The 235,495-nt window shown below is 39.0% G+C and overlaps 19 protein-coding genes and 1 long non-coding RNA gene across 27 annotated transcripts; 12 read left to right on the plus strand and 8 right to left on the minus strand.

The window, feature by feature from the left end:
* Positions 1 to 9,407: 9,407 nt before the first annotated feature.
* On the minus strand, positions 9,408 to 31,509 carry LOC134812294 (BUD13 homolog). 2 transcript variants are annotated; one of them, XM_063819673.1, is made up of 11 exons: positions 31,478 to 31,509; positions 12,896 to 12,926; positions 12,360 to 12,544; positions 12,122 to 12,234; positions 11,899 to 12,002; positions 11,528 to 11,643; positions 11,229 to 11,369; positions 10,966 to 11,111; positions 10,560 to 10,723; positions 10,286 to 10,393; positions 9,408 to 10,104 (listed from the first exon to the last, which is right to left on the minus strand). In XM_063819673.1, coding segments are annotated over exons 2-11 (1,254 nt in total). In that variant the 5' UTR covers positions 12,897 to 12,926; positions 31,478 to 31,509; the 3' UTR covers positions 9,408 to 9,928. The 2 variants fall into 2 exon arrangements, with proteins under 2 accessions (XP_063675743.1, XP_063675744.1); XM_063819674.1 differs by lacking the exons at positions 12,896 to 12,926; positions 31,478 to 31,509 and adding an exon at positions 12,658 to 12,747.
* LOC134812288 (dihydroxyacetone phosphate acyltransferase-like) lies at positions 12,929 to 21,154 on the minus strand. The gene is made up of 8 exons (XM_063819660.1): positions 17,348 to 21,154; positions 16,977 to 17,163; positions 16,625 to 16,807; positions 16,284 to 16,464; positions 15,716 to 15,990; positions 14,644 to 14,844; positions 14,296 to 14,507; positions 12,929 to 14,098 (listed from the first exon to the last, which is right to left on the minus strand). Exons 1-8 carry the CDS (start codon positions 17,755 to 17,757, stop codon positions 13,501 to 13,503), a joined length of 2,247 nt encoding a protein of 748 aa, XP_063675730.1. The 5' UTR covers positions 17,758 to 21,154; the 3' UTR covers positions 12,929 to 13,500.
* Positions 21,373 to 24,797, minus strand: LOC134812299 (GATA zinc finger domain-containing protein 1-like). Of its 2 annotated transcripts, none has more exons than XM_063819680.1 (6): positions 24,725 to 24,797; positions 23,834 to 24,141; positions 23,502 to 23,584; positions 22,983 to 23,083; positions 22,661 to 22,772; positions 21,373 to 22,341 (listed from the first exon to the last, which is right to left on the minus strand). In XM_063819680.1, exons 2-6 carry the CDS (start codon positions 24,127 to 24,129, stop codon positions 21,965 to 21,967), a joined length of 969 nt encoding a protein of 322 aa, XP_063675750.1. In that variant the 5' UTR covers positions 24,130 to 24,141; positions 24,725 to 24,797; the 3' UTR covers positions 21,373 to 21,964. The 2 variants fall into 2 exon arrangements, with proteins under 2 accessions (XP_063675750.1, XP_063675749.1); XM_063819679.1 differs by having other exon boundaries at positions 23,502 to 23,593.
* Positions 24,605 to 27,920, minus strand: LOC134812300 (uncharacterized). The gene is made up of 7 exons (XM_063819681.1): positions 27,720 to 27,920; positions 27,428 to 27,596; positions 27,146 to 27,288; positions 26,839 to 26,950; positions 26,073 to 26,266; positions 25,749 to 25,853; positions 24,605 to 25,526 (listed from the first exon to the last, which is right to left on the minus strand). Exons 1-7 carry the CDS (start codon positions 27,759 to 27,761, stop codon positions 25,398 to 25,400), a joined length of 894 nt encoding a protein of 297 aa, XP_063675751.1. The 5' UTR covers positions 27,762 to 27,920; the 3' UTR covers positions 24,605 to 25,397.
* Positions 31,510 to 34,784: 3,275 nt separating the features above from the next.
* Positions 34,785 to 35,228, plus strand: LOC134812304 (uncharacterized). The gene is made up of 2 exons (XR_010159914.1): positions 34,785 to 34,834; positions 35,084 to 35,228. It is a non-coding gene; the product is annotated as an uncharacterized LOC134812304 (long non-coding RNA).
* A 2,578-nt stretch (positions 35,229 to 37,806) lies between these two features.
* Positions 37,807 to 40,489, plus strand: LOC134812616 (5'-nucleotidase-like). The gene is made up of 2 exons (XM_063820101.1): positions 37,807 to 38,064; positions 38,237 to 40,489. The coding sequence occupies exons 1-2, from the start codon at positions 37,820 to 37,822 to the stop codon at positions 39,780 to 39,782; spliced, it is 1,791 nt and encodes a 596-aa protein (XP_063676171.1). The 5' UTR covers positions 37,807 to 37,819; the 3' UTR covers positions 39,783 to 40,489.
* A 955-nt stretch (positions 40,490 to 41,444) lies between these two features.
* LOC134812419 (vacuole membrane protein 1-like) lies at positions 41,445 to 52,342 on the plus strand. Of its 2 annotated transcripts, XM_063819827.1 has the most exons (10): positions 41,445 to 41,667; positions 41,884 to 41,974; positions 42,517 to 42,627; positions 45,117 to 45,284; positions 46,703 to 46,754; positions 47,061 to 47,215; positions 48,961 to 49,077; positions 49,518 to 49,682; positions 49,996 to 50,114; positions 51,857 to 52,342. In XM_063819827.1, exons 1-10 carry the CDS (start codon positions 41,495 to 41,497, stop codon positions 51,951 to 51,953), a joined length of 1,248 nt encoding a protein of 415 aa, XP_063675897.1. In that variant the 5' UTR covers positions 41,445 to 41,494; the 3' UTR covers positions 51,954 to 52,342. The 2 variants fall into 2 exon arrangements, with proteins under 2 accessions (XP_063675897.1, XP_063675898.1); XM_063819828.1 differs by lacking the exon at positions 48,961 to 49,077 and having other exon boundaries at positions 41,451 to 41,667.
* Positions 45,381 to 46,411, plus strand: LOC134812420 (tRNA (adenine(58)-N(1))-methyltransferase catalytic subunit TRMT61A-like). Its single transcript, XM_063819830.1, has one exon. It carries the CDS (start codon positions 45,385 to 45,387, stop codon positions 46,357 to 46,359), a length of 975 nt encoding a protein of 324 aa, XP_063675900.1. The 5' UTR covers positions 45,381 to 45,384; the 3' UTR covers positions 46,360 to 46,411.
* A 14,011-nt stretch (positions 52,343 to 66,353) lies between the features above and the next one.
* On the minus strand, positions 66,354 to 67,884 carry LOC134813181 (arg8-vasotocin receptor-like). Its single transcript, XM_063820869.1, has 2 exons — positions 67,071 to 67,884; positions 66,354 to 66,436 (listed from the first exon to the last, which is right to left on the minus strand). Exons 1-2 carry the CDS (start codon positions 67,882 to 67,884, stop codon positions 66,354 to 66,356), a joined length of 897 nt encoding a protein of 298 aa, XP_063676939.1.
* An 829-nt stretch (positions 67,885 to 68,713) lies between these two features.
* LOC134813101 (uncharacterized) lies at positions 68,714 to 70,169 on the plus strand. Its single transcript, XM_063820780.1, has 4 exons — positions 68,714 to 68,828; positions 69,173 to 69,601; positions 69,722 to 69,912; positions 70,059 to 70,169. The coding sequence occupies exons 1-4, from the start codon at positions 68,748 to 68,750 to the stop codon at positions 70,165 to 70,167; spliced, it is 810 nt and encodes a 269-aa protein (XP_063676850.1). The 5' UTR covers positions 68,714 to 68,747; the 3' UTR covers positions 70,168 to 70,169.
* Positions 70,170 to 70,420: 251 nt separating this feature from the next.
* LOC134813118 (uncharacterized) lies at positions 70,421 to 77,534 on the minus strand. 2 transcript variants are annotated; one of them, XM_063820804.1, is made up of 2 exons: positions 77,141 to 77,534; positions 70,421 to 71,326 (listed from the first exon to the last, which is right to left on the minus strand). In XM_063820804.1, the coding sequence occupies exons 1-2, from the start codon at positions 77,367 to 77,369 to the stop codon at positions 70,803 to 70,805; spliced, it is 753 nt and encodes a 250-aa protein (XP_063676874.1). In that variant the 5' UTR covers positions 77,370 to 77,534; the 3' UTR covers positions 70,421 to 70,802. The 2 variants fall into 2 exon arrangements, with proteins under 2 accessions (XP_063676874.1, XP_063676875.1); XM_063820805.1 differs by lacking the exon at positions 77,141 to 77,534 and adding an exon at positions 73,117 to 73,166.
* Positions 77,535 to 86,225: 8,691 nt separating this feature from the next.
* On the plus strand, positions 86,226 to 186,505 carry LOC134812122 (ubiquitin carboxyl-terminal hydrolase 46-like). The gene is made up of 6 exons (XM_063819316.1): positions 86,226 to 86,238; positions 167,642 to 167,747; positions 167,919 to 168,081; positions 172,617 to 172,799; positions 180,413 to 180,505; positions 184,144 to 186,505. The coding sequence occupies exons 3-6, from the start codon at positions 167,932 to 167,934 to the stop codon at positions 184,759 to 184,761; spliced, it is 1,044 nt and encodes a 347-aa protein (XP_063675386.1). The 5' UTR covers positions 86,226 to 86,238; positions 167,642 to 167,747; positions 167,919 to 167,931; the 3' UTR covers positions 184,762 to 186,505.
* LOC134812366 (uncharacterized) lies at positions 92,003 to 114,897 on the plus strand. Of its 2 annotated transcripts, none has more exons than XM_063819759.1 (7): positions 92,003 to 92,161; positions 99,040 to 99,180; positions 111,797 to 111,889; positions 112,141 to 112,283; positions 112,444 to 112,596; positions 113,354 to 113,470; positions 113,646 to 114,897. In XM_063819759.1, exons 1-7 carry the CDS (start codon positions 92,122 to 92,124, stop codon positions 113,841 to 113,843), a joined length of 885 nt encoding a protein of 294 aa, XP_063675829.1. In that variant the 5' UTR covers positions 92,003 to 92,121; the 3' UTR covers positions 113,844 to 114,897. The 2 variants fall into 2 exon arrangements, with proteins under 2 accessions (XP_063675829.1, XP_063675828.1); XM_063819758.1 differs by lacking the exon at positions 92,003 to 92,161 and adding an exon at positions 93,382 to 93,580.
* LOC134812123 (uncharacterized) lies at positions 125,162 to 139,893 on the plus strand. 2 transcript variants are annotated; one of them, XM_063819317.1, is made up of 8 exons: positions 125,162 to 125,321; positions 127,249 to 127,361; positions 127,892 to 128,030; positions 130,701 to 130,736; positions 130,895 to 131,008; positions 131,136 to 131,222; positions 138,037 to 138,141; positions 138,636 to 139,893. In XM_063819317.1, exons 1-8 carry the CDS (start codon positions 125,169 to 125,171, stop codon positions 138,675 to 138,677), a joined length of 789 nt encoding a protein of 262 aa, XP_063675387.1. In that variant the 5' UTR covers positions 125,162 to 125,168; the 3' UTR covers positions 138,678 to 139,893. The 2 variants fall into 2 exon arrangements, with proteins under 2 accessions (XP_063675387.1, XP_063675388.1); XM_063819318.1 differs by having other exon boundaries at positions 127,252 to 127,361; positions 138,636 to 139,711.
* Positions 128,208 to 130,479, plus strand: LOC134812121 (arylacetamide deacetylase-like 2). Its single transcript, XM_063819315.1, has one exon. It carries the CDS (start codon positions 128,209 to 128,211, stop codon positions 129,583 to 129,585), a length of 1,377 nt encoding a protein of 458 aa, XP_063675385.1. The 5' UTR covers position 128,208; the 3' UTR covers positions 129,586 to 130,479.
* On the minus strand, positions 135,190 to 137,512 carry LOC134812365 (proteoglycan 4-like). The gene is made up of 6 exons (XM_063819756.1): positions 137,445 to 137,512; positions 137,040 to 137,204; positions 136,679 to 136,864; positions 135,984 to 136,111; positions 135,540 to 135,765; positions 135,190 to 135,410 (listed from the first exon to the last, which is right to left on the minus strand). The coding sequence occupies exons 1-6, from the start codon at positions 137,491 to 137,493 to the stop codon at positions 135,190 to 135,192; spliced, it is 975 nt and encodes a 324-aa protein (XP_063675826.1). The 5' UTR covers positions 137,494 to 137,512.
* Positions 147,843 to 162,422, plus strand: LOC134812120 (mucin-2-like). The gene is made up of 9 exons (XM_063819314.1): positions 147,843 to 147,899; positions 148,218 to 148,291; positions 148,631 to 148,786; positions 152,723 to 152,849; positions 154,314 to 154,396; positions 154,544 to 155,679; positions 155,831 to 156,012; positions 156,172 to 156,402; positions 160,965 to 162,422. Exons 1-9 carry the CDS (start codon positions 147,887 to 147,889, stop codon positions 161,705 to 161,707), a joined length of 2,745 nt encoding a protein of 914 aa, XP_063675384.1. The 5' UTR covers positions 147,843 to 147,886; the 3' UTR covers positions 161,708 to 162,422.
* A 227-nt stretch (positions 186,506 to 186,732) lies between the features above and the next one.
* On the plus strand, positions 186,733 to 213,888 carry LOC134812286 (HEAT repeat-containing protein 6-like). Its single transcript, XM_063819657.1, has 20 exons — positions 186,733 to 186,865; positions 187,008 to 187,112; positions 187,490 to 187,615; positions 188,124 to 188,248; positions 188,380 to 188,564; positions 188,728 to 188,863; positions 189,051 to 189,186; positions 189,304 to 189,501; positions 189,697 to 189,862; positions 195,875 to 195,994; positions 196,218 to 196,405; positions 196,554 to 196,662; positions 196,802 to 196,940; positions 197,156 to 197,406; positions 197,533 to 197,638; positions 211,360 to 211,584; positions 211,737 to 211,909; positions 212,023 to 212,223; positions 212,487 to 212,671; positions 212,824 to 213,888. Exons 1-20 carry the CDS (start codon positions 186,743 to 186,745, stop codon positions 213,028 to 213,030), a joined length of 3,204 nt encoding a protein of 1,067 aa, XP_063675727.1. The 5' UTR covers positions 186,733 to 186,742; the 3' UTR covers positions 213,031 to 213,888.
* LOC134812289 (uncharacterized) lies at positions 197,977 to 203,282 on the minus strand. Of its 2 annotated transcripts, none has more exons than XM_063819663.1 (8): positions 203,059 to 203,282; positions 202,641 to 202,770; positions 201,787 to 201,834; positions 201,419 to 201,492; positions 200,566 to 201,024; positions 200,170 to 200,346; positions 199,284 to 199,613; positions 197,977 to 199,124 (listed from the first exon to the last, which is right to left on the minus strand). In XM_063819663.1, the coding sequence occupies exons 1-8, from the start codon at positions 203,174 to 203,176 to the stop codon at positions 198,931 to 198,933; spliced, it is 1,530 nt and encodes a 509-aa protein (XP_063675733.1). In that variant the 5' UTR covers positions 203,177 to 203,282; the 3' UTR covers positions 197,977 to 198,930. The 2 variants fall into 2 exon arrangements, with proteins under 2 accessions (XP_063675733.1, XP_063675732.1); XM_063819662.1 differs by having other exon boundaries at positions 197,980 to 199,124; positions 200,566 to 200,994; positions 203,059 to 203,279.
* A 792-nt stretch (positions 213,889 to 214,680) lies between the features above and the next one.
* Positions 214,681 to 232,885, plus strand: LOC134812297 (vacuolar protein sorting-associated protein VTA1 homolog). Its single transcript, XM_063819678.1, has 8 exons — positions 214,681 to 215,576; positions 215,978 to 216,072; positions 216,312 to 216,445; positions 216,763 to 216,888; positions 218,489 to 218,576; positions 218,736 to 219,044; positions 231,692 to 231,762; positions 231,967 to 232,885. The coding sequence occupies exons 1-8, from the start codon at positions 215,486 to 215,488 to the stop codon at positions 232,061 to 232,063; spliced, it is 1,011 nt and encodes a 336-aa protein (XP_063675748.1). The 5' UTR covers positions 214,681 to 215,485; the 3' UTR covers positions 232,064 to 232,885.
* The last annotated feature ends 2,610 nt before the right edge of the window (positions 232,886 to 235,495 follow it).

The raw sequence follows: 235,495 nt of genomic DNA on the forward strand, positions 1-235,495 counted from the left end.
AAGATTGAATCCACAAGGTGCAAGGATAAGGGATTGCAAATTCACTGCCATTTACTACTGTAAATTAATTTGTCGTCATTTAACGACTAAAATCTTTTCACAAATGACTACTGACTACAGTAAATTTGGCATACGGTTACGTAATATATGCGAACAATCCCTGTCTCTAGAAACATTTTTTTAGATACGGTATACCGTGAAACATACCAGTAGTATATATACATACACCTGGCCCCCAATCACCTAGGTGTGAACTGCCCCCGGGGCCTCCCCGGGCCGAGCTGCCCCCGGGGAGCTGAGGGACTGCCCCGGGGAGCTGGGGAACTGCTCCGGGAACACCCTCCGTGAACCAGGGGCAATCGCAACAACAATCACCACAGCCCGGGAACTCACCCGGAACGGGCTCTCTGTGAGCCAGGTGTGAAATATCCTCGTAACGGGCTCCGGGGACCCTCGAGAGATCGTTCATTTGTTGTTGAGTTCGATTGTTTAGTTTCACACCTCTCGGACTGGAACAAGACATCTCAGATGTAAGTATATTTTTATTTTGTAGCGAATATTCTGTTCACGGGGCACACAAAACTGTCCCGGGCCCTTGTTCCTAAGATCCGCAAGTCCGGTGTGATCTTTCTTAGAGCACGAGGACTTTTATTGCAATAAATCCCTCGGTGTGAACCCGACCCTCCCAGAGCAATAGGTCCCACAATTTGCAGCAAGTACTTGCTATATCAAAATCTACACAATCATATTTCAACTTACCCTCCCGATCTCCGCGTGACCACTCCCGGAATTATTATGTTTATCATCATTTCATATGTGTTATCTTTGAAACAGCAATCTACGACACGGCGAGATCTTGACCAATTTTTGTTTACACTTGATGTCTAGTAATGCTACATAGTATTTCACAAGTCCGTTTTTTATTTCCAACTTGAACTCAAGCTCCGGACACACAGAACTAGTAGCAACAATTGACGCTGCATTATTATATTTTTGAGGTGTGACAATTGTTTGAAGAGAGCTTTTCATAAATGTATCACAAGACCATGATATGTTGAATATTGTCAAACCTGCCCCCCGTATTACGCCTGATTTACTTGAAATTCGTTTACCAATTTTGTAAATATGATTATTTGTTGTTATTTCGAAGAGAAGTGACTGAAAAGGTGCCAATTTTTAATTCTGGGACTTGCAACAAAACGTTAGTTTGTCAGGTGAGTCAGTCATAATGTTAAACTTGAAGAGTAGCGCGGTTGAAACATGTATATAAAATTTTCAATTGTTGAGTATTCTACGTATTCCAACAACATCTTGTTTTTGTTCATTTTGCTAATTCCGGGAAGCATTAATTTTACGCTTCCATCATATTGTAAGATTTAAAATTGAGTAATTATAGGACTGTCAAATATTGCAACTAAATTTACAGGGGTCAATAACAGATAGTGATCCAATCACGTGACCGTTAATCCTTTCACGATACAGTATTACTCCTTACGGACATAAACCATGTAGTGGAACTCACAGCTAGGAGCTCTACGTTTGAGACTCTGGCTAGGGAGAACTATGATATCCACCTTCACGAGATGCATGCCACACCAGGTAATTACAGATTGAAGCAAATCCCAGTTACAGTTTTCAGTTCATTCAACCGAATCCGTTTTCCCTTTTGAATTATATGATGATCATTTTGTAACAGTGCTGATTTTCATAAAACATCACGCAAAACATTCCAGGGTCTAGAACTGGTGACGATGCAACAAGACTGAACAATATCAAAACAACATTCAAGCAAAATTGAGCGATGTTTGAGTAAATTGCTGAGCAGTCCCCAAGTATATAAAGAGAACAAGGTTGGAAATTCATTTCAATCAGAGATGTCGGTGTTTTGTCCTCTCTGCGATAAACAATTCGCAAACAAGCAAAGTCTGTCCTCACACAAAAGTCGGTATCATCGGAAGAAGGGAGAATCACACACAAGTTCTATCAACCACCCACCGTCAAAAGCTTATGTGACTGATGAAAAAAGGGATAATCCTAAATATTCAGACGCTGATACAACAATATCTGAAGAAGATTATCAAGACAGTTCTAACTCTGAAGTAGCAAGTGTTGATGATGAGTCAAAAACAGAATCTGATCATATGACAAGTAGAGATAAGCTAGACTCTGACTCCCTGTGGCAACAAAAATGTAAGCGGAAAGAAGTACCAATCAAACAAATAAACAAAAAGGTGAAGATGTCGAAATTTATCAAAACTTTAGACGTTCTGTCACAAAGAAAGTTATGTAAGGAGGAAGACAAACGTTTTGACTTTTTATCCTCTTACATAATGAAAAATGAAGTGTTTGAGACATTGAAGCAGCGACTCAATAACTCTAGGCAAGACATCGCCACCGTTTTAAGTTTGGAAGAACGAGCTCTATTGGATGCAGTAATTACAACTACAAGTCTATCTGATGTCAACAAGCTAATGAACGAGAATAAAACAATCGTCAGTAAGATTCTTGAACTTTAACCGTTGTTAACTATTGTTAAGTTTAATAACGAACATATAGTTGTTGAATATTTTGGATCAAATTGACACTGTGTTGAATATTACAGTACACCTGTTACTGCTTGTTGTTGAAATTATAATTATATTTCTGGATTTAAAAGTATGATTGATATTGTACACAAGGTTGTACACAATTTTAAATAAACTGGTGGTGTTTTTGCGTTGATCTTTAATCCAGCACAAGAGCTGTAGTACCATCCGCAGGCCATCCACCTCTTTTGGGGTCAATCTCTTTTCATAGTTAGGTTTCGACTCTAGTAAACAAACCTATCCACTAATGATGATACAGATAAAATTACTAACCTGTTTAACAGCCCTAGGCCTACCCTACTGCCAGCTCAATACTGTATCTTTTTGGTGTAGGGTAATTGTATAGAACCATAGACAGTAACTTTTTGGTGTTGATCCAGCATGAGAGCTTAAGTGAACAACGAGGAGGTTCATGTAACCCTCTTCTTGTGATGACCACCGATGTAGTGTTGATGATCTCCTTTGTATGGTGATGATTCAAGAGGATCAGGTGTTCAATGTAATGAAATCTCTGTATACTACCCAGTACCCAACTGTTGGCGATCACTGCTTCTTGTGTGATCCTCATTCACACGACTGTTACAACTCCAAGTGACATGCAACAACACATTTGTAGGATGCTCTCAAGACACATGCTACTGCACTATTACATTGCTGATAGGCGATTGTAAGGACGATTGTTCACGTAAATACGACGTCTGGGATGACAGAAGAAGAGTGGACCCCTGTAGATCCATCTGGGGACCGTCATTGCTGTGGTGATTGTTGTTGTGATTATTTGTGAAAATGTGATCCTCCGATATGTAGTCCCTGCTCGCTCCTGCCTCTTGATACTGACTGTGATACCCCCCTGATCAGATTGGCAAGCTTTTTATTCCTTTGGTATCATTAATTGCACGGTTTTTTCATTGCTACCTTTGGAAATGCTTATGGCCTCCAGAAATTTAAACATACTCATGATTTTTATACAACAGTGGAATCATGAGTTTGGGTATTTTACTCCAAAAGGATAGATTATCAAGGATTTTCATAGATTTTCAGGATTATCAAGGATATCAAGATTATCAAGGATTTTCATAGATTTTATAGATATATCACAATCGAAAGAGTCATCAGAGATGACAGACTTTTCTGAGAAAGCAGTGTTTTGAAAATTTAGTTCGGACTTCCCTGACTTCCCAGGCTTCCACTGGCGGGCCCTGCGCGGAGAATGAGGGGGCGCAGAGGGGAAATCACGGGATGTCTGGGAAGTCTACTGTCATGCCTATCATTATTATCATTTGTCTATCATTATTATCATTCACCTATAATTATTATCATTTGTCTATCATTATTTGAAATTTTCAACCCATTTACAATAACCAGGGATTCAATTAAACTTGCTCGGGATATGTTTACTTAATATGACATCGTTCCATAAGGGTATAAAAGCAATGAAGTCTTACCCCCTCCCCCATTCAAACATGAACTTTAATTTTTTATTTAGCGTAGTTTCTACACTGGCCTTCGTCATTGAATTTCCAGTTAATTCAAACAAAACACAAGACTACTTCTTTTTTGAGGGGGTCAACAAAACAGCACACCTGTACCGTGAAGACAAAACATTGTTTTTACATTTGAATCGCGATCATGGGAAGATGTTTTCACTCTTTAACGCGACTATAGAGAGGGATAGCTTTCTATTCTCCTGGAAAGGATTCAAAATTGATGAAGTTGATATGTTGTTACAGAGATATAATGGAGAAATTCAACAAACTGAATTTGAACACTTCACATTTATTTCTCCAATAATCACTGCTATAGACATTGAACCTCCTGCCACTCCTGTTTACAATTTGGAGTCAGATGTAAATTATTTCTATTTTTTTATTTTAACGTTTACAGCAGGAGTATTGCTTGAATCTAAAACTAAGGGATTTAGCATATTTAAACAGCTTATTCAGTCATCCAATAATAATGTGTATGTTAGTACAGAACTTGATTGTAAGCAGGTTCTCGAGATAAAAGAGGATAATCCTTAAACTGAAATATTAACATTTTTCATGCGATCACCTAATTTTAAATAATTTTATTGATTTGAAAATTTAGTTTTGGATACACTACATCATGAAAAGTATTTGTCGGATATCACAACCATAATTAACGACAACAAATATATGCGGACACTGGACAGGGTCTTAAAGTGTTTACCAGTAACTTACCTAAAGAATAAGTATAACTCTATAACTATAAGCTCGATACAACAATGTTGGAACTCATTTCTTGTTTTACATCGGCAACTACGTTTCAAAATGGCTTTCTTCAACTGTTACGGGTTTATATCAGAAGTTCGACCAGTAGAAAGAGGGTATACGAGGTTAACAGTTACTACAAATATACCGTTTAAAACAAAACATTTAAAGTTCAACGTTTGGGATTCATTACTTCTAAAGAAAACAACGATGGAACCTTTCAAGATAGGCGAGGAGGTTGAAGTACAGTATTCCTTCAAGAATAACTTCCCTCAACTCATCAACATGATACCTGCTGAAATAGACAATTGTCCAGTGTGCTACTCTTCATTGGAAGCTATGAATGCACAGAGAATTGAGTGTTTGGGGTGTAGTGCTATATCAGAAGCTGAACATTCGAAGAGAGTTAATGCACAAATGAAACTTGTATCGTATACTTTAAAGAAGTACGAGAGCTCAAGGGGTTATAGACTTGAATTATATTTTGCTGATGGACATAAAACTTTTACACCAGTTATTTTTGAAAGCAACTTAGTGTTCAAAATCATCCCTGAATTAAAAGTTGGTGATAGTTATTTTGTTATTGGTTGGATAGCCAGTAATGGTCGTTTTCTAAATGTAGTTGATATTTATTAGTTTCCTTCCCTAGAGGGATAACAGAGTTTAAAGTAATTTTCACATATTACAATTTATAGTAACAGTTCGTTTTAATTGTTTATTCACTAAATATTAAATAAGTGGTAATAATGATAAAAAATTTCAAATAATGATAGACAAATGATAATAATTATAGGTGAATGATAATAATGATAGACAAATGATAATAATGATAGGCATGACAGTAGACTTCCCAGACATCCCGTGATTTCCCCTCTGCGCCCCCTCATTCTCCGCGCAGGGCCCGCCAGTGGAAGCCTGGGAAGTCAGGGAAGTCCGAACTAAATTTTCAAAACACTGCTTTCTCAGAAAAGTCTGTCATCTCTGATGACTCTTTCGATTGTGATATATCTATAAAATCTATGAAAATCCTTGATAATCTTGATATCCTTGATAATCCTGAAAATCTATGAAAATCCTTGATAATCTATCCTTTTGGAGTAAAATACCCAAACTCATGATTCCACTGTTGTATAAAAATCATGAGTATGTTTAAATTTCTGGAGGCCATAAGCATTTCCAAAGGTAGCAATGAAAAACCGTGCAATTAATGATACCAAAGGAATAAAAAGCTTGCCAATCTGATCAGGGGGGTATCACAGTCAGTATCAAGAGGCAGGAGCGAGCAGGGACTACATATCGGAGGATCACATTTTCACAAATAATCACAACAACAATCACCACAGCAATGACGGTCCCCAGATGGATCTACAGGGGTCCACTCTTCTTCTGTCATCCCAGACGTCGTATTTACGTGAACAATCGTCCTTACAATCGCCTATCAGCAATTTAACAGTGCAGTAGCATGTGTCTTGAGAGCATCCTACAAATGTGTTGTTGCATGTCACTTGGAGTTGTAACAGTCGTGTGAATGAGGATCACACAAGAAGCAGTGATCGCCAACAGTTGGGTACTGGGTAGTATACAGAGATTTCATTACATTGAACACCTGATCCTCTTGAATCATCACCATACAAAGGAGATCATCAACACTACATCGGTGGTCATCACAAGAAGAGGGTTACATGAACCTCCTCGTTGTTCACTTAAGCTCTCATGCTGGATCAACACCAAAAAGTTACTGTCTATGGTTCTATACAATTACCCTACACCAAAAAGATACAGTATTGAGCTGGCAGTAGGGTAGGCCTAGGGCTGTTAAACAGGTTAGTAATTTTATCTGTATCATCATTAGTGGATAGGTTTGTTTACTAGAGTCGAAACCTAACTATGAAAAGAGATTGACCCCAAAAGAGGTGGATGGCCTGCGGATGGTACTACAGCTCTTGTGCTGGATTAAAGATCAACGCAAAAACACCACCAGTTTATTTAAAATTGTGTACAACCTTGTGTACAATATCAATCATACTTTTAAATCCAGAAATATAATTATAATTTCAACAACAAGCAGTAACAGGTGTACTGTAATATTCAACACAGTGTCAATTTGATCCAAAATATTCAACAACTATATGTTCGTTATTAAACTTAACAATAGTTAACAACGGTTAAAGTTCAAGAATCTTACTGACGATTGTTTTATTCTCGTTCATTAGCTTGTTGACATCAGATAGACTTGTAGTTGTAATTACTGCATCCAATAGAGCTCGTTCTTCCAAACTTAAAACGGTGGCGATGTCTTTCCTAGAGTTATTGAGTCGCTGCTTCAATGTCTCAAACACTTCATTTTTCATTATGTAAGAGGATAAAAAGTCAAAACGTTTGTCTTCCTCCTTACATAACTTTCTTTGTGACAGAACGTCTAAAGTTTTGATAAATTTCGACATCTTCACCTTTTTGTTTATTTGTTTGATTGGTACTTCTTTCCGCTTACATTTTTGTTGCCACAGGGAGTCAGAGTCTAGCTTATCTCTACTTGTCATATGATCAGATTCTGTTTTTGACTCATCATCAACACTTGCTACTTCAGAGTTAGAACTGTCTTGATAATCTTCTTCAGATATTGTTGTATCAGCGTCTGAATATTTAGGATTATCCCTTTTTTCATCAGTCACATAAGCTTTTGACGGTGGGTGGTTGATAGAACTTGTGTGTGATTCTCCCTTCTTCCGATGATACCGACTTTTGTGTGAGGACAGACTTTGCTTGTTTGCGAATTGTTTATCGCAGAGAGGACAAAACACCGACATCTCTGATTGAAATGAATTTCCAACCTTGTTCTCTTTATATACTTGGGGACTGCTCAGCAATTTACTCAAACATCGCTCAATTTTGCTTGAATGTTGTTTTGATATTGTTCAGTCTTGTTGCATCGTCACCAGTTCTAGACCCTGGAATGTTTTGCGTGATGTTTTATGAAAATCAGCACTGTTACAAAATGATCATCATATAATTCAAAAGGGAAAACGGATTCGGTTGAATGAACTGAAAACTGTAACTGGGATTTGCTTCAATCTGTAATTACCTGGTGTGGCATGCATCTCGTGAAGGTGGATATCATAGTTCTCCCTAGCCAGAGTCTCAAACGTAGAGCTCCTAGCTGTGAGTTCCACTACATGGTTTATGTCCGTAAGGAGTAATACTGTATCGCGAAAGGATTAACGGTCACGTGATTGGATCACTATCTGTTATTGACCCCTGTAAATTTAGTTGCAATATTTGACAGTCCTATAATTACTCAATTTTAAATCTTACAATATGATGGAAGCGTAAAATTAATGCTTCCCGGAATTAGCAAAATGAACAAAAACAAGATGTTGTTGGAATACGTAGAATACTCAACAATTGAAAATTTTATATACATGTTTCAACCGCGCTACTCTTCAAGTTTAACATTATGACTGACTCACCTGACAAACTAACGTTTTGTTGCAAGTCCCAGAATTAAAAATTGGCACCTTTTCAGTCACTTCTCTTCGAAATAACAACAAATAATCATATTTACAAAATTGGTAAACGAATTTCAAGTAAATCAGGCGTAATACGGGGGGCAGGTTTGACAATATTCAACATATCATGGTCTTGTGATACATTTATGAAAAGCTCTCTTCAAACAATTGTCACACCTCAAAAATATAATAATGCAGCGTCAATTGTTGCTACTAGTTCTGTGTGTCCGGAGCTTGAGTTCAAGTTGGAAATAAAAAACGGACTTGTGAAATACTATGTAGCATTACTAGACATCAAGTGTAAACAAAAATTGGTCAAGATCTCGCCGTGTCGTAGATTGCTGTTTCAAAGATAACACATATGAAATGATGATAAACATAATAATTCCGGGAGTGGTCACGCGGAGATCGGGAGGGTAAGTTGAAATATGATTGTGTAGATTTTGATATAGCAAGTACTTGCTGCAAATTGTGGGACCTATTGCTCTGGGAGGGTCGGGTTCACACCGAGGGATTTATTGCAATAAAAGTCCTCGTGCTCTAAGAAAGATCACACCGGACTTGCGGATCTTAGGAACAAGGGCCCGGAACAGTTTTGTGTGCCCCGTGAACAGAATATTCGCTACAAAATAAAAATATACTTACATCTGAGATGTCTTGTTCCAGTCCGAGAGGTGTGAAACTAAACAATCGAACTCAACAACAAATGAACGATCTCTCGAGGGTCCCCGGAGCCCGTTACGAGGATATTTCACACCTGGCTCACAGAGAGCCCGTTCCGGGTGAGTTCCCGGGCTGTGGTGATTGTTGTTGCGATTGCCCCTGGTTCACGGAGGGTGTTCCCGGAGCAGTTCCCCAGCTCCCCGGGGCAGTCCCTCAGCTCCCCGGGGGCAGCTCGGCCCGGGGAGGCCCCGGGGGCAGTTCACACCTAGGTGATTGGGGGCCAGGTGTATGTATATATACTACTCATACCGCTGACATTTCTTTACCCATCCTACCATAAACTTGGATCTTTTCGATCACTCTTAAAAGTAACAATTAGATTCCAAATTAATTTATCCAGATTGTACACAAAAATTAGTATGTTTTCGAAGGTTCGAAATGAAATATGAAACGTTGTATTATAAACATTATAAGAGCTCGCAATATTCTTCATCTCGCTAAGATCGCTCTCAAACATCTGAAACATTGTCACGTGATTATGTTCACGTGTGAATAATTTACCTATCATGATCAGTATCATTAAACAATTATGGAATCGTTTCAAACTTTTAAACCTGTTACAGGGTGTTACAGTTACATATTCAAAATAAATATGACCTTTTGCAACTAACGACAGAAACACTGGCAGGCGACATAATATCATGAGCGCAAATTTCTGACCCAGACATACTGGCATCGAGTAAAAAATGATCTTTTCATCTCATTCACCATCCTTCATGGTCAAGGACGAGGTTCCAAACAAATATAGGATATAAATAAAATTCATTTACGATTAAAAAGAATCCGTGATCCTGAATTAAAACAAGTTATCTATTTGTAGATGAAACTCGGTCCCTTCTCATATATATAATTTAGCGGTTCATCATGGCACTCTCTGTAATGTTCACAGATCGTACGCGGTGCTGTACTTATATGACTCTTGCTTCATCGCCAGTTTTTCAGCTTGTTTCATAAACAGAAGTTTCTCGTAACCGTTGGATCTGTCCACACCGTCCCATTTGGGTCCTGGCAAGATGCCAAATCTGTTTGGGGGAGCAGGAGGACCGCTGTAATCCCCACCTAGAACAATGTTACGTTATGCGGAATGCAACAGATTAAGATATACCGGGTTTGAATTTCTTACATTTGTCCTCAATCTCCACAAAGTATGTAGCCTGGAGTTCAGACTGTTTTGCTTACGTTACTAACGAAGAACCGGACCATTACCGGACATAAATCTAGAAGCTAGTTCTTGACTTACCACTGTCGCTACTGCTACTACTGCTCTCTGAACTATCACTGTCGTATTTCTTCTTCTTGCTCTTCTTACTTTTCTTCTTCTTTTTCTTCTTACTCTTCTTGCTCTTTTCTGGAAGGAAAATATTTTAACACTATGTTATAGACATAGTATGAATGTTCGGCAACTTGTGCGGGTTCATGTTATCTACATCCTGGTTGCACCATCCACAACTTTTGTAGTCATATAATTTACAGAGCAAACTATTAGTGAAATGAGAGTAATTGTAACAACTTACTCTTTTTCTTCTTTTCCATGAACTTGTTCATGGGATCCTCATCTCTTCCTTTCTGTTTCAAGAGCGAGTTTAAGTCCTGATCGTCATTGTATCGAGCCATTGGTTTGGTCATCTCGTATTGGTTGTCAGCTTTTTTGGCAGCTGCTTCTTTGGTCTGTACTAACCTAAAATAGAACATTGGTAAACTATTTAAATTGCACTGGGGACTCGCTTATTTAAGATCGAGACAATTGAGAACAAAATTGGACCACACCCTTCGATACCGATCACAGTTTTAGCAACGAACAACCAAGTAAATCATAACTTGATGTTACGACTCACTACTCAGTACTCACTGAGGACCGTTTACATATTACATAAATCTTCTTTTGTGAAAGGGAATGGGGTCTTAAGTCCGAACACTCACCCTTTGCTGTACATCATGAACTTCTCCAACTTTATCCTCTCCTCCTCGTTCTCAGCACTCTCCTTTGCTTCTTCTAACATTTTGTCTATTTTGTTACCTTGTTTGTCTCGTCGCACTGGAGCGTCTGGTACCTTAAACTCTCCTTCCTGTTAATGACATATTATTAGCAGTCTGCTGGTAGCAAATGGTTTAAATACCTGTTTTTGATCCTTTTTCGTGTAGTTTTATGAAAATTACCAAATGAGAGTAAAGGAAATAATAACCATTTCTCTGCGCTTCTTTTCAGCGAATTCTTTCATTTTTGCGAGTTTCTCCAGAAGTTGATTTGCAGATTGTAGTCCTCCTTTTCTGTCAGGAGACTCGTCGCTGTCTGATGAATCTGAATCAGAGGACGACTCCTTTGCCTGAGAAGGGAAGGGTGATTAAAAATGTCGTAAAAGACAATTCGATGTTGGCTGAATGTTGACTTAAACTGGTTATGGTTGTGACAGTCATGGTCGGGAGCAATTTTGAAAATCTGTGCTCCGGATAAGAATTAAATAGCGTTTTTAATAAAGTTTACCTTTTTCCTCTTTTTTGATTTCTTTTTTGATTTCTTTTCTTTCTTTGAAGATCGTGGATCTTCACTGAATTTTCTAGGAGCTTCTGTGAATGTTCGTTTTCGTGGGGGTGAAGCATCTGGATTAAAGTGTATTATAAGTATGATAAGTGTAGTGCCTCGGCACAGAGTGGCTTAGGGTTACCGAAAAGGAGATAAGCACCTCAGACCATCCCAACTTGTGGGAGAGACCTGTCCTTGTATCTTTGTATCTTTTGTAAGTATGATCTTACATAAGCTAATAATTTCCTAGATGTAAAAAACGCGATCGATGAAGTATAAAAGTCACTGAGGTACAAGGTACATAATAAAACAAGATACAACACCATTCTCACCTGAATCTGACCCGCTGGAACTTTCTGACGACTTCTTATTTAGTCTGGGAGGTGAGTTGTCGGAGTCTGAATCATGTCGACCTCGTCCGGAATTAACTGCAGCACTGATCAGAATTTGATTACCATGAATTTTGAATACGAAAATATTTGAGCAATATTGCTGGAGCCAATAATAACACAAAAAAGGTTGAAATGACTGCTGAAATAAGATAGTTTTGTTTACCCGTTGCCCCCCTGGTTGCTGCCTGTGGGAATGTTTGAGAATCCCACAGTTGTGAAGCTAGATGATGGTTTCTTCCACTTTGAATTTCCCGATCTTGCAACAGGGGCGATAAACTGAAAAGATTCAAATTTGTTCAAAATATTATCAAGTTTATGTTCACATTCACAAAAACCGCGCAAGGTACGAGATTCAGATTTCAGACCCTGTGAATTAATCATTAAAAGCTGTGAGGACCTACCTGAGGTGCATCCTCCCCATACTCCTCATCTGCACGTGATCCTGCTTGTATCTGGTTCATGGACACCTCGTTATCAATTATTGTCATGTTGCCCCCTGTACTATGTCGAGCGTTTCGGGCCTTCTTGCGAGCTTGAGCCGACTCGGACATGTACTTGCGGAATATCTCCTCTTGAGACATCGCCACTGAAAAGGGCCCCAATTTTAATTACTAGGTAAGGAAATGAAGGGGAGAATGTTCGGCAGTCACAGACTTACAACAGCTTTATGCCGGGTTAGAACTAAAAGTTTTCATTTACCTTCCACAAGGTCGTGAGCGACACGATTTTTGAAACGGACGAATCCGAGTTAAACATGGGGACATAACATTTACCATTTCGTACCATACGTTCATAACCTCATAACCATAACCTAGTACCATGACATTAAACATAAAGCGAGAACATAGCCATTCCATACACCATAACCTTAACATAGTAGCATTGCATTTCATAGCTTCATGGCCTAGACACGACATTTGGTCAATGTGAAACTTACTCTTTAGTTCGGCCTTCCTTCTCAAACCATCCTATGAAAATATGATAAAGTTAGTATCACATAATTCAAAATTAAAGTTAGTCATCAAATTTGTAGCAGAGACTCTACTGCCGTGCAGAAAGAAATAAAATAAACAATGAAGTAAGATAGGAGGCGCGCGTAAAGCCGCGCACAGTATAGATTAAACTGGCTAATTTAATTTGATTATGCGAGGAGTAGTGCGTGCAACGTTTACAGTATCCTTAAATTGAGACTGCCCCAAAATATAACATCAATTTTCGTGGATGGAGCAACAAAAAAACTAGAAATGAAAACAACGCCAAACACTTCAATAAGGCTGCACCTAAATGTACAGGATAATCTCACAAAAAGTTTAAATTACACCCAAAATATGATACAAATTCAACACATAAAAGAAATTAAAACATTAGCTTAGTTATTTAAAGCCGTTGTTTTAATCAAGATTTCAAGACTAAATGCAACCAATAAAATACAAATTACTTCAAAAATCTCTGTTAACCATGAGTTTATATTAGGCGAAACAATCAAATTCAATAACCCACATAATATACAATTAGCTATAAAATGCATCAAAAACTTAACACTTACAATTTAGATGTCATAGGATGAATCGTCAAAGCGAATTCCCTTATAGTATTAGAAAAGAGGAATGGGTCAACGCAAAAAACTTGAGTTTTGCCTTTATCAAGACTAACAAGTGACAGTTTAGCAAGAACAAGAATAGAGTTTTCGATGACATTAAGATTAATTGATTCCCCGTACAGATACGGTTCACAATACAAGACTGATATGTATGTTTGAATTCTTTTACACAGATTCTTCAAACTCTGACTATGCTGAAGTGTTCTAGGCATGTATGAAATACAAAACTGCCAAGAATCCATGTAAGTAATGAGGAAGGGATCGATCAATGAAACTAGGAAATCTTTTACTTCCATGTCTACAAATTTATAAACATTATCAGTTAGTTTCACTAAATCTAGGTTAATTAGTTGTTTAGTTGCTTTGTCGAAGTCAGCCGGAGCTGAGTCGGGCATGAAAACGAATTCGTACTGCATGATGTCACGCAGTCTCTGATACTGTTCCAGGGTTCGTTCCTTTGATTTGGGGTGGAAAAGTATTTTAGCAAGCATTGCCACGTGTATTAGGCTGTGCATAAACTCGTTACGTCTCCTCCCCAAGCTGAATGGTGGATGTTTATCAAAATCTGATTTAGTCGAGCACTTTTATTAAAATATGGCAAAATATCAAGAGATGGTCTTTAATGATAACTGATGGTCAAAGTGTTAGGGTGTCGAACACAAAATTTTCTTCGAATCACGACGACACGATCTTTAGATTACATAAGTCGATAAAAAAGGAACTAATGATAAACGAACCTGATAAGAGAATTGCACTGCTTAAACACAGAACTACTGAGATAAACAGCAGTGGGAGGGGTTTTGTGAACGATCACGTGACCTTCTTCACAGTACACAACAGGAGACAACATCCTAATCACGTGATCCATGCAGCTTTGTTTCCTGTCCCAGACGAGGTTACAACCCATCTTTATCAGCAGGTCACATGCCCACATAAGTTCACTTTCTGCCTGCACGGAGAAGAAATAGATCAACTTGGTGGTCAAAAAGAGATTACCGTATATACCACATTCACTATCAAGACATTAGTGCTTCATCTGACACGTTTATCTAAGAGAACTGAAAAACAAAACTTTAAAAACTAACCTTGCACAAGTCCAGACTCCAGACCTTCTTCTTTATATGTAGGAGCAACACAGCAGCTAGAACAGAACAAGGAAACACGACAGCGTTAGCCTGTTGTTCTAGAAGTATACGGTACGCCAACTCGTTGACAAATGTACGCTCGTGAGGGTGTACTGAGGGTATAATAGCACGTGGTACAACTGCTCTCAGCTTCCTGTCCACCTGGGGTTACAGAGTATTGAATGTTAGTATTACCGAGTAGAGTGAGATGCACACATCTTCGTTTCAAGTATGTTATATATAGTATTGGCTATGCCCCGCTTACTAGTTTAGCTCTTTCTAGTCCCCTGCTACACGGCATGTAAACAGGGATTGGCTAGTTAGAGGCGGTCCGTGTAGGCCTTACACTGTGCTTTCAGCAATACTCATACATATGAATTCAAATAACTTCTGTTTTTCTGAGTAGCTTGGTTTCGACTAAGTGTAGTTTTGGATATTTTTCACTAGACACACACACCCCCTTTGCGGTACTAACTGTTTTTTTGGATAATACCTAAGACACCCACCCCTTTTGCTGCCTTTTGCGGTACTAACTGTCGAAAAATCGTGGTACTAACTGTTTTTTGGTATATAGAATAAGATACCCACCCAGAAATTGCTTTTTTTTTAAAGAGCTCATTTAAACTTTAAAGGAAGACTTAACAAAATTTTAAAAATTAAAAAAAAACCCAATAAAAACCTCAAAATCCATTCCCAAAATTGAAATTTGAGGTAAAATGGGTTTTTTTGGGGTTAGACACCCCCTTTAGTACCATACATTCTAACTGTTTTTCTGGAAAATAGGCAGTAGACCCACCAGTTAGTACCATGTACTAACTGTGTTTTTGGGAGAAAAAATGACCCACCCACCAACGTGACGTCCGGCACTAAGTGTATGATCCCCCCCCCCCCCCCCCCCCCCCCCCCCGTTGCTTTACTAATAAACTATTTATAGGTTGACAAAAACGATGCTAAATATGGAATATTGTATGAATTTAGACCTCTTAACGTTAGAAGATCTCCAATCATAGAAATGACTGTAATGTAAAATCACCTTTCCAACCGCTGCTTCGTAGACCGATATAATCTGCCCAGCTTTAACATGGATTCTACCGTAGTTGTTATCAAGTATAGCTCTAGCTTTAATCAGACCAGTGGTACTCTCCTTTGGTTTGGGTATACCCATCATCTCTCTGACATGTAGGTTCTCCTCCACTGTTTTCTCGTAGCTCAATGTTATGGGACAGATAGCCACGTCTGAGACTCTGGCGTCAAAGAATGGTTCCAGGGCGATAGTCAGCATACCAAACTTGGGCTGCAAGCTTTTACCTACGAGAAGGAATTTAAATATTTTGTAAGCTATGATGTTACATTTATAATGTTAAGATATATCAATCGAGAAATTGTTTGTTAAGAGTTTTTAAGTACTGAAATTCTCTGCAAGCTTAACACATTTAGCTTGAACACCAAAACAATCACAAAAACTAAACTTAAAAACAAATAAATGATTATAAACGTGCAGTACTTTAACTACTCTAAAATGTGACAATACCACGTGACAATTGCAATACCACGAGACAATACCACGTGACAATACCACGTGACAATACCACGTGACCTACCTGTTCTACTGCGAGTACCCTCTATAAAGAACTCAACAGGTGCATCGCCGTTAATGATGTGTGTTTGAGTGTACTCCGTGAACAGAGCCCAGTACAGCTTATCTTTACCAAATGAGCGGCGGATGAAGTATGCGCCACAGCGCCGCAGTAGCATTCCTACCCCCTTCATGAACATGAAGTCCTGGCAAACACAGAGTTAATTTATAAAATATGCGACAAGTAAAACAAAGGATGACACAGAAATGTAAAACTAACCTCAGACAATTTTCACGTGGCAAGAAACTGAATAGTAAATAATAACTAATTAATGAATAAACCAAATAATTAATTAATAAACCCACCTGGCCAGCAGCAATAACAGGAGTCTTGATATCGTAACTATAGAGTAACCACGTGACCAGTATAAAGTCCAGGTAGGACCGGTGAGTGGGTATGAGGAGTAGAGGTTTCTGAGAACTTAGTCTTCTTAGTTCTTTTATACCTTCTGTGTGAACTGTTACGTCTGTTATTATCTGCTTGAAAACCTGAAGTTTTGTTAGATCTATATAAGTTAAATTTATAAAGTTATAATTAAATTCAGTGAATAGTACTACCATTAATTACAAAACAGATTAATGTATTAAAAAAGTTTATAAAATTTTGAATTTAATCTAGACGTATTACTCTCAAATCTTACAAACAAACTCATTACACCTTTCTAATGAGACCGCCAAGGAATCTAAGGATAGTCATGCTGAACTCATGTCCCATCTCCTCCAGGATATCTGTAGCTTCCTTATCTAGCTGATCCTTTGATCTCCCTGTCTCTTTACACAACATGGAGATAACACGTCGCACCCTGTTAGATTGTAGCACTTCCTCTCGTATCATACTGGGAACTCTGGCAATAATAACGAGTGATTGGGAGAAATTGTAGGTAAGTTCATATTAGAACGAACATTTATGGAGATAATTTTATTTTGTTCTATGTAATTACGTTACTATCAACAAACTCGATTGTAATGTTACTTCCATAACACTACAACTTACAACCCACACATTCATATACAAATCACACTATCTACCTGTATCGAACGTAGGTGTATCTGGGAGGTCTGTAGTCCTTCAAGGACCACTTTATTTCACTCTTGTAACCATGGATAAGCAAGTTCTCAACTTCACCTCCCTCTCCCTCATCTTCTAAACTAACTGTCAGATCCGACTCTTCTAGAAGATCCTCCGGGAGGGCTGCTGCTATCTGATCAACATCACATTCCTCCCTGCATTCTTCAGATAGTTGTTTCAGTACCACAGAAAGGTCGGCGCTGCTTGCACCTGACATGACATAGCCCTGATTTAGCTGGTTTGTTAGAATTAACAGTGATTTTAAATATATCAGTACATAGTATTTGGGTTTTGATGTGATCTTTAAAAGCAGAAATGTGGGAATATATGAAGAATATGGATTATGGAGAAAGAATTCATGCCGTAACATCAAAATAAAGACAATTTAGTTAAACCACTATTTAGAATTCATTCAAGTTTCATGAGGAGGAGTAGAAACGTCATAGCTCCATTAAGCTGGTACTGGCGGATTAAATATTGTATCTTAATTCTTAGAAATGTTGGAACTATCCTATGAGCCCGACACAATAATTTCAATTCAATATCTAGTAGTCTTGGTGAAATTCCAATATCACGTATTGGACTAGTATTATGGTTAAGGTTAAGCGAAAATAGCACGAAATAGCAGAATTTTACTATCGTGTCGTGCTTATTCGATACTGCCGAAAGATTGATCAGATCAAATTAAAATTAAATGCAGAGAGAGCTTAAGCTCAACGGTTGTTAATAATGAATAGTTTTCTTGAAATACATACTTTGTATGTTTTTAAGTTCCCTTTTCTTTACTGGCCATAATAAACTGTTAGAGCATGTCCAATCCACAAATGTAGATCACAAAATAATCTTAATAGTGTTTAAAAGCAAGTTAACATGATATTATGCCTAATTAAGAAAGTAAAAAATAAAACCTTCAGAACTTTTAAGATAGAATCATGATTAAAAGCTATAAAATAGGTCGGTATATTCTAAAAATGACTCAGTAAAAATGACTTAGATGATAAAAACTTAAATAGATCAGCAAACTCCTTATAATACTAACCACTCTGTAAAGCTCAACTCAGACATGGGCGATATCTCTACTTCCTCAGTAACAAAATTAACAGTACCAGAAGAAACTGACTCTATTTCAGAGAGGAGGTTAAAGAAAGACACATTACTATCTTGATCTAGACTTCCACTAACGTTTATTACAGCAGAAAAGTGAACTGTAGCACGAGACAGGGTTAGATAGAAGGCTGTTAGAAATTCCAACTGACCGATAGAAAAGTCTGTCGTCGAATGTAAATCAATATCGTATCCCAGAAGAGCTACAACAACTGGCCATTCTAGTGAATGACAAGAAAATGGGTCTCTAATCATGACATTGACCTCCTCAGATCTCCAAAATCCAGTTTCATTGAGGACATCGAGTATTGTATTTTCATACTGTCTCTGATCTAGTGTGCACAAAATGGCGATTTCAGTCGGTTTAAAGACTGATCTGTTGTTTTCTGCAACTTTCAACAGTTCATTTGTCAACAAGATCTTAAGTTTGTTTGCGTCGACTTTAAAGCCATCTGATTTGACAATAAAAATTTTAGGCTTGGTACCTCTGATAAAGTGTCCTGATTCAACTTCTTCAACAAAGCTTGTTCCAAACTCATTTACAGTATGTGAAAAGTTGAAGTATTTTCTCCTGATTAAATGAGATATTTCAGAGATTTCACGAGAATTACGAAAGTTTATTGATAAAACTTTCACCCGATCACTGATGACAGAAAATATTTCCGCAAAAGATGTCGATTTTAAGAAATTCTGATCAATCTGTTGTACGATGTCGCTGGCTATCCAAACAGAGCAGTCGTTATCTTTAGAGAGATTTTTCAGTTTCCTGATAGGTTCTTCGATATTAGGAAAATTATTGTCGATGGGTTCCAAAACTTGAGCTAAATACGAATGCAGACAACCAACTTGAAAGTCATCAAAAAATACAAAATACGATCCACCAATATTACAAAGTTCACTAATCATTCTGATGGCATCAAGGTGGTTCTTTTGGTGGCGTTTTGATTTGTATGGAGGCGTGCCAGAATTTAATAGAATAACATTATTCGAACACTCCTTTATCATGGATGCTCTGTTTCTATAATCAATGTCCCGAGATTCCACTTCCGACCAATGTTCCAGACTCATAGTTCCACACAAACCAGGCTTTATGCCGTTCAAAAGGTGACAATAATTTTCGTAACTAGATGCACATGATTCCAAATAATCTGGAACCATGATTATAACTTTATCTTTCCTATCATTGGTGTTAAGGGCAATTTGCAGTATTTTACCAAGCATAACAATGGATTTGCCTGAACCGGCAGAGCCATCTATCCAAACAAACTTGTCGTCACAGTCGAGTATTTCAATCTGTTGTTTTGAAAGACATTTAATGTTGAGATGAGCCCTAAGCAATTCAGGTGCATCAATTATTCTAGGATTTGAAGGATATTTCCTAATCTTCCTTTTCTTGCATGCCATCTTTTTTCCAGAGTTTGCTTTTTGCTTCAATCTTTCCTGATCAACGGCTCGCCTGGTCACAAGAGCTCCTCTTAGTTTTTCGTCAATGCCCATAACACGGTTTTTCAAGCTGCAAGATTCAATATCATACCTATTATCTATATCAAAACAACAAACACCTAGGAGAACTTCTTTTAGAAGACTTAAATCCAACTCGACCCTACTCAAATTTTGTGTTACTTTTAAGTCAAACCATGGGTTAAAACTATCTAAATCATCACTAAACACCAAACTATTGCGGAATATTTTTGAGCTGTCACTCTCTTCCCCGATTAAGGGGATGCATTCTTCATAACATAAGTTACTGAAGACAATAAATTTCAGAATCTGAACATCATTACAGACACCCTTAATGAACTCCTCGATTCTTTTGATTTGTCTCAATGCATCTTCACAAGATCCTTGAAATCGTACTGCATTGTAGGGATCAGACTTGTCTGTAAAATGGAGACCCTTAACCTCGAATAATGCAACATAATTATCCCCTATCAGAATAAAATCACATTCGCCTTCCACTTCCTTAGACACTTTATGACAAGGATGAGGTTTTATGTCCTTTGAACATTTCATATTTGAGCAAAAATGATTTGGCAAAAAAGCTGAACATTGGTCGTGAGTATATTCTACTCCATGAAAGACCAAAGCAGGTTCCGGCAGATCTTCCAAATGTCTATATAGCTTCACTTCCGCCTCATAGCCATCTTGGAGTTCTTTTTCTGCTAAATTTAGCCCCTCTAATGTCATGCCATCTGGAAATTTATCAATGAAGGTTGAATTAGGGATTGGCGGTATCATGGTTGGTCTAACTTTAAGAAAGTTCCCTTTGTGATGTAACGTCTTTTCAAAGATACTTTTACCAACATTCTCGATCCTACTCCGGAGACCTAACAGTTTCTTACTTGTTGGCTTCTTCGTATTATCTGCTAACTTCAGCTCGTAAAGTTTCCTGACCGTTTCATCTTCAACTTCAATACTATCTGTTCTCTTATTTTCCGAAGAGTTTGCGTCAGTTGTTTCCTCAGTTTCTGCTGATTCACACTGTGATGGTTCACTCACTTCATCCTGTTCATCAGATGTGCCTGGTTGTTCATTATTGTACTTTTCTCTCCAAGTCATTGTAACCTCACAAAATCTTGCTCAACAGCAAAGGCAATATCAGGAACAGTTTTGCAGCTTGGTGAATAGAGAACATATACATGGTTAGCTGTAACTTGAAACCTAAGGGAGAGAAGAGGTTATAAACGTACAGTTATTACTTTTTTAGATGGAGAAGATTAGTATGTAAATATCCTGACTCGTGAAATTTACGTGTCAGTGATCACGTGTTAGAAAAAGCATGAATCACCACCCGGCCCACTTAAATAGTAGTAGATCTTATTAAAAATTGAGATTTAAAACGGATTTAATAACGCTACAGCATTGAATTGAAACATTACCCTCTCGTGAAATGGGAATATTTAATAGTAATACATCAGTGTAATTAGTCTCAATAATTCACTATATTATAAATTATATTATGACCATAAATTTATTCAAAACTCGAATTACCAAATCTTAATCCATGTGAAAGGCACACTTCAATAAGTATCATGTATCAATGTTTTTTGAAGTAACCTTAAAAGTAAATTTTGCTATGATATAATACAAACTATGAAACACAAATCTTCGTATTAAAGTTATAAGATAAGAACAATAACATATTATCAAAATGAAGTTAACACTTTAATCACAATATATCGTGTGTTATTTAATGACACATCAGTCACCTGAGTTCTATTGGACATATTCATAATCACTATTTCTCCTCCATTATAGAGCTAGAGCCTTGTCATGGCTTCATTTGTGATGGCTGTTACTTGGTTAGTGGTTACCAATATCACTTCACTCAACAGAGGTTGATGGCGCAGTTTTCAACGTTCAAGTATGTAGAATGATTGCTAAATTCTTAAGAATACTTTCACAGTAACATCTCATCACATCAGATCAACTAAGTACAGGGTTCACTGTAAAGAAGCAGATGTCACACAGGCCTATCTGATCTGATGAATGTCCGGTTCCATTGCTTCTAAGAGTAGTTCCAACCCACTCCTCCCCTTATTCTCCCTCCTACCTTCCCACAACTCAGGCATGTTATCATAACACCTCAACTCGTTCAGAGTTATGTGACCCTGTGGTGGTTCGTGTGACACAAACGACAAACAGTCCAGGGGCCTGGGGACATCCTCAGCGGGACCTAGCAGGAAGTCGTTGGGATTGTAGGAGACAGGGTCGGGGAAGAGGGGCAGCAGCCAGATTATTACAGCGTATTGGTTGCACAGTGGGTCCTCCATGAAGCTACGGATACACACGTAGTATAGTCTGTCCTTACCTCGTATAGAGAACACGTCACCTACCTTGTACCGGATACCTGTGAGGATATATACTAATCAATCTGTGCAGCACTTTAACAACAATTTAAATTGTGGTGATTGCAACGAGGGCCTGGGAAAGGGGTCTTTGGGAAAATCTGGGATAGATTTCGAAATTGTCGAAAAACTTCAGGAGCATGAATGTCGGAAATTACAGAGGAATCTAATTTGTGATTTGAATCTTAGACAATAGATACAAATGCATTTTAATGAAATAAATTGTTGACTAAGTCGCAGTTCTGAGTGCTGAGCAGAGTGGAGCTGTGACCCATACATTAGATACACAGTAATTAACAAATCAACAGCTTGTTAACTTACTCTTGTAGTATATTTGGTTGGAAGTTATGTAGGTTGCTTCTTTGTAAGGCAGCTTGTACGACGATTTCTTTAGTTTGCCTTCCTTGTTTTTCTTAGCTCCTTTTGGTGCCATCTGAATGATATAGCGGCTTAAACAAGTATAATATATGAACAATGTTCATGTACAACCACAACAATGATATCGGTTAGCACTTAGCATCATAGAAATTGTATTTATTGAAGTTCGTTTGAACTGTTGTACAGTGTACACGGGTGAAGAATTTATCGAAGTTATTATTCAAAATTACTGCCATGAACGACTGTACAGTCAAGCAAAACTGACCTTTTTGTTGTGCAGATTGTTCATGCGTTTACAATGTAACTTGTTCTTGTAATTCTTGGAATTGGAACTCTCTTGTGAACACGAGGAACACAGCACTATACCTGAACAAGAAGTTACCATGAAGTTGGCATGAAGTTAGAGTGGAGTTAGAGACTAGAGTGTAACTCGATACAATCAGAGATATGACATGAACAATTATAGCAGTACAGATGGTTGAATGTGTAGTAATGTGTAGGTTATATTTGTGTAGTGGGAGGGTGAGAAAGTGGCAGGTGTTGAGGTAGTATCACACTATCAGATGTTATACTCATAATGTTAGTGATATAACAGGAGAGGTTTCTAGAATATTCCATGGCATCATTTTTCCAATAGGCAATCTTATTAAAACAATACAATTGTTGCCTCTCTATGAGATTTTGGCAATTAATTACAAACTAAAAAACAAAAGTAAGCCATCAATCATCATATTGAAGTATTTAATTATTTAGCTGAAATTTAATTAATTATTTAAATAATTACCTAGATTAGTGGTGTGCCAAATGTCACTGTGTTCAGAGTCACACTTCATGCAGCAGGAAGCAGGAGCCAGCTTGTTGTCCGACCTGCAAGCACTACTTATGAGTTAAAGTGGCACCTGGAATGTTTATTGGAATGAAACAGAGACCTAGAGACTCAAATTCTCAATCATCAAAAATGTTCTGACGATATTATGATCTATTTGATTTGAGCTAAATAAAAATGAATCACAGGACCAGAATTGACCACATTTTGAGATGGTAATATAAGGTAAGAATTGATAACTCTGCTTATTATCAAATCCTTATAATATAAATCAGAATATGTAAACAAACCTAGTGGTAGGCCCATCCACCTTGAGACCATCAACTCCAACCTCGCCACTCTGCTCCATCTCCACCACCTCTCCTCCCTGCACCACCTCCCCTTCTTCCCCCTCCTCCCTTATCTCCACCACACCATGGTTGTGGATGTGGTTCCTCTTGGGTCGGTGCTCCTCGCTGTGTATCCCCGGTATCCCTGTCACCCCGTTAGAGATGTTCAGTGAGTCGTAGTGAGTTTTTAGTGAGATGGGGTCTTTGGTGGGAGGTGGTGCTTGGAGTGTCAGCTGACTTTCGTCCTTCATTGCCATTACCAATTATACCTATAGAAGTGAAATAGTTTGGAAATACTGACTATATCTCTTAACACAGGTATCATCCGTAACAATTTAATAGCCCTGTTGGGATTATATTAAATTGTACATTTTCCGTCTGAGCCAACTATGTTCAGTATGTACAGTATACATAAAAACTAATTAAACGATGTGTATCATCATTTAGCAGCTACAACGGTAAAGGAATGTGACAAAATTGCTTGTTACGCAGCTTGATGTGTCAAACACTAATTTAAAATAAAACCTTGGACCAGTTTAACAACAAACAAATGTAATTTCCAATGGATGTTGGTTGGTCCTACTTAGATGTTCTAGCTGTTTTAGCGCTAATTAGGTCGGTGGTTTACTGGCACAGATGTGAACAGTACATGTGCGCTGAAGTACTCTTAAAACAGTTTAATGATTACTTATTTATTGATGAGACTCATTTAACACACAAATACCAGCAAAATAAAGTGAAAACCAGCAAAATAAAGTGAAAATTAAAAATTATCATCATAACATAATATTATATCTCAAATAAAACCAAATAAATTACAAAACAGAATAATCTTCAGACAAATCAACATACCGATATTTGTAGCACTGAGAATTGTCCGTCCAATTGTCAACTATTGTACGCGAGTTCATGCCACTAAGTGACTAAGCATGATGTCAGTGAGAAAACAGATAAAGCTTATATATCTTATAATAATGTTTCGATATACATGTAACATGTTACAGCCAAACAAATCCGACTAAATGCACGTTTCACAAGTAAGATTGCACATTTGCCATTAGATGAAGCCGCTCTTCCGTTATATTTCATCTGAGTGAGACAGTAAGGTATCGATTAAGGTATCGATATCCGGAATACTTGAAACCTTTCTAGAAACAAGAACATATTTTATCGATTAAGTCACTCATTAGTCATTACAGGCAATCAGCCTTCTTTAGAGATTAACCTTGGACAATAAGTAATAACTTACTAAATTACAACTTACTATTACAATAACTTACTACTACAATAAGTAATAACTTGCTAGATTTTGATAAACCAGAATAATTTGTCTTTAAATTGCTCTCATAAGCTGATCACAAACACCCAATTCTAATTTCTATCTCTGAGCAAATAATTCAAAGAACTTTAGCATATCAAACAACCCTCCCTTGACTTTCTCATGAGTCAACAACTAACATTTTTCTGACCTTAAAACGCCAATTCTCTCTGAACAACGTGACATCTCACTTCAGGCTGGGGTGTTTCAGCCTTCAATTATAGATTTGTTCTCAGTGTTGAGTCTCCTGTTCCGACAAGTAAAAGCAGATAGCAGAGACTCACACTTGGCAATACTTAAACTCTCTTCTTCGTAGGCCACGTAGTAAGACTGAATCTGAAAATTCTTTCGTCAGAATGAGACATTACTGATTATTAAAGTAAACAAGTTCATGCAAGGTTCATAACATTTCTCACAAAAGCATCAAGAACGCTTTCTAATCGACCAATTAATTTCAATGCTATAGTAGATTTTCAGTAACGCGTTTGGAACTGTCAGTAACATACGGTTATATTATCTATGATTATGTTAAACTGTTTTAATATTGAATGGTCAAACCTTGTGTATAACGAGTATAACAATAGCCACAATGAGCAACCGTGAGTATTTATCAGCTCCGTCAGCATAGTCCTGTATCTCTTTAAGCTCTACCTCTGATAGCCTCTGTAATTATATTTGGTGACGTCATAATGTACTCAAATTAACTCAATAGTATTGCTTTAATAATACACATCACATTATATATCTTGTTGTTCACTTGGCCTGTTAAAGATGGTTGTACTACATTGATTGAGATTGGAACTTTGTAAACATGCTCATAAAAAGTTACTTTAGAGATAAGCTGTAAAACTGACAGAATATTGTTTAAGAGTTAAAACTAACCAGGAGAACAAGATGCCCCAATTCTCTAAACTTTTCCCCCACTGACGGGAACGTCTCTATAAAATACTTTCCCGCCGAACATATTATCCCCTCTTGTACAGATGCTAAAGTTTTTAGTATCCAGAGCAACGGTCCAGGTTTTGAAGCAGTGACATGTAAAACTGCTACAGACAGCCGGTGTAGCCAGTGTAATCCTGGGGTATTAGCTTTTTGTTACATGTTGTATTTATTGATGGTAATAATACCTTTTCTGTTCAACTATTTACAGTAGGTATCAATTCCATTGACATCATAATGGGGATGATGACACAATTTACGGTGGTAACTGTGCTAAATCTAAATTTAAATCTGCCATAATTGTATCTTTGTATTGTTATCGTAACCTCTCGTCAGACTAAACCGCTATAAAGTCAGTAGTTTTTTTACAAATGACTTGAGCAAGTGTTCCTACGTTCAAATATACTTCCCCAACTACAGGTAAGTAAACAAACTTAACTTGCTCATGTTATATCTAGTGAAGACAAGACTAACATTTCAAATGTACATTGTACAGTGAGTGTCTGTTTTGTGTAACCCCAGGACGTCCTGCCCCAGAATTTAAGGTTAAAGTAGTGGTGTAAAAGTTAAGGCTGGGTTTAAAGTTTAATGTTTCTGCTGCAGTTTCTGACTGGGTGGTGATGGAAATTATGGTTGATTTAAAGATTCTGTGATTAGACAGGATATCCTGGGGCTAGGCTGGAAAGCTTGAACCTGAAAGAGAACTAACCTAGCCAGGGTGAATGGTTACGTTGAAATCCTTGTACCAGTATCTCAGCTACAACATTACTCTCCTGTAGGATTGTAAGACCATGTATTGGGGTTTGTTGGTCTGTCTTTGCCTGCAAGATAAACTGATTAACATTTTGTTCTGTGTTGCAACAAACTGGAATTTTTCACCCACTGTAGAGTACAGAAATTTGATTTCAATCAAATTTTAACCTTGTGCACGACAACTTTCAAAGTTATGATTAATCTTATTGGATACAGAATCAAGCACACTACACACTATAACCAGTTTAACTGTAACGTTTTACCTGAACAACAGAACTGTCGTAATAGAATACAGAATAATTCTCAGCCATGAGGGAGAAGTTGTAACTCAATGAGAGGTAGAAATCTTTTGTTTTATTCAATGGGAGAGTGACAGGATTTTCAAGCAGCGACTGGTAAAATGAACCTGGATTGTTAACTGTAAACTTCTTATTTCTTTGGACTTCATACCAAGCCTCTTTTGATGCATAGAAAACAATAAAATTGCTTAATCCAGAAAGATGTAACACTTTTTAATAAGCATCAAAAAGTTCAGAAGAACAAACCTGAGTTGGTATCGTCATCAAATAACCAGTAGTTTATCTTTATAAGCTGCATAAAGTGGAAGTCATTGAGCTTGTCCATTGAAGTGTTGCTCACATATTCGATAAGGACACAATTTCTACCTGCATGATCCATAAATATCTCTAGTTCTTTGTTACATGTTGCAGGATTCTGAAGAGGTTGACATCATGAAGCTTGAATCTAATCTTATTAAAAACTGATACAAAATTGTCATGAATTAGATGACCATAGCATCTGTAAACTATATGCTTCTAAGCATTATAAAACACTTACATGGATTATGTCTGCTCGAAGTTGTTGCAGCCCTTGACCCATAGGAAGCTGACTAGGAGCCAAGAGTAGTTCATCCAAGGTGAATTTGTCGGATTCAATAAATAATAGAGTCAGGGAAGCCAAAGACGATATCAAGCCAGTAAAGGCTACCAGTGTCAAAAGTGAAAGGGTGTAACCTTTCAATGTTTTCAAAATGAAGTACATCCTGAGAAAGTTCAGATTATTTTTTGAAAGGTAGTCTAACACTGCACTGCACTTTTTTTTTATATACTCAACAAAGAAATGTCAAACAGTATATATACAATAAATTAAATCAAGTGATGCAATTGGCAGAGCACAATCGTAAATCCTGAGCAATAGATATCATCTATCCCTCGTAGCTCTTCTCCTCAGGTATCAGGTTGAAGGAGACATTGGATATAGGGGCAGTCCATGCCTTCTTTGCCTTTCCACGTACACCTCTAACTGCTACTAGCACACTCCTCATTATATCCATGCTCAGGCGTGTCCTGATGTTACACATCACCTGGCTGTAGTCCTCCTTTGTTTTGGTGGCTATCAACACAGCAAGTCTCCTTATGAAACGCTTGGCCTCCGGTGCCATTCCTCCTGTAGTGGTAAATACAAGGGGGACGAATGACCCTTTCTCCAATTGTAGCACTCGGTTCATGTACTGGTTCTTTTTCTCATTCTCGTGCAGAGTGTAGAGCTGTGGCATGGTCTTTCCTTGATATGTAGGCGATTTAGGATTGAAAATGCGCACATCAAAGAAAGTCCTCTCAAATGTGCTCCACACTCCTCTTGCTGATATATCAAGCCTAGCCTTATCAGCATTGTTGCCCTTTTGTTGGAAGTTGGCCGATTCTATATGTGTTAAAAGGGGCTCAATCCTCACATCCTTGGTCACCAGCCTAAGGTATTCAGCAACGGAGTCTCTCACGTTGTTATGACGGTAGTTCACATACCCCCCTCTCTTACAGTTGAGGATATGATTGTGATCATTCTTGGCTCCACAATCGCAGAATCTTGGGGTGTTAGGGATGTCCCAACCATACCGGAGATGAACAGCATCTCTGAAGTCTTGCTTGCTGTAAGCATACCCTAGCTGTTGAATGGGGAGACATGTTAGCCAAGCTCCTGACCCATGCTCTTGTACCAGCTGCAATGACTCCCTGGTATTCTCATCCACTTCACTCATTATCTCAGCAAGCTCCTTCTTCAAGCGTAATTCTTTAACTAACTTGAGGCAATCTACTCTGCCCTTTATCTTAATTTTATCCAACTTCATCAGGGATGTCTCCTGGTGATAGATAAGGTCAACCAGCTCCTCTGTTATCTTGAGTGACGTCTGGTATTCCTTCTCCGCGATCTCTACTGGATTAACAATACCAAGCCCCCCTAATCTTACAGGTAGCTCAAACATTCTCCTGTGCAGATCAGACACATTCCTACCAATAATTGCAGGGATGAACTTTTCTCTTATACACTTCTCCAATGGGATGAAGAGGTCTTTAGTGTCTTGGATGGTACGCATCACAAAGGTCCACCGATGACATAGGGCTTTGGTATACCCTGATAGGGCTGCCTGAGGTTCATCGAGGGCAATATCTGACAACTCTTCTACATCCTTCACCCATTTCTCTACTTTCTTTTTTACATATGTCTCTCTAGCCTCCTCTCCACCTATCACTGCTCCCAGATGACGCTCCCCATCACATGTGATCTCTATACCAGTCTCTCCAAATAAAAACGTGGCTGCTGGTAGTAGCGATTTTTCTTTTAGGATAAGAATAGTCTTCACTGCTTTAGGGAAGTAGCCTAACTTAGGACCGTTCACACTGAGTAAATCCCACCACAGCCGGAGTTTCTTCAGGGTACCTGCTGCTGCAGAGTCATCTGCATACCACGCTTGCATCAATTCTCCTAATTTTGTCACGCTGGCCCGGATGTTGATAAGAGGACGAATACCGATAGCATACTCTGCCATTGCTGCCACATCCCCTTGCGTTGCCCCTTCATCAGAGTAAATTATCTCACACGAATATGTGTCGTTGACAATGAGTTTGGCTGATTTCTGATATGTGTTTTTCAGGTATTGGTGAAACGGAGGACATAGCTGCCTGATGTTGTGAATAGCTGCTTTGCGATTAAGCCTGTTAAACGCATTATCAGCATCAACAAGAAGCACTGCCTCTGTCTTAGGATCTTCCCATGTCCTCTTAACTGCTCTGATGGATGCCTCAATGCCTGACTCTAGCCCAGCACATGACTGAAGAGGTCCTGCAGCCTCTTGTATATCATCCTTAATTACCCCAATAACCACCTTGCCAACAATACGCCGAAGAACCTCTCCTACCCCCACCGGCCGTACACCAGGATTACCTCTCTTATCGTCACCCTTATTTAGTGGTACCAGTCTACAGGCCACAAACTCATTCAGACTCTCTGGGTTAACATCCTCTACACACAAACGCTTTGCAAATTCAGCTATTGCACCGCAGAGTTGAAAAGGAAGTTTCCCATACGCTTTAGAGCACAAGATGTGCTTCCACCCATCTGCATCCAAATGGGTTGGGCCACCTGAGCCCTTAACATGAAGTGCCGCTTTCTCAACTAGCTCTGCCGATATTTCAGCAAATATCACCGACTGTGCCTGAGGCGCTGTTATAGGTAGAAGGATATCAGCTGGAGGTGTCTCAGCTTTAGGATGTTTCTCTTGTAATAGACTCTTTATCTTTCTATTTAATGTGTGTACCCCAACAACTGAGTCTTCGTTGTTGATGAGCTTCATGGCCTGACATACTTTACCCACCATCATTAACCTACTAAAGCCTTTCATTTTCGATGGATCTTCAGACTTTTTCCTTCGTTTTAGCTTCTCCTGGATGACACGAGCTTCATCCATGAGGGAATTGAGGTCGCCATCCTTCCACTTTTCTAGTCTATCTACCAGGTACTTGGCATTGTCTCTAGCTTTTGACTTAGATGAAGGCTTCTGTAACATAATAGGGATAAATATATGGACTAGCTGCAATGAAAGACTCTCCCAGGCCGTTTTATTCACAAAAAGGTACAAAAGTCGTGTCAACTCTTTGATAAACTTCTCCCCACTCTTACCCCTTGGCACCATAAACAAATTCCTACACCACGTAATAATTTCATCATATATCCCCGTAAGTTCTGACCGTATACACCCTTCCCCAACCATGGTACCCCACGTCAAATTATTAGATCTATTCAACTGGCAGCAGTCACAATACCATTCATCATCTTCACTGGTTTTATGATCCTCATACTCTTCATCACTCATACACAAGCAGGCCTTATGAATCCAAACCTCGCACTCCTCACACTGCAAAGCATCTACATGCCATTCAACTCTGGTTTTACATATAGGACATATGTCATCTATCTTCTCCTTCTCATTTGGTCTACATTTTTTCTTCTTATCAACTCTTGTTTTATGATTGATGTTTACTTCTAGGACTTGAGGTCTATTTAACAAGGGTTTCTCTGTTCTGATGTGGCGCCGAAAGTCATATCTCGAAGAAGATGATTGAGGTTTGATAGAATTGGTTGAGTTTAATACTTTCTGATTATTAGGATTTGGGGAGGCCATATTGGGCGACATAGGTTCATTGGACATAGGTTCGTTAGTACTTTCTTCTTCAGCTTGTCCGTTGGTCTCTACATGTTCTGTACTGGCTGGGGCACTATCAGTGTGCCCCGTTTGCCCGTCCTTGTTTGCCATCCCTGAACTCAAATTATTTGTTATATAGTAGTGTTGAAAGTATTAAAACTGCACTGCACTGGTTATGCAACTACAAATAGCTCATTGGTTGACTTGGCAGGAAAATTGGGAAATCTTGATTGAGGGTCGAATGAGGAGAGTATCAATGTGAATTATTTCAGAGATCAATATACACAGATAAACTCAGCAGGGTTAATCGTTAGACACCCTCACGAATTAAATTACATTAATAAGTTAAATTGTAAAAATCTGAATAAAAATCTGAGTAAGAACCCCTTGAAAATTCAGTGAACAAGCTCTTAGTTCATGTCTAAGTCTGTTATTTTTACAAATGATTTAATATCGGGTATTATCTTCAGTACATATACATACATTGAACTACAGTGAAGTCGCTTTTATTCAGAGCTAGCTTCCACTTCTTGCACAAAACGAGCTAATTAATTAAAAGTTGGGGGAGGTAAGAAGAGGCCCGATATATAATTGAGGTACCAAATATTATAGAGAGGTATGGTGAGGTAAAAAGGGGTTTGGCTGTGTATTAATACCAACCATTAGTTATTGCGATCACAAACAGCTGGTAATAATTTCAAGGTGGCGCTCGATTCTTCGAACAATTTTAAAACGCGTGGTTCTGCTTCAAAAGGTTTTAATTAACTTTATAAATTCGATAATTTACCAAAAATGAAACAATGTTGTTTGTGAAAAGTTTTAAAACTTCACACAATGACAAGTTTGTTAACATAAAGCAAAACGTTTGCTTCAACAATAAAATAAAACAAAAATAAATAATGAATAACATAACTGAATTATTTAAAGCGCGCTATATTTTTATCAAAATCACATTTAATTTGATACTTATGAAATAATTTAAACACTTTTATTATAATGATTTTAGTTTGAAAGAAGTTGTTGTAATGCGCGCATTTGGAAATTAGTGTTGTCTCTTCCAGTTAAAATTAAATGTTTAATTATAATTTACTAACAAATTATTTTATAATTATACATTAAATTGAATTTTAAATAGAAATGTGAATATGTTAAAATTTAAAACTTTCAAAACGGAGGCTTATAAATATTATTATATTATGATTGTAAAATAAAGGATAAAATTTTAAATTTGTTTCACAAAAATTTGTTTCACTTTAAAAAAATTAGCTGTTCATGTTAAAAATTTATTGGGCGGCGTTCAGCTTGTCATTCTGCCAAATTTTTACAAACGCGATAGCCTAAGGTCCCCAGGTAAGTTGAAGATTTTCATTCATCCTTGTAGCGCAATGCACAACTTAACTGGGCCGCGCCGCGCATCCAATAATGCTTTTTGCAACCTCTCGCAATTTTCCGTAACCTATCGCAATCTTTGTTAGATTGGCAAAATTCATTATTGGGTCACGCCGAGCTGTGAAGGATTGCAATTGACATCGTCAATTAAAAAATTTGCATTTAAAATTTAAATTATAAGATCACAACTTCGGATCACTTATCTGTAACGCGCCGCGCACATTACTATACTTGCTTTGCTTAGCTCAATCAGTTACAAATTATTGCAAAGCCTAGCTACAAACAAATCATCAATGTTTATGTTATTTATTATAAACGTGAACAAACTGTTTATATATGTCGAAATTTCAGATATGACTATATTTCTAATAGTATATTTGGTCCGTAAGGTGGGACCATATCAATTGCAATTGTGTCATAGAGGGGGGGTAGTGAAAATAGTTTCAATGAAACTCGTTTATTCAGCAAACATGGAGAATAACGCTCCTTACAGCTCGATGCACTGTTTTAAGTGACTTCCAGGTATTTGAAACTGAGATGCAAGCAAGTCAGCTTAATTCTGACCCATTGATGAGGCATCAAATACTAAATAATGGTCAGAGGCGGCTCGTGGGAGCTGGCTGGCAGTTTTGTTGGGGGTCCAATCGATGGACTGGGGGGGGGGGGGGGGGGGGAGGGGGCTTGGGAGCCGGCTCAAGCTGATCCCTCCAAACTACCGATTACATTACACACAGGGCCTTGTAAATGTAATGTGTAACACTTTACAGGCGACAGCAAACAAAAAACAAAAACTTATAACATGGGTGAAACAGGACACCACACGTGTACGATCTCAGCCGCGCAGTATCATATAGCAGTCAAATTGCAAAGGGTCCTGGACCCCCAAATCGAGGCAAATCATAATAGATTACCTGTAGTGGGATGCGCACGATGTGCTTTGTAACGTTTACAATTAACTATGTGTTAAAACTGCGCGGCTGAGTAGTAGGGTGAGAATCCCTGCCACGTTTTTGGTCAATTTCGCCGGGGCTCATGTCTTTCCTCGAGGGAGCATTAGTGTCTACAGAAAAACTGACAAATCCTAGCGAAGTCCAATCCGAACCACATCTTCCATCAGAGGTGGTGCTGGGTCAGCTGGTTACTGAACGGATTGGCCTGGAGAATGGCATAGTCCTGTTACTCTCAAGTTAACCATAGAGGGGGACAGGCGCTGTTTGCTCACGGCTGGTTCTTGGTGCCAACACCCTCAGCCCCACATAAGTGGGAGCACTGTCGGTGGTGGCTCACCCAGATAACGGACAGTGTCTCTCCTTCTTTCTTCTTGGACTTGCATTGTTGCTGGCGAGTCAGCCAGTAGCAATGCAGCATCTCACTCACTCAATCACCTCAGCAATTCGGTCCTTTTTTTCATTTGCATTACTTTCGCTCATTCTCCTGTCATAATGCATTCTCTGCTACCATAATGCCTTTCTTACCACGGTGTGTTACACCTTGCGTCTTTCTCTAACACCATCACCATTTCAGCAACCTTGGAATTTTAACCCTACACAGGTACACAGCACTATGGATATCCACTCTCCACTCTACAGCGAACACAAAGCTAGAGATCTAATTAGGATTCGAGTACCCCGGATACCCTTGTGACATACATACGTGGAAACCAGTTTAAGCAGCAGTACATCAACACAATGGATCAGCACTACGAAATCTGATATCTGCATCATAATACTCCGATCCAGAAATCTTCGCTAAACCATCACATGAGATGAATAACTACAAGTTGGACTCCACATAACATTATTCCTTGTTATGATCAGTCAATAAAATATGTAATCTGCATCAATTTTCCGATAATCACATCTTCTTACCAGTTTATTTTCCCTCTCAGGGCTGGAACGCAATGTTACAGCCCACCTTATAAATTACTAAAACCTGAGTTATTCCAGATTGACGACTTGACACAGATATTCAGCAGACAACCTAAATAAGGGACTCCCACTCTCCGAACCAGTAGAGATCCAATCACTGCCTCCAGGCTCCAGGTTACCCCTTCATCCGGTATTAGCAGTTCCTCCACCACCACCAGGTTAGAACACTCCCACTAATCACCCCTAAAAAAACGAACCTACCGCCTTGCTCCACCAAACACAACTACAATCAAATCCATTTTCTCAAACCGGTAAAATCCGTCCTTCAAACTTCCCGCATTAAACGTAACGCGCGAACGCCATACAACTCAAGGATGTAGCAACATAATAGCTGTCATTTAGTGCGCGCGCCCGAGATTGCGCAAAAATAAACTGCGACGTACTAATCCACATACTTGAAACTCCAGGTTGATCAAGATTAGTAAACTCAAGGAAGATGATACCAGATCAGTCCCGAACTTCGCCTCAACATCATACCCTGCCTAGTGTCGATAAAGAGGATTCACAAACAAACGAGATTCATTTACAAATATTTATTATCACTTTCTACAATTGCAGCTCTTCGTTGTTTTAATTATCGCCATCAACCATGAATATATCGGAGAAGACCCGATAACAATTTATCAACTCATGCGTCTTACTTCATTAACAAAGAAAAATGACTTAACTACTACTATACTACGAACTATGAATCTTAACCATGCTACTATAAATATTTATGTTACTGGGCCGCGCTCAGCCTGTCATTCCGCCAAATCTATATGTTAATGAACATAATAGCCTGGGGTCCTCAGGTAAATATTTATGTAGCGTGAAACTCAATACTTATAAAGTAACAGCACAATCATAACCCACACATCACCTTCGCACAAATCAGCTATTCCCCATTCACTCACGAACGTCGACATATCTCCCCATGTACACCTGTAAATTTGAACGGCCCCCCGCGATTCGGAGCAGGTGAGCTACCTGGTTCGGGCTATTTCACTTATCAGAGTACACTAGCACCACAATACAATCGACTCAAGCCCTCAGATTTGCACGCATCCATCACCGTCACAGGGCCGGCTGTCCACATCCTGTAAAATCCTGATTCTATACGCTCGCGGGGTCTATTACCTGTTTGAGCTCTATTATTACGCGCGCGTGCCCAGTGTACAGCTCACCGGCCTGCGTTGTCCACTGGACATGGATGTCGCCTACATGACCCTCTAATCTAAAAGTAGGTTGAGGGCACCACAGCGGGCCTAGCGCTGCCCTCTGTCGACATACATACATACATACATACATAGTCCGGAGGTAGGATTGGACTCCCTACAACACAAAATTTCACGAAGATCATGCGTGCCAGCGTGCGCTTACATTAAAACGTATGATAGTAAATGAAGACCTTTATATTGCGATTTGTTATTTCCTAACACTATTAGTTATTACTAATTACTATTTCTATTTTAAGCACCACTCACCAGTCACCAGATAATAATTTTAAGGCGTCCACGGACGCCTGGACGCCCTCAATAGCCGCCTCTGATAATGGTAAAGAGACCGGTTCCTCCCAAAACCTAGTTTTAGAACCTACTTAGATGTCAGACTTGGGTGAACCATGTAGCTGTTAAGATATATCAACTTATTTGATATGTGCAGTGTGCACGCATTTTACATGAGTTACTGATCATACTCAAATCACAACCACCATGCAAATAAGCAGATAGCATACTAGGAGTTTTATCCTCGATGGGCAAGCAATAATTGGACGTTTCTCGTCATTCTGACGTTTATCGTACGATAGAGAGGCGAGAAACGATTATCGTGCGAATATCGACGTTAATCGTCGGGATGTATAATAATTGCGCGCAGCAGACGATTATCGTCGATTATCGTCAAACTGCACGATTAACGTACGATTATTGTGCGCGACTAAAATCTGCGAAATGGCCCATATTTTCCACTGTGAGCTCCCCCCAGAAACTGCCGATGTCTATTCACCGATGACTGCATACAATACCATTACCATAGCGATAGCAGAGAGTTAATTAATTAATTAAATTATTCCAACGTACATTACAGTTACACACAGGCCACAGTGCTTCATGTATGTAATGTGTCACATGCGACTGCAAATAAACAAAAACAAAAACTTATAACATGAGTGAAACAGGACACACACGTGTATGATCTCAGCCGCGCAGTATATCATAACAGTTCAGATTGCAAGGTGTCCTGGACAACCAAATCATATAGATTACCTGTAGTAGATGCGCTTGATGTGCTCAGTGGCGTAACGAAGGGCCCCGCTGACCCCGCTGTGCGGGGGGGGGGGGGGGGGGGGGGGGGGCGCCGTCTTAGGGGGGTGCCAAATCGTCGTTTGAATGTGGGACAATTTCGAAAACTTAACTAAAGTTACTTACTTGGGTTACTTGGGTAACGCAACTTGGGCGCCAACAGGCAACGTTACGCCACTGGATGTGCTTTGCACCCGTTTACAATTAACTATGTGTTAAAAGTAAAATACAATTTTTTCGGCGCGTCTTAGTTGTCCAAACAAGGATTGGACACCCTACAACACAAAATTTCACAATGATCATGCGTGCGCTTACATTCGAACGTTTGAATGAATAGAGAGCTTTATATTGCGGTTAGATATTTCTGAATACCATTACTAATCACTAGTTCTATTTTCAAGCACCAGCCACCAGATAATAATTTTAGGGCGCCTGGATGCCCTCAATAGCCGCCTCTGGATCGGGCTAAATGAGCAGTAATCTGATTGATTTTTGTGCTGAAATTTATAACACAGATTCTGGAGTATTAGTCTACGAACTGAGGCTGGTTATTAATATAAGTCACTTCGTTGCCTTTTTGGGAAACCCTGCAGTCATTACACTTAGTACAGATTTTGATATTTCATGCAGAATTCTGCCATGTATTAGAAGAACCCAAATAGATATTAGTTTACAGCATACCCAACCTCATTTAGAAATTTAAGTGAGTGTTCCCATTGGTCAACTGCTGGGGTCGATTCCTAATAGTAACTTCATGAAGAGACCCAATCAACAGTTCATACAGCATTAAGCATGTAACTTGAACCAATATAACAAGTATGCACAAATTTATGATATTTTTCATCTTAGGTGACAGAGTAAATGACGAAATATAAAAATGTTCTGATAGCTACTGGAATTATTGTTCTTGGATACCTTCTACGACATGCTTTGAAGCAAAAGTTTCACATCCCACTAAAATCTACTCCTAATAACATTGCTCTCAACATAACACTTATAAGCACCAACGATTTACACAGCTCATTCAGTGGATTGGGTTTAAGGTCCTACCCTGAGCAGATAAGTGGAGGATATAGCAGACTTGTTACACTGATAGACTCAGTAAGGTAAGGAATCCAAATTTATTGTTAATGTCAACTTATATTAGTAGATTTTCTATGATAGGCTGATATGTAATATTAATAATCAGTTAAATTATTAGCTATTTTAGATGATATATAATAATATTATGATCAGTTCTGACCTTTCACTGTTGTCTCACACGAATCTATTATTCAGATCAAAAAAGATCGAAGAGGATGACATTGTTTTGACATTGGATGCTGGAGATTGGTATTCTGGAAGCTTGTTTGATCATATAGGAGCTGACACAAGAACTTCTTCAGTGCCTCAAATGCAATTTTTTGATGCTGCTCAGTTTGATGCAATAATATTTGGAAATCATGACTTTGACCGATATGAAATTGCATTATTTGCCATGTTGGACAAAGCTCTGAAATTGCACCTGAATATTAATGTAATTGTATCCAATCTTCTGACTTTATCAATGGAAAGTAAATTTCAGCAGTTCTACGATCCTACTTCAACTGTTAGATTCCTGCCTTATCTGATCAAAGAAACCAGTCGTGGAAAGGTGGGCGTCCTTGGTTACATAACACCAGATGCCTTATTTGTAAGTAATGACTACCGTGACGAATTGCAGTTTCTGGGATACTCCCATAAAGACGGTATTCAATATGATAAACTCTTAGAACTCGCTGCTGAGCAATCTGAAATGTTAAAGAAAGAACTGAAATGTGATGTTGTTGTGGCAGTTATTCATGGTGGTCACAAAGATAAGGAGGATATCGGTTTTCTTAATCTGCCCAATATAGATGTAGTACTTGGAGGACACTCCCATGAGTCATATTTGCATGCTTCAGATGATTCATCTCTTAGCAGTCAGTGTGGTTTTGGGGGAATGTCACTCACTGCGTTAAGTTTTGGGGTGGACTCTGACAAAGAGCTCCACTTTAGAGGAGTAGATGACGAATACCAACAATTTGTCGACAAAGAGTATCCTCAGTGCATCAAAGTCAGCAGTAAGTTCACGTCTGATGTGGCTTTTGAGCAAAAAGTTAATCTCTGGAAAGGAGAAATCAACAATTTGCTTGATGTGGAAATGGATAAGGTTGTTTTCCAAGGAGATTTATCATCGCTTCTACAACTGTCGATGTCCCATGCTGAGATGGCAATTTCATTTGCTCACATGCTGGTCAGTGAGTTTAACAAATGGGGGGCAATAAAGAAGCCAGACTCAGATCCAGTCATCGCTACTTTCTGGAACAGAGAGTTTTTTGAAATAGACGAGCTGACCCAGTCCATGTCAGATGTGGCTATAACTTATGATGATGCATACAACCTAATATTTTTCCCTGCCCTTAAAGATCTGTACACTTGTTACATGACAAAAGAGGAGCTGTATTACATCCTGCAAGGAACATTTATTGTAAGAAAACTTGTCAGCCCCCTATTGTATATTGATGCTGGAGGTATCGTGTACACCGAATCAAATTACTTTGGCATACCTTTTATTACTGATCTTAAAACAGTTGATGGTTTGGAATATTCAGATTGGCCTCCAATGGTTAAGGTCCTTGCTAATTCCATTTCTGCCCCTTATTTGTGGAAAATTGATACGTGGACCAGAGGGTTTATACAAAATTTTCCAAAAGATAAGATTGGAAATCCGATGCTGATGGATGAAGGATTAGAGGTGAACTCGCCAAAAGAACTGGGCTTGTTTATAAATTATCTTGGTAGCCTCAATGAGACCTTAGCTTGAACATTCGTGTGCTCTCAAACATTCAACTGATTTGTGATTAAATAGGCTCATTTAGTTAAAATAGTCTCTTGAGTTCTAGTGCTTTGATGGCACAAAAAATCAGTCAAGGTGCAATACTACAATATCCTTATCATATCCGATCACTTTTATTTATTAATTTTTTGATTTATTTTATGTTAAAATTTATGCATGATTTTACCTGAAATCCTTTACTGCTTGCTCTGTGTTATTTATCATATCATACACTTTCATACAATAAACCCATAATTTTCTGACTAACATGATGAAAACAAAAGTTGCATGGGCAGCTAAATGTAGGAACCTTTTACATTTGTTTACGAATAAAACCAGTTATTTGGGGACCTGGTCAATCAAAAGCCAGTTCATCAAAGATCGGTAAATTGTGGCTTTACTCTACGTTACCTGCTTGAATACTTTCATTTATAAAGAGTAACGCCATTTTTGAAAGTGAGGAGTGTTAGGACTCCTTCAACTACATTAAATCAATTCCTTCTGTAACATCCTGAATAAATATAGTTACGAAAACAAAATTTACTAAACATTTTAAAACATTACTGAACACCAAAGTTATATTACTAATGCGAAGATACAACAAGACCAAATAATAATAAATCAAAACAAATATCAACATAATATAACATTTATTATATTATGCTATTTTGTAATACGGTAATATCACACATTTGAATTAAAACTCAAATAATTTATTTTCATCTCCATACTTATGCTTTACACCTGGTGTTATATACAATTATATAAATTCAATGGATATGGGCAAGGATCGACCGCGACTGAAATCCTTCTTTGGATCAGATAAGGACATCCAATCAGCGACGAAGACGATGATTATATTTAACAATTGCAAAGCTTTAAAATTTCATAGCTTTGTTGATCCCTTCCTTTTAAGAATCTCTGTGAATGATAATATTTGTAACTGCTATTGTTTCTACTTGCCATTGTTCAAATTATTGTAGGGAAGACTTGTGGAATTAAGGGACAGCAGTCTTACACAAATAATGCCAACAATACCACCTTTAAATTTTAAGAACAATAGACCTGCACATATTATACCCTCTTCAAGATCCATCAGCACCAGTCAGCGTTTATTATTGATACTTTGATAATGTTTTCACGCTGTCAATTGTATATTATATCTGATCCCGGTCGATCCTTGGACATGGGTAAAAATGGGGAGGTAGTTTTGTCATACAGTGGCACTAGTTAGTGGATTTTATCGAATCATACTGTGACCTTAACGTGTATTAATTATAATCGCTCTCAAGTGTCATTTGACTTACCTTCTCCTGTTCTGCTACATATCTGACTTGACATAGATTGAAATGTTTACTGAACTTTTAGACATTTCAAATATCCTGAAATCCTGTTATTGTTATTAAGATAAGATGATATGTATTAATATTATAATGTTCTGTAATTTTCGTTTATGATTTTGTGATTTGTAACTGCTTTTAAGTTATTCTCTTTCTTCTTGTGTACCATGATATCGTAGTTGTACTCAAAACCTGTCCCCAACATATACAACAACACGTGTCTTCAAAGTTTTGGTCGATCAGTTTTCCGCTTTGTTTTCCAACTCTAGTCTTTAATATTAGACATCGGTTAAAACATCATCGTCTTTCCAGATGAACAAATATGACCCTTCAAATTGCTGATTTATATTGTGGTACTGGATGGGTGAATCAAATGGTTTGCTAAATGAATCAGAGGACTTAGAAAATCTTGTAAGTACTGAGGATGAACTTGAGGCTGAGCGGAAGAACATTACTCTTTGGAGAAGTCCTCTGAAAACATTTTACTATTTTGGCTGGCAGACGTTTGATGAACTTTGTAAAGGTTTTAAGTTGTAAGTATTTAGTCTCGTGCCCCCCCCCCCCCCCCCCTCCGGATCTCGTGTGTTTTGTTTTTGTTGATTTTAAGTCCACACATTACACTAGTTACCCTTACCTCATACTATTAGAAGCTATCCAGACTGCATCTTTGCACAGTAGATAATAACCTTTTCTGCTATAAATACATTGAAATTACCCTATTTTTATGATAAGCCCCCTCACTCCTACAGTGCAAAGCTGCACAAGTTAAATATAGCGGTGACGGCTGGGGTGACTTTAGCAATCTTACTGTTCCTCAACATCCCTGGAGCTCAACAAAAGGTCAGTTGATCCAACATGTGCGATATTGAACAATACTGAGTACTATGATAATACTGAATATATTAAAGCTTTGTAATACGCACAGTCACTACTGCTGGTGTTTTACAAAATTTGTGTGATCTTGGGGGGGGGGGGGGGGAAGGGGGGATATATTGGAGACTATTATCTTATGATATTAGGATGCAGTGAAACTATCGGACGACGGACTACGATGTATGCCAACCCTGACCCCATTGGAAAAATTAAAATATATCGACTCTGTTACATCGCTTTCTGTTAATATAAAACTCCGTAACAAACTGAATTGGGATATTATTTGTGGCCCATACCAACCTCAACTCCCTAAGTCGTAATCTCTGTCCCGAGACATGTTTTTTTTTTCTTTACCGCTGATGTTGCCCTGGTATGGTTGGACAGATAATAAAAATGACTTTCAAATAAGATTCCCTGAAATGTGGTATTTGGTTACCTATTTTCTAGTCTTCTGCAAACATTAGGGGTTGCAAAACAGCAACAATTGAATTAACAGTGGAATGTTACAGTACGTGGTGTGGTTAAACAAGGAGATCTGGTGGAGCGTCTGGTGGGTTGGGCTGGGGATACTCTCTACTGTAGGACTGGGAACTGGACTACATACCTTCATTCTCTACCTGGTAACTATATTATAGTATTACATACCTTCATTCTCTACCTGGTAACTATATTATAGTATTACATACCTTCATTCTCTACCTGGTAAATGTATTATAGTATTACATACCTTCACTCTCTACCTGGTAACTATATTATAGTATTACATACCTTCATTCTCTACCTGGTAACTATATTATAGTAGTACATAGCTTCACGCTCTACCTGGTAACTATATTATAATACTACATACCTTCATTCTCTACCTGGTAACTATATTATAGTATTACATACCTTCATTCTCCACCTGGTAACTATATTATAGTACTAGTGTAACCCGGCCTTCGGCCGGGATTTCACTGCCGCAGTTAAAAAGGGTAGGAGTAATTACCCGCTGAGTCAAAACCCGCATTAGGTGACCCAATTTCTTAAACAATAATCTCATAATCAGTTATTTCTTGTGGATAATTAAGTCATTATTAGCCAGGCCATGAGGCACCACACTCCATGATCATAAGGTCTGAACACCGAGTATTACACCTCATCACTCCCGTCTTTTTAAACCGCTTTCTATTTTTATTTAAATCGTTATAGAAATTAACTCTTGTATTGTTAACTCCGCACCACACCCGCATATTATATTTGAAAACACGCATAACATTGTCGTATGAACTCTCTCTCTCTGCAGTCCAAACAGACCCCAAACGCTAACAGTCCTCCTCCCCTAATAAGCTTATGGTATTACATTACAGCGAATCTTCCCGGGCTAACGCAATTATGACGCTACTTAAATGCAGCTACATATTATACAGTAATGAGATATAGAGAGCAAGCCCCGTAACTCTTGCCATTCTGCTCAAGCCATTTTATGCAACATTTGTGGTACAAAACCGTCAATTAAACCACTTACCACCGGCCGATTTAAAAAACATTTGCTTATGGGCTTCATCAGAGTTTTGTCGGCACTTTACCGAAAAAACCAGTCCCGTAACTCTTACCGTTTTTTTTTGTATAACCGTTCGGAAATTACACACAGACAGACAGATAGACAGACACACACACACACACACACACACACACACACACACACACACACATTCTGGTGTTATCAAGTTGATGTTATTAAGGTGATTACATACCTTCATTCTCTACCTGGTAACTATATTATAGTAGTACATACCTTCATTCTCTACCTGGTAACTATATTATAGTATTACATACCTTCATTCTCTACCTGGTAACTATAATATAGTATTACATACCTTCATTCTCTACCTGGTAACTATATTATAGTATTACATACCTTCACTCTCTACCTGGTAACTATATTATAGTATTACATACCTTCATTCTCTACCTGGTAAAGTTATATTATAGGACTACATACCTTCATTCTCTACCTGGTAACTATATTATAGGACTACATACCTTCATTCTCTACCTGGTAACTATATTATAGGACTACATACCTTCATTCTCTACCTGGTAACTATATTATAGTATTACATACCTTCATTCTCTACCTGGTAACTATATTATAGTATTATATACCTTCATTCTCTACCTGGTAACTATATTATAGTATTATATACCTTCATTCTCTACCTGGTAAAGTTATATTATAGTACTACATACCTTCATTCTCCACCTGGTAACTATATTTAAATAGGACTACATACCTTCATTCTCTACCTGGTAACTATATTGTAGTAGTACATACCTTCATTCTCTACCTGGTAACTATATTATAGTAGTACATACCTTCATTCTCTACCTGGTAACTATATTATAATACTACATACCTTCATTCTCTACCTGGTAACTATATTATAGTAGTACATACCTTCATTCAAATTCTAAATATTTTTTGGCGCTTCGCGCCAAAGCCTGAATTTCGAGGGTAAGGACAAAAGGAAATTGCAGCATTTGCGGTATCGCAATTTTTCACGTTTGCCGCGATATTTTTGGCTCATAATGATCAGGGTAGCATGAAACATGAACAAAAGTAGTTTCCAGAAAAATTTTGACTTAGAAAATTTTCGGTCCAAGTCATTCTCGATACGTACTTCTGAAAGCAGATCTCTCGCTTCCGAGCTCGTATTGCGAAGGGGAGGCCTGCCTTCCGAGATCGCATTACAAAGGGGAACCCTCGAGTCCAAAATCGTATATCGAACTTCGAAAACCGAAAAAGATATTTTTGGCTCATAATGATCAGAGTAGCATGAAACACGAACAAAAGTAGTTTTCAAGAAAACTTTGAAAATTTTTGACTTACAAAATTTTTGACTGAAAAAAATGTTGACTTTAAAATTTTCGGGGGAAAAAAATTGTTCCCAAAAATTTTTAGAAGCCTAAATTAAAAAGTTGGCCCTTTTTGGCCCCTTGCCCAGATTTCATGGGGGGGGGGGGGGGGGGGGGGGCGATGGCCCCCCCCCCTGCCCCCCCCGCTTCCTACACCCCTGAGTATTGCTATCTCCTCCGTGTATTGCAACTCTCTCTCTCTCTCCACCAGGGTCCACACATAGCCCAAGTAACCATGGCAGCATGGGAGTGTAAGAGTGTAGAGTTCCCAGAACCTCCTTATCCAGATGTTGTGATATGTCCACCAGAAGGAACCTCTCTCATGCACGTGGATATGTGGGTTATCATGTCCAAAGTTAGATGGGAATCACTCATGTGGGTAAGTCATTTAAGATGAAAATGTTATAATAAATAATTGTAATTTCCTTTTTAAATAAGTATTTATAGATTTACTAACCATGCATCCAAAAGGAAGGATCATGACGTTTGTAACAAGAGAGGATGTAATAAAAGAAGGAGACACAGTGATAGTGAGAAGAGAGGGTACTCTTGAACCTCTTGTGGTAAAGCGAGACGCTCAGTACCAACTTACAGCTGGACTATTCAGACACAACGACATCATGGGTAAACCTTTTGGTTGCAAGATGTATTCCCACAACAAGAAGAGCACTATAACCCTGCTTGCACCCAGCCCTGAGCTGTGGACCCTTTCTCTGCCTCACCGGACTCAAATCCTTTACGCTAGTGATATCTCTCTGGTATGTCTAATGTTGGAGTTGTCTCCTGGCAGTGTGGTAGTGGAGAGTGGTACTGGTAGTGGCAGTTTAACTCACGCGCTAGCACGTGCTGTGGGGGAGTCAGGTCACGTGCACTCTCACGAGTTCCACAAGGAGCGGAGTGAGGTGGCTGCTGTGGAGTTTAAATCTCACGGTCTCGACCAAATTGTTTCTAGTTACCATAAGAATGTTTGTGAGGACGGTTTTGCGGTGCAGGACGTTGCTGATGCTGTGTTTTTAGATCTGCCCTGTCCGTGGGATGCCATTAAACACACTATCTCTGTGTTTGGTCCTGACGGAGGGAGGATATGCAGCTTCTCACCTTGTATTGAGCAGGTTCAGAAGGCTTGCTCTGCTCTGTCAGAGGAAGGGTTCGAGGAAATTCAGACATTTGAGGGAATAGAACGACAGTACCAGCTGAGTCGGAAGAGAATTTGGGAGCCTTTTGTTGGAAACGAGCGACACAAGAAGTTCCGCTCAGATCAGAGAAGTGGGGACAAAGCTTGTAATGGGTGGTTAAATGCGTATGTGAAGGGCGGACCAAAGAAAGATGGAGTAGGTCACACTGGTTACTTAACTTTTGCTACTCTTCCAGCTAAAGATTTTGTTCAAAATATAGTTTTGGAAAGTAAAGAGGACGTTCAAATGGCCGAGACGGAGAAAAGTGAAAACAGTTAATTTTAATCCTCAAATTTTTATAACTTTCTAACCTGTTTTAATTTTTAATTTATTATTCATCAAATGATAGTGTATTTTAGCTGTATTTTATCCACAGTCGGGGAATCATTGTTTTACTGCGTCTCCTATATATTATATCTAGGTTAAACAAGCCAGAAATTCTGAGAAATAACATAATATTTTTAAGCCCTACTTTATGATACCCATCAAATCCCGCATTCACGCTATTACCGAAAATATTTGACACCTGAATATAATATAGACCTGATATGTTTTTCGTGTGATATTGATAACAGCTACATTCCATAACATTGTGTTCTTGAAGTAAAAGAGCGTGTTTCAGGGTATTGGTACAGCAATAGGAGAGTTACCACCCTACTTCATGGCTAGAGCTGGTTAGTTTGATATTTCACTGTTTCCTGCCTTAGGAGTAGAATTATTGTTATAGGGTCCGAGACTTTCTTGATTTTACAAATCTGTATAGCTAGTCAGAAATTTTACTGTTAACAAAGTATTAATTTAAAGCCGTATTTTAAAGCCGTATAATATTGAAGCTGAAATACCAATTGTCTAGTACATTACTATTACTTGTCTCACCGCTTCACGAATCAGCACATTACTCACAGCAAAATAACACAACCACACTTTTCAGCCAGGCTATCAGGTAACGAGATGCAAAATAACACAACCACACTTTTCAGCCAGGCTATCAGGTAACGAGATGGACGACAGCTCATATACCGACCTTCAGAGAGTAAAAGACCCTTCTACTCTCAAATGGGGAGATAGATTTAAACGGTGGATACAAAACTTTGTACAAAGTGCCGGCTTCATTGGTATTCTAATCTGCGCTAGCGTAAGTAGTAATGTGACACAATGTTTCGAAATAGTTCTGTTTACATTGTGTTATTGTAATATTCTACATTGTGTTGAGACTATATTCTTTGAACAATTGCACCCGCTCTATTGAATTTTAATGCGGCAATGATCAAAGCCATCTCGCAGCTCACAACCATTAAAATAGGGTTACACTAAAAAGAGCAGATGTTGTGCAGGTACTCACTGTGTAGGACTTAGTATTTCCCTGGCCAGATTACTTGAGCGGACACATCTAGTCAGCATTAATATTTGGAATGTAATCTTATCCATTGCAATAGCTGTTTTGTGTAACAGAAGCTGTAACACGTTCAATGTCTGGTCTACTAAAAATGAGGCTGTGTTATAATGATCCGATGATTTATTAAGATGTATGTACAGTGGTTTTAACTATACTACTATGTCAGAGCGGCTGACTGTGAGTGATGTGAGCTTGGGCAAATGTATATATGCGAACAAACGTATTTAACACATTACAAGACAAAAGTAAAACATATTTTATTGTAAACCACAACAATCTAAGTAACAGCAGAAACTGTACAATTTATTGTTGGTATAAATAAAAGGTAGTACAGTGCAATAACTTATCAGTCAAGACAAAAAATAAATCCTAGTAAGTACCTATATAACCATTAACCAATGACATCAATATTTACCGATAAATTGCTGTATAAAATGTGACTTTATTTACATTATTTATTTACATTATTTATTTATTTATTCATTTACCGTCACATGGAATGGTTTGATGCATAATTTCTAAACGATGTAATAAAGTTACACTCCGGAAAAAGTGGACATTAAATTCAAATTCTCAATTTTCAAATCCTCAACTTTCAAAGCATTATAATTGAAACATTTCCAGACTCAAATACTAAACACATAATTGGTACAGTCCATCAAATATGTGTGTATAGTTTCCAAACGACTGGTATGGCAGTGTAATGTATTTCCCTGATTGCGGCGTGTCACATCCCCGCAGTAGTGTACAGATCACCACTCTCGCTACTTACTCCTCATCTCTCATCTCCAGTAATTTATGTGACCTATTTTTATCTAGAGCTGCAGTTATCGACTACACTGCCAATTATTTTATGTGACCTATTTTTATCTAGAGCTATAACAGTGATCAGCCACACTCGAGCTACCTGAATACTTATAATAGAGTTCAGATTTAGCTCCTCGTGTTACAACTCTCTCTCTCTCACTCTCTCTCTCTCTCTCTCTCTCTCTCTCTCTCTCTCTCTCTCTCTCTCTCTCTCTCTCTCTCTCTCTCTCTCTCTCTCTCTCTCTCTCTCTCTCTCTCTCTCTCTCTCTCTCTCTCTCTCTCTCTCTCTCTCTCTCTCTCTCTCTCTCAATCTCAAGTATTCGACGCAAAAATCTACATTTTAGTTGGTCATAGCAAGAATATCCGATTATAGGCGTTAAAATTGGTCGCATGGGATTTAGGCTTGAAGTAGTGTCAGTAAACTGACTGAAGAATGTACAGTGTATACTCTAGGGATGTGGCTTGCAGGCTCTCAGGGTCTGTTTAGCTCTTTAGGATGGGTACACACTACACATGGTCACATGGTCACATGATAGGTACACATCATCGTATGTGGTGCAAGTGGTAACCACAAAATTAGTGAACTGTGAACGACATGAAGTGAGTAGTATATATATTATATATATAATATATATATACTACTGAGTGGAATTGAATGAACATGCCCCATTTTGCAGGTACCTAACCCACTGTTCGACTTGGCTGGCATAACCTGTGGTTACATGCTTATTCCATTCCTAACATTCTTCCCTGCTGTGCTTCTCGGCAAATCAGTCTTCAAAGTACACCTCCAGGTATTTATATATAATATACATAGCTGCTCACTGTTATATTTCAACTTTTCAGGGAAACTTTTCTTGGAAAGAAATACAATTGAACACAATCTGATTTTATTAGTTTTTTAGAAATTCGACACGCCTTATCTTGAAAAGTCTGATACATAGTATGGAACGGGGTTCATTGAAATATTCGTGAAAATATTCTTGAAAATATCTTTGAAAATATCATCCTATCATAGGGTAGGCAAGACGTAAACAAGTTTGAATATGATGTGCAAATTATTCTATATTACATGACGTACTACGTAATAAAGTAGAGCATCCACTCTCTAAGTCTAACCACCCTCTATCCCAGATGGTGTGCGTTGTGATCCACTCTCTAAGTCTAACCACCATCTATCCCAGATGGTGTGCGTTGTGATCCACTCTCTAAGTCTAACCACCCTCTATCCCAGATGGTGTGCGTTGTGATCCTCTTCACAGCAGATAACCTCAAACTGTTCGGAGAGAAGATATCTCACCTCCCCCTCATAGGACCAGCTCTCCATGGTCCCTTTACAGAGTATATGGAACAGCAGAGGATTACACTTCATGGTTCCTCCGCAAACCACATCCAACATGTGAGATACTCGTATTTTTGTATAGTTATATTACTTTAGTGTGTATGATTTTAGTGTGCAATTTGCTTTGTTTCAGTGAGTGTTACCCACCTCGAAATTATTATAATATATTATATATTGTTATATTATAATATATAATATATTGTATATAATAATAGGAATCCCAACCAAACATCTGCAACTGGTCGTTTCTGAACGGCTTATTTTAGCCAAACTCTCCTTTACAGACGATAACCATTGCTTACAAATATGATTATCGATATTAAACTGAACTTATTATTAGGTATGTTACTCATAAAATGTATAATTTCAGTCGCCCACAGTGATCAGCATAGTGTTCAACGTGTTTGTGGGTCTAATGTTACTGTTCTTCCTCGTGTCCATAATACACGGCACTGCACAGCAGAAGTTCCGAACACTGAACAAGAGCAGGTATTACAAGCTGAGTATGGAGGAGAGTGAGTGATAGTGTTTAAATAAGTTGTGTATTAAAACCTGTGGGGCTGGTTAGTTGTGTTAACACAAGGTTTTATTTATTAATGGTTGTGTTATGTCTTTATACAGAATGAGTAGAGATCTCTAGTTTTCTTTGACGTTAGGAATTGTCAAGAGCCCATCTTCGTTAACAAACTGTCAGAGTTGTTGGCTTTTCAAAACACCATCACGTTATGATAATATTATGGTCCCTAAACGGCTTAAATGAATATAATAGTATGTAAGCAATATTCGTGCACTCTCTCTCTCTCTCTCTCTCTCTCTCTCTCTCTCTCTCTCTCTCTCTCTCTCTCTCTCTCTCTCTCTCTCTCTCTCTCTCTCTCTCTCTCTCTCTCTCTCTCTCTCTCTCTCTCTCTCTCTCTCTCTCTCTCTCTCTCTCTCTCTCTCTCTCTCTCTCTCTCTCTCTCTCTCTCTCTCTCTCTCTCTCTCTCTCTCTCTCTCTCTCTCTCTCTCTCTCTCTCTCTCTCTCTCTCTCTCTCTCTGCAATTGGCCTCACAGTGTATTGTGTAATTGTAAAGGGAAAAATTCAGTTAAAACATTTCCCTTTATTTAATAAGTTAGTTTGATAGTGATTATATTGAATGAGTAATTTTAATACAGCGTCGACTCGAATATATGGGTTGTTTTATTACAGAGTTTTAAATTATTACAGCCTTTTTAATTAGATTCTTATTTTCTTTGCTTGAGTTTTTATTGTATTTGTTCAAAATTCAGATTATATTGTGGTGTTTTATCGTATTTTTTGAGGATGCCCATTAATAAATGATTACTTCCTTTTCAGATTTGTTATTGAGATTACAGTTTTTATTTATAAATTAAGTTGTAATTATGATGTAAGCATGATTGAATAAGCATCATGTTATATAGTTTCGAATTATCTACGTATAATTAATGATAATATTTATTCATTTTGAAAAGGAGTCCAGAAAATATGTTCTGTATTAGATTAGATTTCTTGAAATAATATCCACTGTATCTTCTCTATTTTTAATTTATTGAAAAATAATGCGTCATTGCACTATATTGCACTGTATTGCACTATATTGCACTGTATTGCACTGTATTGCACTATATTGCACTATATTGCACTGTATTGCACTATATTGCACTGTATTACACTGTAGTGCACTGTATTGCACTATATTGCACTGTATTACACTGTATTGCACTGTATTGCACTATATTGCACTATATTGCACTGTATTGCACTATATTGCACTGTATTGCACTGTATTGCACTGTATTGCACTGTATTGCGCTGTATTGCACTGTTATGCACTATATTGCACTATATTGCACTGTATTGCACTATATTGCACTGTATTGCACTATATTGCACTGTATTGCACTGTATTGCACTATATTGCACTATATTGCACTGTATTGCACTATATTGCACTATATTGCACTGTATTGCACTGTATTGCGCTGTATTGCACTGTAATGTACTATATTGCACTGTATTGCACTATATTGCACTGTATTGCACTGTATTGCACTATATTGCACTGTAGTGCACTATATTGTTACTTGCATTATATGGTGGACCAGGAGCTAATATTGCTGTCAGATATCGATTTGCAGGGATTCTATAAGGACTGTCATATTGTTTCCATGAATATTAATCTTCTTAATATGATTATTAATTTTGAATGACGTTCAGTAATTTTTTGTACTAGGTTGCCCTTGAAAGAAGAGAAAAGAGAAACGTCTCACTTACTTGACAAACAAACAGATGAACAAACAGACAAGCAGATGAACAAACAGACAGAATAAGTTGACCAACTGACTTTGTACCATGAGAAATTTTGTAAATCACATGTTTACAGCTCCTTTCCCAGTCTAAATTATATAATGGAAACTCGGATATTCGATATAACCCATGAAAGCATTAAGGATAGAATTATTAGAAGCAGATTGGGGTTGACTGTAAAATTTGACTGATATTTTCCGCTGTGTTATTCCTTAAGATCTTTAGGATTTCGATTTTAACCGATAAAACTTGTGTTATGATGAATGATCCAATTAAATATAATTCTGTAATTGTGTTGAACAAATAATAAGCTTCAGCTACAGGTCAAGAAATTTTATTTGATATGGTGTAACTACAATTTATCTTTGTATGCTAAGGTGAAAATCTTGAACAAATTTGTTAACACTAATTATTTCTTTGTCTTATTTGTCCCATTTCTGAAAATAGCTGAACTGGAAACAATTTGCCAGAATTGAACATTTTTACAATATGTACGTTTTTGGTTTGCGAGATTACTATAATAGAGTAAATCGAACTAATTTAAAATATTCGTAAATCTGTTTTAGGAGGTCGTTACTTGTTTATAGAAACTGCAAACTTTAAAAATAAACCGACCAAGCAGAGTTTCTGAACGACTAACAACAACTGAATGGCTAGAAATAAATATAACACGATCAGCCCCAATATGTCTGAAAAAATTAAAGAAAAGGCAGCAAGGTTGTACAGTAAAATTATTTCTCTAAAAAGCAAACATCAATAAGTCGGGACAGCAACTTTCCAAATGAACTCCACGTATGTTTTAATCTAGATTCTAGACAAAAATGAACAAATTGCTTAAATTCTGATAGATTTAAAACTAGAATCACTGTACAAAGCGTAAGATCTGACTCTTTTTCAGATGATCGGAAACCAAAACCAGTCTGGCGCAAATAGCTAGTGCCACATTTCGGCAATTTTATACCACCTCCCTCTCTCTTACTTAGAGTGAACGCCACATCCCACTTTGTACTCATTTTCCAACCCCCCCCCCCCCCCCTCCCTAAGCTGGCTTGTGTAATTTATTTGAACGATCCCATATGGTAGCATCCTATTTGAACAGAAAATATCGTCTCGGTTTTGGCAATTGGGCGACTCCTGTCCGAGAGCGACTCTTGTCCGAGAGCCGGATTAGCGGTTTCGGACAAGAGTCGTGTTACTGGTTTTGGCTTTTACAGTTTCCTGTATCTTACATTTAATTAAACTTTAAAAACGTACAATAATATTAATTTTCACAAATTTACATCGATATGATTTACTTTTCCTAAAACAGTTATACGTTCGCGTTGTTGTTACAGATGCGTGATGTTCAACTAATCATATCAATTTCATATTAAGTTGAACGTTATAAACCTGTAGTTATGAGTCCTTGCTCAGTGATTTGGGTTTCACTAAGCGACACCAGGGCTACTGCTGTGTTAATATAATGAGAACTCAAACTGGTACCGTCCCCATCAACATGGGTCGTAGATTGTTCACTGCCCTGATTCACGATTTTCTGCAATTTATTTATTATCATTCCGTGACCAAAAAGTGTAGCACCCGATATAAAGACTAGAACTCCAACTGACACAACCGCGATCAGCGCCAGACTAAAATTAAAAGAATCCGGATCCTTGGGTGGAATCAGGGAGCATTTACCGAGAACCATGTCTTGTGAGCAAGATTGCTGGAACTCCCTTGCGTATCCGTCTATCTTCACTCCATAGCCTTTCTGACACTGGAAGGTGATGTTTGATCCTGGAAGAAAGAAAGGTTTGTCTTCAATGTTAGTCACTGCACCCTTCGCTATCTTCAGATGTTTCATTCGGCACGGCTCTTCCCATTCTCTTTCTAATCTAAAGAGGTATTTCAACACGGGGTTTCCAGCACTTTTCTTTTTAGTAATGGATTGATGGAGGGAGAAAACACATGAAAAGCTTGAGTGGATCAGTAATATTTCTTGAGAGGGGTCATCTTTTTGGCAGGGAGCCAGGGCTAGTGTTGGGATATCATCATTGCTCGTAAACCTTGTCAAACACTCATCAGTTCCTTCCAGTGAGATTTTCACGTTCTCCGTATCTTTATTTACTATTTGTTTTATCGACCAACGGTCTGCATTGGAACACCTATTCCATGATATGAAACGAAACGTAGTATCGGCACGTTTAATGTGCCTGTCCGTGGACGTCAAGCATTGGTGATGGAATGTCTTGATGATGAGTCCCTCTGCCAGATGCCACCTCCGCCAGAGAGCGTGCTCCTGAAGCCGCTCTGGACATGTCCTATCGAACTCCCAACACGCTGACTTTGAACCCACCACACTGTTTTCATCCTGACTGGGAACTGCGTTGGTGTACACCATCAGGTCCGAATAGGTGGAACATATTAGTGAGGTGAGATTGATGGAGAAAGAAGAGCATTCCTTCATCAGCTTGCAGTATTTCCAGCACTCTTCTTTCCCTTCTAGTACTGTAAACACACGGTGCGGGGTAGACCCCTTGAAGGGCATTTTGAAATAATAGAAGCAAGGCCTTGGGAGGGCATCACGTTCGATATTGATAGCATCAGACACGGTAGGTGCTAGCTTTGTTTGACTAGGCAATTTGGTCTGACCCATTATCAGAAATGGCAGAAAGGCTAGTGAAAAATGTTTCTCTCAACATACTTCAACCGAATCAACCTGCTGCTGTGATGTTAGTATAGTAATTCTCTGAAAGGATAAAACCCAGGCCCCAGCCAAAACCCAAGATAACCAATGAATTTAGACATTTAAAGTATCTATTAAATAAAAATAAATTCAACGTTCTTGGGCCAACAATTATAAACGATATAATATTATGCACGGATTTTTTACTTAGAAACAGCCAAAACCGCCAGCAGTTACAGCAATTGTTGGCACCAAAAGATTCGATGGACCTAATCTACAACTGCTGTTGGACCTAATCTACAACTGCAGTCGAATACTAAAAATAGAAAATACTTCGATAACTTGAAGAGACGGTGAGACCTTGATTAGAGTATTTTTATAACGATGACATCTTATAGAAGGGTGCCGCTTCTTGAACAATGAGAATGATCATGGTGGTTCCTTCACACAATAGCGTATCAGTTTGCATTTGTCGTACTCACTTTGCTTTTGTTACTCGCCATATTGCTGTAGTATTTCATATTCGGTCTTAAACCTCAGTTCTACTTCAGCTTTAAGAGATTATTTGAGGATTTTGGTCATGAAATGGAAGGGTTTCGGTCACACTAACTCACAATTTACTGAGAACACTGAATATCGGGGTCACTGGGGCACGCCGCAAGAGGTCAGAGTGACAAAAACTACGAGTCTCAGTTTTATGAGGCCTAACATTCCGGAGTAAATAAAATGGTATAACTTATTATCTCGAAAGGGTAACGTTAACATCCAAAGCTACATCCTACAGTAGTTTCCCATAAATTATTTGTGTTGAAAATATTACATCTTTTGAATCCAATCTTCGTTTGGTGAACTTTAATATCTTGTGCAAGGACATCGACTTTTGACAGGACCAGATAGTGCTAAGATATATAATACGTTATTATATCATGTCTGATGTAACTTTAAGAGCTTATAGAAATCATGAATTTTAAAGGATATTGCAGTTAATAGCAAACCCTAGCAAAGAGAGCAAAATTGTGATTTTAATCAAATTCAGACAATTGTCTAAGCAATCGCCTGACATTTCAAAGTTTTAAACCCCTATCATCTTTGTACCAACTACCGACCGCCCCCCCCCCCCCCCCCCCCCCCCCCCATAAAATCTCGGGAAGGGACGGAAAGGGGCCAAAATTTTGTGGCCTAATTTGGCCTATCCGTCATTGCATTATCCAAATTTCTTTACTGTTAAAGTGTAGTAAAAACATAAATTCCGTCATTGCATTATCCAAATTTTTTTACTGTTAAAGTGTAGTAAAAACATAAATTCCTCATTAATGGAATTCATTCCTTATTAAAGCAAAAAATGTTCCAGATTCTTCTCTTTGCACCCTTTTTGAGACCTATTACTGTAAGTATATTTTCAAAATTTGCAGGACCTACCTTATCATTTGACCCCTAAATTGGAACTGCAAAGCCAAAATCTTGCTGGATTTATCATTTCACATTTAATTGCTAGATTTTAATCCTGAAAGCAAACTTTCTGAAATTCTTTTAAAGAATACAATATGCATCCATTTTTCGAACCACACTTATTTAGCAACAGCTGCTGGCAGGCTCTAATATGCATTTAAAACCGTATTATTTGAATCGTTCTTAAAACTGTGTTTGAATATGATCTCTAGTGCCAAATTGCTCAACTAGGCCTTTTGCACGAGCAATGTTCGCCATTAATACACATCTGCTAACAGAATTTGGACAGGATGCAGCTTTCGGCAGTCCTGCCATAAACTTAAAACTTATTATATGCAAGCCTGGCTAACAATGAATGTTTCGCTGTTTTGACACTCTATGGCCCCCCCCCCCCCCCACCCATGAAGAAAATCATTCCTACACCCCTGAGATACCTTCTCTATTTTTAATTTATTGAATAAGAATGGGGGGGGGGTCAGGCCTTGATTGACGATGTCAACCCATCGAATGATAGTTCGTTAGGCGATGTCCTCCAAGGTCATCAAAAAATGATAAGCTTTAATTACGGGTCAAGAAATTTTAATTGTTATGATATATGTTACAAATTGTCTTTGTGTAGTGTATACCTACTAAGGTGAAATTTTAACACTTATTTCTTTGTCTTATTTGTCCCATTTCTGAAAAAATCTAAACTCAAAACAATTTGCCAGAATTGAACATTACAACATTACATACACATTTTTGGTCAGCGAAATTACCTAAATAGAGTAAATCGAAATAATTTATAAGATTCGTAACGACAAAAACTTCTCGATCACTATTGACTATTACACAGGTTTTATTGATAGTTAAATAAGTCTGATAACAAGATTTAACATCGATATCCTGTGCTCGACCACAATTAAATTGATAAATACTATCTTGTCCAATGCTTGATTATAACATAAGAGTTACGATCCCCTAATAATTGCTCCCTTTTTAAGGTGTGAGCATATCCTGCCTTTAATCAGAGAGTTCCTAGACATTAGAATGAAATAATAAATCTACCGATACCTTGTCTTGCTACTCTCGCAACAGGCTAGTTTATAAGTTTAGATTTCTGCTGAACGAAAGCTGATTGCAATGCGCACAAGTCAGTGCGTTCACCTCATGTATGTTTGAGTTTGATGTTGAACATGATGTTCATTCTGCATGTAACCTGTTGAATTTGGTCGCGTGTGTAACATCTGTTCAAATTGTCAGGGGATCATTTGTATAAACCACAAACTTTTAAAATAAACCGACCAAGCAGTGTTTCTGAACGACTTACGACAACTGAATGGCTAAAAATCAAATAGCACGATCAGGCCTAATCTGTCTGAAAAACTGAAAAAATAAACAAAAGGTAGCCAGGTTATATTATAGTAAAATTATTTCTCTGAAAAGCAAAGACCAATAAGTTGGGACAGAAACTTTCCAAATGAACTCAACGTGGTTTTAATCTGACGCAAATGAACAAATTCCTTAAATTCCGATGGCATTAAAACTTGAAACACTGTACACAGCGTGAAATCTGACATATTGATACGTGATATTTAACTAATCATATCAATTCCGTATAAGGTTGAACGTGATCATAAACCTGTACTGATGAGTCCTTGTTCAGTGTTTTCTCCAATTGTCTTTGTTTGGGTTCCACTAAGCTACACCAAGGCCACTGTGTTGATCGTATGAGAACTCAAGCTATTATTGTGGGCTGTAGATCGGTCACTGCCCTGATTCACGATTTTCTGCGATTTATTTTTCATCATTCCATGACCGCAAACTATAGCGCCCGATATAAAGACTAGAACTCCAACTGACAAAACTGAGATCAGCACCGGACTGAAATTAAAAGAATCCGGATCCTTGGGTGGAATCAGGGAGCATTTACCGAGAACCATGTCTTGTGAGCAAGATTGCTGGAACTCCCTTGCGTATCCGTCTATCTTCACTCCATAGCCTTTCGGACACTGGAAGGTGATGTTTGATCCTGGAAGAAAGAAAGGTTTGTCTTCAATGTTAGTCACTGCACCCTTCGCTATTTTCAGATGTTTTATTCGGCATGGTTCTTCCCATTCTCTTTCTAATCTAAAGAGGTATTGCAACACTGGTTCACCGACACTTTTGATATAAACATTCCGAGTCTGTCCAGTTCCTTCAATTTTTTTAGTAATGGATCTATGGAGGGAGAAAACACATGAAAGGTTTGAGTGGATCAGTAATATTTCTTGAGAGGGGTCATCTTTTTGGCAGGGAGCCAGGGCTAGTGTTGGGATATCATCATTGCTCGTAAACCTTGTCAAACACTCATCAGTTCCTTCCAGTGAGATTGTCACGTCCTCCGTGCCTTTATTTTCAAGCTGTTTTATAGACCAACGGTCTGCATTGGAACACCTATTCCATGATATGAAACGAAACGTAGTATCGGCACGTTTTATGTGCCTGTCCGTGATCGTCAAGCATTGCTGATGGAATGTCTTGATGATGAGTCCCTCCCCAGACGTCACCTCCGCCAAAGAAGCCGCTTCTGGACATGTCTGATTGAACTCCCAACACGCTGACTTTGACCCTACCACACTGTTTTCATCCTGGATGGAGATTCTGTTGGTGTACGCCATCAGGTCCGAGTAGGTGGAACATGTTAGTGAGGTGAGATTGATGGAGAAAGAAGAGCATTCCTTCATCACCTTGCAATATTTCCAGCACTCTTCTTTCCCTCCCAGTACTGTAAACTTATAGTCCGGGATAGAATCCTTGCCGGGCTTCTTGTTCTTTTGGAAGCAAGGCTCTGGGGTGTCATCACGTTCGATAATGATAGCATCATCAGATGCTAGATTTGTTTGACTGGGCGGCAATTTGGTCTGACCCATTATCAGAAATGGTAGGAAGGCAAGTGAAAACGTTTTCGTCAACATGGAACCTTCGCAACCTAAGTTTAATTATGGGTGTTTTAAACAGAAAAGCAATCTGATTACCAATGATTTTTTACCTTTTTATTACCTATCATATTATTAAAAAAAGTAAATTTAACATGTTTTAAATTTAAATGAAAAATTTTCGCTAAATTGGTAGTTTTCTTATCGAAAATTATGAACACTGTAGACGACAATATATATAATGCGCAGAATTGTTTACTAAGAAACAGAGAAAACCAACAGTAGCTCTAGTAATTGTTGGTACCAAAAGATTCGATGGACATAATTATTCTAGTAGCGAGCAGTGCAGCCGGGATTCGAACCCTGGACCTTCTTTGCAGAAGGCAGGAAGCTCTAACCACTAGGCCACCTTGCCTCAGATTGCGTACCTGGATGATTTTGGTGCAAAATGATCTAACGAAGGACCCTACCTGTGTTGTCAAAAATTCTGAACATCGAAGTGCATACTCAACTACACACTACCAGTAGATACTAAAGTAAATCTACAACTGCCGTAAGATACTGTAGTTAAGAAATACGAGACCGAGAACTGAAAGAGAAGCTAGATTTGATTCTTTTTATAGAAATGACAATTTGTTGAATGGTGCTGCTTCATAACAATAAAATTGACCGTGATGCTTGCGGGACACAATATCATATCTGTCATGAGAGTGGCAATTCTTTACCATAGATCTACAGTTCTTTTGATATACGTTGAGATGGTAGCAATCAATCCAACGGAAGGACACAAAATGTCTATTTATGTTAGTTAGCTATTCATGTTAGTTAGGTATTCATTTTGTCAAACAATGACAAAAGGAAATAAGGAGTACCATCTCTCACGTCTACTCAGTTATAAAGTTCATTGTCCTACTGTTAATATACCCGGATGGAAGTTTGACTAGTCAAGGATGTAAACGTTTTAGCATAATTTGGGCAAAGGGGCACCCGACTAAATCTTGTTGGGATCCGTCAAAGGAGCGAGAAGGGCCTGCTTGTGAGTAAAGAAGCATCTTCTCTTGGTTAGAGTAGGTCTTGTGACTTTTGGAGAAGGACTTTGGAAGTGAAACTGTAATGGACGTGGAAATATATGAACGTAAGTGGCCGTAAAAGTGTCCTAAAGACACACATACAATTATCAGTGCTCAGTGTTCACAACTTTTCGGCAGAGGTGCACATTATAACCAGAAACACTGGCTTGTGTAATATGTGAACGATTCCATTTTATGGTAAGTTCAAGCATCCTATTTGAACAGAACATTTCTTCTCGGTTTTGGCTTTTATGGGTTCCTGTATCTTACATTTTACTTAAAAACCGTAAAACCGTGAATAATATTAATTTTCTTCGCAATTTTTACCAATTTTAACCGATGTGATTTACTTTTCTTTATCTATATACTTGATGTTTAACTAATCATAATAATTACGTATTAGGTTGAACGTTATAAACATGTACTTGTTCAGGTATTTCTCCAATTTTCTAGCTTCGGGTTCCACTAAGCTACACCTAGGCCCACTGTGTTGGTGTGAGAAGTTTAGTTACTGTCTCCATCAACATGGGCCGTAGATTGTTCACTGCCCTGATTCACGATTTTCTGCAATTTATTTATTATCATTCCGTGACCGCAAAGTGTAGCACCCGATATAAAGACTAGAACTCCGACTGACACAACCGCGATCAGCACCGGACTAAAATCAAAAGAATCCGGATCCTTGGGTGGAATCAGGGAGCATTTACCGAGAACCATGTCTTGTGAGCAAGATTGCTGGAATTCCCTTGCGTATCCGTCTATCTTCACTCCATAGCCTTTCTGACACTGGATGGTGATGTTTGATTCTGGAAGAAAGAAAGGTTTGTTCTCAATGTTAGTCACTGCACCCTTCGCTATTTTCAGATGTTTCATTCGGCACGGCTCTTCCCATTCTCTTTCTAATCTAAAGAGGTATTGCAACACTGGTTCACCGACACTTTTGATATAAACATCCCGAGTCAGTCCAGTTCCTTCAATTTTGTTAGTAATGGATTGATGGAGGGAGAAAACACATGAAAAACTTGAGTGGATCAGTAATATTTCTTGAGAGGGGTCATCTTTTTGGCAGGGAGCCAGGGCTAGTGTTGGGATATCATCATTGCTCGTAAACCTTGTCAAACACTCATCAGTTCCTTCCAGTGAGATTGTCACGTCCTCCGTGCCTTTATTTTCAAGCTGTTTTATAGACCAACGGTCTGCATTGGAACACCTATTCCATGATATGAAACGAAACGTAGTATCGGCACGTTTTATGTGCCTGTCCGTGATCGTCAAGCATTGCTGATGGAATGTCTTGATGATGAGTCCCTCCCCAGACGTCACCTCCGCCAAAGAAGCCGCTTCTGGACATGTCTGATTGAACTCCCAACACGCTGACTTTGACCCTACCACACTGTTTTCATCCTGACTGGGAACTGTGTTGGTGTACACCATCAGGTCCGAATAGGTGGAACATGTTAGTGAGGTGAGATTGATGGAGAAAGAAGAGCATTCCTTCATCAGCTTGCAGTATTTCCAGCACTCTTCTTTCCCTCCCAGTACTGTAAACTCATAGTGCAGGGTAGAATTCTTGCCGGGCATCTTGTTCTTTTGGAAGCAAGGTTCTGGGGTGTCAGCACGTTCGATAATGATAGCATCATCATAATATGCTAGATTTGTTTGACTGGGTGGCAATTTGGTCTGACTCATTATCAGAAATGGTAGGAAGGCTAGTGGAAACGTTCCTCTCAACATGCTTCAACCTGTTGTAATATAATATTATAGTAGTATGAAAGGATAAAATCCAGCCTGAAATATAGTTGCAACCTTCGGCGTGAGTGACCTAAGTTTAATTATGGGAGTTTTAAACAAAAACCAAGATAACCAATGAAGCAATGAATTTGGAAATTTTTAGTGCCTATCAAATTGAAATCTTAATTAAAATCTTGTGTGCAATGCTGAATGCAGAGTTTCAAGTAAATTTAACATGGTTTGACTTTAAATGCGAAAAGCTATAATTTTGCTGAATTAACAGTTTTCTAATCAACATTTATAAACACTAGACGACATATCTTGCACAGAATTGTTTACTAAGAAACAATGTAAAACCGCCAGCAGTTTTAGTAATTTTGGGACCAAGAGATTCGATGGACCTAATCTACAACTGCAGACACATACTGAAATTAAGAAATACATCTACGCAGTGGCGTAACAATGCCGAAAAGGCGCCCCTCCCCTTTTGGTGCCCCTCCCTAAAATTGAACAAATTATTTGATTTTAGAGGATACGCCGGTAAAATCTCTAAAAAGTGTGTATCTAGAGCAAAACGCACAGTTTTGCTAGTACTTTAGTTAAGTTTTCGAAATTTTCCCACATTCAAACGACGATTTGCCGCCCCCTTAAGACAGCGCCCCCTGCACAGCGGGGCCCTTCGTTACGCCACTGCATCTACATATACCTTTGCAGTTCGTTTGATCCACTCAGAGATGGTAGCAACCAATCTAATAGAGGCATGCCTTGAGAAAAGTTTATTGTGCAGACAACATAAAATTTTGTGAAGATAGGCTTCACATCAGTTTTATGACAAAAATGTGCAGTTAGAATTGCTCTTATGCAGGCAACACGGTTACCAGGTTTTTCTAACCTTGAACGGAAGAAAACAAAATGACTATTTAAGGAGTACACATTTTGTTAAACTCTCACAAAAGTGAAAAAATTATTACTCTGATAAAGCTAATTGTGCCCCATGGGCGTAGAATTATAGATTGTGAATCATCCCCAATATAGACATATTATTGAAACAAGGGGTCTGAATTATTGGACCAATCAGCTAGGCTCTCCCTCAGCTCATGATTTTATGCAAAGGCATGAGGCATCGTTGTAGAAATTGTATTCTTTCCCTTTATAAGCTTTAAGACAATGAAACTGGCTTGCACAGAAAATCAAGTAATTTTATTGCTTCAAGCGGACAAGTAAAGGCTTGAGTAATGTTGCTCTCACCTCTCTATTGGGACAAGTAAAGGCTTGAGTAATGTTGCTCTCACCTCTCTATTGGGCCTACAAGTAAAGGCTTGAGTAATGTTGCTCTCACCTCTCTATTGGGCCTACAAGTAAAGGCTTGAGTAATGTTGCTCTCATCTCTCTATTGGGACAAGTAAAGGCTTGAGTAATGTTGCTCTCATCTCTCTATTGGGACAAGTAAAGGCTTGAGTAATGTTGCTCTCATCTCTCTATTGGGACAAGTAAAGGCTTGAGTAATGTTGCTCTCATCTCTCTATTGGGCCTACATGTAAAGGCTTGAGTAATGTTGCTCTCACCTCTCTATTGGGCCTACAAGTAAAGGCTTGAGTAATGTTGCTCTCACCTCTCTATTGGGCCTACAAGTAAAGGCTTGAGTAATGTTGCTCTCACCTCTCTATTGGGCCTACAAGTAAAGGCTTGAGTAATGTTGCTCTCACCTCTCTAAGTCTCTATTGGGCCTACAAGTAAAGGCTTGAGTAATGTTGCTCTCACCTCTCTATTGGGCCTACAAGTAAAGGCTTGAGTAATGTTGCTCTCACCTCTCTATTGGGCCTACAAGTAAAGGCTTGAGTAATGTTGCTCTCATCTCTCTATTGGGACAAGTAAAGGCTTGAGTAATGTTGCTCTCATCTCTCTATTGGGACAAGTAAAGGCTTGAGTAATGTTGCTCTCATCTCTCTATTGGGCCTACATGTAAAGGCTTGAGTAATGTTGCTCTCACCTCTCTATTGGGCCTACAAGTAAAGGCTTGAGTAATGTTGCTCTCACCTCTCTATTGGGCCTACAAGTAAAGGCTTGAGTAATGTTGCTCTCACCTCTCTATTGGGCCTACAAGTAAAGGCTTGAGTAATGTTGCTCTCACCTCTCTAAGTCTCTATTGGGCCTACAAGTAAAGGCTTCAGTAATGTTGCTCTCACCTCTCTATTGGGACAAGTAAAGGCTTGAGTAATGTTGCTCTCACCTCTCTATTGGGCCTACAAGTAAAGGCTTGAGTAATGTTGCTCTAACCTCTCTATTGGGCCTACAAGTAAAGGCTTGAGTAATGTTGCTCTCACCTCTCTATTGGGCCTACAAGTAAAGGCTTGAGTAATGTTGCTCTCACCTCTCTATTGGGCCTACAAGTAAAGGCTTGAGTAATGTTGCTCTCACCTCTCTATTGGGCCTACAAGTAAAGGCTTGACTAATGTTGCTCTCACCTCTCTATTGGGACAAGTAAAGGCTTGAGTAATGTGGCTCTCACCTCTCTATTGGGCCTACAAGTAAAGGCTTGAGTAATGTTGCTCTCACCTCTATATTGGGACAAGTAAAGGCTTGAGTAATGTTGCTCTCACCTCTCTATTGGGCCTACAAGTAAAGGCTTGAGTAATGTTGATCTCACCTCTCTATTGGGCCTACTAGTAAAGGCTTGACTAATGTTGCTCTCACCTCTCTATTGGGCCTAGAAGTAAAGGCTTGAGTAATGTTAGTCTCACCTCTCTATTGGGCCTACAAGTAAAGGCTTGAGTAATGTTAGTCTCACCTCTCTATTGGGCCTACAAGTAAAGGCTTGAGTAATGTTGCTCTCACCTCTCTATTGGGCCTACAAAACTTCATAGTAACCATACATCAGTTCCCGCAATCAGACTGCGAATGAGTCTTACAAATCTTACTTTTAAATCTGGATAACCTCAGAGGTGTAATATTTTCATTCGTCATCATCGAATTATTATTTATTTGAGCTAAGCTCAAATTGAAATTGTGTGATGTTACAAGTTTATTACTAGCTCATCATTTAGGACGGTGTTTGGTTCCGCCCTCGTGTCCATGTTAAAGTGAGCCATGTGATTCGCCCTCGTGTCCACTCCTTTAGGAAAGTACCGCCCTTGTGTCCTCCGCCCTCGTGTCCGGTTGACTTGTCAGGTGACTGAGTTAACACTAGACTAGATCCGCACTTTGGGAATCGTGCAGGAAGCCAAATTAGGGTGTCGTAACAAACTATCAAATGATTATCCAATCAATTTTGCTTACGCGATTTTAAATTAGTCATTTTAAATCTGCTTTGCATATTTTTTCAGATCACACTTATGGGCCACTTTCTACCAAAACACATACACTGAACCAGTCTAAAACGGCCACATATAGATGGGGGCAAGCTTGCCACAATTGGTGGCAAGCTCGGCCGTAATTTATTAAATAACTGATTAATTGAATAATTGATAACGAGCCACGAGGCTTATTACATGCTCAATTCTCGATAATAGAGATCAATAATTTGTTAATAGCTGAAGTCAGAATGAGGTGGAATGATACTGTTAATAGTTCGATAGTAAATAATAGGCTAATTACAAAGGGGGGGGGGGGGGGGGAGGGGGGCACAAAAACCGAGAAAACATCCTCTGCGAAAAGGTCTTCTTAATATTTGTTTGGAAGGCGCGGCATCTTTTTAGTAAATGCATGTGCGCCATAGGCAATTTAATTTAATTTAATTATATTATATAGCGCGCGCTAGTATAGCTAAATTAAATTGCCTAGAGAGTAGAGCTAGGTAGCTAGCTAATATAATCTATATTTTCTATTATTCGAAATATCGGGAGAGATAATATTGGACGCATAATAACATGCATGGTTTTGAGCATGTTAAGGTGTCACAAACCCACCCCTACCAGAGTACACACACACACTCGAGGAGTTGAAAATAGGGCCAACCAAAGAGTTTTTTTTTTAAGTGCGAAGAAATAACTAACGTTTTTCACTGAAATTAAAAAAAGTTGCAGCAGAGCTACGTATGAGACAAATTCAAAATACTTTTATCGTAGATACTTGTATTACTGTGTTCATTTCTCCGGACCAGCCACCTGAAGAGCAAGACAGACACCATATGCTCGTTTTGGAGATGAAACAGAAGGCAAAGGAAGATTTGAATAGATGCTATTTAAATCGGTATTTTCTTGATTTATTCAACCAAAGCAAATTATAGACGAATATCTTTGATGCAAGAGGTACGCTGACATTCCAAGTTTCAAATAATTAAATTTATAACTTCATTAAATACAAAACTAACAGAAAACAAAAAAGTATAGTCGAATTGAAACATATAATAGTAGAATGATTATTTTTCTATTTTAGGCACCGTATTTAGATTCTGGCGGAGTTGGTAAAGTTTTGCCACAACTACGTACTCTAACTGAAGCTATATCAATATATCATTATGAGATCTTGCCCGAATCAGCAACAATAGACCTTTTTCCCCTGGCTTATCAATGTAATTAACCCGAATAACCTCTTGCGTGACTCCGAACTTCCGCGTTCTATTCTTTCAGTTTCTCATTCGACATATTCTCCTACTATCTCCGTAAACTTGTTCTACAGGGTTGTTTCCTGGTAGTTCCTCGTTCTCTTTGTTGTTCTACTTTCTCCGGATGCTGCAACTCGACCTCCTGAGTAACCTGAAGATAACTTAACTTAATATTGAACGATTTGTTTTAATAATTCATCGTCAACTGCAGTGGCGTAACGTTGCCTGTTGGCGCCCCCCCCCCCCCACCCCCCGCCGAAAAGGCGCCCCCCTCCCCCCCCTGTTGGCGCCCCCTCCCCTTTTGGTGCCCCTCCCTAAAATTGAACAAATTAGGTGATTTTAGAGGATGAGCCGGTAAAATCTCTAAAAAGTGTGTATCTAGAGCAAAACGCGCAGTTTTGCTAGTACTTTAGTTAAGTTTTCGAAATTGTCCCACATTCAAACGATTTGGCGCCCCCCTAAGACGGCGCCCCCCTGCACAGCGGGGTCAGCGGGGCCCTTCGTTACGCCACTGGTCAACTGAGTCGAATTATACAAAAATAATTCATTTTTATCATTTGACCTTCCTAGCCCACATTCTGAAAAAAGTAAAATACAAACAGGAAAATGAGCGGTCATCCATCACGCAAAACTAGTATCTGTATAGCTCGCCGAATTGTAACAACCAATCTTCCTATATCAATGATAATTTGTTGCAATGTTCGAATGAAGAGTTTGTATTGTATGAACATCATAATTTTAAATGGTTGACTAAAAGCATAACCACATAATAACATGTGACATACCCGAGCAGCTAGCAAGTTTCCGAATACACTCCTTGAGGAAGGTGTTGAAGCTGGTTACAGTAAAACTGTATATAAAGAAGTTAGCGACAGTGTTGAAGTACCCACAAGTCGCTGCGAATCTGTAGAAATAAATTCCCTTCACGTGGGCCCCAACCGCAAAGTAGATAGCGTAAGGTAGATAAGAGACACTGTAGACAGACGCAGTAACAATGACTGTGAGAAGACCCTGCCACCTGAGGTTACCCCCACTTCTAGTTGTCACCTTCCTTGCTTTCAGCAGGTGTTGCACAAGCAGCATGGTGATGGAGAATATCACCAAGTTTGGAAGGTAGGTGGTGAGAGCGAAGTAGGTGAGGGAGAGCCAGGATTTCCAGACTGGTGCTGAGTAGGCGTAGTTGTATCTGTAAATCCCGTAGTCAAATATGATGTCATCTGCTCCCCCTATGAAGAACCGACCCTGGCAGAGTAAACTGACGACCCAAATGAAAGCACACAGTTTGTGAGCTCGTGTTTCAGACCAGTTTCTAGATCGCAGAGGGTGCTTTATCAGCAGCCACTTTATGATTATCAGTGCGAGAATGAGGAGTTTGCTGGAGAGGAAGCCGTAGTAAGGACCGTATGCCAGGATGTAACTCAAAAAGTTTCTACCAAACACGTTCCGATCTGCTGCTCTGGACACTGCTTGAGGGAGGATACACGTTCCAGAGACCACTATATCACTCACTGCGATGTGCTGGACGAAGACCACTATAACCTTGTGGAGTTTAAACGCCTTGTATTTTATAGAGGCTAGGAGAATGATAATGTCTCCCATTAAAGAGGCAAGGAGGATAATCATTAGCCAACCAGTCCAAATTATTAGGAACACTTCTTCTTTGACTTTAGTGGAAACTCCGCGTTCAGTTAAATTGGAGCTGTTGTGGGACATCTCGAGGCTTTCCTGTCAAACAAACCACTGCAATAAGGGGAATGAGCAATAAGGGAAATGGGTATTTTGCTTATCTCGTCCTGCGTTTATTAATTTGAAAAACGAATTTGAGATGAAAGAAAAACGCTGGATATAGCAACATCATATTAGTGGCGATTCGCTATACTGGTGCAGGTGCTTTCTCTTTCTTTTTGGGTTTGGATACAAGAACAGAATGACTTGATCAGATTCAGTGAAGATAAATAAGAATATGGAACACTGCAATACTATTTTATGCACATAATATATCGAGACCTGAAAGTGGTTCGTATCTCATGGCAGCCAGACAGAATGTAATTAATCAAAATATTACGTTAAAATTAATACTGCATAGTGTGTTACATTTCACTGACAGTGACACTGACACTCTCACGCATCACGCATGTGTTCTATTTTGGGTCGATGACCACATTTTGATTTTGTATACTGTTGACCACATTTTGTATACTGTTGGAACATACAAAAGGAAATGAATGAAGCAGAATATCAATTGTGGAGTAGAAATTAGAAGATCGAAAAAATAATGCAGCTCTGAGCAATATCCGCAAACAATAATTTTGATCTGCTAGTACGCGCGTCACAATCAAAATTAACAATTAAACTGCACGCGGGGTCGTTACGTTGCCAAGGCAACGATACCTGTTTCTGTCAATGAATCTCTGCGCGCTTCATTTCTTGCACGTTTAACTGTTGAAACAAACGATTGTAAAATGCACAGAGGTTATCAAAATATTACTCCCGCCAACAACAAAGTTCTAAAGAAACTTTGGGATGACACACGTTACAATCAGGTACATTGTTATTTACTTTCAGTCTTACTATGCTTACAATTTTACATCCACCTTTTTTCACTGAAGTTTAAGCTCATGAGCATGGAAACATATTTTTCTTTGATACTTTAATTAGTTAATTGAAGTATAAGATTTGCACAAAAAAAATCACCTTCTTTAATTAACTACTCCAATTCGAACCTATTACTATTAGTACTTGGTGAACTGTGTGACAGTGACACTTGCACTGATGCATAATTAAGATTTAAGAATGATCATGAAATTGAGAATAAAATGAATTTGCGCACTTTACCGATACTCCATTATCAATTTTAATGTTCCTACAACGTAATGAACTATTTTAGCACCGAACGAACATCCTGTTCGCTGAAGGGCGTATCGACAATGCTGCCCCGAAGACATACATGCACCTCCACTTGAAACTGAAGAAGCTTCAAATGGAAGAGGAGCGGCTGGCTACTGTAGAGCGAGACAACAGAATACTCCTCCACAAAATGAGCAACGTGATGAGAACAAAAGGAACTGTGGACAACCACATAGACAACAAGTACATCCACAAGAGTCTGAACAAAGTAAAACGTCAGCGGGAACTAGAGAAGATAGCGTTTGAGAACAAGGCTATTCACAAGAGGATTAACTCGCAAGGGACACGGTACTGCAAAGAAGTGTGGTTGGATGAATGGCAGGTTAACGAGCGGTATATGGCGAACATCTGTACCTTCCCCCAGTTCTGGTACGATCGACAAGCTGAACAGGACAAGCCTTTCTTCAAGGTTTGTTTCGCGATTGACGTGTAAGAGGTAAATTGTATCAATGTAATGTGTCGGTAATCAAACCCTGATGATTGATAAACAAATTATATTAACCAAGTTCTGACTATAAACCTAATACAGGAGCTGAAGCAGGAGGCGTGTCTGAGACTTGGACAGGCTAATAGGCAGTTTCAAAAGGATGTGACGTTCCACAAGAAGCAGCAATACAAACACAACCAACAAAGGAGTCGGGAGAAGAAAATACGAAAAGAGAAGGCGGCCAGAGAAAAGAGGGTCGCTCTAGAGCTAGACTTCATCAAGAAACTCAAGGGGTAAGAAAAGGATTCCTTAACTCAGTCATTGCTAATGAGCGATAAAATAGATTTAAAGTGTAGCGAGGAAAAAAATTATTTAATGCAAACGTAAGATTCGATATTTCCGTTGCCAATTTTCCAAATACTAACTTGACTCCACATAGGTTGTCGATAAAAAAGTTCAACAACCTTTACGGATCCCAAAAGCCCGGCAAGAACTTCTCTCAGCCCACTGCAGCACTGCTCCCACCCATCGAGAATGAATCGTCGTAAAATCTTACCGGAAGATTTGATCAGCTTACTTGTTTTATCTTTTTATGATTCAATAGAATTTCACGACGCTGGCCGCTTTCAAAATAACGATATTGAATTCCTACTATCTATTTGATGAAATTATATATCGTGATATCTCGTTCTCAATTATTGTTTAAGTTAGAACTTAAGAAGGAAGTCGAGCGTCAAATTTCGTAATTTACAAATGTTCTGATTAAAATGTATGTACAAATCACAATATAGCATAATAATCATATCTGATATTCATAAATCACAAATTACTTAATTTGAGTTTGTTTGCCATGCTTCAAGAAAATGTATTTTTCTTCCGTTTATTAAAAATAGGTATCGTGATGTTCTATATACACTTGTTTTCGACATAATTGTATAAATAATATTCTACCAATACAGCTGGCTAAACTTTATTCGCTGAAATCAATGCATAACTATCAAAAATCTGTCAAACACAAGCCAGCTCTCAGATCAGAATATCGTACACAAAAGCATCCGAATTGTCCTTAACTATCAGCAAAACTGATTTAGATGCTTTTTCGTTTCAATAGTGTTATGGTATCATACCATATAAAATTAGTGACGATCGAAGTCAGAGGTAAACATGATTGTTTCTTGCGCGATCAGGTCATTTTCCAGTGGTCATTGCAATAAGCCCCGATGGACACATCATCATCTGAAGAAGTTTCAGAGCCGTCCTGACTAGACTTATTGGATCGTCTGATAATTATATTAGAGGGAACAGAGTACAACTTCCCCATGTCCTTCCTCAGAGACTGAACAAGGAAAGCGTTATAGTTGAGAGGGTAAGGCTGGAGAACGCTAACCTCGGTTTTCTCATTAACCTCCTTGTTACAGGAATTGGAACTCTTAGCTCTCCTTCTGATAATGGGGGCTTTTATCAGCCTGGCTTTGTTCCAGTCTATGACAGCTGCGTGAGCCTCTTTAGGAGGGGGTCTCCCGTAGTACCAGGTCCTGGTGGTGGAGATACTGCGAGGCCGGGTAGCGGCTACCGTGTGGGGTCGTGCTACCGTGCTGGGTCGGGACACTGTGCGGGACCCAGCTTGTGTGGACTTAGCCCGGGTCGAGGGACGTCTCTCGTGGTACTCCGGGTCACAGACTTGGGGGACGTCAGAGATAGAGAGAGCTGAGGAAGAGGTTGGTTAGTTTAACAGTCATTTAGAGACAAAGATAGTATTAACTTAAACCATTCACCAGTTTAGTAGTTCATTAACAGTCACTTAGAGAACATCACAGCCTTAACTAAAACCATTTAGTTAGTCATACTAGTCAACTTGCAATTATAAATTAATTGTGACAGTGGAACGTCCTGTCTTGGTAGGATAATAATCAGTACAGATATTAGAGTTTTAGAGTTCAGACCCCATAGCCAAATTGAATGCAATCTGACTGCTCCTAGCTGTGTGACAAAGTTCCTTTAAATCTACAGGACACTTTAGTATTGGAGCGGTATTGCTGACGGTATCTACTGACGTTTTTAACGACACCATTTGCAATATCGTCATTTTGAGCTTAATCCTACCACTACCACCTTCACTTTTAGACCTTTATGATGTTTAAAAGCCCGGTCGTTACTTCGACTTTTTACTCTTTGTGTATTTTTATTTTATGAGACCCGTGTAGTGTTTGTCTTAAGCTCTTTGCTCCGACGAGGAGAGAAAGTTTTTAAGGAGAGCCGCGCAGACATGGGCACCGTATTATGTAGATTATTCAGTTCCATCTTATATAATATCTTTGCCGTATATGAGCCTGGAGCGAGGTAGTAGATACTGTGTTTCTTTGCCGCATATAAGCCTGGAGCGAGGTAATAAATACTGAGTTTCTTTGCCGCATATGAGACTGGAGCGAGGTAGTAGTTACTGTGTTTCTTTGCCGCATATAAGCCTGGAGCGAGGTAGTAAATACTGTGTTTCATATGAGCCTGGAGCGAGGTAGTAAATACTGTGTTTCTAATGGTTTACTAATGACGTCAACATAGAACAATGAATGAAAGTCCAGTTAGTGAGATCAGGTTAAATGAAGTGCAGTTAATTGCGGCTTGTAATTGTTTAATTTCTTATCAAGTTTCTAGTAATTAGTGCCAAGACAACTCTTAGATCAACTGCGGTTGTTATTGAGTAGATACTTGAAGTTGACTCGACAATTAATTGCAATTCTGGTTCTATGTGACGTTTAATGTGACGTGAGGATTTCTTATCAGAGATTTTGGTCATTGTAATCTTAAGACACTCCACAGTTTCCTAGTTCTCCCTTGATAGTGATACTCCCTTAGGCTTAGCAAGTTCATTCATTCTAGCATGTGCTGTGGTATCTTAGCACCGATCTTTGCCGCAGGTAAGGAAGCGTGGATATTCATCCGTCTAAGCTTGAATATCTTTACTTATTGAATGATGATCAAATTTTAATATTTTGTGATTTAATTTTATAACCCAAGTGCTGCATAAGCCAGCATGCATGGAATTTTAAGAAATTTGTGGTGATTGTGATATGATGCAATGATATTGTAGTCCACCATTTGATGGAAGATTTGAGATCAACTACATTTAGCAATAGCGTCACTGTTTCTATGGGGGTAAACGCGCTGTAAGATAGAGAAGAATCCTAGCACACGCCACACAGGCCAGTTCTCGAGGGTTTAATAATATTAATGATCAAAACTAGTATAGTTAGTACTTTAACGAGGCTGAAAGCTCTAAACTTAATACGAAAGCGATGAAGTGTACTACGCAGCAACTTGTTAACTTATTTTTGTTAATTCTACATTCTGTAAAATTGTACTATGCTACGTTCGGTTCATTGATTGTAGAGTGCGACAACTAATAACTATTAAGGTTTAACGATGCATATCAACTATATTACTAACTGTATTATACATGATGTATTATATTAAGTTGTGACAAAAAAGTATTTAAGTACCTGGCATGTCAAATCGAGTTTATTTTAGTTCTACAAACAACTTTCTTTTTTTTTCAAATTTCATCCAAACAACTTGACAAAACGTAACAGCAGTTCGATAAAAAGCATTTAATAAGGATCAAAGAGTCTCGAAGAGTCTCGAAAAGTAAGCGGATAAAACAAACACTGACCAAGTTAATGCGCTAGCTCCTAGTCTTAGTAAACAGTTCAGCGTGCACTCGAATTGCAAGCAAGTTCATAAACAATGAGAAATGTGAACGAGGGACATATGAAAACAGCTGCATACTAAAGCAACTTTATGGCTATCTGTTTATAATGTGGTCCATGATAAGGTGGACACATTTAAGTATTATTCATAGCATTTTAGATTGCATTCAAATCATTGTCTTCTCTAATTTAAAAAATTGTTTTTTCAGTTCATCTTTATTTGATCTTAATTATGATTGTTTTAGCTACCACTTTAAATCAAGTTGGTGATAACGGCTCGCTCTGCTCGTTATTTAAAGTCAAGTGTAATGGTAGCTGCGAATCAGCCCAAAGGTTATGACTACAAAGTTAAAAATGTACAGGTAGGTTTTACTCGCATGCAGAAACAGAATAACGTTAGTTATTAGCTTTGTTAAACTATATGGTATTCGAGGAGATCTTGAAGTGTGCCGTTTTCTTTCGCATCGAAAGTTCGTTCAATGAGAGGCTCGAAACGGAGGATTTAATTGTCTATAAAGCAATGAAAGGCATTCATTATGCGAGCGCAAACCATTGCTGCTTGGTGAATTTCTGATGGTGTCTTTGTGTCGTGACTATTTGAAAAGAACACTGCATGACTGCAATTTTTACAATGAAATTATTAGATATGAATGAATCAATAATTGTACACTTGTTTTTAACCACAATCAGACAATATTTTTAAGTTAAAAACAGAGGGGGATCATCCCACGTTTTTTTCAAACTGTACACAAAGCACGATTTCACATTCTTCAAGTAAAATATGCAGCCAAATCTCATCGAAACATTCATCACAAGAACATTTCACAACATCGTACACAGAATAACATCCAGTCTCTTTCATTTCACCGCTCATCAAGGAACCTCAGCAGAGGTTCCCAATCAGGAACAACAGGACTAGAGTCTCAGGAGGTCCTGAGCACATCATACCCCTGACCTCTGAACCTCATCTCAAGCTGATTTACTATGAAGTTGTTGTAACTGATGGGTAGCTGGTACTCTTGGAGTCTGTTCTTCAGTTCTGTGGAGGGTCTGTGTCTGATATCCTCCGGCTGGAACGGCTCCTCCACTTTGTCAGAAGGAGCTGATTTTATCCTTTTTCTTTCCACTATCTTGCAGGTAGTGCGCTTAACAGCATTCTTATCCAGAGCAGGTAAGTGAGCTTCACTGAAATTAGCTATCTGATCATCCAACTCTCTTTGTCTCCTCTTCTCTATCCGACCACTTATCTTCTTCCAGCTCTTCACCTTCTTCTTCTTGTTCTCCAGACCACAGATAATCGCAGCACTGGCTCTTCTCCAGCCATAATTTGGACTCATCCCAAACAGATCCTCGTCTTCACTGCTGATGGGGCAGATAGCAGTGCTGGAGTAGGGCATGGAGGGGGTGGTGCTGGTGACACTGTTGGTGGTGCTGGCTCGGGGTGTCTTTGCGAACTGGACCCTCCTGCGTGTGGGGTTTATAGGAACACCGCTGGTCATTCTGTTTGTTGATCGTGCTGACATCACTGTGAAACTGGGACTGTTAGTGTGTTGTAAAGGTTACAACTTCAAACTGTATTCAAGGGGATTCGCAAAACCAAAAAGGTTACAACTTTAAAACTACACAACATTTTATTTGAAGACCATCATGATAATTCAACAATCTGAATTAAGTAAGACTGACTTATCTATTGTAAGATATCATAGGATGGCAATTATTAAAGGCTCGCCTTTAGTTGATCTACTAAGCAGTCAATTACTTTAATTATGGACTGTTATAATACGTGTATAGTCAGTTAATAGACGCCGGCTGATTCATTCAAAGCTTAAAGATAAATTCAACTAAAAATAGTGATTCCGTTCGCTTTTAGTTTAATATTGACAAACTCTTAACTTCAACTTTTACATAAGTTGTCGCTATATTTACTACCGTCCATACAGATTGGATTTAGTGATTACTGCAACATTCAATGAGCCAAACACATGGACCAAGTTTATCAAGCAAGATTTATCAAGTTTCTGCACAGCATAAATGAAACACGATTGATAGGTCACTAGCATGCTTGACTTAACACCGGATGCAGGAGCCCTTTTTTGTAAAAAATGTAAGATAAATAAAACTTCTTAAATGTGAGTAAAACAAAACGCTAGACGTTTTTTTCAAATTTCAGACCAGGAAAGCACGATTGATTACTCTAGGCTGGAGGCTTGTAACATATAATATCACTATAAATCGCTCAAGCAAATCATCTGCTCTAAATACTTAAAAATGCTCAAATGCTCAAAATATTTAAAGACACAGCGTCAACACAAAACTGGTCCATTAAGAAGCAGAGCAAGAATAAACACACCGTGACGGTGCCTCCCACAAATGACAAATGAAATAAAGTGCACATATCTCTTGACGTAGGTTGCTAAAAACAATTAATTAAAGGACAACAATATCGCAGCTGACTGAAGATACTGTTAGAGAAATAACTCTCAATCAGAGAGATAGAGAGAGAGAGAGAGAGATAACGTGCTGTATAAGCACTCTATCAACTACTTTAATTTAAAAGTCATGAGTTGTGCATTTGTCGTGAGTTGTCCACGTACAACTGGTCAGTTACTGACGCAGGTTTGAAAAAGCTACGATCACAACTTATAGCGGGTCCTGCTTACCATGTTAAAAAGCTGAGCTGTTAATTTGAGCAGCACGGTTTATGATGCTCTGAAACGTTACGATACCACGAGCACTAGCAGCACTGTTTAAGATGAAACTTAGAGGTTGTTACTTAAAGTTATGACATACTCACATACCATGACATGTTTACTGTGATAGGAAGAAATAAGGGACTGAAAAGATAATGATATTGGTCTGTAAATACAGACCTTAACAGCATATATAATATAATACTACTATATTATATTCTTATAGGGCAGGTTCGAAAAATGGACAAAAGCCTACTCATAAACTGGATCTTTGTTGGAGAACAGGTACGTTTTTATAAAGGTTATACAATTATAACAAGGGTGACGTTATGTCGTAGGTTGCCGTGGTTACACCCATCATTTCCTCTATTGCCAGAGCTATTAGCGAGACGTAAAACCCGATGTCTTAACAGATAACCATTATGTAACAGCCCGTATAAATTATACTATTATAGTCAAAAGCAGAAAAAAACCGCATATACGAAGCGATTATCTGATGCAAATTGTTGTTTTAACTTTTTAAGTATTAGTGTTTAGCAATTGTAGATACATTTTCATTTCTTTACTTGTCAACTAATGACACATCTCGGCCTATTCGTACGTGCTACATAGCGTTCACATACTCACAGGAAACATTTTATATGTAAAATTATGACTGGAATTTGAAAGGAGAATCTCAGCGAACGGAACAAAAGTTGGAAAATGATATTTTCGTGCATTAATGCATCAACATTGCCAAAATGCATGAAGTTACAGTTTTATATGGGCTCTGACCATGGCAACACGGCATAAAACATTATTAGAATTGGTGCAATGAACGGTTAAATACTTAATGCTCTCCCCATTATGTGAATGATTAGTGAATTATCCCTGAATTACTGTATATATCCCTGCTGAAGAACTGCAGGGAGAGTTCATACCCCGATCAATAACTCGGGGCAACACGAAACCCAATCCCCCAACTCAGCTCCTGATTGTCAGTGTAATCGGCTAATCACTAACAAATAACTAACTGTTACTAACAAATAACTTACAATTACTAACAAATAGCTAACAAATAGCTAACAATAACTAACAAATAACTCTCAATTACTAACTAATACTAAAAGTTACTGACGATTACTAACCAGATTTTGGTCGCTGAGGTAGCTTCAGAGTCCTGCTCTGCGTCCAAGGTCTGCTGTTCTCTGTCCCAGGTCTGATGTTCTGCATCCCTGCTCTGCTCCCTTGTAGAGGAGATGTAGCAGGTCTACTAGCCGCCCTACTACGAGGAGCTGATCTAGCGCTCTGAGCCCTCTTAGTATCCCTCATCCTCGGGAACCTGTCCGACCCAACCAGAAACGTAGAGTGGAACATCACTGGAGCAAAGCTGATAAGCTGGAACAACACGGGAACAAAGCTGAAACTATCAAGCAAAGCTGTGTGTATATAACAAGGAAACAATAGCGACTACTGGTAATTTAAAAGTAGAGCTATCGGAGGCAGCAGCTAGTCTGCAATGTGATTATACGGCCACGGAGAGATAAATAGAGCACGGTATATAGAGAATATAGAGGTATATATACCTCCTATATTGGAGAGGAGATGTAAATATACTTGAATACCAAAATATACTTAGTGATTGCAAGTTGCTATGACAAAGGGAGCTGGTAAATATGTTGCTACTCGATATGAAGGACAGGGGGGCACTTTGCTGGCGCATGACTCTGGAGAGAGAGAGAGAGGTGAGTTTGGGTGGTTTCAAATAACCTGAGAGAGCGTGCTGTGTTTGGGGAAGTGCTTAATTACAGAATTAGAACGGAGATATCAGGTTAGCTGCAGGAGATGGAGATATTAGAGCTTCATCGTTTCGTGATTAGAGATCGTGTTTAGTCACATAATAAAGATAGTTATTGATCTGCAACTTTAAAGTGTCTGATTACTGAACAACATTTTTGCTGAACTAAAACAAAATTGTGTTTACCTGAGTCTGGATTCTGTTTAGTAACTTCTTAAGTCTGAACTCAAGTGTAATATTAATAACATCTTAACATACCTCAATAACAGTACACGGCTCTAGTGACCACTCAAGAGTAATGAAAAACGCCGAATAAAGCCCGTAAGGTGTAGGCCCTAAGAACTGTATTATTATGTACCTTTCGGATAAAGTAGATGGTGGTAGAAAATATTATTGTAATGTATGATTAATGAAAATCGTTGAGAGATGTGTGAAGTGTAAAGGACATATTCGAAGTTGACGTTTGAGATTTAACTAACTTCCCAATTTGAATTTCAAAATAAGAATACCTATAAAGATTTGGACCTGGGGTCGTCGGACATAATGACATATTGTGCCTGCTCATTTTGGACGGTGAGAGTGACTAGAACTAATCTAGTGTAAGTCTTACAGCGTGAAAGTGTAATGGACAATGGTATAAATTATACCGTACAAACCTTTTTTGTAAGATCATTTTATTAGAATAGTAAAATCAGAGATTTCTAAAAACATGAATAAATCGATTAAGTTCTAAGTTCACGTTAACGTTGTATGTCACTCTTTCGCGCGCCAGTAGAGTAAAAGGTAACGTTGACGAATATTTGGACAGTACTGAGTTGACGGATAAGTGTAATATCACAGATTGTGCAACTTTATTTATTACTAAATAAAAATCATCCCAAAAACGAATTGGAGCCGGGAGCCTGAATATTAATCGATTTCCCTGGAGACCCTCACGAGCCCATGGCTCTGATATTAAATATTGGCGAGTTAATTAACATACTAGAGCCAATATAAGCGCAATTTATTGCACCAGTCACAATTCTCTTTTCGAATAAATATATTAATGGATTTTATATTTCATGATCTTTCAAAGGGAGCAGTTTTTAATTTTGGTGCACTGGTTAATGCTACTTTTCTTGCCTGTCAGATATTCTTTTACCAAGGAAGATTCTTTTTACTTTTTTAATAGAGATGATTTCACCAACATAATTTATCATTTTATCAAATTCTGATTAAATAATTGTACTCCCATACATACAATTTTGAACCAGATAGTATTGCTAGTTCTAATGTTTAAATTTTCGGTTGCTACTCCCACATGTTTTTGAAGCCAAACAATATCAACAATTGCAAACTATAACTTCATCATATCTTCAAGTCTAGCAAATCAGTAATTTTATCTGGTTTTCGTAACACGCATTACTTGTCTATAAATCTTACAAAACCAAATAAATTATATTGTGGTTTATTTGTTGCTTGACGAATTAGAACGGCTCCGTTTTTCGTGGGTCTTTGATTTAATAAGCACACTTTTACGGATCACAACTCAGAAGGTTAGCTGAAATTGTTTTCGTACACAGTAAATTATAGTGGTATACGGTGTTATATCGGAAAACGGTAGAATAATAAAAATTCTGCCATGCGGTTAAACATAATGAATAGGTTAAAATTCTGTAGAAGCATGGAAACCATAGAACTATGTTCAATGTTATTTACCGTCAGATAAGCGTTTATTTTCTCTCTTATACAATATATGCATGTTTCTTCGGACATTAATCAGCAGATTTGACACACTCTGGCATAAACTGGAACACCGTGAATGATACTGATACCTACATCAACTTGTTGGTTGATGGATCAGATAAGTATTTAAAACAGGCATTGAGTTTTATTTTCCAACAGCGTCCACAATCCATTTCAATATCAGATTGATTGGAACTGCACCTACGACCTACAGTTATCTAATTCATAATTCAAATTAGAAATCAAAGCAAGAATTTCACGCAATAATTACCACACTCTAGTTTACCTAACTCCAATACTGGGTCATATGGACAAATAACACGATTAAAAAATGTACACAATTTACGTTAGCCATAGCCAAATTAGGTAAACTAGCAGAAACCCGTATAACCCTAAAATGGTGTCAAGACTCAAATAATTATTACCTGTTTACTTCGCGTTTTTGACACCACTTGGGGGTCCAAATTTTGGGCTCTAAAACTCCTATTCCTTGGTAAATTTTTTATTTTTCATGCTGATTTGCAGGCCATTAAAGCATTTGACCCAGTCAAAAAAAGTTTCAGTTGTATATCTTTTAGTTTTACGGTTTTTGCAGAAAGTCGCGTTAAAGTTGATGCTCTGGTGTCAGTAAAATGGTACGGATCCAAATATATCGTCTTGCTTTATATAGTAAAATATGTTGCAGTAAGATATATAATAAGATATGTTGCCTCGTTTTAACTGACCACTAAATACTAAGTACTTACGAGGGAAGGCATGTTGGTTAATGGATTAGGATATATACTGAGTGGAGTTGGGTTAAAAACATATAAGAGATACGATGATTTAACTTGTAGAAGCTTTCAATAAACATGTGTTAATCGTCGTCAGCTGAATGTGATGTGGTGGACAATGCTTATATGTGATTGAGTGGTGTCAGGGATGGAGGGTGGGGGAGGTGTGGGTGGGAAAGTGAAAATTACAGTACAATGTCAATAAAAATTTAGGATATATACGTACAAATGACGCATGTCACTTTCTTTGTCAGAAAATATCCCCCATAAATAGATAAATCAAACTATACGGGATAGTTTGATTTATAGGGTAAACTTTCTGTATAATAATTAATATTTGTGGTATTAAACAGGAATTAAACAGGAATTAAACATGAAACAGGAATTAAACATGACATGACTAAGGAGAACACTAACGAACTCGTCTTGGTAATACAAGAATTCATAAAGACGATCAGAACTCTAAAAATCGAGAGAAAGCTATTAAAATAAAATCTTAAAAATTAACCGCGTTACAAATTCACGAAAGAGAAGACAAAAATCGAATATAATAATTTAAATACGATTAAAAAGATTCATGGGGATTTGATAATGAAGATGAGTAGGAGACGGGAGGTGATGATTAGGACTTCTTTTCAGGAGGATTGCGAAGGGGAAAGGATTCTGTGAGGTACTTTCCAAATTCTGTTGCATGGAATGAGTTCATGATGGCCCCATATTCTTAGAGCATTATGAGGCTTTTAAGGTTGTCTGAGAGGAATTGGACCGGAGGGAGTTGTAGCTGGGGCATTCATTTATGACGTGGTCCTCGGTTTAAAGGATTGGCGTTTCAAAGAATGGTAGTTCTTCGAATAACCGCATGACGTCGGTGTCTGAGGAGCAGCAAAAGCGACATGTTTTCAGTGCAGTGTTGTAGCGATCTCCAGTGTGGCGATAATATACCACAGCCGTGAAAATCTGACCTCTAAATACAAAGCTCTTTATAATAATTTTACTTTTACATGTTTCAAGTTCTCGCTTTTAATGGTCAGCTATATATAAATATACCCAGCAGCACCTTGCGATTCTGATCTTTCAGAGATATATATATTAGAGTTGCATCAAAATGTGCTAAGTACATGGTATTTATTGAACAGCATGCGAGCCTTTGTTTTACCAACGTAGCCTTTTAGCTTAGAAAATCTTATACATTGCTGCTCGAGCTTTCTGTTTTATCAGCGTTGCCTTTTAGCTTAGAAAATCTTTTACATTGCTGATCGCTTTCCTAAATATTTGGTTTGATCTTATCACTGACTTATTAATGCACTACTAAACAGTAAACGTGATTTCGGGGGTAATCAATACCCACATCTACTTTAAGTAATATAAATTGTCGTAGATTATCGATTTTGCAGAATATTGAACCTGGAAAACCGATCAGATTACGAAATCTTCTAAAAAGGGGATGAAAATATATTCGCGATGGCCAAAATTGTACAATGTACAAAACATATGCCACGCACTACGCAGCAAATGCATTCTATCGCTCTGAAATTCTATTTCAAGATTTATTGTAGTAAATCTCCATTTGTCAGACTATAATATCATTTCGGACATAACTTAACACATTTTATAAATTTGTACTTCATCAGTCACGTTCAAATTTAGCTCACACAAGTGGTATAGTTACTTACAGGTAATTATTTTACTTTGGATTTGTTAGTTGTCCGCTGTCAGGCTAGGTCTACCAATTCAGACAACTGTGTCAACTTGGTTATGTAATACAGAAAGCAGACAGTCAGCAATAAACAATTATTGTGAGATTAAAATTGTTATCGAATATGATTATGACAGCTCCAACAAATGTCGTTAAATAAAATAGCTTTTATTTGTAATAGAAGTAAGCTGCATGTAGTAGAAACAATGCGAAACTAAAAGTGATGAAAATAAGAGAATCGACTGTAGAGTGATTTAGCGCGACCGGAATCTTTATGAACATAATAACTTGGGGTCCCCAGGTTGCAGGTTATAGTAATACATGTAATTGTATTGCGCGAGCGATTTTCAATTTCGCGCGTCCTGAAAATCGAGTCTACAAATTTATCTCCTCCTACAATTTTAAAGCAATCACCCTGATCAAACTTTCGAAATATGTTCTACGGATCATTTAAAAGAGATGAGCCAGACAAAATTTTGAGATAGGCCTTTAAACATTTTTATTTGATTTTTATCTTGGACTTCAAAAAATCGTCAAAAACGGCCCCCTTAAGGCTTAATTTAGCGTTCTGCATTTGAATTCAATTTGAATTCAAACAACTAGTGGACTAGAAATAAAAATGTTTTATGAAAAAAGGAGAGTATGACTTTGCTTGTGCAATAATTAAGGGTTTGTTTTTATAATTAAGAGTTAAAAATTTGTTCGACTACACCCCTAAACCATGTATTTAGGTACAATAACGAGCGAAACCTGAAAATTGAGTAAGAGAGTCCTTTGAACTTTTGAACTGTTGGACTTTTGCATGGAGCTGTGGGAAGAGTTAAACCTATTTGGCCTATTGGGCCGCGCCGCGCATCAAAATATAATGCTTCTCGCTTCTACGAGATCGTAGCAAAGCTACAAGCTGGAAAGGATATTTGACATCGTCAATCAAACTACGAGTTTTTCAACGTGAAATCTCGAGTTTGCACATGTAACTACAGGTTTGCACGTGCAATCGTGAGCAAGTGGGTCTACAGACACAAAGATAATGCTAAAATGACACGTACTGAGTACTGACGTTTATACTGTAGATATAAAGGGACAGATGTTAATGTACATAAGATTGGAGATGGTTTATAGTTATACATGTTATAGTGACGTCTTGTATTATAGTGGGGGACATATGCTTCATACTGATGAGTCAACAATGCACACAGAGAGAGAGACATACATAGAGAGACATACAGAGAGAGAGAGAGAGAGAGAGAGAGAGAGAGAGAGAGAGAGAGAGAGAGAGAGAGAGAGAGAGAGAGAGAGAGAGAGAGAGAGAGAGAGAGAGAGAGAGAGAGAGAGAGAGAGAGAGAGAGAGAGAGAGAGAGAGAGAGAGAGAGAGAGAGAGAGAGAGAGAGAGAGAGAGAGAGAGAGAGAGAGAGAGAGAGAGAGAGAGAGAGAGAGAGAGAGAGAGAGAGAGAGAGAGAGAGAGAGAGAGAGAGGGGAGAGTGCACCTGTTTTCTCTCCGTTTACGAGAGTGAGAGAGAGTTTACATTGTACTTTGTCTCTTTTCTAGAGTTTAGATTCCGTATGTCAGTGCTATCATGAAGGCCATCGTTTCAAAGCTACATGAGTGCTGTATCTGAGTGTTACAGTGCAGTATCTGAGTGCTACAGTGCTGTATCTGAGTGCTACAGTGCTGTATCTGAGTGTTACAGCAGACATCACTGATCCATTCTGTGCTGTGTTTTTGTGCGGAGTGTTAGATCTAAATATCCGTATCTCTGTGCTTAGGTGCTAATACCCTCCCTGTTACTAGATTATAGAGACCATTCCAAAACTTCAGACATGACTCGTTGTCAGAACACATGATTGATCTAATTTCTCCAGTCTATGTTAAGACAGTGTCTGTACAGCTGTTGAACACATACTGTCAGACTGTTAGATTAATTCATAGACAGCTCCTCGAACACCCCTCTATAGGATTGTCGTACCTCTTATAAGGAAGCCCTACGCTAGTCGAGGTAGGGTTAACTTCACATGTCATCACGCCACCAAAAACACTGGTCTGCCGTGGTATCAATCCTCGCTAATTGTCTCGCTATTGTTGGACCTATGTCTCGTGAGTCAGCTTTTCTCTATTGTTGGTTATACCAGCACATGCTTATTGATAAGAGCACGAGTATTATTACAATAGGAGGAATATATTTGTTGATTAGAATGCTCGCATGAACCTGAGCTCTTAACATTTCTACAGAATGTAAGGCGGAAGGACACGTCTGAGTAGCATATATGCAAGTGAAACGTGGTTCTGGTAATGAATACTATTGGCAGAGTGGACAGTGGTGATGATTGCACGCTAATAACTATACTCGTATACTGCAGATCAGTAATTACTACCATACAGCAGAGTGGTAATTGCCCGGTACAAGGAAGTCGTGACAAAGAGAGAGCACGCCACATCGTACTGATCCACGATTATACCCTTAGTATTTGAACTGAAGCACTGCAGAGCTCTCGGGCTTAATGACATATAAACAGGGTCAAGGAGGACCTAGCAGACACACGTTTAACTGCTTTTATAGCCACTCTGACAGTATAATTCGCATAGCTAAACCTTTTAGGCTTTTATCCCCAAGCTTGTAACCTCTAGCTCTCCTTTTAACAGGGCTCTCTTTAATGCTTTGTGTGCCACAAGCGCCAAGGTAGCAAGGTGTACTTGCATGAATTCGGGGACATTTGTACATATTGGGTCGCTTTGCCGTGCTGTTTTGGTTTTAGACAATAGACATCTCCGCGTGTCAGCTTCTTGTTTTTATTAAATATTTAGTTTAGCTTATCGTTAATTTAGCTTATCGTTAGTTTAGCTTATCATCATTTTAAGATTTACACATTTCTTCAAGTATTATATATGAAAACCTCTTTGAAGATTTGACTTAGATTGTATCTGAGTATCTGTGAAACATTACAATTTGAATCGGAAAACTGGTCGTTTTTTTCTTTTTTTATTGAACCATGATGCCATTTTGAATCATGTTTTAAGGATCTGTCTAGCACCCCTATTATTGTAGGATCAAGCTTGTTTTTGGTAAAGATTTGATATCTGACATGATAAGGTATATAATTGGGTTTGAATCGGAGAGGGCGGGGAGGGTGGGGCGGGGAGGGTGGGGTTTGTTGCATTGAATAACATTGTTAGATGGAATATAGAGTGCTTGATTGTACGATGACATAAAGTGCTTGATCGAGCACTGGTGTCTGTTTTTATAAGCCCTCGTATGCCGTCAAATGTGGCACACATCTTTTTAACTTGTTCGCTGTGTATTTCTAGACAAGGTCTAGATGCCCTACCTATATGAGCTGATAAAGACCATGATAATTTAAATGTCCTGGAACTGTTGTGTTATACTATAAGGTTTACTAACTCCATTATTATAAAATAGACCCTCTCCAAACAACATACATTAATTGTAGACTTAGCTGAGACGGATCAGAATTATCGAGGCTTTGGAATGCAATGGTTTGTTATCTAAAACAAGGTGACAATATGACAAGGTGACAATGCTGACATATCCACAGAAACAGAGAAGCAGAGATCTTAGGCCAGGAAGCTGGCAGCTTGCACGTGGGTCAAAAAGCTTGCACGTGAGGCCTTACATCACTTCATTAATAACTCGTAAACACTTCTTTGATGGTTGCAGATTTGGCAGAATAAAAGACACGTGCCTTTTAAAACTTCAAGCTTGACAAGTTAGTATTGATTGTCCATGTTGTCAGGTTCTCGATGCCTTATACTTTTCTTGTTTCTAAACGACCTGCTTAATTTTACACCCAATTCGTTCTCATTAGGCGCTACTCATATATGAGAATATCAATTTGAGTTCCTGGACAGTTTAATGGCGGAATAGTTAGTATCAAAGAGCGTGACGACCTTGGAGATAAAACTTTTCCGGAGCTATAACTTTCTCACAAATAAAACTCTTTGTGACCTACCAGTACCATATAATGCTTATAATTAGCCTTCCACGAATATAGTTTTTATCCTAACTTTGAATGAATTTCAGTTAGTGCTCTGTTCTACGCATTTATTAACATTAGCTGGTTTTTATTCTGTCGAGTATTTTAAGGAGTACTGGTCACCACAACGGACTACTGTACCATTCCGTCATCTTTACTGTTTTTTATTGTGTTGGACATTCAGCGATAAAAATGGTTGGACACCCTTTGGTGATAACTTTTTAATTACGATGCCAGCTCACGCCAGTTTCCAAATAATTTGAGGCTCAAGACAATATCAGAATCATTGATAATAAGTTACGGTCAAATAAAAAGGTCTGGCTTCACGAGGATTGCTATTCTGACAGGTTCTCAAAAAAATATCATGGTGAAACTTTTCCATGTTTCACTTTGGTATCTCGTCATCACTTTTTAAATTTCAGATACTTGTTAAACTGACGAATCATTCAGTGTGCCGTATGGTAAACATTTTAATAGTAGTTTAAATACTCGTGGTGAAATCGTGAGAAGTATGGAGGATTCAAGAAACTGATGATATTGTTCAACATTCCCTACGTGACTTCACCTTCAGCTATAGGCCATGTTTATTGCAGGGATGTGATTAATGATCGAATCGAAGCTGGACGCTATGCACTTTTTTATAAGATTGATTTGACTTCAGCCTCCAGTAGATTGGATTAAATATGGTAGAATTATTTGGTTTCCATTCTTATAGCTAATTATTTCAATTTCATTACGATCGCAGAGCTCAAATCTTTTACTTAGATTTGATGAAGAAGACAAAATTTACGGTTTACATAAATATCACGCATTATGTAGAAATAGACTTTAGATAACGCGTCTGAAATCTGAAGGCATAAAAAGTCAAAAAGTGGCTAAATCACTAAATGTCTCAGAATATGGTTAATATCGATATTTTGAATCTTTACCCGTGCATTCCGTTGGTTTGCATACTAGATAGCGATATAATTACTTGGAACCAGGAGCTGCTGGGTAAAACTTCAGTCGCGGTATCCCAGCCTAAACGCGTTCTTCAAATACCATGTCCACCTTCGTCCTTCAACTATTTGATCTCCGATCTCTCAGCTTTTAAGCTTATAACTTGGGATTATAACATTCACCGCACAGACTGCAACCCCGTGAATTTCAGTGCCCACGTGGCTTTTCTCCATAATCCCGGAATTGAACGCCCTGACACGTGCTATTCGGCATGCTCCACGCAGGACAATGTGAGTAGGTTATATCCCACAATACAATTACACATGCAGTAGGGAGCAGCATGACGACACAAGCATCACCTGCTCTCTCAGTCAATGATCCTTACACTCACTACCCCTCCATCGTGTATATTAGACTGTTATTGTATTGCTAGCAGCTCGTGCTATATGGGCATTAGGAGAAGCTAGCTAACCTTGCTTCCATCTGTGCGGCACCTTCTTTGTCTTATCTACCCCTCTATCTCGCACTAAACCACAGATTACTTGATTAGTACTCACTTCCTTGACCACTTCTCTCTCCTTTTAATTTTAATTGTGTTGTGCTATCTAGTTATCTGTTGCCAGACGACTTCCTTGTCTGCCTGGTTAGCGCTTCTCTTGTTCTTCACAATTTGTCATCCCAATCTCTTGCTTCTTTACAATATCTTATCTACATTTTAATAGCCTTACCCCGGAGCTGTTATGGAGGCCTGTAGCTGTAGTACGGGTAATTGGTTTCTATCACTTAGTTCTCTATCGCTCAGTAACAATATCTGCTCAGTAACAATATCTGCTCAGTAACAATATCTGCTCAGTAACAATATCTGCTAGATTCTAGTAACGTCGAAGCTGGAGATATCGGGAATATTTGTCCGACACAGATACGTAGGTACAACCTCTTAGAACCTTTTATAATAGACTTGTGAGCCTCTTAAAACATTTGCCTTACTTTATTTTGCACTTAATATAGTTATATTTGTACTGCCAGACTCCATTATCAAAGTGATATAAACTTTATAGTGGGTACAAAGCAAGTCTAGAACAATTGATAAACACTTAGCTGGTCTGACTTATGTTTTGGCATTTCGCAATTTCACGCCACGCCGACACAGATCCTTCGATACGCCCTCTTAATATTGCTGAACAGACCGATTCTACCTTGTTGATAGAACTTAAGTTGAAGAACACTTTAACTTTTATATAAGACTGCATCGTCACTTGTTGGATATTTGATTTTTAAACAATATATTCAGTATTGGAACTTGTGTTCTGTACAGAAGTAGAAATAATATTGTTACCGTTAATCATGCTCGATAGTAAAACAGTGCTTATATCTTCAGCCGTTCTGTATTGTTGTGTTTTACACTGCAAACCGCGTCTAAACCGCCTTATTTTAGTAATATTTTTATCACTGGGATAATAGATTGAATAGCTCAAATTTTGTTGGAAAAATATACCCAACTATCTTACAAAGAATCTGATAAGTCTTTCGATATAATAGTACCACAAGTTTATAAAAGCGTCTGAGACATTAAGAAAAAGTTGAGATTTTTGTCGACCATGTCATCAAGACTGGTTTTTTAAAACTTTAAAAATTGTCTGTGAAAATTGGCAACTGGTTATTAAGTTTAACATAAACTTCGTCTACTAAAACTTCCTTCGGCAATTTTCAGAGACAATCTTGAAAAAATCCAGACCATGTCACATAACCTTACTGATTTCTGTTTGATGTTGGTACGTTAATTAGCGACCTTCCTGGATCGGGAAAACGCACAATTCTTTGTCCACAATTCCTTTGAAAGAAACTGAAAAATCACATTTCTTGTAAAATTTAGACACTTCGGCTGCTTCATGGCAGGCGTCAATCATACCAAACTAGCTTCGTGTACTGTTTTTGGAAACCGAGGAAACGCATTGTGTCAACAGTCAACACTGCTCAGTGTTTAAAATAAAATGAATAAGTTATAACTTTATAATATATTGAGGGGTGAAGAGGAGCCCCGGCCTTCTCTTAGTTTTAATATGATATAGGGAGTTTTAATGCATTAACTTTTTTCTTGATTTATAGTTTTATGTATTGATATCTTTATACAATGCTATTGTTTTTGTTTTTAGTGATAGTATGTAAGGTTTTAGAAATGGTATTTTAGGTATAATATCTCTTTTTCTGCTTTATGGTAGATGAGTGACTCTTTTTCGTTTTTTATCTCACGACATTTTACTCCTGATTTTTATCCTGGCTCGAAACCTTTAACCTAACCGGTAAGTTTATCAATTAACCGTGGTTCTTGCAATCCCTCTGATACTTGCAATTTGTTAATTGAGAGTTGGGATTGATAGAAACTAAAAAGGAAGAGTAAAAAGTATTTTTACAGTACCCAACCAAATAATAATATGTATTCATGTCTTTTGTGGGCCTCATGTGAGAATAACTGATTTAAAGTTCTCTTCTTGATTTAAGTCGAGGGTAATATAATATGCCCTTAACAAGCCATAACATCTCCAATCTGCAAGATAGGAAGACATATAATTTAGACGTTTTTAAAATGGTAATGTATATACTTGAGTCTGTTTTCACTTGTTTGATCTAGTTGGAAGTTGTTAACATCCCCTTACTGTAGACTGTAAAGTCCCACGCTGAAGATGCTGTGAGACACAAAAAGTTCTTGGGAACTTTCTCTAATTTATAAACTTTAAGTGAGAACTTTCTCAGCTCTACTTAAACTCTTATATATTAGAGTTCAAGTGAGAACTGGCTTACCCTTCTCTGTGTCAATGTGTTTAATGAATTTGTCGATGTGTTTAAAGTTATTTCACCGTGTTCTTGTATGATATATAGCTTTGTAAATTTTATCAAGGTATTTTTGCTAAATACTCAACGTAGCGATGCATAACGGTTGTCGTCTGATTTTCGTTTATTCAGTTATTCTTATTGATCTGCATTTTAAACACTTTGATTTGGTTCAAAAAACCAAAAAAAAATCGTTTATTTTCATTGATCGATTTAAAACACTTTGATTTGGTTCACAAAATTCAATAACGAATTTGTCAATTCTTAGTTAAACCTCAGTCTGAAGCGAAAGACTAGGTAATGATTACTAGTCGATTGCTTAACTATCAAAGCAAAACACCACTGAATTGCAGCAACCCCAAGCAATTTGTTTTAATAAGTATAACCTGACTACGGAGGCCTCGAGAAAATGTTCGATTTTGTACGGACTTTAAAGTTTAAGTCCGTACACAGTTACTAGGCTTCCCAGCATCATTTACTCGGTCTTCAGTTGGCATGCTTCCATCAATTAGTACATGGCTCTTTTCAATGTTCCACTTCCAGTTTCAGCTTTCAGTTTTATCTTTAGTTTCATGTATACTGTATAGTTTTACTTTAAGTTTCAACATTCAGTTTCAGTTTCAAGTATATAATTCCTTCAATCTTGTTCACATATTGACAAAACTGTTGAAGCTTGAAATTTTTTGAGCAGCCGTATTTCAGTTTAGACAAAAGAATAGCGTAGAACTTTTATTGGAAATCGATTCGTGTTCGAATTTATTCAATTGTTTATTTCTCTGCTTACTAAAATTGTTGATCGTTGGAAGCAACACAAATGAAGTTTCCGTTTCTACCAAGCTTTGAAGCTTTTAGTTGTCGTATTATAGTTTTGACTAAAAAGGGCGTGACCAAATCTGTTATCAAACAAATTGAGAATCAATTAATTAGCTTATATTAAGAGGTTTGCTCTTTTTATTGCTCAATCAAATTATTGATTGTTGAAATCAGTTTGCCGGGCATGTCTCGCTCTCTCTCCACCTCGGCCAATCACGCTTTGTCGCCTCCTCAAAGTCAACATCTCTCAGACAATTGGGAATTATAATATCAAACAAGGTAGATTACCGGTCAATTGCATGTGTGAAGTATCCCTGAATTCAGCAGCTAGTCGGCTACCCGGTAAACAGATTAATTACGTGACTATATTTTAAATACTAAGACGCGCCCTGGCTTCTGTGGAACCCTCAGAAGCGAGTGGTGAAGTAACCGGCTAAAATACAAGAAGAGGAACAAGTGGTGAAGTATATCCTGGTGAATTTCTACAAACCATATCAACCACTTTATTTATTACGAATGCAGCGCTGAAAACCGTGGTCACCCTCCCGTCAAAGTAGGCACTGAGATAGAAGGACCAACTTTACACCCTTCTAAATTTGACACTCTAAATGTGTGTGCGTGAGCGCTTCAAGATGAGAAACCCATTCGTGTTGCTCTATCTGAGTATCTGCCTATAAGTCATAACCTCTGAACTCTGAAGTGGACCTGCAGTGCAAGTGTAATCCGGTAGAAGCACTGAGGTGATTCTGCGGAGAAGTTCGCCAGACGCCAGTAGTCCTGTGGAGCTGCACTAAATATTTTACAACTGCGATTATTACTGATAACAACTTGATTAGAGGAGCTGCAGGGATCAGGGAGATACCCAACTCTGCCAAGTGATGAGATACTATCAGTGCCAAGATGTGATTACCACATGTCAAAACAACGCCGCACTACGTATTTTACTAATAATATCAAGATACCATGAGCGGGTTGTAGCGCAGCTAAAATGGTGGGTTCATCATTTCCAGAGCACTACAGCTTAAGACGATTTACACATGTATGTTCTAAATAACCCCCCTCCAGACTATACATATTCTATTAATAATATCAAGATACCAGGCGGTTGTAGCGCAGCAAATGTTCTTCACTTCCAGAGCTGCATGATCGGACTTATAATAACACAAGGGGACGGTCCACAACAAGGGGTATTATCTTTTTTGGCTTCGTCAGAAACTGTACTTCCGAGCTTCCGAACAAGTACGAGATGCAGGAGGATAATATAATATTGCTGCCCGCATATTATGTATAAAATATGCATAAATATATATATATATATGTGTGGGATAATACCTCTTCTCAAATTGTCGAAGGCTCTCTCTCTAATGTGGGGTTATTCAGCATGCCGTGAATTCCTCTGTTGTCAGGTGGAGCAATGTGTCTGTAGGAGTTAATGTTTGCAGTTTGACGTGCCGGGCTATACTTTTACTTTGTGTGATTGTAATCGAAGAGGAGGACTTTCGTGTGCACTATTTATATTGTGTGTTTAATGACTTCTCAGAGATTTTGTGCCCCGTTTAATTGATAATGCCCAGTAGGATGTACCAATGGAGCTTCGGATGTCTAGGTTCGTCTTCCGTGTTACCATAGCAATAACCTTGATTTTCCAGCACGCACTTTTATACGTTTTTAAAGATATTGGTGATAAGTTGGACGGTAGAAAGTGGGTTAAGCTGGAAGTAAAACAACGAAATGCTTGTAATCGCTTTTGCTTTACTGACGCTTTCTTCCACCGATTATAAATCATATAAGAAAAAGTATGAACGGTTGTAAATGCAACAACGGCCATTTACCTTCACATAATAACCGTCCAAACTTTCGCCAATTAGGAATTCTATACATTTGCATCTGTACACTTATTGAATATTGGTATTGTACATAAACTTGTTTAATCTTAATGGCATCCAATTAATATTGCAATGTAGGTGTCTTTAAAAGAAGTGTGCATGTTTGGCTTCAATATAAATACAGCCCTACTTTCTACAGCATGACAACAGTAGTATAATCTTATAATGAATAATAATACGTAGAAGCACGTAGCAGGGTGGTTCCGTGAACTCGGGTTTGTACCTGTCTTCATGGGGAGCCATACATTATGCTATTATGCATTTCAAACTTTTAAAAGTATTTCTGACGTATTATAATAGCTGAATGGCGACCAATTTTTATCATAGTCGCAACAATTTACAATAAGCATTTTATTTCCTTGGGAATTTCCGCTTCTAACCACCCCAACTTACAATTACTATTATTTCCGTGCCAGTTCACTCATGACTAACAAACGGTAATTAATTTATTTTGCACACACTAAATGTAAAAAAAATATTCTTCTTTCTGAAGAACAGGGCATACCCCAGTCATTAATTACGACATGAAAATAACATGTTGCTGATATCATGTGCATTGCCTTGGTAACCAATACGCATTGCCGTGGTAACCAGTACCATTGATATCATACACGTGGTCACACACATGACACGCCAAAAAGGCGTAATTACTTCACCCAGCTGTAAACTGTTAAATGCTGGCCATTTCCCTAGACTATAGATGACAGTGAGGAGTGAAGTGGAGCCTCCCTGGGATCAGGAGGAGGGCAGGATTTGGTGGAGGGTTGGGAGCATGTGATCCTGGCGGTAATCCAGCAGTTAAGTCAATTAACAGAACCAGCACAGGCTGAATAAAATGAAAATTAAATTACAAATTACATGCTGCCAAACTAATTGGGATGGTAAATGGTAGAGTTGAGCTGGCGCTGATCACTTGTATAATTGTTCGCTTCAACACGGTTGTTTCTCCGGTTGGCTTAGCAAGACGTGCGTTGTTGTCAGGACGACATAACTTATTTGGATCAGTTGGAGGTGCTAGAATAAGGATACAATGTTGGATCACATGACATGCAGTCATGTGATCTCCCTGCAGTGGGTCAGAGAGCTGGTGGCACGATGTGGCAGGGATTCTCAGAGACACACCTGCGTCAGAGGAAAAGGTACGCATGTTGCCATGGTTACCACTTTAAGCTTTGTCACAATTACAAGAAGCAGTCTGTACCGTTTGTCTACCAATCTGTAGTTACGTCATTCACATTAACCCAAACTTTCAACACAGCTCTATGGGCTCAGTTCGGCGGTACTTCTTATTAGGAGGAGCTTATTCGTAATGTCTGAGTTTACTTGCAGATTTGTTGTTGATCCCTCTCCCTCTCCCTCTCCCATATCCATATCCGAAACATCCGGATAGATTTAGACATTTAAGGTGCAAACAGCTTGGAATTACATTATACAAATACTAGTGTAACCCGGCCTACGGCCGGGATTTCACTGCCGCAGTTAAAAAGGGTAGGAGTAATTACCCGCAGAGTCAAAACCCGCATTAGGTGACCCAATAGTTTCTTAAACAATAATCTCATAATCAGTTATTTCTTGTGGATAATTAAGTCATTATTAGCCATGAGGCACCACACTCCATGATCATAAGGTCTGAACACCGATTATTACACCTCATCACTCCCGTCTTGAACCGCTTTCTATTTTTATTTAAATCGTTATAGAAATTAACCCTTGTTAACTCCGCACCACACCCGCATATTATATTTGAAAACACGCATAACATTGTCGTATGAACTCTCTCTCTCTCTCTCTCTCTGCAGTCCAAACAGACCCCAAACACTAACAGTCCCCCCCTCCCCTAATAAGCTTAAGGTATAACATTACAGCAAATCTTCCAGGCTAATCCAATTATGACGCTACTTAAATGCAGCTATAACATATTACACAGTAATGAGAGAGAGAGAGCAAGTCCCGTAACTCTTGCCGTTCTGCTCACGCAATTTTATGTAACATTTGTGGTACAAAACCATCAATTAAACCACTTACCATCGGCCGATTTTAAAAAAAATTTCCTATGGGCTTCATCAGAGTTTTGTCGACACTATACCGAAAAAATCAGTCCCGTAACTCTTACCGTTTTTTTTGTATAACCGACCGGAAATTACACACGGACAGACAGACAGACAGACACACACACACACACACATTCTGGTGTTATTAAGGTGATAAACTAATCCCTAGCGACATTCCAAGAGTTTGACAGTAATTTCCTGTACTATGGGTTCACGTGCACTTTAAGGCGTTGTTCAGCTTTGGTACTGTGTATAAATATAATCGGTATACATACTGTGATATTGTAGACACCTTGCCTCCCTAGACCTCAGATATTATTAATACTTCAATATTCGATATACCATGGGGCCTCTCAGAGGACCCACCAATCCATCACAGTACGTCAGTTAGACCAATTGGTGAGATCTGATTGGACCTCAAATAATGCCAAAGGTCCCTGATTGGACGCTGGATAGTACTTAAGAGATTTGATTTGATAGTATGTGGAAGGTGAGATGTGAAGGTATTTATAGCTTGATCTGATCTACTTGACAGATAGTACCATAGATATTGGTTTGCTCCATGTAGTGGATATTGAGGGTTTCCATCTTTCCATGTTAGATTTGATGCAGTTTATTCAGTCACCATATTTATTTTTGACATAATCCATTGTTTTATAGATTTTTATATAGATCGTAATCAGGAAGCAACTATATACTTTGAGGTTTGCTCCAGTATTTTGCATCGTTAGAATTCTTTTGCACTTATCAATTGTAGGTCTCCCCTGGATATATATAGCACAAGTAGTCCTAATTATTCCTAAAACAAGGGGTCCTGGATATAGCACAAGTAGTCCTAATTATTCCTAAAACAAGGGGGTCCTGGATATAGCACAAGTAGTCCTAATTATTCTTAAAACAAGGGGGTCCTGGATATAGCACAAGTAGTCCTAATTATTCCTAAAACAAGGGGGTCCTGGATATAGCACAAGTAGTCCTAATTATTCCTAAAACAAGGGGGTCCTGGATCCTTAACCAGCTTATTCCATTTGCCCATTAAGATAATAAAATCCTGTCGGTTTCGGTAAATCTTTGAGTCTGCATTATAAATGTACAGTTAATCCCATATTAGAGACAGTGCCATGGGTTCCAGACACAATACTCATAAAGAAAGGCTTCTCACTGGAGAAGAGATCACAAATATTCTAACGTAAATCTGAAGTTTAAATATCTCTCTTTCCGTGTGTTGGCAGGGTGACAAACACGCATTTTGACAAGTTTGAAAGCCTATAAGTTCCATTGAAAATAATCTATCTGTCAACGGGGTTAAAATTTTTAATACGAGTAGTTAACAGAATAATTATGTAAAAAATGAAGGTTTTGTGATCTTGTCGCTGTCGGGTATTCAGCATATAACAGTAAAGAATTTTGAGTGTCCTATTATGCCTTGGAAAGGAGCGGAAATCCAAAAAGTACGTGAATTGATTGTTGTATAAACATAATATTGGAAGTGGTAAAAGGAATTGCACGAATTGATTGTTTCTCGAATATATTACTCTCCATCCTGATCAATAATCTTTATCTTGAACTTATAGTTATAGTCGGCGGAGAAAATTTACTATCATACTAATAAAAATACACAATTAATTAACAAGAGATTATTCCTAATTATACAGTGACTTCCGGATCAGTTATTTATTATTCTATCATTGCAACAATTGAGTTAACTCCATAAATTATAAATTTTCCATTTCTAATTCTTCTTCAAAATAAAAATTCGGAATAATCTTAATAAAATTACTGTATTTACTTATTTAGCATCCGTCAAATTCAGTAATTTAGGGAAATATAGGAAACCAACGTTATTGACATTGTCGATATGTATCACGGTTATTATCGAGTAAAATATTTACCAATATTGGATTGGCTGTTAGTATTGGCACAGTTGAAGGTGATAAAAGGTGAAAATTATAAACCTACTGTTTGACTCCTCAGCTCCTTCCAATCCTTGCGACAAATAGCAGCGGGAGTTATTTTCCTAAATTCCAAGTTTGATCATTTTTATTCACAATGTTAAATTTTGTAACAAGAAAGTTTAACACAAGTCCGCGGAACTTGGCGGAACGCCGCCAAAAGACAAACAATTTTCTGATCAGCATTATCTGTCGACAACTCAAATACCGGATATACCTCTGGTTAAAGGTTAATGTCACTCTATTTCCTTTTAGTTTTACTGCAACTCGTGTCCTGTGCAAATAACATAGTCCTGCGAGCAGGTGTGCTGGCTAGGCTTAATTTCGCAATAGTTTTTATAAACAATGAGAAATCATAGGCAGATAGACAATACACATGGTAACGTTATATTATGCTTTATATTAAAGTATTGAGCATTATATTATGCATTTAACATAATGTATATATCATATTGCATTACCATACCAGAGCACAGAGGGTCTGACATTTGAGCAGCAAGGTTGTATTCAATATTGAGGGCGCGGTCCCTCAAAATTCAATATGGATAATGGCTATTACTTCCAAGGTGCACGTCGGACCGTCACTTACTTGTACTACGTCAGTCGTCAGTGAAGCAATTTATACTTAATTGCCTCTACTATTATAGCCTTAAATCCATTCTCGTTTGGAGGATTGTGTACCTAATTGTCCTGCTCGTTCGACACATCTTTCCAATGTCCAATAAACACCCGTTTGAAACGGTCGTGCGTGTAAACGATTTTATTTTGAATACCATTAAATACCCCGTGTCAAATAGAGGGAGACCGCGCTTGCCATGACGCATGGAAGTTGTAGAGAAGTGCCCATATAAGGTAAGATGGAGCGGTCGGGTAATTAAAATCTCTGCCTGCCTACATCTCTACAGAGAGAGAGTTGGGGCACTATATTGCTTTCTCTCCCTCTCTCCCTGATCCCTGATCTGGTTACTGTCGTGGTGCTTCCAGCTTGCTTTCGTGTTTCATTTATCTGTTGCGTGGGTTGGGTGCGGGTTGACGTGTGGGTGGGGTGTATTTTAAAAGCTTCTAAATTTAACTGAGAACTTTTGCGTATGTGGTTATGATATATAAACCATGTTGAGTAATCGCAAAGATGAGCGGGAGTCAATATCAGTCTGTTGTGTTTTGAGGATTCATGTGTTAGCCTTTAGTCCAGGCAAGTAATGAATAATATGTACCAACTTTTTAGCGCGATTATACCAAAAATGATATTTAGCTATTGTTTTAAGTTTATGACACGTGCTGTAACCATTTTGTAAGACACTGATTGGAGAGTCATGTTACCACGTGATAGGATCCTCAGCCCTGAACTTTATGTCGTGGAATTTGGAGCCATGTCTGAAGACTTAGATCCATTTTTGTGATTCAAACGAACGTTCCATTGTTAACTTCATGACCGGATATAATTTGATAATATGATCTCAACTACTTGCATGCAAGAGCATTTTCCTTTTTTATGATTTACCTTTGCGTAATACTTTTTGACTACAATCTTGCGCAACGCCTCGAATCTAACTTTTATTCTTAAGCTCCGCGGTTGTATAAGTCCATTTTGAAGCGGTTACAAAACGGCTCTGTCCACCGTGTTTTCGATTTTAATTCCTACTAACAATTTTCCAACAAACTAAAAATTAAAATCCAGTGCACAAAGGTTGCACTCGAAAAGGTCGTTAATAGCAATACAACTTTAGTGGAATAAAACCATGTTCAAAGTCTTCGGAATCATTCCTGATCCCATTTCCGTCAGTTCTCTCTCTCACAATCAAAAATATAACTTTTATCAAAGAGCAATTTCATGCTTTAAGCGTAATAAAATAGTTTCGTACATTCATACCTCACTATCATACATCAACACTGAAGTAATAATTCAAATGATAGGAAAGCAATTGTATAAAATTATTGCATTGTCTGTTTCTTAAGAATGACTGGCATCCGTCTTGTATTAAATATTTCGCAACTATTTTTTGTGTGGAATTATTGTTAAGCACTCGTGATTATTTGTTTTAGGTTTGCTCCTTTTTGTTAATAAATATAATGTGCAAGCTTGTACTCTAGTAGCAGGGAGTAGTTGAATGTGCATGTGAGATTCCATTTATTTTATATCTGTTGCATCATTTTGAGGTTAAATATTTGTTTATTTATATATTAGAAAGAAGAAGAATAATTGTTAAAAACCCTTTACCCTATGTGTAGGAACACTAACACTCCCTCCCTATGTGTAAGAACACTAACACTCCCTACATATGTGTAGGAACACTAACACTCCCTCCCTATGTGTAGGAACACTAACACTCCCTACCTATGTGTAGGAACACTAACACTCCCTACCTATGTGTAGGAACACTAACACTCCCTCCTATGTGTAGGAACACTAACACTCCCTACCTATGTGTAGGAACACTAACACTCCCTCCCTAATATGTGTAGGAACACTAACACTCCCTACCTATGTGTACTGTGTAGGAACACTAACACTCCCTATCTATGTGTAGGAATAGTGAATACTAACACTTCCTATTCCCTGTGTAGGAATACTAACACTTCCTATTCCCTGTGTAGGAATGAGTTGCGGATCCTGTAATCATTTGTCTCGAAGTAACTCCCTGGCACGACGTCTTGGTAGGAAATGGAAACGTCAGGCTCAATTCTCTCGGATTGTAGACTCCCCTTCTGTAGACTATGGAACTAGTTGTGTACCAGGTATGTGCATAATTTGTAACTATTACTTTTTACAGAAGGTTTTATCGAAATGTTGTGTCGTATTTAATTTTTTCTTAATTTAAATCTTTTATGTATTTGTAAAGTTGCTTTATTTGTAAAGTTGCTTCTATGCAGCTGTGGCGTCGCTTAAAAATTTATAAAGTTATATACCTTTATTTTACGAGTGGACAAATTTTAAATTGAATTTTTTGAGTGGAGGCCGGGTGGAGGCCGGGTGGAAGTAGGGACATGGAAATGATAGTTGGCTGTACCTTGATGTGACAACTGTCACAACATGCCTCGTATCGCGTGAGGCAAGCCCATTCAGAACTGAATTAAATACATATATGTATATGTAGAATATAGATCAATTCAATTTCAATCAATATCTGGGATGGTGGAAACTGCTCCGAAAGTGATTTACTCCCTTTTTTCCTACGTCACTGTGTAGCGTGAAAGCTCAACTGTCACTGTCAGACGAACGGGCTTTATTAATTTTATTGTCATTTTGCGGTAGGCTCGTTTAATGATTCCTAAGTGCTGTTATTCGTAGCCTTTCGTCTGATGAACATTTCTTTAACTGATGGAAATGACGAAAATGACTGAGACCGAAGGTGATATCTCTAAAGTCGACAAAATTTGCGAATTTTTTCGGAGTGAAACGTTGAATGAAATATTTCGATATTGACTGTAAACATTTTTCAATTGAAGTAAATTATACTGGAGGTTTTATAATCTTAAAACACATCTAGATATCCTCAACTAGATCGCCAGCCTACCCGATACCCGGACCACTAGAGCTCCCTCAACTTGCAAGTCACTGCTACTAACATCAGCATCTGTTAAACGTTCAGATCGATAAATAATTATCTCAATATGTCAAATCTGATATTTTGACTTTTACAACTGCATACCAATGTCATGAATTGGCATGGCTTGCTCTAATTTTAATGGATAGGGTGTAACAACTTGTCATTGATCAGTCTGTCTGTGAGCAGCTGATATAACAGCTTGTTATTACGCCCCACACGGCAGTTATACTTGTAGCGCGGACCTTGTACATTTCACTTTGTTGTGTATTGGTTATTAGCTTATTGAAGATGTTAATGAAGGAGCACTGCTTATATCGCGATCTAATTTGATCTGTTGTTACAGTTTGATGGTTCTTGAAAGGGCTGCCATCGCTTGTTGACGATGTTGATGAAATAGCTTATATTCTACTGTAAAACATATTTTGGCGATTTCAATAATTTCATAGTGCATCTTTAATTCCATACAACATGCCCTCTCAATATTTAATTGTTAAACGATGCCTTAAATTCGTGGTATCGGTTTAATTCGATCAGCAATTATATCAAAAAGTATATGAAAAGTTGGTAGAAAAGGCGACTAGCCATAACCATATTTAAATAATCATCGCATTCTCCTCTTGCTAAGGCCTAAGTGTAAGTTTATTTCAAAAGTAATTAAATAATCCAGAAGAAAGATAATCCACAACTGACCAGATAAAGTATTCCCGGTCGTCTTCTTACCGATTCTTCGACCAACTTATCTTAATTGCTTAATCAACCGCTGAAAACACGTCATCTTCTTGTCAGTATCTAGTCTAGCTTTATTCCATAAAATCTCTTAATATGCCTGGGATTCCTAAGAAGGAGTATTGAAACCAGATCATAACTTCGTGGACATGTCCAGACATTCCCAATCGTAATTAGGCTTTTGCTTTCCTAGCCTATATTCGAGAGTTATATTAGGCACAAGCCAATGACGCTCTTTGTTGGCTTGTATTAGAGAGTTAGAAATTAATCAAGTAGGTTCTTTGTTTTGTTACGCAGTGACGTTTCCAGTTTACTTATTGTACGTTATACGCGGACGCTGAGCCATACTGTGCTACATAAACAAGATTACACCGAGAAAGATAAGATTTTATAGTAAATCTGTTCGTCTTATTTTGTTCAACAGATAAGCTGCTAGAAAAAACAATTGAAATTCAACAGATTCTATATGGATAATGAACAATTGCAACATTTCGTGTGAGCCGTGAGCGGTTTAACGATTGAGATGTTACATGAACTAATGAAAACTTCATAATTGTTGGTTGTAGATGTTTTCAAGAAGAGGCCGTAGCAAGGCTCAGGACGAATTACCTAGTGAGAGTCAAGGAGTGCTTCCCAAGGGTAAGCAAAACTTCCTCATCTTCTAGCTTTTAAAACCTTCATGCATGGCTGAAATATAGAAGCGTCTCTCATTTCGACATATTATCAGCAGCAATTTGAACGGAAAAAGTATTAATTGACTTAAGACGAAAGTAACCACGGGGTGGCTTAGTAACAACGATTTAATGTGAAAACCATTAAAAGTTTCAATGGCTGCTCAGTGCCCGGCTTCCCACCAAATTAATTAACCACACGTAGCCACCTTCTAATTAATCTTATATCAGGCATGACAAGCACGCTGCTCCTTTATAATGATAAATCTAATCAGGATATGCAAAATAAGATAATATGGATTGGTTTTATCTAAAGCCAAGGTGATATATCTATTGGCTGGTATATAAAACAACTCGCACTTAATTAATTGGAAACGTATGACGTCACTACAAAGAGTTTATATAAAAGTGAAACTCTCATTAATGTTGATAAGTTTTGTCCTTTCTTGCATTGTATATTTGATTGCTGTTTTACGGATATGGTTGGACCAGCATCATTTGGCGGTGTGGAAGACCTGCAGCGAGAAGTGTCCCTTATCGTCAAACTCCGTAATTTGTCTGTCGTCAGGATAGCTCCCAGCGACCCTCCATCCAGTGAAGGTATGTACAAGGGCGTAGTTGCAGGGAGCATTGCACCTGAAGGTATGTACAAGGGCGTAGTTGCAGGGAGCATTGCACCTGCAGCTGGGGAACACGTACGCCTCCCCATTAATAGCAAGACTATATCACTTCTATAAGAATATTGGAGTGCAATGAAATGATTCAGGGCGCATGATATAAACTTAACTCCGAATACTATCTTCTCGCTGGTTGTGATATTTATCTCATATTTTGCTACTTTTTAAACGCTTTTGTTAGATATCATACTATCGAAAATTGTAATAATTTCGCGGCCGGGGCTCCATCGGGTTTAGCGCTTAATATAGCGAAAGGTCCCTATTTGGTGCACAAGTGCTAAAAGCTGTCCCTACGTGAGGTGACTGCATAGTACAGAGGGGTGCCGGCAGGTCTTGCACCTCAGATAGCAAAAGTAGTTGTACTCGGTACAAGTGAAAGCTTAAATGGTGACCCCTGGCTTTCTGGAGACCGATGACAGGTCTTCATGGCGGCCGTCAAGTCCGACACTTCTTGCACCCCAGAGAGGTGCTCTTCTTGTTTGTTACTTTGTGCTGAGAGATGCAGTCTCCTTTGTCATAATAGGACCAGAGACCTCGCTTCGCTTGGAAACAAGCTGGCGGTATTAGAAGAAAAGGGGGTAAATTGAAAAGAGCGAATAAAATGAAAAAGAGAATGAAATGAAAAGAAGAAACAAATTAGATCTCCGAAATGTTGAAGATCTCTCCATTCTGTTAGCGGGTATGATAGAGCTTCATACAAATGGTCTGGCTCCCACAGACTGACATAATACATTGAGAGAGGAGGGGTCGGTGAGGGCAAGTTAATAATCGTTACTTTCACTACTATGAAATATTCGCTTAATTTCCGATCTAAAAGTTTAACCACTTTACCTGCTTTGTCGATATACCGATGAATCGTATGTGGAGTGTGGACTACTTCTTTACCTTAGACCCCGTGGGTCGTGATTCGTGACGAAGCTAATTTCCCATACATAACTACTTTCCCACATCCAATTAGTCTTGGGGGAGATTCTGAGTGATATCTAAGCAGTTAGCTTTAGTTACGATACTAGAACTAGAACTAGAATCGTTTCGATAGTACGTTTTTGTGTAGTCAGAGGAAGCCATTTACATTATGTAATTCTAAATATTTACTTCCAAAGAAATCATTGCATCAGCATGAGTAGGTAGATCCCTGAATCACGTAATTCTGGTAATGTTGCTCAGTAAGATGGTTATAAATATAAATAACATATCTGTGAGCTGGGCTTAATCTCCCTGAGTTACATTTAATTCACTTCGTATTATATTAATGAGTATTTAATATAGTCTCGATTTAGATTTAAATACTTGTGGCCGCCTCGCCCATCCAGTTCATGTCGAAATTTTATTTATTTGTATACCTATAGTTAGCTACTCTCCAAAACTTTGTTCGTGTTTTTATAAATTCTCCAGCCATTTTATAATTTATATGTATACTGTTTCACGTTATGGCGAGGTTACTCCTAGATATCATGGTTCTCACTGAATCGCATGACTACAAATAATTACATTGATTAAGTTATGGCGGTTGAGTCTGCATGGCCTGGTTTAATTATGGTTTAAAGAATTCAAAAACTCCGCCAACCATGATTAATTTTGATTTAGGATGAACTTATTTCTGCATGGTTACATAGTTTAACTGCACTACTCAAAAGTCTCAACCATCAAAGTAACCTAGCTCTAGCTTGCTACTCACTTCTATCAGAGTTTCAAGAGATTTTGTTTCAGTTTGTCCGGTACCACTAGTAGCTGCTAAACTATATAGATTATAATAACGGTTGTTCACTGAGTACTAACAGCTGTTCAGTGTTCATAATTATCAAGCAATGTTATTGAAAACTTGTTTACAAGTCAGTTCACGGCATCGATCTAAATTGTCCTTATTATTTTATAATTAAATAGATAAGGCAAATCAACTCTAAGAATAATGTGTAAAGATTATAAGATGACAGGTGTTTATGCTACGGTTATTAAATCACGTTGCCAAATTTATTATTATATAACTTTATTCAAATCAAAAATAGAATATAAATGAACAACTTAAAGATCTGTCACAATTAAATAAAGTTAAATACAGCATTTTATCCCGATTATATCAACAACTAATATTATGAATATTATAAATTTGTCGAAGCAGCTGTCCGGATTAAAAATATAATATTTTAAACTTCAGAATTAAATGTCCATCACCCATTGGAAATATTTTACCCGACGAAATACTTTTCGTATCACAACTTTTGGCTCAAATTTGAGTTTTGAAATTAAATTCGCATAAGTGTAATTGCATGAACACTGCATATCTCGGGGTTCACATTCGGCGACAAATCTGATCGTAGTTTTATATTTTAAGATCGATTGTTTGAGTCACCTTATACTTTTATAGTCGAGAACAACACTGTTTTCGATTGTTAAGTTATGATTGGAGTCATTGGACTATTTCTGCTATTAAAAAAACACAATTTGAAAGACATGTGGTCAATAATCCATATGCGATTCCCAAAAAAACAAAGAAAAGCTTAATAAATGAGTCCGTCTGCATCGAAAATAGTCAAATAGGATTGTTTAGATAATGCAAAAAACTGCACATGTTGCAGAAAGTGTGGATTTGTTGTAAGGATACTTTTGTGTGAGAAATCGTTCTCGATGGTACTTTTACATTATTTTTATCATTTTTTATTATGCTTTTGTTATTTTTATTATCTAGTGCGTGTCTTTGGTATTTCCAAACTACAGCTCAGTTTACTACTAGGTCATTAAGTTACAACTCGGGAAGGAAGCTATAAAGTGAAACCTAACGCTGCCAATTCCCTTACAACCAATCATTCAATCACTGAACATGGTACCACGTTGGATGACGGTCAGCACAATGCACGTGTTGCTGATTTCATTCCAATCTTATTGACCGCTAGCGTATACTCCAATGCCAGTAACCACTAGCTGCTATCGTGGGTTTATACGTATCTGTAGGCCTTAGTTTCATCATACCTTCCTCCAAATACCCGCTATTGTTCTTATACTAGCTATAGTTGACGCTCTCTTCTCTGTATTAATCGATTTTCATTGCTTTCAGTTCGAAATATTTCATGCTTCGACGAAGGATCGTGCTCTGCAATCGAGCTGAAACTTTCGATCAGGGTTGAACCTTACCAATACTAGAGAAGTTGATACCTCATACAGTCACCTTAAAAATAGGGTATTCTTCAGTTCATTGGTTAACATGTAGCAGTACCATCAAAGTAATAACTGGATAAAGACTTCCACAGCTAATTAAATACAACTACTAAGTAGCTAAATAAAAACGATATCAATAAATAAAACGATTGAAGTGATCTTAATAATTTGATACCTACGTTGTGTTTAAGTATCTCTTAAATGTCAAGATATCGCAATCTAGTAATATCTTAATATGACAGCAGCAGCAAGCTCAATTTGTTATAGTTGTTGATTTGTCGTATGTCTTTGTTAAAGGTGGGAGTAGAGGTGAGAACAGAAGTGGGAGCTGAGGTGGGAGCAGGGTGGGAGCAGGGGTGGGAGCAGGGTGGGAGCAGTGTGGGAGCAGGGTGGGAGCAGGGTGGGAGCAGGGTGGGAGCAGGGGTGGGAGCAGGGTGGGAGCAGGGTGGGAACAGGGGTGGGAGCACGGTGGGAGCAGGGTGGAGCAGGTGGGAGCAGGGTGGGAGCAGGGTGGGAGCAGGGTGGGAGCAGGGTGGGAGCAGGGTGGGAGCAGGGTGGGAGCAGGGTGGGAGCAGGGTGGGAGCAGGGTGGGAGCAGGGTGGGAGCAGGGTGGGAGCAGGGTGGGAGCAGGGTGGGAGCAGGGTGGGAGCAGGGTGGGAGCAGGGTGGGAGCAGGGTGGGAGCAGGGTGGGAGCAGGGTGGGAGCAGGGTGGGAGCAGGGTGGGAGCAGGGTGGGAGCAGGGTGGGAGCAGGGTGGGAGCAGGGTGGGAGCAGGGTGGGAGCAGGGTGGGAGCAGGGTGGGAGCAGGGTGGGAGCAGGGGTGGGAGCAGGGTGGGAGCAGGGTGGGAGCAGGGTGGGAGCAGGGTGGGAGCAGGGTGGGAGCAGGGTGGGAGCAGGGTGGGAGCAGGGTGGGAGCAGGGTGGGAGCAGGGTGGGAGCAGGGTGGGAGCAGGGTGGGAGCAGGGTGGGAGCAGGGTGGGAGCAGGGTGGGAGCAGGGTGGGAGCAGGGTGGGAGCAGGGTGGGAGCAGGGTGGGAACAGGGTGGGAGCAGGGTGGGAGCAGGGTGGGAGCAGGGGTGGGAGCAGGCCGGTGGGAGCAGGGTGGGAGCAGGGTGGGAGCAGGGTGGGAGCAGGGTGGGAGCAGGGTGGGAACAGGGGTGGGAGCAGGGTGGGAGCAGGGTGGGAGCAGAAGTGGGAGCAGGGTGGGAGCAGGGTGGGAGCAGGGTGAGAGCAGGATAGGAGCAGGGGTGGGAGCATTGGTGGGAGCAGGGGTGGGAGCAGGGGTGGGAGCATTGGTGGGAGGTGAGAGCAGAGGTGTATGAGCTTTGATCATGTTTGTTCGCTATTACAAGAATTATTAGTTTATCTCTTCGAATAGAATAAGAGCGCTACGAAAAGTTGCGGTGCTAACTACTAACTAAGTAACTATATGAAATGAGCACTTCTAAATCTTTCCTCTCTGTTTCTCTTCATTTTATAAGGGTCCCCCGTGAACACACTTTGTGTTAGTTCACCAAACGTCTAGCAACATTTGCCATACGCCCCGCTCCTTTAAGCAGAAGCCTGCACATCCTGATTAGCTAACACTCCCTAGATAAAAACACCGGCTTCCCCCTAGATCATTGTAAAGAAAGCGACTTTTCTCAATATGACTAAACTTTATTGTTTCATTATTTATTTATCCCAAACTTACAAAGCTTTATTGTACAGAAACTACGTGTTCAGAGTTATACATAATTTATTATTTAGACATTAAACGCTTGTTATGTTTAATAATTAATATCACAACATTAACATGTCCCCCAGCCATCACTGATCACTGATCAATGAATTATTGTTCGAAAATACCTTTCATCAGTTGCCTATAAAATATATACAATAACGCCTCCCTATTGTCATATAGCTCCCTTTAGAATTATTTTATTGATTTTTATCAATATAGGCAGCTCTCGCCTATGAATATATCTTTTCTCTAAGAGCTATTAGATAAAGAATAAAAGGCTTGTGACGTTGCGGTTCACATACATTGAAGAAACATCTTTATCTTGAGAGATGCACTAGTTGTCTGGTACAGTGCAAATATTTAGCAAAGAATTTACGGCCTCAACTGATTGATGGAGGTGTTTTAGCAGCTGCAGCTGCTTGAAAAACATTATATGTTGAATGTTGATTGATCTTTATGGTTGGTACAGCATGGATAACATTAATCAGACTTGTTCATCTTCCATATCTTTATATAATTATTATATCTCTATATTTGTACAGCTACACTCAATAGTTCACAAGGACCTTCTAGCTAATTCTATGAAGGGTTTAGTAAATTAGTTTAACAGGAACTTATACTATCTTACTATACATTTAATTAATAATCCGGAGAATCGGTCAAGATTCAACAATATTATTCTCTCCATTCTCAAAAAAACAAGATCAATGCTGCTCACACATGACTGTTACTTTTAGAAGAGAAGTTCAAAACTATAAGTCTTTAGTACAATTAAATTTTTAATTAACCTAATAATTAGGTTGCGAGTTCGATCCCCGTCAGGGGGCAGTTCTCAACATATTATAACCAAAAAGGAACGACCGGTCACCAAACCATGGTGTTGCTTAACACAAAATGGTACACGGCCTAGGTATTGGAAACAAATTAATTGTTGGTGGCTGTGATGGGCCCCTCGTGCAGCGGGCGTTGCCAGGTAACTGGCTATCCCGTGAATAGAAGCTTGTATTTTAAATAATAATAATAATAACTAACTTAGATTTCGTCAATTATTAGGCTTTATTAGGTGGCACGTGGACACTGAGCCTTTTTCTTGTAATCCACCTCAAGAGCACACGTAGCATCTGGGCTGACCAGATGCTACGTGGACGATTGAGGAATCATCGTCCATCGTAGCGGACCGGTTACATTGTGATAAACCATATTGTTGTTGGTTGAAAGTAATATAAATATCTAGATTAATGAACAACAAATTTAAAAGTCACTGGATACGTTATAAATTAGCTGGTTTGATGGTTTATTTCCTGCAGCTACAAGCAGCAAAACATAATTGATCCACAATTCTGTAGGGGCGAGGTCCCAACGTTTGTGGATCAAAATTTGCGATTGCAAAAATTCTAGCATCCAACCAATCAGCCTAGGACATGTCTAATATTTCCCTATTTTTATGTAAACCATCTAACAACATAGCCCCTTCTTGTAATTTTACCACATACTCATAGCAAGGCTACGATCATAAATACAAATTCTCCGAATTCTAGGCTTCTCATTTCGCAATTTTCGTATAAATTTGTGACAGCTTAAATCATATCCACAGCACTGCGGTTATAAACCTATTAGGAAACCCATTTTTTAATGAGGAACGAATCAATATGATGGGATTTCTGATAGACAATCAGTCACCGTGAGTATGTTGAAGTGTGTCTCATTTCATGTAATACGTCGAAAACCCTGAGCTGATATCGCGACGTATAACGATTTATTGATATGGTAATATATTGAATGAAAGTGGGGACAGCTTTCTGTCTTGTCATTGCTCTGCTTGGTATTACTCATGGTTCCAGAAAAGTTTATTTTGAGAGAGTAGATTATATAATTTTACCATTTCATGTCTGGCATTGTGGTGTTATTCGAACTGTGTACGGTTGGAATTATTTGTTGTTAATTTATGCTCGCTTCTCGCTCCATATGTTCCCCTCTATAAGTATAAAGTAAATGCCCTTTTTAAATGTCAATTATATAAGTGATAATTATTAATTAATCAATCTGATACCATGAGTAAGGTTAAAGGTTAATCAATATTATCATATTGGAATGATTTCCCATCCAGCAAACAAAGTCCACTAAAGCGGTATCCTGGCTTTTTTGGTCTTTTTATAAAGTCATATGTTATGATGATTGATGTCAATTTTGTATTGGTCGTATATATGGAACGTTCATTTACATTTTGAAGAAAAATTTGAAAGGAATTATCCGCGGTATACCGCGGATTTATAAATCAGGGTTTGCAGTAAATCGGGGCGCGGTAAATCAGAGTTTTACTGTTTAGTGTGAAAACCACAGATGCTCGAAATAAATTAAAGTTGGTACTGCCTTAATAGGTAATGATCACCACCCCATGCAAGCCAGTTCATCCATTATATTAAAGGACGTGATCATCCCAAATCAGCTCTAAATACTGAGTTGCTGGTCAGTTTATGTTGCTCCTCGTCAGAGGAAGTCAGTAAATTTTAGATATTTGAATAACTTAGATGGGAGATACTGAAACAGCGTTTAACACTTCTTCCTCAGCAGTTTAATAACTTCGACTATAGCCACCATTTCTTAAAATTCAGTTTAATGACGCTCCCTCGAGCCTCATATCAATTAATTTTTTTTAAATGTTTACAATCCACCATAAGATAAGCATAATTTTTACAAGTTGACAATTTAGTTACTCGGCTTTGAGATCAGTATAATTTCCTTGTCAGATTATCTCGAAAAGAAGACATTTGAGACAGAGGGCTGTAGTTTATATAAGTAATTGTTAGTATATTATATATAGTAGTTATATTATGAACCTAAAAATAATTATTAGATTTTTTATCTAGTTCAGCTTATGAGTTTCTTCAGGTCACAACGACGCCTACTGTTGCATGTTAGGCGTGTGTGCATGCGTATTCCAGATTCCTAAAAACTGTAGAAAATTAATTGGGCATTCTCAAGAAAAGATACTAATTTTCGGCTGCTGATTCTCTCTGAACATCAACCATCAGAGAGCTGTATAGGGTATACTTGTTTCGTGAAACAAGCCGACCAATCAAAGAGCTGTATTCTAGTCACGTGTGGCTGTTATATGTGTAATGTCCAATTCCTATCTAAAAGCCTGACGTGGTCCGAATTTTCTTATTCGAGCTCCAGAGTCTGGAGATTTCGTGTTCTGACTTTCCTTAATCTTCGTCAGTTCCTGTTTGTGTAACTGTTTATTCACTTGTATGAATTGTCGCATATTCTTTGCATCGCGGTGTAATTAATTTCGTTTGACTTGAATTCGACTAAATTGAGAATTAACAGCGAGGCGCTGATGATATATCAAATGGATATGAGTCCGACAGAAGCAGTTGTTACACTTACATCATCAGGCATCCACATGGAAACAGGTACACAAACTTGTGTAAATCATATGTGGGGTTGTTGGGGAGGGGAGGGGAGACAGAAGTATTTAAGTGGTATGGAATGACATTTTTACAAACTTAGATCAGAGTCTCTGACCGGAGGTTCAACAAACTTTGCGGCTTTGCGAAATTCTAGATTCTCTAACTTTGCTTCACGTAAACATTATAACTAGCGAACGGTTCAAGTTAAGGACAATTCGGATGTTTGGGTTCCATCGAATTCGGAGTGATTTCTAATATTAAATTTAAGATATTCTAAGGTTGAAAATTACGTGACCTGCCCGGCTTGGTACTGCGCACCTGGTATAAAATGTCACACTAAACATTTGATTAGGTGCTCAAAGGCAATCAAATCAGTGAATCTGAGATGAATGATGAATCGCATGATTAATTCACCTCGGCCTCTCAGTGCAGCTCTGCTATGAAATGGAACCAGGCAATCAGACCCACTTCTACGAGACCTGCATTAAATTAAAACCCCACTCGTTCAAATTTGATTGCTTATCTTGCAGCCTTTAAATAGTGCACCCACACCTTTCTAGCATCATTCTCTAAACGAATTTCCGATCTCAAGTTCAAGGTACAGGGTGGTAACTGGTAGTATGCTGTACTTATAAATCATATCTTGTGTTTTATAATAATATATTTTATCCTCTCCACTTTAACTTTTAAAACTTTGACTCGATATTTAACTCGATATGAGATTAAGTGAGCACCTCGGCTCAATTCTTCGATGAGGTCATGCTCACAGATTAACCTGTAGTCTAGACAATGATCACGTGTAAGATATGTGCAATCCCTTTGACCCCCTCATTAATGGTCCTCATCCCATTCTTCAAATGTGCCACAAATATGGACATGGATGAATTTGTATTTTCCTCCTATTATCTGGATTCAACTTCATCACAAACCTCATGTTTCCAGCAACAAACAAAAGTGAACTCCTTGCTTACAAATAATGTACTAAACTGCACGCCCAGTTTTAAGGTCACTATATCTTGCACGTCATGAGGGCGGTTACTGACCAGTGCTTTTAGCCATGCTTTTAGTTTGGAGCTTCTTGAATATGAAAATAACCATTTTCGGTGATCTTCTATCAAAATGTCGATTCTGTCACAAAATAAATGATGACTTCTAAGTACTGATGGTTTTAAGAAATAACTCTTGACCCAAAAAGTAAATGTGGATAAAAGAATCCAAAAATGGTGCTGAAACACAAACTGGAGCAGAAATACACCGTTTATAAATTAATTGCAGGCGCTGCATCATATTTAAAAATCAATAAATTGTTTGCAAATCCGACGCAAAGATTTCCATCATTGCATAGTCAGTAGTACAGACTTCACGAATCTGGACAACAATTTATATTTTATTACTTTTTCAATTAAAAAGCGTACGATGAAGTTAACACGATTGTTCCCCTCAGATCGAAGAAGGCGTCAGTTACTGGCCAGGGTTTGCAACTTCTTTCTTGAGGAGCACGAGCAAGGCTGTTCCCGGAAAATGGCTGAAATATCGGGTAAGTTTTAGCATTTAGTTGCAAATCGTTTAAGTATTTAGAACTGATTACTGCTCGGTCAGTCCCCAAGTAAAGTAAATCAGAAATAAAATAATTCATTGTCTGAATACACTCTGGTGATTACAAATACTTACTAATTATTCACTAATTACTAATTACTCACTACTTACTAATCAATGACTAAATGCTAACTAATTACTAACTAATTACTTACTAATTACTAACTAATTGCTAACTAACGTATCTCCCAGAGTACCTACAGAACACACAACCGGCGTCTCCTCAGAGTGACACGGACTCCGTGCTATCTGAGAAGGAGCTCCACGACAGAGCACTAGCTGGTCTAGGACTAAAGGACTCTGGACATAACGGAAAGAAAAACACCATAGTCAAGGTTTGAAATGGTCATTATAATTTTTTATAGGATTGTTGTCTATGTAAGAGTCTATGTAAAAGTTTAGTTTTAGGGGGAAAACATTTAGCCTTGAATGAAGATATGATATGAATTATTTCTTAATGTTTAACCAAGTCACGTGACACCACCTCCCTATCAGGTGTGCGACTTCTTCCTGGACAAGAAAGAGCGGGGAAATGAGATCAACATCAGAGCCATCATCTCAGCAATAGATCACGCTAATAGCTCTGCAGGACTCTCTCTAGCCGAGAGGAAGGCTGTGGAGGAGAAACAGAGGGAGCTACTCGTCAAGGTGAATTAACCTGCCAATGAGAGAGCTTCATTGCAGTCACCTGATACACCCCAACCAACCATATGAATTTCTTTTGGTCATGTAACAAGAAATATTCCAGTCGAGGGCTTTATTCTAGTCTTCTGACACTAACCAATTGGAGAGGCTTATTATAGCCACATGACTAGAAATCCTCATATTTCAATTCTTCCACAGTATTTTTAATGATCCCACCTAAATTACTGTTCCCCATAGTATGGGCCTGCTCGTAGAAAAAGGGTAAGAGAGCTATAATGCCAGGGTTACTAATCATAGCGCTGTATTCTAGTCACGTGACACAAATTAGCCAATCACAGCGGTTTATCCTAGTCACGTGACACAAACTAAACAATCACCCTGTATTCTGGTCTCGTGACACAAGCCAACCCAACAGACGCACATTGTCAGATTTTACATTGTCTCACGTGATAACCAGTGCTCGCATTTGGTTACACCAAAACAAAAGGCTTTTAGAAGCTGTACAACTGGAGACTATAAATCCATGAAAGGCATAATCAAAGGGCAGTCATGACTGAAAATTTCATTTCACAATCGGCGAGTACCTCGAGCATTTGCGATGATCTAGCGAATAATAAAGTATGAGCTGTTTTCGAGTGAGGCTGATGGTCTGCTATCTCAAGCTGATCTGCTAAACGCTAGTACAGGGTGTGTTCAAATACACATAATTAAGAGAAAATATTTTAGCTAACAACATTATAACAATGAACCAATACTTCAGGTTTGCAAGATATTGCTAGACACTAAAGAAAGGGGAGTGGAGACTAATGTCCAGGAGATTTGGAACGCCATCCGGTACACTAAACTGAAGGACCCTTCTCTTTACGATGGAATGGAGGTGAGGATACATGAACATCTTAAATCCATATTTTTCTTGAACGATAAAATTGAGACGAGGAATTTTAATGTTTCTTCTTTAGAAATTAATCAAAAGTAGAAAGACTACTAAGGAATATCAATATGAGAACCGAATATACCGTTACTTAAAGCGAGCTAACCAAATGTTTCCCCAGGATATGAATGTGGAGACAGCAATAGAGATGGAAGACCCAGACAAGACCATAGCTGACCAGGAAATGAAGAAGAAGAAGATGGTGGTTTACAAGTTCTTCTTGGACTCCCGCGAGAGAGGAATGGAGGACAAGACAAAGCAGATAAACCGAATGTTGAGTGTTAATTCCGGGACCGGGTCCGTCAACACGGCTCGTTGAACGGGAGTTGAGGAGGAAAATAAAGACCTGGAAGCTAAGAGAATTGCTGAGTAGATTCGAGAAGTAGAGAACTAGCTGTAGACGAACTGAAACAAACACGAGACTGGACAATGTACCGAAATCTGTTTTTAACGATTGGAATGAGTTAATCTGATTTTTTTGTTATATCTTTTGGACTGCACATATGGGACTTTCATCTCCAACTTTGGGAAAGTATCTCATCGCTCTTTAGCCTGCCCTGTAGTGCTTTATTACTTATGTTAGTTTTATAACTTGTTGCAGTCATCTGTTTAAGTGTTAAAGACAAGCGATATTGATTTGAATTATGTGAGCCAGGAAACAAAAATATTTGACCGAGCCCTCTTCGGTCAAGCCAACCAACTAAGCAGTCAAAATGTTTTGCTGAAATTCAATAAGCTTTTTAAGTGTTCATATCCCATTTCAACTATCAACCTAAAAAATTACCAATGTATTAAAATCTTAAAAAGAATACATAGTTGGGGAATAAGCTCAAAAAAAGGAAAACTTGAGCTTACATTTTACATTTATTTGTTTTTAGAATTGTGTATTTATACTTGATTGAGGTGCTATATTTGAGTATATTGATATTGTAAAATTGTTATTGTGACAAAATCAAATTATTATGCGGTAAGGAGCGATAAATGACACTAAGAGTCGATGATCAATCAAACTTAAAGTTCAACCAGTATTTCCAAATTATCGCATCGTTTGAGATTATCTTCTGGCCCCGTAAGTTTTTAATTTTGCTTGATTTGATAAACAAAATGAGTTAAAATATATATATTTCAGTCCAGGCACAGATTAAAAGTTTTGAACCTTTATATTTGGTCGCATCAATTGTGTTTTTGGAACAAATGAGCCTTGTTGGACGGAAGGATGATGGATTGATCCTTAGGTTGATGACCACAAGTTTTCTTTATCACTGAATAACTTTTGGTCTACTTTACGTCCAAATATGGGCTTAATTTGCACGGTTTTAGTTTATATTGTGATCATATTTTCATGAATCTAAAACCATTTCGAAACTAATTAATTCTGCAGTTCTTTGATTGTTTTACACCAAAACCTAAAAGGTAATTTGAAGCACATTGGAATATGAATTTCGTGCATTAAAATCAGTCAAATAGTATCAGAAATTTTCATGTTTACTGCACTTCTAGTTGCATTATTCATGAACTTATGAATAGAACGAATGGTGAAATTATTTCTAAATTATAAATAGAAATGTGAATGAATGATGATTATTGAATAAAAGCTCTAAAGAAGGGATAGTGAAAAACGACCCTCAAGTTTCCTTGAAACAAAAAACTGACTGTCAAAACTTCATTGTAGTTTTTGCCAATGTTTCTTCTCAGAGCTAAATTGCGGAGTAACTAGAGATTAAAAATATCATTAATAAATAGATTCTGTTTACATAAACCCAATTCCTTGTTAGTTCTTTCATTCAAATTTCTGATTGTTTCTGAATAGACTCAGTGAAGACAGATTCTAATGGAAATAAATAGCTAAATAACGTATCGACATTTCTACGTCATATTCGTACTCTCAAATTATTTGTTATATAGTAGTGTTGAAAGTATTAAATACTTTCAACACTACTATATAACAAATAATCACGAGACTCTATAACACTACACGAATCCACCAGATTACCCAATTCCTTGTGCTTTCTTTTTCTGCAACTGTTATGGACTCTCGACTCTCAACTCTCAACTTTCGACTCTCAACTCTCAACTCTCGACTCTCGACTTGCGACTGTCAACTCTCGACTCTCGACTTTCAACTCTCGACTCTCGACTTTCAACTTTCGACTCTCCACCCAGGACTTTTGACTCTCCACTCAGAACTTTTGACTGTCGACTCTCAAGGCCCTCGACCCTCGACCTTCAACATCAACCTCCAAACCTCGAATTTTCAATCTACACTCTGTCATGTAGTCTCCATTCTTATTCATGGCGAGATACTGGCGAAAAACTATCTCGATCACGTGATATGACCGTATAAGGAAGTTAGTCTAATTTCTCGGGTTAAACTATTGTCCTATTTATCGACATCAAATTGCAAATGAAAATAAGCTATGGTAAACTATAGCTATGGTAAACTATGGCTCAGATCATATCTCAAATTGGAAATGTTACGTATACAACTTAGCAAGTAACAGTTCAGATCATGTCTCTAATTGGAAATGTGTCGTATTGAAATCAAATCACAATTTCGGACAGATGTCGTTTTTTTTCTGGTACCCTGAGTCGGACAGATGTCGCTGTCGGACAGGAGTCGTGTTATTACGTTGTAGACCTTCCATGCCGCGCATGAGTGCGGGGCTGTATCGTGGCCACGATACTACTTGGTGAAACAACAATGTGGGTCACGAGTGATACAATTTTATATCACGTTGTGACCCCCATTGCAATTGTCGTTTCACTAAGTTTATCTTTTTTACAATACAGGGGGAGCCGCGCACTCGCCACTCGTGACCGGTGGGTCATACAACGTATGACAAATACAATAAACCATACTGTCAGTGCATGTGCCCAATTTCATTGTACTTGTAGCGCGATGCGTTACTGTACCACGCCACGCACTCAATTATGCTTCATGCAACGACGAGATGCGCTACTTACTAACTGTGCCGCGCCGAGTTGCGATGAATTGACATCGTCAATAAATTAACCAATTTCATAAAATATTAACGTATATATAGGTATGCGACGCAAATATTATAGTCCAAATCTAATCTAAATTTGTAGCGCGATGCGTTACTGTGCCATGCCGCGCACTCAATAAGGCTTCTCACAGCGACATGGCTAGATCGGCGAAATGCGCTACTGTGCCGCGCCGAGCTGCCATGAATTGACATCGTCAATTAAATCTAAATTACCATGTCAAAAAAATAAAACACACCTACCTGCCAACGCAAGCGGAAGGGCTCTTACTGGGCGGCGCTCAGCAATCAGCATGTCATTCCACCGAATCTTTATTCCGGCTGAGTGAATTACGACCTCCATCGCCCTGAAAAAGTGCGAATGCTCATTGGATGTTAAAGCATAGGTGACTCGCATTCACGTGATCGTTCAGAACCAATTACAGCCGTGCAAAATATCACGTGCATGCCAACTGCCAATAAAAAGAAGTGACGTATGCGCTACAAAAGCCGCGTTACTGGGCCGCGCTCAGCAGCTGTCATTCCGCCGAATCTTTACTGGGCCGCGCTCAGCCTGTCATTCGCCAAATCTATTATGTTAATGAACATAATAGCCTGTGGTCCTCAGGTAACCGAATCTCTATTCGGCGGAATGTTTATGAACATGATAGCCGGCCTGAGGTCCCCAGGTAAGAGCCACACGCTGAGTTAAATTGTAAAATCTGCACTGATTGTTTGATTATCAAATCGCATAAACGCGCCTATTTGCGCGTTTTATAGGGTTCAATTACGCCAGGCTATGTTTAAAAACATAATAGCCTGGGGACCCCAGGTAAAAGGGCTCTGGTTAGAGCAATACCATGCAGCGCTATTACCAGCCTTTTTTAGCTTCATCAAGTCGTATATTTGATATTAGGTCTCTGCTGAGATCTCTCCTTAAAGTTTTACCAAATGACGTTAAATTTTGATTATTACTTGTAGGTTTATAACATATAACCTACCAGGACGCGCGCCGAGTTGGACTTGTCGTTACCTGCGGACCCCAGGCTATTTTGTTCATAAACATAGCTTGGCGTAATTGAACCCTCTAAAACGCGCAAATAGGCGTGTTTATACGATTTTGATTGACGATGTCAATCCGTCGAGATCGTTGCTCTGCAAGAATGCTAGTTCGCGCGGCGCGTCGAAGCGGCGAAGTCCTCCAAATACGATTTTACAATCAAATAATAAGATTTTACAATTTAACTCAGCGCGAGGCTTTTGTAGCGCATACGTCACTTCTTTCTTATTGGTAGTTGGTGTGCACGTGATTGGTGATCTTTTGCGCGGCTGTAATTGGCCACGTGCGCTTTAAAATCCAATGAGCATTCGCACTTTTTTCAGGGCGATGGAGGTCGTGATTCACTAAGCCCGAATAAAGATTCGGCGAAATGACAGGCTGAGCGCCGCTCAGTAAGACTCGTCGACGGTCAAATTTGAAACAAATATTTTACGAGTATCTAGTAAAACAAATTGTTAGTAAAACAAATTTTATTTTATACCATATTTAGTTTAAATATTTAAAGTCAAAATAACTATTTCACAGAAGTGGTTTTATTATAATAAAATATATAATAATTTGTGATACGTGTTCAAGTGATGAGTGATTAATTAATAAATTGATTTACATTGAAAAATGTACAAAATGTACACAATTTTTAACCTTGCAACATTGGCTTAGCGCGCGGCTGATCGAAAAAGTTTGGTTTGCATTCACTAACTACAATGTACAGCGTACGCGTACATGAAAAGATAACTCACTGAATTGTTTAATACTAAATGCATATTAAGTCAAATGTTCAATGAGTTAGCCACAAAAATGTTCAAATTAAGTTGGAGGGTAAAGGACACAATTGCTTATAATGCTTCTTTGTGCCCGATAATGCTTCTTTGTGCCCGTTAAATTATTACCTTCGACCCAAACCCGACCGGGCCGCGATGTGTTTACTGCTTTTTGATAAAACTATAGACCCTACATCACTTTCAAGTTCTATAACAAGCAAAAGCTGTGCTATTTTCTTTGTGGATTGAAAATTTACAATATAATATAATTCGCTGCAGGGGCCAACAAAGCTGATGGAGCTAGGTTAGTTACCTGGGGACCCCAGGCTATTATGTTCATAAACATAAAGATTCGGCGGAATGACAGGCTGAGCGCCGCCCAGTAAGAGTTCCCCCTTTACCTGAGGACCCCAGGCTATTATGTTCATTAACGAATAAAGATTTGGCGGAATGACAGGCTGAGCGCGGCCCAGTAATTCCCCTTGGGATCATTTCGTCCGTAAAATTGTATACCTTATAGAATAGGACAGTAAAATCTCTACAAAATTTACATAAACAAATCTAGGAGACCTCAGAACACGATTCAGATTTGATCTGTTAAGAAGTACACTCATTGCACTAAGAGGAATCAGAGGAAGATCAACGGCCCAGCATCTTGAACTGCAAGACATTTCCTTCAACCTCATCCCCCAGAAGACGAGCTTTGAGGTCTGATCTTCTAGATTTGTTTATGTAAATTTTTATATTTACTTTAAATATATTTATTTTAAATATATCGACAATATTGACGGGGAATCGATAAGACAAGCAGCAAAGAGAGTACAGGGTGCTGCAGGGCCTTCAGGGATGGATGCGGATGCATGGAAGAGACTACTGTGTTCTAAACAGTTTGGTAAGAAGTGTGAGGATCTATGTAATGCCATAGCAGGGATAGCAAGGAAACTATGTGTCCGGAATTTGGATCCAACGCTGTTGACCTCATTGACAGCATGTCGACTTGTCCCCCTGGATAAAAAGCCTGGAGTCAGGCCAGTAGGTATAGGTGAAGTCTTAAGAAGGATAATAGGGAAAACAGTAATGACCCTCCTACAGAAAGATCTGGTTGGAGCCACTGCTCCTATTCAAGTTTGTGCTGGTCTTCAGGGAGGAGTGGAAGCAGCAGTCCATGCTGCAAGGGACTGCTTTGAAGACCCTGAAACTGAAGCTATCATCTTAGTGGATGCAGAGAATGCATTCAACTTGCTGAACCGAGAGGCTGCTCTCAACAACATGAACATCGTTTGTCCAGAAGTTGCTACTTACATTATGAACACCTACAGAATGCCTGCTAGACTGTTCATTGCAGGAGGAGATGAGCATCTTTTTAGTGAAGAAGGGACCACACAAGCTGATCCACCTGCCATGGGATTTTATGCCTGTGGTACAATACCATTAATTGATGCAGGAAACATTGAGAGAAAGGTGAGATCTGGTATGCTGATGACTCTGCTGCTGGGGGAAAACTGGAGGAAATAAGGAAGTGGTGGGATAACCTCTGTATTAAAGGACCACTCTTTGGATACAACCCTAAATCTTCTAAAACATGGGTGATAGTCAAGCCTGAGCACGAAGAGAAGGCAAGAACCCTATTCCCAGATGTCAATGTGACAAGCATTGGTCGACGATATCTGGGCAGCTTCATCGGAACAGACCAAGGAAAAGAGGCTTTCATTGAGGAAAAAGTTCAAGAATGGTGTCGTGATCGTAAACAGTTAAGTGATATAGCATCAAGAGAACCTCAAATAGCATACAGTGCATACATGTATGGGCTTAGTAAAAGATGGAACTATGTGTGCAGAACTACCCCAGGAGTTGCAGATAGGCTCACTCCTCTAGAACAAGTAACACGTGATGAGTTTATCCCAGCTATCATTAACAGGCTGTTTAGCTGCACTGATGAACTAAGGAACATAATGGCTCTACCACCAAGATATGGAGGATTGGGTATACCAGTTATGATGGAAATGGCAGACCGAGGGTACAATTTCTCATGTAGAGCCACAAAACCCCTTAAAGAAGCTATTCTCAAGCAGATAGACAACTACACAGAGGACTGGAGACACAGTAAAGGAGTGAAAACTGAGATAACGACTGAACGAAATCTCTTTTATCGACAAAAACAAGCAGAAATACGCCAGGAGCTCGAGTCAACACCACTGGCAAAGTTGATGTTCCAACTAGCGGCTGAGAAAGGGGCAAGTGCTTGGTTAACAGCACTACCTTTAGAAGAGTATGGATATCTGATGAATAATGTTGAATTAAATTAGTGAAACAAATTTTTAGTGAAACAAATTTAAAATTTTATCCTTTATTTTACAATCATAATATAATAATATTTATTAAGCCTCCGTTTTGAAAGTTTTAAATTTTAATACATTCACATTTCTATTTAAAATTCAATTTTATGTACAAGTCAATAACTAGCCGCCAAAGCCGCGCATTCTTGAAAACAGGATTAACTTGATTATAGTTATACGACTATGTAAATTTAAAACTATCCGTGGTTTTTTCTTTAAAATAAATAAGTTATAATTTTACCTAAGTCCAAAGCCAGCTTTGAAAAATTTACTATTAAATCATAATATATCGTCAACTTTAAATATTTTCAATGCAACAATTCATTAATCTGTAAACACGCGTACTCCAGCCCCTAAACGCATAAATTGTTATGCGGCGCGGCTCAAGCCGCGCACGCACGTATTATTTTATACTGTTTGCTTTCTAATAAATATCGTGCCAATGTGTACGTCTAAATTGTAAACGTTCATATTTTGTGTAAAGTGAATCCAATTGGGACTAGTGACAAGGATAAGGACCCAAGTGCCTGTATGGCTTTTTCGGACCCCTGTGGACCACTACTCTTGAAATCACTCTACAACATTGAACATCTATATCTACTACGTCATTTGGCAATTATTGTCATTAATCTAACTTTCTAATTAATTGCCGAGGGGGAAGAGTAAACGCTTCACATTAAAATTCAATATACAAAATTCAAAACCATCAATACGGTATTAAATATTATGGACAAATCTATAGATCTATTTCGTAGTCATATATTCACATGATTTGCTTTATATTATCTTAATACTGTAATGAAGTACAGTAGGATTTATGTTTCGAGAAAGAAAGGTTGGGGTCAAATTAATAACAAAAGTAAACAAAAGTCCATCAGGGACTCCGTGGAGTCGAAAAAGGTACACGGCCGCTGTCTGGTGCTGCTAGGCATTTATTGATCAAGATGTTTTATTGTATTGATTTATAATGATTCTATTGTTCGTGACTAATCAAGTTCTAAGTGGAGGTATAAAGTGCTGCTTAAGATACTTCGTCATCTCATGTCCAGTATAATGATTAAGATAGTATACAATGCAGTTTTAGTAGTTGACCCATACAGTTAAGTCCGTCATAACTCACAATCGTTTAGTCGTCGGTCAATTGTCAAAGTCGTTGTGTGTTTATTCGTTGAGATAGCAGTAAGATAAGATGTTACGCGCGCGCGCGTTAAATCCCGTCGACGTGAGATGTGACAATGAAAACGCCATAGAATTATTATTTTCGCGTGTTACGTAGAGTTTACCAGTGTGTAATACTAGTTAACACTGGGTGTACACTGAGTGTAAGTGTAAGTTTCATATACAAGCCGTTGAATATTTCCAATTTTGAGTGTATCGTGAGCATGTTTTACAGTGCGATTGCTCGGTACTAGTGTGTTTGTGTATATATATATATATCATTTGTGGAGTATGGTGTAAGTAATGTTTTTGGTTGGAGTGCAGTGGTTGTATGTATGAGAAAAGATATATGGTCATTTTAGTAACTCACATAAATCAGAACTTGAGCTCATTTGTGGCAAAATTAAGCTCACACCAATCAAGTGTATCATGCTTGAATTGCAATTCTCGTAAGGCAATTTTCAATATATTCTTAAACCCGTTTGTCGGAGTATTAAAACTTATCTTACTTGATGTTTGTCGACAGCTGTTCCACATGTAGGATGATTGGTAGATGAATTGTGAGGATGGTTGTGATGTAATGAAATAATCCTCTCGTCGTGGTGACCTGTTAAATGATGAGTACAGTGATAATGGTTCCTCTAACTTATTAATTTTGAATAGTTCTAAGAGACAAGTGTACTTGTACAGATTGTGGACCGTCAACAACCTGTGGGTTTTAAACAAGGGCTTGGAGTGTTCTTTTTGGTAAAAGTCCACCCCCAGTCTTTGCTTATCAACAGGTCGTGTTCGGGCACACGTTTTAAACTTCTCTAGGTAAGCTTCTCTATCCCCAAACAGAATTCTTATACACTTTTTCTGTGTTTTAAAGATAGGTTCAAGTCGGTTATTGCTAATACCACCCCACACAGATATTCCAAATCCTAAATGTGATTCAAATAGAGTATGATATAAATCCTTATAATACTGCTTTGGGACAATGTGTCGTATTCTGCACAGCTTTCCTACTTCGCATTTAATTTTTGAGTTAAGTGACTGCGTATGTGATTTCCAGTTAAGTTGGTCGTCAATAATAACGCCTAGAAATTTAGCTTCATGAACTCTTTTAATAACTACATTATTTAAAGTTAGTATGTTCTCGTCATTTTCTACTTCCTCTTTGGCCCGTGAGGGTTTAAAATGAATAAAACAACATTTCTTAATGTTAATATGTAATAAGTTTAGTTTCATATACTTGTACACAAATGATAGAACTTCATTTCCTTTTTCGTATAGTCTTTTGACACATGTGTCTTCTATAAATATGTTAGTGTCGTCGGCAAATAGTATAAACTTTCCTATAATTGATGAGTTACGGATGTCATTAATATAAATAATAAAAAGTAAGGGACCAAGACAGCTCCCCTGCGGCACTCCATAGACTACTGGAAGTTTCTCGGAGTCTTCACCTAATACTGAGACATACTGGTATCTGTTCGACAGGTAACTTGCTATAAGGTTATTTGCATTTCCACGGATTCCATAATTTTCTAACTTATGCAGTAACTTTTCATGTGATATTGTATCAAAGGCTTTACTAAGATCAATAAATATTCCAAGAACGTGTTGTTTTTCTTGAGGCAAGATTCTACGTGGTCCACTGAATAAACAACAGTTCTCAGATGCAATAGCTCTCAGATACAACCTGAACTTGAAGGACTGCCCTAAAACATGTACGTGTGGCCAGAAATACTCAGCAAACCATGCGCTCATCTGCAAACTTGGTGGATATGTGTCACTGCGCCACAACTCGCTGAGAGACACCTTTGCAGAACTAATGAGAGCTGTGAAATGCAAGGATGTGCAGACTGAGCCAGTTCTTCTTCCAGTTGATGGTCTAGAGTTACCAAGGGGAACAGTCCTAGGAGACCAAGCCAGGCTGGACATTTCTGCAAGATCGATTTGGAATGCTTCAGAGAGGGCATTTTTTGATGTAAGGGTATTTCATGCCCCAGCCCCCACCAATGCATGCAAACCGATACCAGCAATGTACCTGACCCATGAAAATGAGAAAAAGCGATGTTACAATGCAAGGGTTCTTGAAGTGGAGAAAGGAAGCTTCACACCTTTAGTGTTCTCGACTTCTGGTGGAATGGGGTGAGCTGAGAGACTGGTCAAGAAGCTGGCCAGTAAGATGGAGTACCACACTGGCCAGAGATACTCAGACGCCGTAGGATACATAAGAAAGCGCCTTCGCTTTGAAATTCTCAGAACAACAGTGATTTCTCTCCGTGGAGACAGAGGTGCGAGAAAAAACATTGTTGACATAAACAGTCTAGATCTTAACTTGGAGCCACAAGGCCAAGGGTAATTTTTAATTGTTAAGGGAATTTTTTGAATTCTTAAAGGGTTGATTTTATATAGGGTCATTGCTATATTATTATGTGTATATTGTTTGAATAATTTTAAATTTTGATATTTTACTGTACTATTTTATGTTGTATATATAATTTTACGGACGAAATGATGCCAGGGGGGACTCCCAACCCACCGCTTCGGCGGGTAGTTGATGCACCATTCACAAAGCAAGAGCCACTTTGGTATACTTGCTGTGAGGTGTCTCAGCTACATGGGTTGGGGGTCCCCCCTTTTTTTTATTTTTTTCCCTCAAAGCTTGTCTTCTGAGGGATGAGGTTGAAGGAAACGTCTTGCAGTTCAAAATGTTGGGCTGTTGATCTTCCTCTGATTATTCCCCTCAGTGCAATGAGTCCTTGTGATATTATGTGTATATTGTTTGTATACTATTTTGACTATAATTCGCTCCTACTAAATCGCTTGCCCAAATTTTAACAAAATTCTTGTAAAAAGGTCGTGAAGGTATAAAAGTAGTCTAATGAGGCGTACTTTTAGACGCTGATGGCGAATCACCCCCATGATGTAGGGTAAAAATGCCCCCAGCTCTCATCCTCCTTAAAACTTTGGCTTGGTTTAGCTGAAAATGTTGGCCAACAAATTGATCTTGTCTGCATAAAATTTCATGTTGTCTGCACATTAAACTTTTCTCATTCAGTACATCTACATTGCAGTGTAATGTGAAAATAGTATTATTCCATACTACTAATAAGATTAAGGGCACTCAAATTTGATACTCAAACTATTATTGGGGGCTATGCGGTGTGCCCCCAAACTCCAGCTATATCGTAAAATTGAACAAAACAACGGACTTTTGGGATGATATATGCCTCCAGTTTTTTGTGGTGATTACGAAACTGAGGGGATTTCAAGTGGGTGCAATCGTGTAGTTTTTCTTTTTGGAAAGAAAGCTCACCACTAAATCCAACACTATTCTCTGTAGCAATGAAATGTATGTCACTGTCCGGAACCCTAATAGAGACTTCGTCTGAACTCATGCTAAGTTCTGACAGAGCAAGTTTTGATGATAGCTTTACAAACGAGAACAACTTGGAACATGTCAATGGTGAACTTCTTGTCAGTTACCCTAACACAACTAGCAAGCAGGTAAAAATTAGATTGCAGTTGTATCTTCAATCACATTAATTACATTAATTCTTCTGAAGTGGTCATTTGTTAGAAGATATACACACACCATTTAGTATTATTGCTCTGTTTATAAAATAAATGTGAATACACCCGAATCTTAAAGATCCAATGATGCAAAATTTTAATCTGGAACAAATTGTATAATATCGTTTTTTTGAGTGAGGACCTAAAATGGTTCAATCTTGCGCCAGTTTAACATTAATTAAACCATTCCTTTAATTGTTTGCTATAAGTATGAATTGAACACACACATTTCGGGTAAAGTACTACAAATAAATTTATATTGCATATTTTATAGGCACACTGTGACACTGTCTATAATCTGAAAGAATTATCATTCTGTGCTATTATTAAATTATGATAGTGGTCCTTGGATACACCAGATAAAATACATCATTCCAAAATATGACCCAGAGAGCTACAGTTTTCTTCTAATACTAAGTTAGTCTGGTATGAGCTGAGTTATATTTTATCAAACCGCAATACAGAAACAGATGAGAGCAACAGTGAGAAGCAGTGTGTTTTGAACAGCTCCCCTTTTTGCGGCGCTGTCCTCCCAAGAGGAGATGTCACTCACTGTGTTGTCGTTACAGTTATCTGATCCACATTTCTTAACCACACCTGGGAATAGTGTGTTTTTTATTTGGTTACAATGTAGATTGTAGTGTCATTTTTTTTGTATAATCTGGTCATAACTGTGAATTAGTGAATTCTTAAGACCCAATCTAGACACAGAAATGATATGTTTTATTAGGATATAAAGCCTAAACTTTTGTATTACTTACATTTGTTTAACGAAACAGTATCAGCAACTTCTTGCAGGTCTTTCTTAAAATCATCACAAGTCGTATCCTCCTTGCTTGCACACCCTTTCAGTGCATCTATCTGAAGTACAGTCTCCATCTTCTTATTATCTTTTGTTGAGGTCACTCTATAACATTGAAATTATTATTGTAAGCAAGTGTCAATGTATTCCATTTTATATGTATTCTGTCCTGGGTTACATAAATATTAAATACCCTTTCCTTTTTACATTGTTAAACTTTTTCTGCTTATTTCAGAAAAAAAAAGAGTTTAATGTCTAAATTGTAAAATTCCCACAAATACTGACGTTGCAATGATTGAAGCACTGACACACTGGTCTTTACTTGATGAACACGTTTGTTTCTCTGCGGGGATGCATACCTTGAACCTACTCTGATCAGCTGAAATTTAGTGCTCTTGTCAAAGTTACTATAGTGACTGGGGTTACTACGTTACAGTCGAACGGTTATTGAGTATCATGTTTCATGATGAATTAGAAACTCTACCTTCTGCTATGATCTAGGGTATCTAACAACAATTTAAGATGCTGGCACAATTAATTTGAATATTTTGTAATTTTCCCTTACATTCTATTGTCTCTCCATCAACAGTTTCTTTAATAGAACCCTGCTCACAGACATAGCATTCCCTTGCTATACAGACGGCTAACAGCGCTGCTAGTGTAATAATTATCCTGCACATCCTGGAGTTATTTGTGTTATTCATATTGTGATACCAAACAAGGTCACTGTAAATGCACTCTAAAATATACATAGTTCTGATTGTAAACGATTATTTGAACAAGTTCGTGCACATACGTCAAATCCGAAAAATTACTAAAATCAAAGCTAAGATTTTGTATGTCAAGAAGAAGTTATTATGCGAATATGTAAACTGCAAGTAATTACTAATATTAAACCTGTGAATATGTCGAAAAGCTATTTGAACGACCAAACTTTTGAATGTCCAGAACTTTTTAGTCGGGCACCGAGGCCGTTACCGTACAAACAGTGTTAATATCAATTGTTGTTTTTTTAATTGTACTATGTAATAAATTGTGAAAAAAGTAAATTCGTTTCAGCAGCTGTTGGATCGAATAGACGATTTACTGAAAAAGATTAACTTCAATAAGGAGCTGATTGAAAGTTACGATACTTTCTTTAAAAACCAGTCTACAACTGCACAAGAACTGAGGTATTTCTTATTTAACTTACTCAAAATAGTCTATAATAATATTTATAAACTGCTTACTCGAACAATCTATATTAATAGTCCCAAAAACTCTGTGAGTGGGTTCGTGCGTGTGTAATTTACGAACGACTTAATCCCTTTTATAATGAGATAATACATAGTGGACCTGCCGGTCACAAGATTCCGGAATTGTTAATTAACTTTTTTTTACGAACGTGCCTTGATTGTTTGGTGCGTGTTTTCGACTAAGCGGGTTTAAACTTTTGCATTTCAACTGCGATAGTGAAGTACCGGCTGTAGGCCTTGGTTACACTTATCTTACATAATTCCGTTGCACTCGTTTTCTGCAAACTCTGAAAATCTCACTGCACTACGGCTAATTCCTCTGAATATAAAACGATATTGATAAAATGCTAGCTAGAGCGTGTTAATCAACACATGTTGCCCTGAGAATTGAAAGTTGACTAGTGACTACTCTTAGTAATTTACTATAATACTCGATAATACACACGATTACGAGTGCCCTACCCCAGGTTAGAGCTACAAGAGCTGAGTGGTTCTTCTGACGGTACACTGTCCCCAATACTACAACCCTCTCCTACTTGGGACTATCAGGCCATATTCGACCAGTCCGAGAACTCGCCTGACTCTGACATTCCTCACAGTACCCAGGTTCGTTACTATGGCAATACACGTGGGGAGGCAATTCTCACTTAGTGACTAGTGAGGCCTTGTCTTATCAGTCTGGTGGATTTAGGAGCCTTGTTATTATGACTCTGAACCTAAGTCCTGATGAAAGAGTAATGTATCTAATATACTGAAACTAACACACTATCCTATACTAGCTAGAATGTTTGAAGGAGGAACGAGTAAGATACTCTGGCTAGCACAGAGTGTGCCCCTGTTCGGACTGCTTTGTTATGTTTCTTATCAGTGGAGAAACCTCCTCTCCATCGTCATCCTCATTGCTTCACTTTACTCCTTCACCAAGAATGCCATCGCCGTGGTAGTTGAGTCAAACAAAGTCCCCAAGCGTGCATTCATATTGCTTGTATTCTTTGACCTGTGGGTGGGCTTGGTGATGTTGAATAAATACATTTACCTAGATATGAAGTACTCACGTGGTTTCCTGGACTGTTTCATGAAGTACACTGGTAAATCATCTGCCACTACAGAACAAACCATCTACAAAGTAAACAAGCACGTGGAAGTGTACGTGTACAAACCATGTACAATCTCCAACAAGGGCTGTGTAGTGTACATACACGGGGGAGGGTTCTGCTTTCTGTCCGCGGCAGGCTTCAACAAGTCTATCTCTCAGATGTCCCACTACTTGGAGATGGTGGTGGTGAGTGTGGAGTACAGACTAGCTCCAGAGCACCGCTTCCCAGCTGGTCTGATAGACAGCTACTCTGCAGTGCAGTGGGTACATGATAACAGTGAGATGTTGGGGGTGGATTGTAACAGTATCTTTGTAGCTGGAGATAGTGCGGGAGGGAACTTATCTGCTGCTGTTAGTCTGCTGTACAGAGACAGACAGGGGGCACCACTAGAGGCTGAGACACAGGACGTGCTTCCAGAGACTGAGACAGAAGAGGCACTTCCAGAAACAGAGACACAAGACGCTCCTCAAGATAAGACACCAGAAGATAAGAAAAGACCTGGTCTAGCAGGGCAGATCCTCCTCTACCCTCTTCTACAAGGTTACAGTAGCTCTCACCCCTCCATGATAGATAACGGCACCTCATTCTTCCCTCACCCTGAAATGGCCATGGCCTGTATATCTATGTATGTATCAGGAGGAGACAGATTTACCCGTTGGTTGGGGGACCCTGAAAAGATACCGACCAAAGCTCCCAAGTTCTGGCAGACAGTGGTAAACAAGGATGCCAGTCAGTTGGAAACGATAAAGGAAGTTAAAATGTTGGCTGAGCATTCTGATAACGTTACTTTTATGGAGATTATGGGTAATAGTTACCTGCTCCCGCTTCACGCAGAAGACGTCAGTAACCTGCCCCCCGCGTACATAACGGTCGCGGCTGCAGACACGCTGCGCGACGAGGGGGAGTGGTACGCGCACTATCTACGAGAAAATGGAAACAGCGTGGAGTTAAGCGAGGTTAAACATGTGCATGGGTTTATGATGCAGTACGAAACGAATGAGATAGCTAGAGGTGAACTTATGAAGATTAAAAAGTGGATCGGTAAAACTCTAAGTGTGAACTGATTGTATTAAGGAACATTTAGAAATCACTGTTATCATCATTATATCCCATAGTTACTAAATTGATAGCTCATTTTTTTAACTATTAAAGTGGCAAATATTTGCTTATGTAATACTTCTTGTTTTGATTGATGTTCAACTTTTATGATTTTATCATCTTGTTTTAAATTATAGGTATTAGTGAGTCGAAGTTTTTACATTTTTATGATGGGCGATGAGGAGGTCTCCATTTCCTATATTACCTGTTCAACCAATCCTAATTCAGCATTATGTCTCACTTTCTAAACAAATAAGTAAAATATAAACTAATTAACGAAACTTTTGTGAAAGGTAAATAAACAAAATAATAAAGATCGTCCTAGCAGATCCACAGCAAAAGCAACAAATAAGATAGCTACAATAATATCCAAACAGGTACAGGTGTATCCAAACAAGTGCTGAACCTACCTTAGAAACACGAAACTTCCAATACTTTAACCAATCACAGCAGCTCCCTGAAACCACGTGATTTGTCTTGTTCAATCAGAGAGCTCCATTTGCACCGTTACTTATCTGCACTTCCCTCTCAGAAACATGGCTTTTAGATCCTCTATATTGTTTAAATCTGTACAACTCCTCCACTGCAGTGGTACTGCACTACTGCACTACTGTACACGTATAATCTAACTACTTGTGTGGCAAATAATACCTTAATAACAGCAGCTGTAGAGAGTGTTTTAACCGTATTTGGCCAGATTACCAGTTTAGCTCTCGTGTTCAATGGAATGTAATTTATTTTACGGAGACACATGACATACTTTAGGAGTTGGATGTAAGTTAAAGCTTTTTTCGTGTTACTGATGATATTAAGGTAATGGCAGTTTTGTGGGATTATATTTAAATTTTGTATTTCTGTTAGACTGTTGTTTTATTTAGTTATTTGTGTGCTAATTAATTATTGCTATGAAACAATATTATGTGCTACGAATGAAATAAGAAATTGCAGTACGTAATAGCTATACCTTGACAACTGTTTAGAAAAGTTATGTCAACCACGAATAACAAAATTTATAAATATTCCAGGATCATAAATCCTATCAAATATAAAGAAGTTTCTATCTAAACAACTTGTTTTTCAGGTATCAGATGAGCTGCTGTCTCGTACCAACAATAAGGTACAAATACAAATATCCAGTTTGATCTTTGAATTAAATACAAATAGCTTATGGATCTGTACAGTAAGCTTTAAAATTCGCAGAATAAATTTTTTATGAATTTAGATGAGCCCATCACAGCAATTTTATTACGTCACAGAACTTAATTTGACGTTCAGGACCTGAAGTTGACGAACTCTGACAAGGAGCTAATCTCTTACTTAGTAGATAGGGAGCGGGAGATACTGAGACTGCAACATTGTGTTGATAACAACTCATGGGAATCTGACAAGGTAACTTTTAATGTGTGGTGTGACGTCATAACACGTGGTGTGACGTCATAACCCAGCGTGACGACATGATTATCTGAAGTATTTGAAATTATTTTCTTGTCACCATGACCATGATAACTATCTGCAGAGTACATTACGGAACATTGAAGAAAGTTATGTGCGAAGATATTGGGGGCTATGGGAGCAGAACAAGAAGCTTAAGAATATTCTGAGCGTAAGTAATTATTACACTTGGGGGGGGGGGGGGGGGGGGGGGGCGGGGGAATGGCCGGGGGGGGGGGGGGGGTAGTTCGGCACATGCTAATTTTAGAGGTGGAGAAATCTGACTTCTCCTTCAACCGCTTTATACATTGCGCTGCACCTAGCCACAACTGTTGCGGAAACCACAACAACGCTAAATGATAATAATTAAATATGTTTGAACAATGCGTCCTAGAATTGGTCCTAATTGTTATTGGTGTTTCCGCCGCTTGATGTTTTATTTGCAGAGCATTATGCCCCAAAGCTTGGTGCACCAGTATGATCATGGTTTGGATGGGAGTCGTGGAAAACAAGATTGTGAAGTTGGAGGACGGTCCCCAATCAAAGCATCCTTCGAGCTGTTTGGACGCTGAATTCAATTTAAAATTGTGGAATCTCCTGTTACAGCCTGATCTGAATTTTATTTGTATATTTAAATATTAATGTTGTGTCAGTCTTGTTATTTCAAAGGGTTGAAAGGTTGTAATTCTGGAGATCTCCCCTTTACCATTTTCCGTCAAGTCCACATCCTTAATTACAACCATCCTTCCGGAATCCGTTAGGTCCCATCAATCCGTACAGTAACATGGCATGAGCGATTACTTTTTTTTCTCTGCTGTTGGTTTGTTGTACGGAACTGATTTGAAATATGATACTGTATATATACAGTATATAGTATAGCTCTATAATCCCTATAATCGAGTACGTATGGCTCTGCAGTCTAAAATTCTACTATCATTTTCTCGTACCCTGTACTGCACTATTTTAAGAGACTACCTCATTAACTTGTTCGCTGTTTAATATCAGGATTAAAATTTATAGCCAGGATCGGCCAATTGTAACAGCTTCTGAAATTTGATATTTTCGGATTAATATGATTATGTCAGTGTTAAGATTATGCCTGACAAGTTGTAACAGCGGGCGTGTAGCTGTAGACAGCTAGACATTTCACATATGTTTCCTCAGACCACCTGCCCTTACTGTTAACACTAGGTTGTTAATCCCTGCGCAACAAATTCAAATTCTGAACGTGCCTAATTAGGAAATAAGGTCTACATTAAAATTTTAGCGCCGACGCGAAAGTTTTGTTATGATAAAATGTGATCGCTAAAATCAAATTTAACTGGCTGAATGCGCGCGCGCACGCCCAGTGCGTAATAAATGGAACCTGGACGTATCCGGTCCGGCCGGCCTGATCTGACGAACTTTTCAGAGGGGGTCAAGTATTTTAAGATTTTAGAACATTGCACTGAAGCGAAAACGTTCAAAGGGGACGTTCACACTTCACACAATATTACGTAATCAGCCGAGGAGGAGGGAGGGTTCCAAATGATTACGCTAGTGTAATTTTGACACAATAGCTATGTGTAAAACTGATTACGGAGAGGGGGGGGGGGGGTCAAAGATTGTTCAAAAATTTATTACGTAATATGTGAACGATCCCAAACTGTAAGCTTGTTTTTGTGTCAAAAAAGAAATCGGATATGACAACAGCCTTGTCAATAGTCCTGGTGCTTTATGAAGGGAAAAGTTTACTTTTTAAATACCATCTTGCCTGTCATTAAAGGAACGAGACTCAAGATTTTATAAAATGTTCATAACCAATAATCGTAGCTGTTTTTATTGATTCAAACATCACACAGTCATCCTGAGGATCACACTTCTTCTGTTAGAGTAGATACAGCTTATTCGTGTTTGCAGAGGAATCCCTTCACCATGTTAAAGATCATTTGGATCATCTGGTTGTCGAACTGAAGTAAATTATTGCGGTTAAATACAATTTTATGTTGAATGAAGATAATATTACCATAGCAATCCCACCGTATTGGGCCATTATACAAATAACGTACTTTTACTAAAGATCATTTCTTTAAAAACAGTTCGATAATAAGAAGAAGGGCTTTAACCAAAGTAAGTGGTTGACCAATACGAGTTACAAATATAGCAGTGTCTCACCGGAAGTTTGTCCATGTCGCAGACAAATCCTTTAACCATTTCTATGATAGTGTCGATAAAGTTTCCCTGTGGTCCCTCCAGCTCCACGGGGCTAGCCACACTCAGGGCAGCAATGACAGAGAACACTACACCAAAATATTTAATTTTTAGAAGGGTTTGTTGGCTTGATTACTTTAGATGATAGAAATATTTTATGAGTTGTTGGACATCAGAGGATGCTTTATATTGTAAAGGTGAGAAATTTACCGCAATGGTCTAAGGTTGAGTTTTGGTGTTAAAGATTATAACTTCTTTGTTTGAAATGGTTAAGTTGACTTCGTTTATTTATACAAATGTTTCCGTTTCAAATCCGGTATTTTTCAGCATCGTTTCAAACGTGAGAACTGAACAAAGTCAAAACATATGGTACATTGTTAAATTTATCACCTTGACATTGTCTAAGCAAGGATGCAACTAGTTTAATATCCTTTTTTAAACCTTATCATTATAATATTATGTCATAATAACAGTTTTTACCTGTACTGGTCATTATTGCCGATTTAATAATAAAAACTATGCTATTTGGAATTTAATTAGGTCGTATAATAAAAGGATTTCTAATCAAATCATAATTCTGACAGCAAGCGTGGTTTGTACACAGTGCACATATAAAAGTCATAATCAAATTCCACTGTTTTTAATTTCCCAATCTGTAAGCTCCCTCCTTATAAGGTCTTCTGGCTCGTCTTGACATAAATTCAAATTTAGATATCATGAGTTTAATGATGCTAAAGCTCCCAATTATGTAGAAGACCGATTTAAGATCTTGACTTTGACAAAGATTTTGATCACACATTTATTGAACAAATGATACAGTTAGTTGAAATGCAGTTAAATATCATTATCAAAGAAAGACAAATGACAGTATCAAAACCGGTTAAATTCCAGTCTCCAAATTCCATTCGTCCTGTTTGATATAACACACATATTTATCCACTCACACGTGACTTGCGAAAGGAGAGTGTGTTACATCAAACAAGAAATCCTAGAAAATCAAGCTTAGTAACGTGGGTGTGGTTCACAGTCCTTGAATCAACTGGGTACCCTGTTGGCCTCTGTTAACAGTTCCTACTATACGTGGTGATTTCTGTTTCCTCTAACGAACTCCTCTTTTGCTGACCTCTTCCCTCGGGTGCCTATTCCTCCTGGCTGACGATACCCTCGGAGCCATCTGCCTTTCTTAACTGACCTCCGCTTCCTTCTGCGTTTCAAATCCTCATTCTTTCCTTCCGTCTCTTCTCCTTCTTCTTCCTTTTTTTCTGTCTCTTCTCCTCCTGTTTCACCCGTCTCACGTTGGACAATCTCTGTCTCCGCTAACTTCTTCCGTATCTCCAGAACTTTCTTCATCTTGTCTATGAATTGTTGAGGGGGACGTTGGTGCCCTGATTTCTTCCCTCCGTCCTCAATAATGTCTCTTCTTTTGTTTCCAATCTTGCTTCGCAACGTCCCTCTCTTTCCTCTTGAATTCTGCCCAGCGACATCTCTCTTCTTTTGCATCAAATTCCGTTCTGCAACTTTTTTCGGATTCTCATCTGCAGTGTCTGTGTCTCTTTTATAGAGCCTTGGTGACCTTGCAATTACACGAATTAATGTACTTGAAAACCTTAAAAATTGGGAAACATTACCTTGAAAACTATGAAAAATATTTTAAGCAACTTTCAGTATGAAGGCCTGGATAAACCTACCACCATGTATCAGTGCTGTACGTTCCTGAAATAAAGACAGATTTTGTTAGGCTTTCTGATTAGTATTATGAAAATATGAGAGAAAATATAAAAAACCACTGGATTAATTTGTTGAAGTTTCAAAGCAGTCTACTCATCTTATGAGTGGACTGAACCCCTCGTGGTCCAGAGCCCATCAACAGATCGGCTACGGGTATTTTCTTGTCTACAAGCTGTGATCCACCCCTATTTAGTTAAACTTCTTCATGTCTGTAACTTGTTTTAGCCCATTATTGCATTAATGTACATACCAGTGTCGTCCATAGAGTCCGTATGTGGGTAGTAGTAAGGATCGTACGAGTAGTAAGGATCGTAAAGCCAAGGATCGTAGTAAGAATCGTAGAAAGGATCGTAATAAGGGTCGCTCAGCTCGGTGAGTGGTTTTGGATTTTGTTGAGACTGAGGATCGCAGATATCTCCAAAGGTAGACAGGAACATACATACTGAGAGATCTTGAGTGAGGACATCATGAATTTCCATGCCAGAATGTTCTAAAGGTCATTTTGATCAGTGTCACAGATTAATATTAGAAAATCATAGATATAAATCACTAACGAACTAGAATAACAAACCTATATCTACGAGTTCCTGTTCGTAGATCTCCACGTCAGTTGGGGGAGGTATCGGTGGATGGGGTGGAAGAGGTGGATGGGGTGGTGGGCGTGTGACCAAATAATCGTCCCAATCCCACCATCCACTATAGTCAGAGTAATATGCTGTTACTGCCTTCTCAATGTCTTCACTGTCCTCATCCTCCTCCATCTTGTAGGTCTTTGTATCATCTATTGGTGGGGTGTCCTGATGGTGGAGTATCCGATGATGTGAGGATTATACTTGAGAATTGTCACACTAAATTCCTCCCTCGCCAGAACCGGTTATAAATAGTGTCGAATCTACCAAAATTTAAACGTGGTCTTTACACCGGTACCGCCCAGGTCCACAAACTCGAAATATACCAATGTTACTGCGTCACTGCCCTTGGACCTAGTCTACATTAGATAAAACTTATGAATTACCCAGTCGGTAGAAGGTGAAGATGCTGTCGGGCTGCGGCTGGTTATTGTAGAGATTGTAGGACTTGTAGGTGGGCTTGAAGAAGGATCTTTATAAGATGTGCTCGTACCAGCTGGCTCTGTTGTTTCTGCTGCAGAGTTTTATTATTAATGATAGCGTGTAAAAAGGTACCGGTCATTGTGTGCAAACTTTAAAGACGCCAAACCGCGCCTATTCGGTCTACATTATTAGGTGCACCTAAAGACTTTATAATTTCAGGACATTTTTTTGCACCAACATCAAACATGCATATGGATGATAATCCCATTCCAAAGTAGTTCATCGCCTGAGGGGAGGACACACTTATAAGAACATGCACTTTACATGATGGGATACTGGAGGAGAAAGATGATCGGAAAATCACAATAGGGTCGTAGTCACAGTAAATTGTGATCGGTTCTCCAGCAAAACAACGAATCCCTCAAAAAATGCTTTAAACTTACCAAGGGATCTCCCGGTAATGAATATCGGAAATCACTTTTAGGGGTGGCATTAAGGTTGAGAGAAGTCCTAGTTATTTGATATCCGGATAGGAACATTATTTATGATTTGCAGTTTTGTAATCTCGACTGTTCAAAAATGTCTGACAATCACGTAGATACGACCAACGGGAACTGCTTTTGTTTTTTATTATTGAAAAGTAGCAGTTATACTTTACCCGAGTAATCAGTGCAAGGTCTGGTATCACACACTACGTAATCATCATCCTGGCAGCACTTGCTGGATATAGTGAGCGGACCCCCATCACAACTCCTATCGAACAAGGACTCAAACTTCTCGTATATGTGCTTGCAGCAGTACCGACCAGAGTAGAAGACCCAGGGGTAGTCAGGCGGACAGGTATCTGGGGTTCCGGTGTCAAGTCTGGGGGTTAAACGGGGGGCCGCGGACTGGGGAACAGCTCAACACCCGGCACACTTGGAGTTTACGTTTCAAACTCCGTACATTCAGAATAAGTTACATAAATCTCGTACAAATTGCTCATACGAGATACGACAAGGTGAGGAGGAAATACTCACGATATTCAGTAGGTGTAGTACTCCAGTACCAGGAGTTAGAGCTGCTTGAGAAACTACTGGTGAAACTGTCACCCAACCAGTCAACATAATCATCGCCTCCCTTCTCCTGACCTGTCTTTCCTACATTTAGCCAGAAATCATTCCAGCTCCAACTCGCACCTTCCCCTGGGGTACATTTTGATGAAGTGAAGGAAGATAATCATGTGGAGGAAGATAAAATAGAAGAAGTAGATTTAAAGAAATCTAGTCATGTTACAGGAGTGTTGGGGGAATACTTGATATTGTTAAACAAAAACCCATATTAAGTTGGGCATGGAGTTTCATAAACACCTCACTAAAACAGCTATGAAGAAGTAACTAAACGAGCCATGTAATTACCTAATTATCAATTAATTAAGTGATTACCTAGGAGAGAATAGCATGACGTCAGAACCAGTAAAATCGTCCAACTCATTGAAACAGGAAGCGAGGGGTACTGAATACTGATAGTAAGGAGATTTAGAACCGGGGGTTTTATACCCCTCCCTGCTTCCCCTTCTGTTGTTTTAACTAACATTCTCCATTACTTTTAATTTTATCTAATGCTTGTTTAGCAGGGTCTACATGGTAAATCCCATCAATTTGACGTACTACCATTTAGCATGAAAGGATTTATAATTGTAAGAGATTACCGGAACATTTTATCCGTTAAATCTAATCTGATGTGATAGATTTGGAGTACCGTGATCACGATTTTTGCGAGATTAATTCACTTTGAATGTCATAATGCATAATTTTGTGGTGAAATTAGATGTTTTTACTCGGAATGATCATTAGACACAAAAAGCGGCTGAATTTAACCCCATCCCTCCTCGGCCTCCCCAAAAAAAATAAGAAAATTGTCTAATAATAATAATTCGGGTTACTATTGTTACCTCGTGTAATTGCCATGGTAACCTCACGCAGTTGCCATGGTAACCTTATTCAGTTGTTAGGATAACATATTATGTGATTGCAGGAGATACGAGCCAAGGAGAACAGTTTAGTGGATCAGCTCCAGGAGCAGGAACAACTCACTGTTTTCTACGCTTACCTCAACCTTTCTTCTGAAAGGGATGTCAAGGTAACACTAACTTTATTAATGAGACTGCTAATGATAGGTTTTGTAACGAGGAAAAGTTGGTAAACGTGGTGTTAGCAGTCGAGTAACCAAAAGGCTCGGCACTGTAATATCACGACTACCAATGAATCTGAGTGTACAAAACAGAATTGTGCGAACGAAATCATAGGACTAGGAGCATTCGTATCTTCGTATGTTTGGAGTGCTTGGCATCGCGCGGCACGTGACCTTGGAAACTGCAGTCACATGGTGCCTACGTGTGCTATTCTACCTTGAGAAAATGTTACCCACATGCTGTTCTACCGTGAGAACGGTGGGAACAAACCGCAAATATTGTAACTTTAACTGCTAGGTGTGAAATAAAAACCGAATATAACCCACCACTATTATCTTTTTAAATAATTACTACTTTTAAACATTTCGCCGTGTATACAGTGTGTTGCTTGTTACAGCCGTAATTTTATCTTATATCTTATCTTATCAAAGATATTTTTCAGGAACACGAATTGACTGAGGACTCTTTCTCTGATGATGAGTAACGGTGTGGAACTACCCTCGCACTTTCAATCCTACCCTATACCCTACGTTCTATCCTACAATATATATCCCACCTTCTATCCTACAATATATATCCCACCTTCTATCCTACAAGATATATCCCACCTTCTATCCTACAATATATATCCCACCTTCTATCCTACAATATATATCCCACCTTCTATCCTACATCATATCCGTCCTGCTGAAATAACCGTTAACTTGACTTTGACTAATCATATTATTCATATACCTGGTCATCTAATCCACAACTTCGAAATTATCCTTTTTGGCTTTTGAATATATTGTGCTTGGTGTGGTATTGATTTGTTCTTGATAGTCATCCTAAAGCACCAAATTTCTGAAATAAACAGATTTCCCAGTGTGTTTTACAAATGAGAATTGATATTAGATTTTGGGAGGATGAATCTGACTAATTTATGGTGGTGTTTAATTAATATATCTTCAACCGCTTTATTACTATCAGTATTACTTTTTATTACTTATCATTTTAATATTTACTTATCCTAGTCGTTATTGACGTTATCTGGATTTTACCAAATGTTTTCGCTTTATGTGTACAGTCAACGGAAAATGCCACCGACAGAAGCTAAATTATTATAAAACTGGGCATTTTCCATTTATTATTTTTTACTGTGGAAATGTAAATAGCTGTCAGAAAATAAATAATGTTTAAATTTTATTGTAATATATCCAGCTGTCTATGTATTTATTAAAACATTAAATTTAAATGTGTATCGGTTATTTGATCTTTTTTCTGATGCAAGTAAATCCCCAAATAAAAACCGGTGGACAATAAGAAGTTCGCTTATTACGTTTAGAACTGCGGCGTGGACGGAATTTCAGAAATTTTACACTTTCTGAAATGTAGATTATATAGCCATAGGGCCTGGACCTGACTTACTTTCACTTCAATTAATTAGGTTTGTTTTCTGTGATGAAAGGATCGAAAATAATTTTGATATTTATTAAAAATCAATCCAAATTCCTTTTATGTTCTATTTTGAAAGATGTAAGCGTCGATTTTTACTGTTTACATCCACTACATCGCTGTCATGTGCTGTCGTTCCATAACACTCCTTAACGTTAAAGTTTCACATAAATTTAATATCAAAAAATGTACACATTTGAATAAGAATATAATATTATCTGGATTGTAATAATTTATAGGTGAATTGATACCGGATGATAGCTCCCAGAAACTTGTGTTTTTTGGTCCTGTAAATTTGGGTGAAGTCGTCGTATTTGGGTCCAGTTGTAGTATGAACTGGGCGAAGAGTGGGAAATGTGTCAAATTAGGTGAAGCTGTCGGTCACCCCAGTTAATAGGGGTCCTGGAAACATTGTAGTAGTAGTAGTAGTAAACCCGCGATGGGGTGGCATGTGCCTCAATAAAAATATTACAATCATTTATTATTATATCAATGTATCATTAAATATTTCAAAAATATCAATAACGTATGGTTGATCCTTCACACTTGGTAAAATATATAAAAATAAAGTTAATCTACACTAAAGAATAAATAATCTATATTATATAAATCAACAATATTAACTCCCCATCTTCATGTAGTCATTTATCAAAGCGGTAGAAATCCAAGTAATTTTAGTACGCGGTGCGCAAGGAATTTCGTTTTTTTTTTTAAATGTGTAGGCAAGATAAGCCTAAGTGTGGCAGTGAAAATTGAAAAATAAGTTGCAGAATAAATTGCAGTGACTGACTGTCAAATGCATTTTCGCAGTTCATTTATTTGACTGCACAGTGCACTAACGTTTAGGATTCTTACAGCTGTTATATTTTGCTAATATTTTGTTTAAAAGTTGTAAAGGACAAAGTTCTTGTCCGTCCACGAAAGGTTTTCTAGGTCAAGTTTTTGTTTGTCCAGTAAGTAACGTACAATGTTGTCCTTGTATGAATTAATAAACTTATCTTGTAACTTAGGTACGTTGAAGGGAAGGATTTTGTTTATTTCGTTTATCGTGTTGTTATATAATCGTGGTCCTACGTTAGAGATGCTATAATCGGTGATCCGTAATCTGTTGAACTTAATTTCAAAATACTTTGGATTTCTCCTTTCCGTTTGTCTAAGCGGTGATTTTTCAAATATACTACAGATACTCGATGGTGCTACTCCCATATAAACCTTGTGCATCAAAGTTAGACAGCTTTTAGCAATGAGGTTAGGAAGAGCCAAAATTCCTATTTTGTTGAAGATGGATTTTGTGTGAGATGGTAGTTTACGTTTTTCTTTGTCGTAAAAATAGTTATGATAATCTGAATCAGTGGCGCGAATAGCTTTCTTTTGAGCAGAGAATAAAGACTGAATGGAATTTAAAGATTTAGTACCCCAAACAGTATATAGCGCAGTAATACAGGTGAGATTGAATTAAACTATTGTATAGCATTTTTTGAGCTTTATTCGGAATGGAACTTTTAAGTTTCATCATTACGCCTGCATTTCTGGATATTTTAGTCTTTAACTGTTTAATGTGCTGGCTCCAGCTAAGTTTTGAGTCAATAATGACACCTAAAAATCGTTCATGTTCACTTTTCACTAGTCGCTGTCCTTCTATACTAATATTTATATCCTCTGGTAATCTGTTAGTGAATATCATGTATTTAGTTTTTCCTATATTGAGTTTAAGACCGTTGTTTTTAACCCATGTCTGTACAGTATTTAATACTCTGTTTGCACGCATGTTCAGTTCAGTGTACGTGTCGGCAGAAACGATGATGTTTGCATCATCAGCGAAGAAAATATAATGGGCTATATCGCTTACATTTGCAAGGTCGTTTATGTAAATAATGAACAATATAGGACCAAGAATGGACCCTTGAGGAACTCCATGTTCCAATCCCATTTTTTCTGAACTGCAACCGTTGACGTGAACATACTGTTTCCGGTTAGTTAGATAAGACTCAAACCAGGATAAGCTAAGGCCTCTTACACCATAGTGCTCCAGCTTATGTAGCAGTATCTCACTGTCTACTAGGTCAAACGCCTTGGAGAAGTCAAGAAGCAGTAATGCTGACACTTGCTTCCTTTCTAGAGCTTTATGTATGTTAAACTGAGCTTCAAGCAACGCATGTTCACAACTGTGACCCGATCTAAAACCAAATTGCGACGCATATAGAATATTACGTGATTTTAGGTGCTTTACTAAACGTGCATGCATTATTTTTTCGAATATCTTTGAGAAGCAGGACAAAAGTGAGATTGGTCTGTAGTTTGTAATTTCGCTGCGCGATCCTCCTTTATGGAGTGGGATAACCTTAGCAAGTTTGAGCTTTTCGGGGAATACTCCTTCGTGGAGGTATTGATACGATACCTAAGAGAGGTTGTTGTTTCAGAGGGTTTGTGTTAACAATCATGAGCTGAACAGCTTGTGACGATGCGGTCATGTGGTGTGCCGGGGGAACAAGTTACTGTTAGTTTATTGTTCATACCCCACGTGTCCCTCACGTGATCATAGTCACGAGGTTAGAACCTCGCGGGATTCGAGGTCAAGCGTATCCGTAATCGGTACAGTCACTGTCGCGGTTTATCTTTGTGTGTGATACAGTTGTATATTCTAAATCTATGTTTGTTGAGGGATCCATATTTGATATTGTATGGATATTTTCCATCGTGATAGCGGCTTTATAGTTAGAGAGTCCATTTTGTTCTGTTACATTGAACTGTAATCGTGTGCTTCGACATCAACACCCAAAGTGAGTCGTGGATTTTCTGATTAAATAGAAAAGTCGTGCACACAGCTATATTGTTCAAGTGTTCAGGTTTGAACTGCTGAAATAAGACGATAATCATGCTACCGAATAGTTGCTTATCTGACAGGTGAATGAACCTGACAGTGTATTACTGATAAGTGAACTGCAGGCTGGCGATCACGTGCAAAGCTAATTGCAGTCACGTGACTGCCACCATATTGCACGTGGGCGGGTGGTTGCTAAGTAACAGGGGTGCAGTGAAAGAGGCGCCGAGCGGGCCTGTGTAAGAGGCGTGGACTGGTTATCTTAGCCTCGTGACTTGCATGTCACATGGGTTGCTATTGACAAACGCGCTGTAGCTTTCACTTTACAGTTTACACGCGTATTTGTTCTATTTGAGTGTTCTGTTTTGCGTTTATAGGTTACGTTACGCACTACATGCGCTGCTGCTGGGATTGTAAAAGCTATGCAAATTAAGAAATTAGGCGACATGAACATAATTTCACGTCCAGTATGGTAAAATCTATGATAATATCAAGTACGTACTATATTACGTACTAGTGCACTATTATTGCCTCTGACAGTATATTCTAAGATTGTAGCTCTATTCTGTTACAGTTTTGAGGTTGAAACAAGGAACTTATAATTATAACAAATTTCTTGTTGTCAACTCGTCGTCTCTGCTCCTTACCATGTAGTTACCATTAATGATTACGTTACATTAATGATTACGTCACATTAATGATTACTTTACCAAGTTACCAGATAATATTAATAACCACGTGATATTCTCGCTTAATGATTATTTAGTTTTACCTTTAAAAGTACAGTTTAAACCCAATTCACTGCGGATCTCTTTGGGGAAATGGAATTAGATTTTCAATATTTCGGCAACTTTTCACCCGTAGAATAAAAATACCGGTAAATCAGCAATCAGGTCTCTTGCTTACACGTTTACAACGCCAGTAAAGTTTCAGTTGTGGGGAAGTAAAATACTTTCTGCAAATTCCGGTCACGGTTTATCAGGATTCAGTGTTACTCTTAACGTTTACTAAGATTCTGAAACGTTCGTAAGGACCGTATTCATCGCCGTTCTTATAGTTATTGTATTTTGTAAGCTCAATAATTAATCAATATCATTTAAATTTGCAGTTTTACTCAAAAACAAGTTTAATTATATAAATTATATAAAGCAGAACTGTATCGCTACCAGTCTCAACCGTCACCTAGTTTTATAATTGAGACAAGCATCCCTGTCAAAATGGGTAATCTTGCAAGAACACGTGCCACTACCTGCCACGTGGTGCTATTAGTAAACGTGTATTGTGTAAAGTGTACCGTATCTAGGTACACCGTGTACAATGTATGGTGTACATTAGTACAGTGCACATGTGTACAGTGTAAAGAATGAGAATAGTGTACACTTTAATGTATTTATTCAGTATCCAGTCCCTACCTAACAAATACACCTCGCACACTGTATTTATATAAGGCAGCTTTAGCGCGGGCGGCGGTGAGTAGTGACTCTGTGTCACATGAGGTCCTGTACTTTAAAACTGAAAATTGAGGCAGCCTGGTCAAGTGCACGTGGGCTTTGTTCCAGTCACGTGGGCTGGATCTGCAGGCCGCTCTAATTGACCGGGAGACCACGTGAGATTCTCTGATACTGTCTCAGTTAGGTCACGTGACTCTCCAGCGCTCCCCATATATTTGGAGGATTACAATAACCATTAGGCGAGAATATCACGTGGTACACCTGGATCACGTGCTACTCTGTCGACCAATGTACTGTTGTCATGGTAACTATCGGGCTGTCTTCTACGTAAATAGAGGTGTGTCACGTGGTGTTGGAGAGCAGAGTGACGACTAAATAGCTGACTGAGAGGAATGCTTGCTGTCAGGTTGCTCTCTCACCCACTGTAGGATTGAGCGAGAGTATTTACTGGACTGTGACCACGTGACCCTCGTGAACTTGGAACAAGGATATCTCAGAGAAGCTACACAGGTTACCCGGGCGACGAGTCACGTGGGCCGGGCGATAATCATATAACACAATCTCGGCAGTAGCACGTGACACTTGAGTTTCCAGTGGACCTCGTGACTCATTACTCCTATCTGATTACTGAGCGGGCTGCTCACGTGACTTTTCTCAAAAGACTGGTAGCATTTATCCTCACCTGACCGGATTGCTGTCTCTCTGCCCACGTGATAGATTAGTCACGTGGTGAGTTTTAGTGCTCGTAGCACGTGGGCTCTGTATTGTAGAGTGTAAGACATGTTAATGTGTGAGTGTAGAAGTATCACGTGGGTCTGGCTGAGTGCGGGCCGCGTCACGTGGTGTTGATGTGTCTTGCCAAGTCACGTGGGACTGCTCTGTGTTGCTAGGTCACGTGATCGGGCTGTGTGTTGCCAAGTCACCTGACCCAGAGAGAGTAGAGAGACCCGGTACGCTAATCTTTGTAATTGCTCCTCCTCTCCACTAATACGTGTTGTTGTTTTAACGGGACACACTACACTGGAGTGTAGTCCAGGTCCCACTACTGTTCCTAGCCGGTACCAAGTGTTAACACTGACCAGTTCACACGTGCACTGCGCGTCACGTGACCTATAGTTTGACAGTGTTTAGTGTTGAGTTGCAGTGTGCTTTTTACGGAGCGCTGTCACGTGGGGCTCTAAAGTCACGTGTTACTCTGTAGTAGAGCTCAAGTCACGTGGTAACCAGCACATTCCTCTTACCTCGCTCTCTCTCTCTCTCTGTCTCTCTCTCTCTCCAGGAACGTTCTCTGCTTCTAGTTTTACTGCACCCGGGTTTCTAATCAGCACACTTTATCTCTCCCTCAGTTTTGAAGTTAGCTTCCGTCCTGGTTTCCAAGTTGAACCGCACACGATTCATTCCATTGTACTTTGCTCGTGCTCTTTATGTTATCAACCGTGGCTCTCATTGTCTTTGTCTCTGTTATATAATTAGTTTTGACACTAATGTTGTACTGCTAATATTGTTTACAATTTTATAATCACCTGTCTGTAGCTGGTGCACCTGTTTCTGCTCAATCAATTGTTGGTTATAAAATAATAGCTTGTGATCTCTTCTCTCTAATGATTGTGCCACACATCATCATTTTAAAATAATCACCCTTAAATCCATCTATATTCTGATGAGACCTTGTTATTTTTAGGTTTCGTGTTTTTCATTGACCGTATAATCTGTGTGACTGCACCAAAAGAGGAGTCTGTAGAAGAAACCACTATAATATTATTTGAGCAGCAACCTTTCCCGCTAGTTCAGCAAGTTTTGTGGTCCCAAACAGTGCTGATCTCTTGAGACTATTATACATTAATAACCTTATGTAGCCTCTTAATTAAAGGCCAATCAAATTTATTCTAATATTAAGTATTTTTAATTGTAGATCGACCGAGTAATGGTTCATGATTTATTTTAAATTCAAAATTAATCGTCGCCGAGCAAAAATTATATTCACCCCATCGATTATTCTCTTTCGGTAGCCGAGCATATTGCAATTAATTTCGCTAAACTCAAGCAATGGTTAATTCATCATCATTCACTGTAAAATTATTTCATTATTACAATTAAGAAGCATCTTGCTACCATTAAATTTTCAGCGTCTCAGTTAAATCACTGAAGCGTGAAGATCAGTGGACAGTTAAAAAGGTCAATCAGCGAAGTAAGTAGTGCCCCGTAAAGCTGATAAATAGTAATGATGACGTCACACCTCCTCCTCCTCCTCCTTCTGACTGTTCTCTCAGTGTGCAGTGCCAGTAACCCTCCCCAGATGTGTCTGAAGATGTCACCCTGTGGAGCTGACTGTTTCACCACCTGTGATAACCCCTGTCAGTGTGATCTCACCAGGAGGGGTCAGCTTTCCTTCCCCTCCTACGGGGGTATGTGTAAAGATACAGGCTTTTGTGAGTTGCCTCCCCCTACCGTGCAGCAGTGTGTGGAGGGGAGTGAAGATTCAGTGTCACAGTGCCCCAGCATGGTTAGTGAGGAGGAAGCAGTGAGCAGGTTCACGGAGTTTGACTACAGAGTAGACGTGAGGTCTGATGAGGAGTGGGAGGAGGGCCACTCTAACATGTCCCTCCACACTCCTGGCCTAGCAGTGAACCCTGCTGTGAACTACCAGCACCTGTGGGACCAACTGGCGGGTGCTAAGGAGGACAGTAATATTCTAGTGTACTGTAAGGGTGGGACCAGAGCGCTGAGTGCGGCTCTGAAACTGCTGAGGTACGGGTTCAGCAACGTGCACTCGCTTCACTCAGGAGGATTCCCCGGTCTAGCTGGGAGAATAGCAGCACACTCTCAACAGCTGACCTCTGACTCCCAGCCTTCTAAAGCAGCCTGTTACATTGCTGGTGGAAGGAACAGTCTGTGTCCCCGACCTCTTCCCCATCTCTCACATCCACTCACGCCGTGCCTTCAACAACCGAGCAGAGAACATGCAGCTGGTGGACGTGCAGACTAGTAAGGCTGAGTCAGGTGTTCTGAATAGAGCTGTCAGGGTACCCAACAAGAAAAGGAGGATTAAGAAGTTCCTGAAGACGCTGAGAAAGCAGCAGACTCTCGTGCTGTACTCTGAGGAGGGGGATGCGGCCTTCTCGGCTGCTAAAGATTTTATTAAGTTGGGCTGGTCTGGAGAGATCTACTTTGTGGATAACGGTGGTTTTGAAGAGTTGAGGCAGATGGGATTCTGATCCCTTCTGCTCGCTACTTACACTTCTGCTCGCATTTAATTTATGATGTCACATTTCTGTCAGGAATTTATGAGTGTTCAGACTTCAGAGATTCTTGGTGAAAAAACAAAAATGGTACGGTTAGAGTAAGGAATATAGGATCTAAATTATAAGAGCAGTGTATATGAACTTATTTTTTAATGTTGAGGAATGTTTGACATACAATTTAGCGGCAACGAATCAAGGTTGGCACAAGATTGTACTGATACATAACCAAAATGAGCAGGTAACGAGAGTTGTTTGTTGTGAGCTGCATGTCTAACGGCAGTAGAGTTTTTGATGTTGGTCTAACCTCCCACACCATTTATGAGTCAAATTTGAAATGTTTTCGAGATTTTTATCCTTTTTAACGATTTTTATTTTTTTACAAATCTGAGAATTGAATTTTATATTTTTACCTTTAATTTCTTTCAATTTTGATATGTGTGTACAAAATTTGTGTACAAAATTACGAATAACAAGCTTGCAAATGTACTTTTCAAATTTGAAAACTAATGCTTTTATCTTACTTCAAGTTTGTTTCATTTACTAATTTACCGAATAGTATAAAATAATTTTCAACATTGTAAGCACCAGTTTTATAGACATTTACCAGTAATATAGAAATTTAATCTTTATACTTGCTAACAAACCTCACTAATTAATTAATTAATTGATTACCCAATTAACCCACTAAACTGTACAGGTAGAGTCATATGATCGGGTAATACTTCTGAACAGTGTATGTATCGCTATGAATGCCGCTGGTAAGCTACACATATTTCAATTCTAGGTCCTTCGTCTGATTTCATTAAGTGCTCAACCTTAACAGTCAGCTGCTATCCTTGCATCTTATTTTATCTACCCTAAACTATAACATCATCAGCTGGCACAATATTTTGTTTCTATATTTAAACACGTATTTTTAAATCTTATTCTCTAACGTAACAGAACTTAGTAGTTATTGAATATTATCATAACCTGAAAGGTTTGTTCCCATGAAAAAACCCGACTATTCAGCTCTAAGTTCAATTTGAACCTCGCTTCTTGACCTACCTTTAATTAAAATCTTATAACCACTTCAGAATCTAAGAATCTAGCTACGGTACTGAAAATGTTGGGTGAATCTAATTCTGAGACTACTGATGAGTGCTATCAGGTTTTACTTCTTATCTATTAATATTAAGTCTATTTTCGTCTGATAGGTACAAGATGATAGTATTATCTTTACTTGGTAAATTGTAACTGTATTTCTACCACCTGTAAAGCTATAGTTCTACTTACATTTATATTATCTCGCTATAAGTATAATTCTATTTATAAATCTGTTATCTGTATCCCTCTCACAGTTACTGTCAGTTATTATATCTCTAACTTGAAATCCTAACTTAAGAAAAATCAACGCTGTATATAAGTAATATTGATTAAAAAATAAAAATCACTGTAAACAAAACACCCTCATCAGCTCTAAGGTAGAGTCTAACCTAACGTATTACAGGATTTGAAGGAACCAGGAGACTTCGCCAAGTTCCTGTCCAACGAACAGAAGAGTAAAGTAGTGTATCCAAGCAACAAGAGTAGAGTCCTGGAGGATACTCGTGGACATGTCTACTATTTCAAGAGAACAATCAACAAGAAAAACAAATTCGGAAAGGTAGGAACCATCATTTCGTTTAATATTTGAAGTCAGCAAATATGCACTTTGTAAGTGTTATCTTAGTTAAAGTTGTCCCTTAAACATATGTTAAAGATAAGACATACATTCTGTTCTGCCTTGGTGATTTCCTGTACACATTAGATAATATTATCTAGTTCGAGCAAAATTGATTGGGTCATCGTGTGATAGTTTGCTAACGACACCTTAGTTGGGCTTCCTGCACGATTCCCTCAGTGACCTCCCCCCCGGTCCCCCCCCCCCCCCCCCCCCCCCCCCCCCCCCCTGTTTTAACTGTCTTCTGACTGCTTTTTTATCGGCCTTATTATCGTAAAGCTATTATCATTCCTCGGATGGATTTTACATATTTCCAAGTGTTCTCGTGCTCGTATGCTTGTAAGAACTGTCCGAATCATACCTTTTATAGACATTTTCTTGAAGTGAACGTGTTAGTCACGTTACCATGGCAACTGTAGTTTTTGTCCTGTAAAGACTGTAAATTGACTTTCGGAGGCGTTGGGAAACATTTGTCGAGGCACATAAAAAGTTTGATCGATCTGAATCCAGAGACTTGACAGTCATGAGTGTGCGTTGCTGTTATAAGTTTTATAGTTATCCTGTAAAGTGAGGTATGAAGATGACTCAGTGTGCGGTGATGTTATAGTTCTCCTGTAAAGTGAGGTATGAAGATGACTCAGTGTGCGGTGATGTTATAGCTCGCTTGTAAAGTGAGGTATGAAGATGACTCAGTGTGCGGTGCTGTTATAGTTATCTTGTAAAGTGAGGTATGAAGATGACTCAGTGTGCGGTGATGTTATAGCTCTCTTGTAAAGTGAGGTATGAAGATGAGTCAGTGTGCGGTGCTGTTATAGCTCTCTTGTAAAGTATGAAGATGACTCAGTGTGCGGTGATGTTATAGTTATCTTGTAAAGTGAGGTATGAAGATGACTCAGTGTGCGGTGCTGTTATAGTTATCTTGTAAAGTGAGGTATGAAGATGACTCAGTGTGCGGTGATGTTATAGCTCTCTTGTAAAGTGAGGTATGAAGATGACTCAGTGTGCGGTGATGTTATAGTTCTCCTGTAAAGTGAGGTATGAAGATGACTCAGTGTGCGGTGATGTTATAGTTCTCCTGTAAAGTGAGGTATGAAGATGACTCAGTGTGCGGTGATGTTATAGTTCTCCTGTAAAGTGAGGTATGAAGATGACTCAGTGTGCGGTGATGTTATAGTTCTCCTGTAAAGTGAGGTATGAAGATGACTCAGTGTGCGGTGCTGTTATAGTTCTCCTGTAAAGTGAGGTATGAAGATGACTCAGTGTGCGGTGATGTTATAGCTCTCTTGTAAAGTGAGGTATGAAGATGACTCAGTGTGCGGTGATGTTATAGTTCTCCTGTAAAGTGAGGTATGAAGATGACTCAGTGTGCGGTGATGTTATAGTTCTCCTGTAAAGTGAGGTATGAAGATGACTCAGTGTGCGGTGCTGTCATAGTTCTCCTGTAAAGTGAGGTATGAAGATGACTCAGTGTGCGGTGATGTTATAGCTCGCTTGTAAAGTGAGGTATGAAGATGACTCAGTGTGCGGTGCTGTTATAGTTATCTTGTAAAGTGAGGTATGAAGATGACTCAGTGTGCGGTGATGTTATAGCTCTCTTGTAAAGTGAGGTATGAAGATGAGTCAGTGTGCGGTGCTGTTATAGCTCTCTTGTAAAGTATGAAGATGACTCAGTGTGCGGTGATGTTATAGTTATCTTGTAAAGTGAGGTATGAAGATGACTCAGTGTGCGGTGCTGTTATAGTTATCTTGTAAAGTGAGGTATGAAGATGACTCAGTGTGCGGTGATGTTATAGCTCTCTTGTAAAGTGAGGTATGAAGATGACTCAGTGTGCGGTGATGTTATAGTTCTCCTGTAAAGTGAGGTATGAAGATGACTCAGTGTGCGGTGATGTTATAGTTCTCCTGTAAAGTGAGGTATGAAGATGACTCAGTGTGCGGTGATGTTATAGTTCTCCTGTAAAGTGAGGTATGAAGATGACTCAGTGTGCGGTGATGTTATAGTTCTCCTGTAAAGTGAGGTATGAAGATGACTCAGTGTGCGGTGCTGTTATAGTTCTCCTGTAAAGTGAGGTATGAAGATGACTCAGTGTGCGGTGATGTTATAGCTCTCTTGTAAAGTGAGGTATGAAGATGACTCAGTGTGCGGTGATGTTATAGTTCTCCTGTAAAGTGAGGTATGAAGATGACTCAGTGTGCGGTGATGTTATAGTTCTCCTGTAAAGTGAGGTATGAAGATGACTCAGTGTGCGGTGCTGTTATAGTTCTCCTGTAAAGTGAGGTATGAAGATGACTCAGTGTGCGGTGTTGTTATAGCTCTCCTGTAAAGTGAGGTATGAAGATGACTCAGTGTGCGGTGCTGTTATAGCTCTCTTGTAAAGTGAGGTATGAAGATGACTCAGTGTGCGGTGCTGTTATAGCTCTCTTGTAAAGTGAGGTATGAAGATGACTCAGTGTGCGGTGATGTTATAGTTATCCTGTAAAGTGAGGTATGAAGATGACTCAGTGTGCGGTGATGTTATAGTTATCCTGTAAAGTGAGGTATGAAGATGACTCAGTGTGCGGTGCTGTTATAGTTCTCCTGTAAAGTGAGGTATGAAGATGACTCAGTGTGCGGTGATGTTATAGCTCTCTTGTAAAGTGAGGTATGAAGATGACTCAGTGTGCGGTGCTGTTATAGTTATCTTGTAAAGTGAGGTATGAAGATGACTCAGTGTGCGGTGATGTTATAGCTCTCCTGTAAAGTGAGGTATGAAGATGACTCAGTGTGCGGTGCTGTTATAGTTCTCCTGTAAAGTGAGGTATGAAGATGACTCAGTGTGCGGTGATGTTATAGTTCTCCTGTAAAGTGAGGTATGAAGATGACTCAGTGTGCGGTGATGTTATAGCTCTCTTGTAAAGTGAGGTATGAAGATGACTCAGTGTGCGGTGCTGTTATAGCTCTCTTGTAAAGTGAGGTATGAAGATGACTCAGTGTGCGGTGATGTTATAGCTCTCTTGTAAAGTGAGGTATGAAGATGACTCAGTGTGCGGTGCTGTTATAGCTCTCCTGTAAAGTGAGGTATGAAGATGACTCAGTGTGCGGTGATGTTATAGTTATCCTGTAAAGTGAGGTATGAAGATGACTCAGTGTGCGGTGCTGTTATAGTTATCTTGTAAAGTGAGGTATGAAGATGACTCAGTGTGCGGTGATGTTATAGTTATCTTGTAAAGGGAGGTATGAAGATGACTCAGTGTGCGGTGCTGTTATAGTTCTCCTGTAAAGTATGAAGATGACTCAAACCCCCCTCAGGACATCAACTTCTTGATGTTGCCTCGACTCATAATTTAGATCCTTTACTTCTTAGCGGGGTTACATTAGGAATATGTAACCATGTGATGAGGAAAGCGAGTGATATGTCACACTTTACCGGCCACTGTCTCACCGAGAACCATGACATGGCTAACTTTGTCGGGTCTCAAAGAGAGAGAGTCCTGGTCTAGTGAAGTGTTTTCCCTCCTTACTAAGGTCTAGTAGAGCTGGTCAGGCTGGAGGAGGATATCACCATCCTGGCTATATCAGTATCACCGACCAGCACCACGTTGGAAACGTGCATTAGCTTAATGGGCTAACTGCAGGATTTTGCCATCTCTCGGGCTGCATATGAACTCTTAGCCCCCCCCCCCCTCCCCTCCCCTCCCCACTCCCCTCCCCCATCCTAGACATAAGTTTCAGGGTATGGGTGGGATTGTGCATTAACTTTAAGGGTTAGTCATTAGGGTTACTATATACGGTAAGGGTCATGCTATATTTATAGTTTGAGTAAGGTTACTAGCCGGCAGTTATCAAACGTTCCAAAATAGATAACCGGATACTAACAGCCCTCTCTCTCTCCCTTGCAGGCTTGCAGATGTGGCGTGTGGGTTTGCAGACACTACAGGAGACTTTACTGCTGCTGTGCGGTCTACACGTTCGGGGACACCATAGTTGGCTCCACTGGGCCTCACAACCACGACCCTATAACTAAAGGTAACCCCTCTCTCACTCTCCCTCACTCTCCCTCACTCTCCCTCACTCTCTCACAGTTCACCCTCACTCTCCCTCACTCTCTGTTACTCTCTCTCACTCTCCCTCACTCTCTCACAGTTCACCCTCCACAAGTCAACAACTCACTGTCTCGTTTCAGGTATACAAAATGCCGTTACTAGCCGGGATCCATATTTTAATGTACATTTGTTGTGTTCACACTGCTCTCAAGATCCCTCTCATTTGCCTTACACCAGATCCCTCACGTGACACATTCTGTAGCGAGCTGCCACGTGCGTTGCTCTGGCTACCACGTGACAACTACTCATTGGACCGCAATGGATCTCTTTTCTTATCATTGGGCAGAAAGTGTGTCACGTGGGAGCCTAGCGGCACGTGGGCTCTGAATGTAAAGTTTATATTGTAAAGAGAAATATAATTAACTTAGTGATGCTGGTGTGATGTTACACGTAGGACCACGTGACAGTGTGATAAGTCACGTTACCATGGCAACTGTACCACGTGGTGTCCCGACCACGTGGTACGGTGACGAGTCCTCCGACCAGACCACGTGTCACAAAATAAATATGTAACTTGAGATGAGCCTACTTTGTGTGTGCCCGATAAAATATTAATACTCACGTGAACCGACCTACACTCTTTCCGAATATAAGAATATACTGTGAGGATGCGATATGATGAGATCTGTAAATCACTTTGCATACTTTGGGCACTGCGTCACTCATACCTGTTCTGTTACTGTTACCTGGTTGGTTACTGTTACCTGGTTACTGTTACCTAGTTACTGTTACCTGGTTACTAATACCTGGTTACTGTGACCCCCTGTGACCTGGTTACTGTTACCTGGTTACTGTTACTGTTACCTGGTTACTGTTACTTGGTTACTGTTACCTGGTTACTGTTACCTGGTTACTGTTACCTGGTTACTGTTACCTGGTTACTGTTACCTGGTTACTGTTACCTGGTTACTGTTACCTGGTTACTGTTACCTGGTTACTGTTACCTGGTTACTGATACCTAGTTACTATTACAGTATTACCTGGTTACTTAAAATTGGTTACTGTGACCCCCTGTGACCTGGTTACTGTTACCTGGTTACTGTTACCTAGTTACTGTTACCTGGTTACTGTTACCTGGTTACTGTTACCTAGTTACTGTTACATGGTTACTGTTACCTGGTTACTGTTACCTGGTTACTGTTACCTGGTTACTGTTACCTGGTTACTGTTACCTGGTTACTGTCACTGTTACCTAGTTACTGTTACTGTTACCTGGTTACTGTTACCTGGTTACTGTTACCTGGTTACTGTTACCTAGTTACTGTTACCTGGTTACTGTTACCTGGTTACTATTACAGTATTACCTGGTTACTTTAATTTCATTATTACATCTATTGAAACTCTTTTAAATAATTAAACTGAATCCACTTATTAAAACGCATTTCAGAAACGGAAGGTAATCCGAAACAACAGAGATTGGACCAAAGTAGAAGACTGAACTTCAAAGTACCAGTGACTTTAAAAAACAAGGTAAGAGAACTGGCGATATTTTCCCAGATAAAACAATATTTTGCTCAGATAACACTTTATGTTACTCAGAAAAAACTTGATTGTACTAAGACTAAGAAGCTATAGAGAACCGGTGATATTGCTCAAATAACACGCGCTATTTCCCAGGTTCGACGACACAATAGTGGTCCTAAAGTTGACAGTATCAAAAGATCAGTCCAGCGTGCTCGAGAGCAACTTAGTTCTAAGAAAAAGAGAAGATGTTTCAAGAAACGTGTTCCTAAACCTGAACCTGAAGTGATTAAAGAAGAGGAGGTGATAGTGAATTTAAAGAAGTTTGAAGAAGAGGAGAAACCCGAAGTTATAGTTAATGTTGCCGTCACGGAGCAACAAATTGAGGAACAACCAATGGAAGCACAGCCTCCTGTTGCAGTGAAGAAGGAGCTGGAGAGTGTTGCTATGGAAACAACACCCTCAACAGATCGACCAGGAGAGAAGAAGGATACTCTTAACGAGATATTGGAGATACTGAACGATCTCTCCAAGAACTCATCTCACTCTTACCAGGCACTTTGTAGTCAGCTGCTATCAGAGTATATGACAGGACAGACTGGTGAGCAAGCCACCACTGCTAGCAACGTATCCCCTATAAAACATAGCACCATATCCAGTATCACAATCCCGATCCAAGACTTCCCTGTTTCCTCTCCCGGAATTATATCCTCCTCCCTGTCTACCTCCTCCTCCTCCCTCCCCTTAACCACTCAGTCTCCCTCTACCTCACACGCCAGTGTCTCCACTGAAAATACCACCGTGGAGGCGTCTCAACGTGTTGCGAGCGGTGAGGCATCTCAACCTGAAATATCTGTTATTTCCAGCAACTTCAACACATCTGATATCCTAACCGCAACAACCCCTCGGCCGTTTGTCAAATCAGCACCTCCCCCAAATGTTACAATAGCTTACAACAAAGAACCCGCCAAGCCCACCTTCAACCCTGACATGCGCCCTGTTATCAACATTCCATCTCTCTTCGACTCTCCCGCCTCTCCTGCTGTGACATCACCTCCTGACACTCCAGTGACGTCATCAAGTGAGCCTGTGACGTCTGCATCACAACAACCCACCACGTCACGTGCCAAGTCCCCCGAGCTGCCGCCGCGCAGTGAGTACAACATCCTCTCTGATATGACCAGTCTGGAGAACTTGCTGGATATTCTGAAAGAGAACAGCCCCATCAGAGACTCTGGGGCACTGAGGTGCACGTGCAAAACCATGCTGCGCTGTAATTTACACGACATAGGGTAAGCTATCTTATACTGTTTATCTTTGAGTATTCAACTGGGTTAATTAAAGTCATCAATTAACTAATCGATTAGACCTTTATCTAATAATAAGTTTTTATAATTAGATATGATTAATAGTCCGCACCATAACATATTCTCACTCCTTCAGACCAGGCAAGAAGAGACAGCCTCCCCTGAAACCCCGCAAGGTACTTACCAGGAATGACGATGCTCCTAAACCTGCTAGAAAGAAGTACTGCTACAGAGGGTCCAAAAAACCATACAAGTTTATCCCAGAGACTTTCAAGGATTGTCAGTTGCCTGCCAACGAGGATACCGTCATTGGAACAGGTTCTTATCTTCTCTTACTTTACCTTTTTACCTCATTTAGAACCGGATTATAAAACTAAGAACTACTTTATATTGTGGTTGAAACAGAGTAAAGCACCTTATCAACCCCTAACATGGGGGTCTTCTACACTAACATCTTACAAGTATATCCTCCCTCAGCTGGTCACCCGAACGCTGCATCAGTAGCAGCCAACACTACAACAGTGAAGAAAGGAAGAGGAGGGCGCAGATCGAGAGGAGTGAAGCCAGTTAACCTGCCGCCTCCCCCTCCTCCTCCAATTACCTCCATGTCTCACATTCCCTCTGTCATGCCCAGTGGTGTAGGTCTGACACCCATCTCACCTGCACCGGAGCCGCGAGGTAGCAACTCTGGAAATACTATCAACCTGGGTAAGTGCAGTCAGATCTTGGCGCAGTAAGGGATCGTTCACTGATTATATTATACTTACCGCTGCTGCAGGGCAAAATAGACTATTGAAACCTCGTTTAGTTGATTATTTGAACTTTGTTTTGTTCTGCTCCCAACACGTCAACCTAGTTGTTAACGGTTTAACACTTGATATAGACAAAATCTGAACTTTAAAGTTTGTTCACAAATTAAGGGGTTTCCGGTTTTTACGAACTCTTAAATGTTTTCTACCGGTCCCGTCAGAATGGGGCCCTAGAAATGTGGCCGAAATTGAATTCTCATTTTTGGACGGCATATATGCAGTTGAACATACATCTAGGGCTTGAAAATAGGTTATTAGCATCACTGAAGCACTATATACCACAAGTTACACAACCTCTATATGTGCTAATCTGTATAAAATGTGCTAGAAGATAAGAAGTCTGTTTCGTCCGCGCATTTTGACCACATTTTGATGGCCCCATCCTGACGGGACCGGCATAATACCTATTACGGAGTTTGACAGAAAAGAGGATGAGTCTGAAATTGCTTATGTAATATATATGAACGATCCCCAGTACTGTAAAATAGCTTGCTTATTTCAGTGCCGGTAATTTAGTTTCTGATTATAATAAACGGATTTTGTAACCTGGTAATGCCTATAATAACAATCTGCTTGACGGACATCTTCCCGCCTCCTGACAATGAAATATTGCTCAAACTTGCATATTATTACTGTAGCCCTCCCTCTTCTCTATTTTCTTGGGTTATAGTTACACGGTTTATTAATCTTATATTTGATCCTTCGAACAGCTGTTGAGCAATGAAACGCAAACATAATCTTAGCAAAATGAATATATTTCTTTTATCTTCAGCATTTAATCAGTCACATAATCTGAGAATATCAATGGTTAGTTTGAAAATGTCAAAAATTCTCATCAAAAATGTAGTTAAGTCTCAAAAAATTAATTTAGCATCTCGTAAAAATGGAATAGTTTAAAATCGGAACAAAATTAATGGCATATACTATAATAATGTGGAGTCTGCAGTAGTTCATTAAATCAAAAAGACGCAATTCAAAAATTGATAGACTGCATATATAAACAAAAAATGGACGATTTAAAAATAAAATTCGGGACACCATGAAAAATTAGCTTCCAGAAACGGAATTCACATTGTTCAGGCCAAACGGATAAAGTGTCTTCAATTTGTTAATATAAAACTGTTCTGACTTTCTAATATTATCTGGGGATGTAGAACACAAAATATCAAAATGGAAACTTTCATTGAAAACAGATCTCTCCCTCAAATTATGAACTGAAAAAAGATGTGACCTTAAAACATTCTCGTCATCAAAATCTCTGTGGCTCTCAACATTCCCCTTACTACTCGCCTCTAAAATCTCATAATATTTACTGCGATGACCATTCACACGTTGGCTGAGGCTGGTGACTGTTTTTCCCACGTATACGTTATTAACAGTACAAAGTTTGCACGTCGCGCCGTACACAATGTTGCGTGTCTTACAGTTACCACCTTGAGTTCTGACTGAGTGTCCATTATTGGAGACCATGGAATTGCCACTCACAAGCTGACAAGTTTGGCAGGGTCTGCCTTTCTTCTTCTCACCAGGTTTGGTGCATGGGTCAGTTGTTCTTGACTCTGAACCTAAGGCAAGCTTCTTTCTCTTGAATAAAGTGTCCTTTAAGTTAGGGGCTCGCCTGGTCACCACTTGGAGTTTAGGGATCCTCTCAGGGTTCTCACTGCTCCATGTACGGCTATTTGAGATGATGTTACTGGCCTCTTTAGCCTTTTCCTTGGTTTCCTCATAGCCCGCACCGAATGTAACAATCCATGGTGTGAAAGAAGGGGGACCCTGATCCTTTGCCTTGTACTGTAAAGTTCTTGGTATCGATCTGACATCACTGATGACCTCTCTCACCATATCAGTAGGATATGAAGACCGTTCAAAAAACAACTGAAGCTCTGCCAATCTCTCATCCAGCAAGACGTCATCATTGATTATCCTTCTGTATCGAAGTGCCTGTGAGAAGACTATACTCCGGAAGGTATGTCGTGGATGGAAACTTGAGAATTCAAGATACCTGTTGGCGTCAGTAGGTTTCCTAAACAGATCTGTTGTGAGTCTCCCTCCAACAAACTTGTACTGAATGTCCAGGAACTGAGTGAACTCCGTGATTGGTTTCACTTCGTATGTAATATCTAAGCCATAGTTATCAACCATCTTACTGCGTAATGACCCTACCCATTCTTCAAAACCAATCATAGAACCTCTCCACATACCTTGGCCCGAAATATCATCCACAAACCGATCAAGGTTCTTGAGCTCCTCTGGTCTAACAACCGGGTCGTAAACCAGACTCTTTAGGACAAAGAACAAAGCAATGTTACCGCAATCCACTGAATTGATACCTCCAGTGGGTACACCGTTAACGACCTCATACCAGTTGTCTGCATTCTTCAAGACTGCCGAATCAAAACTAAGCTGTATCAGTCCCTTCAGCCAAGTCCTGAACTCCTCAGACCAATCTGGTCTACACGACTCCATAGCATCATCTAAGGCTGACATCACCAAGCTATGTTGCAGAGAATCGTATAGAGAAACAATATCAATACTGAAGCTGATCCAAGTATCGACTACTTGTCCGGAAGCTGCCAATTCCTCGAGTTTTATGAGAGCTGCAGTTGAATCTTTAACAAGATCTATACAGTAATCCCTGGCAAGAGGTCCCAACCACTTCCAAACAACAAACTTATCTGATCTTGCAGTTACTCCTCTAGAGAGATCAGTCACGAATCGACTGGGTGGAATCTTTTTCTCTCTAAGTTCAGTCTCAGTCAGCTTGTGAATTTTCAGTAATGGGTAACCATACGGAATATCGGGCTTGACTAGATCTGAAGTGCTCTGTGAAAGAGTGTCCCGATCAGACTTCTGAATCAAACCAACCACACACTTAGACTGTTCACCACTTACATACTTCCGCTCCAAACCAGATGACCACAGCTCTAACAACCTCCCTCTCAAAGATCCAGTAGGATCAGTTTGCAAAGGTCTGTATCTCAAAGGGTCCTCAACTTTGGCAGAAGTGATATCCTTGATTATCTGAGGGGTGACAATGATTATCGCACCGCCCTTATCAGCCGATGTTATGGCTATTAAGCCATCCTTGACAGCCTTCTTCAACCACATATACCCTTCACTCTCATAGCGGTTCATATTAGATTCAACTTTTCTGGGCTTGAAGTTGTCTACAAAATTGACAATGTTGTCTTTTGCAGACTTGATGGCTGGGTCTTCCAAAGAAGTACAAGGAGCTGTTACTGGTTTCTTCAGTAGCTCCATAGGAACTTCGTTATCCCGTGCTGAGTTCTTAAAAACAGCTTTCCATGCTTGTTTGTTGGCAGCATTGTACCCATCTACTTTGAACTGCATCTCATCAAAATCCGGGCAGGGTATCCATCCAGGACCATACGAAAGGACCGCAATGCTATAATCCGGAATATCAATGTCTGTCAGGTTAACAACAAGATTTCTCTCAAGAGCTTCCTTGGCTTTCTTCCTCATTGCCTGCTCTTTCTTCCTGTTCTTCCTGGCTTTTGCTTTGAGCTTTCTCTTGAGCTTCTTAGCTGTGACCTTCCTTGTAAACTGATTCACTGAAACTGCTACTACCTTCTTCTTAGGCTTCCATTCTGAAAATTTAGTGCCATCACACTCCTCTAAAAATTTCATCTTCTTTAAAAGCTTCTTCTGTTGGATGTGAAGCAACTTGCTATCTTTGATAAGTTCAGGAGAGTCAGGATGATCTCTCTGAATATCAGCAATCTGTTTCTTCAAGATGTTAATCTGCCTTGACTTGTTCTCGATAGCACGGAGGGTTGCTTTTGTTTCCACCTCCTGGAGGAGCGCACGAGCCTGTTCCTCAGGGAGAGCTTTCAAGCCACTGGCCCTTAAGGATTGGACAGGGCGCTTGGTCAACAGGCATTTCCGCAGAAGACTTAACCGATTGATTTCCAGATCATGAAAAGTGACCAAGTTTGCATTTGCATATGCTTCCTTAAGACAGTCCTTTAACATTTATAGGGTTCGTGTTCACCGATCAATGATGATACTGGACCAGTCTAAAGTAGATATGTGCTCAACTATGCTGCGTTCTGTAGATAGATAATCTTATATTTGATCCTTCGAACAGCTGTTGAGCAATGAAACGCAAACATAATCTTAGCAAAATGAATATATTTCTTTTATCTTCAGCATTTAATCAGTCATATTTAATTAATGTGGTACATTATAAAGCAGAAAAGGGGGTATAGAATATCTCATCTGATTAGCAACTCCCCACCTTACATTACATTACCCCTAGGCCCGCCCTATATCACCCTACATTACCCCCGCATAACATTACCCCCGCATAACATTACCCCTGCATAACATTACCCCTGCATTACCCCTACATTACCCCCGCATAACATTACCCCTGCATAACATTACCCCTAGGCCCGCCCTACATCATGATTTATAATATTATAACCGTGTTAATTTCAGTGCCGGTGACTTCAGTCAGTGCCCCGAGCTTTGAGAACTCCAAGTTACTAAAAGCAGTTCCTATTGGTAATGGCCTGTACCGACTAGAAGAAGCTAACGAGTCCGAGATGCAGGCCGGTGCCCTCTCCAAACCCATATTCACCACAGACTTTGGAATGGGTAATGGCATGGTAACACCTGCTTGCAGTGTTCCCATGGTAACACCCATGGGAAGTGTTCCCTTTTCTCCCGCATTATCTCCCATGTTCAGTCAGAACCAGCGCAACTCTAACAAGCCTCTGACAGTGATAGAGCACCACCCTACCTCCAGTTTCTCTGACTCTCGACCTCACTCCAGTTATGCTCCTCTGGTTAGCCAGGCTCAGGGTCTGAACTCTCAGGCTGGCAACTCAGCAGCTGGCAACAGTGCTGGAAGTGATGTTACTAACCAGCTTAACTCTCTGCTTACCTCTGTTCTGAGCAGTATCAACAATGGCATGAACAACAACCTGAACAATACTATTAACAACAATCTGAACAACAATCTGAACAACAATCTAACCAGCAATCTAAATAATAACACCAACAAACATAAAACAGACCAAGTTCCTCTAATGATTCCAGCTAGTTCTAACGATGAAAACGTGTCGTCATCTCTAGTAAACCAGCTCATTGAGCGGCTTTTATCAGTAGATTCTACTGGAAACGAGGAGAAGCTTCTAGAAGCTGTGAACTCTAATCTAAATGGAATAACGCAACACTGATGGTAGTACTAGTTGAGTGGTAGAGCAGCCAACTGGGTTGATCCTCAGCCTCATATTCGAGAGAGTTGGTTTGAATCTCGGTACCGCCCTACCATAGGTTCTATATTTATTATTCACATGAATCAGACGATTTCTTGCAGTGTAACAATTCCCAAATGTGACAGAGAACTGTGCCACTGTTTGACAATGTGACAGAGTTCCGTTTAATAACATTGGCCAGGGGTCACAACATTGGCCAGGGGTTTTAAGTTTTTAATACAGATTTCACTAAACTGGAGGTTTTTAACGTGTTTCTAATAAGAATTGTTTGTTTTAAAGCTTTTATAAATAATTTCATGATAAATTTATTACTAATATTATTAATATTAGTAATATCATTAATAATATTATTAATATTAGACTCTATAGAGTGCATGCTTATTCTTGCAATCTGGCATGTACCTGAACTTTGAATGAAAGTATTTTCTGACTTGTGTTGGAAATAGAATGGATATATTGATAATGATGGTAAGTCGTATTGTTATTTCACAACGTCACCAGTCACGTGGTTTAGCACAACGTCACGTGGTGAGACGTCAATTGAAGACTTATGTTCATTAACTGTTTTTAACAGTATTTTATTCACGGGTTCACTACACAATAATTTTACCGTGAAATTTAATGGAATTTATTTCAAATTGAATTTTCTCTCATTTTGAAAATATTACCTTTTTCATTTTTGAAGTTTTTAATACCAGAATTTGATGTTATGAATTTAGTTTTTGTAAGAAATTGTTTCAGCTAAAACTTGTGATTCATTTTATTTCTAGAAATTAAAATGTCAGAATTTATGCATATTTATTTGTAGGTTTACAACCTACCAGGACGCGCGCCGAGTATGGAACAGATATTTTACGAGTATCACCCGTTAAATATTTATTACCTGGGGAACTCAGGCTTATTTAAAAACAGCGAAAGTTATAATTAAACCTAGAATATACTTGTATGACGTCGTGACCCCCACTCGGGCGTGGCGGGTCATACAACGTATGACAAGAATATACATTAATTTGAAGCATTAAATTATGCATCATGCATACTGCCACCGGAGTGCACGCTTCGGGTTCGCGTGCACGAGAGAGGTATACAACGTGTAGCAAGGACTTGTAAGTGTATAATCCACCAAAACGCGGGTGGCGATTAGATTTTGACCGTTCTGTGTACATTTGTCATTACCTGGGGACCTCAGGCTATCATGTTTATAAACAATAGAGATTAGGCGGAATGACAGGCTGAGCGCGGCCCAGTAACCTGTAACATTTGTAAATGCTAATTTTTATTTTTATGGTAAGTATTTTAAGTTAAAGTGCTACAAATCTTTATACTATTTTCACTTGCTCTAACCAGAGCCCTCTCACTTGCAGTAGCGCGCAACTTGTGAAACAAGCGCGTCACGCAGTACGCGTATACACATGGTTAATTGACGATGTCAATTCATGGCAGCTCGGCGCGGCACAGTAGCGCATTTCGCCGATCTAGCTGTGAGAAGCCTCATTGGTGATTGGTGCGCGGCGCGGCACAGTAACGCATCGCGCTACAAACACATGGCTATGTGAACATTGCTCTAACCAGAGCCCTCTCCACTCTCGCTTGTAGTATAGCTTGTAGGTTTACAACCTACCAGGACGCGCGCCGAGTATGGAACAGATATTTTACGAGTATCACCCGTTAAAGTATAGCGCGCGACCGCCGAAGCACGAAAGCGGCACAGTCTATATTATTTGTGAAACAAGCGCGTCATGCAGTACGCGAATATATTAGACTCATGGCTAGGTAAAGATTAAGCATTAAGGTGGACGCTGGAAGTGAATAAAAGCTAAAATTAAATACTAAAGTCAACGCGTCAACCTTCATTTTACTTTGGTCTCGAACAACAAATAAAACAACAATGAATTAATTATGAATCGTATGAGCGAGAAAAATAAAACGAGGCAAGCTAAACAAGCTTTCAATTTTTGCAAAATAAACTGACCCGCCCGTGCTACTTCGCCTAATTTCTTAACCGGTGATACTCGTAAAATATCTTTTCCATATATTGGACCGTCGACGAGTCCAACCCGGCGCGCGTCTTGGTAGGTTGTAAACCTACAACTAATTTCGAAAGGAATAAAGCAAATCATGATGAATATTTTAAGTTCAATCCCAATGTTGCTAATAAACGTTTTATTGACCTAAATTAATGGAAAGTAGTTAATATCATTTAAACAATATATACATACAATCAAATCAAGTAGTGCAATTGGAAGACTGGAAGAGCACAATCAATTCAAGTGTTACAGTTAGCAGAGCACAAAACATAGGTAACGGAAATGGTTGTACGAGATTTTTGATAGAGGGTGTCATGTTTGATGTCAGTCTTCTTTCCTCTGTACCCACGAAGTAGTTAATCATTAATATTACATAGTCTTTGAACCTATAATTTTATTTTTTATTTTTAATTTTCGTAGAAATATTTATAATGATGTGTGATGATGTTTTGTGATATTATTATTTGATTTTATTTGCTATTCATAGTTTGGCACAGTCATAATAAACATGATCAGTACTATACCATCATTTTATTAATACTTCACTTTATGAAGTCAATATCTTGTCATTCTTAATTTTTTGATGTAAAGAATTTATATTTTTCTAGATTTTTTTGCTGTGACTCAAATGAGCAAATCTAAGGTTTTCCTGATTTCATTGTTTAAAGTTTGCTTGACTTTGATTTGCTTTAAATTGGGTCAGTTGCCAAAAATAGACTTTCTGTTTTGCCTTGAGACTGTTTCATTCAACACAAACATAATTTTTTGCTACTTTCTTCCTATCAAGTTGAGGATTTTTCTTTTTATCGATTCTTTTGTTTCTTTTTGCTGTAAAAATAAGCTGGACATGGGTAGAGGAAAAACTGGCTCCATTGATAGACTGGATGATAAAGCGCCTCACTGCAGCCAGGACGAGAGTGCTGGTTTGAGGCTCTCAACCTCTCCCAGCCACGGTCCACGATTGACCTAAAGCGGAGGAAGGAAAAACATTAATCACTATGGTTCCAGTTCACTTTAATGTGTGTCTACTGAACGGCTGCATACAAGATTCAGGGCCTTTCCTCAGTTAACTGTCAATTGCAGCTTCCTAGCCTGATTATCATGCTGAGACGACTGTGAGGGTTTCTCAGAGATTAATGGTACTTGGCTATTGTTAGCTCTAAACGTGACCTCAACTCCACCAATTTGGCACAGCTGCAGATCTTTAGAACGACTTAAACTATCGTCTAGGCCTGTCTGTTTTTCTCCACTTGCCAAGCATCCGATTGAATGGACTACATTGTTTGAAATAAACTAATTAATACTAATTAATTCTAGTTAACACAGGCATCTTATTTAGATGCAAAATAGCCATACTTGACCTCTTGAGAACCACAGTCATCACTCTTAGAGGAGAAAGAGGATTGAAGAGTAATAGTGCTGTAAAAATAGCAGACTTGGATGTTGAGAAGGGAAGGTATGTGATGAGAATACGATTACATTCCTTTGAGATGAATAATTAACTCTGGCGTTTTAGCGACTACTTTTTGAAACTGCAGGGTGGGCCACAAGTAACGTTACATACGCTCGCCTTTACAGCTCAGTCACTGATTGTCTGATTGAGGTAATTCTTTTTGGTATGACTTACTACCACTCATTTGAGAAATATGTTAAATCAAAGAATATTCATGTTCATTTTGTTCGAATGGAGGTTCATTTTCGCATTTATTTGATAGTTCTGATAATCGAATCGAGCAAAACTTTATTGAATTGTGTTTGGCCATTCGAATTACGTTTGTCCTGAAAAATTGAGAGGTCTAGATTTTCAGATGACTGAGATATGAAGCATAACAAGTTTATTCATTACGTGTGATCCGGTGATTGGCTGACCTGATCACGTGATTAGGTGACCCGTTAAATGGTGAATGAAGCCCAGTTAAGGTGTTGTGTCACATAATCACCCAATCAATTCTGGTAACAAGATACACAAATTGCTTGCTAACTTCGTCATTTCATATCCATTTTGCCTCATTTTTTCAGATCAGATTTAGCAGCAATTTATTATCTACAGACATTTAAGATAATTGGGTCTAGTATGTTTGGAAAGAACAATATAGGTGATTTAATATTATATGGGCGTGGTCTGAAATATTCGATTTTTGAATAATGTACATCATGCTGCACAGAATAGAATAAACCCTAAAGTGTACTTTTTTATCTTAATGAAGATATTAGTTAACTAGACTAGCTTTTCTAGACCTTCCTCCAACCCTCTGTTCAATATATCCTTTTGCAGATATGTAATAACTCAAAGCGATTCAAATTAGCAATATTCTTATCTTGATTGAATTACAACTCAAAGCAAGTTTGCAATTTGATGTTTGATTGTGATTGATTAATATCCCCAATAGTGATGAGTAGGCAAGTTACAACTCGCATTGTTAGACCTATTCTTTCGAAAACTCCTGAAGAAGCAAGAAGAGGTATTTATAAGTTAAAATACGTTTCATAAACGTAAGTCTCAGGAATAAAGAGCAGTTATAAATTAAAAAATGTTTAATAAATTGCTCTAATTTTTATTCTCTCAGACAATTGAACCAAATCATGTATTTCAGGAGTAACTGCTTTGTATCGGGATTTTTATCGTGAGATGGAATGGACAATGAGATCTCACATGATGGATGTAAGCTGTTAAATAAATAAATTTTTGATAACACTTTGTGATATTCTAAAAGTGGCTCCTAGTCATTGATAGTTTAGGGTGCAGTTCCCTAGTTCCAGCCTAATAAGGCATGATGATTTACCTGTTACATCCTGTGAAACCGGACTATTAATATATTTTCCCTAGCCTTAATCAATACTGATCCACAGATCCCGATAGCTACGGCTAGAAAACAATTGAAAAAGGAGTTCCTGAAAAACAAGAACGTGACTGATATTCGAGTCATTGATCTTATGGTAGTTAAAGGTAGCCACTCACTAAAACAATATCAAACTTTTATGTTACATCTGCGATTCTTTAATGTTATTTTATTGTGATCAGTCAGAAGAGCATGAAGTTTGTTGACAGTACCTTGTTCCTGTACTTTGAAGAACACGCAATGGCTGAGAAAGTATCATGTCCTCTGAAAATTCAAGACAGCTGTTTGATATTGTTTCAGTTATTCTTATCTAAAACACATTTTTTAGGTCGGCACACATTTGACGAATTCCACCAGTTTTGGGCACAAAATTACAACATATACAACTACTTTGATATCACGGACACACAGAAGCAAAAGAAAGAAGAGAGAAGTAACACTTTCTTAGACAATTTCTACAAATCATCCGATTAAATGTAACCGAGTAGATTTCAGCTCTTACAGAGTTGCAATAAAAATCTCTCCTTGTGTATATAAGACTTCTTGGGTGGTACAGGCCCACTAGAGAACTGGTATCAAGATAAACTCTGAGATCAATTCTACTTTAGCAAAACTAATAGTTCGCCGCACCAGACTAATTTATAAATTAGGATGTCGTTCATTTCCTTGAACAATCGCTGCAAGATATGAGTTACATTGTGTCTACGATTTCTTGAATTACATCATTTGAGTTTTCTACTGAATAATAACTTATTGTAATACTGGTGGCTCGTTTTTCTATAACAACTGGGTGACTGTCGAGGTTAAAATTGATTTGCGATTTTCAATAATAATTTCGATAGAGTGTAAGTGGTTTATATTATTACCCATATAAAAATTGCAATTGTATGATAATGTTATGAATGTGAGTACTGCAGAGGTGAACTCAGACAGAAAAAAGCTAAAAATTTTACTATTGATCAACCGGGGGATCAACCCTCTGTAATGATAGTTAGATTTATATTAATAAATAACCTTAAAAACACTAGCTATGCCTACAAATGGTTGATGGAAGAGGGGAGGCGATGTTGCTGCTGAGTTGAAGTTCACACACGATTTTTTAAACTACCGTGGTCCTCATTCCGAACATAGGAGGTAATTTCATGTCCTGAAAAAAATTCGAAATGTAAAAATTTTAAAAACGTAAAAATGAAGACTGTTCATAAAGTTATTTGCAGACAGTTAGCATCACTCCAAAAGTTAAAAGTTGGATAGTTTCCCGCCAATATATTACAGTGTGGTTGTTTCCCACCGAAATGTGTTCAGGTGGTGTGGTGTGATGGGAGGGACCAGCTCTCAGCTGGAGCGTGACATCGGGGCCGAGTATCCCCTAAACGAGCATTACTACGGGCTCGTCAACTTCGGGAACACCTGCTATTGTAACTCGGTCCTACAAGCCCTCTTCTACTGCAAACCCTTCCGAGACAAGGTAAATTACAACCTCTTCTTTTTTATATTAGCAAGTGTACATCTTCTACTGGTAGGCCCTCCGGGGCCAACTTTTAAAGACGACATATTTACAACAAGCACATCGGATGAAACCCGCGTGTCTAATATTATAACCAATTAAACAATGTTTGTAGGAAAATATTAAACAAGGAATGAAGATATTTTCATGCATGAGGAAATCATGTTTCTTTCATCATGGATTATTAAACATCGAATTTACTGTAATTGTCTGAAAGGATATCTCATCATCTGTATTAGTTAAAATCATATACTGCACAACAACTAATGCGTTATTGATATACTACAAATTAGTCTCGGAGATAATAGTGAACTTTCTCCTCTCGGGGTGTAACATTGGTCTCACTTTCCACTGGTACACAATTGAAAGCATGTTAATCAGCAAGGTAAATAACTCCATTGTGGTGAAAATACTAGCCCCCAAAAACAGCCCCATAACACCCCCAATGTCACCCAACAAGTTATCAAAATCATACGCCACCACCTCTTCCACATCAGTAATGGAACTGGAACCGAAGAAAATGTCCACTTTAGCCATGTTCCTTGCCACGTCCTTGACGGTGTAGTTGAGGAAACGTTTGAACTTTTGTTTGTGTGAAGGACGAGTTTTCCAGGTGTTGAGTTTGTAGATGATCTCGGTTTCTGGGATAGGGTGAGCTGTAACAGTGCTCCTAAAGACTGTGTAAATACAGGCTTCAATGTCACAATCACAGTTGTGGTGTTCTGTGTTCACGTCCGCAAACTCTAGCACATACCTGGAAAGATCTAGGTTTTAGTAATTAATAACTCATTATATCGTTAACTTGAAGGACTGAGCTTAGATCGTTTGTAGGTTTACATCAAATTTGATAAACGTTTATTATATCTTCTAGCAGTTTAACTTGCATCACTTGTCCAACAGTTAAGGCCAGGGGGCAGGGGGGGGTCTTTATGAAATTTCTCTCGAAATTGATTTTATAGTTGTTTCTGATAGAGGGGAGTGATATCTATCTGCTGCTTTTGGTCCCATGGAAAAATATTGTTCCTAGCCGAATTTATTGCCGGTCAAAGGTCAGCGTGCATGTGTAATTGTATTGCGCGAGCGATTTTCAATCGCGCGCCCTGAAAATCGAGTCTAAAATTCTCCTCCTACATTTTTTGAGCATCACCTTGAAACTTTCAGGATATGTTCTAAGGACCATTTAAAAGATTCCATTCGATCAGAATTTTAAGATAGGCGCAATACAATTACACATGCACGCTGACCTTTGACCGGCAATAAATTCGGCTAGGAACAATATTTTTCCATGGGACCAAAAGCAGCAGATAGATATCACTCCCCTCTATCAGAAACAACTATAAAATCAATTTCGAGAGAAATTTCATAAAGACCCCCCCCCCCCCTGCCCCCTTAAGCGCTCATAATATTACGTTGACCAATGACCATGTTGAAATGATGAAATGAATGAATAGCATCGTAAATAAGAGCAAAGTCCGCACAAGCGAACTGTTAAATAGTAAAAACTAAATAGTTAAGTAACTTACACATCAAATACCCCCATGGTAATAGTGTCTGTACACTTTATAGTATATCGTATTGTAAATTATAACAACTCTATGAATCCATTACATTCGTTGAGGCTATGTAGTTAGAGACAGTTAACCTCGATGCTGCTCGGGTTGGCGAGCTCTACAGCTTTATAACTTTATTACTATACTACTAGTACTACTATCATATTCCTATATTAGTAATATAGGAATAATATTATTACTATATTACTAGTACTATTATATTACTTTATTACTAGTATACGTTAATAGTATATTCCTATATTCCTATATTATTGCTAGTACCATATAACTGTTTTATTATGGAACCTACTGTAAGTAAGCGTGTAGACTGCAATCAGCGACCTCCTTCAGGGTACACTCAGTGTAGTTGTACACATCGTTCAGGGGTGGAGTAGTGTTCAGACACCCACATGTCCTGTTCAGCATCCTGTCCCTGCAATCCAACAAACAAGTTGACTGATCGTACCTGCCATACCCAGACCGCACCCCCTGTTTCTCCGCACAGTGCTCCTTACTCGCGCGTATGTTCATGGTGTCCAGGTTAATGTAGTAGGCGTACCCCGGTGAGATGTGTATACCATTGTTTACTGAAGCTCCGTATCTCTCTGACTCGTGAGTGGCTAGCACCCAGCCTACATTGTCACGTGGGTCCGAGTACTCGTCTCTGTCAGCGAGGAAGATGAGGGATAACACACCGTAGTCACCACTCTTGCCGTGCAGGGTTCCTGCTGGGTTGATCCTGAAACAACTACCACTCACAAACTCCACATCCCGCTCGTAGTAGTCTAGCCCCATGTCTGTTTTATCACAGTATCTCATGTGTCCTTGTGTGCAAGTGATGAATGTGTCGTTGTGCATTTGAGCGCTGCGCAGTAGTTCCGCGTAAGTCTCGTTCTCGTGTTTGACCATCTCTGGGCTGTTCCAATTCAGTGAATGAAGCAGTTCGAAGTTGAAATTAGACACACCTCGCCACCAATCCTTGAGCTCCGGCTTGTCGTCCAGATAAGTCTTCCTTATTTTGTTCTTGTTACAAGCAGTGATTGTGGGGAACTTCATGATAGCCGCTGCAGAGGCAGGGTGCATCTCATACCTGCTGGTAGTAGCTCCAGCAAGGTACTTTCTGACGCTGAGAGAGGCTCTGAAGATACAGAAGGTGACGGCGCTGACCCACAGCACGAAGAATACAAGTCTGATGAGGGCGCGGTGGCCGTGGAACACCTGTCTCAGACCGTGACCTGAGGTGTTCAGGGCGAATTCTTCCAGTTCCTTCCCCATCTGTTTTCTCATTAGCATCGGACCTGCAGTTAGGATATCAGTGTGGTGGTTACAACTTTGAACATAAGATACAGCTTTTATTCAGTGGCCTCATTATATATCTTGGATGAACAATGAACATTTGAACAAGTTTTTTGCTTGAAAATTCATGACCAAACTATCTCAGTATCTATAAACTGTTTAACTTCTATATTTTGAGGTCAAAGAGAACTTTAAGTTAAATGGTAATGGTAAGATTTAAAAAAACTATAAAACTTGCTTATGCAACAACTTCCTCATTTTAAAGACCACATGCACAAGTTGTACGTCAATATTACAGTAAGTAAGGTCTGCACACTCTGCACTCTGCAGGAGCGTCCATATAAGGTCTGGTTTTCATGCCGTCCGACCCATGTCGACTGACCTTTACTTTAGTATTAGCAGAAATTAAAGTAGTAACGCAGTGAAGTATTGCAGTGAAGCATAAAATTTGTAAACTGACAGCATTAAAAAATTAAATGATCAGCATCTACAATTTAGTCTGATCAAAATCACGCCAAATAATACCAGGATCAAACCCCGACATTGACATGGTGGTTATTGCAAAGCTCTTTTTATGGTACGGAGAATATCGGTTGGCTCACTTGGATATCTTCAAATAGAATAGTGGGTACTGGGTGTGTCCAACTCCAATACCAAACTAACCATCACATGACATAATAGGAGCCATAATATGAGCTCTTTTTGTCCAATTGAACAGATTTTTCAAGTTTATGCACATAATATCTAGTAGCTACAACAATCACATTTTTAGGTCCTTCTCAGAAAAACATTAAAATCATATTTCATAATAACTAAATATTATGCACTTGAAGTCACAAACTCACATAAAAGTGCACAGTTACTAGTTAGTAGTTACACACTAAGCTACACTGAAACTACTGCAGAATCATTCTATGCTGCCTTAATTATTTTTCTTTACATTATAACTTTTTGCACTAGTTTTACTCTGTTTTTATGATAATTAGGCAATGGAACAGATTGATATTACTGTACAATATTGTTAGAGAAATGATAGGACGAGTCTATATCCAATGTAAGATGCAATCTTGATCAAGTACACGAGGGAAAAAATTTAAAAAAAGATACTACAGATTGGTAAAATATGTTTTTAACAACAAAGCACCATATAACTATTTCCCTACACAACTGACTAAACTGGAAGTATAAACCGTGAATCAGTTGGCAGCAGTACACTACTACAATTAAAGTAACACGTCACGCGCGGCTTGGTGATAAATATGTAGTTGTTTTTATCCCATTGTTTTTGTAACCTTTTTGTTGTGTAGCTTCTCACTCTTGAATAGAGCCGGAAGTCAGTGGTGTTAGAATTTAAAACTTTTTATTCTATTGAATTGAGCAACCAAATTGGGCAGTATCCGAGAAGCCTGACCACTAGGGGTAGACATTAGGGTAGACAATTTTAACAAATTTGAGTTAGCTTAGGGTCTCTGAAGTCTATCCTCACCCTAATTTCTACCCTAACTGGTCAGGATTTTTTAATTCTAAATTGCTATGTAGATATCAATTTCCCGGAAATGTTCGATTATTGACACTAGGGGTCGCAAGATAGCGAAACAAATCATAAATTTCTTCTTTTTTGTCAGTCAATACAGTTATTAATTGGTTCAGGTATTGAAAGTGCCGTTAGAGAAGCCTAGGAAGGAGAATCTGCTGTACTGTCTATACGAGCTGTACAGCAGTATTACCTCACAGAAGAAGAGGACAGGTATATACGCTCCGAAGAAGTTTATCTCCAGATTACGGAAAGAGAATGAGAACTACAACAACTTCCTCCAGCAGGACGCTCACGAGGTTACTTTATAAGATATTTCCTTGTGTTTGAAAGAGTGAGGGTGGATTGGTTTGTAATGATTACATGTGCTTTTGCGCTTCAATTACTCGGTAGTTGTGGAAATTTGTTCTGGGCCATTTCTAAGTTTCTACCAAATTTATGAAATTTGAAATTCCTGTTTGTGGACATAAATCGATACAATGTGTTAAAAGTGCCGTCTACGAGTCTATGAGTTAAACGTGTCGTCTGTCCACCACGTTGGAGTCATAACACTGCAACTCATTTCATGTACGTGACAGATTAATTACAGATTAATTATGTATTTTGCGAATGAAAACATGACACGTGTTATTACGTTTGACACGAGACCCTTGCTGGAAGGTACCGGTGGTTTTAATGAACAAATTTATATAGTATGTGGTACTCTATCCTGAAGATTTAAGATTGTGATTTACAAATTTTTGTGTGAATAATAATTCCACTTGCACTACACCCTTTGGAACAAACACACAAGATCGATGGTTGAACAATGAAAATAAGTGTATACTGTATAGATATGAGATATTTTAGCCACAAATGTGAAAGTATAGTAGCTGAAAGACAAAATTACTCTCTAAAACGCTAATTTCAAGAGTTATTTCATATTTTTAGCATAATTTAAAGTTAACTCGATACCCACGTCGATAACGCGATCGTTTAAAAGCAGAGTTCAGACCGTTTAATTTCAGTTTCTGAATTATTATATCTGTTAAACTCGATTAACTGGAAACCGTTTAATTTCAGTTTCTGAATCTAGGTAAACTATAGGTAAAAATATAATATTAATCATAAGCTAAAATGTACTAATCTTTGTATTCTAAATGGGGGAAAAGGAAGAAACATTGTCAGTCAGTCGAGAAAATTGTCAGTCAGGCTATATGGCAGCTTTGTAGATGTTGTGACTATGCTAGTAGTGGTCCCAGGCTTGCGACTGGAATTGCGGTGTTAAATCGATTTAATGGTACCAACGATCCACCTCCCACTTGTTGTTTGGTACTTAGCATTAATAGTGTTAGCTGTAGCCATTTATAGCAAGAATCTTAAAACTAAAGGGGATGACAAGGAAAAGAGGAAGGAAAAAGAAGAACGGGATAAACAATTAATTAAAGTATTTATAGGAGTATTAGATATTGTAATTACAAGCTTCAATAATAAATCACTGACTAAAACTTCTAATTAAAATGACACTTGGTACGCTCGCCCATTTTCACTGGTCAGTCTGAACTTCGGTTTAGCACGTTGTACACTTATTCACCTAAGTTTCAGAATTTGTTCAGTTTAGCAGAGTTAGTACCCGTGTTTCAATAAATCAAAAGATATCAGGGGAGTTCTTTACTAATGTTACGGTCATCTAGAATACCGAACTTCCTGAAAACGTTATCATATTTCCTCAGACAACGTTTAATGCCTTTAATCAGTCTATCACGGCTATATCCTCTATCAATTAGAATTTTGAATATTTTGTGAAGATGGGAGGTAAAGATATCCAATCTAGTGCAGACATTACCATATCTAAGAACTTGACTTGAAAAAACGTTGTAGCCAACCTCGGTTGGGATGTTACTGTGAGGAAATGTAAGGGATACAACATGAAAATTAAAATCATCAGTTTTGTTATACACTGATATTTCTAGTCCTTCTGTGGAAATATTAATATTTAAATCAAGGTAGTTAATGATTTTATTATTGGAACCAGCTCGCTCCATCTCCAATGAATTAGGATAAATATCTTTAATCAATTTATGAAAGTAAAGGTAGTTAATAATAGATAAATCGTCAACATATCGTTTATTATTGGATAATATCTTTGCTAATCCCATTTTCTTTTCCTGAAGTAAACGTTTCATATAATTAAATTCCTTTTTGCCAACAGTGAGATCAGCTAAAGGGGAACTTGAATTTCCACCCATAGGAATACCCTTGGTTTGTATGAATACAATCCCACCGAAGACGACATAAGTGTTATAAATAATAAATTTAACAGCCTCTTTTAGGTCATCTTGACTAAAGCAGGCATGAGAATCATAGGTTTTATTGGAAAAGAAACATGTATTACTGTCTCTTTTAGAAATACAAATATATCTGTTACGGTCTGAAAATATTAAATCAACAACTTCATTAATCATATTCTCTACTTCAATCAAGTCTAATCTGGTATAAAGAGTAGTAAAATCATAAACTTGTATATTATAAACATCGCTATTTTTGATAGCTTCAAGGAATTCACTTGAGGAATCTATGCTCCAAAACATGTTTATACCGCTGTTGTTGTAGATGGCCTCGCAGTATTTCTTGAAGTATTTCCTCATTTAAGTTTCAGACAACAGTTAACTTGGACGTTAAGTTGTTTCGTAACGCAAAAACGGGCACCTGCAATGAACCTCGCCTTGTAAGGGTTCTTATGAAGCTTAGGGTTCCAGAAGATGCGTGCTAGTCGCAAGTTTTTATCTTCAACTTGTACATTAAATCTCTCCTTTAGACTCTCAGATATTTTATTGACATAATGAGTCTCGTCTTCGCTACAGGGTTTATATGTATCATTACCTATACATTCTAGAGTATTAGGATCAAAACCCATTTCATTGACAAGAGTTTTTACATAAAACTTTTTACAAATAAATGAAAAATTACCAGAAGCTTTGTCGATACTACAAATAATGTATTTACTTTTCAGCAATTTAAGACTTCTTTTAACATCATCTTTTTCCAGTGTGTTTTCTTTTATTTCAAATGTTTCAGGAAAGTTTTTCTTGTAATATTCAATACGATTGGAAACTATTGATAACACTTTTTCCTTCCAATCGCTGAACTTTACTTCTTTTTGACAGTACTTTCTACTTTTTGATTTTATAAATTTATCGACAGCTTCGGTAACTGACATATATATCTCATCTGGAGATTTAAATGTGGGAATCCTGTATTTACAACCGTAGGAAAGTACTTCCCTAAGTTCAACATTATCAACAATATCTAAATTACCAGTAACTACATGTCCATGAGGAGGATAATTGAAAGGGGAGGAGTGACAATCGCATGGACTACCTAAAATAGATTTAATATCAGAAATAGAAAGTTTCTTTAAGAATGAAGCATAGTTACAAATAGAAAGACTTATAGGATCATTATACTCATAATAAATCTGTAATGGTGTAAAAGACTGAATCAAAATGGGAAGCAAATCAATGACTGAAGTGTCAGAGAAAATAGATTTTAGGTTAAGATTATCAATGAATTTGCAATTAAATGGAACAATTATAAATTCTCTATTACTGGATTCAGATTTGTTCTGATGGTATTTGGGGGAAAATGTTGAACAGAAAGAGGAACATACGTTGTAAATCAATCCTGAATTATTTTGACTCAAAGAGTAGAGAGTGTCTAAATCTGATAAGCTATAACATTTTAATGTTTTGTATATGGAATGTTCTGAAGAGATGTTATCTTTCAGCCTGTTAATATCAGACTCTATGGTATCCAGAGACTTCTTAGGCTGAACTTTCTTCTTTCCATTCCCTCTGCCACGTTTGTATCGAGCAATCTGTCCACTAAAATAATTCATAACCCGATCTTGGGAGATGTTGCCCGTTCCTTTCTTCTTGTCATTAAGACCAAGAGGGAATGCTGTCCCAAGCTTCTCTATCCAGTAATCCTCCAGGAGAAGTAAATCATTTTTGACATCGGTGGACATGTCAGAATCAACATAATCTACAATCTGTATGGAAGCATCTGAGAAGACGTGACCAGGAATATTAAAATGTTCATATAAAAATGTGGATGATTTGGCTTTGACACAATTTCTGTGGCCATTGACTCTTTTATGAAGTGGTTGAGTTGTTTCTCCAACATATTGTTTTTTACAGGTAGAACAGGTAATAACATAAATAACATTATTATTAGTTTTACAATTAAATATAAAATTTGTATGTCCAAAGATAAAATCATTATTAAAAGTACTGCTCCTAAATGTATTAACAGGATTAAAACTGTTACAAGTGAGACAACCTCTACCATTGCAACATCTAAAAGTGCTAGAAAAGACATTACTAGGGGTAACCCATTTATTCAAGGATTTTGAGAAAAATTTACCATTACGTTTAAGTCAAGAAGGTAACATCATCCCTTTCGGCGTTTCCGCCTAGACCCAACGACTCGAGATAGGCCAAGGACAACGGGTCGGACATCAACCTATAGCTATTGTCATGGGGCTGCCATGATTGGGCGGGCGTTAGATGTCATGAACCTAAATAGTTCTCCCACCGACGCAATGTAGCCTGGCGAGATTCTTCGCGACCATAAAAATCTCTTAGAACCGGATCTTGCACTGCCGCTGTTTCTCGTACCGTAGCATGGCGGACAGCTCACGCCAGAAAATGAAATAAACAGGTAAATACAGGATAAATCAGGAGATGTATGTACAACAACAAGACTTCAAGGAGGGCGCCCAAGAAAACAAAGATCAACCAAATCTCGGAACCAATGGCCGGGAGAGATATAAATGTAATTATAGAGCAATATCAAGAAAAGCTATCAATTATGTATCCAACGGGGCGGAAGAACCGACCACCAGTACTTGATACCATGATACGGACGTAATCTAGGTAAACTATAGGTAAAAATATAATATTAATCATAAGCTAAAATGTACTAATCTTTGTATTCTAAATGGGGGAAAAGGAAGAAACATTGTCAGTCAGTCGAGAAAATTGTCAGTCAGGCTATATGGCAGCTTTGTAGATGTTGTGACTATGCTAGTAGTGGTCCCAGGCTTGCGACTGGAATTGCGGTGTTAAATCGATTTAATGGTACCAACGATCCACCTCCCACTTGTTGTTTGGTACTTAGCATTAATAGTGTTAGCTGTAGCCATTTATAGCAAGAATCTTAAAACTAAAGGGGATGACAAGGAAAAGAGGAAGGAAAAAGAAGAACGGGATAAACAATTAATTAAAGTATTTATAGGAGTATTAGATATTGTAATTACAAGCTTCAATAATAAATCACTGACTAAAACTTCTAATTAAAATGACACTTGGTACGCTCGCCCATTTTCACTGGTCAGTCTGAACTTCGGTTTAGCACGTTGTACACTTATTCACCTAAGTTTCAGAATTTGTTCAGTTTAGCAGAGTTAGTACCCGTGTTTCAATAAATCAAAAGATATCAGGGGAGTTCTTTAATAATGTTACGGTCATCTAGAATACCGAACTTCCTGAAAACGTTATCATATTTCCTCAGACAACGTTTAATGCCTTTAATCAGTCTATCACGGCTATATCCTCTATCAATTAGAATTTTGAATATTTTGTGAAGATGGGAGGTAAAGATATCCAATCTAGTGCAGACATTACCATATCTAAGAACTTGACTTGAAAAAACGTTGTAGCCAACCTCGGTTGGGATGTTACTGTGAGGAAATGTAAGGGATACAACATGAAAATTAAAATCATCAGTTTTGTTATACACTGATATTTCTAGTCCTTCTGTGGAAATATTAATATTTAAATCAAGGTAGTTAATGATTTTATTATTGGAACCAGCTCGCTCCATCTCCAATGAATTAGGATAAATATCTTTAATCAATTTATGAAAGTAAAGGTAGTTAATAATAGATAAATCGTCAACATATCGTTTATTATTGGATAATATCTTTGCTAATCCCATTTTCTTTTCCTGAAGTAAACGTTTCATATAATTAAATTCCTTTTTGCCAACAGTGAGATCAGCTAAAGGGGAACTTGAATTTCCACCCATAGGAATACCCTTGGTTTGTATGAATACAATCCCACCGAAGACGACATAAGTGTTATAAATAATAAATTTAACAGCCTCTTTTAGGTCATCTTGACTAAAGCAGGCATGAGAATCATAGGTTTTATTGGAAAAGAAACATGTATTACTGTCTCTTTTAGAAATACAAATATATCTGTTACGGTCTGAAAATATTAAATCAACAACTTCATTAATCATATTCTCTACTTCAATCAAGTCTAATCTGGTATAAAGAGTAGTAAAATCATAAACTTGTATATTATAAACATCGCTATTTTTGATAGCTTCAAGGAATTCACTTGAGGAATCTATGCTCCAAAACATGTTTATACCGCTGTTGTTGTAGATGGCCTCGCAGTATTTCTTGAAGTATTTCCTCAAAAGTTTCAGACAACAGTTAACTTGGACGTTAAGTTGTTTCGTAACGCAAAAACGGGCACCTGCAATGAACCTCGCCTTGTAAGGGTTCTTATGAAGCTTAGGGTTCCAGAAGATGCGTGCTAGTCGCAAGTTTTTATCTTCAACTTGTACATTAAATCTCTCCTTTAGACTCTCAGATATTTTATTGACATAATGAGTCTCGTCTTCGCTACAGGGTTTATATGTATCATTACCTATACATTCTAGAGTATTAGGATCAAAACCCATTTCATTGACAAGAGTTTTTACATAAAACTTTTTACAAATAAATGAAAAATTACCAGAAGCTTTGTCGATACTACAAATAATGTATTTACTTTTCAGCAATTTAAGACTTCTTTTAACATCATCTTTTTCCAGTGTGTTTTCTTTTATTTCAAATGTTTCAGGAAAGTTTTTCTTGTAATATTCAATACGATTGGAAACTATTGATAACACTTTTTCCTTCCAATCGCTGAACTTTACTTCTTTTTGACAGTACTTTCTACTTTTTGATTTTATAAATTTATCGACAGCTTCGGTAACTGACATATATATCTCATCTGGAGATTTAAATGTGGGAATCCTGTATTTACAACCGTAGGAAAGTACTTCCCTAAGTTCAACATTATCAACAATATCTAAATTACCAGTAACTACATGTCCATGAGGAGGATAATTGAAAGGGGAGGAGTGACAATCGCATGGACTACCTAAAATAGATTTAATATCAGAAATAGAAAGTTTCTTTAAGAATGAAGCATAGTTACAAATAGAAAGACTTATAGGATCATTATACTCATAATAAATCTGTAATGGTGTAAAAGACTGAATCAAAATGGGAAGCAAATCAATGACTGAAGTGTCAGAGAAAATAGATTTTAGGTTAAGATTATCAATGAATTTGCAATTAAATGGAACAATTATAAATTCTCTATTACTGGATTCAGATTTGTTCTGATGGTATTTGGGGGAAAATGTTGAACAGAAAGAGGAACATACGTTGTAAATCAATCCTGAATTATTTTGACTCAAAGAGTAGAGAGTGTCTAAATCTGATAAGCTATAACATTTTAATGTTTTGTATATGGAATGTTCTGAAGAGATGTTATCTTTCAGCCTGTTAATATCAGACTCTATGGTATCCAGAGACTTCTTAGGCTGAACTTTCTTCTTTCCATTCCCTCTGCCACGTTTGTATCGAGCAATCTGTCCACTAAAATAATTCATAACCCGATCTTGGGAGATGTTGCCCGTTCCTTTCTTCTTGTCATTAAGACCAAGAGGGAATGCTGTCCCAAGCTTCTCTATCCAGTAATCCTCCAGGAGAAGTAAATCATTTTTGACATTTTTGAAATGTTTATTGAATTGAACATAATATTCTAATTCAAGTTCTAATACATATTTTAATACTGTTTAATTTCAGTTTCTAAACTACTTGTTGAACTCAATATCTGATTTGTTGCGGAGCGAGTTTGACGACGAGGAGAAGGAGAAACTGAAAAGGACTTGGGTTGAGGTAAATTAAAATATTTGAAACACGCGTACTGTCAATCGTAAAACCCTGTACATATACCAAACTTACTGACACACTAGTTTTAACACTGTGTCATATTTATTAACTATTTAATAATGTTAATATTATGCGCATCTTGTAGATCGGAGATAAACTCGGTGTCATCCGAACATTGCGTCATAACCCAATTATAGGGTCTACCAAATTATCACCTGTCAATATTGATGGTGGATCTTCTTTAAGCTGTTCCGTGTTCAATTGTTAATAGTTGCCTCAAAATAATGATCTGACAGCTTTATCAACTCCACCCGAAAGCATAAGGTCAAGTTCGGAGACAACCTGTACATAAAATGAGTCACTAATTACACTTATTTCACTGCCATATACGGTAAAATTAATTATAATTCCTCTGAAAGTCCAAGGGGTACAGGCTCTTCAGATATTATACTCCTAACCTTTCTATAATGATATCTGGGTTCAAAATTTAAATAACTCAACCTTGGTGGAGACAGTGGCCACCTGAAAATTACAAAAATAAAGGAGCTGTAAATCACTTATGAAAAAAATATTTACTCCAAATTTCACAATTTAAAGTTACGTAAGACAGGTGGGTACTCAAAAAGTGCCGGTTGAGCAGGTTTGTCTGCTCAACACAGGTGGAGCAGCTCACTGACTACATGAGCTAATATAAGTGACTAGAACTTACCCTCTCATGCTTTTTAATTGCTCCAAAGTCCTAATATTTAATATTATGGGTTATACCAATCATATTTCATAGAATAGGATCCTCAGAATCGGCTCAACCGAGGTGGAGACAGCATAACATGCAGTTCAAAATCTGTTATTCTGTAGTTTAGGAGCTGTAGAGTGACTGTGGCAGTCCATTTGCGATACCAATGATTCTAAATCATCTACCAACTCATATTACAAGGCATCCTTGCTGAAAAGTACACTCAACATAGGTGGAGACTCAAATTTGGCAAATTTGGGCGTAAATTTGACCTCAGAAGTCAAGGTTCTCCACCGCGGTTGAGTGGTTGATGGCTAGTTTGATGAGTTGTATACATGCTAAAGGGTCACCCAATGTTATTCCTTCCAGAAATCAACTGCCAAAGCTCAACTCAACCCGGTGGGCCAGTTTTAATGCATTTTTTAATGTTTTGATGTTTAATCAACAATTTCTCCACCTTGTTGAGCACCTTTTCACAACTTTGATAGTTTTTTCATTTGCTAGAACACTTTGCTTTAAAACAGAAGGGGTGACAGTTTTATGATCCCCTACAGTAGCAGTTAACAGAGCAGATTAGAATTAGTGATAAAACCAATGAATTTAGGCATGTTTGACAGGCTTTTTACTGTTTCTTAATGAAAGATCTCCACCCTGTTGAGCGTCAATGGCAAAAACAAAATTTAACGGGAAGTAGAAAAGGCCGAGACGCAACTTTCTAGCTAACCTAGAACTCTCTAAACCTTTCTCCACCCCCGGTTGAGCAGATTTGAAAAGTGCATTTAATTTCTCCACCTCGGTTGAGCACTTAGATAAAATATTGATAAAACCATCATATTGCAAATTTGATGTAGTTTGTGTTACCAATAACCTTTTCCACCTTAATCAAAAGTTTCTTCAACCAGAGCCAGTCTCCACCTTAAATCTCCACCTTTTAAGGGTTTGTTTAATACCACCTGTATCGGCTCAACCGTTCAACCTTTTAATTTTTTTTTTTTACTCAGAGAAAGTCCTGAAAAATGTCTTGTCAGCCATATAATCAGGGAGTTTCAGTCTGTGTTGAGCTGGCTCCACCACACACTTCTAAAAAAGTAAAAAATGTACAGGTTGTCTCCGAACTTGACCATAAAGCTTCAACTCAACAAATCAGACAAATCTGTTTAACTTTAAATCTGTGAATAAACGCTCCCGGGTATGGCTGCATTTCTGACCTAATTCGTGCATTTCTATTTAATGTATTTGCAAATCCTGACAGTTAGAAATGTGCTTGAACACTAAAAACTAACAGTGTTTGGAGTAGGTCAAACTACTTCAATGAACGTCAAAACCTTTGTCAAATCTCTGATAGATGATATTTTGGTTCAGGTTCATAACTTATATTAGGGTACTTTTCAAAGCATTTTCACCCTAAATTCTCCTCCGGACTTCTTGTAAATATACAATTTACCTTTTATATTTATTTATTATTTGTTATTATTTATTTCATTTCATTTCATTTCATTTCATTTCATTTCATTTCATTTCATTTCATTTCATTTCATTTCATTTCATTTCATTTCATTTCATTTCATTTCATTATATAAATACTTTTGTTCACTTTTACACATTTGCTCACATCACTCACAGTCAGCCGCTCTGACATGGTTAACCACCTTCCTTGTGTTGTTGGTTAATCATATGAGCAGGTTATAAATACCTCATTTTATCTGCGACCTAAATTATCTGGCAGAAATTAGTGTTCACCCTATTTTAATCTTCCCCTTGCGACAAACCTATAATATATTATAATGTCTATTATAATGTGTATAAATATAATATGCCCTGTCAACCCTGAAATGCTGCGAAAATTCCATCCGGAACAAGTTGATCCGAGATTCATTTTGGGCGCGGCAAAAAATTGGTCAGACAGTATGATTTGAGACTTATGAGCATACGAACATGGCCAACTTAAAATTAAATCGTGCCAATTATATCTTGATATCCGGATATCTTAAATACCTTTAAATGCCGAGTTTAACGAAATTACCTGAACTATTCCATGAATCATCCGACATATTCAGTCTGTGTCCCTCATTATTTTAATTTTTCTCCAAATCCATTGAGTCGTATAAAATAGTGATGGTGTTTTAAATGATTATACCTTTTTTGTAACCGTGTCAATTTGAACTCGGTTTATTATTTTAAAATATATGCGCTACCTGTATCGGTAGTGAGTAAGGAGCCTCAAGTTGCAGGGAAGGAGTTTACAGAAAATTATACTTATTATACGACATTTAATTGCTCACAAGGCAAGTGTACCACTACCATTAACCTAATTTAGCATTTTTTCCCGATCCATGACTCAAAGTGCCGAAGGCACAAAAGAGTCAAGGACAAGGGTTAGCGATCGAGGTTTTTTTTTAATATGGTAGCTTTGCGACTGTGTGTGCGACCGTGTGTGCGACCGAACGTGCCTGCGAGCACTGTTATCGCCCACGTGACTACCTGCGCAAAGTTATTTTGCGTGACAATCTGAATTATATAATTGTTGGCGCGCGGCGCTGAACCAACCAAGTACATTATTAATTTCATCATGTACGTATCCCACTAGGCACTAATTAATAGCATATTATTATTATTTTGAGTTGGTATTACTATTTTGCACAGATCCGTGTCAGGTTGCATAAACAATAAACATATGGTTACATAGAAGTATACACGATTTTCAAATTCAATATAGAATTATATTAACTGGGCGGCGCTCGGCAGTCGGCATGTCACTTCGCCATATTTGCATGTTTATATAAACAGTAAAGACTGGGCCGTCCCCAGGTTGTATGGAATATGATAAATACGCCATCACGGATCGGGAAATTGAGCGGCCATCCACAAAAGAAAAGCGGCCGCATTTCTTGTTATACCTGTTCTTTTCCAGGAGATTTTCGAGGGCATAATCACGAATGAGACGAAATGTTTGACATGTGAAGCTGTTAGCTGTAAAGACGAGCCCTTCATGGATCTGTCGGTAGAGATAGAACAAAACACGTCACTTAACCACTGTCTGCGCAGCTTCTCCAGCATGGAGACCTTATCAGGGGCGCAGAAATACTTCTGTGAGTCCTGCTGTAGCAAGCAGGAGGCGCAGAAGCGCATGCGCATCAAAAAGCAACCCAAAGTGCTGGCACTGCACCTAAAGCGCTTTAAATACGTGGAGAATGACAATAGGTACAAGAAGCTCACATACCGGGTGGTATTCCCCCTAGAGTTGCGGCTCTTCATCACGTCCGAACACGCTAACAACCCCGAGTGCTTGTACAGTCTCATGTCTGTGGTGGTGCACTGTGGTAACGGACCAAATAAGGGACATTATATCTGTGCTGTTAAATCCCACGACTTCTGGCTTATATTTGACGATGAAGTTGTGGAGAAGGTAGACGAGAAAAGTATAGAGGATTTCTTTGGTCATGACAATCCTAGAACTTCTAACGGGTTGGAAGTGGGCTATATATTGTTTTACGAGGCAGTCGATAACGACCCTTCCTTGTTGACGTGAGGTCACGTGATTTAGATCACGTGATGTGGGGTTACCATAGTTACAGAATTCCTCGAGATGATAATATCTAGATAGTGTCTAGTCTCAAATGTGGTTGATTGTGCCGGGTAGAAAACTTATTATTTAGATTAACATCTGGGCTTTACCACACTTACAGATTTTCTCTTAATTTTGTTTAAATTTTATAGTTTTATTTTGTCGAATTCCATGTGATAGTACTATAATCCCACTATAATATAATGATAATTTTGTTGACCGAACTTGGCAGTGTGTCACGTGACCAGTAAGTGTGTCTTGTTATGTGACTTGTGTGCTGGGCCCGACCGAAATGTTGTATGATGTGCAGCCCGTTCTGGGCTATCTGGACGTTATTATAGAGTATTTTTGTTTGAACTCGGACAACACACAGCTGATAGTGTTATTACCTTCTAACACCAATACAGCGAATGCAATGGATACATTCCTATTATACAAAATTTTGATGTTAGTAACCAGTTCGAGGCAGGCAGAACTTGGGGAGAGCGGTTACTTACGGATATGCACGGAGGGGAGGTTGCAAAAAGGAGATATTTAGTAACCGCTATGTAATAGTTATATAATTAGTTCGAAATTTACGCCCACAAATTGAGGCTCCAAAACTTCGTGTGTGTCATAGCTTGGAGATTGTTTGAATATCATTCTGTTGCTTTCTAATATTATAACCATAAGATTAGCTCGACGACTGATGGTAGTAAATAATTTCCGGTTTTTTTCCATCCTGAATTTCTCTCTACTAGTTGGTCAGAAAAGTACATATAATGTAAGTTGTGAGCTGAAATACTAATCAGTGTCTTGATATGAGATTAGTGAGCGTTTTGAGATGAGCTGTATTTGTGTCTGAGTGACTAGGTGTTACCACCTACAAGGTGTTACCACCTACAAGGTGTTAGGTGTTACTACTTACAAGGTGTTGGGTATTACCACCTTCAAGGTGATACTATGGTGTTATGACGCGTAAGTGCGCTTTAAAGTGCGAATTGGTTGAGAATTAATTGTTTGGATTAGACCACTGTTAAACTAGATGTACAGGTAATTCTAGGCCACCTTGTTTATCTGCATAATTTAATTACAAAAAGCGCACTTACACAGCGCAAGTGTGGTCTGTGGAACAAATCTTTGTGTGACCACAGTGAATGTCAGTAGAAAGATGAAATAAAATTGATAGGATCGTAAAATGGTATTTCCATCTGGAAGCTCATGTTTATTGAGTTTTAAGCAAGTTTAAACATGTTCAGTTTTGTAAGATTTCTCGATTTGTACTGGCTGCAATCGAAGCAAATTTTAGTTTGTTTTTGCTGACAATTTGGCGGTTTTTGAGGAAAATGTAACGTCTTTCTTGAAAACTCTGCGCACCTCACCAATAAGACATGATGGGGAACAAATTATTGACACTGGAAAATTTTAATTGTCCGTTAACAATTAAAATGTATACTGTGTGCACTGTGTACAGTGTATTGTGTATTGTTTGCAGTGTACCTCGAAGTTTATACGGTAGAAAGTGAAGCTTATAATGCGGTATATTTAACAAGTTATTTGTATGTTACAATTGCAAGCGAGCGACTGTTAATTAACTCGCTTAGCAAAGTTTCGATGTATTTAGTTTAGCTTACTGATTTGTGATCAACTCTGATGAATGTTTTACATGGTTAATTTGACTTCAAGATTTTCTGTAAATTTCTTGTTGTTTTATTTCAAGTTTTAGAAAGTTAGCTGTGTTTTATTCTACCACGATAATGACAGCGATTATAATTTTGAGAGTATTCCGAATAACTGGACGTGCAATGTCAACAATAAATATCTATGAATTAAATTGGATCTCAAATTTAATTTATTGTAATTTAAATTAATTAGATTACATATTATAGTGGATACTAACATTGTGAATTAATATAATATCGTTAACCAATAATAAATACATTGTAAACTAGGTGATCCCAATGGAATGGACGGTTGGAGTAAGGCTACTAAATTAGATCAGCATACCTCTAAATCTGAACTGAGTTTAACTCTGCAAGGATTGCTGTTCGAGCTCCACTCTGGCAATCTTAACACGACCAATCCAGTGGTAAGCACTAACCTCCTTGCTCTAATACACTCCTTAACCCGCCTTTTAGTGTTTAATACCTTCTCAAAATAGCTATTTATAACTTTTGATTGACAATCTATATAAAAGTTTGTGATGTGCCAAGGTGAACTTATTGTGACAGGAAGTGAAGGCTGGATTGTTGAACATATTCAAGCAGTGTGGAGATGAAACTAAATTGCAGATAAAATGGTGCCAACTAGCAGTTCTCTCCCTTAACGCGACTCAGGTACGGTGTACTTATAATCCAAGTTCCATTGCCACACTAGGTTGTCACTATTTCCTTGTGTACTTTGCGTAACGCGCTAGTATTTTAGTACAGACTGAATGATATTGTTTTATCGTATAAACGCGCGGCCTTACGCCGCGCACATTACAGGAATTTCACGTCTTTCGATTCTATCTGTTCTGACACAAATATTATTTTCTTCAACATTTCTTGCGAAATATTTATCTGTTTATTAACTGACATGATTCAAACATTTGACAAGATAACTACGCATCGGATCTAATCAAACAAATACCCATGTAACTTAGAGCCTGTTTATTGCACATGTGCCGGTCACTAGATGACAGATTATATCTAGATTAATCCACCTCCCTCAGTGTGTGTTTACGACACAGGAGCTGAACAACTGTGCTACGTTTATAATAGATGTGTGCAGGGCTGCCAACTATCTGTACTGCACTGTTGAGGCACTTGGGGCCCTTCTCTATAACACCGACCTCAATGTAAGTTAACTGTATGTAAACTGTGAGTTTCAGTTAACTGTGTAATCATAACAATTGCAGCTCTTAGGTCCTAATATTAGAAATACTATTCCGCACAATACGGAAGTGTAAACAGTGATGTGGTGCCTTTAGCCGTTACTATGGCTATTACTTTTATCTTGTATTTATTACTTTATCTATTGCTGTATTTTGCAGCACGTATAAAGTTGTCTTCTGAGACCTCTGAAATTTAAATTTTTAGAAAGGACCTCAGAGGGATCAGGGAGTTTTATTTATTGACACATAGTAGACCACAGATATTGAAAAAATCCTGAGTCCCCTCAAAAAAGTCAATTATAAAGGCCGGAAGCAGAGTGTATTTTTCAGTGATCTTAGACGCACAACTCTAGGTCTATGGATCTTGTAGTCCAGTCAGGAATACTGTATTACGTAAAATGAAACCAGAACCTCTAACAGTTAAAATGCTATCCCACAATATAAAGTATCTAAGTAAACTCTCTGTTTACAGACACTAAGAACACTAGACGTGCTGCTCGGTGAAAGAGGGATGATGTTGGAGCTAAGTCTAGGTCTTGCCCCTGAGAGGGAGGTACAGCATCTAGCACTGCGCTGTCTCAACAACATGCTCAACAGGTACCCAGTTCTAACGTTATACCACCCAGCAGGCTCAAACATAGAGCTAGAGAATCGTGAAATCAACACCGAAAAACTGAAACTATTTTAACAGAACGCCTTATCTTATTATTAAATTCTGTGTACTTCAGTGTGACGGATGAGATGTTTGTGACACACATAGTGAGCACACTAACCACTCTGGCAACCGCCCGTCTCCACGGAGACAACCTGAACAGAGCTCGTCTCTTATCAGGGGTCATGAAGTGTCTCCAAACCATCGCTAAACACAATACTTCTCAGTACTTGCTGGAACAGATACTCAGTATCGTCAAAGGTAATTTGAGAGGGCTGGTTTGTGTATCTGCGTTTTATGAAATTTTTTGAGGATTGAGACTAATGGAAAGTATCAACGAACATTTTCCTAATCTCCTTGTTATAACATTTCCAATTTAGTTGTCTTCTTCATAATCCCAAGATTTTTACCCCTTTTCTCTCAGGCTCTATATTTGAAGGAGCAAGTCAGAGTACGAGTCCTGCTATAAGTCTGGAGTCTTTGTCTCTAGACGAACTGAACTTGTCTGATGTTAACGAACCTGGCCACACCCGCTACTCCCAACCTCGTGTTAGAAACAAGTCAGTCTGCTGTCAGAGTTGTTGGCTGTTATTTTTGTGACATCTAGCCTAGTCGATATGGTTACACCCAACTGTATTGTTATGGTGACGATAAGTGTTCTCACCAGGATTTTATTTTTTCATTCTTTGTATTTTCTGTGATAGAGATAATGTTGATGCCAGATAGGTCTTACTAATTTCTCAATAGGAAAGGAAGAGGGAAGCGGAAGAAACAAGATGCACGCGACTCCCCTAAACCGAGGATTGATCATCAGAACGATTCAAACAAGGGCAGAAAGAGAGCAGAGCAGGAAACTTCGTGGAGAACTCCGCGCAGGAAACAGGTCACTAATAATTATATCATGATCTTGAATTAGATTCTTTAGTTCCAGCCTATACCAGAATTTTAGTTATATAACCAACAACATTCAATTAACCAGAGTTAACTTAACCGCTATCAGGCGCCCAACAACCAAGCGCCAAACAAGGCACAAAACTCGCCCCAAATAGAGAGACCTAGCCCCAAGCAACATCACCCAGCTGCCCCACCTCCTACTCAACCTGCTGCCTCCCCGGCTGTAGTCCCACCAATGGATAAAAACACCGCCTTTAACCCTCAACGTCAAACTGATTTCTCAGTGTCAACCTCCGAGTCAGAGGTATTTAAAAGATCTTTATCAACTATCATAACTGCTGTATACATTTGTTGTGACCAGACAGTTTAACATGATATATAGCCTGGGCGGTTACTTGTCAAAATTTCAAATACGTTTATAAATATAAAGCAGAACTCCCTCTGCTGACAAAACCATAGCTGATAGCACCTGACACGTAACACATCACGTGTCGCCCAGTACAGCGAGAGTGACACAGAAGAAGGGATCCAGAACAAGGTGACGGCCGTGAAGTGCAGGACAAGACTGACGAGTCTGCAAACTCTGCAACATTGCATTTCCTGTGTTCACAAGAGCAGGACCTTCAGTGTGTGGTCCGCATTTCTCCCTCAGGACCCTACTGCTGGTCAGTTTACAGCTTCATCATTCGCTTTAACTCCGAGTGACTTACAGAATTAGAGCTAGAGGAGCTGAATTCAGCTTTAAAGGGGGGGGGTGTCACGTCCGTCTATGTCCGCTTGTCTCATAGAATCCAAAAAGGACAGGACATAGGCGGACATAGGCGGACATAGGCGGACATAGGCGGACATAGACGGACATAGGCGGACATAGGCGGACATAAATGGACACCTAAATTGCTAAATAAAATGTTCAATTTTTGCTGTTATAGGGGGATCATGTTTTTTGTCCGTTCGGTACCCTATATTTTCAAAACGGACAAAAAATAGAGCGGACAAAAATGGACAAAAACGGACAAAAATGGAAATAAAATTTAGATGCTTCCTCCTCCTACTCTTCCTCCTCCCCCTGGGTCTTCCGGGGGGGGGGGGGGGATCATGTTTTTTTGTCCGTTTTTGTCCGTTTGGCAGCTGTATTTTCAAACGGACAAAAAATAAAGCGGACAAAAACGGACAAAAACGGACAAAAAATAACAAAAATTGAAATAACATTTAGATGCTTCCTCCTCCTCCTCCTCCTCCTCCTCCTCCTCCTCCTCTTCCACCTTCTCCTCCTCCTCCTCCTCAGCCATCCTCCTCAGTCCTCCTCAGTCCTCCTCCTCTGCAGTCCTCATCATCCTCCTCAGTCCTCCTCCTCCTGGGTCCTCCTCCTCCTCTTCATCCTCCTCCTCTTCCTCCTCAGTCCTCAGTCCTTCTCCTCAGTCCTCCTCCTCATCCTTTTCGTCAGTACTCCTCCTCCTCAGTCCTCCCCCAGTCCCCCTCCTCCTCCTATTCAGTCCTCCTCCTCCTCCTCCTCCTCCTCAGTTCTCCTCCTTCTCATTCCTCCTTCTGAGTCCTCCTCATTCCTCCTTCTGAGTCCTCCTCCTCCTCTTTGTCCTGAGTCCTCCTCCTGGGTCCTCTTTCTCCTCCTCCTTCTCAGTCCTCCTCCTCCTCCCTCTCAGTCATCCTCCTCAGTCATCCTCCTCAGCCATCCTCCTCAGCCATCCTCTTCAGCGATCCTCCTCAGTACTCCTCAGTCCTCCTCCTTCTCAGTCCTCCTCAGTCCTCCTCCTCAGTCATCCTTCTCCTCCTCCTCCTCCTCCTCCTCCAGGGGGATCCTGTTTTTTATCCATTTTTTCCGTTCGGAACCCTATATTATCAAAACGGACAAAAAATAGAGCGGACAAAAACGGACAAAAACGGACAAAAAATAACAAAAATGGAAATAATATTTAGATGCTTCCTCCTCCTCCTCAGTCTTCCTCAGTCATCCTCCTCCTCCTCCTGAGTCCTCCTCCTGGGTCCTCCTCCTGGGACCTCCTCCTCTTGGGTCCACCTCCTCTTCATCCTCCTCCTCTTCCTCCTCAGTCCTCAGTTCTCCTCCTCAGCTCAGTCCTCCTTCTCAGTCCTCCTCCTCATCCTTTTCCTCAGTCCTCCTCCTCAGTCCTGCCCAGTCCCCCTCCTCCTCCTATTCACTCCTCCTCCTCCTCCTCCTCCTCCTCCTCCTCCTCCTCCTCCTCCTCAGTCCTCCTCCTCCTCAGTCCTCCTCCTTCTCAGTCCTCCTCCTCCTCCTCAGTCCTCCTCCTCCTCAGTCATCCTCCTCAGTCCTTCTCCTCCTCAGTCCTTCTCCTCTTCCTCCGCCTCCTCAGTCTTCCTCATATTCCTCAGTCCTCCCCCAGTCACCCTCCTCCTCAGTCCTCCCCCAGTCACCCTCCTCCTCATCCTCATCCTCCTCATCAGTCCTCCTTCGCCTTCTCAGTCCTCCTCTTCAGTCCTCCTCCTCCTTTTCCTGATTCCTCCTCCTCAGTCCGCATTCTCCTCCTCAGACCTTCTCAGTCCTTTCCCCAGTCACCCTCCTCCTCATCCTCCTCTGAGTCCTCATCAGTCCTCCTTCTCCTTAGTCCTCCTCCTCAGTCCTACTCCTCCTCCTCCTGGGTTCTCCTCCTGGATCCCTCTTCTCCTCCTCAGTCCTTCTCCTCCTCCTCAGTTATCCTCCTCCTCCTCCTTCTCCTCCTGGGTCCTCCTCCTTCTGCTCACCAGTCCTCCTCCTCAGTCCTCCTCATCCTCTTCATCCACTTACTTCTCCTCCTCATCAGTCCTCATCAGTCCTCCTCCTCCCAAGTCATCCTCCTCCTCCTGGGGCCTTTTCCTGTGCCCTCCTCCTCCTGGGTCCTCCTCCTCAGTCCTCCTCCTCTTCCTTCTCCTCAGTCCTTCTCCTCCTCAGTCCTTCTCCTCTTCCTCCTCCTCAGTCTTCATCCTCCTCAATCCTTTCCCCAGTCACCCTCCTCCTCATCCTCATCCTCCTCATCAGTCCTCCTTCTCAGTCCTCCTCCTCCTCTTCTTCCTGGTTCCTCCTCCTGGTTCCTCCTTCTCCTCAGTCCTCCTCCTCTTCCTGGGTCCTCCTGATCCTCCTCAGTCTTCTTTCTCCTTCTACTCCTCAGTCCTCCTCCTCCTCAATCCTCCTCTTCCTCCTAAGTCCTCCCCTCCTCAGTCCTCCTAAGTCCTCCCATTCTCAGTCCTCCTCCTCATCAGTCCTCTTCACCAGTCCTCCTCCTCAGTCCTCCTTATCCTCATCCTTCATCTCCTTCCTTCATCTCCTTTCTCCTCCTCATCCTCCTCGTACACCTCCTCATCAGTCCTCCTCCTCACTCCTCCTCCTCCTCGTCCTTAGTCCTCTTTATCAGTCCTCATCAGTCCTCATCAGTCCTCCTCCTCCCCAGTCCTCCTTTTGGGGCCTTTTCCTGGATCCTCCTCCTGGGTCCTCCTCCTCTTGGGTCCTCCTCCTCTTGGGTCCTCTTCCTCATCCTTCTCCTTAGTCCTCCTCCTCCTCAGTCCTCCTCTTGAGTCCTTCTTCTCCTCCTCCTCCTATTCATTCCCCCTTCTCAGTCTCACTCCTCCTTCTCAGTCCTCCTCCTCCTCTTCTTCCTGGTTCCTCCTCTTGGGTCCTCCTTCTCCTCCTCAGTCCTCCTCCTCTTCCTCCTCTTCCTGGGTCCTCCTGATCCTCCTCAGTCTTCTTCCTCCTTCTACTCCTCAGTCCTCTTCCTGCTCAATCCTCCTCTTCCTCCTAAGTCCTCCCCTCCTCAGTCCTCCTAAGTCCTCCCCTTCTCAGTCCTCCTCCTCATCAGTCCTCTTCACCAGTCCTCCTCCTCAGTCCTCCTTATCCTCATCCTTCATCTCCTTCCTTCATCTCCTTTCTCCTCCTCATCCTCCTCGTACACCTCCTCATCAGTCCTCCTCCTCACTCCTCCTCCTCCTCGTCCTTAGTCCTCTTTATCAGTCCTCATCAGTCCTCATCAGTCCTCCTCCTCCCCAGTCCTCCTTTTGGGGCCTTTTCCTGGATCCTCCTCCTGGGTCCTCCTCCTCTTGGGTCCTCCTCCTCTTGGGTCCTCTTCCTCATCCTTCTCCTTAGTCCTCCTCCTCCTCAGTCCTCCTCTTGAGTCCTTCTTCTCCTCCTCCTCCTATTCATTCCCCCTTCTCAGTCTCACTCCTCCTTCTCAGTCCTCCTCCTCCTCTTCTTCCTGGTTCCTCCTCTTGGGTCCTCCTTCTCCTCCTCAGTCCTCCTCCTCTTCCTCCTCTTCCTGGGTCCTCCTGATCCTCCTCAGTCTTCTTCCTCCTTCTACTCCTCAGTCCTCTTCCTGCTCAATCCTCCTCTTCCTCCTAAGTCCTCCCCTCCTCAGTCCTCCTAAGTCCTCCCCTTCTCAGTCCTCCTCCTCATCAGTCCTCTTCACCAGTCCTCCTCCTCAGTCCTCCTTATCCTCATCCTTTATCTCCTTTCTCCTCCTCATCCTCCTCATACACCTCCTTCTCCTCATCAGTCCTCCTGCTCACTCCTCAGTCCTTCTCCTCCTCCTCCTCCTCGTCCTTAGTCCTCTTTATCAGTCCTCATCAGTCCTCATCGGTCCTCCTCCTCCCCAGTCCTCCTCATGGGGCCTTTTCCTGGGTCCTCCTCCTCTTGGGTCCTCCTCCTCTTGAGTCCTTCTTCTCCTCCTACTATTCATTCCTCCTCCTCAGTTCTCCTTCTCAGTCTCACTCCTCCTCAGCCCCCCTCCTCTCCCTCCTCAGTCCCCCTCCTCAGTCCCCCCTCCTCCTTTTCCTCTCTTTCATCTCTCAATAATTTGTTCAATTTATAATTATTGTTGGTGTTATTGTTAACATAATTTATTGTTATATACTAAAATGTTTTTAAGCGCATTTGAGTCTGACTCAAAATGTGCTCAAGAATCTTTGTGTTTAACAAAGTTTTACTCTGCAGTAATAAAACTTTTCATCCCTTTTTATGTTATTAAAAAATGTGTAGACTAGGTATTCTTTGTGCCTAATTGAAGATTAAAAGTTTGAGAAAGGACCATGGTCATTAACCGGGCTACCCATTTCTGCAGATAGCCTGTTACAAATTGTGGAGAAAATTTAAATCAAAAGTTACAATTTTTGTCCGTTTTTGTCCGTTTTTGTCCGTTTTTGTCCGTTTGGCAGCTATATTTTCAAAACGGACAAAAATTAACGGACAAAAACGGACAAAAACGGACAAAAAATAACATGATCCCCCCCCCGTCTTCCTGATCTTCCTCAGTCCTCTTCCTCCTCCCCTCCTCAGTCCTCCTCAGGGACAAAAGGATTTCGCGATTATTTCGGCCAAAAATCGCGGTACCGCGAAATTTAACAGGCTATACATTAAACTATACATAAAATTTGTCGCGGAGAATGGGAAATTTCGCGATTTCGTACATGCCGCGAAATCCTTTTGTCCCTGGTCCTCCTCCTACTCCTCCTCCTCGTCCTCAGTCCTCCTCATCAGTCCTCAACAGTCCTCCTCCCCAGTCCTCCTCCTCCTGGGTCCTCCTCCTTGGTCCTCCTCCTCCTCTTCATCCTCCTCCTCTTCCTCATCAGTCCTCAGTCCTCCTCAGTCCTCCTCCTCATCCTGAGGTCCTCCTCCTCCTCCTCCTCCTGGGTCTTCCTGATCCTCCCCAGTCCTCTTCCTCCTCCCCTCATCAGTCCTCCTCCTACTCTTCCTCCTCGTCCTCAGTCCTCCTCATCAGTCCTCAACAGTTCTCCTCCTCCCCAGTCCTCCTCCTGGGGCCTTTTCCTGGGTCCTCTTCCTGGGTCCTCCTCCTCCTGGGTCCTCCTTCTCCTCCTCAGTCCTTCTCCTCCTCCTCCTCAGTCCTCTTCCTCCTCTTCCTCCTCCTCCTCCCTCTCAGTCATCCTCCTCAGCCATCCTCCTCAGCCATCCTCCTTAGTCCTCCTCCTTCTCAGTCCTCCTCAGTCCTCCTCCTGAGTCCTCCTCCTCCTCAGTCATCCTCCTCAGTTCTCCTCCTCCTCCTCCTAGGTCCTCCTTCTGGGTCCTCCTCCTCCTCCTCTTCCTGGGTCTTCCTGATCCTTCTCCTCCCTTTCAGTCATCCTCCTCAGTCATCCTCCTCAGTCATCTTCCTCAGCCATCCTCCTCAGCCATCCTTCTCAGCCATCCTCCTCAGTACTCGTCAGTACTCTTCAGTACTCTTCAGTCCTCAAAATGTTTGTCCGCTAATGTCCGCCAATGTCCGTCCGAGTCCGCCAATGTCCGTCCGAGTCCGCCAATGTCCGTCCGTGTCCGCCAATGTCCCAAAAAACACGTCCGTTGTCTCATAGAATCCAAAAAGGACAGGACATAGGCGGACATAGACGGACATGACACCCCCCCCCCCCTTTAAATACTTGGTGACGACTCAGCGATAATGAGCATCTTATTGCAATTCAAAACTTCTATTATTTGTGAAAGTAGTTAGAATTGTGTTTCACGCCTGGACAAAAGTCATGAGGCAAAAGTTTTGGCCAAATCTCTCTGTTGCACCTGTAGGACTGTAGGAAATCATGTTTACACAATTTGCATTTTACACCCATTTGTTTGTACCAAGATTCTATTTAATGAGTTACAAACCTTAGGGCCAAAAAATACACATTTTCAGTCTGATAATGTCAGTAAATGTTAAGAATAATACTTGTGCCAGGGTTGCTGAACGTGATACAGAAGGAACCGAACGTGAAGTGTAGGATAGCAGGATTAGGAGCTCTATCATCTCTCATTGAGTCTGTTAAACACTACTTCGTAGCTGCTGACTCCAGACCTAGTAGGGATCATCTTAAACTGTCGATAGTCACGTTTTAAGCGTGTATTTGTTATTCATGAACTCACATTTTTATTTTATTATATGCAGGAATATAACATTTTCGAGAAAGATGAAAACTGCCTAGGCAGCAAAGCGACTTTGATAGGGCTTTTATATCTAACGGTATGATAATATTACTAGATCTATAGTTCCGATGCAATCTGTTAACCTGCATCCTATACAGGTAAAGGCAGAGCGGCCTACACCCCCTTCTCCCAGAGTCTAGCTACTGACCTGCTAACCCTTCACTCGGAGCTGTTGCTGCAGATACCTGGCTGTGTGCCAGCTGTACTTCCACACTTGTTCCAGTGTCTGGCTGTACTTGTCATTCACACGCCCTTCTCGAAACTGAAACCTGGTCTTGTATCGAGTGTGAGTACTTTTATTTTTCTGATGAAATATTTAGAATTTAATTTAGGATATTTATCATTACTTATCTGAAAAGCATCTTATGAACGTTCAGTTTGCGGTCATTAAATGTTATAATATGTTGCCTACTTAAACTAAATCATTACCCCAGATCCTGACTGAATCAATGAAGCACTTATCCAGTGTGGGACACTACAAAGTGGAGGCAGCAGCACTGTCTCTGTTGTGTGCTTGTCTCACTGTAGAAACTCCACTACCAGGCATGTAGAAGTGGGATGCTTTATTTTAGACACACCGGGTCGAGGGAAGGAACTACTAAGTCAACTTTATAGCATGTAGATGACTGACTAAATAGACAATATAATATAATTGTTAAGTCTAACACCCACACTATCTCAGAGGTGGGAAGTTGGCTGGGTGCCAATGAGCAAACAGTAGGAATGTGTTTGGAGCACCTCAGAAAGACAACACACCAGCGAGATACTCTCCAGACTCTTTGTCAAATACTCAGATTCTACTTCACCCCCGTCATTCACTGGTCAGTGTCATCTTGCAGCATTGTTGTTGAGACAGTTAATAATGGAGAACACTGTACACGCGTGTTAAATACAAGACCATATTGTACTATTATATATATATAATAGTACATATATATACAAATAATAGTACGTATATATACAAACATCTAATGTGTTGGGACCTCTCTGTTGATATAGTCCTTATCTGCAATATCAGTAGCATCTACTTCACCAGGTGGCCCCAGATAACAGATGCAGCTAAACTAACACTAGCCAGCAGTGTGGACACCCTGATACAGAACATGTCCCTGCTTGTGCTGGAAGAGCTGGGGCGCGCACTATCCGGTGCCCTTGAAGCTGGCACGCTTGAACTTAGCACGCTGAAGGAGCACTGGATCAATATTTTGAGCAGTGCGATTGTGCCGATACTGCAGAACGAGCACTCTCCAATCATGCCTGGAGCTTGTGATATTCTCTCCACTATCGGTAATTTAACTTTTATTTAGGTATACCTCTGATACAGATTATTCAACCCCCTTTTATATTCCCTGTTCTTTTGATTTAAAAAGATACCACTCCCTCAGTACATATTGAACATTTTACCGCGTCCAGGTAACACAGTGTTTGCTTCATTTGAAGTGCACACGCAGCGTCTCATCATGACCCTACTTTTAGCGCTTACTAACCCTACTGTTCCTGCCACTTCCTCTGCTTGCAGGTAATTAGATCGTTAGATTGTTAACTAATAAACCGACTGTGAGAATTTTTAAATTCGTGTTCACTATCTACACTATAAATTTACACTGTATAAGCACTTGCGATAGCAAAATGGCGAGAATGGAAAACTTAAAAATATAATATGAACTGTGAGAATTATAGCTCTCCAAAGGATAGCTGTGCATATCTCTGAATTAAAAAATCAAAATAGAGGGCAATGATTGGTATTCTGATGTTTATGGACTTATGATCATCGGACCACGCTTAACTTTATCCGTGTAGTTTATAAGTTCTTTAATTATCATCTACGTTTGATCTGAGACAAAATATTACAAGTTTCAATATTTAGTAAATCTTAAAAATTCTTTTTATCTTGTTATATAAACATTAAACAGTATCTTCGTCCCAATCATCTAGTGATGAATAAAATGCTACCCACTATAACTCGTTTTCATAAAATCGTCAGAAACTTCGAGTTAAATCTGATGTTACAATTATGTTAAATTTAAATCTGTATGCCTCTGTGGAGTCCCTGGAGCGTTGAGACTTGTGGGTTTGTGGTTTGGTTTAGTTGCTGAGCAAGTTCGCTACATAGGTTCATGATTAGACCTGTGGGGGACTGCGTTAATATCCTGTTACAATAATAAATAATCATTATCAAAATTCAAAATAACAGTTAACGATGAATGACTCACATAAAAACCAACATATTGACTGCTCTATAATACATGAGGAATCTGGAAGACCAAAACAAGGAACGTTAATTGAAATGAATACACCACAGTGAAAAAGCCTGCAACATAGGCCCAGGAACATCCGGATGGAGATCTGGGGGGAACTGTGTCAATGTTTCAAAACGATAAATAATAATAATTATAGTGATTATCAGACCCAACATAACAATTTACCATGACTCCCAAAAATTGGCTGCTTAATGATACATTTAAATCGTTGAGTGAACTGTAGAAAAGGATCAAAGCTAACAACGTTAATTGTAATAGTTAAACATTAATTTCACTTACCAATAACAGGCTATCCAATAATCAATATAGCTTTGCTTTAAAATTCTTGCTAAATTACCAGGTTATTCTGTTAATTGAATGTGTAAATCAAAAAGGAGAGCTTAGCCTCATGCTTTCCCTTGATTTACCATCAGTCCTAGTTTGTAATTGTGCTGGTCCCGGGTCCGTCATTTGGTCTAACATATTTTACTGATTGTTTGTTTTTGTTGTTGATATGAGCGGGATAAAAATGCTGTATTCCATATTATGTCGTATAGAACTACTATATAATTCAAAAAACATTCATACCGCATTCTGTACATTCCGGCTGTGCTGACCACACCCCACCAGGCTGACACGTGACCTCGTATACACCAGTCAGAACGTAGAGGTTCGAACACGTGACTCTGACGACTGTGTTCTCTTTTACCGGTCCTCTGGGCGAAACTTGGCCGTGGTCCACTGTGAATTCAATACAAACCGGCTCTGAAATTGTAATACTTACATATATGGTCAATTAGCAAGCTTTTAGATTAGGGTTTAGTATTCAAACTTTCAACTTTTAACAAGGCTTTGAAAGAAGAAAAAACAGAAAAGATTCAACTTACGCTAAGAAGAAGAAAAACCAGAAATTAGTAAACTTACGCTTGATCTTGTACACGTCGTTGGCCCAGCCTCCGCCTTCCCCATCAGGTCCACAACCACCGGACCGTCCGTACTTTTTGTAAGTGTCCTCAGCGTCCTCAGCACTTGCACACCACCCTCCGTTCTGCACTGCAAACACTGTGTATCCGAAGGCCAACGTTGCCTTAAGACACTTGTTGACTGCATCAGTTCGAGAAACGTAATTGTCTCTGAGTAGATCATGTTTCTTTTCAATCGGCTGTATAGCTCTGGTTCCTGAATCTCTCCAGCAACCGAGGTATTGTCTAGACATCTTCTCGCCGTTAACTGTAACATCCACCTCCTTGTCTTCTGAGGAGGTTTTTGTTTATTTCCCCATCATCAATAACTTGAGCTAACAAAGTACTAAAGGGGACATATACCAAAACCTTTTATGGTAAGAAAAATAAGATTTGATACAGTAACAAGAATTTCGCCATTAATTCTTTCGAATGAAAAGTGTGACTGGAAAAAAGTGCAACATATTTACATACTATGTTTTTAATAAATGAGTGGGATTCGCGCATGGTAAAAATTAACGATTTATTTGACCAATGCTGCGCCGCGCATCAATAATAAATGAATCCAGAAAATTGCGGAATTAAATAACTTTGCGAAGGAGGAACTTCACTGTAATTAATTAACACATGGCTAGCGTCGCATGCAGCATGACATGACAGAAGCTTCCTTATCCTATACACATAATTATAGGGGAGTGGTCTATATTGCAAAGGAGCAGACTTTTGTCATCAACGTAGGTCCGTCGTGCCACCTCATAAATTGAAAGCAACGGGTGATCGTATCTGAGTGAACCCCCAGAGCATCCTCCTTCCAATTTGAGGCAGCTCAGTCAGCGCTCACTACTCACCACACTTAGGTTCGGTAGAGTATGCGAACTCTGTGTCTTTAGTGCAAGTCACTATCCTATCTCCTGTCAGTTCATATCCTTTATTGCAGCTCAGAACGAAGGCTGTCTTCGCCAGGATAGGAAACTGAGTATCTGTCTTCATGTTGTACCAGTTCGTTTTGAGGCCTGTACATTCCGCTGAAATGTACGTATTTAGTGTATATTTTCTGCACCCATCAAACATAGATTTCTCTACATATACAAATATTTTCAAAAGACACTAATTTATAGTAGTGTCTATCTATGGGAAACTTACCATTAGATCTCTCTGTTTATGTCTAGAAGATAAATTATAAATTTTATCTTAAATCAGTTAAAATCACACTTCGTTAATCAATCATCTTATCGTCTTTTTACCTGGTGAATAGTAGATATAATCTGAAGCGGTGTCGCTGAGACCAAACCGTATAAGTTTCACTTCTTGAAGCCAAAACTGGCGCCATGTTCCATAGTCACAAGATGACATCTGAAATTCTTTGACTATTTCTCCGTTGCATTGGATTGTCATCCTTACGTCTGATGCGATGGTCACCTTGGTGATCTCCCATTTCTTCTCATTACCACTTGGTACAGTATCTAGACTATGAAAGTCTGCCATGCATCGACCCAGTCGATACTGCTGATCTCGGATGTCGATACGACCTGCATTTTTCCGTTGTTCACTGTAAAAGAAGATTCTGATCAATTCTTCACTCCCTGTCTCACTATCCGTCTTTATTTTCAGAGGCGTCCTCTCCAGGTCGTGATCTATGTACGGATCTATGTCCACCGGCACCGGTACCCATTCTGTGAATATTCTCGTTACTACAACTTTAACTGCAAGGAAACATTTTGCCATAGATTTTTCAACATTACTTAAATCCCATATTGATAGACCAGAATTACCTGTACAACTAGAATAATAAGAATATGCATGCCTATTGCCTGTGGGCTGTGGCTATCTAGAATCTACAGACTATTGATGAAGAGAAGTAATTGTGGGCCAAAATACATACCTCCAAGATAACATCTTACTTGGAGACTTGGAGACTTATTTTATTCTATGACATAATATGCACATAATATGCACATAATTAAAGGCTGTCATTGTTGTGCGTTTAAAGTTAAAACATTGCTCTCATATTTTATGTAGTCTTTTAGATGGGCTTCTTCTTTTGAACGATGTGATCAAAAACATAGTCGAAATGTGAGAGTCGAAATGTTCACAAACCTGGACATATGGGAACATCACATAATTCAAATCTTGACGTTCCAGCACTATTGTAACACCAGGGACCTGGTTCTCTGAAAAATATTTAATTAATTAATTAATCTGATGCTGAATTTGCTAATTGTTCTCAGTATCAGTCATCATATTTTGAACTATAAGTTGTTTACAGATTCTCCTAGAATGTTTGTCCGTTCACGTCTAACCTGCCACCTCTGTGTTTCCATCACAATACAATAAGTTTACTTCTTAAAAGTTAAATCTACATGAAGTTAACCCACAATTGGTACTTGATATGTTAAAGATAAGAAAGAATTACTCAAAAGAATAGTAGGGGGGAATGTTTACGAAGAACAAACTAGGAAACTTACTGATCAGCATTCCGGCAATAGTTCTCCTCGAGATCTGCGGTCGGGCTTCTGGAAATAATTGTGTTATTATGATTTACTGGTTCAATTTGCTTACAGTCTGAAAAAAAAAACTATGCAGTGCGGAATATTTCTTTATCAAGGTGACTAGAAATCTTACTATATATAAAGCGAGACGATATATATATATATATTTTGTAGCTGTACTCCTACACATTAAAAGTCGGTGTTGATTAGATCTTCGAAATAAGTCTTTGCATCATTTTATTAAACATCGTTATCTGAGATAAAATTGTTCTAAAAGCAACTGGAATATTCACAAATCTTTAAAATAACTTACAAACTAGGAAAGGAAAACAAGTCTTAGGAAGACGTACAAAACTATGTGACTTAAAACGGTACAAAACTAAAATATACTGAGTAATAATCAAACGTAAAGAATGGCTGCGTACATTTTATCTAATCTATTAAAGATTAGTTTCTCGGAAAAAGCTATATATATATCTGTGCCAAAGCTATATATATATCTGTGCCATTTTACTGACACCACAGCATCAACTTTAACGCGACTTTCCGCAAAAACCGTAAAAGATATACAACTGAAACTTTTTTGACTGGGTCAAATGCTTTTATGCTTTTCAAATCAGCATGAAAAAATAAAAAATTGGCCAAGGAATAGGAGTTTTAGAGCCCAAAATTTGGACCCCCAAGTGGTGTCAAAAACGCGAATTAAATAGGTAATAATTATTTTAGTCTCTTGAGTCTTGACACCATTTTAGGGTTATAACTTATACGGGTTCCTGCTAGTGATAATAAAGGTTGCTACAAAACTCATTTAAATCAACTTAGCTTATTACTTTTCGGGAGTGATACTGGTATGCTGAATAGGATGCTGAGAGTCCCATCTTAGACAAATATTCCCAAATTTGGTAACAGAGATTTTCCCCCTGTATGCTTTACCCTTCAAGTCGTTTCTTTCCCGACAATCTGTGGGTGTATTATAAATTGCTTAAGCCACTAAGATTAATGTAGAGTCATACAAAAGTTAAATCGATTGCCTTTCATTACAAAATTGATAAGTTCAAGAAACTTCCTAGGATACCCCTTCAGTGCATACTGTAAACATGGTACTATTAACTATTGATTATACTATTAAGTGCCAATTTCTGCCAATTTCCCAAGCTTTTTGACACATTGGAATCGTAGCCCACGTTATGGACTAATCAATTAATGGGGTTTGTTTTTATGCTGTCAACTAAGGAACTAACAGCATACCAAGAGTTCCAGCAACTGGTTCGAAAACCAGGAGAATCAGGAGCATTATCGCCATATTCTTGTCTCTATCACGATCTTTAGATATCTTCTTCAAAACGTCGCTAGTTTTTCTCTTCATAAACAAAATGAGCGTTTTACTTAAATGAGCGAATAATTAAACTGAGTTCACTATTCGAGCTGCAAGAAGCATCACAAACGAAGGTCGTATACTTTAAGACAGTATTGAGAATACAGAGGCAGAGTGTAGGCTCTCCCTGCTTTTCCTACGTCACGTGAACGAGTTAGAGGATTTCTATTGGCTGCTATATCAGGAAACTGATAACGAGGCCAGCTATGATATTGTAATTCCTGCCTGGCGTCAGAACGTATTGTCTTCAACTGAATAATCGACGCTAACTCTTTTGTGCCCTGGATTCTATTGTTCTTAGTAGAGTATGTAAAACTAAATGGGACGGGCAAGGTCCAAGACTCTATAATCCTGTTCTATAATGCAAGCATATGAGCTGGGCAGAGCAGTACTTATGATAATTTAATTATCATAATGCACATTGTCAAGTATACTTGATGTCATGTAGGAGGGACAGCCCGGGTTATAATTCTCCAATAAGCAGTGTCACGATACTACATGTTATAGAATATTTCTAGTTATGTGAATATTAATAGTCAACATGGTCATTTTAAATCAAATGACCATCAGTGTTTCTCGACCGGTCGAAATCAATTTCAATGTCAACATCGTCATCATTAATTCATACTAAATTTCCTTTGTCAAAGAGGCTTTGCCAACTAAACTTTAAAATAAAAATAAAAAGAGTTAATAATTTTGATGATTGAAATTTTTCAAAGTTGACATAAGACATCTAGACATTGAAAATACGGAAAATATAAAATAAATGGAAGCCTACAACTTTTTAAACTGGCTGCTCTTGTTCATTATGTTCATCTTGATCATTTCTGGGTATAACGTTGACATTGGTGAGGTACTCTCCAGCTCCAAGCTCGTTGACGACTTCTCCAAGGGTACAAAATATTTCCTTGTGTTTAACAGAGTGTAAGGAAGCATGGAGGCACAGTAAAACCACCAGTCAGTACCCCGGTTACTGCTTCTTGTAGTGCCCTGTGATCTCCTCGCTTAATACGCCACTTTCCCGGCATTACACAAGTATCTCAGGGTAAAACCTGTGGTTATCCACACTGTTAATATACACGTGACAATCACAGAGCCTATCACCAAAGAAGGAATACCGTGCTCTAATTCTCTGCTCTTGTACTCATTATCGTAAGTTATGCAGCTGAAAACCACCTTCATATTGCTTGAAATTAGTGTTATTAGAGAGTAAAACACGCCAGCTGCCCAGAAGACTGTACAAACCAGATGCGCTGCTTTCTTTGACCAGGTCTTTGTTCCGAGAGGGAATTGTAATAGCAGTAACTTGCTATATGCCAGCACACAAATCAGCATGTCGCTCACCAGAAATGAGGCGTACACAAGTAACTTCTCTACAATAGCTAACGTGTCTCCGAGGACCCAAGCCTGAGCAGTCATTGAGATTACTAAAGGTAGGACGTTGGCAAGGGAGAGTACTAAGTCACATACAGCTATGTGTTGGATTATAGCAACTATGAATTTGTTCAGTTTGAAAACATTGTACTGAATTGATGCTAGTAGTATCTCCAAGTAAGGTTGAAACAAGTACTGTTGTGAGATACACTATCCAGATATGATGTCTCTTTGTATCCCCTTGCATCCAGCTGACGGTGCAGTTGGTGTGCAGCATTCTGAGATAAACTTTAAAACTCCACTAGTAACCAAACAAAAATAGGGATAATTAGTGGCAGTACGAAAAGAAAGGCTATCTTATCTACACAAGAGTCAAGAGCAGAAGCACTATTGGCAATCCCAGCAGCGCTTTAGTTTTACCTCTTATCTCTCCCGTAGTAAAATTGTCCTCATGATATTTCTGCAGTTCAACATGAGAAGTGTAACCTGTCAGACAGAAGACCTTTGCTGCTCAGTCTTACTGACAACACCACTCCCTCTATCCTCAGTCTCCCCCGCCTTGTCCCTGCTGAAGATACTGACAGACACAGTTGAGATAAGGGAGACGAGGAACTCTCTGAAGCTGGGTACTGTCACACAATATATATAAAAGTTAGAAGTGACACCCAACATGGGGAGGTAGTCAGTTACCCTCTTAAGCTTGGTGTGGAAGAGCATCATTTTTGGGGGAGCTGCCACAAACTGCTCCGTTATTCTGTTTTCAGTCCAGGGTATGGTGGAGACACAGAACACACCAGATGTTAGGACAACTGTTAGGATGCCATGCCATCTGAGGGAGCTGGCGCTCTTAGCACGTCGTGCTACCTCTCTTGCTTCAAACAGATACTTGAGAGTGAATACTGTCGTTATCATCACAATCATGATCAGTACGCAGTACACAGAGTCAACAGCTATGGAAAATATTTTGTCGTTTTCTGAATCTTTGTAGTCGATGTCGTAGGTAGCATAGTTGAAGTACACTTTGTTCTGATAGTGAACCAACTTTGCTGCTGAGTACAGCACCGTCGCTGTCCAACAAGACACACAAACCAAATGTGCTGACCTCTCAGACCACGCCCTGGTCCTGAGCGGGAACTGTAAAAACAGCACTTTAGAGCCAGTCAGCACACATATCAGTACATTAGTGAGGGGGAAGGAGAGGTGCACTGTGAACCTCTCCACGTACATGGAGAACTGTCCCAGAACCCACTTGTGTGCTATCATGGAGGTTATGGTTGGGAGAGTGAAAGCTATGCTGGCTACCAAATCACAAACTGCCATGTGTTTGATGATTACCACGATGAATTTGTTCAGTTTGAAAGCATTGTACCGTATTGATGCTATCAGGATGATAGTATCTCCAAGTAAGGTGGAAACAAGTACTGTTGGGCAATTCCACCGTGACGGACACCACGATTTTGCTGTTTTTTAAAGTTCAAACGAATGTTGTACTCGAGATGTTATTTATTTATCAGCTCCAACTGTTTATTAGTCCACATTTAACCTTTCTACAGGTTGTGTGAAAATTTCAGACCCCTACCATTATTACTTTCTGAGATAGCACCCCTGTGACGGACGCGACTTAAATATGACACTTTTTTTGGGTGTCTACTCAGATGGTACCCAAATTTATCTCAAAAAGTTATCTATTGTCTCTAATTTGGAATTACAATGATAGAAGAAGGTTTAGGGATTTCTGAGATGCCATTTTCTTGGAGATTGCTCAATTTTTGTTTGCGTGGTGCCATTTTCAAATTGTGACAGACGCGACTGTGACGGACACACGTTTTTTTCCAATTTTTCCAAATCTTCCACTTGACACTTTTATCTTGTTCAGTGACATCTACTCTGTATTCATGCCAATTTTTAGGCCTCAAATACCCTCAAGAGGTCTGCAATAGCCAAAATCGTCCATTTTGGGCATACGCTAGGGTATCAGTCTAGGGGCATCAATTATTTCTCAACTTGAACAAATTTATAACTCTGGTAAAACATTCGTCACTGTTCAACGCATCATACTGTTGAGACCATCTCCTAAAAGTTTCATTACTTTAGTGTTTAAAATGTGGAAGATATTGAATTTTTACTTCAAAAATATGCGAAAATAGGGTTAAGTCCATTTTTTGTGCCTTTTACCTCTGAAAAAGTTGTAAGCAAATAAAATGGCAAAAACTCAGTAAATTTAATTATTGAATTGCATATGTATTTGATAGTCAAGTCAACATAGTCAACACAATCCAACCTTATTTGACTTCTTTTTGTCTTGGTTTTAGTCAAAATAATGGAAATATGGATAAAAATGGCTAAAAGTGAGCCGTACGCCCATATATGGGCATATACAAAATTATACATAACTCGGTCATTTTCTGTCCAATTTTCGATTTGACGACATAGTTGTGTTGAGGACGGCCTCAGCTTTAAGAAAAATGCATTTAAAGTCTGTTTAAAGATTTTCTGGAGCATTTTCAAAAAAATGTGACGGACGCGACAAGTTGGGACCCCCCTTCCAAAAATTTTTTCTTAAAAGATACAAGCCTGATAATTTCTACGGTACTCCCTTACCTTCAGAAGAGATAGGTTACAGTGGTTTTTTTAATATAAATAGCACTATGTGGCTCTGAAAAAACTTTTTTGCTTAATTTTGTGACAGACGCGACACCATCTTTGTGGAAATTTTTTTGAAAAAGTATTTGAGTAACGGTTTTGAAACTTTGCATAGCTCTCATTCTTATGCCTATGCCTAAGTGTATGGAATTTCATAGAGAAATATTGCTGCATACCCAAACTATGGCCCTTTGAAAATTTGAATGATTTTTTTCATTTCCGAGTAGTGTTCCTTTGAATGAGAAAAATCAAAAGTTAATGCAATATGAAACAAAAAACTTTTGTTGGCCTGTAAGGTTAAGAGTCTAATGAACATATTTTAACCAAAATTAGGTGCCTATCTTAACATTTTTCATTTTCACCAAGTGGAACCTTACTGTGGAATTGCCCTGTTGTGAGATACACTATCCAGATATGACGCTCTGTATCGCTGATGACGCTGATTGTAGAGTCGCTATTTTCTAACATGCTGTGAGGAATCGTAAGAGTTAGAGTCGCCCTGGTGACTGCAAATTGAAATTGAAAAATAAACAAAATTATATATACATAATATAACACTATTACTCGTAATACAGCCTTTTACATGTTTCACCTGCCTTTTACATGTTCCACCTGTTTTAAATATGAACTATTATTCTGTAACATCATACTATAAATAAGCATAATACTATAAGTTGCAAATTGAGGGTGGTCACTGAAGTCTGAATGTGAGTACCTATTGATTATTGTTTATCGGAGTTGAAGTTGTTGACAATTTGTCAACTTTCAAGGTGAGTGAGAATGAACCGCTAGCTTGAGACTAGTGACTACATAAAAGAAGGACAAGAAGGGGCGTTGCAGCAATTTTATTAAAGCTTGAACAAGGAAAACTGTGGATGTTTTTTCAATCTTAGATTCGAAATATCGCTTGTTCTAAAGTTACATATGGCTGGTTTAAAGTCATGTAAAATCACATGAACACAGTGGTTGGGCGTTAATTTGAAATTTGAAACTCTATGTAATACCTCAAACATGGTAGTGATAGCTCGCTCTCTTTTTTATGGTCTAGATTTCCACAAGTCTTATGTCCATTACGCGACACATTTAAAAGAACAGATACCAAATATTATGATAGTTTACTAATAGAATATTTAAAATATTATCCATCGTTTACGGTCATTTATTAGCCTGAAAAGAGATGCCATGGTAGCAGATAGACAAGTCGTTGAACTCGTTCGAGTGGTTAAAAGCATTGCAGACTTGGAGACCTTAACATTAGCACTTTAGCAGTTTAGCACCGACTTAACAGCAGTTTCGTTACTAGATTTCTATCACAAAAGTTGTATACGTCCAGAGTTTCAGTTACTAAAAAAACTGTCACAAGTTGGATGACCACAGTAAAAGACCACAATTCGGATGAAATCTACATCAAAATATAAGCTGTAAGTATATCAGATAAACATTATTTTTTAATTCGTTTAATAACTTTATTTAATTAATTAATCGCCGCGTCTATTCAAAACTAAAAGACAGTTCATCCCGACCAAGAGAAAGTTGTTATTATAATTATGAGCTATTTTCATCACTAATTTCACGTCTTTCAGCAACCAATATACAGAGGACAAATTAAAGAAAGAGTACAGTGATAAACCGACTTATTGGCCTTGACAAGGTTTTACCCAGTCAAGGTGCCGAAACGTCGGTTTATAACTTCATTAATTGTTCCTCGTATATAAGTTGCTGAGAGACGTTTAGCATGTTATGAAAATTGCTCCAAATACTTAACTCCTACAGCCGTACGGTCAGTATTCAGATATATGCTTTTATTTATTTAAAAACTTGACCTATTCTGTGAAACGGCTGCGATAAACGGTAACCATGCGACCAAGGACCCCTAATATTTATGAAAACGACTATTGTCGATCTAAGAAGAAGAAAAATGACAAAAATCGTTCTACCATCTGGTGCAAAAGTCAATTTTACTGACATTTGCTAGGGAAATATTAGAAGCGTCTGGATATGACCGCAGAGTAATGACAATAAGCACATTTTGTATGACTTGTGAACATTGATATCGCTTGAAATCTTTACTTTCCAAAAAAAAATGCAAACACATTTTCTATCATCTCTATACTATATTTTAAACTTGACAAAATCTCTCCAGCAACGATTAAATACACTAAAAAGTAACCCTTCGCAAGAAACAGTTACAGCTTGCAAATGGAATTGAAACCTCGTGATTTTTGCACGGAGTTAGAAAAAGGATACTGAATTTTTCTAATTTCTTTATAATTAACGTTGGAAGTGAAGAATATGAAAATATAATAATAGCGTTATTCCAGCTAAGTTTGACTGCGTCGTTGCGTAGCATCATCAAAAGATTGCACGTGTGCGAGCAAGCACCGATTATCAATGCGCGTTTCCGCCATGACTAGCTCACATTTACGCTCACGCTGTGACTATTCATAATTTTGGCTGTGATGAATATTTTTTGATGCGGTAAAAGTATCGATTAGGGAATACTTAAAAACCTATAGACATACGACGCCAGCCAATTGTTACGGTCATTCCAAAATTATGCACCTACAATGTCAATTGTGCATTTTAATCATCCTTATAACAGTCTGTAATACGGATGATTAAAATGCAATTTCTGAAAATGCAATTTCTGAAATTTCTGAAATTTCTGTAATTTAAAGACATGATGCAATTGGATATTATATGACCATCATGAGTTCGAAAATCCGATTTGAATACATCATGTAGAGATCTGAAGCGGAGTACGGGGCACTTCAAGACCGTATTTAGTTTTACTCCTTTACGAAAGGAACTAAAACTAAATGTCAGGTGTTGTATCAATTAGCTGGTCATGGTACTGGAAATTACATCCCTGCCCTCAAATGTTAGATCTTAGGTTCTCGTGAGATAACGTTTCCTTAGTTACGTGAGACAATGCACGACTTCAGCAGCTGATTAGGTCCTGAGTCTTTCTCATCTGGTCTTACAACTAATTTGTAATTTAAGTTTGATATTTAAGACAAGAACCACAGACCATATTTAGTTCTCATCTCACGAAATGGTTATCAGTAATGATCCTTATTATTAATTCACTGTGTATCATCGTTCCTTCTGTAATTATGATGACATGAAATTACTCGCTATTAAATAAAAATAATAAATTTTTAAAAACGTAAAATTAAAAACAGTGGTAGGAAATATTCAAAATGTTCATAACATCAAAGTTTTCTCCGGGTATACTGCTTCTAGAACCTTGATGGCGACCTGTACTGGATTCCCTGTACTGGATTCCCTGTACCGGATTTCCCTGTACTGTGTCACTCTCACCGACCAAAACCGCGAAATTCCGGTCAAGGGAACGGCAAAAAAGCTCCTCTTCAAAAAATCTTCCAACATCTCATTCTGATGATTTTCCGTTTATCAAAACTTTCTTTGGGAATTAAAGTTTGAGCACCTCAATCGTGTCTTGTTCCATCCTCAGTGACCTTGTAAGATGGTCATTCAAGAAAAATTCAGTCAAAACAGTGAAATTTGGGTCAGTGAGTAAAATACATAGGACCAGTAAAATAAACTGGGCAGTCACAAAACTAATCTTTTGAGCACGCATTAGCCTTTAAAAAGCTATAAGAAAGGCTAATGCGCACTGCAATATTAGGCTTTGTTCTTTCTTTCTTTTACTTGGTAGAGGGAACAAATAGAAATGTTCCTTTTGTCTGTTTGCAGTAACAACGCTAAACCCACCGATCATTGACCCTATGTGCCCGATGATCAAATGTTTACAAAATATATTGCAACTTGCGAAATGAAAATTTTAGCTTGAAGATGGACGTACTTTAATGTAACTACATAAAAATAATGACTGCATAAAATATATAACATCTTTACCATGTTTACGTCTTTTAGTCTTTCATACTCATCTTCATGAATTATGACTGATGATACTGATGATATCTGCTGCATAAGAATTGTATTGTCAGCAGTTACCAAAAATAATTGTTTCCACGTGACTATTATCAATTCAATAAATTCAAAACTAATTTTATAATATCAGTGAAATACTAGTATCGTTCTAGTAAGTGTAACATATTAGCAACGTTTTAAGATCACATCATATCAGTAATATAACATTTCTCACTTTACAAATAAACCCTCTGTTTCAGATGTCTAGGAGTACTAGTAATGTACCCTTGTATACGAGACGACCTGCTATTCGTAGCGGACACAGCTAACGCCATCATCACAGCTCTGGAGACAACAGACAGTGCTGACAGTGGACTTCTTCTCCGAGTTAGCTGGAGTCTGGGCAACTTATCGGATACTCTCGTCGTTAACAAACTCAATAATCCTTCCTTTGTCACTGACTTCAGTGATATTTTACTCGGCAGGTTTGGATAAGCTGTGTTTTCTTTGTGTGGGACCTGAATTTTTAAATGTCATATCTGGCACAACTGTGTGAGTTTTTTTATTCTGCAGGATCTCCATGATTGGAAACTTTGACTCCACTGAAAGGTTCATGATTGACCTTCATAATGTTTAGGTTACTGGACGTGTCGTTAAAAACAGCAGCGTCTAACGACAAGGTGAAGAGCAACATTGTGCGCGCTCTGGGTAACCTACTGCGATTCATGAAGCAGAGCACGCACAGCAAGGCACACTTTAGGGAGTACGTCGCGCGGAGTGTCGACTGTCTTCTTAGGGCATGTACTTCAGGTAACTGATGATTTTTGCTGTACATCTAAAGGTTTTTTGTTTCTTAAAGTGTTCCGTTTTCACTTTAATTCTAAAAAGAAAGTGCAAATCTACAATCTACATTCGTAAACCAGGTATGATGAAGACACGCTGGAATGCGTGCTACGCGCTGGTGAACACACTACAGAACCCAGTACTAAGTCCTGCTGACAGCACCTGGGGAACTGACCTCTTCACCACTCTGACCTCTGTTGTGGTGCACTGCAAGAACTACAAAGTGAGGATAAACGCAACACTAGCGCTCGCGCAGTGCCTCACTCGTGCTTGTTATGGGGGTAAGTAGGCTGCTTTAAACGTTGTGCAGAAAATGTTAAATGTATAAAAAGTATGCAGGTTGAAGTATTTTTGGAATCCAAAATATGCAATCTAGTGAAATTGATAGTATGCAGCAGGGTGTCAGAATTATTGGCGTGTTTGAAATTTTATGTGTATTTCTTGACGAAATCTATATTTTTCAACGGGTCATAACTTTACTTCGGAATGTCGAAATTAAAAAATTCAACACGACTTAAATTAACGAATAAAACACTACGATCAGGTAACTTTGTGATGGTGTGGGGTACTGTGCTAGTGACACTAAGTGAGGAGGGAGGAGGCCCCGCAATGTGCGGGTACACGGAGAGACTGAGGTTCCAGCTGGTGTTGTTGCTGTGTCACCTGGTGGTGATACACCTGGAGGAGGACCACCGGGAAATGTTCAGACACCTCCCTCACCCTCACCAGGTAACATTCCTCTCTCACTTTGAATAAAGTTGTTATCACTATTATGAGATATTCTTTAAAATTAAGTATTTTTTGTATATTTGCAAGGTTATCATGATGTGATAAATGTAAAAGTTAAATATTTAGTTTAATAAAACCTCCCCCCTCCTCAGCATGGAGCATTAATATCACAGTGCAGTGCGGTCAGCACCTCAGAAAAACTCACCACCCTAGAGCAGGACCTGGTGACTGCTGCGCGCGTCAAGTGTCAGCAGTATTCACCTGCTCTAGACCTCGTCCTGCACATGCTGACTCCCACTCCACTGCCAAGTGACTCCGACGCCTTCATCACCTCCGACATCTCTAGCAACACCAAGTAGTGCTCACTAGCTGCAAAACCCATTAAACCATTATCAATCTGCCGACAGTAGCCAAGTAGTGTTCAAGGTGGACTAGCTGCAAAACCGATTAAACCATTATCAATCTGCCGACAGTAGCCAAGTAGTGTTCAAGGTGGACTAGCTGCAAAACCGATTAAACCATTATCAATCTGCTGACAGTAGCCAGGAAGCCCAACATTGTCCATCGCGTTTAGGTGTAAGAATTGGGGATAGAATCATAGTCCAAGTGGTCCTTTTGCTTGGACTTGTAGATCTACGATTAAAGTTCAAAGAAGAGGTCCAGAATTAAATTTCGAAAAAAAGACGTGATTCATACCCAACATTTCAATCTGTTCAACCAATTTCCACGTTCTGGAAGTGGAGGTTACCCGAAAACAATGTGGGCTTCTTGGGTACTGTCCTGTCACCTTGGTCTCCGAGGGACACATTTTTGGAATTCTTAAAATTATATGAAATATTATAAACTATTTGTAGATAAAGAATCGTTTTAGTTTCTGAGTATAGTAAGTTAAAGTTTAGTGATCCCCGATTTTATTTAATTATTCCTCCAATAAATGGCATAAAATCGGGGATCTGCTGTAGTAAGTTATGTTTAGTGTGTGGTAAATTATTATATTTGTACGAGAAGGGCTCTTGCATGTTTTATTTTACTTTATAATATAAAGTACTTTATATAGGGGGGGGTCCAAGGGGAACTTTGGGGAACTTTGGGAAAGTCCCCCAAGATTTCTGAAGTTCCCCAAAAAAAACTTCTCCAAAACTCCCCAAAGTTCTCCAAAATTCCCCAAAATTATTCAAAATTATTCAAAATTTCTCTAATATACATTAATACCCATTAATGTTAACATGTATGTTATTATAAGGTATAATCTTAACTTACTTGTTGATACTTGCAGCATGATAATTTTTTTGGGGAACTTTGGGGAACTTTGGGGAACTTTGGGGAATTTTGGGGAACTTTCTGAAGTTCCCCAAAAAAAAGTTCCCCAAAGTTCCCCAAAATTCCCCAAAATTATTTGTTTCATTGATAATTTTTTGGGGAACTTTGGGAAAGTCCCCCAGGTTTCCTGAAGTTCCCCAAAAAAAAGTTCCCCAAAACTCCCCAAAGTTCCCCTTGGACCCCCCCCCCCCCCCCCCCCTATATAACATCTTTTAAATAACGTCGTCCCCACATAAAAAGGTTCCATTTCGACCCTTTTAAAAGAGTGGTCGATAATCCAAGACGATATCATACTTTCGTGAAAATTTTAATGAAAAAATATAAAAAACATGATGGAATATTAGAAAATAGAAAAGCCTTCAGTAATAATAGTTTGTACCTGGCCGTGATTTAAAACGATGCTAATCGATAATCTCAACCTAATAATTTTCTATGTGAAGACGACGAATTATGATGACTCATATTATACCTAAGGTTTTTGTAAATATTTATATCCCTTCCTGAACTATCGTCTATCAGTGTTATTTGAGTTTATAAATTGCTAAATCCGAAAATATATACCAATACCTAATATGGTTTTATCAAATTTAGATTTGTTAAATTTCATTGAGTCTAACCCCTGTTTTTAGATACATCAGATAAAATCTGTCTCGTAACCAACTGCCCGTTTATTAAATCACACTTCAAATAGGAAGATCCAATACAAGATGATAAACGACATGCAGCTGGCAGTTTTCTGTAACCTAATGGGTAGCATTATCTTTATCATGGTGATAATGTACCACTACGTCTGGGTTAACAACATCAAGAAACCTTCTCTTACCCAGTAACTCCTTATATGGGCATCACGTGATCGGTAGCTTCTTATATGGGGCCATAGAACACGTGACCAGATGACGCGTGACGTTATAGTTAGGGCCGTGACGTCACACATACTCACACCAGATTACCTAATAATTTTACACTATCAGTTCAGACGATAACTTTTTCAGACGAAGATATGACTCTTTTGACATATTATACGGATCTGTTGAACAGACAACATGTTGGAAACATCTCATGAGTGTGTTTCAAACCTTCTTACGTGCTTACATTTTTGAAAATATCATTCGAAATCAATATTCCATAACTACAAACTATAATAAATGAGCTGATGAATTTTTAAATTTATTTAAGTTGTCATTGAGATTGATAAATGATAGGCTAAGTATTTTATTACAGTTTATGGGTTTTAATGTTATTGATGAAGTACTAAACGATTAATTACCACAAACGAGTATTTTTATTAAAATAATAATCGGAAATTGCTCAACTAAAGACTATTCCCGTACCACGCAAACAGATAGTGTTATAAAATACTCATATTGTACACTGAGGTGGATTTAGTGTCTTTCGACTTTGCTAATTCGAGTGTTTTGAAATACAATGTCAATTAAACAACCAGCTTATTGACCGATCAATTAGCTAAATTATCAACTAATTACTAATCAGTAGATGGATGTGCCAGGGTCCCTGAAGTCGTTAGCACCCTACCTGAGACTATGCAAGCAGTTCGAGTCTAGAGACCCTGTCGTAGCTTATCATTGTGAGTATCTTTATAGTAACACTTAATAGTAACTGAGTAACTAACTATAAATTGTAATAGTAACTAACTGTAATAGTAACTAACTGTAATAGTAACTAACTGTAATAATAACTATCAATGTTACCATGATAAACTTTATTTAACTATTGCTATGGTGTCCTTCGTAATCTTCTACAGCAGATTGTGCTTTAATTGCCTGTAGCACTGCACTGTAAGACGTAAGTAGATGAAACTGGTCATACCAATCCTTCAATCATTACCGATTATATGTCCTTGTGACAATACATTATAGCTTCACCGCTTGTGGCGAGGTGCTGCGACCTGTACAACATGTTTACACTCCAATAATCATATACACGCTACACAGATATATCATAGAACTGATTTACTGTTCCCTGCAGGTCAACTGTACTTTGTACAGAAGGGGATCCAGTTATGCAGCAGCGATGCTGAGGGTAAAATGTTTCTGTTGGGGATTATGGATAAACTGGAACAGGTGCTTTATCTATCTATAATCTGAATTTGAATATTCTCTTTATCTATCTATAATCTGAATTTGAATATTCTCTTTATCTATCTATAATCTGAATTTGAATATTATCTCGATATTTCCTCATGCAATGTTGGAAGTTCCAACCAGAAACAGCTCTAAAGACTAATTTCCAAAATAAACAGACTTATTTGTGACCATATCTAAAACATACATATAATTGTCTAAAACTGGTTCTGTTCCAGGCAAAGTCGAACCTGATAGCTCAGCAGAACGAAGCAGTAGGTAACGATATAGTCGCCTCCTCACACATTGAGAGTAAAGCTCTGCAACTATTCCTCTTTGCGGACAGAGAGGACAGAGCTGGTAACTTTGATGTGTAGGTTATTATTGTTACTTTTTACTGTAGCAACTACTGTTACCATAATGACAACTTGTAGGTTATTATTTTTACTTTTTAATGGTACTATAGCAATTAGCAACCAGTGTTACTATAGTGACAACTTGTAGGTTATTATTGTTACTTTTTAATGTTAGTAAAGTAATAGCAACCAGTGTTACCATATTAACAACTTATAGGTTTTATTGTTAAATGTTAATTTTGATCAATGTTGGTTTTAATAATTAATAACATAGAACCATCCTGATACGAGTGTGTTGATATTATACAGTAGTATTTACTACACAAAATGACAGGAAGGTCATAAAGACGTTCTACACAGCGTCACTACTGTTCGAACTGTTAACTCTATTTGACGCCCTCAACGAAGAGAACGCGTACCAGAAAAAATATGCGCAGTGGAAGGCTACCTACTTAGAGAGGTTAGTGTATTGTTGAGACTCCTTGTGGACACTACCTTTATTAAAGGTCCCTGAAGTGAGGGGATATTATCTGTTAACTTCTAGCTCTGGCAACTTGATATTTAGTATGTTACATACATACATGTTACATGGTAAGGTCTCCTCCTAGTCGTTGGAGTGGGCTACATCACACACATCGCGTTGGCGGCGTAACATATGTCTCCACTGTACTCGGTTGGTAGCCAAAGCTTCTGTTGTGTCGTTGTCGATGTTTTCAACACCTGTAAACTTAGCAGCATCTTCGAGTACGCAGGACTTCCAGTTCTTACGGGGTCTGCCCCTTGACCTCTTTCCATAATTTGGCTTCCAGTTCAACAGAAACCTCGGTAGTCTAGAGTCTGGCATTCTAACTACATGTCCATACCAACGTAGCCTGGCAGCACTGATGAAAGTCTCAACTGACTTGATGCCAGCCCTCCTAAGAACTTCGTCGTTGGTCACATGAAAGAACCACTTAATCCTAAGTATCCTTCTCAAGGAGGTTTGATGGAAAACCTCGAAGCGTTTCATCTGCTTTTTGGTGGTGTTCCAGACTTCAGCTCCATACAACAAGATGGTGAGAACAGCAGCCCTATAGATCCTGATCTTGGTTGGAGTCTTTATAGTTCTGCTATTCCAAATGTTCCAGAGCTGATGAAAGGCGCCATTAGCCTTCTGGATACGGACATCCAGGTCTCTGTTGATTGTCCCATCCCCACTGATAGTTGCACCCAGGTAGACAAAGTTGCTAACCTGCTCGACGGGTTCACCCTCATCCGACAGCTCAATACAATCATCCTTGATGAAAGGTCGCTGGGAGGCGCACTTGCTTACAGCCATGCATTGGGTCTTCTTTGCATTTATTCTGAGCCCAGCGTAGGAGCTGTAATGAACTAATAGATCAGTTGATTCCTGTAGGCCTTCCCCTGAGTTGTCCATAATAGCCATGTCATCAGCATAATCGGTGTCCAGAATGACCTTTTCCTCGACCGTCTTCATCTTTTTCTGCAGCACTGCGCCCTGACTGATGATCTTGTTGGTCTCAGCCAGAAATGCAGAAAAGTTTAGGCAGAAATTAAAGACAGGAGGTGCTTGAATGTCACCCTGACCTGTGCTTGAATTAACATCAAACCAGTCTGTCAGCTCCCCATTAACCCTCACGGCACTCATGGTACCCCCAAAAAATGACTGAAATATTCTGACATATTTTTCAGGCAGCCCATAGTGTCTCATACTGCACCAAATAAAGTCCCTTCTGATAGAATCGAACGCTGCCTTGAAATCGACAAAATTAATGTAAAGAGGAATGTTAAACTCAAGACAGTTATGAATAATAGTTCGGAGAGAATAAATCTGATCAATGCATGAGCGGTTCTGTCTAAGTCCGCACTGATTCTCCCTGAGGAGACACTCCATACCAGCATGTAACCGCTTAAGAAGAATCATCTGAAAAAGCTTGGATTTAGTATGTACTATGTACTATGTACTATGTACTATGTACTATGTACTAAGTACTATGTACTATGTACTATGTACTATGTGCTATGTACTATATACTATGTACTACAATACTTTGTTTCAGGTGCAGGAGAAGTGGCGAGGAGCCGGTAGCCGGACCTGCGCTACACGACCAGGAGCAGGCTGAGGCTGAAGCTGATTACAATGAGCAGGTAATATTCCCAACTAGCAGGTCCACTTTATGTTGACCTTACTTAGAGTCCTATTTATTTTCCATCTCTCTAGAGGCAGTAGCTTACAAATTATGAACAAGTACTAAATTAAGAATATTTTGGGTTGCACATTATGGAGCATTATTCCTAACTTTTCAGCCTGGAGCTTCTGGAATTGATGCACAACCGACGTTTAACCAACCGGAACAACCAGCTCAACCGACCTATCACCAGCCAGAACAACCAACTTACAATCCGCCAGCTCAACCAACCTACAATCCACCACCTCAACCAAAGTATAATCCACCAGCCCAGCCAACTTATAATCCACCAGCCCAGCCAACTTATAATCCGCCAGCTCAACCAACTTATAATCCGCCAGCCCAGCCCAGCTACAATCCACCAGCTCCTGCAGCGGCGAGTCAACCCTCTGCAACAGGTGTAACAACTCTGGGAAGTGGTGAATTGGTGAGTGAAATATTTCACTATGATAATTGTGTAAACAATTGTGTAAAAATTGCTCAAGAAATCTTACTATATATCTTACTATATATAAAGCGAGACGATATATATGTATGTATATATATGTATGTATATATATGTATGTATATCGGTACAAAGCAAACTATGCAATTGTCAAACTATAAGTTTCATGTTTGAAAAGCAATCTTCAGTGACATAATTAACATAAAAATGGCAAACATAATACAACACAGTGCTCCTTTATCAAATTTTATAATTAACAATTAACAATTACTCAATACTACAAAACCTATATAAATAACTACAAATCCTAATAACTAATAAATACTAACTAAATATGTCTAACTAAGAATTTCCTAGAGTGCCTACATTTAGAAATAATTTCTGATCTTTTATTAATAATGCCTGGGGTTTTAAGTATGTATAGTTTCTCGTCTAAGCAGAGGCCACAATGCCCCGCTCCAGCCTTATATTTCTTCGATTTAGTAATAATCTTCCAGTCTATGCTATATTCAATCATCTTCTCCTTGAATATAGCATAGACTGGAAGATTATTACTAAATCGAAGAAATATAAGGCTGGAGCGGGGCATTGTGGCCTCTGCTTAGACGAGAAACTATACATACTTAAAACCCCAGGCATTATTAATAAAAGATCAGAAATTATTTCTAAATGTAGGCACTCTAGGAAATTCTTAGTTAGACATATTTAGTTAGTATTTATTAGTTATTAGGATTTGTAGTTATTTATATAGGTTTTGTAGTATTGAGTAATTGTTAATTGTTAATTATAAAATTTGATAAAGGAGCACTGTGTTGTATTATGTTTGCCATTTTTATGTTAATTATGTCACTGAAGATTGCTTTTCAAACATGAAACTTATAGTTTGACAATTGCATAGTTTGCTTTGTACCGATATTTCATGCTCCTAGCTACAGCTAGTAGAGCCCTTTTTCTATAAGAGAAGAAAACCAGTTGTATATGTATGTATATATGATATATATATCCGTGCCATTTTACTGACACCACGGCATCAACTTTAACGCAACTTTCCGCAAAAACCGTAAAAGATATACAACTGAAACTTTTTTGACTGGGTCAAATGCTTTAATGGCCTTCAAATCAGCATGAAAAAATAAAAAATTGGCCAAGGAATAATAATTTTAATGCCCAAAATTTGGACTCCCAAGTGGTGTCAAAAACGCGAATTAAGGGGAGATACACCAAAAACGTTTTTGCTCCGAACATCGATTTTATTTTATATTATGGTTAAATTGACAAAAAGAATAAGATTGCACACCTTCAAAATTTTCAAAAAATATTCCCTCATCGAGAAAAAAAATATTTTTCTTTTTCGAAAATTTTTAAAATTTGGAGAAGTCTGTCACTGTAATACCGATAGTTCGGCCATTTTAGAAGTTTTTAGGCTGATTTTGTTACTGAACATTACTTACAATCCGTACAAGAAGCTAATGAAAGGATTATATAATTGAACGATAAATGACGAAGTTACAGACCAAACAAGGTCGAAAAATAAAAATTGTAGGATTTCTCTCAGATTTGAGTTTTAAGCTATGCAATGTGGCCTCAAACGACTTAGTAAAATTGGTCGTAAAAAAGGGCAAAAAAGGCAGATTTAAGGCTTAAAATGCCTATAACTCAAAAAGTATCAGTTTTTTTTGTAATAATTTTTACAAGATCGTAATCAGCTTGGCAAGACGAATCTTTTAGTACCAAATAGGTGCTTTTAGAAGACAAATTGTCTGAAATAATTTTCTAGCTCGAACACAAGGGTCCCCCCTTGTATAAATTTTGTACAAATTGTACACATTTTTTTACAAATTTTGTGTCTTTAAATATTATAAATGTCGTACTAAAAGATTTGTCTTACCAAGTTGATTACGATCCTGTAAAAATTATTTCAAAAAAACTGATACTTTTTGAGTTATAGGCATTTTAAGCCTTAAATCTGCCTTTTTTGCCCTTTTTTACGATGAATTTTACTAAGTCGTTTGAGGCCACATTGCATAGCTTAAAACTCAAATCTGGGAGAAATCCTACTCCAAAAAGTTTGATATGATCATCAGCTACACTCACAAGAATTTTTGAAGCGATATCTGCTGACCCGGGTGATTGGTGAAATGTACAACTTTAGAAGTGGGAAAAATTTCAATTTTTATTTTTTCGACCTTGTTTGGTCTGTAACTTCGTCATTTATCGTTCAATTATATAATCCTTTCATTAGCTTCTTGTACGGATTGTAAGTAATGTTCAGTAACAAAATCAGACAAAAAACTTCTAAAATGGCCGAACTATCGGTATTACAGTGACAGACTTCTCCAAATTTTAAAAATTTTCGAAAAAGAAAAATATTTTTTTTCTCGATGAGTGAATATTTTTTGAAAATTTTGAAGGTGTGCAATCTTATTCTTTTTGTCTATTTAACCATAATATAAAATAAAATCGATGTTCGGAGCAAAAACGTTTTTGGTGTATCTCCCCTTAAATAGGTAATAATTATTTTAGTCTGTCGAGTCTTGACACCACTTTTGGGTTAGACGGGTTCCTGCTAGTACATATAAAGCGAGACGATATTGTATATCCGTACCATTTTACTGACACCACGGCATCAACTTTAACACGACTTTCCGCAAAAACAGAAACTTTTTTGACTGGGTCAAATGCTTTAAGTTTAAGGTTTACAGGTTTACAGGTTTACAGGTTTACAAAAAATAGATCTATATTACAGTGAGATAATGTCAGATCAGCATAGCTAAAGGTCAAAGTCCGAAATCCAAATAGAAAATCCGTTACCATTAAGGTGTTTGATGAGTGTAAAGAAAAAGTGAAAATGAAGGGGCTGTGGAGGAAATGTGATATCCCGTACTGAGACACTAATGTTCGTGTTTCTTCTTTATAGGGAATCGTGTTCTGCACAGCTGAGCGACGAACTTGGTGAATTCCACTATGTGCTCCGGTAGAAAGAGGCTCTTCATGTCATGAAATAGTAATGACTTTGTGGGCTCCTTCATGTTAGTCCTACTGGAATGGTACCTGGGACATGTTCTAAGGAAGTGTTCTTCATCTTCTATTATCAGATCAACACAAGGAAGATTAACAAAGAGCTCCATCATGGACTTTTCGCTGCAGAATTCACAAATTCTGTGATGTTGACTTCCAGTTCTGCTTCCATATCTTCCAGTTTCTACGTTTAGCTTATGTCCGCTCATTCGGATCCTAGCCACTAAGTTGCTTCCAGTTCTCGACGGTAGCGTGAGGTACGGCTCCTGCTCGAAAGCACCTTTAACTTTATTATAGAACGTAAGCTTCTTATTGCTTTGTCTTTCTGTTTCCCATAGATTGATAAATCGGTTATGTGCCCTTTCCTGACATAACAATGGGTTGTAAAGTTGATGTTCAAGTTTGTTCTCGTCGAGTATCATTAGCATTGATTCCAGTGCTCTGAACCAACCTAAATCAAGTTTCTTCTGCTCAGCAAAAGCGTGCCTGGCTAGGGCTGGTGAGTCTTCTAGTTCAAGTCTTGCAAGGCGATTATGGAAATCGGTGACTTGTTTAACATATCGAACTACAATAGGGGTTCTTCCGCAGTCTCCCCAAACAGCTGCGTTGGATGTAGATTTGCCAACTCCAAGGGTCCATTTAAGGATGGCGAGGTGCATTCTTTCGAATGGGTCAGCTGCAATGCCTGCCAGTGGGGATTGCTTCGTATTGTCAGTTGTGCTGGCAAAAGCCTTAATTCCTGAGCTACTGCTGATCCAGACTTCCACTCCGTACGATACAACTGGCAGTATGAGGGAGTCGAGCAGTTTAAGAACTGCGACCTTGGATATATTGTTAAGGTCTACTTCACTTTTCAGTCCAAAGTATGCCCGGAGAGCTTTTTGTCGTAGAAGGTTTAGTGCTGTCTTAAAGCTGCCCGACAGTGAGAAGGTGATCCCTAAATAGCAATATGTTTTCGCTGATGGGATTGTTGCTCCCATGTACTGAAAACCGTAACTCTCTTTGAGTTGCCTTCCACTTTTATTAAAAATCATGATGGCGGTTTTCTTGGTGTTCACCGTGAGCCCCCATTCTCTGCAGAATGACTCAAGTTCAGAGATCATGACCTGAAGACTTTCTTTCGAAAGTGCGAGGAGGACAAGATCATCTGCCCACAAGAGGTGGGTCAGAATAGTTTCATTCAGCAATGGACTTGAGATGTCTTGAACACTGTTCAGTCGTTCCGAAAGTTCATGGATGTAAGTTTTGAATAGTTCGGGGCTCATTGGGTGGCCCTGCTCCGTACCTGCAAGAATATCAAATGAGTCTGATATTTTAGCGATCAGCTTGATCTTAGCTTTGGAATTCTTGTACATATGTTCTAGACATTTTAGGAATTTTCCATCTATACCAAGGGTTGAGAGCTTGTACAGAAGAGCTTCACGACTGATGGAGTCGAAAGCTTTGCGAAAATCCACGAAACAAGAATAGAGTCTTTGTCCTTTGTTATTCACGTATTTGTCTACACAAGTGGAAAGGGTGAACAGATGATCCACAGTTCTAGCATTCTTACAGAAGCCAAGCTGGTTTACTGTGTCCGGGCAATGTTCCTTCCTGAATTTTAGCAAACGGTCCAATAGGATTGTCGCGAAAAGTTTACCAAGGTTGCTCCCGATCGCAATGGCTCTGTAGTTATCGGGGTCGTAGATACATCCTTTCTTGTGGAGTGGGCTCACAATCGTAGTGTTCCATGGGTAGACACCAAGGTCCAAGCAACCATTAAAGAGCTTAACTAACACTGAGAGAGCGCAGTGGTTCTGGGCGGCAGACTTAAGCTGCTCATTGAGTAAACAATCTAGTCCAACTGCCTTACCGTTCTTAAGTGTTTTCACCGCATGTACAACCTCTTTCGATGATATCTCATCATTTAGTATGCTCATTATTTGTTCATTTGCTTTAGTCACTGTTCTATTCTGTGGGAAGTTTGTATCCTTCTTTTTGTAGAGATCCAGAAAGAATTGGTAGAACTTCGCCATGTCGAATATGTCCAGCTTGGAGGGTTTTTCGTTAAACTTCTTCAGTTTCTTCAAGTTCTTCCACGAAATCTTATTTTCCTGCAGAATTTCCTGGTTTAACTCTTGGAAGAAAACAGCCTTTTTCCTTTTTAACAATTTTTTATAGTCCTTCTTCCTAGAGTAGAAGCGGATTCGTAGAAGGGCGTCCGAGGGGTTTTTCCCGTACTTCCTTGTTAGAATATTAAGCTCTCGCTTAGTTGTAATGCACTCAGCATCGAACCACTTTTGTTTTGGGCGGAGTTTACTGCGTCGTTTCTTTTTAGAAAAACACCTTATCTTTTGCTCACTATTGGCACAGTTTGAGGGTTGATCGGTGCAAAGTGCGCTTTCAAGAATGTGAACGAACTTCTTGTTCGTGGAGTAGATGTTTTCAACTGTATCAAGAGTTGAGGTCGAAATATCCAATAGCTGATTTGTTATTTCGGCCTTGTTAAGATTATCAGTAAACTGTTGGGCCGTTGCATCTCCATCCCATTTCGGTCTTTTAGGTGCATCTTGATGAAGCTCTTGAATTAATTCAGCGGCTATCATTTGGATTCTAACTGAGAGTTGACAGAGGATAGGTCTGTGATCTGATAGGTTAGTTAAGGAAAGAACTTTGAACCGTTTCACCATATTCCTGATGCTCGGTGAAACTGCTATGTAGTCAACGACACTTTGTCCGTTGTACTGATAGCAGGTGAGCTCACCAAAAATGTCACCAATGACATTGCCGTTCAATAGAGTGAGGTCACAGCTGCCCAGAAGGTCAAGGAATCTATTACCTCTTTCATTTAGTACAGAATCTTTACTGGCTCGGCAAGGTCTGGGTGCATTCGATTTCTTCTTTTTCATCCAGTCTTTTGTCACTGGGATGAAGTTGACACCACCTGTACGAGCATTTAGGTCACCTACTAGCATGATTTCAGAGTGACCAAGTTGCTCTCCGATAAAGTGGAGAAGAGCTTCAAGAGTATTCTCCTCAACTCCAAGACTCTTCATCCTGACTTTATAAGAGGAATTTTCGGGTGAGTCGTATATGTTTATCAGAGTGATGTTCTTTTCGGCCTTTGTGTACGTTTTCGAAATGGATACTGCTTGGATGTCTGTTGAACCTGTTTCGATTTGGGTAATGTACTTTTCGAGCGACCGTTGAACACCGATGCATAGGCCTCCTGATCTTGAGGATACCCTGTTTTTGTTAAAGCAGCGGTAGTTGGGCACCACTACTTCTCCCTTTGTTTCTTGTAGACAAAATATCGGTGACATCTCGATGATCTCACGAAACTCATCAATCTCGGTCTTGTTTCCTAGTGAGTGGTGAGATATGTTATTGATGTTCCATGACACAACTGAGAGGTCCTGATCATGGTTTTGTGCTGCGGTGTGGGATAGTTCATCAACTTTACTGCTATTGTCTCTCTGCAGTTTTCCCACAATTACGCTCCCTGTATTATTCATTATGATCGTTGCTTCGGGTGAACTCATGTAAAGTTTGCCTAGTTAGGGTTGACGTTCTATTAAGGGCATCTCGGCATCTGAGCCATAGTTTAGCTAAACCCTTGGGCGAAAGTCTCAGTGCTTCACCGTCTTTTGTAACATATCTCTCCAAGTAGCCGCTGAGGTTGTCATTACCGACTGTGCATATTCGGTCTTCATAGTAGTTCTCTTCTCTGAGCCATTTTATAAAGTCACCCATATATTGGTTGGCAGCTTGAATCTTTGTGTTGAGGTTAGGGTTACCTGGTGTTGGTATTATGAGCGAGTAACATATCTTGCAATTGGTTTCTTCTAAGGCCAATCGAAGGATACTTTTAAAGTTTCTTATGAAAGTGGGGAACGTTAGCCCCCTCTTGATGTCATTTATTCCCAAGTGAATAAAGATTATCTCAGGGTTGAAGCTTTTGATTTCGGATATGAGCTTCTGTTTTTCCACTAAGTCACTAACTGAGCTGTATTGCACTTTTTTAATATCATAACTTCTGGAGAATTTTCGCTGGTCGAAGTCTTCATGGTAAGAATCATACACTAGGAGTACTTTCTTTTTTCTTTGATACTCGTGACTTGACTTTGTGAGTGATGCTTGTTGTGGTTTATGAGTCACTTCGGGAGATGCTTCATGCAAATTCCCTTCAGCCTCGCCTGGAGGTTGGTCAATTATCGACGCCGTAGGTTCCGCATTAACCTCTAATATCTCCGAGTACAACGTGGTAGATGATGGGCACTTATGAATGGTTTCATCGTGATTTGACTCAACTTCCTTTGATATCGCCTTTTCTTTATCTCTAGTTGCGCTTAATTAAGAGTTGTTGCAGACAATTGATGGTATCATTTTGATTTGGCTCACAAGTAAAGTCGCTTAGCTGATCCATTATCATCTTTTCTTTATCTTTAACTGACTCTATAAGTTGTTGCAGGCCAAAGGTGATTCTTTCAATGTCGTCAGCAGATGGTTCCTCCATATCGGCTGTTTCATTTGCACTGTTCAGAGAATGAGGGATCATTTCTTCGGTTTGAGTTGCAATCTCGTACACAGTTGTTTCTGTCTGGGCGCAACTATCCGTCGTCGACGGACTTGTAGATAAACTGTTTCTTAGGGTTTCTGTCTGGACGCCGATATCCACTGTAAATGGACCAGTTTCTTCATGGGTTAAAATTTCATTTGTTACAGTTTCTCGTTGAGAGTCGGCATCCTGTGAGCGGCAGATGGTTGCTGTTTTAAGGGGACTATTCATTTTTAAATCTCGGCTTTTTTCTGCATCACAGTGACAAGAGCAGAGGACAGGCTTTGGAGAGATGTTAACCAAGGACTCCAACCTATCAACCGTTTGGGCTATTGAGTTAAATTTTTTCAGGGTCTCTTCAGAGCACCGTTGACTATCCGTATTTAGCGCTTTGATATTGATGAATAGGGTCTTATCATTTTCTTCCAGAAGGTGGAAGCGTTCAGCGATTTCAGTGTTGTTTTTAAGTGGGTTTTGTATTATGGCATCCATCTTCTTCGATAGTGCTGCAACCATACTTTCTTGCTTTAATAACCGATCATCTAGCTTCAGCATACAATTTTCCAGCGTTTTTAGGGGGCTTTCTACAACACTTAGTATTGTTGCGTTAATATCATGAGACTCAGGTGTTTGCTTAATTATGGTTGTCTTTATTCCCGGGCCAGGCTGTGCACAGACCGGTTCTGTACTAGTATAGTCGTCTTTGTGGTTCTGGCCCAACTTCGTCTTTCCTTTCTTCCCATGTTTCCCCTTCTTAGCATTTTTGTTTTTGACCGGGCTTTTATTGGAACCGTATAGATCAATGAACAGACCTGTGAGCTTGTTTTTTCTCTTTTCAGGCGTTCCGGCGATAGATGCACCTCGAGCGCTAAGTTCTTTCACTACTGCATCGTCTGTCAGGTATACGATCAGTTCTTTGATAACTTTCGGGTGAAGGGCATATCTATCACTTGTAACACTGTTTTGCAACGGAGAGTTACTTGATGCCACATTGCCCAGGTACTCAATGAAATACACTCGGCTCCAGTCTGCCGTTTTGTTGTAACATTTTATGTTGCACTCTTTTAGCCAACCTTTAACCACGGCCCCGTTCCTTAATCTGACAACTTCTTCGTGGGCGTTGTTTTGTAAGAATGGGGTCGGAATGGTAATGTTTGTAATCTTACTGTTATTGTCATTACTGCCAGGTAAAGAGTCAGATTGCGGAGGGTTACCAACTCCTGCTGTTTCCTGCTCTGTCTCCTCCGGCAGATTGGTCACCTCTACCTTACCCATCTTAAGTTCGTCATTGACCTGTTTCTCATTTGGGGCCACAGCAATCTCAGCAACACTTCCCTCTCCTTTATCTGTTTCTGTTTCTGTATTGACTGCGATACCAACATTTGAAGAACTTTCTTGGGCGAGATATCCATCTTCATCATCTCTGTCGTTGGGTACATTGACATCATTTTCTGAAATAGAGTCAGTTTCAGAGTGATTCATAATGCCAACCTTTTCTGTTCCAGAGTCCTCTGGTTCTTGATCGCATGAATCGTACTCACTGTCAGAGTCGGCATGATCAGGAGCTGAGAGTTTCTTCTCGTGAAAAGGTTCAGAGTCTTTCTTCTTTTCTTCATCTTCTGTTGTGACGTTCTTGCTATTTTCAGCTATCACACACTTTTTGTTGTCTTCCGCCATTGTTTCTTCTTGATGGCATGTGGTCTCCTTCCCGGCCTGATCGTCACTGGCATCATGTATTTTTCCATCTTCAACAACTACGCAATTTTGACAAGACCGTGACAAATTGCAGCCTTCATCACTGTTGCAGGGAATGATAACTATGTGGTAATCAGGTATATGCATTTCAAACTTCCTTTCGGGAGCAAAACTTGGTATCATAGATGCCCGAGTTTTCGAAGATATAGTTAAGAACGACCAGTTTCTCATTTCGACATCATAGACGTTGAGTGATAAGCGGGCAGCACGTTTAGGTAGCAGGTCGAGTCCCCTGCTCCTACCGATATGCAAGATTCCAAGCGGGTAGCAATTATCATCATCTAGTTTCATTCGTTTTGCTCTGTCCGACATGCTGGTGATTTTTAGACCGTTAAAGTTCTGATTGCATGATGTTGTGCGTGACATGTGACGGTTTATTTGACCGAGCAGGTAGAGGAGAGACTTTTGTTCGATCAGGTCACGTGGATGTTCGTCCAGTGAACTGATTCGTGTTACTCGATCAACCTCCTCTCGGCAGAACGTTATGGTAACTGTCGGGTTTGAGTTGTCAATCTGCATTAGGTCAGTTGACAGAGCTCTTTCCACCGCTTTAGAAATATTGCCCATATTCAAGCGGAATGGGTTATTCGTGTTCAGTAAATCATTTTCCAAATGTATACCGGCACCGTCGGTGCCACAGTCGTGAGTGCCACTTTCCCTTATTCTAGTGCATCCAACACCTCCCTGTGAAAAGGAGAGATTATGTGAATCATTTGAGGAAATCGTAGTGGTGGTTGGTTCAGAGTTATGTCTCATCCTCGCGACTGGTGTTTCGTTGAAAGCCGCGGATCTTTCGAGCGCAATCTTTTCTTTGAGTCTTCGTTTCAAAAGAGCTGTTGGGGTTGGTTTGTGGTACGGATCACGTCTGTATGAGCTCTCAGATTTGGAGCGTGACCTGCTTTTGAAATTCGTCCTCACTGGGGATGTGTAGTCCAGTTCGACATGTTTCCTCGGGGGTGTTCCTCTACTTGTTGGTACTTTCGAGGTCGGTGTCAGGTAAAGGGGGGAGGGTGAAGGACTGCCTGCAGGTTCTGATTTATCATCATCATCATATTCAGTTTCCTGAGAAATATCAGATAGATATGAGATGTCTCCGATAGTGTTCCCAACTGAGATGTTCAGGTTAACAGTGGTGTTGACTTGAGTGGTGTTAAACCCACTCACGTTACGTGCGATGTCCCATACTCTGGAAATTCCTCTAACGATTGACATATCTCTGATATTAATGAAGTTTACCGAACCTTGGTTGATATAGGTAGAATTAACAGGTAGTGGTAAAGGAGTCCACTGATCTCTTTTATCGTGAAGGTCGTTTGTCAAATCTACTTTTAAACTGTCATCATTTTCATCGATTCCTTCCTTCGTTAATTCGGTTGAAGTACGGCAAGGGGCTACTGCATCGTTTTCGCACTGCGTTTTCAGCTTCTCCCGTCTAAATCCCTCGTCTTCATCGTCTCCTCCATCACCATTTGACGACGAGTTGCTATTGTTAATAGCAGAGCGCGGTCGCAGGGGCCTCCTTCCGGATATAGATGAGTTCCTCCCTGCAGATGTTGATTCTTTCGTTGAGTTGTTGGCACTGTTCTTGTCTCTTTTCTCATTTTCGATGACAGCAGCAACTAGGGGGAAAAAGAATATTAGTCTAAGCAGTTCAACATTTATTGAGTTTTGCAAGATATAACTCTCACACAGTGTATAACTTGGATCATGTATATTTTGGGATACATGTCGTGTATAGCAGCAGCTCACACTCCCGGAAATGCTAGTAAGAGGAGTGCTGGAATATGAGGTGCTGTTTTTCTTATCAGTTACCCAGGACGGTGGTGCAATGGTACGCGCTAGACCTCCGGGTGGCGAGACTGCGGCCACACTCCGCCCGAGTTCTTGACTTTTGCCTTCATTGACACATATTTTGCTGTATAAAGAACAAAATAAATCTTGAGCAGACAGGCGGTGTAAGTGTGTGAAATTGGAGCTTTTAGTGCGATTTTGTGTGATGTAATAACATATAGTTATAATAGCAGTACTATAATACAAACGGATATATTGATATATTAATATACAGTATGATTTCAAGTACACATTCGCATTTAACATATTCAAAAGAGCTGCCCGGAAGTTCAAGTTAGTGTTTGTATTTAGTGGGGCTGCCCGGAAGTTCAAGTAGTTTGTAGTGTTTGTGGATGTAATTGCAGTGTCCTCCGTGATGTTGTCGGGACTTCGTGTTATCACAATCAGTTCTGCATTGTGTGTGCAGTTTCCTGTGTTCTGTCCGGCTAGTTCTGTAGTGCTGTGCTTGTTCTTCCCGGCTTTAGTCGACTGAGCTCTGTAACCACTGGGGGTGGGAAACTGGTCTGAGAGCTTTAAGTAATCTTCAAAACGAGTATCATTGTGTAAACTTCGGTAGTGCATATTATGATAGTTTGACTTAGCTGAATCACTAGGCATAAACAGAGTTCCTCTTGGCGGTCTCCTTCTCCAGGTTGTGGAGGGCTGGTCGATTAAAATTGTTACTGTTAGCATTTTACAGAGGAACAAAGGCGTTGCAAAACCGCGCAAGCAAAGATTAATGGCCTCCAAAATCAGCATGAAAAAATTAAACATTGGCCAAGAAATAAAAATGTTAGTTCTCAAAATTTGGACCCCCAAGTGATGTCAAAAACGCGAATTAAATAGGTAATAATTTATTTAGTCTCTTGAGTCTTGACACCACTTAAGGGTTAGATGGGTTCCTGCTAGTATTTAGAAAGTATGTGTTCCAATGAAAACCTTTTTAGCCCAAAATAACACCAAATCGACGTGAGGTCACGTGATTTCGCAGATTAAATTTTCCTTCAGAATAATGCCATGTGGAGAACAATTTTTAACATTTTTGTTACCATGTGTAGATCAACGGGAAAATGTCGACATTAGCGATGCCTGCTACAGTATCCACTCGTGTAGAAATTATATAGAAAATAATATGGTCTGAAATGTTGGATTTCGTTAAAAAAATTCTTGCCAAAATTACGAAACGGCGTGTTACATAATGTATACGATTTTCAAATTTAATATGGAATTAACTGGGCGGCGCTCGGCCGATCACTCCGCCATATCTGCATGCTTATAATAGTAAAGACTGGGGACCCAGGTTGTATGGAACATAATAAAATAAGCCATCACGCGCGGATCGGGAAATTGAGCGGCCATCCAATTCCACAAAAGAAAAGCTGCCGCATTTCTTGTTTCTGATTTACGAAATGATCCCAGCTTTTTTCATAAAATTATCATTTAGTCCAATTAATTAATTAGTCCGATTAATAAACCAATTATATTTCAGCTGCGACTAGACACAACGCAGTTTCAAAATCTTGACTATCAGCAGATAGAGAGGATACAGAAACTTTGCAGGTACCATCATTTGTAATCTTAAGTTTTTAATACATGTAAAAAAAATGTATATAACTATATAACTTAAATATGAAATTTGTATGCCCTTGGGTCAATCAGAACCGCTCAAAATCAGAAGTATTTGCAAAAACAAGTTCTTAATAAGCTGATATGAACTATTACTAATTATAACATTAAAATTGTACTGATAAGTACATTTACCAGGTTCGCTGGAAGTGCTCTAAACTATAAAGATTACAAAACAACTCTGGACAATCTACAGAAAGCTATTAATCTTATCAGAGTGGGCCAAGAAGAGTAACAACGTTGTTACAACGTACACGTGTCGCGCGCTGTGTTATTTTGCACGTGTTAAACCGGTATGTTACATTCCACAGAATCAGAATTAACAATACATTTGTTGGTGGAAGTGAGATATAGATTAATTTCTATTTTTACCTTTACTAAGGTGATTCAGGACTCACTTAGCAATGCAATATATGGAAGTTTCTTAATTTAAGTTTCTTTAACTTTTGATATTTAGCGCTTATTCCTTAAAAATGTAATCGGTTTTGTAGCTTTGGGAGCGATGTTGTTGGGTAATCGTGCTTCAATTAACAATCAAAGATCGAAAACAATTTTTGTTTACTTGACATTCTGAAGTGGACAAAATGCTCAATGATTTTGTAATTTTCAGCGTTTCAAATGACGATTACCCACGGCAATAATTTTAATGGGTTGTCGGTGGATTTGTTTGATTAATGATTATTGTTGTTTTTTGTGAATGCAAACAAATTTGAAGCGCCTTAATTTAAGGAATTGGTTCAATAATGTGCGATCTTTTTTTCGATCAAAAAACGATTATTTGCTAATTTGAGTTTGGTATTTGTTTCACAGTTGTGTTAACAACGATTATACTATTCCTTTTAATACTTGGAAATACGAGAGAATGTGAAATTATAGAAGTTACAAATTTGACTACAATTTATATTGTAATTATATCTGCAGCAAGATGTGAGCTGCGTTTTCACAGATCTGGATCTGTGATCATTGTGCATTAGTGGTCGTCTAATTAATCTAAATATGTAATATTATGTCTATGTAGATACCTAATTTGTATTTCGATATAGTTCGACATTATAAACTTGAGTTATCCTTGTTGTTGTATTGTTACTAAAAGTGGTGTCACATTGTCATACGTTGTATGACCCGCCGCGCACGAGTGGTAGAAACTCTACTATAGTGAAGCGACAGTGGGGGTCACACGTGATACAAGTGTCACAGCAGCAGAACCCTACATAACATTAACCTGAGGCAAAGTGATTCGCGCGGAGTGGCGTGTCCGTGTAAACTAAACTGTAAACGTAAACTGACACAGAAAATCATGTTATTCCGTTACCTAGCTGGGGACCCCATGCTATTAAGCCGTAGTACATACATATTACATTACACTGGATCGAGCTTACACAGTCTAATTTCCTGCCGCGCGCGCCTATATATACGTACGCGGCGCAGACTGGAGGAAATTACAGTTTACACTGTGTAAGCTCCAGTGTAATGTAATATGTATGTACTACGGCTTTATGTTCATAAACATTCGGAGAATAAACATTCGGAGAAATGACAGAAAAGACAATTTCGCATTTCAATTTTTACAGTTGGAAATTTAAATATGGGCCATGGGGTCGTTCATCACTTCACATATAACATATAACAATTTTTAGGGTAGCTACTAGTACTTTGACCATTGTTAATGGTCTGACCCGGCGCGCTCCTACTAAATCGCTCGCCCAAACTTTAAGAAAATTCTTGACGGATGTTACTCTTACCTGAGGACCCCAGGCTATTATGTTCATTAACGAATATAGATTTGGCGGAATGACAGGCTGAGCGCGGCCCAGTAAATGTTACTCGTCTAAATTTCTTCGAAATAGCGCGCGCCGCTTTCTTGATTCTTCTCGAAATGTTGCCCGATGGATGGCAAGAGCCCGATGGCAAGAGCTACGAAGTAGCGCGCGCTGGGTCAGATCATTAACAATGGTCAAGAAAATTTTTGTGAAAAGGCCCTTTAGGCATGAAAGTGATCTAGATCGGTGTTACTGGGCCGCGCTCAGCCTGTCATTCCGCCAAATCTATATTCGTTAATGAACATAATAGCCTGGGGTCCTCAGGTAAGATCGGTGTATTTTTGGACGCTGATTCCGAATCACCCTTACTGGCATTGGCGCCGCGCTCAGCCTGCCATTCTGCCAAATCTTTATCATTTATGTTAATGAACATAATAGCCTGGGGTCCTCAGGTAATGAACATAATAGCCTGGGGTCCTCAGGTAAGAATCACCCTCCATGACGTAGGGTTAAAATGCTTCTCTGGAGAGTTATGGGCAAAAAACCGTTTTGGTCACGTGACAGGCTAGTAAAACTTGAATTCGATTATTTAGGGTTCGGGTTAGGGTTAGGGTTGTGGTTAAGAATATGGATAGCTTCGGGGTTATGGTTAGGGTTAGGGTTGGGATAAGGGTTTATGTAAAACCGTTTTGTACGGCTGCAAAACCAAAAAAACCAAAGTCACGTGAAATTTTTGGGCGAGCGATTTAGTAAGAGCCGACCCGGCGCGCGCTACTTCGAAGAAATTTAGACGAGTAACATCCGTCAACTAGTACTATATCAAACTTAAACTAGCGTAATCATTTGAAAATCCTCCTCCCGGCCCCTCGGCTGATTACTTAATATGTATACGACCCCTATATATATATGTAATTTTTGTAGGTTTATAAATATAATCTAAGACGTGTGCTAAGTGCGTTCAAAACGAGAGACAAAGCCACCATCAACCATGATGACTCTGTACAAGTCTTTCGTTAGAAGTCATTTGGAGTATTGCTGTCCTCTGATCTGTGGAATTGCTCTAAGAACAAAGACATCCAACAGCTAGAAGGAATTCAGCGTACGTTTACATTACTGGGCCGCGCTCAGCCTGTCATTCCGCCAAATCTTTATTCGGTTATTTTATTTATTTATGTTAATGAACATAATAGCCTGGGGTCCTCAGGTAAACGTTTACATCGAAAATAGATGGCACCCAGCACCTCAACTACTGGCAGAGATTAAAGGCCCTAGATCTGATGTCATTGCAAAGAAGAAGAGAACGGTATTTAATCATCAACATGTGGAAAGTTCTGCATTGCAAGTGCTCTAATGATATTGGTATCCAGTTCTCGGTGACTCTCAGACATGGTCAAAAAGCAGTTGTGCCCAGTATAGCTAAGTCCAGCAGTCAACGTAATCAAGTTCACATAGCCATGTGCCTACGCGTCATGCGTGACGCGCTTGTTTCACTTTTGTTTCACGCTTGTTTTCTTTTGCCGCCTTCGGCGGTCGCGCGCTACTGCAAGCGAGAGGGCTCTGGTTAGAGAAAGTAATCAAGCACTACATGACAACTCATTTGCAGTCACTGGACCTCGATTATGGAATGTAATCCCAACACATATGCACACCATCGAGGATCATATGTGCTATGCAATTCAAAGCAGCTTTAACGAACTTTGTGAAGTCATTTCCGGACGAGCCTCCAGCTCCAGGATATAGCCGTCGGAATGGGAACTCCTTGCTTGATTGGAGGGGTGATAAAACAGTTTCTACACTGTCCGGGGGGTCGACTTTTTCGATGGCCCGATAGTATAGAGGATTCTATGAAGCCCTACAAAGTAACAAAGTAAGTAGTGTGCCGAGTTTGTAGTTGGACTTGCTTTGTA

Source organism: Bolinopsis microptera, chromosome 3, assembly GCF_026151205.1.
Source record: "Bolinopsis microptera isolate Bmic1 chromosome 3, MBARI_Bmic_1.0, whole genome shotgun sequence".
Classification (NCBI taxonomy): Eukaryota; Metazoa; Ctenophora; class Tentaculata; order Lobata; family Bolinopsidae; genus Bolinopsis; species Bolinopsis microptera.

What these genes read in the sequence shown, in the direction of transcription:
- LOC134812294 (XM_063819673.1), bottom strand. An exon ending in AGCAACCAGGGGGGCAACGG is followed by an intron (nt 12,003 to 12,121) that starts GTAAACAAAACT and finishes AATTCTGATCAG; the next exon opens with TGCTGCAGTTAATTCCGGAC. An exon ending in CATGGAAAAGAAGAAAAAGA is followed by an intron (nt 10,394 to 10,559) that starts GTAAGTTGTTAC and finishes TTTTCCTTCCAG; the next exon opens with AAAAGAGCAAGAAGAGTAAG.
- LOC134812288 (XM_063819660.1), bottom strand. Translation starts at nt 17,757, where the DNA reads ATGTTACGGCATGAATTCTTTCTCCATAATCCATATTCTTCATATATT. An exon ending in CTGTTATTGCTGCTGGCCAG is followed by an intron (nt 16,465 to 16,624) that starts GTGGGTTTATTA and finishes TGTGTTTGCCAG; the next exon opens with GACTTCATGTTCATGAAGGG. An exon ending in GGGTACTCGCAGTAGAACAG is followed by an intron (nt 15,991 to 16,283) that starts GTAGGTCACGTG and finishes TCCTTCTCGTAG; the next exon opens with GTAAAAGCTTGCAGCCCAAG.
- LOC134812299 (XM_063819679.1), bottom strand. Translation starts at nt 24,129, where the DNA reads ATGGCAATGAAGGACGAAAGTCAGCTGACACTCCAAGCACCACCTCCC. An exon ending in GTGGATGGGCCTACCACTAG is followed by an intron (nt 23,594 to 23,833) that starts GTTTGTTTACAT and finishes ACTCATAAGTAG; the next exon opens with TGCTTGCAGGTCGGACAACA. An exon ending in ACAATCTGCACAACAAAAAG is followed by an intron (nt 22,773 to 22,982) that starts GTCAGTTTTGCT and finishes TATATCATTCAG; the next exon opens with ATGGCACCAAAAGGAGCTAA.
- LOC134812300 (XM_063819681.1), bottom strand. Translation starts at nt 27,761, where the DNA reads ATGGGTCAAGGGCTGCAACAACTTCGAGCAGACATAATCCAT. An exon ending in ACGACAGTTCTGTTGTTCAG is followed by an intron (nt 26,951 to 27,145) that starts GTAAAACGTTAC and finishes TTTATCTTGCAG; the next exon opens with GCAAAGACAGACCAACAAAC. An exon ending in TGGGGCATCTTGTTCTCCTG is followed by an intron (nt 25,854 to 26,072) that starts GTTAGTTTTAAC and finishes ATATAATTACAG; the next exon opens with AGGCTATCAGAGGTAGAGCT.
- LOC134812616 (XM_063820101.1), top strand. Translation starts at nt 37,820, where the DNA reads ATGACGAAATATAAAAATGTTCTGATAGCTACTGGAATTATTGTTCTT. An exon ending in ACACTGATAGACTCAGTAAG is followed by an intron (nt 38,065 to 38,236) that starts GTAAGGAATCCA and finishes TCTATTATTCAG; the next exon opens with ATCAAAAAAGATCGAAGAGG.
- LOC134812419 (XM_063819827.1), top strand. Translation starts at nt 41,495, where the DNA reads ATGGGTGAATCAAATGGTTTGCTAAATGAATCAGAGGACTTAGAAAAT. An exon ending in TCCCTGGAGCTCAACAAAAG is followed by an intron (nt 41,975 to 42,516) that starts GTCAGTTGATCC and finishes GGAATGTTACAG; the next exon opens with TACGTGGTGTGGTTAAACAA. An exon ending in CCGCAAACCACATCCAACAT is followed by an intron (nt 49,683 to 49,995) that starts GTGAGATACTCG and finishes GTATAATTTCAG; the next exon opens with TCGCCCACAGTGATCAGCAT.
- LOC134812420 (XM_063819830.1), top strand. Translation starts at nt 45,385, where the DNA reads ATGACGTTTGTAACAAGAGAGGATGTAATAAAAGAAGGAGACACAGTG.
- LOC134813181 (XM_063820869.1), bottom strand. Translation starts at nt 67,884, where the DNA reads ATGGGAGACATTATCATTCTCCTAGCCTCTATAAAATACAAGGCGTTT. An exon ending in GAAACTTGCTAGCTGCTCGG is followed by an intron (nt 66,437 to 67,070) that starts GTATGTCACATG and finishes AGTTATCTTCAG; the next exon opens with GTTACTCAGGAGGTCGAGTT.
- LOC134813101 (XM_063820780.1), top strand. Translation starts at nt 68,748, where the DNA reads ATGCACAGAGGTTATCAAAATATTACTCCCGCCAACAACAAAGTTCTA. An exon ending in AGGACAAGCCTTTCTTCAAG is followed by an intron (nt 69,602 to 69,721) that starts GTTTGTTTCGCG and finishes AACCTAATACAG; the next exon opens with GAGCTGAAGCAGGAGGCGTG. An exon ending in TTCATCAAGAAACTCAAGGG is followed by an intron (nt 69,913 to 70,058) that starts GTAAGAAAAGGA and finishes GACTCCACATAG; the next exon opens with GTTGTCGATAAAAAAGTTCA.
- LOC134813118 (XM_063820804.1), bottom strand. Translation starts at nt 77,369, where the DNA reads ATGTTCCACTCTACGTTTCTGGTTGGGTCGGACAGGTTCCCGAGGATG. An exon ending in ACCTCAGCGACCAAAATCTG is followed by an intron (nt 71,327 to 77,140) that starts GTTAGTAATCGT and finishes CCTCTTCCTCAG; the next exon opens with CTCTCTCTATCTCTGACGTC.
- LOC134812366 (XM_063819758.1), top strand. Translation starts at nt 93,472, where the DNA reads ATGTTGGATCACATGACATGCAGTCATGTGATCTCCCTGCAGTGGGTC. An exon ending in TGGAACTAGTTGTGTACCAG is followed by an intron (nt 99,181 to 111,796) that starts GTATGTGCATAA and finishes TGTTCCCCTCAG; the next exon opens with ATCGAAGAAGGCGTCAGTTA. An exon ending in CTCTTTACGATGGAATGGAG is followed by an intron (nt 113,471 to 113,645) that starts GTGAGGATACAT and finishes ATGTTTCCCCAG; the next exon opens with GATATGAATGTGGAGACAGC.
- LOC134812123 (XM_063819317.1), top strand. Translation starts at nt 125,169, where the DNA reads ATGTCACTGTCCGGAACCCTAATAGAGACTTCGTCTGAACTCATGCTA. An exon ending in CTAACACAACTAGCAAGCAG is followed by an intron (nt 125,322 to 127,248) that starts GTAAAAATTAGA and finishes AATTCGTTTCAG; the next exon opens with CAGCTGTTGGATCGAATAGA. An exon ending in TGTCTCGTACCAACAATAAG is followed by an intron (nt 130,737 to 130,894) that starts GTACAAATACAA and finishes TTTGACGTTCAG; the next exon opens with GACCTGAAGTTGACGAACTC.
- LOC134812121 (XM_063819315.1), top strand. Translation starts at nt 128,209, where the DNA reads ATGTTTGAAGGAGGAACGAGTAAGATACTCTGGCTAGCACAGAGTGTG.
- LOC134812365 (XM_063819756.1), bottom strand. Translation starts at nt 137,493, where the DNA reads ATGAGTTGGACGATTTTACTGGTTCTGACGTCATGCTATTCTCTCCTA. An exon ending in ACCTTGCACTGATTACTCGG is followed by an intron (nt 136,112 to 136,678) that starts GTAAAGTATAAC and finishes AAAACTCTGCAG; the next exon opens with CAGAAACAACAGAGCCAGCT. An exon ending in CTTCACCTTCTACCGACTGG is followed by an intron (nt 135,766 to 135,983) that starts GTAATTCATAAG and finishes CTCCACCATCAG; the next exon opens with GACACCCCACCAATAGATGA.
- LOC134812120 (XM_063819314.1), top strand. An exon ending in AGAAAAACAAATTCGGAAAG is followed by an intron (nt 148,787 to 152,722) that starts GTAGGAACCATC and finishes TCTCCCTTGCAG; the next exon opens with GCTTGCAGATGTGGCGTGTG. An exon ending in GGATACCGTCATTGGAACAG is followed by an intron (nt 156,013 to 156,171) that starts GTTCTTATCTTC and finishes ATCCTCCCTCAG; the next exon opens with CTGGTCACCCGAACGCTGCA.
- LOC134812122 (XM_063819316.1), top strand. Translation starts at nt 167,932, where the DNA reads ATGGGAGGGACCAGCTCTCAGCTGGAGCGTGACATCGGGGCCGAGTAT. An exon ending in GCAAACCCTTCCGAGACAAG is followed by an intron (nt 168,082 to 172,616) that starts GTAAATTACAAC and finishes TAATTGGTTCAG; the next exon opens with GTATTGAAAGTGCCGTTAGA. An exon ending in TGAAAAGGACTTGGGTTGAG is followed by an intron (nt 180,506 to 184,143) that starts GTAAATTAAAAT and finishes GTTCTTTTCCAG; the next exon opens with GAGATTTTCGAGGGCATAAT.
- LOC134812286 (XM_063819657.1), top strand. Translation starts at nt 186,743, where the DNA reads ATGGACGGTTGGAGTAAGGCTACTAAATTAGATCAGCATACCTCTAAA. An exon ending in TTCACCCCCGTCATTCACTG is followed by an intron (nt 196,941 to 197,155) that starts GTCAGTGTCATC and finishes CTACTTCACCAG; the next exon opens with GTGGCCCCAGATAACAGATG. An exon ending in GCCACTTCCTCTGCTTGCAG is followed by an intron (nt 197,639 to 211,359) that starts GTAATTAGATCG and finishes CCTCTGTTTCAG; the next exon opens with ATGTCTAGGAGTACTAGTAA.
- LOC134812289 (XM_063819663.1), bottom strand. Translation starts at nt 203,176, where the DNA reads ATGAAGAGAAAAACTAGCGACGTTTTGAAGAAGATATCTAAAGATCGT. An exon ending in TATTGCCGGAATGCTGATCA is followed by an intron (nt 201,493 to 201,786) that starts GTAAGTTTCCTA and finishes AATATTTTTCAG; the next exon opens with AGAACCAGGTCCCTGGTGTT. An exon ending in TTATATCTACTATTCACCAG is followed by an intron (nt 200,347 to 200,565) that starts GTAAAAAGACGA and finishes CGTACATTTCAG; the next exon opens with CGGAATGTACAGGCCTCAAA.
- LOC134812297 (XM_063819678.1), top strand. Translation starts at nt 215,486, where the DNA reads ATGGATGTGCCAGGGTCCCTGAAGTCGTTAGCACCCTACCTGAGACTA. An exon ending in CCCTGTCGTAGCTTATCATT is followed by an intron (nt 215,577 to 215,977) that starts GTGAGTATCTTT and finishes TGTTCCCTGCAG; the next exon opens with GTCAACTGTACTTTGTACAG. An exon ending in TTATGGATAAACTGGAACAG is followed by an intron (nt 216,073 to 216,311) that starts GTGCTTTATCTA and finishes GTTCTGTTCCAG; the next exon opens with GCAAAGTCGAACCTGATAGC.